Below are 243,793 nucleotides of genomic sequence, written 5' to 3'. Positions count from 1 at the left end.
CGAGAGAAGAAGATTGATTAACTAATCATGCACAAAATTTTGTTGGTGCATACCAACAACGAATTAACTTTAATCACTGTTTAGTTAATCAATGATTAACTTTAATCATTGTTTAAGTTAATCACTGTTGGTGCATTCGACCCTTTGAGAACCGCTCTTAGACACTCTGTCATTGATAGCCTACTTCTTGCAGATCATTTGTGACATAATGCAAGAGATCTTATCACTGATATTTTTAGCTGTCAAAAGTAAGTGCATTTGTCAGAAAAGGTTTAGGTTAATGTTCCTTTCAAATGCCCACCACCCATGTTGACTATTGCTAGTAGGCTAACTACCAACCATAAATGAAAAAATTTCCCCTTTAAAGTGGAGTTTTTCAGCACTGCTCAGTGTTCATAGTGAATAAATGCTTTATAATACTTTTCCTGACAAGTATAAAGTTTTACCCATATTACCGCAATGCAGGATAAAGATACAAAACAAACATCAAAGATGAAAACTTATTTTATTAGGGAACAAGAACAAATTTAATGAAACTAACAAAAATCTGATGTAGCCTAGTAAGATTCAATATTATTTGAGACATTTGAATGCCCACATATTTTTCAGTAAAACGATTTCGTAATTTCTTTACCTGAATGCGATTTAGAGCGGTTTTTAACTCATGCCCCCCGTATGGTATTAACTCGGTTTTAATTTAAAAAAAGTTGGAAGCTAATGGAAGCAAAGATTCGTATTGCATCCATTGCTCTCATTTTTGCAATAAGAAGAAACAAGTTTGAAAGAAAGGAAAAAAGCAGCGCAAAGTTTGCGCAATTTACGTTTCTTTTAACTAATCGTGGAAGCGATTTAAAAGTTGCTTCCAGTCGCGGGGTTGCCAGATTGGCCAAATTCCGCGAATTAGGCTTTTTTTAAATTAACTCTTCAAAATGCATAATAATCAATATTTCTCTAATATCGTAACCTTACCAGATGAAACCATATTCACCATTGTTTAATACATGTTCTATACTTGTTTAATACTCGTAATGTGGCCTGATCGGGACCTCAGCCTGATCGGGACCAAACGTGTGAAGTACGGTTGGACTTTATTTAACATCAATCATGCAGGCTGACGTAAAACCAATCACCATTTAATTTTTTTCGCAGTCGACCCCGTCGTCTTTATTTTTCTGAAACCTCTTAATCTTGCCAAAGTAGTTTCAAAGCATCACGAAAACGATAAACTGGCCTCAGTTAATGCACTATCTTGAAGTGGGAGCTTTCACGATCAACAATGAACGTCAACTCCCCCACACAACGACACTGACGAATTACATTAGTTTAATGCAATGTGTACATGGAACAAAACACGCAATTCGAGGTGATGAAGCGTTGAATCAACATAAGAGCATGTCTCGGCCATGAAAAGGTAAAATATTCAGAATTGCACAAAATGACGGAAACTCGTCTAGCACCAAGAACGCACAGTAACTGAAACATCGCGTAGAAAACATGACCTAACGGTAAGTAAGATACATCACTAACAACTTGCAATAAAATGGGGCAGTAAGATTATCGCTTTCAATACAGTTATAGCTTTGCAGTCCAGCCGTTATACTGTGCAGTGTGCAATGTGCATGCTACAAATTTATGAATTGAACAAGCTTTCGAAACCATAACTTATTTGCAGATATTTCATCCAGCATTACTTTTCATCACGTTGCTTCTTAAATTTGCAGAAATTTTCTACGAGAAAAAGCGATAACCATATTTGTCTAGAAAAAAAAATACGGTACTTAAAAGTTAATACTGGAGCAAACTCTTAGGTGAAAATATCTTGTAAACAGAATAAAAAATGATCGAAATCATAAATGTCCACTGAATTACAGATATGTGGGGATTTTATAAAGTTATTAAGGTTACGATCGAACGAAACCATGTTTAACGGGAATACTGTACACCGTGGTACAATCTCGATGGTTCGATAAATGAATTGAAGTTCAATGAAAATTAGCCGAACCTTGCTCTTCTTTTGAAATCATATGATTGAAATCGCGGTGAGATCATTCAATAATAATTGAAACGTTTACAAATAGGCTACATGTCCCCTTTTCCGCCATATTAGGCCTATCATGAATTCAATTTTTCTAAACTTTTTGCTAATATTGGTTGAAAGTAAAATCTGTGTAACGACTTGGGATCGACGCAGAAAAACCAATAGGCTCGCGATAAAAAATACTGTAAACGCATTGACACAAAAAAAACTATCGCTTTCAAATACAGGTATCGTAGTGGATGAAAAGAATAAATATTTATTAGAAACCGATCACCCGTCTAGGTGAGATGCAGCAGACTTGTGTGTGATATGATTGGAAACTATGAACTTGCATATTACGCCTTTCGGTTCGTGAACCGGTAAGTTTATGGCAAGATGATCTCAAGCGATAGTGTTTTTATGATGTCATTGAACGTCTTCCATGGGTTAGATAGGGCATGCAAAATCATGCATTGCATAAAATACCTAAGCAATGCAAAAATAGTATAAAATTCATAAAATAGGTTAAATCAGAGGTAAAAGTATTTTTAGACTTTAAGAGCATGTAGAAATTGTTTAGAACATACATAAATTTTACTTTACCGCACACATGTTACGACGGCTAGCATCACATTGAGTCATTTTAGGCAGTCAGCTCTCATCCATAGGGGTGCCTCTCAATGGCCATTGTCAGGTTTACAGGATGTTTAGGGGCCCACTCATTGTAGTCTATACAATGTTTTTTACCATCTAAAATATAAAATATCTGCTACAGAAGCTCCATAATCAATAGCTTAAATCACGCAAGGACTTGTGTGTAACCCCCCGGATGGGGGTTTCAAGATTTTCTAGAAATAAATTATTGAAATCCTTCTGTGGTCGTGAATGAATTTGTTTTGAAATGTTAAGCTAACTTAAATCTTAAACCAAACCTCTACCCAAATCAAATTTTAACTTGATGAATTTGGTTACATACAAAGCAACTTATCGTTACATACAGAATGTGCATCTTGATAAACAACAAGCATTATTGCGCCAAAAATGCATAAAAAGTAACCAAAACAATATCACCCTATCCACCTTTACTTTTTTAGACATTAAGTTTTTCATTGTGCAGTTACCTTATAAATTTTGCTTTGTTAAAACTCAGGTCCTTTTCTAGATCAACTACTGCATTGTCGACATGTCTACTATTTATTTGTAAAAAATCTTAAAATTGTTTAGCCTACTCTTTGTTGAAATGATTAATGTGAAATTTTAACTCAATTGAAAGAGTTTGAAGCCATAACCTAACGCTTTCTATTCTATTTTTAAGAGCCATCACAAAACATAGGGACCTACTAGTGGATTTCGGGGAGGGGGGGGGGGAGGCACCAAATATGATGCTCACACGGCCCTGATCTTGAGGGTACATATCGATATCTAGCAACAATTATTTTATAGGTTAGGCAATTAACCTAACCTATAATTGTTGATGTCACAGTGGTGTATCATGCTAGTAACATTGAGGGGAGGAGCGATTACACAGACCTGAAAAAGAAAAATGGTTGGCCTACAGGTTAATTTATTACATTTTAGGAAAACGATTGCTTCATGCATAACAAGTATGGATGGGAAATTTGGAACTAGAATAATTGCATGAACTTTTCCACCCTTTGGTGGGCCCATACTTGATTCAAGTGTCAGGTATGAGAAAATAAAGTTCTCATTGTACTAAGCCTTCGGCACTAAGGTGGCCACTGGCTAGTTCATTTCCCTCTGCTGCCTTTCCTGCAACAATTATGCCCACCCAATTTATTACACCCTAGGGCCTAGGTAGAGGTGAGCGGTGTTTTCAACAAACAGCTGAAGCCGGGAGTTGAACCAGGTTGGCATCACTGGAAAGCCAACACCTCATTCGTTGCGTCATCCCACCGCCTCTATTATAATTCTGTTGAATAAACAGATGGAAAAAAATCTCCGGAAAAAGGCTGTCTCCGAATTGGCATACCTCCGAATCGGGAACTCCGAATAGTCCTAGACTGGGAATATGGCTTATTCAATCGTTACGGGTTTGCGAAACGTTGAATTACAATGTTTTGTTGCTAAATTAATGCAACAAGATTAATATTTCAGAAAAGTACCAAAACTTCTGAACCGAAATTACTTCTGCGAATGTGACCAATGTCCAACATAAGAGTGTAAAAACAGACGAAGTTCATTTAAACATCAGTCAACGATGTATGCACGAAAAAAGAAGGTTGTCGGATGAAATGTGTAAGAAACAAAAAAATTAAAGCAAAATACAGACATAACTTCGCTGGTTCTTCATGCAGTGTGCCCTCCGGCGAGCAGCCTCCACATAGACCTCTCTATTGAATCTGCCAGGACTCAGAGATAACCTGGAGATTTGAGATTATTTAGGAAGAGGTCGATTGGTGAAAAAAAACACGATAGCTACATACCCTGAAAAAAAGGCAGTAGAAAATATCGTGCATCCAATAAAATACACTTTACTGGTTCGAAATAATGCCTAAATCGCCCAAAACCAAATTGATTGCACCTGAATGTCGTGTTCAGCTAATTTTTGACACTTATTCGCCATTGAAAATTTTTGTGACATTTTGTTGCAATCTTTAGAACAAGTGAATCGCTAAAGAAATAGTTATACATTCACCTTGTGATCTGGTAGTTCACCATCTCCGGTGTACAGCAAGCGTTTGGATAGTTTGCTTTTTTTACAAATAAAAAAAAATGAATACTAACCTTTTGTTACCTGACCGTAGATCAACTTCATACAAGGCATACACCGGGCGATGGTCGGAGTGCTTGAGGGTGGGGATGCTGTCGTACTTGGTGCAAGTGATCGTGCCACCGCACCTCGCTTTATGTAAAATGCGATCCTGTTCAAATAGTGGACAGTTACATAAAAAATGTGACCACAGGAAAAATAAATCAAAACCCCAACACGGATGACTGATGTCATGGTGGTGCCCCTTTCACATCCTGGTCGGTTGGTGTCACAGCATGCAAAGGCAGGCATGTAAAGGCGGATTTCAAGCTATTTTTCTGTCTTTTCATAGTGGGGAGAGGGGGTTTAATCGGCTTTTTTTAAATCCAACTTTAGTTCTGGGTTTAGAATACAACAGGACATTCTAAGAACTCTTAATTTTTTTTTAAATTTCCGTTAAAATTTTTAATTTTCTAGTTTTGGTTTCATCGTAAAACATGGGAAAGTGGTCATTTCAGTTTGTGAGCATGAGTATGCGCAAATTAATGCAAGCAGTTTACATGAAGCTGCGGTTGTATTTGAGCCGCCGTAAATAGACCAAAATCTATAAAAACATAATTTTCAAAAAATAAAATTGCCTTTAGCTTGTTTTGTTACGATAACTGATAAAACGTCTTTGGCTTTTGTCTGCAAGAATTCACTTTGCATTTTCGATATAAGCCCTCTGTTTGAGTGAAATTCTCCGTTCAATCCCTTTTCATCTACCTGTCTATTTTATCTGCTGGCTTCAGTTTAATAACGTAGATTGACTTGCCTTTGGTATAATTTTGCTGCAACAACAAATTGAAAACTGACAACTGCTGCTTAAGATGCTTCTCAACAGCAAGTTGTTGTAATGTGGATGGTTGTCGACACAAGGTGGGGTTGTTGAGAATGCTCTCAAAAGGACACTACACAATGCGCTAACCCTGAGAAGTGAAGTTGAAGGTGGAAGCAAAGGTGGGAAAAGTTACTTTCAAAAGTAACTGAGTTACAGTTACTTGACCAAAATAGTAACTGAGTTACCACTACCGATTTTTAAAAAGTAACTAGTTACAGTTACTAGTTACTTTCAGTTACTCACAAATCTGAAAATAAAATTCTACACCTGGCCAGCTCTGCATGCAATTCCAGTTTAACCGCAATGTTTGACAGATAGTGTTAGAGCCATCCATGCTAACAGCACAAGTACAAAACCAACAATGTTTTATTTAAAAAAAATTCCTCATTTAAATATGTGTATTTCCTTTGAGAAATACGAGCATTTCAAAGGGCTCGTCACTTAGGCCTGCCCTTTTGGCTTAAAATATCCTTGCCAAATGAAAACAACCTTTCCACTGCAGCACTTGACGGAATGGGAGTGTTGTGTTTCAAAAACAGTTTTTGCCCGATCCGCTTGTGAATCTGGCCTTCTATTCAGTAGTGTCGTTTGGCAGCTCCAAAACTACGACTCCTGTACGCCTCTGGCAGCTATAGCATACTTCCACCGTAGAAGCCCAAACAGCTTGATTCTATAGTTCAGCCAGTAATGGATATTGACTGTCTTGACCTTTTATCCATAGATGCACATTTGACTTGTATCATAATGACAAGTAGGCGATTGCCATCACGAACTGTTCTAGCAGTAGTAGCATCCATCACCAATTTACATAAATTAGGCCTACTCCTGGACATGATCTAAGGCACCTGCAGCTAATAAGGCCCGCTAATTTTCAAACCTCAATATTTTTCTAAATACTGCATAATTTTAAACGAAACTTGGAATGAGGATACTTTGGGTCTATCTAAACAACATATCTATGAAACAAGTTTTTAAGTAAAAGGGGTTGTAAAATATTAAAAAAAATCTCAAGCGGGCCTTATTAGATGCACGTGTTGTGAATAAGGCCCGGTTTGAATTAGCACCAAAAGTGATGGAAAAGTTGTATTTTCACTATAACAACACCACAAAACAAATTCTAATCGACAACACAGGCACATAACTAATAAGTAAATACACAGAGACAACTATTCCCTCCCCCGCCCCATGCTCCATTTTTTAAAAAGCGACATGGTGTTTTTAGATATGGTAGGGATGATAAAGTATTTTGATTTTGAAATTATGATATTTCCATTGCAATAACAAATTGGATTAATGGTGTAACAAGAATTGTTTAGGTCACTCAAGTCTTTAACCCTCACTTTTTTAACCAGGAGTGCACAACGTTACCCCAGGGGCCCATGGGCCTCATTACCAAAATTAGCCTAGTCTGATCATCATTATCAGTCTTGCTTTAATTAGAAAAAAAGTTCAAATTTATTTTGCATCAGCATGCACATATCTTTCACATAAAATGCAAGAAAACGGAAGTCAAAGCGGTTTGTTAACTGCAGAACAGTCTAAAATATGTGAAAATTAATGAAACCACTCAATTTCAGTCCCCCCAAACTTCAACTTTCTGTAACTCAAAAAGTTCTCAACTTTAGGCTGTGAAACTTTATCAGTTAGTTTCTATTCACCATAGCAGCAATCAGAGCTTCCAATTTTGTTTAAAAGGTTTATAACAACATAGATCCGGGGGGTGGGCCTTATTACTGGCCGGGCCTTATTAGCTGCAGATGCCTTATGACGAATCTTGTCATTAAACTTTTCAAAGTGTTAAAACAGTAATTATATAATGCAACATCTAACATGATGAAACGCCTGTATAAAAAAATCCATGTAAATATTTCTATGATAAATCCAACAGTGTTGTACAAAAAATTATTTACAGCCAGAAAGTAGGATATTTCTATCGTGGGAGAAAAGGCTGCATAGTGCGCATGCCGCATAGGCTAAACCTACTATATACATGTTACCGTTAGGAACTTCAATCTGGAATAGAAATTTAATATGTAGCCTATTAGCGCAAAAATAATATAAGCCTACAAACAGAAATATTCCTGCAGTGTACGAAAGAGCGAAATGCCTGCATAAGTTTTTGGACGAAAATAAAAAAAAAATTCCAGGATAGTTGAGTGCTTGTATTTAGTTTTGTCGTTTTTGAGTGTCCCATGTGGTGGTTTAGATGCTTTGACTATGTTGAGAAAATGTTTGTGTTGTTGGAGTGTAAAAATAAAAGACGAGTATGTAATAGATGTTATAACGGAAGAGTTGAAATGTTTGTTTAAAATACTTCGGGAGGGGGGTAATTGCCCCTTCTGCTCTCTCCCTGACTACCACTCTGGTTTCAAGCATCAAAGTTGTCAGGCTTCTTCTTTCACTGACCAAATGAACATGTTGGATTCCTAGCGAACATGTGTTGTGTACTCAGGGCCGTGGAAAGAGCAAGTTGGGCCCAGTACGGATGAGGCCCCTTTGAAAAAAAGCTCTATAAAAAATAAAACAATAGAACTCCAAAGTATGCGCTATGTTTCCTTTGTTCTCAAGCCCCCTAAAATAATCTCTGGTCCAAAAGTACCAGAGGAACCACCTGTCAACGTTATTGTGTGTACCATGCATAGCCGCCCCCCCCCCTGTTGTTTCAAAACGTCGCAAATTCGGGCAAAATCTTGCAATTATTAGGGCAAAAATTGATATATGAAAAGCTACAAAATTGCATGATTTAAGAAAAACTATGAATTAATATATTTTACCTATCAAACTAAGTACAGAATCTTATTTGCACAAGAAATGTACCGCAAAATTTTCATTTGGCACACCCGTATTGATGTATTGTATTGCATGGTAATCAAACTGTAGTACGAAATGCATTTAACTAACTGCATTATAATGCTAATTTGGGCAGCCACCAAAATATGTCTCTAATACTTTTGTGAAACTGCCCAAATCAAAACGCAAAATTTGCTATATAGCTAATTTTATTAATATTCACAAACGCATCGTGTTGATTTGGGCAGCTGAAAACATGAAATTATTTGATGAAAGTGATTAGTCTGTTTATGCAACTGCCTAAATTAGCGTGAGGCAGTTTCCCCAAAATGAACAAATTCATTAATTTTTCCCATTTACAAAACTGTATTGTTTCGATTTGGGCAACAAAATATATGAAATTATCTGATCATAGTCTACAGCAGAACTCAGTTAATCCAGATTCGATTTGACCGGCGATTCCATCCGGATTAGGCGAAGATCCGGATTAACCGATGACGGTTCTATCAAGCCTGACGTTACCTAGAATCTAGATAGAAGGGTATCGGTAAAAATCATCGAAATTGAACGCATTAGTGTGGTCACGTGCCAATTCCGAGACGCGCGATCACCACATTAGCCACCCAGTGATAGAGCTCTTTTGAAATGCAGTATGCATGTAAAATGAATGTATTTGTAGACTCTACATCTAAAGCAAGAACACACTGGCAAAAGTTACATCTTCAGACATGCGTGTCGGAATAATCTGTAGTCACTCAAAACTTTTGAAAACAGTTACCGAAGACGAGTTTCTATGGAAAACTTACAAAAAATCACGGTCAAACAAAGTAATCATGGGCAAATCCGGATAAAGCGATAAAGTGCAACTTTTGTCCAGAATAGGCGAAGATCCGGATTAAATAATCCGGATAATCCAAAGCTGTTTCTCAAGAAAAAGATTACAAATCATTTGTACTTCCAGTTTTATTCGGATTAGGCAAAGATCCAGATTATCCGAATCCGGATTAACTGAGTTCTACTGTATTTATAAAACTGCCCAAATGGGCATGATGCAGTTGCCTCGGCATCAAAATTTACAAAGTCTTTAATTATTTTCATAATATCCATAAATGCATCATCTTGATTTGGGCAACTACAAAATATGAATTTATATAAATCTGGTGAATACTTTTATAAAACAATTCAGGTGGAGAGGTTACAGTACTTTTTCAACCATAAACGGACATACCTAAGCAACACCACAACATTTAACAAAAAAATGTTATACCTGTTAAAGGCAATGTTAAGGTGTTGCTTAGCTTTGTTTGGTTACTTTTATAAAAGGGTCTGCTACAATTTGACGATTTTTTGAAAATCCAATGACGCCTTCTGCAAGTCCGACAATTGAATATTATTCAATATTCAGACATTGAATAAATTTAAATACGTACTGTTAGGCTAATTGGGTTCTTTGAATCCTACGTCACCATCTGTATGCAAACTTAGAATATATTAGTTATTTTTGTGATCAAATTACCCAGCCTAACTATATTTTTAGAAGTAGTGCAGCCAGACCTTTTGATTTTTTGTACTAAAATTAGTATCATCAAAACTACTTTAATTGATTAAACAAAGTTTATTCGAACAGAAGTAGTATGTCTGTATTTGTTTGTTTGCTGAACATGAGTTTTTGATTGTCTGCATTTATTTGTTTGCTGAACATGAGTTTGGTATCTACATTTTGGGCTCTTTATTTTTTAATTAGTATGTCTGTGTTTTATTACATTTAATTATAATTTCTCTATTGTTACGTACTTTTTTCTGAATCCGCATGGTTACCATGAGCCGGTTTCCTGCAATGTTTATTTTTCTGAGTCTTTTATGACATCACAACTGAATATTTAAATGGGGTTATTTTTATTTATGGTATGTAAAACAATATTTGTTACTCCTACCTACCATGCCAAAGTGCAGAAGCATCGAGCAATGCACAAGCAAGGTATCTTCAAAGATGAATTCAGTTGTTCTATCTTGATTACTTTGGTAAGAAATTCTAGCTAGCTGGTGATCAGTGGCGTAGCCGGGCATGCGTGTGGCGTTTGGCACGCGTGTGACGTCACGATATTGAAAATGATGCTTTCAGTCTATGCCTCTAAAACAAATGCACCAAATTTTTGTTGAAAATGCGCCAAATTCAAAGCAATTTTTCAAAATTTTCTGGGGGAGGCTCCCCAGACCCTTCGCCGCCGGTACACGACAAGTGGGCGAGACAAACTGGGCGATACCCACTTGGGCAAGACCAGGTGGGCGACGAGTCAAGCGGCCGACGGACCAAGTGGGTGACGGACCAAGTGGGCGACGAGCCAAGTGGGCGACGGTAGCGAAAGTTTAACCGTTCGGAACAGTGGTGACATATATTATATAACTTATCTAGTTGCTTTGCGACGTCTCGGTATATCGTGAGACTTTAGAGAAACCCCTCAGAAAAGAGACAAACGAATGGCCAAGGAGTGGTTGAAGTTATCGAAGCTTGTCAGTCGTTATAAAGTCATATTTTCTGTTTTAGATCGTAAAATATTACTTTTAATTTTTACTTTGTTGACTTAATCAGTTGACTTTAAGTGCCCAAGTTAAAATTATGACTTATGCCTTTTGAGAAGTCCTACACAGTCTGTGGTGGATCCTGTCCATTGAAGTTTTATTGGTACGTTCACATACAACATTGCAAATGTAAATTAATAGCAAGTCTTTATGAGACATTGGATTTTCCGCGCACATACGATTTATAGCGTCTAGAACACTAATTGTGCAGCAAAATGTCCGAAAAAAATATAGTCAATTTGGTCAAAATGTCCAAAAAAATATATAGTCAATTCGACCGAGTGTTGCAAGGTTGAGTTTCGCTGATGAACGTTGAAGAAACTTTGTCTGTTCTAACTTTTCTCAGATAAAACACGACAACGTTTCGCAGCGAAACTTAAGTTGTGGCTAGTCAGGAAGTGCAAATTTTGGTTTGTATCAGCTACTTGAAAGGAAATATTTTCATCGGAAAAAATGACCGAAATAAATAAAACATAACCAAATTTTTACAAGTCAAGAAAAGTCTCAGCAAAAAACAAACAGATGGCATGTGCTATGTTGGTGGCTGTAGCGTTTTCTTCAGCGTTAATAAAACACAACTTCTACTTGCTTAAGGTGAGTTTTGTCAATGTTGTTACGATGGTTGTTCAAGAGCTTTTCCCGTGCTTTCCATATCCGTGAAATTTGCGCCTGTGCCACATCAAATTTTGCTGCAACAACTTTCTGCAGCGTTTTCCTCTCTAACTCTTTGATTACAATTACTCTTTCAGCTAAAGCCAGATCTTTTCGTTTTTACAGATTTGCTTGACATGTTGACTTAACAAAGCAGATCACCAAATGATTTTTCAAAATTTTATTAGATTTATCATTGCAATATTTTACATAGATTCAACGTCTTTGTTTGCAGTACCGTACAACATTTAGCACATAAGATTATGGTCTGGGATTACAGACACTTGTCTTTGTATTGGTCACATGCATCTGTCCCACCTTTACTTCATTTTGCCCATTGCGGACAATCATTCGATTGGTGACCTATATATATGTAGGTCACGACATTCTGGAGAAGCGTGCTCACAAATTGCAATGACCTGAAGAATACTTGGTATAAAACATGCAAGGCAAGTCGTAGTTGTCATCACAATCGAAAGCGTCTTTCGAGTTTCAAACGATACTCAGCTACCGGTACTCTAACAAACAAGTCAGAAAAATACTTCGGTACGAAATATGGTGACCTACCGCAAGTGTTTATAATATTCAGACTGGATTGTGTGTTGCAAAATAATGTGTCAAGATGATGTTACAATGCAAATTAACTCCCTTCCACAAATTATACGGTCCAATCTTTGTAATATTTTAAAGTAAAAATGAAAAGTCTATTTTATGATCTAAAACAAAAAATATGACTTTATAACTTCTTAACTTGACCCCGTAGCAATGTCGTTGTTTCACTGTTATCGGTTTGACAACTTTCTGCACCACCAAAAAAAATATGACTTTAAAGACTTTTACTTACATCATCAGCATCGTTATTGCGACTGACAAGTTTCTATTACGGTTAGAGAGTATTTTCAACAATAACACACTCGAACAAGTAACAAAAAACTTCTGTTTTGCTTGAAAATCACTACAAAAATACAAATGTCTAATGCATGTATCTACCAAACCAGCTACAGTACTTAGTAGTTAAGATCTCAGCACTGGCCGATCTAGTGACCCACCGCAAGTGTTTATAATAACATTCTATTTGTAATCAAGGTTATTAAGGTTAAGTCTGTAAATAAGTTGCTATAAGTGATAATTAAACATTTATTGAATCTGTATGTGAAAATTTCTGATTTTGCCTCACGGAGTAATGGCACAAGAAGTTGTTGTCAACTCAATCCTGTGGTTTATGTTTAACCGCATGAACTTTGTGAAGACTGACCTACTTGTTAAGTTAGTTGTTGATCACTATAATGCTGAGGATATAGTGAAAGCTAAAGATACCCTTTTTGGATATTTGTCTACAGTGCGCAAGGTGAGAAGACAAGGTGACAACAAGGATGAAATGAACATCAAGGACATTATGGAAGTGCTTCACAAGGTTGGCCACCAAGATGACATTCCTGATTTAGTATTTGTCACCTCTACATGTGACTTTCCAAGTCTCGAAGTAAAAAATATTGACGCATCAGCGTGGATGCAAAGTCTATGCAACCTCCGCAATGAAGTGCATGAACTGAAAAAGGAACTTTCTGAACAAAATTCCCTCTCAGCCCAGATGCAGGAGCTAAGGTCTATGGTGTCTGAGACTTCTGCACTAATTAGGAAGGGTAACAATGTCTCCCTAGAACAGGGGTCGGCAAACTGCGGCCCGCGGGCCAAATGCGGCCCGCGGACAAACTTTTTGCGGCCCTTGAACGATCTTACTTTTAGTGCATAAACCAAAGTTTCATCATTATCTACGCATGAATTTATTTTATATCATAACAAAAAGCTTTTTAATATGTGTCCCAACATTACTCGGTAACTCCCATGTATGCTGCAAAATCTCTCAAAATTATGGTTTTCAATGGATGTCAATACTGTGGCACATGAGATGCAAATGGAAATAATTGAACTTCAATCATCCAACATATTGAAGGCCCAATACAATTCAGTTCCAATTGCCAACTTTTATAAAGAAAATACCGTATGTCCAGAAATCCACCTATCCTCATCTGTATGACAATGCAAAACGTGTAATGTGCATGTTTGGAAGCACATATTGCTGTGAGCAGCTTTTTTCAAAAATGAATTACGCAAAGAATAAACTTCACACTCGCCTGTCAGATAGTCATTTGAATGACGTATTGCAAATATCATCAACAAAGTTGCCAGTTGATTTAAACACCTTGGCCATGACACAGAAACAACATCATCCTTCACATTGATAAATGATAAGTAAATAAAAACAATGCATTGCGTTTTAATACGTGTTTGATAATATATATGAAACGGCAACATACACGTCTCATTGTGCAATAGACACAGGAATAGGAGTTGCAGGTGCGCCATGATTTTAAGGATAATGTGGCGATTGTTTATAGGTTGAAATTTATGCGGCCCGTACGTTACCGGAAGTTTGTAGATTTGGCCCAGTAGTACAGAAAGTTTGCCGACCCCTGCCCTAGAACAACAAGTACCCAATATTCTACCTGGAAACCACCCTGTACCTGGGTCTAATCATGCACCAGAAATTAATGGTAGCATTGTTAAAAATGTCATGTCCCGAAAATACTCAACAGTGTTGATGGCTCAGCCAGTGTCTAAAAATGGCATCACTGGCACCTCATTCACCAGCAGAAATGGTCACCAAGGTGATTTGGAGGACAGCCCACAAGACAATATGAGTAACAATAGCTGGACAGTTGTCCGAAAAAGAAAGAAACCTAAACCTCGAGTTGGTACATTGGCCAGCACGCTCCTTAAAGTTGTTGAGAAGAAGAAACGTCCTGCTGAGGTATTTGTGTCTAGGCTTGATCCAGATACCACTGCTGAAGAAATGAAAAACTTCGTCAAAGACCAATTTGCAAATGCCTCAAAGATCACCTGTCAGTCAGTCAGTCAGTCAGTCAGTCAGTTCATTTATTTGTCACAAACACAAACATGAAAAGAATACAAAGTATACAATAATCGGTTGTGTGTCATATGACGAGGAGACTGCGAAAAGACCAAACGGTCATCTGTGATAAACTCCTGTGGTAAACACCTGTGATAAACTCCAGTCAAGGTATGATACATACTCATCTTTTCACATAAGTATCCATGATGTAACAATTAAAGAATCACTGAATCCAGGATGCTGGCCTTCCGGCATTCTGTTAAAGAGATTTTTTTCGAAGCTGCCAGTGTCAACGGGCACTCCTGGTAATTAATACATTCAACAACAACACAAACTTGTCTGTTGTCTCATATAACTGCAGAGGTTTATCCTCCTCTGCTGGTGATATACGCGTACTCTGTGAAAAGTTTGACATCATCTTGCTTCAAGAGACTTGGATATCTAAGCAAAGATTACCTGAGTTATCCCAATTGAGCAACAACCATCATGTCATTGGTTACTCTCCCATGGATGACAGCCATGGCATTAGGCTGGGAAGACCATTCGGAGGAACAGCTATACTATGGCATAAAAGCCTAAAGGCTACAAGTTTAACCAGTCATGATGACTCTATTATTGGCCTTGAGCTCCATATGGATTGTGCTAGTTTTGTTTTTTTAAATGTATATATGCCTTATTGCTCAGATGCCAACATGGATGAGTATGTGAATTATCTTAGTAATTTGAATGTTATGTGCCACACAGTAAACAATCCTAATTTGACCTCCACTAACGTTGATATTTTATTACATCTTGTAACTTGTACAGTATATATATATACCGTATGTAGCCCACTTTGTATGATGTATTGTATACCTATCTCTACTGACAGTTATACTCTATCTTATATGGTGTCTCCAGCCCCAGGTGTTTTTGTTTGAGTTTTTAGTGTTATGCTGTGCTTTTATAGGATGTATGCTCTAGGTAGTATTGACTCGTTTTTTTTTCTTAGTGTTATTTCTCTTGTTATGACTTCCTTGTTGGTATTCTATTTTGTTTTTTTATTCATTTAATATTGCTATGTAAGTTATCATGAAGGTGAAAAAGCACTACTGTGCTTGCACCACCATTATTATTATTATTATATCATGGGGGACTTCAATGCAAGTAATACTAATAGTTTTGGTGAGGTACTGGAGTGTTTTTGTAATGATCATAGCTGCATAATGTCAGATATTCTTAATTTACCTGCTGATACTTTCACTTATGTCAGTGATGCTCATGGAACAACCAGTTGGCTAGATCACTGCCTATCAACTGCTGCTGCACATGCCATTACCAAAATTGAAGTGTTGCATAGCTACCTGATCTCAGATCACCGACCACTTCTGGTTGAAATAGCATGCAATTCATTAGCTAGATCCGAACCTGAATCACATGAGAAAGCTGACCGAATTAACTGGGACAGGATTTCCCCTTCTGAAAAATCTGCCTATTATCGTGCAACTGAGCACATGGTTTCACACATACCTGTACCTACCTCTATTACTTGTAGAAATCCTATGTGTAACAATCCTTCACATTTGGAGGATATAACTATGCTTTATGACGGCATTGTCAACGCCATGCTGGATGCATCTAGCTGCTTTGTTACCTTTCAAAGACACAGTCAAAATGTGGTTCCCGGATGGAACGATACTGTCAGGCAAGCACATGATCTTGCACGTGATAGCTACTCATTGTGGGTGGACCACGGGAGGCCACGCAATGGCCCATTTTATTCTAGTATGACCTGCAGTAGAAAGGACTTCAAGTATGCACTACGGCGGTGTAAAAGGAAAAAAAGACTGTATAAAAGCTGATAATTTAGCTAATAAGTTAATTGCAGGCTGTCCAACAAACAAATTCTGGAAGCACATAAATCGTGACAAAGGAAAACCTCCTTTACCACTTTCAGTAGGTGGGGCTACAGGTAGCTCTGATATAGCTCATATGTGGGAAAATCATTATAGAACACTGCTCAACTCTGTTGAGTCCAGTAGTCAACCCAAAGATTTTGTTCATTCCTATGTTATCAATTCGTCCAATTATGCTGATAGCAGCAGGTATTTGTGTACCGTTGATACTGTATTTATGTTGTGTCGAAAGTTGTCTTTGAACCGCTCTGCTGGCCCAGATAATATTTTTGCTGAGCATATTATTCACTCTCACCCAGTTACTGCTTTGTACATAAGTTTATTTTTTAATATATGTCTCTTTCATGGGTTTGTACCAAACAGTTGTCTGAAGACTGTGTTGGTACCTATTGTTAAAAATAGCAGATCTGACATCAGTGACACTGGAAACTTTAGACCAATAGCCATTGCTAGTGTCATTTCTAAGTTGTTTGAACATTTCACTTTGTATCACATTGAGCATTTTCTATACACTACTGACAACCAATTTGGCTTTAAATCGAAACACAGTACTGACATGTGTGTACACATGCTTAAGCAGGCCATTTCCCACTATGTCAGTCATGGTAGCCCTATGTTTGCGGTATTTCTTGATGCTTCCAAAGCATTCGACCATGTAAATCATTCTGTATTGTTCTGTAAATAGACGAGTCAATATACGGAAAAAAGGCACCTAACCGCAAAAAAATTGATACAAAAGGTTTTTCAACGGATTCTGTTACCAATGGGCATACTAAATAACATACTAAAAGTCTACCAAAATCGGACCCCCAGAAAGGGGTCATTTTCAAGGAAATGTACGGCATATTTCTAAATAATTTTGCGTATTGGGTAGATGGTGGTATTCAAGTTTTTATTGTTCTTGTGTTTGTGACATCATAATCACATGAATGCGTGAATGGTCGCATCACAATGCAAGCTAAGTTTTCTTTGTTAAAGTCGAAAAGATTTGTTCCACCAGCACTTATAAAAGAAGTACCGGTACTAGGGACTTTGAGGGTCTGTTCAATAGCAAGACTGATTGCCTTTTCTGCGGAAATAATGTTCATGATGGAAGTGAAGACTATAGTTATGTGAAAACTGATATCTTCGCAAAGGCAATATTGGATTGCAGTGAAAACCGCCATGATGAGTGGTCTTTGAAAGTCAAAGGTATAATTGAATACTATTATGGTGATCTACATGCTGCAGACTGCGTATATCACAAAGTATGTAGCAGCCATTTCAGGTGTAGCCGTGATGTCCCCTTGCAGTTTCAGACTGATCGCGATTCAAAGCGTAGGAAAGCTGGAAGGCCAAAGAATGAGGATCAAGAGCAAGCCTTCACAAAGATGTGTGCGTACCTAGCCATGAATGATGAAGAACAGCTGACTGTTTCTGATCTAAGGTGTGAAATGAAAGAGTATTTATCTGAGGACGGTTCCCTCCCTTATGGCAATCAATACCTAAAAAGTCACCTGAAGAAACGGTATGGAAACTCCATAATTATTGCAGAAGAAAAAGGTTTAGAGGACATAGTGACGCTGAGAGAGAAAACGGGAAGCATCCTCAGGTCATACTTCGCAAGCACAAACCAAGAAGGTGATGAAGAATCACAGAAGAGAGCATTACTTGAAGCAGCTGCCAGGCTCATAAAGAGTGACATCAAGACAAATGTGCCATCCGTTAACGACCAGTACCCGACTACAGAGACACTTAAAATCCAGGCGGCTCTTGATTATATTCCAAAATCACTCTACGTTGTGTTCAATGCCTTGTTTGTAGGTAAAGGCACACAGCGAAAAGTTGCTATTATTGGTCATGCAATCATACAGGCAGTCCGACCACGAGCTGTTATTGCCCCTTTGCAAATTGGCCTTTCAGTGCAACTGCACCATCTAAATCGATTGCAGTTTCTTTTGGATAGCTTGTGTCAGATGGGGTTCTGCTCTTCGTATGGCGAAATGCAGAGGTTTGAAATGAATGCCGCCAATTGTTCTGCACCAAACATGTTTGGTAAGGATATTGATGTGTTGGACAACAACTTGCTATTCGCAGCAGACAATGTAGATCATAACATTCTCACAATTGATGGGAAAGGAACGTTTCATGGGATGGGCATGATAGCCGCCTTGACACCAGGACAGGAAACAGGCCAGATTATCCTAAGGCACGAAACGTTAAAACTGAACACTGTAGAGACGTCCATGGTTGCGATAATTGAGCATCGTTTTGCAAAACATATTCGACAAGACATCACATTCAGAGAACTTCCGATTCTCACTGCATGTGCCAACATGGTTGATCTGCTTTGGGAGTTGTCATTCAAGTTCAAGCAGGCCACGCCAGGCTGGCAGGGGATGATGCACACTATTTATCAGGGAAAGGAACACCCAGGCCAGTCTTTAGTAAGGTATCTGCCAATGATAGACATGTACTCCGGGGACAAGACAGTAAGGGCCTTTATTTCAGGTCAGACAAGTCCAAAGCTGATGGCAGTACCAAAGTATACAACATCAACCGTTTGAAAAAAATCTTTGGACATGACATGTGTTCTGAGTTGATATTTATCCATGCCATGACTGGTTGTGACACTACGTCTCGGATATTCGGTGTTTGCAAGAAGACTGCTTTTCGGAAACTTGTGCATGGAGATCCTGTTCTTCGGTCTTGTGCTAAAGCATTCACTGCCCCAAACCAGACCACAGAGATAATCGATGACCTTGGGTGCCAAGTTTCAATAAGTAATGGCTGTCTTCTTTGATGGCCAGAGCACAGATTCCCTTGCGACAATGCGATACAACACCTTCAGCAAGAAAGTTGTCTCTGCTTCATCATTTGTAACGCCCGAGCGTCTGCAACCAACTGAATCTGCTACCCAATTTCACTGTCGTCGAGTTTACTACCAGATAATGGTCTGGATGGGAAAATCAGAGAGTATGGACCGATGTCATGAATTGGGGGTGGAACCTGCAAAAGAATCGGCTCATCCCACTTATGTCAAAAATGAAGGCTGCTCCAGACAGTCTCTTGAAGGTCATTCATTGCAACTGCTCCACTGCCTGTAAGACACTCCGCTGCTCCTGTAGAGGATACAGACTATCATGTACCGCTGCATGTGGACCATTCCAACTGCAAGAATGTGACAATCCACATAACAAGTTTCTTCTAGACGAGTCGGAAGATGATGAATAGAGACAGCCGTAGGCAATAAGACAACAAACCGGTAGATCACCCTGGTTTACGATTTACCTTTGTAGCCTACTGTTGTAATTCCGATGATTTTCTGAATGTGTCTGTGTCCAGACTTTAATGGTACGCCATTCTTTAGAACAGATTAATCCCCTGTACTCATCTGCTGTAGGAGGCCAAGTATGAGCCTCCTGTTGGTTGCAGTTTTTCTTAGATGCCTGTATTGATAGTACCTGTTATGCCGCATGTAATATGCTGTTATGATAATTCCATCTTATTAGGGGGGATTGGGGATACTACGGACGGATTTCGAGTGTTTTGTTTTCGAAAAAACGTTTTATTTTAAAGTGTACTGGAAACCGTTTTGCACCAATACATATGGAATTTATTCAGATGAAAAGTGAGGAGTTGTCTCTGAAAATTTTACCACTATTTGGCTTATCAAGCTGCCAAAAGTATAGAAACTGGAATGTTGGAAAACCACTTTTCTCAAGCTTGTGTTACGTAATGGAAGTCAAGATGATTTTGTTTGCGGTTTATCCCAAGCCTCAAGTGAATTTGCTTATATCGTGCTCTGCTCTGTCTGATGTTGGCCTATCGCTGCGTCCGAAATTTCCCCGAGCTCCTCCAGGTCGTATATTATATACAAATCATACGTATCTCAATGGATAATCAGCCTATCGTAATTTAACCTATTTAGTTCGATTCATTGACCCCGAAAACCTAGGGATAGACACCTAAACCGCCTTTCTAGCTTGAATAGCAATTGAGATATAGGCAATATAACATCTCGGCGGCCATCTTGGACGCCATCTTAAAAATGACCCCTTTCTGGAGGTCCGATTTTGGTAGACTTTTAGTATGTTATTTAGTAGGCCCATAGGTAACAGAATCCGTTGAAAAACCTTTTGTATCAATTTTTTTGGGGTTCAACCTTATATTGACTCGTCTAAAACTAATTGCTAGGAATGTGCCTGCAATGTTTGTTCGTCTAATAGCGTTTTAGTATAGCCAGCAATCAATGATTGTGAGGTGGGGTTGTGCTTTTTCAGACTCATTTACTGTATCTAACGGAGTGAGACAAGGAGGTGTACTCAGTCTATACCTCTTCACTGTGTATATGGATGAACTGAGCAGTAACCTAAACAAATTCGAAATAGGTTGCTATGTTGGCAGTTCATGTTTAAATCATTTAATATTTGCTGATGACCTGTGCTGCTTTGCACCTAGTTTGAATGGGTTGCAAATATTGGTTAATGAGTGTTATTCATATGCAGGTTCACATGATATTTTATTTAATTCTGATAAAACTGTTGGCATGATGTTTGATACTACTTACCTAAAGCTAAACCTGCAGCCCAAAGTCAAATTGGGAACCTCTTATATCAAATTTGTTGACACCGTCAAGTATCTAGGCATTGTTATAAACAAGTTTTTGTCTGATGACGATGACATTAAGCGCCAAGTTAGAGCTTTATATTGTACAGCGAACATGCTACGTTCACGCTTTTCTAACTGCTCTTCCGCTGTAATGAATGTACTATTTCGCACGTATTGGTTACCTATGTACTCCAGTCAACTGTGGGCCAGATACTTATCCTTAAGTATGAATAAATTGCGTGTGGCTTACAATAATGCATTTCGAACATTGCATAAATTACCGAGGCGTGTTAGCATTAGTAGTATTCAGACGTACCATCATATTCCTACGTTTCATGCCCTATTCCGAAATCGTATATTTAATTTTGTCAACCGCTGTCAGGTCTCATCTAACAAGTGGTTAGTTGCAGTTTTTACCTCAGAGTGTTATGCTTCTTCTGACTATGCGTCTCACTATAACGTGACTATGTACGCATAAGTTTTTGCTTGTATATGTAACCTTGTGTGTTTTGTGACTTGTGTTGTGTTTATGAATATGGGCCTGTCTCTTTAGTGCCTGATGCAAATAAATAAATAAAAATAAATAAAATAAATAAAAAAAATATTCAGAGACTGGATTGTGTGTTGCAAAATAATGTGTCAAGATGATGTCACAATGCAAATTAACATCAAACAGCAAGCGCTAATACTAGACTACAAAAAATAATGAAAATGTTGCTTCCAATGCTTCGTGAAACTCAGTGTGAGAACTCTCATTGCCTCCATTCCACAAATCAATTATTGTATTTTAAAGTAAAAATAATAGTAAATAACTAACTAACATAATAAATAACAGTAAAAGTAGTATTTACAATCTAAAACAGAAAATATGACTTTATAACGACTGACAAGCTTCGATAATTTCAACCACTCCTTGGCCATTCGTTTGTCTCTTTTCTGAGGGGTTTCTCTTAAGCTCCAAGATAAACCGTGACGCCGCAAATTGCAAAATAATGTGTCAAGATGACGTCACAATGCAAATTAACATCAAACAGCAAGCGCTAATACTAGACAAAAAATAATGAAAATGTTATTTTCAATGCTTCGTGAAACTCGACCTGAGAACTCTCATTGCCTCCCTTCCACAAATCAATCATTGTATTTTAAAGTAAAAATTAAAAGTAATATTTTATGATCTAAAACAGAAAATATGACTTTATAACGACTGACAAGCTTCGATGACTTCAACCACTCCTTGGCCATTCGTTTGTCTCTTTTCTGAGGGGTTTCTCTGAAGCTTCAGGATAAACCGAGACGTCGCAAAGCAACTAGATAAGTTATATAATATATGTCACTACCGTTCCGAACGGCTAAACTTTCGCTACCATCACCCACTTTGGCCGTCGCCCACTTGGTCCGTCACCTAATTGGCTCGTCGCCCACTTGGCTCGTCGCCCACTTGGCGCGTCGCCCACTTGACTCGTCGCCCACTTGGTCCGTCGCCTACTTGACTCGTCGCCCACCTGGTCTCGCCCAAGTGGGTATCGCCCAGTTTGTCTCGCCCACTTGTCGTGTACCACTGCCGCTGGGTGTCGCCACAAGCAAAACACGCCGTCATAACCCCCCCTTTCAAAATTCCTGGCTACGCCACTGCTGGTGATCTTGTTATGTTAGTTTGTCACTGTTATCATGCACCACATACATTATATTTGGGCAATTTCTATAAAAAAGCGTGCACAATTGGGCAAATTTACGTTCTGCCCCCCCAAAATGGTTTGGTCTCGTACGGCTATGGTAAACTTTGTGGAACCTGCAGTGCAAGCAAATTCCAATTATATCTAGAATTCTTTTGAAGAATCAAATGCTGCATCAGCTAATTGCTGAGATACACAAACAAGTATTTTAGCCATGGTGATGAAACGGCAAATTCAGGTGTTCCCAACCGGGGGTACTCATACCCCTTGGGGGTACGTGAATGAACATCAAGGGGTACGAAGATCCTTGGGCCACAGAGCAGCTTTTCAAACAGATTTCACAGTGACACGAGTCACAGAATTTTTCAATCTTTTTGTGCCGAAATCGGAAATCACCACGACAAGTTGTACTTACAACATCGAAATTCTAATATGGCTGCCTTACTAGAAGGTGATGAATTCGTTCAAACGGCAGCTTACATTTCTGATGTCATGCATCTCCTAAACAAGCTAAACCTGTCGCATCAAGGTCAACAGATAAATGTGGTTACAGCTTGTTAAAAAATTCAACTTTTCAAGCTAAAACTACTCTGTGGTCTCGAAGAATTGAAAATGTGAACCTTGCTAATTTTCCTTCTCTTGATAAAATTGCAAATAACTCTTTGGTGCAAAATGTCAAAAATAAAGTTATTTCCCATTTAAAGATGCTGGTTGATTCTGTCGATGGTTACTTTTCTGCTGTTGAATTGAATTATTTCCAGCATTGGATTATAAATCCAAAATTGAAACTGCTATTTCAAAAAGCAAAGTTAGAAGATTTTTGGTGTGTTGCTATGAAAGCCTTCCCAAGTCTTACTATGTAAGCCATGACAGTGTTAATTCTCTTCTCAACAAGTTATTACTACGAAAGTGGCTTTTCGAAGTACAGAAATCGTTTGCAACCGGAAGATGATTTATGTGTTGCCTGGAATAAAATCGAACCATCATTTGAGCGAATTCTATCAATGAAGCAGCAACAAATATATCACTGAGAAGTGACAAACAAAATAACTGACATTTCGTTTATTTTTGTAAATTTTGTGTGAAATAGCCTACAGATTTAACGTTTAATTGAGCTTTAAAAGCAATTTAATTTAGTAATGTATATCTGAAAAATTCAATCAGAACTTTTTGGGGGTACGAAGAATGCTTTGACCTGGCAAAGGGGTATGAGCAGCAAAAAAGGTTGGGAACCCCTGGGCCAATTGTATCTGTTTAAACACAACTCGCTTATTATGACATCATAAAGCGCATAAGTGAGTCACATAGTGTTTATCCTTTTGATCAATTTGGTGGGAGACTTTCTCGAACCCGATATTAGGGAAATTAAAACCTTGCGGGGGACGATCAAAAAATTGTCAAAAACAAAAAAAATTTGCATGTATGTACTGATGGGTATTTTGCACCTTTTTGACATACTAGCTTAAAAAAATAAAAAATTTGGATTTCTCGATCCACCCTACTAACCATGTCAAATATCAGTAAATTGATTTCAAAATAAACGTGCAATTGAAAGATTTGTTGTATCCACGAATTTCCCCAACTGCGTATTTACGCATTAGGGATTTTTCCGAATCCGCGAAAATCCTTGCTCTCAATCACAATTTTCGTCGGTATGTGCAAAGTTGATGGAGTTTTCGGCTGAAATTAATTTTTTGTAAGGTAGACGCAAGTAGCTAGAAGTGGATTACCATCAAAAAAAATATATCTAGAATTAAAGAGTGGGTGATGAAAAGTATTTCGTGTTTCGGAAAAAAAAATTTGTGGATAGGGGAATCACTATAATTGATTCACACTCAAAATACCGTATAAACGACTGCTGGCTGATAGACCACGTCACAATACGTCATAATGATGTTTTTCCGAACCAAAGACCCAGAAAACCAATTTTGTTGTATATTAGTTTAGACGTCTGCAGACGTTAAATCAATGAAAAAAAGTGATTTGCTAATTTGAAAAAAGGTGATTGCTATTCTCAATGTGCAAACATTTTGATAAAAAGTAGTCAAGTTTTGGCCACAGCTTTCTGGTCCACTTAGGCTACTCTGGTCCATCGACTCAAGTGCAAATAGCTTATCGACATTACTGAGTAGGCTCACACACTGAAGTAGTTTTGTGTAAAGTCTTGTTTGTGAAAAAGTCGAAGTAAAAACAGATAGAAACTATAATTGATATCATCGCAAAGGATCAAATAGCTGTGAAAATTACTTCGAGCAATTCTTGGTTATGATTTTCATTTTTCATTATGCAAACCAAGGTGAACCACTGAACCTCAATATAGGCTACATATTTTATGCCAAACCATAAAACTCGTTTTTCTTTTTTTTTAATTAGTTGCATAAGCCAAGGAAAACGATCCGTATAACAAATAGGCTAATTCAATTCAACATATTTCCCTTATTTTGTCAGAATGTATTTTGTGCAACAATGCTTTAGAAAAATTGCTGAGTATGGTATAGCGTTTGAGATGCCGTCATAGAATGCAACTTTACAGTTGATGGCGTCATTACAAAAGCCAATCTTTTGTCATGAAAATGTATTCGAAAACAAAAAGGCACAGAAGCGGCTGACTGAAAGATTACGTTACAAAAACGAGGCATTGCTTTCAGATTCTTTCAACACAACAAACAACTTTACTCTAAATGACATAAACGTCTATAGGCTTATACTGTTTCGAAGTAAGCTTTTGTGAAAATAAGCTTTTAAAGACCAACGAAAAGTTTGAAATTATTGAGTTGGCCTAATAGTGTTTCTGATGAGATATATGAAAACTTTTGAATCCTTGTAGACAAAAAATAATTTTGTAATCTCTCAAGCACCTGCAAAATTACCATTTAGCTAAAGATTCAGTGTTCATGCAATATGTGCAATGTTTTTCAAAGCACAATAACGTAGCTACGCGTGTTTTTTCCCTAAAGCGAAGCAGTTTAGATAACCTATATCAAGCTCTTTTCAGTCTTCTTCAATTTTTTGTTTTTATAAAAAATTTAACAACATCTGTAAATATTTATGTGAATATACGTGTACCGGTACATATGTAAGTTTATTTGCGGATGTTGCTTTCGAACAAGAAATCAACAAAAAACTTGCCACATCAGTCAAATTGTTATTATGAGATAAACTGAGTTTTGTTATAAGTTAGAAACAAAATGTATTAGCCATAGAAAACAACGTAAAATGACATCTTTTTCAGCATGGCCAATCGTATGCTCTCTGATAATTTCAAAGAAACTCAGATGTAATTAAAAGATTAATCAAAGCAACTCAAAACTCGAGTTTGCAAACAAAAAGCAGAAATAAACAAACCATTACGGTTGAATGCTTTACAACAAAGCCAACTAATGAGGTATCTGTGTAGCAGTTCCATGCAAGATGGCGCTCAGTAATCCTATTAATCTGTATAATTTGAAAACAAAAGGACTAACTAGTAGTAGGGGGGTATGTTAAAATACGAATTTTGAGTACAAACTCTGAGTACCCCCAAAAATTATGTCACTGGGAGTAAAATAACATATTATGAAAAAAATTTTGGATTGCCCCCCCGGGAACTCCCCGCTACCGGGGGGTTTTATGAGCGATTGTCAAAATACATGGGATTTGATACCTACAATTTGAACCGGTTGTCATAGAAGGCTGGGACCAGTCTCAAAAGTTTCGTTTTGAAAAGTTAAGATAGGAATGTAACAGTTTCAGAAGTGTCAGGTGTATGGACAGGCCCATTTTGGTCCAAAACGGCCTATTTGGCCTATCGTGATTGTATGAAATTCAAAATTTTACCTTAATAAGTTTGAAATCGGGATATTTTTTTGTTTAAAACGTTATGATTCGAATTAGTACTTTCAAATGAATCATATGCATGTCTAGTGGTAGAAACTTGATTGATTATATGACGTCATTACGTTTAAAATCAGAGACATTTTAGGTAATGTCATAAAAATTGAAATATAGGTATTACAGCCAGTCATTATAAAGCATTTTCAATTTTCTTGCCCATGTTTGCTCTTTTGAAATATAAATATATGTACGTGTCAGTTACCAATACGACGTATTATATATATAATATTCAGCATACTGTATACCTATATATATATATATACTGATAAAATAATAAGAACAGGAGGCTATTGCTACGTAATATTAAATGATAGTTTGTTTGTGCATTTGCAGTTTGTGCATTATTTTGTTGTTTTGTTTTGGATATGGACAGCTTTGTCTGACGCATATAAAGAATAACCATAGTTATGTTTCAAAGGTCCAATGTTATGGAAGTATTGTGTAGTTCCAGATATCAAATTAGTTAGTGTTTTTTATCTTTTCATTAAGAGCTTCATTCAATAGTTGAACTGTTTTATTTGAAACACAGCATTTGACCAGGGCAGATCTGACATACGACACATCCAAGCTATTATGAATGATCTGATAAGTATCAGTAACAAGAAGTTCAGGATTTTCAGGGGAAATCCATATTTCTCCATGTCTACTGTTGCCAACCTTCTTGAAGTATGTAAGTAGTAAGGCACCATCATTCACAATTTCAACAATGTTAGCAAGGTACCAGTGTTATTCACTTCCTTCAATCCAGATGGCAGCTACAAACTCACCAACTTGATAGGCTGGTGCTGCAGAATCAGCTTCCTGGTCATTTGATGTGGAGCTTGAATTTGCCTCTGTAAGCAAATGCTGAGCAGAAAGCACACTTTGGAAGTCTAACATTGTTATAGTTGCACATGAACGTGGATTATCTAACTAGCTGATAAGGTTGTTGCCATAGTCTTCAAATCTGGAATTTTTATAGTCTCATTTCAGTCGGAATATTGAAGCACTTGATTTTAGGGAGTGGCATGTCTTCTTTGCATAGCGAAATTCAGTGCAAAGTCTTTTGTTCTTTATGTGTGATCTGTTACAACATCACTTAGAAGGTAAGCACTCACTTCCTCAGAAGTGGTGAAAGGCCCTGGTGGATTTTGCGCTTTCAGGAAATCTAAATCAGCAAGTTTACTTTGCTCTGCTCTGATATTAAGAGCTTCTTTTTCAGAGTAACCTTTTTCTTCATAAGCTTTCATCTTTTCCTTCCATTGTAGTCTAATTTCTTTGCTGTCTTGTACTGATTTTTCCCATTTCTTTTTGTCAATCTTTAGAATATTTTCAAGTAAATCCGTGCTTTTATTGAGAATTACACTTCTGGAGACTGTATCAAGATTTCTTTTACCATAAATATTTATCTTGTAGTTCACTAATCCGACACTACCTTCTTCACCCAGGTTGTGAACTGGTAGATTATCCAGTTTCTGTAGGACATCATCACTTGCCGATCCAATTTTCAGCAGCGATCCTGTGTCCTCATTTGCAGCAGGACCAAAACCAAACAGAGACCCTTTTTGAGTTGCCAAGCCTTTTGCAAAAGATTGAAGGAATAGAGCAAGCAAGCTCCTTCGTTACAGTGTTCTTGCAAGCAAACATCAATCGAGCTGAGAATTGTTGGTTTAGGTAATGTCGATTTGAACATATCAATTGATGAAAAAGAAGTAACACACTCTAATGTTTGCAGGAAATGATGTGCCTGAAGCATAGTCAAGTTGGGCATATATGACTCATGCAAAAATATTGCAACCCTATCATAGCTTATTAATCAAAAATTTAGGCCCATTTCCAACTCATTAAGGCCAATTATTGCCAAATTTTTGATTTGGTACCATCGCGGTAGGCTAAATGGGTCATTTTGGGCCAAAATGGGCTTGTACGGGCCAAACTATACACCTGAAACTTCTGAAACTGTTACATTCCTATCTTAACTTTTCAAGACGAAACTTTTACGACTAGTCTCAGCTTTCTATGGCCACCGATTCAAAAGTTAGGTGTCAAATCCCATGCATTTTGGAAATCACTCGTTAGACCCCCCGGTAGCGGAGAGTTCCCGGAGGGGCAACCCAAAATTTTTTTCATAACATGTTTTTTTACACCCAGTGGCACAATTTTGGGGGGTACTCAGATTTTTTTAATTTTAACATACCCCCCTACTAGTAGCAAGCTAAAATATCAGAGTATGTTATGAAAATCATGTTATATCTCTAAAACTATAGACCAGCATGGTCCAACTGCAGGCCAGCGGCCCGCAGATAGAACTTTTGCGGCCCGCGAGCTTTCACAGTATTGATTTAATTTGTGTTTATGTTACAGAAAGTAATTTCAATTAGAACAAGTATAGCATTTGGATAAAAAGTTTCAAAAATTTAATTCAAAGTTGTAGACAGCAGGGCTTACACTGTTTCAACCTATCAGGTCTCGTCAGTACAACTGGGCTTCATAAAGGCTGATATGCACCTAGTGTTACGGACGTTTTTGTTTCCTTTAAGTATTCCACAGTTTTCATGTTATGTATCTTTTAAATTGGAACCCTAATACTGGCTATTGCGCAACGGTCAGAAATTTGGTATAATCCAATAATTGCGACAGCATCATTACATCGCATCATCTATTTCTTTCCAAAGGAAACTGCGCCTTTTTGCTATAGCCTATGCTTGAAAAATAACGATCTTTCACACTTTGATTCATGCATGCACTTGTGGTAGATGATTATGAAGTGGAATGACCCCGTTTTGTAAAAGATATTAAGGATTTATCTTGTGAATTTGAGAACAGATTTAAAGATTTTGACAGATTAAGACCTAATATCCATTTGTATAACAATCCTATGGATGTTAATGTGGAAACACAGCTACCAGAACTTCAGCTCAAACTCTGCGAGCTTCAGTGCAACCAATTCTTGCCGTCAAGGAAAAATGAAACCTCAGAGTGCTTCCGGAAATTAGTCAGCAAGGATAGATTTCCCAAACTGAAAAATTTTGCATTAAAAATGGACTCAATGTTTGGAAGCACATACAATGTATGTGGGTGGTTCAAAATGATCGACTTTTGAAATGTTTACGGGCCACCCTCCCAAAAGCTTCCATTTTATAGAAATACACCTTGTGTAAAATATTTTTGAAAAATATTAATGTTTAGGGGTGGCCCAAGGCCCCCAAAACTTTGACGTTTTTGACGAAACACTGCAGATTTAAAATGGTCATATTTTGAAAACCCTTGATGCAAACATATAAGTGTTGGGATTCATTTTCATCAGTATGGTGAGCACTGTTATTTGGTGCACAGCAACAGTTCAAAACATGCTATTTTAAAATATCCGATTTTTTTAATTTGATCAAAATTCTTGATAATGCTGTTATTTTAGAACTCAACTCTACCAGTACGAGTACATGCTATTGCTTCAATTGTGCCTGTTCAAGAATTGTAATTGAATGACTGGAATGCTCAGAATAAAGAAAACCACAAAGAGAAATTGTAACACCTACTTTATCAGCAAATCTTGACCACACCAATGTTTCAGATAGAGCTGCTATGTACATAGTCAGTGAAACTGTGAAAAGAGTTTACCTTGAGTACATCAAGCATAAGGCGCAGCAGGTACAAAGATTTCTGTTGCAGTTGCAACAGAAATCTTGAACAACTTTTCTCCTAATGTAAATTTGACTGTCCACTGGGATGGAAAACTTTTTCCAGATTTAACAGGAAACAAGAATGTTGCCTTCCTTCCCACACTAGTTACTTTTCAAGAAAAACGCAACTCCTGTCATTAGGTACAGGTGAGGCTCAAGCTCGAACAGTTTTTCAAGCGTTTAAAGAATGAAACATCGAAGAAAAGGCACTGTGTTTTGATGCCACAAGCTCAAACACTGGTCGCATAAATGGAGCCTGTGTCATTATTGAACAGTTATTGGGTCAAGATCTGTTATATTTGGCATGTCGCCCCCACAAAGCCCACATACTTGAATTGAATGCAGTTGCTGCTTTTAAAAAAGTAATGACATCATCATCAGCACCAGATATCCAGCTTTTCAAACGTTTTAAGAAGTTCTGAGAGTTTATTGATCAAGACAAGTTTGAAGATGCCTCCACAGATGAGGTAGCAGCAAGTGGTATCAAGGACGTTAAGGACTAATCGAGTTCATTAACACAGTGTTTACCAGGGAAACACAACCCTGTGATGATTATCGGGAAATTATGGAAATGTTGTTGCTCTTTCTCGGAGCTCCACCATCTAATAAAATCCGATTTTGACCCCCCGGGCCTAACTATCATGCACGATTGCACGTTGGTCGTTGGATGGCTAAGTTCATCTACACATTCAAAGTGTGGCTCTTCCGCAGTCAGTTTCGTCTGAGTCTCCGTGAGCAGAAAGGACTTCGAAATCTATGTATTTTCCATTTGTGTGTTCATGTTAAAGCATGGATTAACACTCCACTTGCTGTGAAAGCTCCTAACAGTGATTTGTGTTTGCTGAAACATTTAAAGGAGTATGCAGCCATCAACGATGCAATATCTGGGGTGAAAACTGAGAAGATGGCACGCCATTTATGGACGGTACCTCTCCGAAGAGTTGGTAGTCTTTCACTCTTTGATGATGATGTTATGTCAAACATTAAAGACCAGATGGCAAAAGCAATATTGCAGACTGAGGAAAAATAGGATCCACCAAAGAAAGTTAATGTGTCGTTGGAAAACATTTTGGGTATGGCATTGCCAACATTTACTAATTCCAACACGAGGTTGCTGTTTCAAAAACTGAAAATTCAGATTCCTTTCTTCACCTTCCAGCAACTCAGTGGGAAGAAAATGAAGATTTCTGTATTGCCAGAGCATTCTGCAGGTCTAGCTGTAACCAATGACCATGCAAAAAGAAGCGTTGAAGAGGAGGACCAACTATAGTATCTTATGCAAGTTGTTTCTTAGCACCGCAGGAAATTTCCTCGGCCACTCAAGAACACCTTAATAGGGCAACATTGAGTGGTTGGTTGCCATGACACTCCTGTTATAAACAACTAATACCCGTCTGGCCATGGTGGGGAGAACCCAAAATAACCTTGTGTGGATTGTGGAATTAGCTGATTCATTTCAGACATAACTACAGTATTCATCATCATCATCATAGTCCATCGTCGGTTTGTTCCCCCCACTAGTGGGGGTGGCCGATTGTTTCCGCGCAGCAATTGTTTTAACCCCTTTTCTCCATTTCACCCTGTCCCTTGCATCTTCCTCCTTCAGTCCGACTTCTTTAAATTCATCCTTCACTTGTTGTTTCCACGTTCTTCTTGGACGACCGCGTTTCCTCTTCCCATTCACCTTTAGATCTAGTGCCTTTCTAAGAAAACTTCCTTCCTCCCTCCTTATCACATGTCCATACCATCTTACTCCATTTGCCCTTGCCAGTTGGTCTATAGTCTCTCTCATCTCTAGCATATCCAACAATTCTTCAGTCCTTTTTTCCCTTCTCGTTTTCACCCCACACATTGCTCTCACCATTGACCTTTCCGTTCTTCTCAGGATTGCCAGTTCACTCTCTCTCAATACCCATGTCTCGCTACCATATAGCATTGCAGGCCGCACACAGCTCCGATATACTTTTCCTTTCATCCTTAGTGGAAATTTTCTACTATGCAACATTTCCTCACATTCCCTGAACTTTGCCCAGCCCAATCTTGCCCTTGTTGTCACCGCTGCTTCACATCCACCACTTCCATTTATCCGATCACCCAGATAACAGAAGTCTGTCACTGCTTCGATGCCATGGCAGAACTCATCATCATGGCCTTCCACTTCATTCCTTCCTTTACTGCATTTCCCACAAACAAAACACTTCGCCAATCTTGTTGCGGCTCTCTTGACATTAGCACATCTTGCATGTACCCATTTTCCACATTCCTTGCATTGCATTGAATTTCTCATCACTCTCTTGCCACATATTCCACAGGGATCTACTTTGTTCTCAACAACTGTTCCTTCTGCTCCACTCACCATCACTTTTGTTTTTTCAAGATTCACCTTCATACCCTTGGTTTCAAATGCTTTTTTCCATTTCTCAAACTTTCTCTCCAGTCCCTCCATACTATTACTTGTCAAGACCAGGTCGTCTGCATACAAAATTTCACTCAATAAGCCCTCCCTCACTCCTTCAGCTACAACGTCAACCACAATAGCAAATATCAGAGGTGACAAAACTGATCCTTGGTGTACACCAACCTTCACAAAAAACTCGTTTGAATAATTTGATCCAACTCTCACTTTTGTTCTTGCATCCTCATACATAGACATCACAGCTCTCACTAATACCTCCGGTATACCTCTTTTCCTCATTGCCCACTCCACCACTTTCCTTGGTACTCTGTCAAATGATTTTTCTAAGTCGACGAAACACATATATAGTTTTCTCTGCTTCTCTCGGTATTCCTCCTGCATTCTTCTCAATATAAACAGAGCATCCACTGTACCTTTTCCTGGCATAAATCCAAACTGCATATCATTTAATTTCACCAATGTTCTCAACCTCTTTTCTAGTATTCGCTCCACAATTTTCATTCCATGCTCTAGTAGTTTTACACCTCTATATGCACTGCAACTTCTCACATCCCCTTTTCTCTTGAACAGTGGAACAACAGTACTATGCTTCCACTCCTCCGGCATTCCCTCTACTGTGAAAGATTATATTACTATAAAATTCATAACGAAAATACATGAAATACAAATTTTGAATTGTTTGACTTTATCAAACAACAGTGCTCACCATGCTAATGAAAATGAACCCCAACACTGATATGTTTGCTTCAAGGGTTTTCAAAATACGGCCATTTTAAATCTGCAATATTTCGTCAAAAACGTCAAAATTTCGGGGGCCTTGGGCCACCCCTAAATATTAATATTTTTCAAAAATATTTCACACAAGGTGTTTTTGTAGTAAATGGAAGCTTTTGGGAGGGTGGCCCGTAAAGATTTCCAAAAAAAATTTTTTTACCCCTGTTTTGAATCACCCTACATACATGTGTGAGAGTACATTTTTTAGAACAGCAGTTCTCAAACTTTTTCAAAAAATTTGTTGAACGGTCCCCTTGCGATTTTTTCAACGACTCACGGTCCACCAAAAACTTAAGGCAAGTTAGCGCAAAAACGGTAAATAATAATTTATTTGTTACATCGAATTAAAAATGCACACGTCAATAAAATAGGTGCACCTGCTGGGGTGTTATCAGTTCTATGTTAGGTTCCGTTTGGTTCAATATGATCTTGATATTATGCATTATATCCAACATGTTTTGAGCTAGGTATCAATGTGACATTGACTTCTGGATCTTTGACACCACCTGCGACAAAATGTTTTCCGATAGCTCAGATATTCTCCTACTCACAGTGTCGTTTGACAGAGACACTTGCTTCAGTTTTTGAGCTTCAGATTCTCCCAAAACGCTTGATACAATAACTTGGCAACAAGGCAAGATCAGTTGTTCTCCAATGGTGTGAGGCTTCTTAGCGATAGCTATTTTTCTTGCATCTTCGTAGGACTAAGAGGCCCTTAACCCTGCAGTATTTTCCTTCCATTGATCACTAGTGCTATCAAATCTTGACCTAACTAAACTATTAGCTTGCCGTTTAAAAAAATCTGCATCTTTGTTTTGAAAATCTGGATGATGTGTTACCAAATGTCTTTTCAGCTTGCTAGGTTTTAGAGCAAAACTTGCTAAAACTTTACAGCATAGCACGCACTGTGGCTTTTCTTCTCCTACAGAATGTATCATAGTGAAACCAAATTGAACATAGGAATCAATGAATCTTAAGTTTTTTGGTACTCAAATCTAAGGTAAAAATTCAGGTAGTAAAGTTAAAAAGTTATTAATTTTTGGCTAATTTGACTAAGGCTAAAAAAGCTAAAAGTTCGGAAAAGCATTCAATTCAAAACTTAAATCAGTAAAAATAACCATCCTTAATTCACTTCGCCTAACTCCTTTTTAGTCAAGTATATTTTGTAATTCTGTTCTTGATCTGGTAAACACGAGCGTTGTAGGATGTAGGAGTACGTCACCACTATGCACTCCTTGATGTCACAAAGGCGATAGAAACGAAACAAAGGCTATCACAATGAAACGAAAAGTCAGGCTTAAAAACCTGTGTGAAGGGATGCCAAGCCATCTTACTAAAATATATCTTTTAAGTTTGGTTTGGAAAATAAGTTGCCTGAAAATTTTTACTTTCCACAAATTTTTTTTCTTCGAGATCGTGTTAATTTTTTTGGAAGGTGCTTCACGGTCCCAGAAAATTGTCTCGGACCCCAGTTTGAGAGCCACTGTTCTAGAATGAAGCAAGTCAAGTCTAAAAACAGAAATCGAATGACAGACGAAACACTGGCAGATAGTCTCCGACTTGCTACCACTAACATTGAAATTGATGTAGAAACGATAGTATCAGAGAAACCTCGACCACAGGCATCTCACTGATAGAGATTTGTAATAAATTTCTATTTGCTATTGTTTAACAATTTCGATTACGCACTCACTATCATTTTATTGGAAATGGCCCGCAAGTTGTCACGTTTTTGTAAAGTGGCCCGTAAGTCAAAAGTCGTTAGACCACGCTGCTATAGATAATAGCAACGTCATTTAAAGCGGAATAAATACTTGAATAATTTTTAGGAAAAGTAAAAACATTTCAAAGGTGTGGATCACGTAGTTCTTTAGTGATACTGCTTTGAAAAGCACCAAGTCCCACCCGACCCCCCCCTCCCACAGGAAAACCGATTAAAACCAACTACACTCCTCTTATACAACACATATATGTAGTACATTATATCGTAAATCAAAAAACGTAACACTTCTGGTGTTGCGGATAAGCCAAAAGCCAATGTAGTTTCACATCTCCATGATCTATAATCCCTAACGTTCTATGCAGATTTTTCTGACTTCGTATTTTAATCTTTTAGTATGGCCAAACAGTTTTAAAACTTTCGATTTTATTGCTGCTGCTATTGGGTGTAGCTTCGTTACAGTCAATGTGTTTTTTAGTTTCGTGTGGTCAAGTTGCGTTTTGTTGATCATGCTAAAGAAAGTGGTAAGTGTTTTCATTGTTGTGGACGTTAATTATTGTACTGATGTTTATCCATGGTTGGTCGAGGATAGTTTGTGGCCAAGGTATACGAATTCTGATACTTGTTCTATTTGCTTCATGCATACAGTGAGATTAACTGAGTTGTTAAATGTTAATTCCATCAGTTGTCATACATTTAGTCTTGGACACATTTATTTCAAAGCGGATATGCACAATTTACACGATTAGCTCAATAAAAGTACTTAGTGAGCAATGAGCATGTTCAGACACAAAACAGAATGCAACTGCGCAATAAATAACAGGTGGAAAGTACAGAACAGTGCTGTTAATCTTGCAGTTTTCCGAAAATCAGGGTATGTTCTTTGAGTTATCGGTATTTTTTATATTTGCAGGTTGCTTGTTTTTGAGAGTAAAATTAATAGTCAACATTCTGTTGTAGTCAATATTTCTCTTTCTTATTATTTTAGTCGTTTTTAATCAAAACAACTCCCATGGGTGGTCAATTAAGCGAAGTTCCACTAACATCACATTAGTACACTTGTGAAATCGCTCTTTAATAAACTAACATAACTTTTCTGAGACTGAATTTCAGGATCATACAATCACTTACTGTGTATGAAGGTACTCGTAGCTTTTGAGAGGTGTCGTACTCGTCCGAGTCAGGATTGAACTTATAAGTTGGGAGAAAGTGAATTGGAGGTTCTACAAAGCCTTGGAAAATTCTCCCTAAAGAATGAGCTTATGGAATTAAAATCGAACATAAAAAAGTTGTTGTTACAATCCAACAACTGGTCCGGTGGTTTTTGGATAGCACTAACCTTCTAGTCAACCTTCTTTCATCCAACAAAAACCAAATATCCATTTACTAAAATTATGTCATCCCTTTTACAACCTATCAACCAGGAAATATGATCAAAATCACATATGGAAAGAATAAAAAAAAAAAGGTACAGGTGAGTCCCATACTTGAAGCATCGCGGGATGAGAACATAATCCTCATATACTAAGCCTTTGGCACAAACGAGAGTAGGGTGGCCAGTTCCTTTCTCTCGACCGCCTTTCCTTCAGCAACTACGCCCACCCAGGTTATTACACCCTGTAAAGAGGTGAGCCATGATTGCATGATTGGAAAGCGACCGCCTTTTCGGCTGCGCCATCCCACTGCATGAATACTAATAATAGTATGGAAATAAAACAACACTAGACAAAAAATCAACCATACGGTGAACACATTATTGATGATTCAACGCTACCCCTCCCAGGTTTTTCGACATGCATCTGAAAGGAAGAGATCAGTTACAACAGAACTTTATCCCGACATGGCCAAACAGCTATCCCTCCTCATCAATGGGGCCATTAAAACACACCGATTTGACCGAATTGTGAAAATAGCAGGCAAACTGTTAAACATTTGATTTTAAACTGTCTATGCTCTATGGACTACACTACCCGGCGGTTTCAACACAGTTTACAAATGCAGAAATTTATTAAAAACTGACAAAACGGCAAAGAGCTTGAAGTGTGAAAATCCCAAACGAAACATTATCTGCAAAAATATGCAAACAAGGATAGAAATATTATCTGCGAAATCAAGTGGTAAGAACGCTGGAACGATGCTCGGAAGAGTTCCAACTTGACATTGTGCAAGAGCATGTGACTGTGCCTTGAATGACAACTTTCAAGTTGGACACGAGTCGCTTCTTTGCATCCCCGTTAATTTAATCAAAACCTCTAACCGCCGGATGTAAGCCTAGATACATTAACAACAACAAAAGTGGGGTCTGCTACTATTCGGCGAGTCCGATTCGGCGAGTCCGATTCGACTAGTCCGATTCGGCGAGTTCCCTATTCGGCGAGAGCCCTTTTCGGCGAGTGCCCTATTCGGCGAGTTTTTGAAATTTTTGAAAGGAAACTATCGGGTACGTAGCCTAATTATAATTGCCGTTTTTACATCGTTTTAACGTCGCTAAACGTTGAAATCGTGCAGAAAGGAATAAAAATAAAATGTTTGAACTATTAAATTAAAATTCGTCATGTCAGTTCAGTTGTTTTTATTTCTGACCATCATATGAAAAACAATACACGTCAACATAGCAAAGGTAGAAGCGACAAAACGCGAACGTTAAAACGTGCTTGAATTCGTCATGTCAGTTCAGTTGTTTATCTTTCTGATCATGATATCAAAAACAATTCACGTCAGCATAGCAAAGGTGTAGAAAAAGGTAAAAGCGACAAAACACGAACGTTAAAACGTGCTTGTGACCGAAGTAAGTTATTCAGTTGAAAGAAATTTGGCACGGTCGCAACACTTTCAGAAAAAATTAAGATATGAAGGAAAAATAAAACAAAGAAAATGTTACAAAAAAAAAAAAAAAGATTATGTTTATGTCTATAACTAAGTTAGTACTTTTGAATAGTTAAAATGATTAGTTTGGACCAACAAATGTGTGGCCTACAGCTTGGATTGAAAGGAAATTATCGGGTACCGTAGCCTAGTTATCCCAACCAGCAAAAAATTGTTCCAAGAACACAGTTCATTTTTACATTGTAGTAACAGAATGAAAAGGCTAAACAAATGTGTGGCCTATCGTGTTAACGTCGCTAAACGTTGAAATCGTGTAGAAAAGGGAGCTTTTGCTGACTGGGATACTTTGAAACTGAGAAACATTCACAGAAGGCCTACGATTTGTTCCAAGAACCCATTTAGCATAATATTTCATTTGTATATTGAATCAACGTCTGAATACATTATCTTAAAAATGCAACGTATCGTAGGGCTTCTGTGAATGTTTCTCAGTTTCAAAGTATCCTAGTCAGCAAAAGCACCCTTTTCTACACAATTTCAACGTTTAGCGACGTTAAAACGATAGGCCACACATTTGGTTAGCCTTTTCATTCTGTTACTACAATGTAAAAATGAACTGTTAGGCTAACTGGGTTCTTGGAACAAATTTTTGCTGGTCGGGATAACTAGGCTACGGTAGCCTACCCGATAATTTCCTTTCAATCTAAGCTGTAGGAGTGTAGGTCACACATTTGTTGATCCAAACTAATCATTTTACCCATAGGCGCCTAAGCCGTGGGGGCCAGGCCCCCACGCACATTTCCGCGTGGGGGCAACTTTTTATGCTGCATTGATACATAAAACAATAGATGAACTAGCGATCGGCAGCAGGAAAACATTTTTAAATGCAAACCGCAACAGCTTCGCAGTAAATAATCACTAGAACGAGTAGCGATGCTACAATCCCACTCCAGACAAAAAAATCTGTCATTTTTACGTTGATTTAACGTCTGCAGACGTTGAATCAATGTAAAAATGACTAATTTTGCTGCCTGTGACATAGCAAAAATCTACTATTTTGCGTCGATTCAATGTCATCAGATGTTGAATGCACCCAAAAACAACATAATTTGCTACGTTGACGCAGCGTGCGTTTAACTTAATGCGCTTGCAAACAGCCTCGCTGTCGCTTTGAAAAGTTGAAACCTCTGCAGAGAATTGTCGCGGCAGTGAATCGGTTGCTGTGAAAATGAACTTGAAGTCTCGGCCCGAGGTTACCACTAACCAACGTAACAAGGGCTGGTACAAACCGCACTGCCCACAGTCGCACAAGCGGCATAATCAACACAACAACGGACTCGCGCAAACTGCATGGCGCACACACGTCCGTTGCCATAGAAACCCGATCAAAGGCGGGGAATATGCGCATCTTTTGTTTCATCTGCAACACGAAAACGGGCGTATTACAGCGAATTGAAACTTGAAAGCTGGTCAGCCATAAGTTGCGATATTGTAGTGAAAAGGGAGCAATGTCAAGTCAAAACCTTAATCAAACGTCTCTCTGTAACTATTTTTCAAGGGCTGTTTACGGATGTCAGCAACTTTTAAATTTATTAAAGGTGACGTGCTGTTGAATTGCTGTAAACATGAATGATTTTGCTTTCAACAGGTATATTTTCAAGCATATGATCAAGTTAGTATTTTCATTCCATTTACAGTATACCTTTTAGTAAACCTTTTCGTCTCTTGTTTCATGCTAATAAATCTAGTTTGTTGCTAAACTTTATGTTGCGCTTAGCTTAAAGAGTCGCAGTCCATCAATCGCTAGCCAACGCAGACGCATAGCATGTGTTTTAGTCGAGCTTTGTTTATAATAATTAACGGTAGGTCGAACGTAGCGATAACTCCGAGTGTGGCAATAAAAGCAATCCTAGTGTGGCGACATCATTACGTCATCCATCTGCGTGACATTTCGCTGAATTTACGTTGCTGCTGATAAAAACACGGTTTCGCCTCCACGGCCAAAAAAATAGTTAGGCGCCTATGATTTTAACTATTCAAAAGTACTAACTTATAGACATATATAAACATTATTTTTTTTTGTAACATTTTCTATGTTTTATTTTTCCTTCATATCTTAATTTTTTCTGAACGTGATGCAACCTTGCCAAATTTCTTTCAACTCAATAACTTACTTCAGTCACAAGCACGTTTTAACGTTCGCGTTTTGTCGCTTTTACCTTTTTCTACACCTTTGCTATGTTGACGTGAATTGTTTTTGATATCATGATCAGAAATAAAAACAACTGAACTGACATGACGAATTCAAGCACGTTTTACCGTTCGCGTTTTGTCGCTTCTACCTTTGCTATGTTGACGTGTATTGTTTTTGATATGATGGTGAAAAATAAAAATAACTGAATTGACATGACGAATTTTAATTTAATAGTTCAAACATTTTATTTTTATTCTTTTCTGCACGATTTCAACGTTTAGCGACGTTAAAACGATGTAAAAACGGCAATTGCAATTAGGCTACGGTACCCGATAATTTCCTTTTAAAAATTTCAAAAACTCGCCGAATAGGGCACTCGCCGAAAAAGGCTCTCGCCGAATAGGGAACTCGCCGAATCGGACTAGTCGAATCGGACTCGCCGAATCAGACTCGCCGAAACGGGCCATTCCGACAAAAGTGACGGGGAAGTTCCAGCTAGGAATATCAAACAATTCAGTAATCATCTCTAACAATCATAGCGCTCCATTTCAACTGAGAACCCATTACTTATTGGTAGTGCTCTAGTTCAAAATATACGAGAATTCAGCCTCACATCGGATGTGGCTGGATACGATGTAGCCGTAAATATATAACAGCTTTGAAAAGCGCCCTTTGCAGACGCTTGAAGTGAGCGCTTTTCAAGCAACAGATTCAAACTAACCATAAGCCAACGACAGTTTCTAAAACGACAAGCAACTTTTGTGTATGAGCTACTTTCTCTGGTCAGCACATCTTTTAGCTAAATTGGCCGTTTTTCGGATATAATGCTGAGTGTTTGCCAATGCACAATGGCTGCCAGATACCTTTTTCGTTTTTAAAATCCAATGATATAAATACTTAGGTAGACGGTAGGATGTTGCACAAACCCTAGGGCAGTGGTTCCCAACCTGGGGTTTGCGGACCCCTTGGGGGTCCGTGAGAAAGCATTTGGGGGTCCGTGATTACCTTGATGAATTTGGAAAAAAATCTTTGTTCTATATGCATGGATGAAGCACCAGCTATGCTTGGGAACAAATCCAGGTTTGCTGCTTTAGTAAAAAACGAAGCTCCTCGCGTGGTTGTTACCCATTGCTTCTTGCACAGGTACGTCTTAGCAGCCAGTAAAAACTTTCCAGCAACTCTCAAAGAAATTCTAACAAATTGCGTGAAAGTCGTTAATTTCATCAAAAACAGAGCTGTAAACCACCGTACTGTTAAAGCGCTCTGTCAAGAATTAGGGTCAGATTACGAAGTAGGCTACTTTTTTATCATTCTGAGGTACGTTGGTTATCTAGAGAAGTTTTAAAACGACTGCAGCAGCTAAAAAATGAGGTATCAACTCTTTTGAAACCAAAAGGAAGTCCCCTCTCAAAATTGTTTGAGAGTAAAAGTTTTCTATACGGCATGGCTTACTTAGCCGATATTTTCGGTCATATTAACAATGTTAATCGTGACATTGCCGAGCTGCATAGCCGAGTGGTGAGAGCCTTGGAACGGCAATCGAAAGGGCGCCGGTTCGACACCGCTCAAGAGCATGCGGCTGTGTCTCTGGCAGGACACTTAAAGGCATGCCTGAAGGTGCACACGAAGATTGGCTTCCTTGCCTTCCCGTCCACTTAATCTAAATCTTCAACCACCGGGTGTAAGCCTGGATACGACAAACAAACAATCGTGACATTCAAGGACCAAGTGTGGCAATAATTGATGCAGCTGAAAAACTGAAAGCGATTTTAGCCAAGTTGCTGGTTTGGAAACGCAGATTGGAAGCAGGTAATTACGCTAACTTTCCAATATTGTTAGAAGATCTTATCTTGATGGATGAAACTCAAAGAATGTAGCCTACTCTTTTGATCTCCATCAGAAAAAAATTTTGCGCACACTTTGAAACCCAGCAAATCTCATTTTAACGTTATTTTAATTTAGAACACCTGCCGAACGGAGTTGAAACATGGATTCGAAATCCTTTCTTTTTGACTTGAACAATATTAGCGATGACGATCTCCGTTTGTTTGTCGTATCCAGGCTTACACCCGGTGGTCAGGGTTGCCAAATGGCCTTTTTAAATTGCAGTTGGCCTAAAAAAATTGATGCAAATAAGGCCAGAAAATCTGGCTTTATTTGGCCCTTTTTATGGCTGCAAGTTTTGACCGGTTTAGAAAGTATTATTTTAAGAAAATTCAATTTCAATTGTAATATAAAAGTATCACTTATCATCACTTAGAGCCTGACCTATATTCGTTTTAATTTAAATAGTGAGTAGATACCGTAGGTAGAGAGTAAAGAATGTGTTAGCGGTGAACAGGGCGGTTCTATTAAGTCGCACCTGGCCGAGTGGTTAGCACGTTGGGCTCGCAGTCGAGAGCCTGCATGTTCGACTCCAGCCACCCGCACTTGCTGTTGTTTCTCTGGGCAAGAAACGTTATGATAATTGCCTCTACCCAGTGATCGATTTCGAGTAATGGGTAGTACCAAATTTAAGTCATAAGTAGACAACCGAAAACAGACATTGCCGTCGGCTGCAGCGTGGGTCAGGTGTATGTCGGAAGGCGTACACCGATGCATAGCGCTCAAGTCCGTTTTCCCGCAATGCAGGATAAAGATAATAAAAATAAAAAAAACACCTGCCGTAAACCGTAAAGTATACACTTGCCTTGTTTGTTAATGTGATATGTTTGCATTCCATTTGTGCTATCTTGTCGTATTTTGTTTGCTGCTAAATAATTTCAAAACCGAGTTATTAGTTTTAGTTCTTATGACATCTTAAACGTATTGATTTCGTACTGGGTTGGTCTGTGAATAAGTTTATTATAAAAGCCTACGACAACACATTTCACTGATTGTTGAACACTCCACGTTTACTTCTGATCCGGTTTGCAATACGCAAAATGCTACAGAACGACAGGGAATCTTTGCATTTGTTTATTTTTGATTTTTTAGATTCGTGGTTTTAAACTTCTATACATCAAATAAGTTTTGATGTGAGTGAAGGCTATATTTTATATTTTTATTGCGAAATTGAATTTTATACATTCTTTAGTTGATACAAACAGTGTTTTATTTTAATAATTCTTCTGTAGTCATGTATAGCACTGAAAATAGTTTCCAATCCTGTAGTTGTAGACGTCCCTGGTACATATACTCAATAAGACAAATTCATGCTTATTGCTTAGTTAGATGTTCCGAATAGCACTGTTCATGAATTGAAGTAATAATGGTTTCTAGTTTATCTGCTACTACACTAATTTTTCATTAATTAAATTATGCAAGCGAACCGGTCATTATGCTTTGACAGTGCTAAATTATTATCTGTCATATTTGATCGTAAAATGGCTTTTTCAAAAATTATTTCAATTAAGTTGTTAGCGTTTATATAGCCTTAAAAGTAAATAAAAAATTTGGTCTTTTTTGGCCTTATTTTATAATGGATTTGGCCTTACTATAGCTTGAGTATCTGGCAACCCTGCCGGTGGTTGAAGTTTTAGATAAAGTGGACAGGAAGCCAATTTTCGTGTCCACCTTCAGGCATGCCTTTAAGTGTTCTCTGCCAAAGACACAGCCGCATGCTCTTGAGCGGTGTCGAACCGGCGCCCTTTCGATTGCCGTTCCAGGGCTCTCACCACTCGGCTATGCAGCTGACGATCTCAGTAAAGATGACCTAATTGATTTGAGATCAAAAAAGTTATTACGCATTGAATTTCATTCAAAAACTGTGGAAGAATTTTGGTGCTCACAATTGCAAACCTACCCATTCTTGGCAAAGCAAGCGATTATTGCTTTGTTACCATTCATAACCACTTACCTATGCGAGGCAGGATTCTCAGATCTTGTTACAATAAAAACTAATCATCGAAATCGCCTGGACGTTGAAGATGATATGCGTAGCCTATTGCATTGTCAAAAACGCAACTACAGTTCAGTCGTTTAGTTCAGGAAAGGCAACAACAGCCCTCTCATGAAATTTGCTTACTTAAATTTGGATTGGCGAAAAAGGTATAAACGAAGAATAAAACAAAAACAAAAAGTCAAGCAAGTTTAAATTAGAATTCAAAGTTCAAATTTTACCCCATTGCGGTCTGATCAGCATTCCGCACGTGCCTTTGTCAGAGCTTTCAAAACGGGAATGGGCGTGAGCAGCGAAGCGTGCGACTGTACAGTCTACGTCACTATAGACTAGAAATCAGCTGATCGAGCAATAGTTGTTACTGCGGATGATGTAACTGCAGACTATGTATGTATGTACATCAAAACATCAAATTTCAACATCACACAGTTTGCTCAAAACATCAGATCTGATGTTAAAACATGTTATGATATCAGATGTTAAAACATCAGATGTGGTAACGTGGCTTTTGTGATTGCTGTCGATAGTAACGTATTCTCGAGCAGTGTTTCCACTTTCTGGTCATTTTGAAAAAGTTAAAAATAAATAAAACATTGGAGTTTGGGCCTTGCCAGTGCCATTGAAAACATTTTTTTTTTCGGTAATTTTTTTTTAAATGTCTTCTTGAATGTTCAGTTTACGCATTTTGATGCTTAATTCCATTGGAAAATTTCATTTAGTAGGCCTTTAAGTAATTTGTTTTAAAAGTTCAAATTAATAAAAAACTAATAAAAGAAACCTCGTTTGATAGATCCTTTCAATTGGTCGCACTTCATTGCTTCATGGATGCTGTAGGTGGATGGATCTTCCACCTCCATCTTCATCAGTTGGTGGGGCTGGCTGATCCTGAAGTTGAGATCCCCGCACCAGAATACGCAATCAAACCTATTCACAAGAACATTTTAAAACTCACAATATATCGTATTTCAGAACCCCTGAAGTAACTAAGCTGGATGAACGATGAGATAATAGCCCATGGACTGTCACATACAATAAGGTCATGACTTCATAAAAAATTCCATACAATCCGAGACAAAAAAAACAATTAAGCAGTTGACATCTCATGGGTGGTTGGTTGTTTCAGGGCCTCAAAAGTTGCTGTCAACTTACATGCCCATTGTGTGCATGGACATGATCAAGTGTGGGAGGTTCGAATATTGGTACACACTGTACAGGGGAGAAATAGACTGTTTTTATTTGAAGGGGCACAAGGGTGGAATAAAAACTTTCAACAAAAATAAAATTAAATAATAACATGCTTTTATGACGAGTTACTAGCGTGGCAATGTGATCAGCGTGGTAATACATATGGTTTAAACCAGGTTTCCATTAGTGTAATGAGTCGGCTTATAAAGTACAGGCAATTCAGATGATAGGCCTACCTTTCTGTTACGTCTTTATTCCGTTCTTGAAAAATATCATCAGCCGATACAAACGGGAGGTGCAATTTCTCACAAATCCTCTGATAATCTTCTATCCGATCTCGGGTATTTGTTTCTCCAGCTAGTGAAGCAAACAACTAAACTTTAACTCAATTGTGATATATATACTAATCTAACTGTAATCATGCTGAGAACATTCGGATGGTTTTACCACAAGAAAAAAGTTTATTTGGTTAATTCTAATTAATACTTTTAAAAATATAATAAAATAATTGTGATTTCAATAATTCCTGAAGGAATAAAGTCCTAATCGAATGATAAAGAGTCCAAAATATAGATCCTAAACTCATGTTCCATCAAATCTGCAAAGAACTTCAAAATTAAACTTCTCATCTAACCAAAGGAAAATTATCTATTTGTTTCGTCCAAACTACCATGGAACTTTCAAAACATTTTCCTTTTAAAGATCAACAATCCAAATTATCAAGCTCCTTGTGGAGCAAGTTACATAAAAAAAAATAACGCATTTATGCAAGTGAATATCAAAGCACACAACTGACAATCAAAAATCGAAAAACCCTTGTTGGAAATCATTTGCGCACCATGCCACCAATACAGATGGCAGAATTAATTTTGAATAAGTTGAAATATTAAGGAGAGTAGGCTAGAGCAGGGGTCACCAACCTTTTTTGCATGCGGGCCACTTTGGCACTAAGGAGAGCTGTGGCGGCCGCAGTAATAAAATTTTAGGTAGGTTGGCTCTTATGCCAGAAAGGAACGCATTTCGTTATTGGAAGGGACCGATTAGAAACCCCCCAAATTTTTTTTTGCATTTTTGTTTACATAACAGGCCTCGACACTCACGGCGGACATGTCCGTCGTCACAGCATGTGATGTCCATGGGTAGTACCATCTAGATCGGTCATATTTGTCCGTCGAGAAATAACACAGGAACTAGCGATACAAATAGTCATTGCATAGGACGAACAGTCGAACAATTGTTGCGAGAATATAATTTCCGTGTCAGGGGCCATGTCAGCTTCCTGTAAGGGGTGTTGGTCTTCGCTGTCTCTACTACGAGATGAAGATCAATAAGGTTACACTGCCACTTGCTTGCAGTACAGTTGCAGATGAAGTGATGTTCTTGTGGGTGAAAGCTAATATCGCTACCACTGCAAAGACTCACGTTCAGGGCTGCAATTTTTGCCTTTTTTGGCGGCAATGCCGCTCGACACGTGCCAAAATTGCATCGCATTTGTATTGCTATAGGTCGAATTTAAACAACAAAAATCTATATATCTCAAAAACCTGGTGAGCTGAAAAAAATAAGGACACTTTCGGACATCACCTTATCGGATTTCCGATTAAAATTTGCTGTTGACCAGTGTCATTAATAATTAATTATTATGATTATAAATTTTAGACTTGTTTTTTATCATACTGCAGTGCGTATCATTTCATAAAGAACTTGAAATCTATTACGTTTTTTCCCTCATAATAGTCTGTTGATCAAACCTTGTGTAGTCAGCCACAATTTCTTTTAAAATTTAACAACACCAAGGAGAGCTTGCATTTATAGCACTGATGCGGTAGGATGGCGCAGCGGATAAGGCGCTCGTTTTCCAATCATGCAATCCTGGTTCGACTCCCGGCTTAAGCTGATTGTTGACAAACACCGCTCACCTCTACCCAGGGTGTAATCAACTGGGTGGGCGTAGTTGCTGAAAGAAAGGCGGCCAAGAGAAAGGAACTGGTCACCCTACTCTCGTTAGTGCCAAAGGCTTAGTATAATGAGAACCTTATGTTCTCATCCCCGGATGCATGGATCAAGTATGGGACTCACCTTTACCTTTATAGCACTGATGATGAAAACAGAGTGGTTTTCAAAACGTTTGCTGAACATGAGTTTAGTATATACATTTTGGTAGAGAAGCATGTTGTTGAGCAATGAGCAGCAGTTGTCAGCCTGAGATTTTCAATTGGCTGTTGCAGCAACATACCAAAGGAAAGTCAATTTACGTGATTAATATGATACTGAAATCAGCAGATAAAGTAGACAGCAAGATGAAAAGAGGTTGGGGCGAGAATCTCAAAATGATGGCTTGAATTGAGAATGCAAAGCAAATTTTTGCAGACAGAAGCAAAAGACGTTTTATCAGTTATCATAACAAAATAAGCTAAACGCAACTTTATTTTCTGAAAAGTAGTTTTTGGAAATAAGTTTTGGTCAACTTACGACAACTTACATATAACCAGGTTCATATAAACTGTTTGCATTAATGTAACGCTTTTGCGCATGCGCTTAGTCATTTGCACAAAACGAAATGACCACTTCCCTGTATTTTATGATGAAACCAAGACCAAAAACATGTTTGCAACATTCTTGACAACATTATTTAATGTGTTTTATTACTGTTCCAAATAATTATTAAACTTTAAATGCCATAAATAAAAAGTGACGTCCGTCCATACAATATTAGACAATATTACGCAAAAAGTAATTTTCAGGGTGAGGGGAGGAGTTTAGACGGAAATTTCAAAAAAATTACCAGAGGAACGTTCCATATCAAAACAGCCAATATGAAGATATCTTGTATATCATATTATGTAGAGATGTACCGATATATCGGCATCGGTGATATCGGCCAGTTTTTGAGTATCGGTATCGGCAAAATTTGGCCGATACTGTGGCCGATACTAAACATGTAAAAAAAGGCGTTTGCTGCGGATTTTCTGCAGAAGCAAAGACATAGATTTGTTAAAGTAGTAGCTAACGTCACATTGATGTAGAAAAATAACAACCTGTTCAAATTTTTGATACCTCACACTCCCATGACTTCATGCGCGCACCTTTTGGCATTGGTTGCTTACAGTGATTCTTTCACTCAAACAAAACGTTTTGTTTCAGAAGTTTTGCATTGTTTGATTGAGTCTCCTTCACCCTTAAGTTGTGAAGGAGACTCAATTTCTCCAATATTTATCATTGTGTTTCTTCTTTACTCTCAGCAGAGGATAAAACCAGGCCAAGACTACCCAGGTAGCAAAAGTGTATAATTTTGCATCGTTTTTACGTTGCTAAATGTTTGAAAAACCCCATGTACCTTGGTTGTTTTTAGTTAGCTGGTTCTATCAGTTTGTGATTTAATTTCCACCTTTCGTTGTAATAAACTCACCAAGCTTAAACAATGTCATGGCAGAGTAAGTAGGCTCAAAATGAAAGCAATGAGCTTTTAGCACTCACTAGTACAGCAAGCTGTTGCGATTCGCTAACCATAACGGTGTAGCTTCCACGCTAGACATTTAGACCATCCAATCAACTATATGTTTCTCAGCAGCCGTTTTGTAGCAAGATATAACATCGACAAGAATTGAAATGGCTAGTGTGGAAGCTACACCGTTGTGGTTAGCTAATCGCAACTGCTCGCTCTACTTGTGAGTGCTCAACCTTGTGCTGATAGCCGAGAAAAACGCTTCTTTCTTCACAATGAGGTTGTCATCTTAGGTGCAACAAGACCATTTTGATTAGTTTAATGAGGATTCGTAGTCCCATTGCTTTCATTTTGAGCCTACTTATTCTGCCATGACATTGTTTAAGCTTGGTAAGTTTATTGCAATGAAAGATGGTAATTAAATCACAAACCGATAGAACCAGCTTAATAAAAACAACCAAGTAACACGGGTTTTTTAAATGTTAAACAACGTGAAAACAATGCAAAATTATACATTTTTGCTACCTGGGTCGTCTTGGTCTGGCAAAAGCTTTTCAACCAAACGACAAGCGCCACCGGCGCCGAGTCCCGGGCGGGCCGCGCCTGTCGGACATTTCAGGAATTTAAAAAAAAAATTAATACAATTTTAAGTCCCAAAATTTCTGTAACCATCTGCCACCTTCTGATACTAGCCTACTTACCTTAATCGCAGGGTTTTGTTTTTGTCGCCATATGATAGGCCCTACTAGACCTACTAATTAAGCGATTAGTTTTCGTTAATTATTGCCATTGTTACATTCATGCAACGTTGGACAATGTTGATTCGCCGTTAAACAAGTAAAAGTGTCCAGCCGCGCTGTTTGTCTCCACTCTGCCACTCGTAGCCCAGTGCTTTAAATCAAGTAAATTGCGCAAACCTGCGAGGAACTTCATTCGTGGTAAAAGTCTGACCGCAATTTCCACTGCTTTTACATCATTTTAACATCGCTAGATGTTAAATCGGTGTAAAAATTGTAGCATTGTTCTTCAAAGGAGTAATTTTCTCTCCAACGACGTTATCAATTAACTCTGCTGCCAAAATGCTCTATTTTGTCGTCTCAATCATCACAGTTGGGTCTGTTACGTCACTGATATTAAACTGTGCACACCTGTTGGTTTGGCCGGATGAAACCGTTGGTTCAATTGGTTGTCATTAGTTGCAATTCAGCTCCTTCGTTATACAGCATAACTGTTCTAATTGTAGATTCAATGTAAGCTCGGTTCAATAGCGCAGTTTATCACTAGATGGCTTCTCGGGAGCTGAATTGCTGTAAAATCGCTTCTGCGTTGCATTACAGCATCTTGTATCTTATCTGAGCGCCCACTATGAGCGACTTATCGTATGAACCCACCGATGTATTGTGTGTGTGTTATCGTGTTGTATCAACAATAGTAATGTAATTATGGAACTAGTACAGTATTGCAGTTTTCGTCCCACAACCCGCACATACCAATCACAAAAAATATGCGAAACTGAATAACCAGGACCAGACGTTGTTGCATACCAATTATATTTATTACTTGTTTCCAAATCGTGTTAGAGAAGACATAGACTTAAATGTAAAACTAGGCTAGCCCAACAACCTAGCAAAATCGCCATTTTGAAAAACGCACAAAATAACCTTTGACGTGCCAGTATCTGGGTTTTTTTTTTCGGTCATTTATCGGTCATTGACCGATTTTTTTTGCAAAATGTCCGAAAAAAATATAGTCAATTTAGTCAAAATGTCTGAAAAAAGTGTTGCAAGGTTGAGTTTTGCTAATGAACGTTAAAGAAACGTTTGTCTGTTCTAACTTTTCTCAGATAAAACACGACAACGAAATATTTTCATCAGAAAAAATGACCGAAAAGTCTCAAAGAAAAAAAAACACCCAGGCCAGTAGGCTATGTGTTCGCCCGCCCAGCTATTTTGAAAACTCGGCGCCTATGACAAGCGCCCTTAGGTTGCACATTACTTAGTTGAATAGTTTTTGTACGACTACACAAATCACTTGGTTTACATTTTACATCCTTTTATCAATTATGATAGCCTATTTGGAGAGTTTGCGCAAACACTTTATTAATTTTTCAGAAACCCCAATCTTTTTATAATAGTTTGATGCAAATACGGTAAAACGTAGCATTTGATATAATTCCTTGCAAATACCAAAATTGTTTCTTTTTGTAACACCAAAGTATCGGCCTAAAAAAGTGATATCGGTATTGGCCAAAATATTGGTATTGGTACATCTCTAATATTATGATACCTCTCAGATTTTGCTGAAAGGTTATCATACTACAGTATCCCGAAATTACTGAGAGGGTTCTGCAGTATTAATACTTCAACATAAGGAAATGTTTCACATTACTGCCTTTGAAGTTCCTGTCTTCTGCCATTCACCTTTAGGTATTGAGTTAAACTCAGAAGCATAATCAAGCAGTGTAGGCTACTAGCTACGAACTTTAGAAGAATTTAGTTGTTCAACCTTAGGCATAATTATAGGCTAGCCATAGGCGTCGAAATAGGGTGGGCGACGCCTACCCTGCCGTGAAACGAGAGTGGGCAAAATATGTTTCGCCCACCCTGTTTTCATGACACTTATGAAGTGTTCGTTACAATTATTTCCGGTTTTCTTAAACGCTGGACTATCCAACCAACTGCAGCGCAACTTCTTGTTTTACACTATGTCTCTCGCTAGGTATCCGACAGAACAAAGCAATTCCGCAACAACGCTGCGTGGAAAAAAATGCGGTACTCACTGCATTGTTGTTGCTACGGCAACTGCCACAGCTGGCAATTCCTGGTGAGAGAAAGCCACGTTTGATCTTTTCTCCAAATTTGCGTCGGCAATTTGATCTTTTCTCCGAATGGTCTCACTTTCGTTACGTCACAATCAAACTTCAGTTCCCGGTCAGCGTAAGGGAATGTGAATATGACATCATAATGAACATGACAATAAAATAACCGATACAAACTAGAAGCGTACTAAAACAATCGCTTTTACAAATGCGGCAAATCCGAAGGCGCCACTTTAAAGATAACAGGTCACGAGTCACGCGCTTTTTAAGTCGCAAAGGAAAACATGAAAGAAGTTTGTTTAGTTTAGCAGCGCTCATAAGATCGCAAGATGCAAGAAAGAAAACATCCAACCTATTAAAGCTTAATTGCTGCAGCGACGCTAAACGCAGTCTTTGTGAGAAAGATTAAGCACACTTTTCGAAATTAGCGTCGGCAATTGCCGAGGTGATTGTAAGGACAACAAGATTACAAGAAAAAACTAATTTTCTTAGACTACACCAGACTAGAATGTTGATTCAATCTTACTATTGCTGGATGTTTTATTTGGGTTACTTCCTACTTCGCCGGCACTTAGACACGTGCCCAGCTGGGAGAATCTTTTATAAAAATATCACCCTATTAGAATTTGCATTGATTTAACTCCAGTAGACGTCAAATTATTGTAAGCATCCACTCCTTGTTGCGCCTCGCTTTCCGTTATGTCGTCCAGCTGATACAGCATCTGATGATACCGATTCTGACTAGTTCATCAAACAGACTTTGTGTTGCTCGCAGTGTCCCAATTGTGCCGAAATTATGTTGGCTTATAAGCTTACGTAAATCGAGGCGATCTTCTCGCAGAGAGCTATTAATATGTTACCTGTACCTGGTTGAGCAATTAACGTTATTTTATAATTCAACGTCGCTAAATGTCGAATTAATGTAAAACAAACGTAAATTTCTTATTGGGCATTGTTGTTACGCAGTATAACCCGCCGGGAAAATTAAATAGATTTGTGCTGACTCGAACGTTGAATCAACCCAAAATTAACTTACTTTTCCCCCGTGAGTTATATAACGTGAATTACTGTAAGTTCAGCGTGCGTATCGCGTTGCTCGCTTTATCACTACTTTTGGTATTATTACATCACAACAAATCAAACAATGCGGTCGTAATAGACTACTCTAGTATATTTTTCGCTTCTCGTTTTACATGTTTTAGTACAATCTTTTTCTAATAAATATTCACAATCACAGTAATTGCCGAGGCAATTTCAAATTTTGCCGTTTGGCCTCGGCAACGTTTTTGCCGAAATAAAAATATGCTCATTTCGAAGACTGAACCATTGCGTATTTGCAAACATACACATTCAATGAAATCTGTTTGAAAACTCTCGCCCACCCAGAATTCTTCTCTTCTAAGAAAAAATCGACGCCTATGAGGCTAGCTAAAGACAAATTTGAGAACATCAGGAAGCTAAAACTCAATACTATATGTATGATGGTTTTTGAGCATTCATCTAACCAAGAACAAACACCACGTTACCTGCCTTCCACGCCTAGCCTACTTAATATTCAAGTTAGTAGTGGGCAAAACAAAATTATTATCTCAGAAATTGCAACAAATGGATTATTACGTCAGAATAGCAGCAGAAATTGCAAAAAAATTAGTATCTGTGTAGCTTTAATAAAATATCAAGAGAGATATTGTACTATTGTAATTCTAAAACCAGGGCTAAAGTTGGATTTGAAAAACCTCTCCCCTCCAATTTTGGGCTCTTTATTTTTTGATAAACCCAACTGCAACAACTACAATGAAAACACAGTAATTTGTTCAAATTGCAAAATAAGCAGGCAAACCGTTGATCATTTGGTTTTGGACTGTCCATAGACTGCATGAACTGATGGTTTCAACACAGTATACCAATGCGGAAATACATTTAAATAACTGGCCAAATGACAATAAGCTTCATGTGTGAAAAGCCAAACAAAACTACAACAACAATTTTTTTTGAGTGTATAGGTCTCTGAATTACGGTAGTAGTTGCGACATGAAGTACTTACAATGAAAGTGTGCTGTGATGAACAAGAATGAGGTCCCAAAGCAACGGAAAGATATAGCAATGGCTCCTTTAGTCTTAAGCAGAGAAATAATCCGAGTAGTCACTTTCCCATCTTCAAAACCTGTTTAAAAAAAGTTTGATAATAATCACACCAACATCAGAGATATCTACTTAGCATAGTCTTGTCACTTTATAAGTAATCAAAACCATTTAATACAGCTGGCTTTCTTTTTACAACTAGGATGGTAAATCAGAGGCCAACATATCTGCAACAATGAAAACGTGATACCGGTAAAAACTTAAAGTAGTAGTAGTCCAGTTTTAATCCGGTGATGTCCCCGTTGCCGAGGGTGGCCGGATTCACCTCCAAGTGCCGCAATCGCCCTCACACCCTGCTTCCACATCGATCTGACGCGTCCTCTCTTGTCAAGCCCACCTTGCTGCTTTCCTCTTCAACCTGCCTTTTCCACATTTTCTTGGGTCTTCCTTGTTTTCTGCTACCCTCCACTTAAAACTCCAGCGCTCTTCTCAAAACATCATCTTCATCCCTTCTCAAAACATGCCCATACCATCTTACTCCATTCGCTTTCACCAACTTATCAACATTCTCATTCAACCCAATCTAAATGTGAAGTGACAAATGTTACAAGTGTAGTTTCAATGAATGAAAGCCTCCTTGAACAGCAAATTGCTTCAAAAGCAAGTGAAGTGCTATGACTTTAACAACTTGTGTGCTTGGTCAACCATTCATAATGAAAACTTTTATTTTTTAACAGTTGCCATGTTGTTATGTCAATGTTACAACAACAGAGCACTGCACTCGAACAACAATATTGTGCGCACTAAACTATTAATGCATGTTACTCATAACTCGCAAACACAAAAGTGTAAACAAGTACCGGTAGCTGATATATTTGATCATTTCATGACAATTGCAGTATTGACACTGACTTAAAACAAAAAAAATGCTAAGAAAATAAAATACAACACAGGCGTCGATTACGCACGAGCAGGCGCACACTCATTGTCAGAAAATTTCCATTTTGAACTATTTACATGAATGCACATTGCACAAACCACTTTTATTCAAATTCCAAAAAGTTGGTTTCCGCCAAATGTCTTGCAGCAACCATGGATACTGGAGAGCCATATCGTGCTTAGGCAATTTTAGCTTGTCTGATTAACTTTGAGGCACAAGTCTGTCTGAAAGGTATCTGTTATGGGTTTTGGAAATATGTAGTCTAACAGAGAACTTGAGTTGCGATTGCGGTCACACAATATTTTGTGCTTCACAAGTGAATGCAACGAATTTGTGATTTTAAGAAGAACTGAGAGAGCAATGGTGAGAACACTGTGTGGTGTGAAGCTGATGGACAAAAGGAATACCAAAGAACCTATGAACTTACTTGGGTTGAATGAGAAAGTTGATAAGTTGGCGAAAGCGAATAGAGTGAGGTATGGGCATGTTTTGAGAAGGGATAAAGATGATGTTTTGAGAAGAGCGCTGGAGTTGCAAGTGGAGGGTAGTAGAAAACAAGGAAGACCCAAGAAAACGTGGAATAGGCAAGTTGAGGAGGAAAGTAGCTAGGTGGGCTTGACAAGAGAGGATGTGTTAGACAGATCGATGTGGAGGCAGGGTGTGAAGGTGATTGTGGCATTTGAAGGTGAATCCGGCCACCCTCAGTAACGGAGACATCAGCTGCGCTCCGCCCAGCATTGCCAGATGGAGAAATAGGATACCAAATTAAAAAATTCTGCTGAAATTTAGAGGTCTTTGCTGCCAAGCTTTTTGACTTTGGAACCAGACAACTTCTTGGTGAAATCTGGTGAAATTTTCCCCACTTAATTTTTTACAATTTTTTTTTTAACTTTTTGGCAAAAAATCCCTGCTTGTATAGAAAACGTTTTGCAAGAGGTTTGCACATGCATGATGGCAGTGTCTTATGTCTTAAAAACTATTTGAATTTTTAGGCGAAATTGCTTTATTTAGGGTGTTTTACATATCTGGTGATATTGTATGCAATCTGGTAAAATTTCAGTTACTTTTTGGTGCCAAGCAGCTTCCAGCATATCACAACACTGCTCCCGCTTGACTGGTAGTCATTTGAAATGCCTTGATGTGTTCCACTACAACAAACATCTACTTTGATTGTGTTGCTTTTGTGTCTAAAATTGCACATAAACATTGCATGAAATGTTTTACTTTTTCGTTTGCTGGAGCCTGAAAGTTAATAGGATTCGGTATTCTGGATGCGATTTAGTATTCCGGAATAATTCTGGAATTGTCAATTATTCTGAATTGCCCATCCCCAGGCAAAAGCAAATCCCTGTGAAACTCTATTTCTCTCGACTTTTTGTTCCATTACTGGTTTTAAGAATAAAGCTACGGTTGGAGATGAGTTTGACTATAAACTTAACAAAATGTCGGCTTGAGATTATCTATAACAGTTTGCAAATAAGATTCCTGTGACGGACAATATCGTACAATATCAAATAAGATTCCTGTGACGGACAATAGCTGAATTAGTAAAATTGAGGAAAACTGCTTCAGCCTTCAAGTTCGCTTAATATTCATCTTCAATGTTTTGTTTGTCGTCAGTGCAAGCGATGATCTAGAACAGTGGTTCTCAATGGGGGCAGTACCGTCCCCCGGTTTTTTGCAGGGGGGCAGTATGATTACCTCGGCTTAAGGGGGGAGTTTTGATTATTAGGGGGCATTCTGGCTTAACCTATCTACCAACCAGCGTAACAATTTCGTTACATCATTGTCTGGATAATCTACTTTACATGCTCGCACGATACCCAAACAATTGCTCTTACACCGTCGTCGTATTTGATTGACCAACCGTTTTGTTTATAAATGCTATCTATTTAAAATTTAAATTCAGTAATTTTTCAGTATATCACAAAATCTGGTGAGTTCCATTATGACGTTACCACTACCACCAGTACAATGTTTTTATGCTCGCAACTATATATTTGCTTTTCGTAATTAATCGTTTTTGCTGGGGGGCGGTAAAATTTCGCCAGTTTATAAAGGGGGCATTGGGCCAAAAAAGGTTGAAAAACACTGCTCTAGAAGCTTAAATGGCACACACAATTAGGGAGATAGGACATAGCTTTATGGGTCGATGACTGGTTGTTTGGTTTAGGGATTGCAACAACCAATGTTTTTCCATCAGAATTTAGGGATATTTAGGGTCTGCATGCAGTAACAGTAAAAATTGTAGAAATGTACTGTCACATCGGTATCGGCGATATTGATCATTTTTTTAGTATCGGTATCGGCAAAATTTGGCCGACACTATACATGTAAAAAAAAGTATTTGCTGCGGCTTTTCTACAGAAGCAAAGATATAGATTTTTTACAGTTGTAACTAACGTCACATTGATGCAGAAAAATAACAACATGTTCAAATTTTTGATACGTCACACTCCCATGACTTCTTGACCGCACCTTTTAACATTGGTTGCTTACAGTGGTTCTTTCACTTAAACAAAACGTTTTGTTTCAGCAGTTTTGCGTTGTTCGATTCTTAAGTTGTGCAGGAGACTCAATTTCTCCAACATTTATCACTTGTGTTTCTTTTTTACTCTCAGCAGAGTATAAAACTTGCAAAAGTTTTTCATCCATACGACGTCATAAATGAAATTATATCTCAAATCGGCATAATGAGGTGACATCATCTAAACATTTTATCGAATAATGAATTAACAAATTCGATCGTGGGGCACTCCAGAAGCAGAAGTGACGCAAATCGGCAACATCAAAAGACATAGATTGTTCTTTGACTTGTCAGCAGCAAGGGGTGATAACTGTGGCAGTGTGTAGCTGTGGGAGTTCTTTGAGCAGCCTACTTACTCTGGCATTGTTTAAGCTTTATGAGTTTATTATAACGAAAGGTGGAAACTGATAGAACCAGCTTACTAAAAACAACCAAGTTACATGGTTTTTTTAAACGTTTAGCAACGTAAAAACGATGCAAAATTATACATTTTTATTACTTGGGTAGTAAGGCGATGTGAAAATCAAAAAATTTTAAAAAACCAAAAATCGAATTATCTCACAAGGTGACTATTGCTATGTAGAGTATTTCTGTAAAATTTCACGCAAAAATATTCAGTAACCGTAAACATGTAGTCAATTTTGTCCTTGGCATTTGTTGCCAGCACAGAGTTGCCAAGTACAAATTTTTTTGAAGAAAAAAACTTTGTTTATTTTTTAAATTGTAAAAATTTCCAACTTTAACAACAACAACAATTACATATGACGCGACTGCTAGTTGCCCTTTTAGGTAAAGGCTGGCGGTGTACGGTAAGATATTAAACAATCACCTGGCAACCCCATTTTTGATTGGTCAGCAAAACCTGATATTAAAGCTTTTTTTTCACTTCTATGGCAAGAGTAGGAATGCACCGTGCATAAGATGACACTTTGGTTTTGTTGTAGTAATATCATCATAATCCATCGTCGGTTTGTTCCCCCCACTAGTGGGGGTGGCCGATTGTTTCCGCGCAGCAATTGTTTTAATCCCTTTTCTCCATTTCACCCCGTCCCTTGCATCTTCCTCCTTCAGTCCGACTTTTTTAAATTCATCCTTCACTTGTTGTTTCCACGTTCTTCTTGGACGACCGCGTTTCCTCTTCCCATCCACCTTTAGATCTAGTGCCTTTCTAAGAAAACTTCCTTCCTCCCTCCTTATCACATGTCCATACCATCTTACTCCATTTGCCCTTGCCAGTTGGTCTATGGTCTCTCTCATCTCTAGCATATCCAACAATTCTTCAGTCCTTTTTTCCCTTCTCGTTTTCACCCCACACATTGCTCTCACCATTGACCTTTCCGTTCTTCTCAGGATTGCCAGTTCACTCTCTCTCAATACCCATGTCTCGCTACCATATAGCATTGCAGGCCGCACACAGCTCCGATATACTTTTCCTTTCATCCTTAGTGAAAATTTTCTGCCATGCAACATTTCCCCACATTCCCTAAACTTTGCCCAGCCCAATCTTGCCCTTGTTGTCACCGCTGCTTCACATCCACCACTTCCATTTATCCGATCACCCAGATAACAGAAGTCTGTCACTGTTTCGATGCCATGGCAGAACTCATCATCATGGCCTTCCACTTCATTCCTTCCTTTACTGCATTTCCCACAAACAAAACACTTCGCCAATCTTGTTGCGGCTCTCTAGACATTAGCACATCTTGCATGTACCCACTTTCCACATTCCTTGCATTGCATTGAATTTCTCATCACTCTCTTGCCACATATTCATCAGGGATCTACTTTGTTCTCAACAACTGTTCCTTCTGCTCCACTCACCATCACTTTTGTTTTTTCAAGATTCACCTTCATACCCTTGGTTTCAAATGCTTCTTTCCATTTCTCAAACTTTCTCTCCAGTCCCTCCATACTATTACTTGTCAAGACCAGGTCGTCTGCATACAAAATTTCACTCAATAAGCCCTCCCTCACTCCTTCAGTTACAACGTCAACCACAATAGCAAATATCAGAGATGACAAAACTGATCCTTGGTGTACACCAACTTTCACAAAAAACTCGTTTGAATAATTTGATCCAACTCTCACTTTTGTTTTTGCATCCTCATACATAGACATCACAGCTCTCACTAATACCTCCGGTATACCTCTTTTCCTCATGCCCACTCCATCACTTTCCTTGGTACTCTGTCAAATGCCTTTTCTAAGTCGACGAAACACATATATAATTTTCTCTGCTTCTCTTGGTATTCCTCCTGCATTCTTCTCAATATAAACAGAGCATCCACTGTACCTTTTCCTGGCATAAATCCAAACTGCATATCATTTAATTTCACCAATGTTCTCAACCTCTTTTCTAGTATTTGCTCCACAATTTTCATTCCATGCTCTAGTAGTTTTACACCTCTATATGCACTGCAACTTCTCACATCCCCTTTTCTCTTGAACAGTGGAACAACAGTACTATGCTTCCACTCCTCCGCATTCCCTCTCCATCTAATGCCCTTTGGCTAAGTTGTAGCATTACTTCAATTCCCAACTTCAATTCCCAACGTTGTGTGATTATGTAATACATATCCACTCTTTGTGAAGAGTGGATATGTATTACATAATCACACAACGCACTGCATTAATATTCGATTGTTTTCGCCGATTTTCATTTGTTTTTTGACAGACATACTAACTGCAACTCAACCAATAGTAGCTTACACATCAACCAACCAACTTTATATGTGCTGATAAAACGTGCACAAACGAATGAAGAATAAAGACAATGAACAAGAAACAGTGGTGAATATCAAAACATTATACTGCAGCCAATGAAAGAAAGTCATATTTCGTGTCTGCTTTCGGCAAGACCCTTCGCCAAGCAATTTCCTCCCGAATGAAACCATCCCGTCGTCGACGGCCAGCAACACTTCCACAGTCGTTAGTGACTTCCCGAATGAGGCGCTCCATAGCCTGAGTATGAGTAGGAAAATGAGGGCATTCGAACTTTGTGTTTATCAAACCTTTTAGTTCATCCATGGTCAAGTGTGAAGTAAGAATAGACTCAGTAAGCGTGGCATTGTCTTAATCAATTAAAGAGCACAGTGAGTTGGCATCAAAATTTAATTTTGGTGGGGTAAAAGTGCGGACACGAAACATCACTAGAGTTACAGCCTTTGCGAATATTTTCTAACATGTTTACAGCAAAAGATCGCAGAGCAGGATAATCACTGGATACCGGGGTATTGTCACATTCAGATGTAGTCTACCAGGTGCAGCTGGTTCGAAAGAAGAGTCATTTTCTTCATCAATTGATGCAGAAAACTGCTGTTTTTTCCAGTTCTCCTCCTGTTTCACTTGTGACTTATTTGCTGCAGCGAAGTCATCTACTCGCTGTTGCTTGAGGCTCTTGAAAAACAAGTTTTTTGTGTGAATGATAATTGTAAAGAACACAAAATAATCCATGTAAATCAGTTCAGTTTGTTTTTATTTCTGACTGTCACAACGAAAAACAATGTAATATGCCAAACATAACAAATAATACTCTTTCAGGCAAATGGCAGCAAAAATTAGTGATAGTCAAGAAAAATCTTTTCGACATAGCACGACTAGCTTTAATGAAAGCACAAGCCTGCCTTTACAGACATAGAAATCAGAACATCTGAATCACTTTCTTGCGAGGAAATGCTTTAAATAGAAAAAGGAAAAATCCTTAAACCACCTACTATCTAGAGTTGTTTGCACTACATCTGCAATGGTGAAGTGGGGTTGTAGAATTGGCAGTAGCCCCATTCTCTTTCTCATATGGCTCCAATCAACAAATGTTGTTAGAAGAGTCACGTCAATGACAAGAACTGACCAACCCTAGTACACAACATGGGACCTGGCTCTGCATGACCAATTGACCATGTTATCTAAGAATATACTCATACAAGCCTGTGATCGAACAAAAGTTTAGTACATTTCATAGAAAATTACTAGACAAAAAAATTTGAAAAGATATGTAAGAACTCACCTTTTTGTAAACTCTCTTTTGAAGCATTTTCGTTGTTCTTTTGTGAAGAGTGGAGAGGCCCAATTTGGTATAACGGTGCTTCTACTCCACGATAACGTTGGAAGAGGAAAAACTTCAATTCTGTTTTAGGAATGCGATTTTCATTTGAAAAGAGAATAGTTAGCTTTTTTCCAGCTTCCTGAAAAAATAATTTCTCATGAGTGCTCTATCTCTGTGAACGTGCAATTAATTATTACAACACATTAGGGTTTTGAAAATTGTCTGCTAGTTGGTTATTGTACGTGTACTGTTCACTCATGCAAGCTATATGTTAGTATATTTAACAACTACCCTTCATTCATATGAAAATATACGAGTTGGTCTATGTTTTATGCCACTACTAGACCTCCCCAATCCCCGGACTTTTTTTTGTTTTCATCTATATTGTGACTTTTCTGCATGGGTTTTCAATGCTGATTTCAAAAATATGCATAAAAATTTTTTTCGATCAACGTCTGGGAAGTTATTCGCTGTTGCTTAGCAACAACTTTTCATAAAAATTACAAAAATCTCCTTTAAAACCCCTTTACTTTTAACCTAGTATCCTGATATCTAGATTATCTGAAAGCATTTCTTCTGCTGAAGAATTTAAATTTTTTTTTATTAAAATTGGACAATCGGTACCAGAGTTATGACCGTTTAAGTACCCAAATTATGCAGTCACGCATGACTGATTTTTGTTAATTTATTGCCAAATGATACTAGAAAAATGGTGAAAGTTGCTGTCAAGGGGTTTTTGGGGGTAAGGAGTTCAAAAAATATATTAAAAAGTGTCTCAAAGCAACAGAAAAAAAGTTATTAAAAATTGATACAAACAGTCATGCATGAATGATTTTGTCGCAGTCGCTTCATTCCTACAACGAGATGTATTCCTTAGGCACCACAAACGTTAAATGCCTGGAGTCATATACAGTATAACGTGGAACCGATCATCTCAATGTAGCTAATATCTGGGTACCCATTGCACTTGATGTTAGAATACACACTTCATTGCTCGGAAAGAGCTCTGATCAAGTGCAAGATGGTCACAGTCCGCCACAATTTCAATAGCATCTCTCACCCAGCATAATGTAGTCTATGTATCTAAATCATGTGGCAAAAAATGGATTAAGTCAGCTGAACTTAACGATAACCTTCTGTAATGCATTTCAGGTTTCACTATTGATCAGTTAGCATTTTCTACTTGTATCTTGCATGATTAATATAGCGTATTGTATACACTTCTACTGTCTAATATTCCGTGTGTATTCATGTATCCATCATGGAGCTGAGGAAGAGTAAAATAAACAATGGTGGTTTGCTTGGTAATTTGCAGCCTTTAAAACATTTTAAGGACAATTTAGACCAACTACTGGAGATGTTCTTCAGAAATACATATATCATCTTCAATTAAATCCTCGTAACCACCAGAGTGGGAAGCTCGCAGCTTGGGATACAGCAGTATGTCCAGCAAAAGTATGGCAGCCTGCTTGCATTCCACTGATGACAAAACAAAATATGCAAAACAAATTTATTTGTTTGGTTGATGAATACAAGAAATACATACATGACAAAAAGGAATCTGCTGCCTTAATTAAATTTCGAGAAACACTGACAACACGATTTATGATATCTGCTAAGAATGCCGAAAATCTTATTAACAAAAACAAAACATTGCTACCAGAAGATAAGGCAGAAATTATACAGTTTCTTAAATTACTTGAAACAAACCAACCAGCATCTCTTGGACCCCTTGATAGAAAGAGATTGAAACGCTTCACGAATTATGCATTGAAGAATCGAATAAAGGTAATGAAGTATGATGTATGTTTATTCCCAGTATGCTTAACAGCCCAATGATTTTTAAAGTAACATACCTATTAATTTTTGATACGGATGCATAAACAAGACATTTTTTACAGATAAATGCAGATTCTCAGTGCAGATTCGACTTAATTTATTGGGAAGATGACGAGGAGAGGAAATTAAGTACTGAGGTAGATGGCTGAGAATCTGCATTTATCTGTAAAAAACGTCTTGTTTATGCATCAGTATCAAAAATTAATAGGTATGTTACTTTAAAAATCATTGGGCTGTTAAGCATACTGGGAATAAACATACATCATACTTTATTACCTTTATTCGATTCTTCAATGTATAATTCGTGAAGCGTTTCAACCTCTTTCTATCAAGGGGTCCAAGAGATGCTGGTTGGTTTGTTTCAAGTAATTTAAGAAACTGTATAATTTCTGCCTTATCTTCTGGTAGCAATGTTTTGTTTTTGTTAATAAGATTTTCGGCATTCTTAGCAGATATCATAAATCGTGTTGTCAGTGTTTCTCGAAATTTAATTAAGGCAGCAGATTCCTTTTTGTCATGTATGTATTTCTTGTATTCATCAACCAAACAAACAATTTTGTTTTGGATATTTTGTTTTGTCATCAGTGGAATGCAAGCAGGCTGCCATACTTTTGCTGGACATACTGCTGTATCCCAAGCTGCGAGCTTCCCACTCTGGTGGTTACGAGGATTTAATTGAAGATGATATATGTATTTCTGAAGAACATCTCCAGTAGGAGGTCTAAATTGTCCTTAAAATGTTTTAAAGGCTGCAAATTACCAAGCAAACCACCATTGTTCATTTTACTCTTCCTCAGCTCCATGATGGATACATGAATACACACGGAATATCAGACAGCAGAAGTGTATACAATACGTTATATAATCATACAAGATACAAGTAGAAAATGCTAACTGATCAATAGTGAAACCTGAAATGCATTACAGAAGGTTATCGTTAAGTTCAGCTGACTTAACCCATTTTTTGCCACATGATTTAGATACATAGACTACATTATGCTGGGTGAGAGATGCTATTGAAATTGTGGCGGACTGTGACCATCTTGCACTTGATCAGAGCTCTTTCCGAGCAATGAAGCGTGTATTCTAACATCAAGTGCAATGGGTACCCAGATATTAGCTACATTGAGATGATCGGTTCCACGTTATACTGTATATGACTCCAGGCATTTAACGTTTGTGGTGCCTAAGGAATACATCTCGTTGTAGGAATGAAGCGACTGCGACAAAATCATTCATGCATGACTGTTTGTATCAATTTTTTAATAACTTTTTTTTTGTTGCTCTGAGACACTTTTTGATATATTTTTTGAACTCCTTACCCCCAAAAACCCCTTGACAGCAACTTTCACCATTTTTCTAGTATCATTTGGCAATAAATTAACAAAAATCAGTCATGCGTGACTGCATAATTTGGGTACTTAAACGGTCATAACTCTGGTACCGATTGTCCAATTTTAATAAAAAAAAATTTAAATTCTTCAGCAGAAGAAATGCTTTCAGATAATCTAGATATCAGGATACTAGGTTAAAAGTAAAGGGGTTTTAAAGGAGATTTTTGTAATTTTTATGAAAAGTTGTTGCTAAGCAATAGCGAATAACTTCCCAGACGTTGATCGAAAAAAATTGTTATGCATATTTTTGAAATCAGCATTGAAAACCCATGCAGAAAAATCACAATATAGATGAAAACAAAAAAAAGTCCGGGGATTGGGGAGGTCTAGCCACTACCTTAATCAAAACATGTCAGAGAAAAAGTTACAGTAGTAAAGTACTTGAGTATCACCTTCAACAGAGCACAGAATGCAAGAACATATTGTAGTGTCTGGTAAATCAGCAGTGAGAAGCTCCTTGGAGGGTCCAATGACAAGAGCTTTCCATGCTTTTTGCTCTCTTTTTAGAACTTTTAGGCATGATTTAACAGTTAACAATGCTACCTACAAAAAGGTCAGCTTTATGAATTAAAGATAATAGGCTATGTGAAGAGATTAATGTAATTTTTTGAAAAAAGGATAATCTACATAGCCCATCTACAGTAGACAGAATTAAAGTTCTGAAAACTTAGTTGTCTGAGCCTTCCGTAATACCATGAACTTGATTAGTGTCATTCTCAAAGCTACATATCAAAAATGCAGCAATGTCAGAACCACAAATAGCAACTTGACCTGAATAAGCAGTTCTTATTCCAGAAGACCTGATAATTACAGACATTGCCTCCTACTTTACACAATTTGGAAAACCTAGCCTAACCTAACTTTGAACCGAAGCCTGAATAATTTAACAACCAAGCATAAAATTACAGAAAACAGTTCAGCCGAACACAACTTCTTATCTGAATTTTGCAGCCTTATCTTCAGTAATCACTATAAATCTCTATTCTCTAGTCTCTCAGCAGCAGACAGCAATCGCTCGCGCGCACGTGTGTGCGGCACACAACGCGTTTTCCCTAACTAGCCATTCAGAGCGCGCTATCCGGATCACGTGGATTGATGCGTTGTGATAGTATTTTTTGTGGAATCACCTTGCAAGAATTAGAAAATACTAACCTTAAAATGCTTACATGTTTACGGATACTGGATTTTATTGCATAAAACTTCACAAAAATACTCTACACAACAGTAGTCACCCTGTGTGATAATTCGATTTTGTCCATTCAAATTTCACATCGCCTTACTGGGTAGTCTTGGCCTGGCAAAAGTTTCTCAACCAAACGACAAGCACCCTTAGGAGTAGGAACTTTAACATACTGATATTCAATTAAACGAACCCGAACCATCAGATGTTAGATTGTCCGTCCAATTGTGACCGTTTCAGCATACAGCCAGAGAGTTGATTATTACTTTAAACTTTTTTTGGTAATTACACAACAAACAAGAGCAACAGCAGTGGTGGGAAGTTGCATTTTTCCTTTGTTCAGAGAAACGCAACCTTGATGACATCATGAACAGCGTAGCTTCTGATTGGTTGATGGTTTGTGGTTCAATGGGATATCCGTATGTTAAAGTGCCTACCGCCCTTGCCCTTAGGTTTCACATTACTTGTCAAATAGGTTTTGTACGACTACACCAGTGGTTCTCAAACTTTTTTTTGTTGTGACGCCTCTGGAAAAGTTTTCTGGACTTGCGACGCACCAGCAAAAAAATGTTAATGAGGAAACTTATTACTAAAGTTGTGTTTATTCATACAACAACAAAAAGCGATGCATATCATTTAATGTGACGTGTGATGGGCTTGTTTGTTTTTACAAAGTTCATTGAATCTTGGGAGAATTTTTGAAATTGACACTCGCATTTCTCTTTCAGTGTTTATTCGTGATCGATATTTGGTTTTTATCACCGCCAAGGCAGAAAATCCTGCTTCACATAAATACGACGTGGCGAATGGGATAATAATTCGTAGTGCTTTCTTCGCCAAAGCTGGATAATTGTCGATCATTGAAATCCAAAAATTTGCCGACTTTCCTGAATTAAACATCTTTTTCAGGGAATTGTCACAGGAAAGGTCAATGTAGGCTTCTTTTTCTTGTGCAGTAAAAGACGATGGAGTAGGTTGGAGGAAAGGATCACGAATCCATTCGTAGCTTGATAAATTTTCCGGGAAGTATTTTGTAAATTTCGACTCAAGCTTAGACAAATGTTGCCCAAATATGCCTCGCAAATTTGAAGGCAGAGTCATACTTTTCTTTTCAAGCAAATTGGATAAGAAAGTAAAGTATTGAGAGCTTCCAGACAGGTTTGCTATATCTTCCTTCCACAATAGCAGCTTTTTAACGAATGCTGCAATTTTATCTGAAACGTCAAGCATGTTTTTATCTGGCCCTTGCATAGAAATGTTCAGTTTGGCGAAGATATCACACAAGTAAGCCAATTTCAATAAAAAATCGTTCTAAGCTAAGCAATCTGCAAGTGGATTATTTTCTTGCTGCAAAAAAGCCTGAAGTTCATCAACCAATTCGTAGAAGCGTTCAAAGGATTTTCCAAGCGAAAGCCACCTGGATGAACAATAAAAGAGCTAACTCCGATGCTCTGCATTCAATTCTCCACAAAGTTTTTCGAAAACTCTTGACTTCAGTGGGCGTGTTTTAATGAAGTTAATAACTTTGGTGACAACTGCAATTGTATCGCCAAGTTCAGGACTCAGTTCTCGAGCAACTAACGCCTCGCGATGAATCATGCAATGGGTCCACTTTGCCATGGGTGCACGTTCTTGTATCAAACTTCGCAGACCACAACAGCTGCCAGACATAGCTTTGGCACCATCTGTGCATATACTGATACACTTTTCCCAATCTAAGTTGTTTGTAGAAATATAATTATCAATTATATTGAAGAGATCAATTCCTCGACATCCAAGTTCAATTGGTTTGCAAAATAGCAGCTCTTCTACTAAGCTTCCTTTAGAGAAGTCGACAAATCGAACATAACAAACTAAGTGTGCATCTCGACTGCTATTAGTTGCCTCATCTAATGGCAGACCAAATTCTTTCGGCTTCATTTGTTCGATCAGTTGATCGTGAATGTCCTCCGCCATGTCATCAATCCGGCGACACATGGTATCATTAGATAGGGGTACCAACTTTAACTTTTCTGCAGCTCCTTCTCCTATCATCGTATTTGCAAGATCGATTGCAGCAGGCAGTATTAGTTCCTCAGCAATGGTATGAGGCTTTTTACACTTAGCAATTCTGTGCGCAACTTGATAGGATGCTAATAAAGCCTTTGATGAAAGCTGCGTAAATTTTGAAATAGCGGACACTTGCCTCTTTACATCATTTAATTTTCGATCAAAAAACTGTCTAGGCTTGTTTACGAATTGCGGATGTCATGTTGTTAAATGACGTTTAAGCTTATTAGGTAACATGCTCTCACTGGCCAATACTTTGCTGCATACAACACATTGAGGTCTTTCCTCATCATCCTGCAAGACAAAGGTGAATCCAAAATCTAAATAGCTGTCCTTGTACTTGCGAGATTTCTTCTTAGGACAGTCATCTTTGTTTGTAGATTTACGCTTAGCTTGCAACATTAACTTTTTGTTTACATCCATTTATTTGTCTCCTGCTAAGTAGGCTAAACTAAAATTACACAGTGTTACTGCTGTATAGAAGACTGTTGTTGCGTAATAATGTATTCCCCAGTTTGCTATGGCAAGCGTTGATAGTCGCTGCGTGTTTGCGTGCCACATGGCAAGTGTGAATAGACACAACTTTTTGTTGCGTGGCGTCGGAACAGCGTTTATGGTCCCGTACAGCTGATATTGCTTCGGTGAACTCCCTAAAGCTTCTGTTATCTATCAGAAATAGTTTGGCTTCAATAAATCATCGTTATGGTGCTGCTTTCTCAGCGAAAATTAGGTCTATTTACAAGCAGATGTGAGAAAAGTCTAACAAAAGTTTTTTTTACATTGATTGAAGGCCCCAATATGTTGAATCTATGTAAAACAGGCTGATTTACTGTTTGAAGTACAAGATCTGCTATTTGAGGTTAAAAAGCCGGCAAAGTTTTTTTCCAAAAATAGCTGTGCGTACGCCACGATGACGTAAGCGCAAACGCCGATCGGTTAATAAACGTGCCAGGAATTAAAACTTTAAACAGTTAAACTTAAATCTATTAAACAGCTCTTAGAAAACAATTTTAGCCTAACTGTTTTTCGACAAAGTTATAAAACTGCACTTAACCTCATTTTTATAAAATAAACTGAGTTCAGCTACTAAACAGAACTATTCTGCGACGCCCTTGGAAGATTGAAACGACGCACCAGGGCGTCGCGACGCACAGTTTGAGAACTACTGGACTACACAAATGACTTGGTTTACATTTTACATCTTATTATCAATTATGATAGCCTATTTGGAGAGTTGGTGCAAACCCTTTATATATTAATTTTTCAGAAACCCCAATTATGATGTAATGTTTCTTCCCTTATACCCCAATCCTCAATCACGGTGGCGTTTCATTACTAAAACCTATTATTATGACAAAACAATGCGGTTGTGATTGGATTATGGAATCTTTAATAAATCATGCCAATTTAAAGCTTTTTTTAATAGTTTTATGCAAATGAGGTAAAACTAAGCATTTGATATAATTCCTTGCAAATACAAAAATTGCTTCTTTTTGTAACACTAAAGTATCGGCCAAAATATCGGTGTTGGCCTAAAAAAGTGGTATCGGTATCGGCCAAAATATTGGTATCGGTACATATCTAAAAAATTGCATAACCAACTAACAGTAGCAGTGGGCTATACTGGGGTGATTTTGACTTTTTTCAAGCAACACAACAGAACTAGAGTTTAAAAGGTGCCTATGGACATACCTAGGAATGTGCAAAAATTTTTTTTTGATTTTGTTCAAATTCCGGATGGAGCCCGGACTTTATGTGGAAAATACAAGATGGCCGCCATACAAATTGACAAATCTGCAATAAATTTGCTTCCAGTCAAGCTTTTGAGCTCATTTTGGTGTCAAAAGAAGCAGCAAATTGAGCCTGTTACTTTAAATGAGCAACAAAACGACCAACATGCTTGAAAGTTCCCTAAAACATTGAAACTATTATATTTGGTCATTATTTTTCATAATTTCTTTGTTTTTCTTGGTGCAACTTGAGATTACTGGTTGCATCCAAGAATAATAATGACAATTTCAACACTATATACACATAACTTGTTACCGGTATATATATGAAATTTACATAAAAATGTCATGAAATACACTAGATAGGCTATTTAAGAACCATTTATACACTTTAGCAATGACACAATGGTTGTCACACCTTGGAACACCCGTTAAGTGTCTACTTTGACAGGGACGATTTGAACAGGATTGTTCACGATTGTTCTTACTGTCAACCCGCTAGTAGTGGTCACATTCTACAGTGCCATCATTGTTTAAATGGCAGACCCTTCCCAAAAACCACTGACGTTGATTGTTTTCTCCATCCTACACCACAGCCACATTCGTTCCTATAGGGTATTCTTTAAGGAGTTCAGGAATTGCTGCTGCAATACACATTTTCACTGGTTGATCCGTGTCATCAGAGGAAGCTGCAGCAGTAGAGGTTAAGATGGCATATACCTCATCTTCTGTTGAGAAGATGTTCCCAACATCTTCATCCTCAGTTCCAAGAATCAAAGCTAGGTTCAGCAGCATGGTATCTGCATTTAAGCTGTTTACTTTGTAGAGGCTGGGATTTGCCTGGTTGTCGCGTGGATGAATCATCCGTTGGTACTGGATCTCCATGCGGAGAATTTATTTCTGTGTGGATGGTGATGCTGTTGGCAGAGCTTGGAGCTCTTCCACTTTTGTAATTGGGCCCCCATGTCTCTTACATTGATCCACCAGGTGGTTGAGAAAATCTCCCTCCCTCCTGCTCTTTTTAATGCGTTCCTTCAGTTTAGTTTTCATCAATTCTTTTTGTGTTTCTGTCCATGCAATCTCCATTTCATCTACATTCTTCATCACTTTGCGGGATGCTAGTTCACTGTCAACTAGTGCTTCTTTAGCAAACATTAGATCATCTCTTATTCGTTTCGCTTTGAAGTATCTATTTGAATGTGCTGCAAACAGTCCTGCAAGGTTTCCGAATTGGGCTTTAGAATCTTTCTGAGAGCAAGTTCTCTGTGGGGAGGTTTATCCTCATTTCTTCATTTAGTGTATGAATCCTTTTACTCTCACTATTCTCTGTTTCGTCTTCCCAGTACTCTCTTCCACATTGCATCTTGAGGCCAAGTGCACCCTGCTTGGCCTTAGCAGTAACTAAGTAGTGGTCGAGGTCTGTTGTGGGGCTGTGTGATTCAGCATTTACATGTTTCCAGGGAACGTGGAACTCAGACAGGGTTTCAAGATTAGTTCTCTCAAGATCTTTGTGTAGTTTAGGAAGGATCTTGACGAGCACGGAGTGTTGGCAACGCTCTATCATGTTACGGTAAGGCATTGTCACCTTGAGACAGAAGTGATACAATGCTTTTAGTGATGCCACGATGAACTGATTCTCCAGGTAAAGGGAACACGCTCTGACAAGGAGGTTATTCTTGCTGGTTCTGGATAGCATCTTCTTGAAATGGAGAACACAATCAACCAACGCACCAGCAGTGTGACCCAATCTTGTAAATCTGCAGTCTTTATAGAGCGAGAAGGATTTTTGAGTACCACTCCCCTCCAACACCAGGCTAGACTCGTCTGCCATGGAAGTAGTCTTGCCATCACCACCCCTGGCCACAAGCTTCACTGCAGCCAGGACTACAACTGAGGTGACAATTGACTTGCCTACTCGAAGGTATGACTTCAGTCTCAGCTCTCGTTTCTCTAACATCTGGCATAAACCGATCTAAAAATATCTGAAATGAAGTAAAATGTGAAAAATCTGACAGAAAACAAGCTGAAAAAAGCTTGAAAAGGCGCTTTTTTTCATTTGTTTTGTAGTTCCCATACACACTAAGTGTTTATTGCTCTTTTAAACAAACAGGCTCAACTTTCTGCTTCTTTTGACACCAAAACCAGCCCAAAAGCTTGACAGGAAGCAAATTTATTGCAGATTCGTCAATTTGTACGGCGGCCGTCTTGTATTTTTCACATAAAGTCCGGGCTCCATCCGGAATTTGCACAAAATCAAAAAATTTTTTTTTAACATTCCTAGGTATGTCCATAGGCACCTTTTAAACTCTAGTTTTGTTGTTTTTGAAAAATCACCCCAGTATAGCCCACTGCTACTAACAGCTTCCTTTCCTAAGTTTATGAATTCGATATGGATTAGTGGAAATTTCTCCCACCTACTTAACTTGCGTCAGTAAAAAATTGAGGCCTATGCTCATCAGCATTTAATTAACTAGGTAAACAGCAGGTCACAAGAATAACCAAGTCGCTCATACATAACAAATTTAATCAATCAGCAAACGCTTTTGGCATGTAGAGCATGAGATTCAAACTTGACATTTAACTAGTACAATCAAAGCTCGATAACTCGAAGCTCAACTCTTCTTACCTCAAAGGAGGTAGACTGGTCCATGCAAATCGATTTATTATCAAATACAGTGTCATCAATAATTAATGTTACAACTTCAAACAACTGTATTTAACAATATGTTTCTCGGCAGCCGATTTGTAGCAAGAATTGACAACGATAGACACCGTGTTTCGCCCATGAGGCTGGGCTCGTCAGTATCGCACCACTAATTCTGCCACAAAGGTATTCCACCACCGCTTTACCAGTCAGTTTAACTCTTATCTTTGTGGAAAGAAAAGAGCCAACAAAACCAGCAGGCGCCAGGGCAGAGGACATTGTGAAGAAAGGGGGCGTTCTTCCCGGCTATCAGCACAAGGCTGAGCAGTGAGCACTCACTAGTACAGCGAGCAGTTGCGATTCGCTAACCATAACGGTGTAGCTTCCACGCTAGCCATTCAGACCATCCAATCAACAATATGTTTCTCGGCAGCCGATTTGTAGCAAGAATTGACAGCGATAGACACCGTGTTTCGCCCATGAGGCTGGGCTCGTCAGTATCGCACCACTAATTCTGCCTTGTGCTGATAGCCGGGAAGAACGCCCCCTTTCTTCACAATGTCCTCTGCCCTGGCGCCTGCTGGTTTTGTTGGCTCTTTTCTTTCCACAAAGATAAGAGTTAAACTGACTGGTAAAGCGGTGGTGGAATACCTTTGTGGCAGAATTAGTGGTGCGATACTGACGAGCCCAGCCTCATGGGCGAAACACAGTGTCTATCGCTGTCAATTCTTGCTACAAATCGGCTGCCGAGAACTAGTAAATTCATTCTTATGCATTTCGTTTTTTAATTCATTGTGTAAATCAGTTATTTATTTTCAATGTAGATGTAAAATCAGTTATTTTTCGTGTTCCACGTCACCATCTCTTGACCAAACACGATCATTCTGACTGTTAAAATGATGCTTGACATCAAACTTCTTCTCATCGCTGAACACAAGGTTTGGCAGCGTGCCTCCTTCAATGCGTGAGTGCAGAATTCTGACTCTGGAGAGACGTTTCTCAATGATATTGGCATTTAACAACTGTTTCTACATGTGTTTGAATGGGCTCATCTTCAATTCCTTTTTGAGAACTGTGAACACTGAACATGGTTCATAGGCCACATACGCCTATTTGCCAGTTTTGGTATGGATCTCTTGGGATTTGCATGCCTCCTCCGAATCTAAACCGCACAAATGATGACTCATGACAGGCCGCGAAATTCGTTTTTGTTGACGGCAGACCAACTTGTCCGGTCTGAGCAGATATCTCAGCGGACAAATTAAGTCTCATGGCGGACACTCCAGTTTTAGCGTCCATCGTCATACTTAACCACTTTATCTTGATAATTCTTCGCCATTTGAGAACTATAGATACGGTTTAGAAGGCTTTTTAAAGTTGCAGCAAAGGCTTTCATCAGACCAGCGACGTGTGCTTGAAGATTCAAAGCGCCGTGTAGCTGCTTAAACCGCCGCATAACTGATTAACTTCCACCGAACGAGGCCGTGTGGCTTCCTGCGTCACAATGCTCTGGGCAGGAGTAGAGAAACTTCTACACTAACGCTACTATTTTCTGCTGTGTAAAGTCTCACTAGGTTTTTTTTCTTTAGATTTATTTTTGAGTGTCATGTGAGCGAAAGTGAATTTTTCCTGGGCCGTTTCTTACTGTAACTTAATACCAAAACTTCACAAACTTTGCTGTAATAGCCTAATCGTATAATCTAATTTTGTAACCAACTTTGCATTATCAATTACTCGGAGATCAAAGCCAGACATTGTGACGTAACGTAATACTTGAAAACTGAAATGCACGTGGTCAGTGTAGATGTACCGGTACTCCCATCGATTCTTAGAAGAATTCACCTTTTGTTATGCTGATTCAATGTCATCAATCGTTGAAAAAACGTAAAATCGAAAGTTTCCCTGCTTGAATGGAAGCTAAGGGATACAGTACCAGTATTCACCTTTTCTAGATGCGCGCTAGAATGTGCGGGAAATTGCAGTATACTCGCAACAATTGTTCATGCTATGTAATGACAATTTGTATCGCTGGTTCTGTGTTATTTCTCGGCGGACATTTATGACCGATCTAGATGGTACTTCCCGTGGACATTACATGCTGTGACGGCGGACATGTCCGCCGTGAATTTCGAGGCCTGCCTTGAGGAATAAAAATTATAAGGGACTGTTTTCAACCAAGTAAATATGGTATGTTATCAACACTAATATTAACTAATATTAGTGTTAGTTGCTCACCACTGCTCAGGCTAGATTTATTTGTCGAAATTTTCCTTATAACTCTTCTGTAGCCTACACAAAATTGCGTGATTGAAGTTTCCATCAACGGTTATATTTGACTTTTGATTGGCACAATGCAATGCAACCTAACATTTTTTGGCATATCTCTGCTTAGGCTTTCATAATAAGCTATTTTTGATAAAAAAAAATTGTGGTAAAAGAAACATAAGTTGCAACTACAAATCTATACCAGGCATGTAAAAACTGTTTTACATCAACTTGATGTTACGGTCTCATACATTATTATGTATTTTCTCGCTTGAGAGTAAAATGAACACTATGAAACTATTTGATACTGTATTTTCTATTCTATTAGTAAAGTTACCAAAATTATCAAAATGATTAGTTTGTACTGTTTTTGCAGTTTTTTTTCAGGGCTGACACATTGCGTTAGAGCTAGGTGATATTACGATATTTCGATACGATATTTTTTCGGCAGCGATATTTATTCACAAAGCTCCGATTTTATCGTTTATAAATGTACTGAAATTATAGCAACATTTTCGCATGCGCAGTGACACAGACATCCATAGGCGCCTAACTATTTTTTTGGCCCTGGGGGCGAAAGCGTGTTTCATCAGCAGCAACGTAAATTCAGCAAAATGTCACGCAGATGGATGACGTAATTATGTCCCCACACTAGGATTGCTTTTATTGCCACACTCGGAGTTATCGCTGCGTTCGACCTACCGTTAATTATAATGAACAAAACTTGACCAAAACACATGCTATGTGTCTGCGTTGGCCAGCGGTTGATGGACTGCGACTCTTTAAGCTAAGCACAACATAAAGTTTAGCAACGAACTAGATTTATTAGCATGAAACAAGAGACGAAAAGGTTTACTAAAAGGTATACTGTAAATGGAATGAAAATACTAACTTGATCATACGCTTGAAAATATACCTGTTGAAAGCAAAACCATTCATGTTTACATCAATTCAACAGTACGTCAACTTGAATAAATTTAAAAGTTGCTGACACCGTAAACAGCCCTTGAAAAATAGTTACGGAGAGACGTTTGATTAAGTTTTCGACTTGACATTGCTCCCTTTTCACTACAATATCGCAACTTATGACTGACCAGCTTTCAAGTTTCAATTCGCTGTAATACGCCCGTGTTGCAGATGAAACAAAAGACGCGCATATTCCCCGCCTTTGATCGGGTTTCTATGGCAACGGTCGTGTGTGCGCCATGCAGTTTGCGCGAGTCCGTTGTTGTGTTGATTATGCCGCGTGTGCGCAATGCGGTTTGTACCACCCCTTGTTACGTTGGTTAGTGTTTACCTCGGGCCGAGACTTCAAGTTCATTTTCACAGCGAGCGATTCACTGCCGCGACAATTCTCTGCAGAGGTTTCGTCTTTCGAAAGCAACATCGAGTCTGTTTGCAAGCGCATTAAGCTAAACGCACGCTGCGTCAACGTAGCAAATTATGTTGTTTTTGGGTGCATTCAACATCTGATGACATTGAATCGACGCAAAATAGTAGATTTTTGCTATGTCTCAAGCAGCAAAATCAGTCATTTTTACATTGATTCAACGTCTGCAGACGTTAAATCAATGTAAAAATGACAGATTTTTTTGTCTGGGGTGGGATTGTAGCAACGCTACTCGTTCTAGTGATTATTTATCGCGAAGCTGTTGCGGTTTGCATTTAAAAATGTTTTCCTGCTGCCGATCGCTAGTTCATCTATTGTTTTATGTATCAATGCAGCATAAAAAGTTGCTCTCACGCAGAAATATGCGTGGGGGCCTGGCCCCCACGTCCCCACGGGTTAGGCGCCTATGCAGACATCGCATGCGCAGACAACCCAGTGTATGTGCATTATTTACACATTGCGATCAGTCTGACATCGCATGCGCAGACAACCCTCAAGCATGTGTGCATTGTTTACGCATTACAAGTAGTTTTTGTGATTACACAATCCTGCTTATTGATTCCCACGTGTTGCGTTGTTGCGAAGGATGAAGTCCGGTAAATACGATAGGAAACTTGCAAGCTGACTGAATTTACGTAGCATAGCGTAGCGGCCGTAGCCTACGGTACTACGGTAGCTACAGCTAGGTAGATACTTTATTTTGTTTTGCTACTCACAGCTGCATCTCTATTTTGCATCAAAAACTATCAACAAGGATAGCTGCATCTGTACATGGTGGCGAGCTAATGCACTGACTTTTCCTACACTCGCAAAAGTTGCAAGAAAACTTCTGTGCATTCAAGCCACCAGTGTTAGTAGTGAAAGGGTGTTTTCACTTAGTGGCTCAATTGTTTCCAAGAAGAGACCGTGCCTAAAACCCTGCAATGTCAACATGCTGACATTTTTGTCCAAAAATCTTTAGTTTGCGACAGTTAAATCGCAGCATTGTTTGCAATAAATGTTGTTCATTTCAGTACCAGTCCTCAGTATGTTTTTCATGCAGTTATAGAAAGCCGTGCTTTGCGATTCGCCGTAAAATATCGAAACTTAGATAATATCGTTTTATTTTTGGTAATATCGTATCGAAATTATTTTACCAATATCGCCCAGCTCTACATTGCATATGGCAGCCCTAGTCCCTGTCTATTCCTCAGCGGAATACTGCACAGTTCACACCTGTTTGGTGCCACATTTGACACTGCCATCAACAGCGCTCTGCGCATAGTGGCCGGGTGCCTGCATCCCACACCATTGGTCAATCTTCCCATTCTTGCTGGCATCCAACCCACTGCGCTTCTGTGTAGAAACCACTCTGTCTCTTGGTCAACAAGCATTGGAGCATAAACAATAAACATCTACTCTAAGATCTCTGCTCCCACAAGAGAGCCCCCAAAGGCTGAAAACAAGACACCCAATAGCTTCTTTCTCTTTTGTGAATGTGGTGTTGAGGAACAAACCGCAGACCACATCATCAACAAAAATTGCAACATCTTCAAGTCGGCTAATGGAGTGGAAGGGGTGTGTGTCTTGTATGATGAAACCAAAGACTGGTTGCTCTCTAGTAGCCTTGCAGCTTAGTCCGGCAACATCGTGAATCTGGGGTGGTAAAAAGATAAACTTTCAGCCCCAGAGGCTTACACGACGACAATTTTACTATCAGCAAAAATTAAAAGCATTACCTATACCTAAGGATGCAAAGATTTACTCTTTTTGCAGTTGGTTTGCCAGTAAAATTTTTTATGCAGGCCTGCATTGCCTGGTATAGATTTGCGGTTGCAACTTGCATTTGGTTTTCCACAATTTTTTTTCCAGAATAACTTACTATAAAAGCCTAAGCAGAGGTATACCAAAAAAGTTAGTGTACATTGAATGACACATCATACTTACTCAGTTGTAAACAGTGTCTTAAAAACTTTTTATTTCTCATCATTTGTGCAGTTTAAATTAGGAAGCAGCTTATAACTTTGATCAATATTAAATACTTTTCATCAATAATAAATATTAAAAACATCCGCAATCAACCGGTATTGGAGTTAGAAATTTTTAAGATTACTCCATTGCTGTTTGCTAAAATAGATCAACATTCAACAGATGTCCAAGGTCAAACAAGCCAAGGGCATGTTATGATAGGAAGAGTTGATAGAATACTTAACGAATTCGCGTCAAGTCGTGAGATGTCCTTGCGACATGTTGGCAGTGATCAGTTGTCCAGCGACAGGTCGGCTGCGACGATGTCTTGCACCAGTATACCACTGTACCTGTCATGCTGTATGACACTTGTTGCGTCACTAACATGTTTTTTCCAAACTATGGATAACTCAAAGCAATTTGGTCAGTCCCTTAACTAAACGAACTTTGACTGTAGATGCTAAAATGCTTACTGGAGGCTTTTCCTTTTCTAGCAATTCTCAATTAATGAAATGGAAGTGAAGCACGCAAAATGCTTTTGTTCAATGCTTCACAATTGATGCTTGATACGCAACAAGAATGTTGTTCATTAAATTAAACAGTCTATAAAAAAAAAAATCAAATTTGATTTAATTCGCTCTGCTTTGCCTTCTTGCTTGGCATTGAGCACTTTTTGTAGTATTAATAGTTTTCATTGTTTTAAAATACAATATACATTTTAGATTTTACCCATTGTTCAACTGAGACAATAAGAGGTACATGACATTCTGATGCAGCCGACCTGATGCGAGACAATTGACAGCAGGTGACCTGTCGCAGAAACATCTCAAATTAGAGTACATTTCACGACAGGTTATTAGATTCAAATTCTACTTCATCTATTGAGCTGCATGTTGAAATATTCTATCTGCACAATGCAAGATAGAATAAACTTCATGCAAAATAGTCTCGCCGTGAGGTCTCTGAGATAGGTCGCCCACGGCAGAATGTCCTGGTCCTAAGACAAAGGTTGCTTTTTAACGGCTAAGCATGAATTCACAAAATCTACCTGAACAATACCAAATCAAGTCTCTCCTGACAAACACAGAGAGATGAAGAACCCCATGCGAGATGGAGTGTACTAAGACATGGTTTGTTCCAAGGGTTTCCTGGAGCTTGACTTCCCAACTCCGTCTAAAAATCACAACACAACCATCAAAGCAAAAAGAATGATGTATATTTGTCATCTGAGTCATTCCATATTATAACAGTCAAAATGAAAATATTTCGTATATGGTACCTCACAGATTTTGCTAACAAGTTTAAGTTGTCATACTAATTACTATGCCTTAGGCCAGTGTTTCCCAACTCGAGTCCACGTACTCAAATGAGTCCGCAGAAGGCTCTAGGTGAGTCCGCAAGCACATCAACTAAGATCATATACCGTATGTAAGCAATAAATGTGTTTCAATGCAACTCTGATGTAACTCAACGGAATTATTCGTTTAATTACGCATCTGTTGTTATTCATATCAAATCCCGCCCTATATGTACTTGTATATATCGAGCGTTGTGTGACGAGATGGGTGCGGACTGCGGAGCACAATGGGCTTTTATTTCATTCGAACATCCGTTGGCTGTCACGAGGAAAAGTGTTAGAGAGAGTGGCTAGCCTACGCAATGAAATCGGTGTTTTTTTAAAAGAGCAGAATCATAAACTTGCCAAGCGATTCAGTGACAAGTGGATTGCCAAATTGCTGTTCTTATCTGATTTTTTTCAGCCATTTAAACCACCTGAACACTGCTATGCAGGGAAGAAATAAAATCTTTTTAGATGTATCAGAAGACATTTAAAGGTAAAATGAAACTGTGGATGCATCGAATAAAAAGTGGGAAGATAGCTGCTTTTCTTGCTTTAAACGCATTTTTTGAACAAGAAGAATTTGATTTGAAGAGCATCGGTGGAATCTTTCTTGAGCACCTTACTTCAGTTATGTTCGAGCTAGACAAATACATTCCTTCCCACAATTTCAACAAAGAGTTTAAGTGGGTGCAAAATCCCTTCGGGGTTTCATCACTACTGGTTCATCCAGAAATAGATTGCATTGGTGAACAACTGGTTGTGCTGCAAAGTCGACAGCTGTGGAAAGAGAAATACAAAAATGTTTCTCTGACTCGATTTTGGGCCAAGGTCCAAGTAATGGAACCCAATCTACCTGAACTCTGTTTGCAGGCAACAAGAGCTATTTTGCCCGTTCCGACAACATATCTTTGTGAAGCTGGTTTTTCAGCACTAGCTATGACCACAACCAAGTGTCGCAACCAACTAAAAAAAAAAATTACTTTAAAGAAATTTCATAGTCAAAGTTTTTATTTCATGAAAAAAAAAGAATATATAAATCATAAATGCATGTTTATGTCTGGTTTAAATTCTATTAGTATTACGACCATAAAATAGCCACTTGGTCATTCGAGGCTCCAAACATAGGGGAAAAAAGGTCATTTCTTCCTGATAAGGTTTTCAGACCTTCATAAATCTTTGTTAATGGCACTACAACTAGGGGTGGGCAAATTCAGGTCGATTTTTCAGGACCCATTTTTTCTAATGCCATTTGGGCTGGTAAATATGAATCCGTTGATTTTTTTGCTCTATGACGTCATAATAGGTTGGTTCAGTGGCCATTTTCAAAATGGCGGCCAAAAATGGCTATTTTGCTCTCAGGACATACGAGTGAGACGAATATACCTGTGCAATATGTCTAAACAAATGTTTTGAGGGTTAAAGATTACAATAAAAGCACTTTTAGCTACCTGGCATGACACCTTCTTGTATTTTTCTACAGAAAAGATCATTTTTAGGTTATTATTTGTGTATTAATTACGCCAATGATCGTTTGAGCTTCTTGTTATATGCAACCATGTTGCCAGGAAGATTGAGAAGGCACTTTCAAACTGCATGGAAGTTCACGGATATTCGTTTTTGTACTTTTAGTTCATGGCTGTTGTCAACTTCCGCAAACTTCGTTCACTGAACTTCACACATGAAGCAAAAACGGCGCGCGAACTTTCGTCAGCTCAAGAAAACTTACATCCCGATTTTTTGTTTCGCTGGGTCCAGGTTCTTAGGCTAGGCTATTGAGAGTTTTGAGGTTAGCGGCTTATCCCATGGGTGTTGGCTTTTAGTGCTGCAAATCCTGCCGTTTAGATTTTTTTGACACTGTGGTGGTTTAGTCAGAACGATAATGTTTTCCATTTTTGTTTGCAAGCTATTTTGCTTTCTGTGTGAAACAAAATGAGCAACAGAGTCGAAGAGGTAGATCTCCACTTTTATTGGAAGTTACCGGTATCTTGAGCTGAAAAAACTTCTGAATGTGATGTAACAAAACCTTATACAATCGCCATATTCTGCCATATCATAGTGGTCTACCACAAGAACGGTTTGAATTAGGGGAATAACCGTTCCGTGAGCTTCCGTCAACTTATGTGTAGTGTGAAAGGTTTTTGATTTCAATTTCTGTGAACTTACGTGTAGGTGTAGTCTGAAAGTGCCTTAGACTTCTTCTGTGTGTAATTTCATCATATTTACTGACCTTAGGCTCCTTTGTCTACATCCAGGTTGACTAGTTGTTGCACTAAGTAATGCAATATAGTTAATCAATTTTGAAAACTGAACGACGAGTGAGAAGTGAAAGCAGGAAAGAACTTTTTGGATTCAACTACACTGAAATACAGGAATATAAACCCACAGGAAAACTAGCTAATGGGACTGTTGTAATTGGACGAATGCTACAGCTATGCAAACGACAGAAGGGGAAGCAAGCCTTAAGCAGGACTGAAGCGAGTAAAGTTGTAGCTAGAGAACTGAGATGTGATTGGATACATACAAAAAATGTGTATCCTATGAAGAAAAAGTTTGTTGCTGCCAAAATTAAGAAAGATTATGAAAAATCCAACGAGTTGCGAAAGGCCGAGAAATGTACAAGCAAACCTAAAAGTGATTCAATGACAGGATTACTAATTATGGATATGACATCCGCTGCAGAAACACAGACTACCAGAAAAAGTTAGAACATAAATATCAAGTAAAAATGACAGCAGAAGATCAAAGTTCTATGAAGATAACTGTTTTGGCCCATACAGAGCTGTGTGTAGTAATACTGTGCCAAAAGATTGGCTTAGATCAAAAAAGAGGAAGGAAAATAGAGAAATTTCGCTGAAAAGGAAGCATCTTGCGATTGAGGAAAGGAAGAGAGAACAGCGAGAACTGGATAATCTAGAGAGCATAGAAGCAATGAATTGTGCAGTCAACACACACAAGGATGTCAGCTACGAGGCTTCTGACCATCGACATCCCAAATAACATTTCCCAACAGAAAGCTTCGTTCGTCAAAAGAGTCAGCTGAGAAACAAACCATAACATCAGAAGAAATAAAGTTCCCGTCAGTGAAGGTGAGGAATGGACGAAAATCTTTCAATGAGACAGTCATACGTTGCTTGGTCCAGTGTTTCTCAGAAACGGCCGCATCGCCCAATGAAATATGCAAACTAATCGTCAACGTAGCTAATATGATATTTGGTCAACAATGGCGAACCGAGAACGAGGAAAACTACAACAATTTTAATTTTTCATGTAAAAAGCATTTTTTTTCGTACTTTCAGATGATATCGCCACAGCAATGCAGTGAATTGCAAAACTGAGTTAATTTTTAGAATTTACGCCCCAAACAACCTATATTTAGACATATTACATGACCCATATGATCAAATCTTCATCTGATTGATGAAAAATATCAATTTTTCAGCAGCCATTTTGAAAATGGCCGCTGAACCAACCTAAAATGACGTCATAGACAAAAGAACTCATCGGATTCTTATTCAGAGAGAAAAATGGCCATGAAAAAATTGGGTCCTGGAAATACTATTATCAAAATGCCTTTATTTGCCCACCCCTACTACAACTCTTAAACGCAATTTGACAGAAACAAAGTTACAAATAAATAAAATATTACAAATAATCATATTTCAGACAGATATTCTGATTGGTTCGTGTGATGAGTATAAGAAGAATTTCAAAAATTGAAAAATAAAATGAACATTATAAAAAGTTGAAAATTATAATGACCTACCTAACACCCATGCATACTGCATAGACCTCTATGTTTCAGCTTCAAGCATTGTTTCCCATGGTTTTGACCATGAGAAACTAGAAAATGACAACCATTTTGCTGTCAGATGATGGGATACCCTGCCTTAAGAGACCTAAACATTCCTATTTTTGCCAAATTCAATGATTTTTGACCTGTTAAGCCATGATCCTGACAAGTGAACTCTTTATTTCCACTGAAAACACTTTCATCCAATGCCTTACTGACAGAGGTGGGCACCCGCTACTTTTAAAGTAGCGCGCTACCCGCTACTTGGGCCAAAGTAGCGCGCGCTACTGCTACCCGCTACCAATTTACAAAAGTAGCGCGCTACCGGCTACCGCTACTCGGGCCAAAGTAGCACGCGCTACCGCTACTTCTTCCGCTACTTTTGTCTAAAATGACACTAGGAAACACTCAAGTCCCTAGTGACGCAAAAATGACCTTGAAAACGAATGTTATCATTCGTTGACGCTGTCATTTTAACGTCGTTATAGAAAACACATTCTAAGGGAAATTTATTGTTACGCATCTTTTAAAAACACGAGCATTTCAAAATGAGAGTCATTAAGTCCTGCCCGCTTTCGCTTAAGCACATCTTTTCCAACAGAGAAAAGTCTCTCCACCGCAGCACTGGAAGGAATGGGGGTGTTGTATTTAATGAACAGATGTTTTAAGTCGGTATTCGAAAAGCTCATGGACTTGCTCTTGTCCGAAAAAAAGGCGTCCACAATTGCTGTTTCCTTCTGCACCAACGTTTCACGGGATGACGCAAACACTCAAAAAAAATACATCCTCGGAGTCATGACTGGTGTTGGTGTCACTCTTCTCGGTATCAACCTGGCTTGATGTCTCCCACAACAGTCGAATTACATCTGTCTTGACTTTTCTCGCAGTGCATCAGCATCATCCGTGGAAGCGTAGTGCAGAAATTGTAGCCACGACGTCTTGAAGGAGGGATGAAGACATGATGCCATAACACATTTCATGTTGTTGAATCGTTTCTTCACCCCTTCAAGGACTTTCAACTCCTCACAGGTCACAAGATCACTGATCTCGGTCAACTTCTTCCCGCAAATTGTGATGGTTAGAAGCAAGACTCCGTAATATGCCTTGGACTCGCCCTGGAGAATGTCTAAAGCCTGGCAGATAGGCTTTATCACACGGAGATATTCGCCGAAGAAGTTGACGTCAGCTAGAAAAGACCGAAACTTTGCAACCAAGCCGATTATATAGCTGCTTGACCACGCCAGTATTGCAAAAAAACAAGCATTTTTTTCAATTTAAATTAAAAAGTAGCGGGTAGCGGAGTGCGACTGAAAAAAAGTAGCGCCTCTCCCGCTACAGCTACTTTGGAAAAACAATAGCGCCGCTACTGCAGCCGCTACTCCAACTAAAAAGTAGCGCCGCTACCGCTACTTTTACCAAAAAAGTAGCGCCGCTACAAAAGTAGCGCGCTACTGCCCACCTCTGCTTACTGACAGCTCACAAGTGAAAATTAGCTCTTGGATATTTGGCATCATTTTGAGAAGTGTTTTAGGGGGGTTCAAGAAGCAGCATAGAGTACAACTAGTCACAAGTGGTGAAAATGCATTTTGCTTATATCAGGCAACCTATACACATCTTTTAAACTTTCTCAATGGATCTAGTCCAGTGGTTCTCAACCTTTTTGTCATGGACAGTGGACACCTTTTGGTGTCCTTAAAGCGCTCAGACTCCTACAAAAATATATCGGACATTTTAGTACAGTGCATCTTGTTTCATAAGTTTCAGAATAAATGTTTCATAAGTTTCGAAGCAACACACTTAGAAGAATTTGTTGAACTCACGATGCACTGATAATGAGCTATAATTTATGTTGGCACACATGATCAAAAATCAGTAATCTATAATGCTGATTTAATGAAAATGGTGCAAACTCTCAATATTTTTCTATAATGTTTGCGACTTTCACAAATATTTCTTTAATCCCAGCCATAGTAAAACTGTGAGTGCTGATACGCTGCAGACCAGCGTTTGTAATTGCTTTTGGAATGCCAATACAATTGTTTTTGAAGTAGTTGATGGCCTACATTCTGTAACATACCATTGTTTTTGTATGCATTACATATCATTGTGTAGCATTGCATACTATAGACGTAGAGTAAGAGGGTGTGGCACACCCCCTACTCCAATCGGTATTGACATACGGTGAGGAAATTTCAAAGTAGAGCGTAGAGTAACTTACGTTGCTGGAATAGTCACGTAACAATATTCATAGCAATAATAAGTAATCCAGATGTGATATTTTCAATGAGGTCTTCCCGCTGTGAGATCAAGTATGATTTAGCAGAACGCATTGTTTTGTTATCAGACGCACGATATTGCCTGCATTAAGGACGTCTCTTACCGCCATTATCACCTAGCAAACCAATGTCTTCACCATGTCACATGACAACCGTGCCCGCTCTAGCGCCTAGCCAGCCCTTTTCAGGGCTTACTCTAACGGTGATCTCGGCTAATATCGGAGGATCCTCTTCAGTAAAATCAGCCATCTAGTCAGGTCAAATGTTTGACCTCAAAAAAACTACTACAAAAGGTTTTCCAACGATTTCTTGTAGTATTTATCATCAAGAATAATATATTAAAAATCTAGGAGAATCAGAGCACCGGAAAGTTGTCATTTTCAAGATGGCCGCCAAAACATTATAATGACAATAATTCACTTAATATTAGGATTATTAGCAGTGGGCTATAAATGGGCAATTTTTTAACTCGGCAATGTTTTTGCAGCAGAAAAAATGCGTTTTGAAAACTGCCGAGCTGGAGACAACAGCTGGTCCCGTGTATAAGTCGAACTCAATTTTTAAGGTGAAAATCACGACCTATATATACTTGAGTATAAACGGTAGTTGATGTTTATGCGTGTGATATTCTAATATAGCTGCACCCCCAGTAATTTCTAAAACTCTACAGTCTACACCTATGTTGCATACCATCGTTCTTATATGTGTGTTTTAGCAATGTTCAGCTGTAGCCTAATTTATTTTCTGAGCTTTATTTTTATGCAGAAAATTTAGTCTGTTTTGCAAATTAGTAGTGTCGATATTACAGAAGCAGTTTTTCTTTCAGAGTAAGTGTTAGTATTTGCACAGTTCAATTGTTTTCACACTTGCAATTTCACAGGGATAAAAAGTAGCAATAACGCAATGTAGCCTACTAATTTTACTGTCACGTCTAACAGAGTAATGAGCTATTCTCTTACCTTTAAATGTGCTAGTATATAATCGTGGTTGAGTAAGTATAAATTTTAGGATGACATCACCAGCCCTCGAAATAAGCTTCCATCTACGACGGCAAAAACATTGCCGTCGCCAAATCAACAAACCTTGGGTTGATGCGGCAATTGCCGTATGCTTTAATCAAAAAAAAATTTATGCGCCTCTTTTTCATCGTGTGTCACATGGCGGTTGCCCAGAGCATCACGCACGCTATTTTATACGCTGACAATGCTCTTGTGAACTGTAAAAAGTTTGCAACCTTATAAATACTGGCTTAATTGTTACGCAAAAGTTATTCTTTCAACGAATGCTTATTTTTGACCGGTGTCGTTGCAAATATAAAAAGTGGTACAAAATTGGATAAATGGTTCTTCGGCAGCAAAGAAAAGTAATGCTTCCGATCATATGGCATCGCGCGTTCATGAACGGGCAGTTTTGCGTCTTCAAGTGACGACGCGACAACCTCATCCTCCGATGATTCCGATTCTGACTAGTTCTTTATCCAACAGACTTTGTGTTGCTCGCAGTATCCCAATTGTGCCGAAATTACATTAGTGTACTGCATACGTAAATCGAGGCAATCTTCTCGCAGGGAGCTATTGATTTGTTATCGGTACCTGACTGAGCAATTAACGTTATTTCATGATAATTTAACGTCGTTAGATGTCGAATTAATGTAAAACAAACGTAAATATCTTATTGGGCATTGTTGTTACGCGATATAACTCGCCGGGAAAATTAAATCGATTTGTGCTGACTCGAACGTTGAATCAACCCAAAATTAACTTACTTTTCCCCTCCAATGAGTTATAACGTGAATCACCGTAACAGCGTGCGTATCGCGTTGATCGCTTTATTGCTACTTTTGGTATTATTACTTCACAACAAATCAAACAGTGCGGTTGTGATAGACTATTCGATAATTTTTTTTCTCTTCTCGTTTTGCATGTTTTAGTACAATTTTTTCGTAATAAACGTTCACAGCAATTGCCAAGGCAATTTCAACTTTTGCCGTTTGGCCTCGTCAACGTTTTTGCAAAGTAAAAATATGCTAATTTTGAAGACTGTGTGAGTGTTTACAGCAAGTAAAATAGTCCGAGGTGAGGTCTTGGTGCGATGTTTCTGCTGATTAAACTCACGCTGCGAGTAAATCAAACTGGAAGAAATTTTGAACAATTTTTGTCCGAATTAAATGCTCATTTTGCGACGGCATTTTTATTGCCATAGCAAAATGGCCATTATGACGTTTGCGGCGGCATTTACCACGGCAATTGCCGTGTGCCGCCTCTAATTTCGAGGACTGCATCACCAAGCAGTCATAGTCACAAATAAATCTAAGGTCTTTTTCTGTTACACTAGATGAAGCATTTTAAGGGTGTCCGCAAAAGCTTGGAATTTGCAGCATTGATAAATTACAACATTTACAAATTAGTTGTGCTTTACTTGTGTATTACAGTGACTCTCACAGTTACTGTCATTTGAAAATTCAAATAGCGTCTCTCAAAAGATCGTCTGATAAATAAAATTTAAATATAAAAGAATTAAATTTTTATAAGGTTATGTACGTTCAACTTAAATTGTTTTGAGATAGCAGATTGTTGATCATTGCTTAATTTAGAAACTGTAGCTTTTGGCCAATGGAAACATTTGCACCACAGGTGATTGTCTTTCAATGTCAAACAATCAAACCACACCCATAGCCGCTACTGTATTGAATGCAATAGCCGTTTCGATGAGTCCGATTCGGTGAGTTCCCTATTTGGTGAAAGCCTTTTTCGGTGAGTTCCCTATTCGGTGATTTTTTGAATCTTTTTTTTTAAATTATCGGGTACCGTAGCCTAATTATCATTACCGTTTTAGGGTTAGGGTTTGGGGTTAGATTTAGGGAGCAAGTCTTTTAGGCGCTGACAGTTAGGCGCTGGTCTAATAGGCGCGCACACTGTGGCGTCTGGATATTTAGGTGCGGAGCACTGTGGCGCCCGGTCATTTAGGTGCTATTCCTAGTAAAGTCTGTAGATTGTATCAGCTTGGCAGCTTGCCAGAAAATTATATCATGGCTTCAGTGAGTGAAGCTGCGAAAACCGGCAATGCTTTTCACACAAAATGTTACTTTGAACAGAAAAATATATTGTTGTTTTATTGATTTATTATTGTTTTATTTGTTGTTAGTCCAGGATTGCTTTGGTGAAAGCTTTATCAATAAATTATTCAAGCTTCCGAACATTATTGAGTTCATTTTTAGTTAACTCTTTCGCGACCACGGACGTATACACACGTCTTGGGATTTTTGCCATGATGACCAAGGAAGTATCCCTACGTCCAAGGTTAAAAGGTAGCCTATTTCAAGCAAAAAAATAATGTAAATGATGGCAGATCCATAGTCTTTGCATGTCCTTTTTTGGCTAATTAAAAAAAAATATTTTGGCTGTGCAGTTATCAGATGAGGACTTCTTAAAGATGGGGACACAGTGGATTTTTTTTCTTTTACTCATTGGAATTGGCAGTCAAAACTGGCTAGGCAACCCCTTACTTTGGAATTTCTCGATCAAAAAGACTGTAGGCTAAATTACGTAAACGTTTTGCTTAAAATTTTTCAAATTTTCCAAACTTCAGTTCTGATCAGAACTGAAAATGCACCGAATAAGTGCGAAATATATTTTCTGTATCATCTACTGACAACTGATCCCTGTTACCTTAGCAATTGAGGTTTTAGCTTAATACGTTTCACTTGTAGTAAAATTCTTTTCTCATTCTTTTATTTCTGAGGATATTGCGTTGCTTATTGCCGTTAAATTGGAAGACTTGCGTCCCCGCGAGCAAGATTGCGGATATTTTACATCGATTCAACGCCCTACAAAGTTGAATCCATGTAAAATCAGCAGATTTAGCTGGCTGGGGTTAGCGTTTCAATTGATTATATTTACATTCAGTGAAGCTTGTTTACGTCTAATAAACGTAGAAACATGTTGACTATAACTGTTTTAAACTTATCATTTGATATTGTTGTGCATTTTCCTGATGAAATCTTCGTGGATAAGAAGAAAAAAGATTAAGAGTAAAAATCATTTAACACCGGCTGAGTATTTATTGCAGTTGAACTACGCCCGGTGGCCGTCACAGTATATTTATTTCATTAACTTTTATTAGCCTCAATTCTCACAATGCCATAGGCTACGCAATACACATGTGACCGCCTTTGCATTTGATATATCTACTATGTTTTGACATCTGTATTTTCCAAGCATGGAAAAACGTTTTCACAATGTTTCAGTACAGTATTTGATAATTTCTCTGTCAACTAACAGACTAGTCAAAATCATGAGGCATATTTAACTAACAGACTGTTGGATAATCAGAAAGTGCATTTGTAAAAAAATGTTTTTTCAATCTGGAAAAAAGCTACGCAGAATTTCGCTAGCCATGGCTAGCGAAAAATGTGGGACTTTTGCTAGGCTAGCCTATATTGCAGTAGACAATTGCAGTAGAAAACAAGAGAAATTAAATAATATATCACTGTCTTGCATGTCTTGCACCAATGGCGTAGCCAAGGGAGGGGGGTTGGAGGTTTCAACCTTTGAAATTGAATTTACGGATGTTAATACATTGTTTGCAAGAAAAGCTGTAGCCTATGAAGTAATTACACGTCAAACTGTGCAAGGATGCACGCCATCTGTAACTGCTGAGATCACTTGTTCGATCTAGATTAACGTCTGAACAGTGAACAGCTATTCGTTATACAAAACTTGAATAAATCAGAAATAAAGTACAGTAACTTCATTGTCTCAAAGCTTTTTGTTTGACACTCATCAAGATGTATGACGTCTATGACGTTACACTTTCTAAAGTTTGGGTTAACCTTAAAGCATAAAAGTCAGTGACTTACCGGAATAAGATCGCTTTTTGGATCAACCAAGGAGAAAATTGATAAATAATAAAACTGTAATAATCTTGCAAAAAAAGCAATCAACCTATGTCTCTAAAACAAATTTGCCTAATTTTAAACGAAACTGCATTAAAAGAGCGAGTTTTGCCAATACCAAATATTCAAATATCTCAGCCAGGAATTAGCAACAAGAAAACATAGAGACTTAGCTTTATTTCCGAAAAATGCCGAAGAAAACATGATCTTAACCTTTTGCTATACCACCCGACAGCACCATTTTACATGAATATTCATACCCACAATTTTGTTGAAAATGCTCTCAGAATGCACCAAACTGAATGTAAATTTTCAAAATTTTCTGGGGGAGGCCCCCCGCCGATAAGTGTCGCCTTCGGGCTTCGCTCGTCGGCCGTCAACACCCAGTCTTTCAAAATTTCTGACTATGCTACTGTCTTGCACTGTCAATATTTTTTCCCCCCCATTGTTGAAGGTCTGGCGGCGCCACTGCCTATGTTCAATTTGGTTTCACTGCGAAACATGCTGGAGGAGAAAAAAAAGCCGCAGTGCGTGCTGTGCTGTAAAGTTTTAGCAAGTTTTGCTCTAGAACCTAGCAAGCTGAAAGACATTTGGTAACACATCAAGATCATATTGAACCAAACGGAACCTAACATAGAACTGATAACACCCAAGCAGGTGCACCCATTTTATTGACGTGTGCATTTTTAATTGCATATAACAAATAAACTATTAATCGTTTGCAGTTTTTGCGCTAATTTGCCTTAAGTCTTGAAGGCGCGTGAGTCGTTGAAAAAATCGCAAAGGGACCGTTCAACAATTTTTTTGAAAAAGTTTGAGAACCGCTGTCCTAAAGTATTGCGCGTAGAAACGAAGTAAATTTTTTCTCATGTGCAGAATTGTTTTGGCATTCGATTAAACTACATATATTTTCATATTATTGTATCATGCTTGGGTAGTAAAAATTATAATGAAGTACACTTTTCTGCCAATTTTTAATTTTTTTAGAAATTAGAAAAAATACCTTTTGGAAAGTTGCTAGTTGTACATAGAATGTTTTAAATTTTATTGCAAAGCTTTGCATCTTCGGATAGCTGAAGATGTATGCTTTCATTTGATGTCAAGATTGTGCGTCTACGTCGATCACATGACATGTTTTTACCGCGTAAATACAACAGATTTGTGTGAAAAATGTCTGGTAATTTAGATTAAATATAAATTACTTCTGTTCGGGATGGATTGGCCATGTGACGAGAACGCGTAAGACGCTCTACTACTGTTCACATGAATACATTTCTACAAAGCAGTTTATTATTAACTTTTATTTTAACTTTTATTTTTTATGTGGCGTCTGCGGAAGAAGAGTGATGGCAAATTCTGTTACATGTACGAAATGCAAGAAATGGGTGCATGGAAGATGTGCAAAGATGAAGAGAGTGACATGCAGATCTGGAGATGGTTTTGAATGTGAAAGATGCAAGAAGATTGAGGAAGGAATGATTGGTCCTGTTGAAAAGCTGAATGACGAAGTTGAATCAGTAAATGCCTTTTGCTATCTAGGAGATAGATTGAATGCCAGTGGTGGTTGTGAAGCGGCAGTGACTGCAAGAGGAAGGTTTGGTTGGGTGAAATTCAGAGAGTGTCGAGAGTTGTTATGTGGTAGAAGATTTCCGTTGAAAATGAGAGGAAGAATTTATATTAGTTGTGTGAGATCTGCAATGCTGTACGGAAGTGAGACATGGTGCTTACGGGAAAACGAATTGGCGATTTTAAGAAGAACTGAGAGAGCGATGGTGAGAGCAATGTGTGGTGTAAAGCTGATGGACAAAAGGAATACCGAAGAACTTATGAGCTTGCTTGGGTTGAATGAGAGTGTTGATAAGTTGGCAAAAGCGAATGGAGTGAGGTGGTATGGGCATGTTTTGAGAAGGGATGAAGATGATGTTTTGAGAAGAGCGCTGGAGTTGCGAGTGGAGGGTCGTAGAAAACAAGGAAGACCAAAGAAAACATGGAAAAAGCAAGTTGAGGAAGAAAGCAGCAAGGTGGGCTTGACAAGAGAGGACGCGCTAGACAGATCGATGTGGAGGCAGGGTGTGAAGACGATTGCGGCACTTGGAGGTGAATCCGGCCACCCTCGGTAACGGGGACATCACCGGATTAAAACTGGACTACTACTACTACTAGAGCATATAGGCTACACCTTGGCTACAAGTTGCAAGCATAATGGTGAGACTTCGCTCGTTATTAAACCTAGTCCGGGTTTTGACGGAAAACTAAGTTACTCTTCACTCAAGCCTACCGCCCGCTTGGGTACAGCCTACGGTACATTTTTTACTGATGTTTAGTTATTCTTTGACCTAACTAAAAGTGAACTCAATCTCATACATTTTTGGAAACTTGAATAATTTATTGATAAAGCTTTCGCCGGCGCAAACCTGGACTAACAACAAATAAATGCTGAACACGCGCATTAAAAAAAAAACATATTTTTCTGTTCAATGTAACATTTTATGTGAAAATCATTGCCGGTTCAAGCAGCTTCACTCACGGAAGCCATAACATATTTTTCTGTTCAATATAACATTTTGTGTGAAAATCATTGCCGGTTTAAGCAGCTTCACTCACGGAAGCCATAACATATTTTTCTGTTCAATATAACATTTTGTGTGAAAATCATTGCCGGTTTAAGCAGCTTCACTCACGGAAGCCGTAACATATTTTTCTGTTCAATATAACATTTTGAGTGAAAAGCATTTCCGGTTCAAGCAGCTTCACCCATATATTTTTTCTGTGTAATATAACATTTTGTGTGAAAAAGCACTGCCAGTTTAAGCAACTTCACGCACTGAAGCCATGACCAACAACGCACACGCATTAACAAAACAATATACTTTCCTGTTCAATATAATATTTTGTGTGAAAAGCATTGCCCTACGCCCCTACCTGCCAAGCTGATACAATCTACAGACTTTACTAGGAATAACACCTAAATGAACGGGCGCCACAGTGCTCCGCACCTAAATATCCAGACGCCACGGTGTGCGCGCCTATTAGACCAGCGCCTAAAAGACGTGGACCCTAGATTTAGGGTCTTATTTCAACGTTTAGAGACGTTAAAACGATGTAAAAGCGGCAATGATAATTAAGCTACGGTACCCGATAATTTTCAAATTTTTTTTAAAAAAATCACCGAATAGGGAACTCACCGAAAAAGGCTCTCACCGAATCGGACTCACCAAATAGTAGCAGACCCGTATTGAAGGCTGGTGGTGCAAGCCTTAACGAGTTTTAAATTTCAATACTAATTATCATCTGATCAAACTTTAATGCTTAGTTTCAATCAAACAGCTATTGCATCTTTCTGGTCGAGTGTTGTGGAGGAATACCCATTGCCCGATAGTTCAGTTGGTTAGCGCATCACTTCTGAAACGAAGAAGCTTCAAGTTCAAGTCGCGCTGGTTCGATTCTAGGGATGTGCGCTTGAGCAACGCACGTTAAGGACTGCTCTCCTTTCAGTGGCACCTAATGGATGGAATAATTCCACAGCAACAACACTTCAACAATCAGGTCATTCCATGTCAACTCAACAGGTTTTTGGAAAAGTGCAAGCTCGACCCTCTTAGATTTTCATGAAATTCACACTAAAGCTTCATATTGAACACAAAAAAAATTTCAGCTCATTATTTCAAGACGTTTACTTCATAGTCACCAAGGTCCCTCAAACTGCGTTCGCATGTAAATTTTTCTTAATGTTTAGGTCTTCACAACTTTTCATGTAAAGCATTTACAAATCTGAAATTTGGTATTCTGATTAAGAAGCAGCCCTAGTTTTCCTATCTACCATCAAAATTGCTAATTTCAAATTAGTTTTAGATATAAAACCTTTCAAAAATTGAAATTTTTTATATTTGAAAAAATTACATCAATTTTTGATGTCTGCTATCTCCCAAACCAATAGTCCCAGAACTACCATTTTGCATATCATTATTCTATACTAGTTGGTAATTAACCCCTATGAGACTGACACCAAACAAATGTAAAATTATTGAAGTTTGGAGGGTGCAAAGATGAAGTCCGACAAAAAAGCTCAAAATGCGCCATCTTGTGGTTAATATTTGACCCTGTGGACAGTCATTCAGGAAGTTGAAACTTTCAGAAAAAAATCTTCTTTGCCTAAGCTATAAACAGTTCAAGTTTCAAATATGTAACCCAACTCCTTCAATAGCAAATGCAGCTGTGAAATCATGAGCTTGAGCTTGACCATCACATGCAAAAGTCTCGGGGGTGTGGCTTACTTGGTAAAAACGAAAATGTATTGAATTTTGCTGAGGACACCCTTTTAAATGGTGTGTTTGTCAGAAAAAATAACTCCTGCAAAACATTTTTGAATTTGAAATTGATTTAGGGGTGGCCCTCTCTCCCTGAAGTTCTGCGCCCTCCCCCAAAATACCAAATCTTCATATCTCAAAAACTGCTGGAGCTAGAGATACAGTTTTTGTGTCAAAAGATGCAGAAAACATGATTTCCTATCTGCTTTCTGAACAGTGATTGTGCCTATCTTGAGTAGAAAAGCAGTTATTAAAAAAAACTATTTTGGGCATTTTAGCACAAAACAGCTCTAAACAAGTATTGTGGTTCAAGCTATTCAATACACAAAATGTTCATAAACTAACTTGTATAACTGGTTAGTTTCAAGATAAAAATGGAACTAAACAAAAAAGCAAACAAAGAAAAAAAACAAATGAATCAGTAATAGGTAGTAGCACAAAGATGCATCTGCAGTGTGGATTTGTGAGTATACCAGAGTATGAAAAATTTATCAATTTTGTATAAATAAAAAGAATTCGGTTTTATTCATTTTTACTTTTGTATTGGGGGTCCGCAAATAAACAGATTCACAAATAGTGATCCATGGCCCAAAAAAGTTTGGGAAACCAACCTATAAAACAATTATTGCTAGATATCGTCATACCCTATACCAGGGGTTTTCAACCTTTTTTTGCTCATGGCCCACTGAATTATTAAAAAAATGGCGTTGGCCCATTAACGTTTAATGAAAAACACCTAATGAAAAACTTCATCAACGAAAAACACCAAGTTTCAACAACGCAATAAATTAATCAGCTGAACATTCACACAAATTTAATGAGAAGGTTGTTGCTGTAGTTTGTCCACAAGACTTTGTATTCTGGGTGCAGTCGATGAGAGTGCGCAGCGTATGTCAGCTGCAACTTCAAGTCTGTTGCGCGGCTTGGATTTTATGTTCAATAGAAATGAAAATGCTGACTCACACAACCACGTGCTGGTGAAAGGCAGTAGTTTCATAAGACAATTTTTGCTGATTTGTGGATATGATGAGGCACGACCTACTAGAACACGGCCAAATATGTCGCTATTTGAGGAAATTTCTAAGAGTCTGAATTGTTACAATCATAGGTATTACAAACCTGTCATCTTCCCATTTCCAGAAGTAAGTAAAATAAGCAATATTTGCACTCACACATAAATTATGTTTGGCTTGTTTAACCGGAGATTAGGTATGTACCTTGAGCACAATTTATACAATAATATAATATGTAATATTTGATAATGTAATATGTAAGACTTTCCAACTGTACCCTGGAGGTAGTATGGTTTGGTGTATCGCTTTTGGTGCAATTCTCTGTTCCATATAAAATGTCAAGGATTTTTTGTGGATTCTATGTTGTAAACTGTTCATTTGACGTGCCAATTTAAACTTTACCGGTAGTTCGTTTTGTTTTTCGCCAAGGTTAATTTAGCAAGTAAAACATGGCTATTGGCGAAAGATTCTGCTATACAAAAAAACCTAAGGACTGTATGATGAGACTAACCCCAGGATGCAGTTGGAAAGTCTTACATGTTTTACATTATTATTGCATAAATTGTGCTCAACATACACATCTAATCTCCGTCAAAACAAGCCAAACATATGTCTGGGTGCAAATATTCCTTATTTTACTTACTTCTGGAAATGGGAAAATGACAGGTTTGTCATAGCTATGATTGTAACAATTCAGACTCTTAGAAATTTTCTCAAATAGCAACATAATTGGCCGTGTTCTAGTAGGTTGTGGATGAGGACACTTGGATCCAGAATTCAGTGGCAGGCACATCTTCAAATAGGTCACGACAGCCTGAGTCATTTCTAAGGTCAATTAGTTCATCTTGCAACTCGTCATCCACTTGCTCAATGTTAACACGAAATGGATTCTTTACAAGTGTAAAAGCATCTCTGCTAAGCTCTAGAAAGTAGGATTTGAATTCAGTTTGTAGAGCAGGGGTCCGCAAATAGTGGATCGCGACCCAAATTTGGGTCGCGAGACCATTCACAGTGGGTCGCGAGACCATTCACAGTGGGTCGCAAAGCGGTTTAAAATTGCCATAAATATAACTTGTATGGCAAAAATAAATACAATCATATAGTTTTTGATGTGCTAAGTTTCGTACAATTTGGTAGGCTACAAGAAAATTTATACTTTCGATTGTAGTACAGTAGTTAAGCCCACGGTTATATATATAGTAGGGTGACCCAAAAAAAACTAAATTTTGATTTTTAAGCTTTTTCTTGTTTAGACCTCTGCATTATAGTCTAAAATGACACCTTGCCAAGTTTTGTTGAGATTGGTTCACATTTGACGCCCTAGCAGTGGGCCGGTACCCCCCGCCGGGTCAAAATCGGCCAATCTGGCTGTATCTCAGCAACCGGTAGGCCTAGAATGCTCAAACTTGGCTTTGAAGAAGCAGAATGCATGGTTTCCTATCTAACTTCCAGAGGGTTTTGGGGTCTAAACCAATTAGTTTATGAAAAAAATGCAAAAAACACATTTTTGACCAAATGTGCACCCCATAAACGTGTATTGTTCAACTTTTAGTTTAGTATACAACACTAATTGACTAATCACACAAAATTTAAAATACAAGCAACTTTTGTTTAATCATAGACAAGCTTTATTGCTTTTGCACTTTGGTTTACCACTTAACTTTCAACCACTGACCACAGTAATTAGTTACCCATTAAATAATTCAAGACAGTTTTTTTTTTCATTTTTCGTATTAGTTTACCACTTAACATTTCTTAAAAATGATTTTGTGGTTGTGTCCAGCTTTTTGCTAGACAATGACTTCTTGGCCATATCTCGAACTTTGGATTGGTAAGCATGAGTGACTTTGATTGCTTTGTCCAACTCTTTCTCACTACTTGGGGCAGAAGCCCTTTCCTCAACATCAGTGACCATGCCCAAAACTCTCTCAACAACATGATTTGCAGCAGGCATGTTCTGTAGCACAGCTTTGAACGATGAAAACTCCTCCATATGGTGCCAAGATCTGGGATTTTAAGAGTCAGACATTCAAACTTGGGAAAAACTCTAATGAGTTCAAAAGAGTCTGGTCCGATCAAGTCCAGCAAGCGAGTGGAGTTTTGAATAGTATGCATTTGAACCAAGCCCTTTCCAGTAACGGCTCTCTCAGAACTTGATCAAAATGTTTGCATCTTTTGCCACATTTAGACCTTGGTGGATAATTATGCTCACACAATCACTTGCAAAAGCAAACACAACGTGGCGCTCAATGAGGTACCACAGGTGCAGGTTGAGTTTCAGGCGAGCACCAACAGCCATTTCAAGGAGAAGGTCCAGGTAGCCTATGTTGCTTCATTTAGGAATGGCATTTGTGAGAGCGTTCCACATTTCTTAGTCATTCACTTCAGCATTTGTCAAACTTGGGGATGTAAACTAATATTTAACATAAAAAAGCGTTAACATACTGGAAGAAGCCAGTTCTTGCAGTGGTACTGAAATGTTTAAATAATGAGGCAGAAGTGTTGGTTGATGTGATAAACACGATGGCCAAATGGATCAAAGAATGAAACAAGATACGTGATTGAAGCACTGAATGCTGTCAATTTCAACATAAAAATAGTCTTGGGTCTGGTTTTTGACACAACTGCAGTAAACAGTGGTTAGAAAAGTGGCGTCACCGTTTCAAAGCCATATAGGACACAGTATCCTTCAACTAGCCTGCAGGCATCATATCATGGAGCTTGTTTGTGGTGGAGCAGCTTCAGTGGTCTACGGTGACACAGAATCACCACATGAAGCTGTATTTAAAAGCTTTGCAGAAGTTTGGGTGAACAATATATTATGTTTAAGTTTATGAAACTTTCCAAACGAACAACAGAAAATTGAATAGAATTAAAGAATCAGTTCTAGATTTCTTGTTCAGTTGGCTTCAAAATGAAATAAACATACGAGAAGATTACAAAAAGTTGGCTAAATTGTCCATTCTTTTTCTTGGTGGTACATTCCGGCGTGGATACAATATTATACGTTCAAGGCTCCAAGTGTGTTTAGCACGTATGATGGCGAAGATCATTTATACCATTCAAATTGCCTTGTTCAAGCAGTCAGTTATCAGAAAATCCAACTTTTACAAAAGATTGTGGCCTTGGGAATATATATTCACTGGCTGCTTTTTTAACACTTTTTTATGTTAAATATTGGTTTACATCCCCAAGTTTGACAAATGCTGCAGCGTATGACTTGAAAATGCGGAACACTCTCAAAAATGCCATTCAGCTCACCTCTAAAAGAAGCAACATAGGCTACCTGGACCTTTTCCTTGAAATGGCTGTTACTGCACGCATGAAACTCAACCTGCACCTGTGGTACCTCAATGAGCGCCACGTTGTGTTTGCTTTTACAAGTGATCGTGCGAGCATATCCAGTATCCACCAAGGTCTAAATGTGGCAAAAGATGCAAACATTTCGATCAAGTTCTGAGAGAGCCGTTATTGGTAAGGACTTAGTTCAAATGCATTTCTAAACTCCACTCGCTTGCTGGACTTGATCGGACCAGACTCTTTTAAACTCATCAGAATTTTTCCCAAGTTTGAATGTCTGACTCATGAAAGTTCCAGATCTTGGCACCATATGGAGGAGTTTTCATCGTTCAAAGCTGTGCTACAGAACATGCCTGCTGCAAATCATGTTGTTGAGAGAGTTTTGGGCATGGTCACTGATGTTGAGGAAAGGGCTTCTGCTCCAAGTAGTGAGAAAGAGTTGGACAAAGCAATCAAAGTCACTCATGCTTACCGTTCCAAAGTTCGAGATATGGCCAAGAAATCATTGTCTACCAAAAAGCTGGACACAACCACAAAATCATTTTTAAGAAATGTTAAGTGGTAAACTAATACGAAAAATGAAAAAAAAACTGTCTTGAATTATTTAATGGGTAATTAATTACTGTGGTCAGTGGTTAAAAGTTAAGTGGTAAAGCAATAAAGCTTGTCTATGATTAAACAAAAGTTGCTTGTATTTTAAATTTTGTGTCATTAGTCAATTAGTGTTGTATATTGAACTAAAAGTTTAACATTACACGTTTATGGGGTGCACATTTGGTCAAAAATGTGTTTTTTGCATTTTTTTCATAAACTAATTGGTTTAGACCCCAAAACCCTCTGGAAGTTAGATAGGAAACCATGCATTCTGCTTCTTCAAAGCCAAGTTTGAGCATTCTAGACCTACCGGTTGCTGAGATACAGCCAGATTGGCCGATTTTGACCCGGCGGGGGGTACCGGCCCTCTGCTAGGGCGTCAAATGTGAACCAATCTCAACAAAATTTGGCAAGGTGTCATTTAGGACTATAATGCAGAGGTTTAAACAAGAAAAAGTTTAAAAATCAAAATTTATTTTTTTTTGGGTCACCCTATAGCCTGGAAGACAGCTTGAGCCAGGGCATGAAAACTCTCTCAGCTTATCTCCAGAACTGGCGACTGAAACTTAGCGAAAAAAAAAACTTTGGCGGCAGCTTTCCACCTATACAATGGGGAAGCTGATCGTGAGCTACACGTTTAGAACAATGGAAAACCTCTGACTTTCTGCCCCGAACCAGAATATCTTGGGGTGACACTAGACAGATCGTACACATATCGCCACCATTTGGTGTCACTGCGCAAGAAAATGACATCCCACGCTGCACTACTCAAACGCCTGGCAGGCCACAGCTGAGGAGCGAGGGCTGACACTTTGCGTATAGCAGCCTTAGCCCTTGTCTACTCTTCAGCAGAGTATTGTGCACCTGTTTGGTGCTGCAGTGCACACTGCCATAACATCGGCACTGCCATAAACAGCGCCCTGCGCACAGTTACCGGATGCCTGCGTCCCACACCATTGGACAATTTTGCCATTCTCGCTGGCATCCAACCTTCTGAGCTTCGTCGCGAAGAAGCCACTCTGTTTCTTGGCAGACAGGCACTAAAGCCTAACCATCTTCTCCACCACAAGATCTCTGCTTCCCCAAACCAGCACCCCAGTCGACTGAAGTCAAGACAACCATTCGTGCCAGCCGCTCAACTTCTGATCAACGCAGCTGATGAACTTCATCTCTGCGGCTACTTGGGCGGACTATAAATGGAATTCTGAAAGGAAGTCAAGTACCACCGGACTTCATTCGTTCATCCCCAACGCCGACACATGCCCCATCGGCCTGACACTACAAAGACAAGCATGGGTGCGCCTCAACCGTCTTCGTACGGGCGTCAGGCTTTTCCGGTCAACCATGCGCCATTGGGGAATTGGGCTCTTCCTCCTCCTGTGAATGTGGTGTCGAGGAGCAGACTGCAGACCACATCATCAATAACTGTACCATCTTCAAGCCACCTAACGGAGTGGAAGGTCTGCGTGTCATGGATGATGAAACTAAATACTGGCTGCTCTCTAGTAGCCTTCCAGTGTAGTCCGGGAACATCTTGAGTCTGGGCTGGTAAAAGGATAGAGTAGACCCTCGGCCCAGGAGGCTTGCACGACGACGAAGCGCACGGTTAATAGGTCCACCCGCTTACTAAGCCCAATTTGGTCCATTCCGAAATTACTAAAAATTATATGCTTCCGAAACGTTTGGGTCGCGAAAACTTCGAACGATTGCTTTTTGGGTCGCACCAAAAAGTATTTGCGGACCCCTGTTGTAGAGTACCAAGGTGGTCTGCCACTTCATCCCTAATCTCATCATCCACATCAGATATACATGCGAAACTGTGAAACATGTCAAAGTTGCCATTTGCCACTTTACGTCTCCAATTGCCCAGCTTTTCAACAAACGCCCTTGTAAAGTCCACAAACTCAATGATATCTTTTCCTTTTCCTTGCATTTTTGAATTCAGCTGGTTCAAAGCTTCAAAAATATCCACCAAATATGCCAAGTAAGAAAGGAACTTTACATTTTCAAAATTTACTGCAAGTTCAGGTTTTGCTGTTCCCAGAAAGATCTTTATCTCATCATGGAGCTCAAACACTCTGGCTACAAGGTTACCTCTTGACAGCCATCGTACTTTGGTGTAGTAGAGAAGTTGCTTATGTTCAGAATTTAGGTCTTCACACAACTTCCGGAACAATCGAGTATTTAATGCGCTGTTTTTGATATAATTGACGCTTTTAACGACCACATCAAAAGCGCATTTAAGACCGTCAGGTAAGGTTTTTGAAGCTAATGCTGCGCGATGAATAAAGCAGTGAGTGGTCACAAGATTACGTGCTTTGTTCTTTACGAGCGTCTGGAATCCACTCTTGGCACCTAACATGGCTTGTGCGCCATCAGTGCACACACCACACAAACTTGCCCAACTTATGTTCTCTTTATCCCTTTATCCTCGACCTTAGCCATTACATCTTTTGCCTTTGTGGTGGTTTCCAATTCACTGCAAAAGAGCAGCTCTTCTATTATTTATTTATTATTAATTTATATTATTTATTATTATTCTTCTATTTTTTCTTCTATTATTTATGCCAAGCTCTGTGGCCCACTGAAAACAGCGTTATGACCCACTACTGGGCCATGGCCCATAGGTTGAAAACCTCTGCCCTATACCATAGGCGCCTAATTATTTTTTTGGCTGTGGGGGCGAAAGCGTGTTTCATCAGCAACAACGTAAATTCAACAAAATGTCACGCAGATAGATGACGTAATTATGTCGTCACACTAAGATTGCTTTTATTGCTACACTCGGAGTTATCGCTGCGTTCGACCTACCAGTAATTATTATAAACAAAACTCGACCACTTCGGTTAACAAACACATGCCATGCGTCTGCGTTGGCTAGCGGTTGATGGACTGCGACTCTTTGAGGCTTTAAGCTAAGCACAGCATAAAGTTTAGCAACGAACTAGATTTATTAGCATGAAACGAAAGACTAAAAGGTTTACTAAAAAGGTTTACTAAATGGTATATATACTGTAAATGGAATGAAAATACTAACTTGATCAATGATCATACGCTTGAAAATATATCTGTTGAAAGCAAAATCATTCATGTTTACATCAATTCAACAGCACGTCACCTTGGCCCTTGAAAAATAGTTACGGAGAGACGTTTGATTAAGTTTTCAACTTGACATTGCTCCACTTTCACTACAATATTGCAACTTATGACTGACCCGCTCGCTTTCAATTCGCTGTAAAACGCCCGTTTTCGTGTTGCAGATGAAACAAAAGATGCGCATATTCCCGCCTGTGCGCCATGCAGTTTGCACGAGTCCGTTACTGCGTTGAATACGCAGTGTGTGCACAATGCGGTTTGTACCAACCCTTGTTGCGTTGGTTAGTGTTAGTGGTTACCTCGGGCCGAGACTTCAAGTTCATTTTCACAGCGAGCAATTCACTGCCGCGCAATTCACTGCAGAGGTTTCGACTTCCAAAAACGACATTGAGTTTATTTGCAAGCGCATAAAGCTTAGCGCACGCTCCGTCTACTTAGCAAATTATGTTGCTTTTGGGTGCATTCAACATCTGATGACATTGAATCAACACAAAATGGTAGATTTTTGCTATCCCAGGCAGCAAAATCAGTCAGTTTTACATTGATTCAACGTCTGCAGACGTTAAATGAAGGTAAAAATGACAGATTTTGTTGTCTGGTGTGGGATAACAACGCTGTTGCGGTTTGCATTCAAAAAATGTTTTCTTGCTGCCAATCGCTAGTTCATCTATTGTTTTATGTATCAATACAGCATAAAAAGTTGCCCCCACGGAGAAATATGCGTGGGGGGCGGGGGCCTGGCTCCCACTCATATTTCCTGGCTCCCACGCATATTTTCTGGCTCCCACGGCTTAGGCGCCTATGCCCTATACCTACAAGATATCGGGTCTGCTACTATTGGGAGAATCCGATTCGGAGAAATCCCTTTTCGGAGACAGCCTTTTTCGGAAGCCATCACTACTGAATTTAAGAGTCACGAAACAACAGTGTTCTGTTTTGGGACAAACAACTTGCTGTGCTTTTGTGTTAGTTTATATTTTGACTTTATTACGTATGCCTAATTGGTTAATTAAATTCAAGTTGTCCTTAGATGTAACACACTTGTAGCATGCTTTGAGTGGGTCTGCTACTATTCAGTGAGTCCGATTAGGTGAGTTCCCTATTCGGTGAGAGCCTTTTTCGGAGAGTTCCCTATTCGGTAATTTTTTGAAATTTTTTTTGAAAATTATTTGGTACCGTAGGCCAATTATCATTGCCGCTTTTACATCGTTTCAACGTCGCTAAACGTTGAAATAAGACCCTAACTCCTAACCCTAAAACGGCAATGATAATTAGGCTATGATAAGTGATAATTTAAAATAGGGGTAGGCTGTACATATAGTTAAAAAAGTTATCATTCTGGATCACTTTAGTGACACCCTTATTTTGAAGTATATTGTCTACTGAGCATTTTAATTTAACCATAACTCAATAAATTTGGAGAAAAACTGAGACGGTGCCGGCAAAAACGGTGTTAGGAATGTGTAAAAAACGAAAATGACACTTTTAGCATTAATAATGCATTTAATACAGAAACGTCGCCATTAGCCAGCAATTGGCCTTACTGAGTGTTTACAGTGGTGACATTCAAGAAGGTCATTGTTTACAGCAGGGGTGGGGAACCTGCGGCCCGCGGGCCGAATGCGGCCCGCGTAACTGTTCCATGTGGCCCGCGTCAAAATTTCTTTACCCAAAATATATTGAAACAACAACTCAACCTCAAAAAAGAGTAGGCTCTGCAGTCTGCATTCTCGGTATATTGCGAATGGCCTTCTATGACTAGTTAATCCATCATAGAAGGCCATTTGTAACAACAATGTGTATGTCACAATGTGACCAGTTATTGTTAATCGGTCAGTTATGCCATTCGTGAAAAGTGTTTTGCAGAGTAGCCTTCTGCTCAAATTTCAAAATTTTACGTTGTATAATGGCTTCTGGAAAGAAAAGAAAGATTGGTGATGAAGGCAGAATGTTCCAGAAAGATCGGACAAAATTTCGAAATTTTTAGTGGCCCGCGTGTGTTATTTCTCATTTTATGTGGCCCGCAATACTAAAAAGGTTCTCCACCCCTGGTTTACAGTCTTGCAAACTCGAGGAGAAAATTAGAGTCACACTTTTGCCGGCACTCACGTAATTACTCCCCCAGAGTCCAATTAGACCCCCCCAAAGTGATATTTTTTACCTAATTAAAAAAATATAGACTCTCGCCATTATTTAAAACACGGTTGACTCTTGCTCCACTGAAGGGGAATTTGCAAGCCTGGTTTACAATTACATAGTTCGATGACGACACCAGGCAGTGGTTAACCAACGGATGCCCTGACATAAATTATAGCGACAACACGAGTGAAGAAGAATTACATAGTAAAAATATCGGATTCACTACGAGTAATGCCCACTGTGCTACTGCAAGCAATCAATGTCTGTGGTAGTATTTAATAAACATACTTTTCTGTATACTAATTATACTGATTCATGATAAGAGTACTACATACCAAACTACTTGTAGTAAAATGCTTTGAATAAATGAATAATCCCTCAATGATGTGGCAGTTATCCAAGAGAAATGTCATATTCCTTCCTGACATATCCCATGAACCAAGTATGTTACATCGCATTATCTGTATAGACGCAGCACGTTGGACATCAAGGTCTGCTTGGATATCTCCACCTTTCACACTTTCATTGGGATGACTTTCCCTTTATAAATGCTCAATTGTGTAGGTTGTATCACCATTGTTCTTCATGCAAATTCCAAGATGCCAATTTCTTTTGTTTCCATCATCCCAAATTACAATGCACGGCTCATTTATCACAACATCAACATCTTCATTCCTGGATCGTTGTGGATCAGCATCTCCCAGTTCTTGATTGTCATTGTCATATGTAAGATGCAGTGCAGTCAATATGTCTTCTTCTGATGGAATTTCTGGAAGGTCACTCACCGGGTCACATTGTTTAGTTAGAATTAAGGTCAGGTTCAGCTTCAGTTCTTCTGTATTAATCTGATTTACTTTGAACAAATTTGGTCGAGTCACTACGTCCTGTCTGGACGTGTGCTTTCGAAATGAAACTTCGGTTCGAAAAATATTTTTCAGAGAATTGTCTTCTGTAGAGTTTTGAACACATTGTTCCAATTCGACAGCAGTTGTAAAGGGACCATTTCACGATTTGCATTTGTGAAGCAAAATGTTCACATAGTCCTCAGCCCTCTGTGCAGCCCGGCATGCAGCCTCTATACAATTTTTTTTAATTGTATTTTGTTGGAGTCTCCAATTTCCTTCTCGATTGTTCATGATCTTTACCAGGGTTGAGGTTGCTTTATCAATGACTATTGCATCAGTCTGATAAAGTGCCATTTCATCTCGGATTCCTTTGGCAGTGAATATTTTGTTGGAGCAGCTTGCTGATCTTTTGGCCAATTGATCAAATTTGGCTAAGTCGCGCTCACAATCAAGATTATTGCTGGGCAAACCTTGTAGCTGTGAAGAGGCCAGTTTGTGTACTTCAGTTGCACGTGAAGAGGCACTGGTCTGCGAACCGAAACCATATTCTCTGCCGCGTTGTTTGGCAAGGTCTTTAGCTGCTCAGGAACAACAATTTTTAAATAAATGCTTTTCAACCACCAAAACGGGTTCTACAACAGAGAATGAATATGGTACGTGGTAGTCCTGGAGAATATTAGCATTGCATTCAGCCAAGGCAGTGTGCAAGTCCGGTAGTATTTGTACAAGCTCTGTTTGAGTGGTGTTTTCTACCATATTTAAAATTGGAAGTGTGAAACGGTAAGAAAACCATGCAAGCACTTTCAATCCCAACACAACAAAGTCACTCTGCAAATATATGCGCAAGCTTGCACCAATTGATTATTCGACTTTGTGCTTTCGAGCAATGACTTATATTCTGGAATGTGGTATAAGATTGTTGCTGCTGTGTATCCAAGCTTCCCGAATCTCCTCTCCTTGAATTGGCTATGCTTGTTCGATTTTCCAGATTCAGCAACGACCTTGTCAAACAATTCGAATTGTGATGACTTATGGCCATCGTTCACTGCCAGTTTAGATAGAGCTTCCAAAGCAGCAAATACAACACTCTTGCTGGACGGGAGAAATGATTTTAATGCGGGCATGTGAGCAATCAAAATCTCCCACATGTGGAGTTTTTGTTCGTATTCTAACATTACATTTAAATTACCACAATCGAAGACTTCGCGAGTATGACTGACGCAAAGCAAATGTATATGGTTTGACCCTAGCGTAGCTTAGGGTGCGGCTGATGCCCCGACCTGAAGCAAAACACCCTAACTTTTTTTTATAGGTGACACTTGGTACAAAAACAATTTTTATGAAGTTTAAGACCAATCTATTAATGTTTAGGGGGTTCAGATTTGAACTGAAAATTAAGAAATTTGGTACTTAATCGGGTTGTTTTACAGTGCTACACATACTTCATTTATCATGCTAAATTCTGTATTTAAGGTCATCTAGGCTCCACAGTTACAATGTTTGACACAGTATTATTATGTTCCATACTATTTTTTTAACAAGTAGGGTTTTGCAAGCCGACAGCCAAACACTATTATGAGAAGTAATGTGGCAACCTATTGCAAAATATGCTTGATGTAACTGCTGGATAATGCAAACTGTACCGGTACCGTATTAAGCAGTAGAACAACATAATCTGTGTATTAACCAGTATAACACACAACTTTTATTAAATGTGAGTGACTGAAATCTTTCTGGTCACTACTTGTCAACTTTACCTTGAGAATCGCTAAAAGTGGAAACATGTCTCTGTGATGTCATAACACCTTCAAAATGACTTACCACTATTCAGCTCAGTCAAATACCTCCAGTTTCAGTCTAGTACTCTAGTATGTGCTGATCATTTCTAAGGCATTGTTCCCAGGTTCAGAATAAGGTTAAATGTAAGGAGTCGTTACAGAGTCAGACTTAAGTTATTGGTTCTTCTTGCTTATGAGGCAGCAATTCAGGCAACATCTCCCAATTGTTGCATTGCAACCAGTGCAATGTTTTCATATCAGGGTTCTGATGGTCGAAACACTGGACAGTGATTTATGATGTGCTGTGCTGTTTGACATTCACCGCAAACACAGACTGGTGAGTCACACAATCCTCAGGAAAACATATCGTATTTGAAGCGACCAACACCAGTACGGATGCGATTCAAAGTCACCCATTCTTTTCTTGGCAAGTCTGAGCCAGGTGGTGCTTTAGTGTCTGGTGTGACTTGGAACTGGTTGGGCCATGATATGGTTTCCCTGCAGTTTCTCCATGACTTCATCATAAGGTCGAAGTGATCATCATAAAGTATCAAGTGTCGAGAAAAAGGGTGCCTGGAAGGCAGGCATTGACGTGTGAGCTGTTGGGTGAACTAGAGTTATTGGTTGAACTAGAGTCAGTATTGTTGGTCCTTTAATAATTTTGTTTTGTTTCTTTCCACTTCTCCTTTATCAAGACATGGATCCTAATTCCTAACCATTCTAATTGTGATAACTTAGGAATGGTGAATTACCTTAGACATTTAGTAGGCTATGCTATGTGGTGAAACATTCATAGAATCATATTTATCAATTGCAGATCACAATAAATATGTGTAGTTTGTATTCAGTTGGTAGGCTATTTAATCGAAAAAACGTTTGCTAGGCTATGTCTTCTCAAGCGCAACATGACCCTCGGTATTTTCTAATCGCTACAGTTCCCACAAAAAGATCAAAATATCAAAGGTAGCAAGTTACCAACTGACAAGCAAGTGATTTGCAGTTTCGTGGCTTATACGGAAGAACTGACAAACTCAGGTCAAAGTAATTCAAACAAGGTTGTCAGGGAGGCAGCTAATTGTATTGATTAAGGTTTTACTTGCGAGCTAACATTCCTACAGTGGTTCAAAGCAAAAAATGGCAGAAAAAATCATTTCTTTTTACAAGCAAGAATTTCAAATGCTGATGAAGATTAACAGAGACCAGAGAGACATTAGGCAAACCACTAAAAAGTATATATATTAGGGTGATTCAAACGCCTCGACCCTTTTAAATATAGCCACAAATTTTTTTACAATGGAGGTTAACTCTAAAATGAATATTGGTATCAAAATTATTGAGTAGTATTAAATTTTCACATTTGCTCTTTTCGATTGAAGTAAGAGCTCCATAATGCAAAAAAACAATTATCTCGCCTAGTTTACAAGTTCATAAATACAATTTTGTTGAAGACAAAAGTCTGGATTTGGTTTTATGTTGTCTCGAAAAATTATTTTAAATATAAACAATAAATTGCACTTGTTTGACTTATTCATATTTTTGTAAAATGCGTTTGAAATTGCCCTTATTTTTACTTTTTTCATATTTTTAAGCAAAAAACGTTCAACGCCCCTTGTTTCTAGCCTCAGAAATAAAATCTTGGTGAAGATAAAAGCCTGGATTTTGCTTTATGTTATCCAGAAAAATGTTATCAAATACACACACTCAATTGAAAATGTTCAACCTGTGTAAATTTTTGGTAAAATATATACATTTGAAAATGACCTGATGCTCACTTTTGCTCAAATTCTATTATGTGACAAACAGGTTTTAATATCATTTTACTCAGCTGTATAATATTTTAATCCCATAATATCATTTACTATATGGGTTAGTGTGGAATGTAATTGCAGTAAAGGTAGATTGCTTCAAAAAGTCAGAATGTTTAAGCAGGTAAAATACAATACAGTTGAGTTTTATCTGTCTCACAGTCACTTATTGTTACTGAATAGTTTACTTTGTGTCCAATATTTGAATAATTTGACCTATTTAACCAGAAGTTAACTTATTTACGAAATTTCGAGATTCGTGGCATTTCATTGAATCTAAATCCGTGCCAATATTCACCATGAATAATGATGACTATATCTGCATTCATGATGCTGCTAACACATTAAAAGAAACAACAGTCATCGATCTTGAAACATTGGATAAGAAGTATTTACTTTCGTGACGATTACAATAAATTAATCCAACTGACCAAATTGTATCTGAGTGAAAGAGAAAACAGTGTTAACTTTACCTTTCGACGACCAGGTGCCATTCACAAAGCTAGGTGGATGGCAAAACTGATATATGCAATTAAGATGGTTCTATTAAAAGACCAGGTGCTCAAATTGAACAAAAAAATAATTACCAGTAAAAGAATGATCAAGTTACAACGATATGTAAATTTTGGAGTGCTTGTCTATGCAAAGTATTGGTTTAAGTGTCCAAGTGCTTAAGTGTTCATGGATGCTCCAATAGACGATTTGAAATTATTCAAAGACATTCAGATGTACGATTCAGTTGATTCGAAGGCAGCAACGCCCGCGATGAATGCATTGAAACGCCACTTATGGAGCTTAACAACAGAATTTGCACCAATCATTCTATTTAGTCAAGAAATAACAGTGGAAGAAAAGGTCACTGTAGCCAAGAAGTTGTCTCTGGTCAAGAATGACCAGCAAAATGTAAGACCTCATGGTCTGGGATATGGGAAGCTCCTGTTCCCCTCGATAGATACCCTCACAAGCTCAGTATCGGATGTATCCTGTCTTATTGGTGAAGGTTCATGGATTTTCTTCCAAGCTCTGGGTGTACAAGACACTTCCTTTCTATCCGAGGATCCTGACAAATGGCCGGAACATAGATCATTCCAAGATTGTCAGAAACGAGCTAACAATATCATGGTTGTTAATGACGCCGCTGAACGAGGGGTGAAGTTGGCAACAGATTTTATTTCATCCTGTCAGGAAGAAGAAAATTTCCAAAATACTCTTCAAGTAGTTGAAGAAAATCGACAATTGGTAACAAATATCAGGAACATGGACATTAAATGCATGAATAGAATGGAAACTTCATAAACCACCATTTATTGTGTCGTGCACTGTGCATTTAAAACCACTGTATGATTTGGCTGAACTACTGTATGTCTGTATATACTGTGTGTAGGTACTAGGTACCTAATCCTCTCCTCACCTCATGTTCAAAAATGCATAGTGTTGATAGTTGAAAATATTATGATCCATTAAACATGATATCTATGGTGCAATTATATTTTTTTAAATCACAAAAAATGAAAAATTTATGGTTTTCATTCAAATTTTTGAAAAATTTAGAGCACGTATATTCATGGACATAATAATGTTTCTAGTAAAGCAAATTTTTCCCGAGAAAGTGCAAAACAAGTCTTTGGTTGAAATAAAATTCATTTTATATTGCTTTAAATATTTTATATTTACTTTAAACATTGACAGTATTTTCACTGTTTTTCACAATTTTTGGAAAACGATAAAAAGAAAAGGGCAAGTGTGAAAAGTTAATCAATCTTAAAAATTTTGATGGCAAAATACATTTCAGGTCTAGCCTCCACCATAAAAAAATTTGTGGCAGTCCCAGGCAGTTTTTGAAATTTTAAGGGGCGTTTGAATCACCCTAATATATATATACAGGAATTTCAGAAAAAACTTAGTAAAACCTTTCCTTTCTGGCCACGCAATGTAATAGAAACAATTAGCAATAAAGAAGACAGGCTATTCCTTATCAGTATGCAAGGCAACAGAGAAGCAAGTATGGCTGGAAAAGATAAAGTGTTAGAAGCAAAAGTTAAAAAGATCAGCACCAGGCGACAACAGCAAGATAGACTAGTAGCAAAGGAGGAGGCCCGAGTTAATGACATAAATAATGCTTTTGATTTAGAAGCTGAGGATGACGTGGACAACGAGCCATGCACATCTTTAATGATTTGTGGGACAGAAGAAAAACTTTTGCTTTAATTCTGCACAAATTTCAGAAATTTCATGTACAAAGTATGCAAAATTACCCCTAAATCAACACACTGGTTCTAAGTGAAACCTAAGTTGCCGTTCGCAGCATAAAAACTATAATTTGCAATGATTTACAAAAGTTAGCTGCTATCACATGAACGTATAAAAATCACTCAAATTTTTTTAAACATAAATCACTCAATTTAATGACAAAATTGAAATTTGGGAAAATCGATAATCCTCTAAAAGTTTGATTGCAATCTGGACCCCCTAGACCTTATTCAACTTTGCTGAAACTTCATATTTAAGCTTTGTACACCAAGCCTCACTCCCAAAAAAAAGTTAGGGTTGCTACGATCAAGTTTTAAATTTTACAGGGCATCAGCCGCACCCTAGGCCGTAGCTGCAATGGATTCCTCAATGTCAAGATTTTTGCTGACAGAATCTGTCATTATTGAAGTAACTTTTTCCCATAGATCAACTGGTGAAACATTTCTATTGCTTGCCAAAGACAATCGATGCATCTGCTCCACAATTAATCTTGTGATATTTTCTCTGCTTTCCACTGCAAGAGATAGAGGTCTCAATCGAAACGTTTTACCTCCACTGAACTTCATTATTATGGATGTCCAATTGTCCATTCTCCTGTAATTCTTCTTCTTCAAATATATCCTGGTTGATTGGACGACTGAGTTAATAAGCTCGTATTAACCTTGTCATTCTCGGTACAAGGTGCTTCATCATCTGAGTCACGAAACTGAAAATCGTAATCAGCGGCTGCATCACTGATTTGCTGTCTTGAATCTTCAAACAGAATGTCCACTTGTTCGCTCAAGGCCATTCAATTTTCACCATGCTTCTGGTCGAAATAAAAACTTTGTTCATCCTCCTCAAATGTTTTTGGATCAGATGTAGACTTGAGAAGGTCCAATAAATTGCAATTTTCTTTTCGCCATAATTGAAAATTTTGCCGTCTGTTTCCTTTTTTCTTTTGAACTTGAGTGCTTGAGTTCTGAAATGAGTGTTTAGTCGTTTTAATACAGTTTTCTTAGTTACAATATGGTCGCTTGTGAAGGCCTTGCACCATAAATCGTATACTGATATCGCAAACTTCCATGTAGTAGTTTTTTGCCGGTCGCCACCAAAGAATGGCGCATAGCTTGTAATTGTCAGGACGCTCTCCCACACTGTAGGCAGCTTGTCCATGAACACAAATAGAAGTTTTTCTGAATCAGGCATTTTTGAAACAGTATAATAATACCTATTCTCTGTACTTAATCCTGAAAAACAATTTGGGCACTGATTAATAACTGCGCTACTTTTCTCAGGACTGCACTTGGCTTTTTGGACTGAAATCTGGGACTTTTCATGGTGTACAATCCGAAACACTGTTTTTGCCGGCACTGCCTGGAAAATAACTCAAATGACCCAGTTGAGGTCTTAAAACAATCAGCTGAACATACTGAATAACTTGAAGGTGTCACCAATTGACTTTGAGATACCCCATATGTATACTAGCCTACCCCAATTTAAAAATGGGCTCTCACCGAATGGGGAACTCACCAAATCGAACTCACCGAATCGGACTCACCGAATCGGACTTACCGAATCGGACTCACAGAAACGGACTCTCCGAAACAGGCCATTCCGTCTGATGCAAGAATAGGTTTCATCCTCAACAATAGAACACTAGTTCAAATACTTGAAGTTAAGTTTGCCTGAATATTGTTGTTGAATGGGCATCTTTGCAACCACCTCTACACTATCGACGCTGTATTTCATTTGGCTCGCGCATGTAAAGCGGTTTTCAACCCTGCTCTAAAGGATGATTTAAAAAAAATCAAGCGAAAACACATCACAATATCCATTAAGAGGTTGAGAATAATGAATACTGTTGAGAATACACTTCCCTACTTCAATTAAAACTGCAAAACAGACTGTGCCAAAACAGTATTTTTAGTCAATAGTTGTTTGCTCACGAACCTTGTGAAATCAATAACTTTGATATCAACACCTGAAGTAAAATTGCTTGAACCTTAAACTTTGAAAACACCTATATTTATCACAGTGTGACTTGCATAGTTGCACTAGAGCACTACATACTGGTCAGGAGTTGCTTCCTGGATGCCAACAACATATATATCTTGGAGGAGGTCCTCTTCGGCTGGAAGCAAAAAATCATCAATGTTTTCGGGAAGCTTGCACTTTTGCATATTCCATGTTCCTACAAATGAAACAACAACGGCTGGGACAATAAAATTTATAATCGCACAATGCACATTTTAGAAAAGCAACAATATTTACTCAATTACCTAAAAATTAATTAGTGGTAAAAAACAATCAGAGATCAATGATACATCAGTAACTATATTGCAAATTGCAACACAGGAATAGAAAAACTATACTCTTGGGTGCCAAACTACACTTTGCTTAGAATTATTACAAGTATGTGATACATTGAAAAAACAAAAACTGGAACATATCTCTTTGACTTGTGAATTGATGGCAAATGTGCACCTCACAAACAGAGACAAAGAAATAAAAATATGGTAAAGGCCTACAAGTACAGTGTGGAATTCAATAGCACTGAAGAAGAAAACAAATTAGCAGGCCTCGAAATTCATGGCAGACATGTGACATGTGACGTCCATGGGAAGTACCATCTAGATCGGTCATATTTGTCCGCCGAGAAATAACACAGAACCAGCGATACAAATTGTCATTACATAGCATGAACAATTGTTGCGAGTATACTGACAAATAAATCTAGCCTGAGCAGTGGTGAGCAACTAACACTAATGTTAGTTAATATTAGTGTTGATAACATACCATATTTACTTGGTTGAAAACAGTCCCTTATAATTTTTATTCCTCAAGGCAGGCCTCGAAATTCACGGCGGACATGTCCGCCGTCACAGCATGTAATGTCCATGGGAAGTACCATCTAGATCGGTCATAAATGTCCGCCGAGAAATAACACAGAACCAGCGATACAAATTGTCATTACATAGCATGAACAATTGTTGCGAGTATACTGCAATTTCCCGCACATTCTAGCGCGCATCTAGAAAAGGTGAATACTGGTACTGTATCCCTTAGCTTCCATTCAAGCAGGAAAACTTTCGATTTTTATGTTGCTTCAACGATTGATGACATTGAATCAGCGTAACAAAGGTGAATTCTTCGCTAAGAATCGATGGTAGTACGAGAACGGTCTAATCAGCGCAACTTAGTTCAAGGTTTACGTCACAATGTCTGGCTTTGATCTCCGACTAATATTGATAAGGAAAGGTTGGTTACAAAATTAGATTACCGGTATACGAGTAGGCTATTACAGCAAGATGTAACAAAATTTGTTAAGCTTTGGTATTACAGTAAGAAAGCAAAGGTCCAGGGAAAATTCACTTTCGCTCACATGACACGCAAAAATACACTTAAAGAAAAGAGCCTAGTGATACTTTGCACAGCAGAAAATCGTAATATTAGTGTAGAAGTTTTCCGACTCGTGCCCAAATCATTGTGACGCAAGAAGCCACACGACCTCGTTCGGTGGAAGTTAATCAGTTAAGCGGCGTATTGAGCAGCTACACGGCGCTTTGACTCTTCAAGCACAAGTCGTTAATCTGATGAAATCCTTTCAAAGTAATTTGCTGAAATTTTAAAAATCCTTCTAAACCGTACTATAGGCGTCTAGGGTGCGACTGATGCCCCGACCTGAATCAAAACACCCTAACTTTTTTTTATAGGTGACACTTGGTACAAAAACAATATTTATGAAGTTTAAGACCAATCTATAAATGTTTAGGGGGTCCAGATTTGAATTGAAAATTGAGAAATTGGGTACTTAATTGCCATAATCAGGTAGTTTTACACTGCTACATAGTCCTTCATTTATCATGGTAAATTCTGTATTTAAGGGGATCCATTATTATGTTCCATACTATTTTTTAACAAGTAAGGTTTTGCAAGCAGACAGCCAAACACTATTTTGAGAAGTAATGTGACAACCTATTGCAAAATATGCTTGATGTATTTGCTGGAGAATGCAAGTATTAAGCAGTAGAACAACATAGTCTGTGTATTAACCAGTACAACACACAACTTTTATTAAATGTGAGTGACTGAAATCTTTCTGGTCACTACTTGTCAGCTTTACCTTGAGAATCGCTAAAAGTGGAAACATGCCTATGTGATGTCATAATACCTTCAAAATGACTTCCACTGTTTAGCTCAGTCAAATACCTCCAGTTTCAGTCTAGTAAGTGCAAATCATTTCTAAGGCATTGTTCCCAAGTTCAGAAAAAGTTAAATGTAAGGAGTCGTTGCAGAGTCAGACTTAAATTATTGGTTGAACTAGAGCACTTCTCCTATATCAAGACAAGGCTCCTAACCATTTTAATTGTGATAACTTAGGAATGTGAAATATTCATAGAATTGTATTTATCAATTGCAGAATACAGTCCAGAATCAATACGTGTAGTTTGTATTCAGTTGGTAGGCTATTTAATCGAAAAAAGTTTGCTAGGCTACCGGTATGTCTTCTCATGCACAACATGACCCTCGGTATGTTCTACTCGCTACGGTTACCACAAAAGCAGATCAAGGTATCAAACGTAGCAAGTTACCAACCTACAAGCAAGTGATATTCAAATTAATTCAAACAATTTTATCAGGAAGGCAGGTAATTACAGTAAAGTTGAACAAGTTTTTACTTGTGAGCTAACGTTTCTACAGTTGCAAAGAAAAAAATGTCAGAAAAAATAATTTCTTTTTACAAGCAAGAATTTCAAATGAAGATTAAGAGAGACAAAGGCAAACCACTAAAATATATACAGGAATTTCAGAAAAAGCTTAGCAAAACCTTTCCTTTCTGGCCACGCAATGTAATGAAAAAAATAGCAATGAAGAAGACATGCTATTCCTTATCAGTATGCATTATACAAGACAACCGGGAAGCAAGTATGGCTGGAAAAGATAGAGTGTTTGAAGCAAAAGTTAAAAAGATCAGTACCAGGCGACAACAGCAAGATAGATGAGTAGCAAAGGAGGAGACCCGAGTTAATGGCATAAATAATGCCATTGATTTAGAAGCTGAGGATGACGTGGACAACGAGCCATGCACAATGTGCATTGCACATCTTCAATGATTTGTGAGATAGAGGAAAAACGCTCTCATGAAAGAGATCAAAAACAGGAACAGCCATGTTCTTTCCTCATGACATAATGAAATCTCCAGGATTAGTTTCTGCAGAAACAGCATTACACCAACTGCCTTATCTCTTACTCTCCATTTTATGGTTCAAGGCTGTTCTGGAGATGCTTTGAAGCTAAATCTCCATCCACCTCAGTCACCCAGATACAGAGTTGAAACAGCGCAACATATTTCAGAAAAAATTCTCTCCGCGTGGTCACCACCTGCTGTTGGTGCTGTACATTGGGATGGAAAGCTTCTGGAGACTTTAACCAGCAAGTAGAAGCAAGATGAAAATCTCCGAGTTTTGATATCTGGCATCGGCATTAAATTGTTGGGTATTCCAGTAATTATTTCAACCCATTCAAGAGAAACAGCTGGAGCACTTGTGTCCAAAGTTACTATGCAGTTGCTTGAAGATTAGCATTGCAAAGATTTTGTTACATCTCTTGTTTTTGACACAACAAGCTGTAATACAGGGCATTAAAACTGGTGGTTGTATACAACTTCAAGAAGATATAGGTCGCCCCTTACTTTAGGCTGCATGTAGGCACCATGTGGGTGAAATAATTCTTTTTAAGGTGAAAACCGGTGGTGAAATGATATGCAATTATGTATCATAGAGTACTGAAACACAAATGTTAGAATGTCACTTCGTAATATCTAAATTTTAACTCAAAAGCAACAAAGGAGTGCTTATATTAAATTAAATTATGGTTAAAGCCTACACAGCGCTGTGGTAAATGGCATTAAAAGTATAAAACACTGATTTTCTAGTGTCAGTTATGGTTTGTTCTGAACAGAGTATTCATTCAAAGAATTTGCAATCCAAAGACACCATTTTTGAAAGTTTTTGCAAAGTATGCTTCACAAATTTTGCCTAAACTTAGAAAGTTTGCCAAAATTCTGCAAAAATTTCAGAAATTCCATTGCACGAAGTATGTAAAATTACTCCTAAATTGACACACTGGTTCTAAGTGAAATCTAAGCTGCTGTTCACAGCATAAAAACTATAATTTGCAATAATTTACAAAAATTAGCTGGTATCACATGAACAATGAACATATAAAAATCACTCAAATTTTTTTTTAAACATAAATCACTCAATTTAATGTCAAAATTGAAATTTGGGAAAATTGATAATCCTATAAAAGTTTGATTGCAATCTGGACCCCCTAGACGTTATTTATTTTTGCTGAAACTTCATATTTAAGCTTTGTACACCAAGCCTCACTTCCAAAAAAAAGTTAGGGTTGCTACAATCAAGTTTTAAATTTTACGGGGCATCAGCCGCACCCTAGTATATACCTACAGTCCTACAGTTCTGAAATGGCGAAGAATTATTAAGATAAAGTGGTAAAGCATGATGATCGACGCTAAAACTGGTGTGTCCACCATGAAACTTAATTTGTCCGCCAAGATAGCTGCTCAGACCGGATACGTTTGTCCACCTTCAACAAAACCGAATTTCGAGGCCTGATTTAGTTTTAGAAAAGCTTACTGAAAATGAGTTACTATTTTGTCTTCAAGACATAAATTATGTATCAAAAACAATTTAATGACAACGTAGAAACGGTAATCCATAAGTTGTGAAAAAAGGGCACTTGAACTAATATCTATATGAAGAGCCCAGTTCCAAAACCGCTTAGGCGCCATTTTTACCAAAATTGAGTTTAGAGTGTCATTAGGTAGAGTATTACCATAGGTACCTACTATCCATTCCTTTTTATCCAAAACCTTCTCTTTCTGCTTCAAATTCGACACTAAAAATTGCGTTTTCTTCCAAAACCGCTTACGCGCCATCACACTTTGTTTCCAAAACCACTTGTATCCACAATTAACCAATCATATTAAGCCATTGTATCACGTGACATATCGCTGATTGTTAAACCGTTTTCGTCATTGTTTCGTGATAAGCAGCAGCATAGGCGCCGACTTTTCAAAAAACCTTGGGCGGCGAGAAAGGTGATGACGTCATAACCATAACGCTATTTTGCTCAATTAAAATAGTCTTTGATTAAGCTTACTGTCTTGTTTATATTGACACCTAGGTCTCAAGCCGAATTTATTAGAACTGCTGCTTGAAACGATTAGTTTTACGCATGCAGTAGCCTACGTCTAGTAAAAATTTTGAGATTGTTAGCTCATAATTGGAACAGTTGGAAAACAAGCCGATTTATTTCCTTTTCGTGGGAGTGAATAACAACAATCAAGACAGTGAAGTTATATATTACGAAATAAAACGCAAAAAAATCATGATCTCAAGCAGAGTGGAAACCCGCTATGAGTTTTATTAGCTTCGTTTTGCTAATTACTTACCTTCAAAGCGTTAACAATGGAGAAGTGTTTTCTCTTATGTTTTTTATCTAAAGTTTTTATAGTCTTTTATCGAATCCCGTATATACTCGAGTATAGGTCGAGATGTTCACAAGTGATTTTCATCTCAAAAAGACAGGTTCAACTTATACACGGGACAAGCTCGGCAGTTTTCAAAATGAACACATTTTTGCTGTGGCAAAATCATTGCCAACGTAGATTACGGAGTGTGCAATGGCATCGGTGGAATTAAAAGTTTTGAATACGATTATTTGCAGTGACTCAAACTTAATTTTCAAATGTAATGATTTCTATCAATTTTAAACTTTATGCACTTGTTGAGCAATATGCAAAGCTCAAAAGACAAAACAGAAAGAGCTGCTTTAAGAAATCAAATTTTTATTTTTGCGTGTAGGATATAATCGTTCTAATTACGTAACATTCCATGATCGTGGAAGTCGATGTTAAACCTTAGCAGCTGCATAAAACAATGATGTCAGGTTAGTTAGGTGATAATAGCGGTAAGAGACGTTGTTAATGCAAGCAATATCTGCGACCAAGTTAAACACCTTTTCTTATATCGGTTTTCGATTTAATTCTCACACATCGTGAAAAAAACAATGCGTTCTGTTGAATCATAATTGATCTCACAGCGGGAAGACCTCATTGAAAATTGCGCGTCTAATTTAGCTGGTTTACTTAATATTGCAGTGAATAGTTACGTGACTATTCCAGCAGCGTAAGTTACTCTACCTTCTACTTTGAAATTTCCATACCGTATGAGAAAGCCATGCGATCAGCTGCTGTTTTGCGGGCAAGAGCAACGTAGGCTATATTTCGGTTTCGGCATTCTTTAAGTCTGTTTAAATGATCTAAATCTCTTTCGCAAAGTGCTTTATCTTTGAAACACCACTTGTAATAACCATTTTTGTTGCCCCTCAACCATAAATTTACGGGGGGCGCCGCCCCCCGGCCCCGCTGGAAGTCGGCGCGTATGAGCAGCAGTGTTACCATTTGGCAAATTTCACTACCAAATTCGAGATTTGGCAGAATTTTACGTTGTTTAGCAGTAAAATTTTGAGTTGGCAGAATTTTGGCAAACATTTTTGGTGAGTTGACAGTCAGTCTCTGGCAGAGATGGGCAAGATCACCAGTATTGGTGATCTTGAAGATCAAGATCACCAAGAATAGGTGATCTTGAAGATCAAGATCACTAACCTATGTGATCTTGAAGATCAAGATCAAGATCGTGATCTTGAAGATCAAGATCACTTTTTGTGTACTTGAAAAAAAATGAAGTTTTTGATCTATGATGTTGCAAAAAATAATTGCTATAAGCAACCTGGGTAAAGGTATATAGTTGGTATTGCTAACCTTTACTTTTAACTACTCGATTGCTGGCCTAAGAATTGTAATAAGTTAGTGACTATTGCTATTAGGCCTATCAATTGTTGACGTAGTTTGCGTAGAATCGCAACGTCACACCCAAGGCCGAGGTTAATTACAGTAGTTCTGAAAAAATCGCAAAATTTGCAATCAGTTTTATACTTTTTATTTATAATAAATAAATAAAAATGAACTTTGAACTGCATCATTTTTTACCAAATTTTTGTCTGGTTCATGTGGGAGTTTTTATTCGTGGTAGGCTGCTAAGTAGTTTTAACTTTCACTGTATTATGTCAATGTTTATTGCACCATTTAACCATCTGGCAACCTTGATACTGTTGTCCGCTATCAGAAAAGTTCAGAGGTTTGCGGTCAGACAAACCGCTCCATACTCAGACCCTAAACAAGTCTTGGTCTGGTTGCTTTGCTGCAATATACCACTTTACATGACCAAAGTCGGCTAGAGTCCAGATTTTTTACAACACCATTCTAGACTTTTGAAACATCTAAAATTGGGTCAAAGAAAGCAAACATTTCTTTAAAATTCACACATGGAAATTGTGAACAAAGTTAAATCGTTTTTTATTATACGTCAACATAAAGTACACGGAAGTTGACTTCTTTATTATGACCAACACAGAAAACTTTTTCAATTTTGAAATGGCAACACTGACCAGATTTGATGCAGACTTTAAAGTTTAAATCGTCTTTTGTAGGACACATATCATATTAACAGTGGCTTAATGTTAGTAGTTGCCACTAACTACTTTGTACAGTACGAGTTCTAAAAAAATGCCTCTATCTAGGAAGTAAAAATCAATTTTAAAGTGATCTTGATCTTATTGTTCTTCAAGATCAAGATCACACAAAAAAAAGTGATCTTAGATCAAGATCAAGATCACCAAAAAACAAGTGATCTTCTAGATCACTTGTGATCTTCAAGATCAAGATCACGCCCATCTCTGGTCTCTGGTCAGTTTGGCAAAATTTGAAATTTGTTTGGTAGTTTGAAGCATCTACTATCTGGCAACACTGATAAGCACTGTTGTAGGCTTGCAGCCTATTGTTGCAGTTACCAACGGTGCTTAGGCTGCTTAGTAGCCTACTTGAGCTTTATAACTGTGTTTTTTTGCTTTGTTTAAAGTGGATTTGGATTGTGGTGATGAATTAGTGGTGGTCAGCTTGGAAAAATGGTTTCAAAACTTGGTTTCTTTCATTCTGGCAATTTTTATTCTCCAGTTTATTTCCAAAACCGCTTATATCCACATTTCTAATTTTATAAAAAGGCGATTCTAAGCCTTCTAATATTCCTTAGATCTGGACAAACGTCATGGCTCAATTCAGTAGGTAGTTATACATCGTTAGAAATCAAAAGCGCATTACATTTACCAAGCGAAACTGTCATAAACGTTTTTCGTGGTTTTCTCAAAATCACCGAAAGTGGATGTAAGCGGTTTTGGAAACAAGCTCTTCATATGTCAATTAAATGAGTGATTTTTGAAATGTTTACGGCCTACCAGGGCTGCGATTTTTGCCTTTTTTGGTGACGAGGTCACTCGACACGCGCCATCACTATTCGACAAACGCCGTGCCTTACGGAAAAAAAGGAAAATAAAAAGGAAAAAAAAACTGGGAGAGGACTAAACGTCGTCAGGTCGAGGAACAATCGGGGGGGGGGGGCATCACGTGATGCAATCATAAGAGTACTGACTTACGTAAACTTTCTTGCGCCAGGTACTTCAAAGCAAGGTCTAAAAGTGACGCTTCACATGAGAAACTTCCAAGGCGTCAGCGCCGCCATTTTGAACACTGCGGGATAATGCTTTGATCGAAGTTCTAACGCCTGGCATCAAACATTTCGCCACACACGTTTTGTGCTATTCGACACAACGGGTTTCTTTTATAGATAAAATAACCGAAGTAGGCTACTTTAATTGTCAACGTGTTTGCAAGTTTGTATTTATGTCTGACTTATGCACTTGTTGTTCCAAGCTTGCAGAAATGTTTTGCAATGTGAATAAAGAATAGTAGACAGATAAACACGGTTGCAACTTGACTTCCATCCACTAAAAGGGTTTATGTGAATACGTAATGGGCGATATTGCATTTGCATATACAAAAGCACACTTTAACCCAGCTGGCAAAACCCGTCGTTTTCACATTGATTCAACGTCTGCAGACGTTGAATCGAAAAAAACGAGAAGCGAAAAATATACTAGAGTAGTCTATCACGAGTCACGACCGCACTGTTTCATTTGTAGTGATGTAATAATACGAAAAGTAGCGATACGCATGCTGTTACGTTAAATAACTCAGGGGAAAAGTTAATTTTGGGTTGATTCAACGTTCGAGTCAGCACAAATCTATTTAATTTTCCTGGCGGGTTACATTGCGTACCCAGGCAGCAAAAATCATCATTTTTACATTGATTCAACGTCTACTCTCTACAGACGTGAAGTCAATGCAAAAATAACGAACTTTGCTGCCTGTAACAATGCATGAAGAAATTTACGTTTGTTTTACATTAATTCGACATCTAGCGACTTTGAATTATCATAAAATAACGTTAATTGTTCAACCAGGTACCGGTAACAAATTAATATCTCACTGCGAGATGATTGCCTCGATTTACGTGTACACTAACATAATTTCGGCACAATTGAGATACTGCGAGCAAACACGAGTCTGTTTGATAAAAAACTAGCTGTCAGAATCGGAATCATAAGATGCTGTATGGGAGGATGAAGCTGTCGCATCGTCACTGGAATACTTGAAGACGCAAAACTGCCGGTTCATGAACGCGCAATGCCACATGATCAGAAGCATTATTTTTCTTTTCTGCCGAAGAACCGTTTATCTAATTTCGTATTACTTTTTTGACTTGACCCCTTTAGCTTTTCTAATTCTGATTTGTTTCCGTCATAAAATTCTTTATAAATTTTGCAAAATACCACACTAACTTTTCCTTCTGTTTGATAATCTATAGCAGGTAAATTCCACTTTTTAACTGTATCTTCTTTCACGATGATTTATATTTGCAACGACACCGGTAAACAATAAGCATATGATGAAAAAATAACATTTGCGTAACAATTAAGCCAGTATTCATAAGGTAGCAAACTTTTTACAGTTCACAAGAGCAATGTCAGCGCATAAAATAGCTTGCGTGATGTTCTGGGCTACCGCCGTGTAACACGCCGGAATGGCCGTTTCAGTGAGTCCGATGCGGTGAGTCCGATCCCTTAACGGGGAATTTTTTCAATTTTTTTTTTAAATTATTGGGTACCGTAGCCTAATTATCATTGACGTTTTAGGGTTAGGGGTTAGAGGTTAGGAACTCACCGAATTGGACTCACCGAATAGTAGCAAACCCGTGACACGCGATGAAGAAGCGCATAAAATTTCGTTTGATTAAACATTAAAGCATACGGCAATTGTCGCAGCAATCCAAGGTATGTTGATTTGGTGACGGCAATGCTTTTGCCGTCGTAGATGGAATCACTCAACCAGCGTGTGATTAAAAACTTAAAGTAAGTGACTCTGATACCACACAACTTGTGCGGTAACTCGCGGCCAAACGCTTATAATCTGACTCTTGTGACGTCATATTACTAATACTATTCGACAAACAAGCGTAGAATTTTTGGTCGTTCGACAAGAAAGAAAAAATCGCAGCCCTGCGGCCTACTCTCTAAAATGTCGTCGATAATTTGAACCATACAAGAATATCAGATCACACCATGCAACTCATCACTTTCCTCCTATTTAAGTTTTCTTGCTTGTACAGTACACCGTATACTTTTCACATTAGTTTAACTCTCAAAAAACACATTTTTATAATTCAAATCTCGTACCAACAAAGAGATGCAAATGTCCATCAGGAAAACATCGCTTGAATTCATCAACACCAGACGTTGATAAAGGGTTTGTCACAATTCCCACGAGATAGTTTCTAAAAGTGTATAATTTCAAAAACTGTCTTTTTTAGTGGATGGTATGCAGTGCACTTTCCCTATAACAAAAGTTGAAAAAACTATAACAATATTTAAAAAACAACAGTTTTGTTAATGCACTGCAGTAGAAACCGCCTAAGTCAACAGCTGCTGACTCGACATTCCACCTAAGCCGATGCTTTTTTCCTGGTCCCGACAAAACGCCATTAGTTTCGTATGATACTGCTTCTGTTCAAATAAACTTTAATCAATATAAACTCCTGTTTCAATTTCCAAAGGTTTACAAAAGTTGCGAGTAAAATAATTTTTTGACGATGTAGACGAAATCGGTTAGTAGTAGGCTATACTGCTTAAACGTATCAATCGGTTATTTGAATCAAAACCTGAAATCCCAAACCAAATCCAATCTAATGTTAAGTAAAAACATTGGTTAAGCGCATACCGCTTAAAAGAATAAGTCGGATAAAAGCATCAGGATTTGCTTCTAGTTTGCATACTTCATTCATTTAATCGTATAATTGTACCCGTTAGCGAAAAGAGAATGTCTCTTTTTCGCTTCGCATAATTGCTTGCAATGTTCAAAGGCGAAATGAAGGAAAGGTGAGACAGACGCATGCACTCAAAACAAAGACAAGTGTCTGTAATCCCAGGCCATAATCTTATGTGCTAGACATCGCACTACAAAGAACCAATTTTCGCACAGCTGGGCTTCATTAAAACAAAAGAGCACACAAAAGGAATTATCACACTAAAGTAGTTTAAATGCTTTTGATGTCATCCGTCCGGCGACTGGCCTTCCAAGGAATGGATATGGACGAATTATTTCGGCTTAAGAGGGAAGTGTTGGAAAGCATGTCTAAAAGTTTTTACCAGAAAACTTTGGAGAATTTTTTTTAAATTGCTGAAAAAAGTAGCCTACTGTTGTTAAATGCAGTGCATAATTTCATTTGTGCAGTTTCGTTCAGTTGAAGAACATTGCAAATTAATTATTTTACCAGACAGCGCAAAAGACTTGAAAAAAAAAACTCTGCGATTTCAAAACAATGTGTGTGAGCCGTGTTTTTCTACCATACCACTATTTTTGTAGGCCACGTTCCATACTCAAAACTACACAGCTGGTACGAGCTAAAAATAGCACAATTGAATCAAAAACGTCAACGTCAAAGTTCGCGTTGTGACATCACAGAGATCGGTGAGATTAAAAGAAGTCCAATTGCCACAGTTTGCAGAAAAATGCTTTGATCATACCTGCTCAGTCAAGTCAGCAAAGCTGGTCTTTTTTACATTGTTTCAACGTCAGTAGACAATAAATCAATGTAAAAAGAACCAGTTTTGCTGGCTGGAACATACAGCGTAGTGTTATGTAACACAGAACTAGTAAACCCTTTAAAGTTTAACTAGAATTGTAAACAGTTGTATCCAGCAGGAAGGATCAGTTGTAATGTCCGTTGCAGCCTAGTCAGCACAGACATCTTCTCAACAATTACGCCCATTCACAATAAACCTTTTTTTTAGTAAATTGGTTAAACGAATCAATCGTATAATGGTATCAAAACGTCTGGCAATAGGTGATTTGATTAACCGATTTCGTCTGTATAATATAAAAATGCAATTAATTACAATTATTACCAATTATAACTAGAAAGGACACCAAAGTGATAAAATGTGCAAACATTTGTACTAAAAAGCAAATTAACCCTATCTGTAGCGACACAGGGCTGTATGAGGACGCCCCAGTCGCCCCACTCTAGTAGTGAAATATTTCACAGAAGGAAATATGCTAGAAATGTGAAGTTTCTTGACTTTTAGTTTTTATTGTTTTCGAATTTTCTAAACCTAACCTACAGTCCTACACTGGTCATTATTCTACCTTCATGCCCTTCACAATAAGCATTTTGTCTCAGGTGGCATTATAGCTAGTGCTAGCCTATAAATATATATAATGTAGTACATTATAGCTATTTAATGTTAATGCAATTACTTTGAAATGTAAAAACGCCCAAAAATGCCTTATATTTATGAGCAAAAATTATTTTCTGTTTGGTTTAGCATTACTCTATGACTATGTTACAATTCAAAAATATGTGTTCAAACGGTCAATTTTGAAGCTGTTTTTTGGAAATTAGAATAAATAACAACTTTCTGACGTTTCTTCATTTGTTCTCATTGTTAGCGATTAGTTAGCACGAGACTAAGATAGCTCGTGACGTACCGTACTTTTTAAAACAGCTCGTACTAAGATAGGTTAAGGAGGAAGATTATCACTTTGTACAAAAATTAACAATTAACAATTTGTTTAATTAATTAATTTAACAATTAATTTAACAATTAACAAAGATTAACAATTTGTACAAAAATTTAATACAGAAGTAAAGTACGGTAGTTTAGTTTAGTTACTTTAGTTTAGATAAGTTACTTTAGTTTAGATAAGAATTTTAGCACAAATAATTCAAAAAAGGTGTCTGGCAGCACTGTTTCTAAATTTATACTTTTAAGGCAGTGGCTATTTGACCGGCTCCGGTCTTTTAATCTAAAACACTATTTGACCGGCATGACGTAAGAAAAAAAATGAAAAAACTGCATATATATTAGGGTCGGCTACTATTCAGCTAGTCCAATTAGGCTAGTCCGATTGGGCTATTTCCGATTCGGCTACAGTCCGATTCGGCTAGTTCTCTATTCGGCTACAGTTTTGAAATTGAATTGTATTTTATTCCACAATGTCGTTTCTTTTGCATTCCGACAAAGAAAAATAAATTGAAATGAAATTTAGCACAAAATGTTTGAATTATTAAATTGAAATGTTTGCTCACATAAAATCGACATGTATCCTACGTCACCGTCTGTATGCAAACTTGGAATATATTAGAATCTTCAACTATTACAAAATTCCAAATCCAACGACGCCTTCTGCTTATTTACAGTAGAGAATTTTGTATTTGATTCCACAATATCGTTTCTTTTATAGTTGAAATTATTGAAGCTTTAGATGAGTGGGGTTTAGACCTAACCACTAACCAGGGTCAACAAAAATGGTTATTACAAGTGGTGTTTCAAAGATAAAACACTTTGCGAAAGAGATTTATATCATTTAAACGGACTTAAAGAGTGCCAAAAGCGAAAAATAGCCTACGTTGCTCTTGCCCGCAAAACAGCAGCTGATCGCATGGCTTTCTCATACAGTATGAAAATTTCAAAGTAGATGATAGAGTAACTTACGCTGCTGGAATAGTCACCCAACTATTCACTGCAATATTATGTAAATCAGCTAAATTAGACGCGCTAATTTCAACGAGGTCTTCCCGCTGTGAGATCAATTATGATTCAACAGAACACATTGTTTTGTTCGCAATGTGTGAAAATGCAATTGAAAACCGATAAAAGAAAAGGTGTTTAATGGTCTTGGCCGCAGATATTGCCTGCAATAACAACGTCTCTTACCGCTATTATCACCTAGCTAACCTGACATCATTGTTTTATGCGACCACTTAGGTTTGACATCCACTTTAACGATCATGGAATGTTATGTAATAAGAACGATTATATCCTACACGCAAAAATAAAAAAAATTGATTTCTTAAAACAGCTCTTTTTGTTTTGTCTCGTGAGCTTTGCATATTGCTCAACAAGTGCATAAAGTTTAGAATTGACAAGAAATCCTTAAATTTAAAATTTAAGTTCGAATCACTTGACACCTAGGTCGCAAACCGAATTTATCTGAACCGCTGCTGGAAGCAATTAATTTTACGCAAGCAGTACGCCTAGTCGTAAAAATTTTGAGATTGTTAGCTCATAATTGGAACAGTTGGAAAACAAGCCGATTCATCTCCTTTTCGTGCGAGTGAATAACAATGATCAAGACAGTGAAGTTATCGAATAAAAACGCAAAAAATCATGATTTCAAGCAGAGTGGAAACCCGCTATCGGTTTTATTAACCTCGTATCGCACGTTTTGCTAATTACTTACCTTCAACGCGTTAACAACGGCGAAGAGTTTTCTCTTTTGTCTTTTATTGAAAGTCTTTAGTCTTTTATTGAATACCGTATATACTCGAGTATATGTCGAGATGTTCGCAAGTGAATTTCACCCCAAAAAAACAGGTTCAACCTAAACGCGGGACAAGCTATTGTCTCCAGCTTGGCAGTTTTCAAAATGAACGCATTTTACTGCCGCAAAATCATTGTTGACGTAAATTACAGAGTTTGAAACGGCGTCGAAAATAAGTTTTGAATACGTTTATTTCCAGTGATTCGAACTTAGACGGACGACAAGAGATGGATGGGATGGACGACAAGTGGATTGGGATGGACGACAAGTGGCTCCTCGTGCCCCATCCTGTGAGTAACATCTGCACCCAAGCAGATGCCAAACAAAACTTGTCAACCAAGAGCCTCCACCCGGACGACACAGCTGCAATTTTTCTTTGTCGGAATGCAAAAGAAACGACATTGTGGAATAAAATACAAAATACAATTCAAAACTGTAGCCGAATAGAGAACTAGCCGAATCGGACTGTAGCCAAATCAGAATTAGCCCAATCGGACTAGCCGAATTGGACTAGCCGAAACGGGCCATTACGATATATTATAACTTCTAAATTCAACATTTTTTTCAACTGGATCAGTGGTGCGTACGATACTTCTCGACGAGAAGTATCGTACGCGCCACTGATCCAGTTGAAAAAAATGTTGAATTTAAAATGAGCAAATGAAACACCCTACTTCTCGTGCTGGTGTTCCCGAGGGAATGAGTTCGATGCTACTCGGGAGCGTTTTTTTAAACTAAATTTTGACCCGAAGTGACAATCGTTAGGCTGCTGCATTTTTGTGGTCGATTTTTAATTTGAGTACCCTGCCCTTACAGCCCAATTTTTTATGTCTTTTCAAATATGAATAATATACTAATAAAGTTAGAGTATTTTTAATTTGAGAATTTCTCTGGGTAAGTTTTCGTTCATCATAAGAGGATGTGACCGACTGACCGTGTTTGCCGAACGACGCATTATATTTTTGCTATCAACAAGTTAGTTTGGTGGCTATACAATACTTCTTTAAAAGTTCATCAATGTCAAGTTTACTTTTAGGCAGTGTTTTTTAGCAGACAATTTAGTTTGAAATAAAATGCTTCTGGGTAGTATCGAACTCATACCAATAGGGATACCAGCCCGAGAAACGTCGTAGGCTACGCGCCGCTGGTTCAGTTGAATAAAACTATTAAATTTAGAAGTTATAGAGGCACTTTTTTCTTCTCCTCTCATCTTTTGCTTTGAAAGAGAAAAATAACAAATACGTCATGACCGGTCAAATAGTGTTATATATAAAATATGTAGAATGGATAGCTAAGTTCTATACAGCTTGCTTTCAGCAATTGAAACTCCCTAAAATATGGCGTAAAGCTTCAGTGATGGCTATTCTCAAACCAAAAAAGCCTGCCGATGACACCAAGAGCTATAGACCAATATCTCTCCTTTGTGTCCCATTTAAACTCCTAGAACGACTGCTTCTTTTACGTCTTGAACCTATCATTGAACCTCAACTACCGAAGGAACAAGCTGGTTTCCGTCATGGACGATCTACAGTTGATCAAGTTGTGAAACTCACGGACGACATTGAAGATGCATTCGAACATCGAGAGAAAGCTGGCCTGGCACTGGTTGACCTAACTGCGGCCTATGACACGGTATGGCATCGTGGACTGACTCTCAAGCTTCTTCGTTTTATCTCTAGCCGCCACACAGTTCGATTCATTCTGGAGATGATCTCTAATAGACGCTTTACAGTTCACACCAGTGATGGACAGAGTAGTCGACCTCGCTCTTTGAAAAACGGCGTGCCTCAAGGATCAACCTTGGCACCACTGCTATTCAATATTTACATCAGTGACCTCCCCTGCACCAAGTCAAAGCAATATGGTTATGCCGACGATTTAGCCCTACTAATCACTAATAGAAGCTGGTCCAATGTAGAGCACTCACTGGAGTCAGATATGAAAATAATTTCGGAATACTTGAATACGTGGAGACTGCAACTCAGTGCTACAAAGACTACCGTCAGTACTTTTCATCTCAATAATCACCAAGTCGGCAGGAAATTGAAGGTCGAAGTCAATGGTTGTCAGTTACCGTTCAAGAGTCAACCAACTTATCTCGGGGTGAAACTGGATAGGCAACTGACGTACAAGCAGCACATCCAAGGCCTGCGTGCAAAAGTAATTGCACGCAATGGACTTTTGAGGTGCTTGGCCGGCACAACATGGGGAGCTAAACCATCTACCCTCCGCATAGGTGGCCTGGCGCTTGCCTACAGTGCCGCGGAATACGCAGCTCCGGCATGGTGTCGCAGCAAGCACACCAAAAAATTAGACGCCTGCCTGAACGAGACAATGCGCATTATTACTGGATGCTTAAAACCAACACCACAGCAATACCTTCCAGTGCTGTCAGGTATCCTACCCGCTAATGTACGCAGAGAAGCGATGGTGTCTTCGTTGGTAAATAAAGCCTGTGCTGATCCGAACCACATACTACACGATTGCGTATCCACTCTCAATGTCCCAATCATACAACGCCTACCATCACGGCGCCCTTTTGTAAGGCATGCTGCAAAACTCCAGCTCGCTGATTTCAGCACGTCAGATGCCTGGTCCGAGGAATTGAGCACTGTGCCAAAAATAAAGTCTCGCCTCGTTCTATTTGATGTCTCTCCTGCCTCTTCACTCTCACTTGGTTCTGAGCTTCAGAGAAGGGAGTGGGTGACACTGAACCGAATAAGAACGGGAGTTGGCCGCTTCAATGCTTGCTTGACACGCTGGGGCATACGGGACTCTGCTGCTTGTCAGTGCGGTGCGACGGAGCAAACAGCTAACCACATCATCTTTGGGTGTCCCATCTATTCCCCTCCCAATGGAATAACAGGCCTCCGTACACTAGATGACTTGACGAAAAGTTGGCTCCAAGTCCTTCCATTCGGCTGACCACAAACTTTCTGCTTCATACGAACGACGACGACGACGAAATAGTGTTTCAGATTAAAAGACCGGAGCCGGTCAAATAGCCACAGCCTACTTTTAAGCGTGTCATAATTTGGTGTTATTGTTGTGTGTAATAAAACTGCAATACCAGTAAATATATTTTATGATTGCTGTTTAGATACCAAGTTGCGTACAAACACCACTGACATTCTGCGCGATCCGCCTTATAATATAGTCAAGTGGGGTAAAAAAAAATTATTTTCAGAAAGTTTGTGCTAGGTTTTTTTAGCTTATCAAATATGACCACCAAAGTTGGTCACAATATAGAGAGCATGCATGTCTATTATCCCACAATGAATTTTTTTAAATCCATTAACTGGTTTGAAAATTATGCACAAAATACCAGAAATTTTTTTTACCCCAGCTTTGGGGTAAAAAAAAATTTTTATGGGGTAAAAAAAACACATGTTAGTATAGCAGCTTCTTCGTTTTTATTATCATAATATTGATTTCATATGTTTTGCTGTTGATTTCATACGTAATGTAAATAATTCTCCACCAGAGGAAAGAAGCTTTGTGTAACTCATATATCAAGGACTGTGAGATATGCTGAACCTATAGTCGAAATCGACGGGATGGGCCATGATGATAATGTAAACGTTTTTGCACCCAATTTTTGTATGCACTTTTGATTAAAATACACATTGTGAAATTGCAAGTCTCGTTTCTATAATAAATTCAGCAGCAAGACAAAAAATTGTGTCTAGTATACTTGTGCATGCCATCCTGAATTTTAACTGCAGCTCTAGTTTAAACATGCGTGCGTGCGGGCGATTAAATTTCGCGGATCATGAATCCCCTAAAATCAATCAGCAGTTTGTGAATGAACATACAACTAAAAAACAACAAACAGGAAATCAAACAAGTACAGTTTGTATATATATATGTATGATTGTATGTGTTATGCACAATCAATCGATGGATCACTCTGTGCTCTTAATCTGTGCTATTGACCAACTAACCTGCAACACTAATCTTAACCTCGGACCCCCAATTCCAACAATTGATTGTGCATAACACATGCATACATTAGCACTGATGCATCCAGAAGTTTGTTATTGTATCTTTTGGTGATATACTGCTTGGCAGTTGATCTAACACCAATATGAAGCCAAAACATTGCATAAAATGCACTGTTTTTTTTACCCCAAATCAACGAAATTTATTGGGGTAAAAAAAACACCTCAATAATAATCTACACAAACATTTGGAGGCCCCAGTCTTTGTTGCATCAAGTAGCCTCACAACATAGTACTCACAATATAACATTTAAACATTCATACTACCTATCACTAAAACTGAGCAAAAAACTTTAATAAATTCCTCCGAAACTTTTTTTGCACCCTTTGCTGGCCATATTTACTCTATCTAACATATCTTTTCTTTGTCAAATCTAATTTTTTTTTCTCTACCCCTCAAAGTATTCACTAGAGACCACTTAAACAGAAACTAAAAAAGTTGAGTGAATATCTACGCATTTTAGATGTAAAATGGTAAGTGTTTTTTTTTACCCCAATTCCCCCACTGTTTTTTTTTACCCCACTTGACTATACTATGTGTAATAATAAACAGAATAAACCAAGCAACCACACGGCATTTAACATAATCTACAAAATGAACATAAACTACAAACGTTTTCGAAGAGATGGGCAAAATAGAATAATTAGCTATTCTAGAATATTGAAACCGAATATAGAATACAGATATCTATTCTAGAATAATTGAGTTTTAACCATCGACACATTTTAATGATTTTTATGAGTTTACAAAAACAATGAACAATTGATCATCACAAAAATTTCTTATTGCAGTGTAAGCAATTTAGGCTTTCTAAATGTTCACCAGTCGAACGGGATCTCAACTTGGTGGCAGTTAAACCTGCACTTGAAAAACATCTCTCTGAAGAAGTAGAGGTGGCAGGCAGGCCTACACTAAAATATTTTGAAACTAACTGATATAAACAAGAAAATTGGTTTTTGTTTGCTTTCCACCAAACAAGGGCGTTTTCAACAGATGTAGTGGATGCTAACAACGTGAGATAGGTATCTATTTCTGAAGGAGGGGAAGCCAAATTTGCTGATTCATCTTCACTACTGCATGTAGCATCTTCAATCCCACAGCTCAACAAATCGTCTATGTCACTGTACTGGCATAGTAAAAGCTAAGACAAAGCCAACTACCAGTATGTACTTCCGAATACTGAAAAGTTTGGGTGTTCATCAGGACAATTATCGTTTCTAGCACTAGTTGCTACGTTCATCTGATGAAATTGAAAGTAAAATTAACAACAAACAAGATGGTTTATTGCTTCACTGACGTTTTGCGCACCATGACAATGCGCAATGCGCATCCTCAGAGCAAATAACATACAAAATAAAATTTCACCAGGTTATATATACTACTGTAGTGCGATTGAAGGCAAGAAAAAGTAAAACATGCAATAATTAAAAAAAAAAAAAAATTGGCCCATGATGTGTGAGCGGTTACTTTCCACGTTAGAATTACGTAAAAACTTCCAACAAAAACATAAAAATTTGAAGCAGTGACAACCAACAGAAAAAAGTGCGATTGAAGGCAAGAGAAATAGAACACAATGTTTTAAAGATTGGCTAATGATGTGCGGTCACTTTCGACGTTAAATTACGTAAAAAACTTCCAACAATAAACATAAATTCGAAGCACTGAAGACCACTAGAAATTCGAGACAAAATTAGATTGCAATAACGTTTCCAATTGTGTTTAAGTAGGCTTGAAGCCTGCACGTCGAGACAATAATGATTTATACATAAGGTTTTGGTAAAAATTTTCCGTCGTTCCGGTTGAGTACATTGCAATGTTTGGATGTAATGTTGATGAAGCAACTTTCTGCGGTGGTGCGTTGATAATAATTACTTTCATTTTTCAAAATTTTTGTTTCTGACCAGTTAATTTTGTTATTTTCTTCTAACATGTGTGAACAAAGGGCTGACTTTTCATGTTCCATATTTTTGACAGCTCTGCGATGTTCTTTGACCCGGGAATTTATACTACGTTCAGTTTGGCCAATATAAACTGCAACACAATCATTACACGGAATTTCATAAACAACACCACATTTATTGTGAAAAGGGGTAGGGTCTTTTGGTAGTGATAAAATGTTGCCGATGGTTCGAAATGGTTTCATAGCGACTTTAACTCCGGCGCGATTCAATGCTCGTCTTATCAACTCAGAAACTCCCTGTATGTATGGAATGGTGGTGAAACTGTTATAAGTTTTGCTGTTGCTTTGTTTGACTGGACGTTTGGTCGAGAAATGATTGTGCCGTTCTGCCATTTTCTTGGGAAATCCATTAAGTTTTAAAGTGTTATAAATTTGTCTCGACGTGCAGGCTTCAAGCCTACTTTAACACAATTGGAAACGTTATTGCAATCTAATTTTGTCTCGAATTTCTAGTGGTCATCAGTGCTTCCAATTTAGGTTTATTGTTGGAAGTTTTTTATGTAATTTAACGTCGAAAGTAACCGCGCATCATTAGCCAATCTTTAAAACATTGTGTTCTATTTCTCTTGCCTTCAATCGCACTTTTTTCTGTTGGTCGTCACTGCTTCGAATTTTTATGTTTTTGTTGGAAGTTTTTACGTAATTTTAACGTGGAAAGTAACCGCTCACACATCATGAGCCAATTTTTTTTTGTTGAAATATTGCATGTTTTATTGTTTCTTGCCTTCAATCGCACTACAGTAGTATATAACCTGGTGAAATTTTATTTTGTATGTTATTTGCTCTGAGGATGCGCATTGTCATGGTGCGCGAAACGTCAGTGAAGCAATAAACCATCTTGTTTGTTGTTAATTTTACTTTCAATTTCATCAGATGAACGTAGCAATTTTATCAGCTAGAAACGGTATGTACTTCCGCAAGACTGTGAGGACTACAAAGCGCTTGACAAGAAAGATCTCTTTAATGCGAACAACGAAACTCGTGCGTTTTTGCTACGCCGCATCGCACTAAATCGATAAACAATTCTAGTTTCGCTACAGCGAATTCGTTACGACCAAACGGAGTAGTACGAAGTCGATCGTTAAAGCGGTTTCAAATATCCGATTTTATATGCATTTTGCAACCGGTTAGGCTTCACAACCGGTTATTCTATATTCGGTATTCTATTTTGCCCATCCCTAGTACACATTACACATGTTAGCCCTGTTTCAAGTAACAAAAAAATAACTGATTTTAGATCTACATTGAAATAAATAACTGATCTATACAATGAATTGAAAACGAAATGCATAAGAATGAAACGGAAAAGCAGAGAACAAAGGCACATCACATGGCGGTTAATTCCGAGAGGTAAACATGCATCATTGCCTTGCAGATCAGGCCCTGTACAGAAACAGAATTGGCAAATGGTGAATGCGGCTTGTTGACACGGGCAGGTTTGACAACATTCTGACCTTAGTAGACCTGGTTCTGAGTATGCCAGCCAGCTCTGCTGAAGCTGAGCGTGGCTTCAGCCAATTGAAAATTGTCAAGACGAAGCTGAAGACAAAGCTCCGGGCTGACCATGTAACAGATCTTCTGACCATCTGCAGGGTTGATCGGTTTAAACCCGGGCGGTTTAAACCGCCCGGTTAAAACCGGTTAAAACCTGGTTTAAACCGGGCAGTTTTGACCACCTATTGCTGGTCAAAACTGGTCAAAACCCCTTTAGTGTATGAATCAAGTTGCTTTTCAATTGAATTAAAAGTATTACCCTCCATGTTATTAGTAATGATGTTCAACTATATTTTGTTTTAATCAACATAACCTAAATGCTGGATTTGGAACAAAAAATATTCAACTTCTCTGTTTGTTTTTGATATTTCAATCAGTTGGTTATTTTAATTACGGAGAAAATTCAAATTCTAAAAATAAGTTTCTGATGAACCAAAAAATGCTTGGTAGAACGATGAACAATTTGCACAGCCAACTGAAGTACAAGAATTTATTCCAACAATTTTTTTTTATGAATAACATTTGCCATCAAATTTTATCCAGTTAAAATAAAACAATGCGAATGCATATTCTAAGATGCTTTAAAAATTAAAGACAGGATAGTTTATGATTCGTTCTTTGAAGCAAAGTACATGTCAAGCCAAGAAAGGATTATCGGAAAAGGAACAAGTTGTGATGCCTTATGCCTATCTACTTTATGTAGAACACCTCAATTGAACAATTGGAATTAACAAGTCTCTCCAGTATATTCAAATGCTTCATTCACCAGTCAATTTCATCTTTTCCTTCTCCCTCCTCCCTCACCTTCTACCTTCTCCCTCACATTTTCAGTGATTTTCTGGCGAACATGATCAAGCAACTCATTACAGGGTTTTGACCAGTCAGGTCAGGGTTTTGACCAGTTTTGACCGGTTTAAACCTAGTTTTGACCGGTTAAAACCGCTTAACCCTGACCATCCAGCTACAGTCAGCAGAAATAAAAGATTTCGACCCCAAACCTGCCATACATCTATGGATGGCAAACGATTCATCGGTGAGGTCAAGAAGGCCCGACACTGGCTATGTGTTTACAAGGCCAGACAAACACACATCGGATTCCGATTGTGATCCCGTGATCGTTCCGTCATCAGATTCCGATTATGACCCATCATCGGATTCAGAAATTGAAGAAGAGCCCCAAGTAGATTGAAGACTCAACGTCAGCGTAGATTGAATGTCTTGCCTAGATAAACTGTCATTGTATATTTCCATGTTATTGCCACCATTCATTATTGTCGTTTTAAGGTGGTTTTCCCTGGGTTGGCCTCGTGCTTCCCACGACAATCTTGTTTTTATCAGTAAACCGGACGGACCAGTGCGATCTCGTGCGGACCAGTGCAAATGGTGAGCCACTGGTCCGGTTGGCCAGTGCAAAAAAAAGTTAAGGTCGACCCCTGCACTTTAAATGTTTTATATACAGGAATAATATGCACGTTGAACTTCATTTTAATAAATCTTGACATGTTACTGACAAAACGTTTCGATGCTTCACAAATAAAGGGAACCGTTAGAAAGTTTTTCAATTCACGTTCGTCTGTTTGAGAGTGCGTAGAACGTAAATCCAAAAAAAACCTGAGCACTCCATTAAAAAACCATGTGGGATAGTTGTTAGCATTAAAATAAGAACGTAAACGATAGACTTCATTATTAAAACTATCAATACGTATTAGAACAAATATCTTGTGCTCGCTTGAGCAGGCACTTAATTAATCCAGATTTGTAGGTTTGTAGATTTGAAGGACATGAAGCATTAAAATTAAGAAGGAGGTTGGTATTATTTGGTTTTCGCCAAACCCAAGTGTCAGATTTGTTGCTTTTAATTTTAATTTTGACATCGAGAAAGGGGATTGTCTGGTTGGCTTTTTCTACCATAAAAGTTATATTAGGATGTTGCGAGTTAAGAATGTTGAGAAACTGCATACAACTACAAGAATTATCATCATTAAATATAGCAAAAATGTCGTCAACATAACGTAAGTACAATTTAGGATGGCAGTTCACATCAGTTTCAGAAAAAATTTAAATGTAATAAAACGTGCGCAGTAAATAGTGCAATGATAGTAATAATCGGACACTAAAAAAAGCACTTTTTGTTGACATATATACATCATTACATTTTTATGCCACTTGGGAGTCAGGATGCCATTTTTATTTTCGAAGTGGCTATTTTTACCTACATGTTGCCATGGTCATAATCAGGTGTTGCCAGAGTTAGGAAGGGTAAAGGTATCAGTTAGAGCGGTACCCGGTCAATTGGTCGAAAGACAATTGGTCGACAGTCATTTGGTCAACAGACATTTGGTCGACAGGACGTTTGGTCGACAGACATTTGGTCGACAAGACATTTGGTCGACAGGACATTTGGTCGACAGGACGTTTGGTCGACAGACATTTAGTCGACAGACATTTGGTCGACAGGACGTTTGGTCGACAGACAATTGGTCGACAGACATTTGGTCGACAAGATATTTCGTCGACAGGACATTTGGTCGACAGAACGATTCATTTTAGGGTTAGGGTTAACTAACCCTAACCTAACCCTAACCTAACCCTAGCCCTAACTCTAACCTAACCCTAACCCTAACCCTACCCTAACTGTAACCCAAATGTCCTGTCGACCAAATGTCTTGTCGACCAAATGTCTGTCGACCAAATGTCTGTCGACCAAATGTCTTGTCGACCAAATGTCTTGTCGACCAAATGTCTTGTCGACCAAATGTCCTGTCGACCAAATGTCTGTCGACCAATTGTCTGTCGACCAAACGTCCTGTCGACCAAATGTCTGTCGACCAAATGACTGTCGACCAAATGTCTTTCGACCAATCGACCGGCCACCAGTTAGAGCAGTGGTTCCCAACCGGGGGGGGAATTCCCCATTAGGGGGGAATTTTGCAGTTTTCAGGGGGGAATTTGGTTTTAGGATTGTAAAGCTGTTTAAGCCTAAAGTCAGTCTTTTTTCGTAAGAGAGATTGTTTTAAGGTTGTTTAATGTAGTCCAAAAAACAACCTCTCTGACGAAAGAAGAAGCCTAGTAAGTTGGCCGTGACCAGAGCTTTAGAGCGTTAAGAAGGAGCCCTTAACTCCCGATTATTTAAGCAGCTGTGCACTGACATAGTTGTTAACCATCACGTAGGCTGTAGGGTAAACCTACTTCTTTTTCATGCAAATACTCAATGGTTTTCAAGAGGAAACGTAACCAACCAAGTGTTAGAGCTCAGAGACGAGCTTAAATTATTTTTTGACCTTTAAATAAAATTGGAATTTGTTTCATTGCTGAATGATGACAGATGGATTAGATTCCTTGCTTATTTGGTTGATATGTTTGGTCCATTGAATAAACTGAGTTTGAAAATGCAAGGAAAAAACACCAATATAAGGTATGGGTATATTAGGGTGGCTCTTATTTGGCAAAAAATGAAAAAAATTTGAATTTTGTGTGGGACACCCTTTTAAAAGGTGAGGTTGTCAGAAAAAATAACTCCTGCAAAAAATTTTTGAATTTGAAATTGATTTAGAGGTGGCCCTCCCCCCCTAAAGTTTTGCTCCCTCCTCCAAAATACCAAATCTGCATATCTCAAAAACTGCTTGAGCTAGAGATACGGTTTATGTGTCAAAAGATGCAGAAAGCATGATTTCCTATATGCTTTGTGAACAGTGATTGCGTCTATCTTGAGTAGAAAAGCAGTTATTTAGAAAAAACCTGTTTTCGGTATTCTAGCACAAAACAGTGCTAAACAAGTATTGTGGCCCAAGCTATTCAATAAACAAAGTTCATAAACTAACCTGTAAAACTGGTAAAGCAATAAACGAAATAAGTATTCCTAAACTTTTATGCATTCATGCATAGCTAAAATGCCCGTTTTGTATCATATTCCTTGGAGAAACTCCTGAGCGTGGAATCCGCTTTCAAGCTTCAGGTGCTATGCATCGCACTTGTTGGATGGCAAAGGCGATTTATGCAAAAAGCTTGGTGTGCATTTATGGTATCTGTCCAAAGAAATGGTTGGACTAGCCTTGTTTGACTCTCGATTGTCTGTGGAAAGTAAAAAGCTAATGGTGGCAACCATGTTAGATGAAACAGGAGAACGTCCACCAAGAAGACCAAGCATCAAAGTAGATGCGTTTCTTAGCAATAAGGGTCTAGAACAGTATTGCACCTCTAATTCAAAATGGCTTCTTCAGCTGTTGGTAGGGATGGGCAAAATAGAATAATTAGCTATTCTAGAATATTCTAGAATACTGAAACCGAATATAGAATACAGATATGTATTCTAGAATAATTGACAGTTTTTACCATCGACACATTTTAATGATTTTTATGACTTTACAAAAACAATGAACATCACAAAAATTGCTTATCGCAGTGTAACTTTCACTAGTCAAACGAGATCTCAACTTGGTGGCAGTTAAATCTGCATTTGAAAAACATCTCTCTGAAGAAGCAGATGTAGCAGGTACACAAAAATATTTTGAAACTAACTGACAGAAACAAGAAGATTGGTTTTTGTTTTGCTTTCCATCAAACAAGGGCGTTTTGAAGAGATGTAGTGAATGCTTTCAACAACGTGAGATATGTATCTATTTCTGAAGCAGGGGAAGCCAAATTTGCTGATTCATCTTCACTACTGCAAGCAGCATCTTCAATCCCACAGCTCAACAAGTCGTCCATGTCACTGTACTGGCATGTACGGTATTACAGGCCCGTAGCCAGCCGGGGGGCCTCGCCCCCCACCTAAAAATTGTTGCCCCCCTGGCAAAATCCCAACATTCTCGAGCAAGAGCTACAATTATAATGATTTTGCCCATTTAAATTTTTTCGGCCCCCCCTAAAAAAAATTGCCCCCCCCCCCTAAAAAAAATTGCCCCCCCCCCCCTTGCTCTGCGGCAGTACAGTAAAAGATAAGACAAAGCCCCCGTACATACTTCAGCAGGGAGGGTCGCTAATTCGCACACCCTGTGGTCGACGTTGCCCTGCATACGAGAGTGGGAGTTCACGAATTTCAATCATCACTAGATTCTCTATGTATTATACTAATAGGGGGGTATGTTAAAATTAAAAAAATCTCAGTACCCCCCAAAATTGTGCCACTGGGTGTAAAAAAACATATTATGAAAAAATTTTTGGGTTGCCCCTCCGGGAACTCCCCGCTACCGGGGGGTCTAACGAGCGATTTCCAAAATGCATGGGATTTGACACTTAACTTTTGAACCGGTGGTCATAGAAAGCTCGGACTAGTCTCAAAAGTTTCGTCTTGAAAAGTTAAGATAGGAATGTAACAGTTTCAGAAGTGTCAGATGTATAGTTTGGCCCGTACAAGCTTAGTTTGGCCCAAAATGACCCATTTAGCCTACCGCGATGGTATATACAAAATCGAAAATTTGGCAATAATTGGCCTTAATGAGTTGGCAATGGGCCTAAAATTTTTGATTAATAAGCTATGATAGGGTTGCAATATTTTTGCATGAGTCATATATGCCCGACTTGACTATGCTTCAGGCACATTATTTCCTGCAAACATCAGAGTGTACGTGTTACTTCTTTTTTGTCAATTGATATGTTCAAGTCGACATTACCTAAACCAACAATTCTCAGCTCGATCGATGTTTGCTTGCAAGAACACTGTAACGAAGTTAAGTGCTTGCTTGCTCTATTCCTTCAATCTTTTGCAAAAGGCTTGGCAACTCAAAAAGGGTCTTTGTTTGGTTTTGGTCCTGCTGCAAATGAGGACACAGGATCGCTGTTGAAAATTGAATCGGCAAGTGATGATGTCTTACAGAAACTGGATAATCTGCCAGTCCACAACCTGGGTGAAGAACGTAGTGTCGGATTAGCAAACTACAAGATAAATATTTATGGTAAAAGAAATCTTGATACAGTCTCCAGAAGCGTAGTTTTCAATAAAAGCACGGATTTACTTGAAAATATTCAGAAGATTGACCAAAAGAAATGGGAAAAACCAGTACAGAAATAAGACAGCAAAGAAATTAGACTGCAATGGAATGAAAAGATGAAAGCTTATGAAGAAAAAGGTTACTCTAAAAAAGAAGCTCTTAATATCAGAGCAGAGCAAAGTAAACTTGCTGATTTAGATTTCTTGAAAGCGCAAAATCCACCAGGGCCTTATACCACTTCTGAGGAAGTGAGTGCTTACCTTCAAAGTGATGCTGTAACAGATCACATAAAGAACAAAAGGCTTTGCACTGAAGTTCGCTATGCAAAGAAGACATGCCTCTCCCTAAAATCAAGTGCTTCAATATTCCGACTGAAACGAGACTATAAAAATTCCAGATTTGAAGACTATACCAACAACTTTATCAGCTAGTTAGATAATTCTCGTTCATGTGCAACTATAACAATGTCAGACCTCCAAAGTGTGCTTTCTGCTATGCATTTGCTTACAGAGGCAAATTCAAGCCCTACATCAAATGACCAGGAATCTGATTTTGCAGCACCAGCCTATCAAGTTGGTGAGTTCGTACCTGCCATCTGGATTGAAGGAAGCGAATAACACTGGTACTTTGCTAACATTGTTGAAATTGTGAATGATGATGCCTTACTACTTACATACTTCAAGAAGGTTGGCAACAGTAGAGATGGAGAAATGTGGATTTCCCTAAAAATCCTGAACTTCTTGTTACTTATACTTATCAGATCATTCCTAATAGCTGGGATGTGTCGACTTGTGTCGTATGTCAGATCTGCCCGAATCAAATGCTGTGTTTCAAATGAAACAGTTCAACTATTGAATGAAGCTCTTAATGAAATGATAAAAAAACACTAATTTGATATCTGAAACTACACAATACTTCCATAACATTGGACCTTTGAAACACAACTATTATTATTATTTATTTGTGTCAGACAAAGCTGTCCATATCCAAAACAAAACAACGAAATAATACACAAACTCTGCAAATGCACAAACCAACAAACTATCATTTAATATTACATAGCATCCTGTTCTTATCATTTTATCAGTATATATACAGTATATAATACTAAATATATATAATATGTTGCATTGGTAACTGACACGTACATATATTTATATTCCAAAAGAGCAAACATGGGCAAGAAAATTGAAAATGCTTTATAATGACTGGCTGTATGCCTATATTGCAATTTTTACGACATTACGCAAAACGTCTCTGATTTTAAACGTAATGACGTCATATAATTAATCAACTTTCTACAACTAGACAATAGACATGCATATGATTCATTTGAAAGTACTAATTCGAATCGTAACGTTTCAAACAAAAAATTACCCCGGTTTCAAACTTATTAAGGTAAAATTTTGAATTTCATACAATCGCGATAGGCTAAATAGGCCGTTTTAGGCCAAAATGGGCCTGTCCATACACCTGACACTTCTAAAACTGTTACATTCCTATCTTAACTTTTCAAAACGAAACTTTTGAGACTGGTCCCAGCCTTCTATGACAATCGAATCAAATTTTAGGTATCAAATCCCATGTATTTTGACAATCGCTCATAAAAACCCCCGGTAGCGGGGAGTTCCTGGAGGGGCAATCCAAAATTTTTTTCATAATATGTTTTTTTACTCCCAGTGGCATAATTTTGGGGGGTACTCAAAGTTTGTGCTCAAAATTCGTCTTTTAACATACCCCCCTAATACTAATCAATCAATTGTTTCGAACTGTCATACGCTGTTTTCGCCTTGTATCGCTGTTCTTGCCCGCTCGGATCAACATCGCTCCGCTTTCAATGCATTGATCAACACGATCCCCTGATCAACTCGATGCAGCCTCAAAACTTCTACCCCAGTTTTCTATTTTTACCGGAAATGTAGCCTATCAGTGCCTCTGGTTTCGATCGCTAGCCTCCCCGACCCAGCTGGGCGAACCTGCCTCAACGTCTGGCCAGTGCACATCCGTGCTCGCCGAATGAAAGCTTACTCTTCTCCAGTGAGTATTAATTACACTCCCACCTATATATATATATTTTTTTTTTATTACAGTATATTGATTTATCGAGCCTCTGCTCCACATTTTTATTGAATATTTGTCTGCTACGAGAGCCAAATTATCCTTAAATGGTTCGACTCTCTTCCTCGTGGGAGACCCCAATTTTATCCGCTCTGCCTACTGGCAGACCGGGTATAAGAGTCAAAGTACCTGCGCGAGGACGCGTGGGCGCTGCCCGGCGGTCAATTACTGCCGGTTCCAGCGCCCACACGCGACGTGTCGCCCGGTCCGTCGCAGGGCTTCATTCTGGGCTATGCAGAAAGAGCCTGTCTCCCTGGCCCGCTCCGCCATTCTAAATTTGCGGACAGGCCATATAGTGTTTCGATCCACACTCTCCCTCCACAGGTACCTCGACTCCCCAGCCTGGCCCCCGCGACCGAAGCTGGTGCATCGTCACCCCATAAATCACGCCGCTCCCCGCCACTGCGGGGTGTGGCAGGCCGGTTTCTGAAAGTCTTCGACCTGGCTATGTTTGTTTGTACTCTCTCACCATGTCAATCTTTTGTACCGAGAGCTACTGATGCAAATAAAACAGTTCAACACTGTTGGGTAGCTTAACGAAGGCAAGTCGACCCTTGTATTCTACCAGAAACAACTTAGGTTTGTGGTACCGAAATAGAGAAAAATCCTGAAAGCAGATTAAGCTGTTTCGTACCACACTTCCGCAAGACTGTGAGGACTACAAAGCGCTTGACAAGAAAGATCTCTTTAATGCGAACAATGAAACTCGTGCGTTTTTCCGACGCCGCATCGAACTGAATCGATAAACAATTCTACTTTCGCTGCAGCGAATTCGTTGCGATCAAACGGACTATTACGAAGTAGATCGTTAAAGCGGTTTCAATTATCCGATTTCATATGCATTTTGAAACCGGTTAGACTCTACAACCGGTTATTCTATATTCGGTATTCTATTTTGCCCATCCCTAGCTGTTGGGTGAAGATGAAGCAATAATTATACTTTCAAAGGATCCTGCTCATTGGACTGAAGATGGTGCATTTATTCAAGCTTTACACATGGCAAAGGGACTTTCAGTAGTCAATGACAGAGCAGAGAGAGGAGTTGCTCTAAGTCTAATCCAGGATTTTAACAAAATCTTAACTGAAGATGAGTACCAACTTCAGTTTCTTTTGCAAGTTGTTACTGAACACAGAAAACTGTTTCCAAATTCCAACAAGAACAATATTGTCTATTCTTCTTCGTTTAAACCTTCTTTGTTACTCCAGGGGTCAAGGGCTCTGTCTTTTACCACTCTTGGGCAGTGGCGATGCGGTTTAGATGCTTGAGCAGGTGTCGAGCAGCAATCCTTTGATTCGTCCATTGATTCGTCATCCAGTTCAAGCAGACCACGCACACCATTTGGCGCAGTTACAGATGGTGTGGTCTGTGGTTTGTTCCTCTTTGCCACACTCACAGATTGCGGATGGAGCCATCCCCAATTTGTGCATGTTGGTGCGAAATAGTCTGACTCCAGTAGGCTAGCCCAGTACGCAGGCGGTTGAGCCGCACCCAGGCCTTCCTTGGCAAATTATGCATTCCGGTTGGATGGGGGCTGGTGTTGGAGATACAACTTTAGAGTCTTGAGGAGTTCTTCTTCCACTCTGAGCTCCATTTGTTGTTCTCCCAGGTAGCCGCGCTGATGGATTGGTCTTCAGCGGTTTTCATCAGAAGTTGTGCGTCACATACAAATGGGTGTCTCGATTTCAGTTGCCGAGGATGCTCGATTGCTCGCTCACAGACTCGTAGAGATTTGAGTGGAGCAAGTGGTTGGGGTTCGTAGTGCGGCGAGAAAGAGACAGGATGGCTTCTTCGCGACGAAACTCAGCTGGTTGGTTGCCTGCAAGGACAGGGAAATTGTCCAATGGTGTAGGTCGCAGACATCCTGTCACGATGCGCAAGGCAATATGTGAAATATTGTCGATAATATCGCTTCTTCCAGTATGATACTGACCAGAATTACATTTTGATATGAATATCGTTACCAGTGTTCCCTCTAAGGTGCAAAAATTAAGACAAAAAAACGAAATTTTGTAGACGGTTTCGTGGTCACAAAAAAGGTTGTAAAATCAAGATTTGGTCAAAGGCGTTTTTTCTAAATAACTGCTTTTCTACTCAAGATAGATGCATTCAATGTTCAGAAAGCAGATAGAAAACCATGTTTTCTGCATCTTTTAACACAAAAACTGTATCTCTAGCTCAATTGGTTTTCGAGATACGCAGATTTGGTATTTCGAGGGAGGGCACAGAACTTTAGGGGGGGAGGGCCACCTCTAAATCAACTTCAAATTAAAAAAAATTTGCAAGAGTTATTTTTTCTGACAACCTCACCATTTGAAACGGTGTCCCAAGCAAAATTCAAAAACTCAATTTTAAGAGCCACCCTAGGGTATATATTCAATCGCCATCTCCATTTGAAGTAGATTGCGCATCAACATGGCTTGTATCCATGAGCCATTGACATATTCATACCATGTGAATTTACAAACTGTACTGCTCCCATGCTGGCTCAAGGCAGGTTGGAAGAGAGTGATTGATTTATGTCACTGTCATTAGGAGATTGTTTTAAAAGGCACTAAAATGCTCTGCTGTCATGATCGCGGGAGGACTACGTTTTGTCTGGCCTCTACTTATCGACCAGCCTGGCTTGGGTGGCCTTTCCAAGAGCAGAGTCCAGTATCGCTCAGCATTTAAAGACGCGTTGGAAGCTTTCACCAGCAAGCTTGATAGTTGAATAAGAAAAGTTCGAATAAACAATTAAAGATGTCACATATTTAAAGAATTATCTTCGGTGCTGGTGCTGGTCAATGAACAAGTTCTTCTATAGTTGGAAAAAGAATTGATTTTGCAACATCTCACAACATGAGAACTGGAATTCATTCGATATTTTCCTGAAATTTGTGACGATGAGCTTGATTTAACACGAAAGTCATTCACATCGTTGATGGAAAAGCTTGTCGATAAATTGCAGAATGAATTTTTAGAACTCAAAACGTATTTTTGTGCAAGAGACTTAAAAAAATCAATCACTGGACTTAGGCCATTAATGTGTAATTCCTATCCCAAAGTGGCAGAGAAAGCTATTCAAGGTATCCTCCGTTTGCTTTCACTTATCTGTGCAAAATCAGGTTTTTTAACTGTTGCAGATGAGAACAAAACAGAGAAACAGATTAGACGTGTAGAATGATGTTTGTTGTTTTCTTTCCAATACCCTTCCACCCCATTCATGAGTTCTCGAAACAAAAAAATCACAAGCTTCACACAGACTGTTAAATGCATTGACTCTTATATTTTGAATGTCGTTGGCTCCAGCTCGTGTCCGAGCATTGGCTTCGTATTCAAATCAAATTTGGTTTTGGATAGTGATGTCATATGTTGCTTTGGAGGCCCAATCTATGATGGAAAAGACGTGGGCAAAAATCACATTGCATGGAAGGTGGAGGACGTGGTAATTTTAGCTTTTTTTTTCTAGTGTTTCGTTTTTCAAGGACATTTTGTATCCTGTTATTTTCTTTCGCGTTTTTCCTAGTTTTTTTTATCCAGAGTAATCTGTCACTAGCACGTTGTTCCCATGAATCCAGATCAATGTTTGCATGGTTGAGGAAGACTTTCAGCTGGTTTTTGTATCTCATTTTTTGTCTTTTTCTTGGAATAAAATACTTTTCAGCAACGTTCTTCATCATCATCATCATAATCCATCGTCGATTTGTTCCCCACTAGTGGGGGTGGCCGATTGTTTCCGCGCAGCAAATGTTTTAATCCCTTTTCTCCATTTCACCCTGTCCCTTGCATCTTCCTCCTTTAGTCCGACTTTTTTAAACTCATCCTTCACTTGTTGTTTCCACGTTCTTCTTGGACGACCGCGTTTCCTCTTCCCATTCACCTTTAGATCTAGTGCCTTTCTAAGAAAACTTCCTTCCTCCCTCCTTATCACATGTCCATACCATCTTACTCCATTTGCCCTTGCCAGTTGGTCTATGGTCTCTCTCATCTCTAGCATATCCAACAATTCTTCAGTCCTTTTTTCCCTTCTCGTTTTCACCCCACACATTGCTCTCACCATTGACCTTTCCGTTCTTCTCAGGATTGCCAGTTCACTCTCTCTCAATACCCATGTCTCGCTACCATATAGCATTGCAGGCCGCACACAGCTCCGATATACTTTTCCTTTCATCCTTAGTGAAAATTTACTGCCATACAACATTTCCCCACATTCCCTGAACTTTGCCCAGCCCAATCTTGCCCTTGTTGTCACCGCTGCTTCACATCCACCACTTCCATTTATCCGATCACCCAGATAACAGAAGTCTGTCACTGTTTCGATGCCATGGCAGAACTCATCATCATGGCCTTCCACTTCATTCCTTCCTTTACTGCATTTCCCACAAACAAAACACTTCGCCAATCTTGTTGCGGCTCTCTTGACATTAGCACATCTTGCATGTACCCACTTTCCACATTCCTTGCATTGCATTGAATTTCTCATCACTCTCTTGCCACATATTCCACAGGGATCTACTTTGTTCTCAACAACTGTTCCTTCTGCTCCACTCACCATCACTTTTGTTTTTTCAAGATTCACCTTCATACCCTTGGTTTCAAATGCTTCTTTCCATTTCTCAAACTTTCTCTCCAGTCCCTCCATACTATTACTTGTCAAGACCAGGTCGTCTGCATACAAAATTTCACTCAATAAGCCCTCCCTCACTCCTTCAGTTACAACGTCAACCACAATAGCAAATATCAGAGGTGACAAAACTGATCCTTGGTGTACACCAACCTTCACAGAAAACTCGTTTGAATAATTTGATCCAACTCTCACTTTTGTTCTTGCATCCTCATACATAGACATCACAGCTCTCACTAATACCTCCGGTATACCTCTTTTCCTCATTGCCCACTCCATCACTTTCCTTGGTACTCTGTCAAATGATTTTTCTAAGTCGACAAAACAAACATATAGTTTTCTCTGCTTCTCTCAGTGTTCCTCCTGCATTCTTCTCAATATAAACAGAGCATCCACTGTACCTTTTCCTGGCATAAATCCAAACTGCATATCATTTAATTTCACCAATGTTCTCAACCTCTTTTCTAGTATTCGCTCCACAATTTTCATTCCATGCTCTAGTAGTTTTACACCTCTATATGCACTGCAACTTCTCACATCCCCTTTTCTCTTGAACAGTGGAACAACAGTACTATGCTACCACTCCTCCGGCATTCCCTCTCCATCTAATACCCTTTGGCTAAGTTGTAGCATTACTTCAATTCCCAACTCTCCACTTGCTTTTATCATCTCTACGCTCACTTCTGATGGACCGGCTGCTTTATGCAGTTTCATTTGCCCCATTGCCTCCACCACTTCATCACGAGTAACCTTTCCCACTGGACCCTCCACCAGATCAACCTCTGTCATATGATCCCATACATTCTCCTTATTCATAACATTTTCCATATGTTCCTTCCACACTTCTCCTCTGCTTTCCGCGCTAAAATGCAACTTCCCATCTCCGCTCCTTATACATCTTCCCCCTACAATATCTTTCCCATCCTTTTTCATTTGCTTTGTGAGTCTGAATACTTTGTTTTGGCTTTCCCCCATTTTATTAAGTTCCTCCTCAGCACCATTCTTCATAGCTCTTGCAACAACCCTCTTTGCCTTCTTTTTCATACTCTTATACTTCTTTTTATTCTCTTCTGACCCATTTTTGCGCCACTGCTTGTATGCATCTCTTTTCTGTGAAATCGCATGCTTCACCTCTTCATCCCACCACCATGTGTCTCCACGATCCCTCCTTACTTTCGTTACTTTTCTTTACTTTTCTTCATTAATTAAATTATTTTAGTATGAAAAGGAATATTACAGGCTAAAAAGCTTATTACTAGTGAAAGTTTAGTTTCCTTTACAAGACTTTGTGCTATTAAACTGCGATCAGCAACTTCGGCTTTTTTTAATTTTGTTTCTCCATCTTTTCAGGGTACGAACTGACTGTACGAATGGTTCAAGGTACGAACTAGGTTGCACCCGTGATTATGACGCGCTGACCTAATTTTGCGTCACTCTTTGATACTAGGCCTACATATTTTCGACAGTTAATCCACGATCATTCTATTGCGAAATTAAATAATTGGCTAGAAGAGACCGGCGGCCAAACTTGGCTGATTGAGGAGGTAGCACCAGCGGTCATTCAAGCACTACTTAGCGCCATGGCCACAGGCTGCTTTAAGGCTTAACAGTAGGTTACATCATTATAACATAGCATGATGCCCTTTACTCAATACATAGTGAGTTGATAGATTAGCATTGTCGCTATATCTTATCTTTAAACTTGAAAAAAAAAATTGGCCTTTTAGTAAACAAAAGTGCCCTTTTTTCGTAATCTTGCCCTCCCCAGTCAAAAATCATTTTGGCGCCCCTGGGTGAATCCATTGTGACTTTCGCTTTGCAGCAGCGCGTGAGGATTCAAAAATCCAAACTTATCATTCAAGTGGTATATATATACGGGTGCAACCTAGTTCGTACCTTGAACCATTCATACAGTCAGTTCGTACCTTGAAAAGATCGAGAAAAAAATATATAAAAAGCCGAAGTCGCTGATCGCAGTTTAATAGCACAAAGTCAAAGTCGCTGATCGGAGTTTCTCCAAACAATTTGAATTGAACAAAGTAACAAACTCGAGGGTTAGCGGAAACTGCGGTTAGCAAAAACTGCGATCAGCGAGGGTTAGGGCATAGATTACTCTATGGTTAGACTAAGTGGAAACTGCGGTTAGCGGAAAATGCGGAAAAATGTTTGCGGAAACTGCGATCAGCGAGGGTTACAGCATAGATTACTCTATGGTTAGGGTAAAGGTTAGCGGAAACTGCGGAAAAACGTCTGCGGAAACTGCGATCAGCGGACTTTTCGGTTTTGAACTATTTTTTCTCTCGATCTTTTCAGAGGGAAATTTTAAAATGATTGCGAAAACTGCGATCAGCGACTTCGGCTTTTTTTAATTTTTTTTCTCGATCTTTTCAAGGTACGAACTGACGGTCCGAACTGTTCATGTTACGAACTAGGTTGCATCCTATATATACAAGCTACAGCTATCCAACATCACGCAAGAAGCAAATTTGAGCTTTTTAGCTGATTGTTCTTTCCTTAGATTTTTTAAGGTGTGCTAGCTGTCTCTTTGTAAATCATTTTCTAGATTTACCGTACTTTTTATTTATTTTTGCATTACTTCATTTCTCGTGCTGTGTGCAGCCTCATTTTGCTGCCCCCTTGCAGCCTGCCGCCCCTGGCGCAGAGCCAGAACCGCTAGGTGGCTGCTACGCCACTGGCTATGACGTCTGCGTTTTGTCGCTTCTACATTTTTCTATAACTCTGTTATGTTTGTCATTATTAATTATACTGTTTTTTCGTTGTGATGGTCAGAACTAAAAACAAACTAAACTGAACTGCCACAAAAATATGTAGCCTAACGATTGAGTCACTTCGGGTTAGAATTGAGTTTTTAAAAAAAAATTACCTTTCGGTGGAATCGAACTCATATCCTTGCGAGTATGAGCCAGACAAAAACCGCACGCGCCACTGATTCACTTGGCAAAAACAGTTGAATTAGAAGTTATATACGCACTTTTTTTCCAGCAACAGCGCGCATGCGCAGCAAAAGCGACGTAAAGATTAAAAAAAGGCATGGAACGGCTGTATTTACGGCGCCGTAAATGCAGCCACTTCCTTTTAAAAATGACATTTCAAAACCAAAAAATAAGTAGCCTAATGTACCGTAGTTACACAAGTTGTGAATAACATTATGTACAAATAACCTACCTATAAATTTTTTCTGTCAAATTATTTTCATTTGCAAATTTGTGAAATGGACGCAGTTATGTTGATAGTCGCATATGAACTGTCCTGGAAAATTGTTAATTTACCTGAAAGTAGCCTAGTTACCTACCTTTCTTTGATAGAGGCTGCTGGAACAGCTGCTAAACTTGTCATTGCACTTCCTAAAGAAGCATGTGAACTTGTATCAAGATTTGTTGATGCTGACGCATTGAAATCACTAAGTTGCTGTGAATTTTTACATCAGATTCTAAAGTCACTGCCATGGCATTACTTCCATGCACAAGCGTGAATAAAAAAACATAAGGAGCTGGTACACGAACTCACGCCTTAGTTAAAAAGACGATGACGTCACGGAGGAGGTATCCACCAAAAAAATAGTAAAAAAGTGGGGTGAAATCAGTCAACCATGACAATGAAAAGCATATAAGATACAAGTGTCCGCCTTTACTAAATGAGTTGTGATTTGCTTGTTTCTGCTTCGATTTTAACAAGTGAACCAGCCCTGCAAAGCAGAAGATCTCACCTATGCAAAACAATGTAGCACAGGCCCGAAAAACACCACATATCTCCTTAGAAAAGAGTTAAACTTGACCAAGTTTAACTATTCATCCGAAGAATACAGTACTTCTAAAGATACCAGCATTAAATCAAGAACATATCTCTGTAGTTTCTGCTTCGATTTTTACAATAGAACCATTGCTGGAAAGCACAAGCTATCGTCTACCCAAATAAAGCTAAGCCAGATCCTAAAAGTTAGAAATATTTCTTAGGTTAAGAGTTGAACTTGACCGAGTTTAACCATTTATATGAAAAATAACTTTAAAGATACCGTACCAGCATTTAATAAACGCTAATTTAAAGAACACATCTCTGTCTATTTACAAGCAAAAGTTGAGGTTGATAGCTTTTTTACAAAGCGAGCAACCGGGCTTCAAACACAAGCAAATAGCACCCGATGACTCCTTGCATTTTCGAGTTGAAGCAAGTAGGCTATACAAGTCTCCGCCAGTCTGCGATCATTTTATGCCTTTATTAAATTAGTTGTAAGTTGCTTACGTTTCTGCTTCGATTTTAACAATTGAACCATTGCTGGAAAGCACAAGCTATTGTTCACCCAAATAAAGGTAAACCAGACTCTAAAATTTAAAAATATTTCCTAGATAAAGAGTTGAACTTGACCGAGTTTAACCATTCATTCGAAAAATATTTTTAAAGATACCAGCATTTAATAAACGCTAATTGTTACGGACAATTTTCACCAAATCAAATGTCATATAAAAACCGTTCAGGTCTACTGAATCTTAGCATCTTACGTCATGGAAATTGCTAGAAAATGTCCAAATATTGCACCATCGTTCGTAAGACCTGATGAAACATTGCATCACCACCTTTGAACACCTGTTTGAATTGCTTGACATTGTTTCACTATTACGTCACATAAACTGTCTACGTGCATTTGTAATATTGAAATTTATTCTCTCATTCTTAAAATTGTTACTTGGAAGTTGGTCGCATATTTAACTGTTTTGCTTATTGCTTGAATAAGCTGGACAAAATTTCGGTCTTTTATCTAAGTAGTTGTAGTGACAAGTTTTTAGTGGCGTACCGTGTTGCGTCCCAATTTCGACAGCTTTTGAAGCTATTTTTACAGAAATACAATCCTTAAAAAGACGTTTCGGAAGAGTGTTTCTTTTTCGGTCATTACATACAGACGAACGGATCCGAGAATCTTATGTTACAATTTTCCCACGAAGAGATTATGGTTTACCGCTGTGACCATAAATAAAAAAAAGACGTTGTTGTCAGTTAGAACTTAGAAGCACAAAATAATAAAAGACGTTACTTTGTCTAGTGTTTAGTACTGAAGCAAAATAATAAAAGACGGTTCTCTGGCTAGTGTTTGTACGGAAGCACAGGCAAGACATAAATAATAAAATACGTTACTCTGTCTAGTGTTTGGTACTGAAGCAAAATAATAAAAGACGAAGTTGTCAGTTGGTAGGCTACAGAAGCAAAGAAATAACAAAAGAAGATCTTTTTGGTTGGTAGTCTACAGAAACAAATAAAAATTAAAGACATTTCTTCTCAGTTGGTACTGAAGAACTTCAAGCTAAAAATTAAAGTCGTTTCTTTGTTGATTCCAGAAATATCTAGAGAAGGAGATATGAAGGCTTGCAGCGATTGCCTTATTCGCATGACACTACTAGGGCGGTAGTTTGTAGTGTTTTAAACATGTGGTTCTTTTTTAAATTGTGCAAAGTTTTGTAGTGCAGTTGGTACCATGAGCTACAGAAGACAGTTAGAAAATGATACGTAGATCATATTTAAAGAATACTTGTTTACAAACACAGTTGCAAAGTTACCAGTAAGCTGTATTTTTTAACAAAGCCTTTGCAGTAAGCTAGATGTAAAGCAAGTATATGGGTAGTTGAATTAACAAGCAACCATGAGCATGCTGTGAATATCCCGGCCTGATTCTAATAGCGCAATGCAAGTTATCATACCAAGATTTATTAAACTATTATCGGTGCCAATTGTCATTTTACGATAAACACAGATTATTTACGATAAACAAAAGCCCTTCTATTGTCAGACGTAATAAAAGCCTTCGTATCCCCTTCTTTAGATATCCCTGGTTGGTTCTGAAGAAAAAATAACTTCGACATTCATTGGCAAGAAAAAACATTAAAGACAATCGATCTGTGCTTGAAGATTCAAGTGAACGAATCCAAGCAAGTTTTGTGGAACTTTAGGACTTCATATACCCGTACAACTACGGTATTGTGCATTTAAATTCTTTTTGTATTTTTATGGTCTTTGGAGTTAAGTTTTTTATAACTAAATTTTGTGTGTTTGTGTAACTTAATTTTTTAATTGTTAAATTTAGCCCCAACATTTAATATGTCTACACTCGGTGGCGACAGGGACTCGACCGCTGTCGACTCGACTGAGTTTAGGCCTAATGATGTTCTTTGCGGTCGGGCAGGCCATTCTGGGGAGGGACCCAGTAACGATGAGGCTAAGTCAGTTCGAGAGGCCCGGCATCTTAGAAGGGATATTTTGACTCAAATTGGGCCCTAGGTTCTTTGGGTGATAAGCAAGAATTGTTAATTTTTAGATCTAAAATATCTACTTTAGAAGAGGAATTACGGCATTTCCATGCTCTTTTGAGTAAAATTTTCAACTCTGCAATTTTGGCAGAACTTCGTGATAGGGTAGATCCCGAATTTAACTCGTTGAAAAATAACTTCGAACAAAAAGTAAGTGAGTTTTCAGATATGTTGGATGCTGACATACATCCTGAGGATAGCGCCTTAAATGTAAGCACTAGGATGTCTAGGAGTTCGTCTCGGATAGTGGCACAACTTAACCTACAGCTAAGACGAGAGGAGCTCCAGATACAAGCCGAAGCAAGAGCTGATGAGGCCATGGCAAGAGCTGAGGCCATACGAGCAGAGCCTGCCGCGAGAGCTGAGGCCGAAGTGAGAGCTGCTGAGACCGCCGCGAGAGCCGAAGCGAGAGCTGCTGAGTTCGCACTCAAAGACGCTCAGTTGAGGGCTGAACAACGTAAAGAAGTAGTTTTAGCTGAATATCGTTCAGAGTTGGGCTCCCAGCGTAGTTCTAAGAAGGGCTCTTCTAGCCATTCCAGAAGTGAACATCAATCGCAGTTTAATTTACATAACCTTTTCCAGACGCCTGTTCAGTCCGTGAGTGGACCAGTGCAATCCACACGTTTTCCAGCTGTTTCAGGAGGTCTCGGGGCCGCGGCTAAGGGTCTTCCGAAGGCTCTAGAGACAAGGCCTGCAAATTATAACCTAACTCCTCCCCCAGAGCGTACAGGTCACTGGGCTGTTATCAGAAGTAATGTTTTGCCCCATTCACAGTTTTCTGCGCCGCTAGGTTTTGATCGCCCAGCTACACGTAATTTGGGTGGTTGTGAGAGGCGTATCGCGTCTCCTGATTTTAACGTGTGTGAGGATCGTGATCGGGCTGTGCATGTGACTGAGCCCCCTCAGCCCCTTAAGGGATATAGCTTGTCTTCTCCCGCTAAATCGAGTTCTCATCAACAGGATTGCTTTTTTGAATACCAAAATAGTAGGACGTTTTTCGATAAGGCGGCCTTGATTGGTTACGATGGTAATAATATGCCATTTATCTTCTTTAAAAATCGTGTTACGGCCTTAATGGCAGCTTCGCCCTTTAAAGGAACTCGTTTGACTTTGTTACAAGCAGCTTGTGTTAGAACAGCTGCGCAAACAATTGCTAATTTGGTTTCCGACACTCCTGGCTTGTCAGAGGAAGACAGGATAGAAATGTCGTTAGCTCGCTTGTCCCAGCGTTTTGGGGTTCGTGGAGGTCTTTTCGCCGAACCGGAAATTAGAAAGTATCGCTATGGTAGCAAATTGACTTCGATCTCTTCCAGTGATTTGAAAGAGTTTAAAGATGAATTGTCGCAGTGTCTGCTTTACGCGCAAGCTTATGGCTATTATGGTCAGCGTGACAAATTGGAAGGACGTTTTGTTTTGGATTTAGCTAAGCGACTCCCGTTTGACGCTAAGCAGCGTTATCTTGACTTTTTAGGTGATCAGTATGGTGGCACTGATGAGCCTACTTTTCAGAGTTTGTTCGATTTTGTTGTACGGGAGGAAACGCGCAAGTCGACTGATTTTGCTCTTATGCTAATGGGCGATTCTGGTGAGTCGCAGCATTTTAAAAAGTTTGGCAAAGGAAAATTGCTTTCATGTCCGGTTAGGCAGACGTCGGTAAAACCCCATGATAATGTGATTTCAGGGAGTTCGCAGTACTCGACTGCTGTTGACGCACCGCGCGGTGATGTGGCCAGTCGTAGAGACATACCGGCATGTTTTTATTGTTCGTCACGTGGTCAAGTTGAATATCATTTTTTGTCTAATTGTAAAGGATTTTTGCGCTTGACACCTAAAGATCGGAGAGATGTCATTGTGAAAGCTGACAAATGCTTGAATTGTTTGCGCCAGCATATGGTTAGGGATTGCGTTCATGCAAACAACTGTCGTAAGTGTGGCCCTAACAACGATAGGAAACACTATTTTTTTCTGCATGATTTTTATGTGACGTCACGTGATTCTCTGGATTCGATTGGCAAAGATGATGCTTGTGCCAGAGTTCCTGTGCGTAATGTTAAGATTGGAAATGTTAAAGCAGCTTTTAACCGCGTTACTGCTGCTCGTGTTTTGAATCCATTGACTGGCAAATCGAAGTTGGTGTATTATCAGCATGATCCTGGTTCGCAGTTGACTTTTGTTTCGAGTGATTTGGTGTGCGAGCTTGGCGTTAAACCAGAGATATAAATACAAGAGATAGGCAATAGAATCCGCGTGCGCTTTAAACAGGCGGCGATGTTGAAAAGCGGTCACGGTTGACTGGATAGGGATCAAGCAGCAGCTCTCGATGCCCGCAAACTGCAAAACGTGATAATTTCAAGCAGTTTACCCAGAGGATTACAGGTTTAGTGAGGAAGTTCCATGGAATTTGATGGTTCCAATTCAGTTTTGTAGAGCTTGCATTAATATTCGTCTATTGGAAAATTAAATATGGTAGATAACTTAATTGCTATCAAGCTAAGTTACCGTATGTATTATTGACCAGTCGGCAATAAACCTAGCAGATTACGGTAGCCCTTTTGGTTTTATTAATTATTTTGCGAGTAGGCTATATGTAGGAAGCAACATGCAGGTTTAGCAAGAGTTTCAGTTTTTAAACTAACTAGCTAAATACTTAGTCATGGGCATGGTAGTTCTTATCACCATTTGCAAGATTAGGTTATGAATTGTGGTGTATTTTACAGTTATGAATTCTGTTGTTATAAATCATTCATATTTGTTTTATAATTTCAGGAATGTTATCATTATGCTATTTATTTGCAGTTATTTATTAGATTATAAATGCCAGCTTCGAATCTCCCAATCCCTCAGTGTCACACGGATAGAAGTAAAAGGTTTTTCTATATTTAAACTGTCAATGTTTATGCGAAAGGGAAGTACAGTGTGGCATAATGAAGTTTTGAAGAATGTCATACTTAAGTACAGAGATGAACGTGATCCAAGAGATAATATTAAACAAGTTCTTCACAAAGGAAATGCTGGAATTTGTGAGAAACACTTTAATGCAGAGGACGTAATAATAAATTCCAAAAGTAGCAGTAGGCTAAATCTTGACGGTTCAATGGTTCAAGAAAGGTTCAATGGTTACCGACGTCTGCCTAACCGGACATGAAAGCAATTTTTCTTTGCCAAACTTTTTAAAATGCTGCGACTCACCAGAATCGCCCATTAGCATAACAGCAAAATCAGTCGACTTGCGCGTTTCCTCCCGTACAACAAAATCGAACAAACTCTGAAAAGTAGGCTTTCAAGAAAGGTTCAATGACGTAATTTAATGGGTAGGCTATAACCGAAAAGTAGTCAAATAAATGTCGAATAGTTCTACTAGTGAAAAGATATATGAAAACGCTTGAAGGACTCCAACGAATGGTTCACCACTTCCAGCAATTAATCAAAGTAACAGTAACAGTGAACAGCAATAGATTCCAACGCTTGCGGCTATTGACAGAGTTTAACGTGTTCCACTCACAGCTTCTCATACGATTCTAATTTCAATCAGAAATTATATTAGCATCAACTTTGCTTTACTCGTATTCAATACTTCAACTCTCGATCAACAATAATCTTTGCGTTTATTACCAACTTCCACCACTACAACAATGATCTCTCATAATCGACTCATAATAATAAAATCCATCAATTCACACCACTATTTATAGCAGGTTGCTTGGTCCAGTAACTTCGAGAAGGTTACGTAAAATTATATCATAAAGACTCATTGTCCTGTCACATGCACCAAACGTAAACAAGCAAGTTTAAGAAGTTTCTAGATTGCCACGTAGGAGTAGAAGGTTCTAGAAAACACGTTACATAATAAAGATTTCGCAATCACAGATCTACTGATAAACATCCTTATGACGTCATGACAAACGTCATTCGGCAATTGTGAAAAACAACAGAACATTCCAGATTTGTTCTGAATGAATGTCCCGAATGCTCTGGAAACACATTACATAATAGAGATCTCGCAATCAAAGGTTACTTCAGGTCAGTAACCGATAACAACACATCGCTCAAAAATTCCATAATGAAAACAGCACGTTCTTTCAAGATACAAAGAAGCCCGACGCGAGGCCTTGCACATTGATTGTGACATGAGACAACTTAGCCAACTAGGCTAAATAACAACAATTATTTGTAGATAATTGTTTTTTTTTTTCAAAGCAAAGATCGTATAATGGCATAATATCATTTACAATTCCAAAATGAAACTGTACTGTGAAATCTGGTTGAAAAGCTGCTCTGTGGCCCAAAGATCTTCGTACCCCTTGATGTTTAATCTCGTACCCCCAAGAGGTACGAGTCCCAATAGTTCAGTTGGTTAGCGTGCGACTTCTGGAACGAAGAAGCTTCAAGATGCGGCGCTTGATCAACGCACGTTAAGGACTACTCTCCATGCAGAGGCATCTAATGGATGGAATAATTCCCCGGCAACAAGACTTCAACAATCGGAAGCTTCTTTCTGTCAATCTGGGTGACCGGGCCGCAACTTTCCAAAAGGTACCATTAAAAAATCCCCTTAGAGAAACAAAAGAAAAATGCAAATCATAGTTAAATTAAGTCATCGGTTTTCCATCGGCTGACTTGGGGCAGAGGGTTAGGGCGGTAATAGGTTAGTCAGTTCATTGACGTGGGTTTGATTCCCACCACTGCTATTGCTCTTTTTTCTTCTGTAATTACCAAACAAACTTCAAAGAGGATTTTTTAATGGTACCTTTTGGAAAGTTGCAACCGGGCCTGTGTCAGTGATTCAAAGCCTCTACAAGTATGCGAAACTGCCAGGATTAAGCTCTGCAAGAAGCTTTCCTAGTCCGAGGATAAAGATTCAATCAATCAACCCCTGCTCTACATTCTTTCAACGTTATCTCGCGAGCTTTTTTATGCTGCTTTACCTTTTTCTACCTTCCAGACAGTAGCCTACATCTAAATTATCTCTACCAATAATTCGACTATTTGGTGTCGTTTTTTTGGAATGACACGTCCTGTAAGAGGTGCTGCCTTTATGTTGAACTGCTCACGTGTAAATTAATTTGCTTTGTAATGTTATGATTTTATTAATTGCTTTGTTTGCTATCACACATCATTTCTGCACCCTGTTTTTTATTACTTTTCAGGAGAAATCATCAGAGCACATCTACTGGCGGTGACGCATAAAGCCTAGTTCGATTCCGAAAGCTCGAAACGCAACAGAAGACTACTGAACTGAGACACTAGAGACCTAATTATAGGCTATAAACTCTTCATAACGAACTCTACAGTATAAAGACATTATCCGAATCAAACCAGAGACTTAAAGACGAACACACCATGGTTTCTTTTTTTTAAATATATGTGCAAGAAAAAAAACAAACATGGCAGGTGAAGGCTTGCTCGCGCCAGCCTCACATCCGATGTAACTTGCGATCATTTTTAATGCGCTTCTATATTTTGTGTCTATGTTTGTTTGTCTGCGCCATTTCTTCATGCTGTTTGTCATTAAGGCTTCTTCAATCTGCTTTTAACGTCCTGCTGCATAACAACATTATTGCATCGATCGTTGTGTTTATTTTTTTAGTTTCACTTTCTTGTGAATTTTCAGACGTGTTATCTTCAATCCCTGTTTTAAACCTTGTGCAAAATGTTTTTCTTCGATGAGAATTGAAGGGTTGTAGGCTACCATGGCTTATTAATCATCACTCTTGAAAACCATCATCTCATCCGAAACTTCAAGACAACTCTCTACTTTCGTTTCATAGCACTGAAGAGGTCCATAAAATCGAAACATTGGCCTCTGTCTGCAGTTAAAATGTATTTTTAGACATTATTTTTTATGAAAATAAAAAAGAGTTAATAAGTCGTGTAATTTTCGCTTTGTGTGGAGCTACATGTAGCCTACTTGAGAGGTTGCTGATATTTTTTTATTCACTCGCCGAAATAAAGTTTATACTTAAATAAAACAAATTGGCAAATTCAATCCACAACACTTTTCATTATTAGTGCAGTCGTGGGAACTTAAAAAGTGGTGTTTGTGGGAAAATTTTTTTGTCAATTTGATACTTTTCTCAGACCTTCCCCATATTATGCAAATGGCTCAGAAAAAAATCCCCATCAATCAGATGATGGGAAACCCCCTTTTGGACCCTTTTTCCAAATGACGTCACAATCCCTGTATGAAAATTTCAAGTTTTTCAAAATAGGACATATTATACATCATTTTTTAGCTTTTTTCAAGGGGAACAACTTTTTCTATTAACAAGAACCCTGAAAATGTACAGAAAAAGAGTTATTACCGATTAAGCAAAAGGATAAATCTATGAATTTCAGGCAAATTTGAAATTATTCGTCATTGTTGGACTTATTCTTCTATATTCTATTACAAAAATTAAACAAAGTAAGCGAAACAAAAATTGAAGCTATCATCAAAAACGACAAAGATGTTGCTTTCCTCCTCGTCTTGTCCCGTTTCATCTTCATTGTACGAGAATTCCTTTTCTTCGGTACCAACATCGACGTTATGCAGAAGTGAAAAAAAGTCTTCATTCTTAAGTTTTTCGTCTAGTCTCTGGAATATGTCGTTCATACAAATTATTACTTCGATACGAAAAAGATGTGAAACTATCTTTGTATTTCAAGCATACTTAGGCTACTATAGGCTACTAACTTATTACATTCAACACCATGACATTCACCACACGAAGAAACACATGCCATTCCATAGTTGCAACAGGTGCAAGTTTTCGTTCCACATGGACTTTTCGTAGATTTCTTACATCTGCATCTAATTACTTTGGTCAATGCTTCTGGTGCTATAGGCATATCCGTCATTATTGGGACAAGTTCGTTGTTGCTATTGTTTTTCCGTCCCCATTCACAAACATTGAATTTAAATTCTAAAGACGTAACCCATGGAAGTAGGCTGCTCTTTGGCTCGGTAGTAGTAGCTTTTCCGGTGCAATTATCCCTTCGCATGCGATAAAGCCTACATGCAATTGTCATGTCTGAAAGTAAACAAAGATAAATATTACATACAGGGTATCTAGAATTGGACAATATCTTAAAAGCGTAAACATTATTAAATAATCCCTATGTAAAAATACATAGGCTGCCTGAGTTTAGTAAGCGTTGAATCTTCATTGCCACAATAGACTAGGGCCTACCAGATGTTGAATACAGTTATAGAGGCTTCTCCGACCTCGTTTTGGGAACTCCAGACATTGCTGATATATGCAGAATTCTCTTTCAGCGTTTCTGATATTCGCAAACTTCTTTTCCCTTTCCCAAATATCGATGACGTTGTGTCGCATCCTGACCATGCATGGAGGAAACGAAGATCTTCTTTAATATCTTTAATACTTGGGTTGGCTTCTTTGATTCTCCAGGCTTTGTTGAAGCGCTCCTTGGTCGAAGTAAATATCATCATGAGTGTCAGTCTTCCAATGATGCAGTAACATAGTAACTACAGCAGTATCATCAGCAATGACATTTACTGGACCTTTTCGAAGAGAAGCATAATAATCAAGGGATTTCGCTACAATGGAACCGTCAGCATCATCAGGGCATTTTGCCTCGCGTAATTAACCGCCATGCGATGTGCCTTTCTCCTCTGCTTTGCAGTTTCATTCTTGTGCATTTCGTTTTTCAATATTCATTGTGTAGATCAGTTATTTTCAATGTAGATGTTATTGTAAAATCATCAGAGCAGTTGTGAACTTCGGATTGTCTCAGAAGGGTAAAAACAAACTTGATGAATTCAGCCTTGGTTTCGATGCAGCTGAGGTAGCGATCTTGAGTAAAAGGAAGTGAATTGCTCGGATCAATTTTCACAAACGTGGTCTGTGGAGCGGAATTTCGGCACAAGTGCTCCTGACTTTTAGTACTTTCGTCATGATAGACATCAAACACAACAACAGCATGGGTATAATGGTTTTGGATATATTTCACATACGAATTTCAAACTTCCGAAAACTTCATTCCTTTTTTCCAGCGAACTTTATGTAGTAGGCCTAATGCACCACCGTCGATAATAGAAATTGCTTGTTGATTTCCTCTAAGGCATACGACGAAGAACCAGGCAAAAGAATTTTTCGAAGAGAGGGTTTGTCAGACTTTCTCATCATGCCTTCCTTGAACATCGACATTGGCTCTGAAGTCAACTCGAATTCGAAAAATTGCTCAAGGGTTTCCTCGCTTTCAGCAACAGCAAACATCCTATTGAACATGACTTTCGAACCAATACCACTTGCACTACTTTTTGTTTTGTTCACTTTCATTAAGGATTCCAATGGTTTGATCAATTGATTGATGCGATAGTAATTGTTACCCCATCTAAACCTTTTTGGATATTTTGACCAATTTGCTCCGCTTGTTCACAATTGACGTAATCTTTTCCAGTGATGGACACTAGACCGTTTGAAACAGAAGATAGATTTACATCTGGTACCAAGAATGGGTTTTTCGTTGTTAACCAGGCCAGAAACTTTTACAATCTTCGTAATCCCTCTTTTTTCCTGAAGCATCCAACTCTTCATGCTGGTTAGCCTACTTCATAGAAACTGAGCCTTGTTTAGTTGCGTCCCAGTCAGCAAAGGTTCGTGGGGCCCACTTGGGCTGCATATGGGTTACCCACATTGTACTGCGTGGGCCCCAGTACCTATGTGTCCATGGTTTGCAGAAATGTCCCAAGTGGGCAGCCCACCTACGTCTAATGGGTGGGCAGCCACCATGAAACCATTATTAAAATGTAAACCGCCGTCGCATTGTATCGTTGTATATATTCAATTTTTATGATTATTGCACTTTAATATAGCATAATGGACCGGTGCGAACGTAGGCTATTTTATAATTTTTCATCATGGTGGGTAGCCCACTTCATGCCCACAGAAAGCCCAGAAATTTTATTTCAAGAAATGAAAATAAATTCCCAGATACATTTTCATGATATGATAACATTATTAAGATAAATTCAATAAAAGATGTCGGGAATCGGTTGTAAAGAAAAAAATATGAAATAGGCCGCGCACTTGGGGCCTAATCAGAAACATCAGATAAACTCACCTTAAGCCCACAAGCCCACGAATGCCCATGGAAATCCCACGTGGGCCCCACGAACCCTTGCTGACTGGGGTCGTTGCTTCATGAATACTTGCCGAGTGACTCACACTAAAAACCCAAAGATGTCGAACACTTTCTGCATACTTTTCCTTCCGTCAATCCTCCACGCGACTTAATTGAGCGCATAAAAGCTCGCTCGATCGCAAGATCTTTCCAAATTCCGGTGAAGCTTTTTGCTGTCCTCTTTACTGTGTGCTGCTCGGTTAGGAGTTGATCGTAGGCCTACAACCATAGATGAAAAGAGAATTCTGCAGTTATCAGCAATATCTGGAGTCATGGTGCTGAATGTAATAGTATAGTAGCCTAAGTACCGTATGCTTCAAATACAAAGATAGTTTCACATCTTTTTCGTATCTAAGTATAATTAGTATGAACGACATACTCCAGAGACTAGACGAAAAACTTAAGAATGAAGGTTTTTTTTCACTTTTGCATAACGTCGATGTTGGTACCGAAGAGGAGTGCTCATACAATGAAGATGAAACGGGACAAGACGAGGTGAAAAGCAACATCTTTGACGTTTTTGATGATAGCTTCAATTTTTGTTTCGCTTACTTTGTTTAATTCTTGTTAAGGAATGTAGAAGAATAAGTCCAACAATGACGAATAATTTCAAATTTGCCTGAAATTCATAGATTTATCCTTTTGCTTAATCGGTAATAACTCTTTTTCTGTGCATTTTCAGGGTTCTTGTTAATAGAAAAAGTTATTCTCCTTGAAAAAAGCTAAAAAATGATGTATAATATGTCCTATTTTGAAATTTTCATAAAAGGGATTGTGACGTCATTTGGAAAAAGGGCCCAAAAGGGGGTTTCCCATCATCCGATTGATGGGGATTTTTTCTGATCTATTTCCATAGTATGGGGATTGGAGAAGGTCTGAGAAAAGTATCAGCTTGATAAAAATTTTTCCCACAAAAAACCTCCCACGACTGCACTATATAGGCTGTAATTCATTACTACATGTGTGCTTCTCTCTGTTTTTGTTTTATTATTTTGCTATTTGTGGCCGTGCTAACTACAGACATATAGCCTATACTACAGTAGAATTCGCCTATAACGGCACCTCTAGGGGATTTGCAAAAACTGACGTTATAGCCGAATTAACGTTAGGCTATAGACGAACTACCGCAAACTATTCCACAACTGTCTTTTGATTAAAGAAAGAGGTGTAGCCTATAATAATCCAATCAGGGTTACTGTGTAGGCTACCACCAAACTGACAAAAGGCACGCAGAAAATACAGTAAACAAAGAAATTGTTTAAAAAAAATAACCTACAGCGAAAGGTACAGGAAATTTGCGCAATACAGCTCGTTACATACAGTAGTAGAGAAGTTCATTGTTTATTAGCAAAAAAGGCATTGATCTTGAGCTGTTTCGGATTTGACACAGTTGTAGAGCTGCTTTTTACACGTGATAGTTTTTCAGTTAAAGTCCCTGCTGAGAACGACGTAGCAAAATAAAGGGAAGACATTTTGCAAGCAGCAGCGCTAACTGGATTAAAAGACTGACCGTTTGTGGTGAAGGTGATGGCTTAAAGTGACGTTATAAACGAACAAAAGACATCTGGGGACCAATAAAGGGTGCTGTTACATGCGAATTGACGTTATAGGCGATGCTGATGTAGCCGAACTACAATGTACGTAAAAGATAGGAATCCTGCCGGGACCGAGCGAAATGTGACGTAATAGGCGAATTGACGTTATAAACGAAGCCGTTATAGGCGAATTCTACTGTACATAATTTTCTATTCGGGCACGTTTTCCCGTTCATTAACGTGCTGGTAGGTCTAGGCTATATCGATTTTTGTAGTTAGTAGGCTATCTTTTTCGTCTCGGACGAGTTAATGACGAAAAATAAATGATTGATTGAAACTACAGGACTTCAATAGAGTAGCCTATCACAGCAGCACATGACTTCTTTTTAATTTATTTTTACTGATCAACCTATTTTGTTGCAATGTAATTTGCCGATGCTTGACATTTGTCACATTAAAATTAGGAAAACAGTGGAGTCGATGACTGATAAAGTCTTTCGCTGCTTCCTGTCTGTTGTGGTGCTATTTTATTCGTATTGTTTATAATTGTCCGGTATTACTTTCGTAACAGACGAAATGAAAGTTTTCACTCTCTCACTTCACACCATCCTCCTAAGTAGCCTATATGCTCGATTACATTTTATTAAAAAATATTGTTTCCAATCAAATTGCTGCGCGCCAACGAGTGAAAAGAATCACAATTACATTGCTTTATCAAAAAACGCAACATTGTAACTAACAAACCGCTAATAACAAATATACTACACCACTCCAACAATGCTGCAGAGTACGGAACAGCAAACTCAAACTTACATCCTATCAGCATTTTTTACATTGACTTGACGTCTTATGACTTTGAATCAATATAAAAAGAACTGATTTGCTGGTAGAAAATAACCAAACTCATGATGTCGCTATATATTATACCATTTCAGCATCGTCAGACGTTGAAGCGATGTGGAAATTACTTTTGTGAGCAGAAGGAGTAAGTTTAACTGAACGTCGCGCAACAAAGCATTAACGCAAAGGTACCACTTTTTCGCTCGTGAAACGCATTCAGCAAAAGTTTACATTTTAAGCTAAACGTATTTGTAATCTGCAGGTCGCTGTAGCAGATGAGATTTATTAACCAATCAGAAGGTAAGATTTAAATCAACTGATTGCAGCCATTAAGTGAATGTTTCGGCAGCGTGGCCCAGCGGTTTGAGGGTGAGGGAAGTAGTCATTTCGATTCCAACCCCTGCCATTAGGCTACTCTTTTTTCTTCTGTAATTACTACACAAAGTTCAAAGCAAGAATCAACTCTCTGGCTGAGTGCTAAAAGAGTCACAAACCGGTCAAAACACCCCATCCGCAGCAGCGACCTACATATTACAAGTACGCCTACGTAATATTTGTGAAACACTGTTGTTGAAACAATTAAAAATCGATTTATGACAATTGACTAGTTCCCGAAAAAACTGTTTAAATCGTTTCCACGTATCGCATCTACTTGCAAGCCGACCTCGCTTAATCGGCCCACATTTAATTGGACCAATTTGGCTTGGTCCCCATGTGGTCCGATTAAGTGGGGTTGACCGTACTTCTTCAGGAATTACATACATTGCTTATGTCACCACTAACGCGGCTTTGTGAAACAAAAAGGGTATGAAAGCATTTAACAAACAAATTAAGCAACTGGTTTTCAGGCGGAATAAGTCGAACATTTACTAGAGATTTTTCCGGATGAAGTTTTTTCGGGAAATTTTTTTGAACTCTAAATAAGTCCCCAACTAGTTTAGTGTGTTTTTGGCCCAAACGTTGCAAATAGTAATTACATTGATATCTTTCTTAAACTAACTTTTCCTTTACATGCTTTAGAAATGTTATTTTTAAAAAATTGCTAACTTACTCATGTATCTAAATTCACTAATCTTGGAATTCACAATTGATTTTTTGAATAACTATTTTTCTAAAGCATATGGCAAAAACGTCGTGAGAGATATAGCCTACCCAATGCTATATTACACGATTGAGCCAAAATTAACTTTCTAGCTCAAAAATACAGCTGATTTTACGTATTGAAGGGTTTTCACAAAAATATCAAGGTAGCATTATGCTAATTTGCAGCTACATCTATGAAGTTGTTGAATTGATGTTTTGGAGTTGTTTGTAAGGTTTTCAGATCATCTGTTGAGTTAATTTCAACTGTTTTTTTTTTGGCTTACTTTAATAAAAAATAACCGATGTTCATTTTCTCTGCCAAAAGAGGGATACTTGCGAAACACTGCAAAAGCTGATTTTTTTATTATTTAGTTTTGTAAAGTAAGCCCAAGCTTATAAAGGTTGCTGCTTTCGCATCATTTCGAAGTCTATCAGAAACAACATGAAATAATAACTTCTGCTGGTATTGCTACCACAATTACTGCAGGAACGGACTTCGATAAAACAGCCATTTCTATAAGTGCAAGTTATAAAAAGTTACCACCGGTCAATAACTGGGGTTAGGTGAGATCAAGTTCGATCACGTGACTCTACTGCAAGCCAGAAAACTGGTCTTTTTGTTTTAATGTTGAAAAGATGAAACGTTTCTAAAAAAAAATCATTGAAATCAAATTCATCAAGCTTTCATACAAATTATGTTTCAAGCAATTTTGCATTATTTCTAACGTCAATGGCTGCTTGGGTTTGTTGACAAGCTTGAACGAAGCTGCCAAGCCAGAAAAAAATGGATTCTTGTGAAAAAACATATTTTGTTGAAAGTATTAATTTCCTTCACACCACAACCGTGGCATAGAATGCTATACCTTGCACAGAAATGCCCTGATGTTGTTTTAATGTCAAACGCGTCTTTTAAAATTACATTGATTTTCAGTTGCTTGGATTTCGTCAGCACCAAATAGGCCTAAGCTTATGATTATTCACCACCAGACACAAAAATAACGTACGGCAACGTCATTTAAACACTAACATCAATTTGTGACAAACACTAAAATGGGCTTTTTGTTGGATACTGTATTTTCAACATTAGTACATGACACAAGGACCTAGTTTTTAATTTTTGCTGAAATGGGAAATCAATGACGTCACATATTATTCGGTCATCGTTCGCTAACAGTGGTTACAGGTTTCACATGAAACTAGCACCGGCGGCAACCATGCACAATTCACTTTGAGTTTACAGATGACTCATTGTTATTTTTAACTTTTAAATACCTTTAGAATTTTTGCAGGTTCATTACACAACTGGTATAAAAATCTTGTTTTTAAAGAAATACTGATTTTATCAATCATAGCCTGAAGGTTTCGTAAAGAAAGATTCAAAGAGCAAAATTTGCATGAAAACTGATGAGTGAAAAAAATTAGAAAGGTCTAACGCCTGGTATCTACCTGATGTGACAATTAAAATTGCCAATTGAAAATTCAAGAGAAAAAACCAAACAAGAAAGTCGGAGACTAGCAAGGTCGATTTTTGCATTACCTTGACTTCCCGATCACACTAGCCCGAATAAGGAATCTGCCGGCTGCAAACTAATGACCACAACTGAGTCGAAAACATTTATAACTACAGTAGAACTCGGTTAATCCGGATCTTCGCCTAATCCGGATGAAACTGGAAGTACAAATGATTTGTAATCTTTTTCTTGAGAAACGGCTTCGGATTATCCGGATTGTTTAATCCGGATTTTCGCCTATTCCGGACAAAAGTTGCGCTTTATCCGGATTTTCCCGACAGTTTTGCCATTTTATGCTAAATCGTAACGTGGCTTATTGCGAGAAATTTCTTATCTATTGTTCCGTTAATGTGACGCAATAAATTATTGCGGATTTCTTCTTTTCATGAACAGTAATCCCTCCTAACGCAAAATTTGTGTGCAAATGCTCAAACTCGTACTGTAACTTGAAAAGATGTCGGTAGAATTTTCGGCGGTATGTCGGTGATGTTTTTCCAATAGAAGACTTTGTTTGATTTTTTGTAAGTTTTCCAAAGAAACTCGTCTTTTGCAACTGTTTTCAAAAGTTTTGAGTGACTACAGATTATTCCGACACGCATGTCTGAAGATATAACTTTTGCCAGTGTGTTCTTGCGTTAGACGCAGAGTCTACAAATACTTTCGTTTTACATGCATACTGCATTTCAAAAGAATTATTTCTATCGCTAATATGGTGATCGCGCGTCTCGGAATTGACAGATGACCACACTAATGCGTTCAATTTCAGTGATTTTTACCGATACCCTTCTATCTAGGTAACGTCAGGCTTGATAGAACCGTCATCGGTTAATCCGGATCTTCGCCTAATCCGGATGGAATCGCCGGTCAAATCGAATCCGGATTAACCGAGTTCTACTTGTATGTAGATAAAACAATATAATCTGTTTTTGGGTCACATAAACGTAATTAAATGTTTGATCAACGCAAGATTGACACCTGGATTTTACATCTTCAATAGAACGTCTACTCTATAGTGCGTAAAATGATAATATTAAAATAAAAACAAACTGATATACATGGACAATTGGACATTCTTCGTTTTGCTGAACAATACCGCTCACTTCACGACAATATGAAGTTAAACTACGTTGAACCGACGTAAGCACAATTTCTGAAGTAACGACTGAAAATTCCATTCAATCTTGAAAATGTTGTCAATAAAAACTAACAGTAAAGTTAACAAAGGGCAGATAGTGCAAGCCAAACCTTGCTACGTACCATGAAAGCTTGCAACCAACCATTAACAACGAAATTTCTTTTGACGTAGTTTGGGGATATGTTGTGGAGACAGATAACGAAAGGCTGTTATGTCAAAATAAGCTCAACTCTTGTCGGATTATCAGCTTGATAAACGAATCCTAGGATGCATAGATCGTTACTTTAAATCAGTGATTATCAACATGGTCCACCTGGAATTTTTAGTGATTCAACACTAGACTTGGACACCAATAGTAGATGACTTATCAGATTAAGACCTGTAAAATCTGAAAAAAAATAAAATTACACTTTCGATGTTTTTGAAAAAATGTTTCCGCTCGCTCAATCCTGTCTTATTAACCTAACGGGTAGCATTGAGAACGCACGGTCTTAGCAGTGGAAAACGTTCAAACGGGTAGCATTGAGAACGCACGGTCTCAGCAGTGGAAAACGTTCAACAAATAATTTTTGAAACCCGTCTGTGGTCGTGAAAAAAAATATTCCAAATATAACTTCAATTATAAAGCAAAACTTGTCACTCAATCTTCTAGAGAAATCCAGTTTTAATTTGATGAATTTGGTCAACTACAAAGCGTGGGTTTTGATAAAAAATAAACAACATTATTATTGGGCAGGATAATGCACAAAAAGCGATCAAAATAAAGTTAAATTAGTCAAAATTTTTACTCCAATTATTCCTTTTTCGGACCTAAACTTTTTATTGTTTATTTGATCTTGCAAAATTTTAAAAATGCTCGTACAATGAAGATAAAACGGGACAAGACGAGGAGGAAAACAACATCTTTGTCGTTTTTGATGATGATGATAGCTTCAATTTATGTTTTACTTACTTTGTTTAATTCTTGTTAAAGAATATAGAAGAATAAGTCCAACAGGGACGAATAATTTCAAATTTTCCTGAAATTTTTTTTGCTTTTAACTCTTTTTAATAAGTAATAACTCTTTTTCTGTACATTTTTATGGTTTTGGTTAATAGAAAAAGTTGTTCCCCTCGAAAAAAGCTAAAAAATGATGTATAATATGTCCTATTTCAAAAAACTTGAAATTTTTATAATACAATTTTTTACGAATCTCAAATTTTGTCTTGAGCGTTTTCTCACTCATTGGCACCATTTTCCCACTACCCCGAAAGAATTTTTAAAAAAAGTTCAAAAACGAGCCACCCTACTCTACAGTATAAAGACATTATCCGAATCAAACCAGAGACTTAAAGACGAACACACGCATGGTTTCTTTTTTAAAAATATATGTGCAAGAAAAAAAAAGAACATGGCAGGTGAAGGCTTGCTCGCGCCAGCTTCACATCCGATGTAGGCTAACTTGTGATCATTTTTAATGCGCTTCTATATTTTGTTTCTATGCTTGTTTGTCTGCGCCATTTCTTCATGCTGTTTGTCATTAAGGCTTCTTCAATCTGCTTTTAACGTCCTGCTACATAACAACATTATTGCATCGATCGCTGTGTTTATTTTTTTAGTTTCACTTTCTTGTGAATTTTCAGACGTTTTATCTTCAATCCCTGTTTTAAACCTTGTGCACAATGTTTTTCTCCAATGAGAATTGAAGGGTTGTAGGCTACCATGGCTTATTCATCATCACTCTTGAAAACCATCATCTCATCCGAAACTTCAAGACAACTCTCTACTTTCGTTTCACAGCACTGAAGAGGTCCATAAAATCGAAACATTGGCCTCTGTCTGCAGTTAAAATGTATTTTTAGACATCATTTTTTATGAAAATAAAAAAGAGTCAATATAAGTCATGTAATTTTCGCTTTGTGTGGAGCTACATGTACTTGAGAGGTTGCTGATATTTTTTTATTCACTCGCGGAAATAAAGTTTATACTTAAATAAAACAAATTGGCAAATTCAATCCACAACACTTTTCATTAGGCTGTAATTCATTACTACATGTGTGCTTCTCTCTGTTTTATGCTATTTGTTTTTTGTGGCCGTGCTAACTACAGACATATAGCCAGGGCCGGATTTACCAATAGGCTAGACAGGCTGAAGCCTAGGGCCTCAACGTCCAGGGGCCTCGAAATTCGGTTTCGAAGTTGTAATTCTTTTAAAAACTTGACCAGTTTAAACCCTACCTAAAGTATTTATATATCAAGCTTTTAAGAGTAAAAATTCTATACACAATTGGTTTGACAGACTTTCTAAGCGAAACTAGAGATAAGTTTGGTTAGCAAGCAAAAGCAACCTTGCCGAATATTAACTACCGGTACAGAGCTGTCACTAGGAGACAAAGAAATGCACCTGACGCTTTAAGTGAACTCTCTTCAAAGGAAAGGTTTGAAATAGATTCCTTTATCCCTATGCTCGACGCACTTGAAGCTAATTCAAGAAGAAGAGCTAATGTGTACAGTGACATTGCAGAAATGTTCCTCTTTCTTGCTAATCTGAAAGCAACTAAGGTAGAAATTGTACGAGGCGTAGAACTTTTAAAGGAAGCGTATCCGGAAGATGTTGACCCGTAACTTGCTGATGAACTTCTACATTTTCATTTGTACGTGAGACAAACACAAAACCAAGGGCTTGCCGGTACAGAAGAGCAATTTATTTCCTTGTCTCATGGAGATCTTTATGAAATTACATGCAAGGAAAAAATTAACACTGCCTTTCCTAACATGGAAGCAATATTAAGACTGTTTCTAAGCTAAATGGTCATGTCACCAACCGGTAGCTCAATTGGTTAGCGCGTCACTTCTGAAACGAAGTCGCTTTAAGATCAAGCGGCGCTGGTTCGACTCTCGGAGTGTGCGCTTGAGCAACGCACGTTAAGGACTGCTCTGCAGTCTCCATTCAGCGGCACCTAGTGAATGGATAAAATAATTCCCCGGCAACAAGACTTCAACAATCGGAAACTTCACTCTGTCAATCTCGGTGACCGGGCCGCGAAATTTTTTTCCCACGAGATTTCTGTCTCATTGATTCTAGTCACTCTAAAAGTAAGATTTTCCGAAAGTGTTTTGAGAGATTGGTTGATTCAGATTGCGAAATAACTATTTACCAATGAAATTCTGCAATGATAATAAAATATAAGCTTTCCCTGACCCTACTTTTTTTGAAAAGCTCTTGTGCACCGCAAAAATTAATTTAAGGAAAAAAAAGTTTGACTTCGACGGGCGTCGAACCCTCGTTCTCACGATCACTAGGCAAAGGATGATACCACTGAACCAACCGTGCCAAAGAGAAAATGTTGCATTCACACGGTTTTAATACAAACTTTTACCAAAATATGTAAATGAGACAGAAACCTCGTGGGAAAAAAAATTTCGCGACCGGGCCTGCGTCAGTGATTCAAAGCCTCTACAAGTATGCGAAACTGCCAGGATTAAGCTCTGCAAGAAGCTTTCCCAGTCCGAGGATAAAGATTCAATCAATCAAACTGCTCAGGAGAGAGATCTTTCTCAAGGCTCAAAAATAAATTGAGATCGACAATGTCTCAAGAAAGTTTGTCCACACTGTGAGTGACAAACTTAAACAGATAAATTTTGATGAACTTTTGCATGATTTTGGTTTGACTAAAGCTAGAAAAAAAAATTGGTAGCCTAGTCTTACTCTATTTGATGGCTGTAACTATTTCTTATGTCCGCGTAAATAAACTTTACAATTATTGTAACGGTTGTTTGATCAAAGAAATTAAAATTAAAAGCAAAACTGCCTAAACTAGATTTTTATTCTATTAATTAAAAATTTGCACCCATGAATGTGGAAAATGAAAAGAACGAAGAGTTTAATGCACTCATATTTTTAACATGCAAAGAAATTTATTCTCACACGAGTCAGTTCAATCATATATAGCTAAATATCGATTTCGATCAGCTAGATCATCTTCAGTTAAGCTTATTCAAATAAGCAAATAGAATTTGAATAAGCTTAACTGAAGATGATCTATCTTCTAGCTGATCGAAATCGATATTTAGCTATATATGATTGAACTGACTCGTGTGAGAATAAATTTTTTTGCATTACAAGACATGTAACCGAGTCGTTCATATCAAGCATTGTTGTGGGTTTGACACCTGTCAGAAGATACTTCATTTTCTTGATCATATTTTTAACATTAAGCAATGACATGTGATGTTGTTTAGAGAGAAATTCTGAGCTCAAAAATAGGAAGGGGCCTCACAGATGGAATAGCCTAGGGCCTCTCATGGTCTAAATCCGGCCCTGCATATAGCCTAGTAGGCTACATGATTTTCTATTCAGGCACGTTTTCCCGTTCATTAACGTGCTGGTAGGTCTATATCGATTTTTGTAGTTTGTATCTTTTTCGTCCCGGACGCGTTAATGACAAAAAATAAATGATTGAAACTACAGGACTTCAATTGAGTATCACAGCAGCACATGACTTCTTTTTAATAAACATCAACTTATTTTGTTTCAATGTAATCAGCCATGAAGGTGTTTAAGACGATGAACCAAAAGACACGCCTGAAGAAGTAGATTTTAGTTATTTCATTAATATACCCTACCTAGGAAAAGATTCAACAATTTTTGCGAAAAACCTAGCTAAACTTATAAAAAAGAAATTTTCATGTGACATTCATCCTGTGTATAAAACATTTAAAGTGCACCAATATTTTCAACTGAAGTCGCCTACCCCCTTTGCTCTTTCTTCAAATGTTGTGTATAAATTTAGTTGTTTGCGTGACGCAAACCAGACATACATTGGTATGTCAACCAGACATTTGTTGACAAGGGCCGGGGAGCACTTAAACCCAAACCTAACAACTAAAAGTGCAATTAAAGAGCACATCGCCTCTTGTGAAACGTGCACTGACAATGTCTCGATCGACCAATTTAAAATCATCTCTCGAGGCAGATCTGATTTTCAGACTAAGATCATGGAAGCCTTAAGAATCAAACGTAACAATCCATCTCTCAACCGGCAGTTATTCGCCTGTGGCTCATCGTTCCTTTTGTGTGTGTTCTAATTGTTTTGTCCAATGCCTGTAGTCTACACCTCACGTGATCTGTTTCCCACCGCATAATTTACTCGCAATCATTCTCGTATCATTTGTTCAGTTTGTGCTTTCAGTCCAGACTCCAGAGTGTCGTTACAGTTACAGTGCATAGTCAAATTTATCTTACGATTTTTCATTTTATGTATTGCAGATTTAATTCCTGATGAGGACACACGTACGTGTCGAAAACGTTTGAGTTTAGTTTATTTAATTATGTTATATTTTGTGTGAAATAAAGTATGCTAAACCCGCTAAAGTTACTATGTTTTATTTCTCTATGGTTCAACAAAGCAAACTCTCTACCAAAGCTTTGTTTATAATTGTCCGGTATTACTTTCGTAACAGAGGAAACGAAAGTTTTCACTCTCTCACTTCACACCATCCTCCTATAGGCCTATGCTTCACACCATCCTCCAATGTAGCATATATGCTCGATTACATTTTATTAAAAAATATTGTTTCCAATCAAATTGCTGCGCGTCAACGAGTGGAAAGAATCACAATTAGGCTACATTGCTTTATCAAAAAACGCAACATTGTAACTAACAAACCGCTAATAACAAATATACTACACCACTCCAATAATGCTGCAGAGTACGGAACGGCAAACTCAAACTTACATCATATCAGTATTTTTTACATTGAGTTGACGTCTGATGACTTTGAATCAATATAAAAAGAACTGATTTGCTGGTAGAAAATATCCAAACTCATGATGTCGCGATATATTATACCATTTCAGCATCGTCAGACGTTGAAGCGATGTGGAAATTACTTTTGTGAGCAGAAGGAGTACGGTATGTTTAACTGAACGTCGCGCAACAAAGCATTAACGCAAAAGTACCACTTTTTCGCTCGTGAAACGCATTCAGCAAAAGTTTACATTTTAAGCTAAACGTATTTGTAATCTGCAGGTCGCTGTAGCAGATGAGATTTATTAACCAATCAGAAGGTAAGATTTAAATCAACTGATTGCAGCCATTAAGTGAATGTTTCGGCAGCGTGGCCCAGCGGTTTGAGGGTGAGGGAAGTAGTCATTTCGATTCCAACCCCTGCCATTAGGCTACTCTTTTTTCTTCTGTAATTACTACACAAAGTTCAAAGCAAGAATCAACTCTCTGGCTGAGTGCTAAAAAAGTCACAAACCGGTCAAAACACCCCATCCGCAGCAGCGACCTACATATTACAAGTACGCCTACGTAATATTTGTGAAACACTGTTGTTGAAACAATTAAAAATCGATTTATGACAATTGACTAGTTCCCGAAAAAACTGTTTAAATCGTTTCCACGTATCGCATCTACTTGCAAGCCGACCTCGCTTAATCGGCCCACATTTAATTGGACCAATTTGGCTTGGTCCCCATGTGGTCCGATTAAGTGGAGTTGACCGTACTTCTTCAGGAATTACATACATTGCTTATGTCACCACTAACGCGGCTTTGTGAAACAAAAAGGGTATGAAAGCATTTAACAAACAAATTAAGCAACTGGTTTTCAGGCGGAATAAGTCGAACATTTACTAGAGATTTTTCCGGATGAAGTTTTTTCGGGAAATTTTTTTGAACTCTAAATAAGTCCCCAACTAGTTTAGTGTGTTTTTGGCCCAAACGTTGCAAATAGTAATTACATTGATATCTTTCTTAAACTAACTTTTCCTTTACATGCTTTAGAAATGTTATTTTTAAAAAATTGCTAACTTACTCATTTATCTAAATTCACTAATCTTGGAATTCACAATTGATTTTTTGAATAACTATTTTTCTAAAGCATATGGCAAAAACGTCGTGAGAGATATAGCCTACCCAATGCTATATTACACGATTGAGCCAAAATTAACTTTCTAGCTCAAAAATACAGCTGATTTTACGTATTGAAGGGTTTTCACAAAAATATCAAGGTAGCATTATGCTAATTTGCAGCTACATCTATGAAGTTGTTGAATTGATGTTTTGGAGTTGTTTGTAAGGTTTTCAGATCATCTGTTGAGTTAATTTCAACTGTTTTTTTTTTTGGCTTACTTTAATAAAAAATAACCGATGTTCATTTTCTCTGCCAAAAGAGGGATACTTGCGAAACACTGCAAAAGCTGATTTTTTTATTATTTAGTTTTGTAAAGTAAGCCCAAGCTTATAAAGGTTGCTGCTTTCGCATCATTTCGAAGTCTATCAGAAACAACATGAAATAATAACTTCTGCTGGTATTGCTACCACAATTACTGCAGGAACGGACTTCGATAAAACAGCCATTTCTATAAGTGCAAGTTATAAAAAGTTACCACCGGTCAATAACTGGGGTTAGGTGAGATCAAGTTCGATCACGTGACTCTACTGCAAGCCAGAAAACTGGTCTTTTTGTTTTAATGTTGAAAAGATGAAACGTTTCTAAAAAAAAATCATTGAAATCAAATTCATCAAGCTTTCATACAAATTATGTTTCAAGCAATTTTGCATTATTTCTAACGTCAATGGCTGCTTGGGTTTGTTGACAAGCTTGAACGAAGCTGCCAAGCCAGAAAAAAATGGATTCTTGTGAAAAAACATATTTTGTTGAAAGTATTAATTTCCTTCACACCACAACCGTGGCATAGAATGCTATACCTTGCACAGAAATGCCCTGATGTTGTTTTAATGTCAAACGCGTCTTTTAAAATTACATTGATTTTCAGTTGCTTGGATTTCGTCAGCACCAAATAGGCCTAAGCTTATGATTATTCACCACCAGACACAAAAATAACGTACGGCAACGTCATTTAAACACTAACATCAATTTGTGACAAACACTAAAATGGGCTTTTTGTTGGATACTGTATTTTCAACATTAGTACATGACACAAGGACCTAGTTTTTAATTTTTGCTGAAATGGGAAATCAATGACGTCACATATTATTCGGTCATCGTTCGCTAACAGTGGTTACAGGTTTCACATGAAACTAGCACCGGCGGCAACCATGCACAATTCACTTTGAGTTTACAGATGACTCATTGTTATTTTTAACTTTTAAATACCTTTAGAATTTTTGCAGGTTCATTACACAACTGGTATAAAAATCTTGTTTTTAAAGAAATACTGATTTTATCAATCATAGCCTGAAGGTTTTGTAAAGAAAGATTCAAACAGCAAAATTTGCATGAAAACTGATGAGTGGACAAAATGACTGAAAAAAATTAGAAAGGTCTAACGCCTGGTATCTACCTGATGTGACAATTAAAATTGCCAATTGAAAATTCACGCGAAAAAAACAAAACAAGAAAGTCGGAGACTAGCGAGGTTGATTTTTGCATTACCTTGACTTCCCGATCACACTAGCCCGAATAAAGAATCTGCCGGCTGCAAACTAATGACCACAACTGAGTCGAAAACATTTATAACTATGTAGATAAAACAATATAATCTGTTTTTGGGTCACATAAACGTAATTAAAGGTTTGATCAACGCAAGATTGACACCTGGATTTTACATCTTCAATAGAACGTCTACTCTATAGTGCGTAAAATGATGATATTAAAATAAAAACAAACTGATATGCATGGACAATTGGACATTCTTCGTTTTACTGAACAATACCGCTCACTTCACGACAATATGAAGTTAAACTACGTTGAACCGACGTAAGCACAATTTCTGAAGTAACGACTGAAAATTCCATTCAATCTTGAAAATGTTGTCAATAAAAACTAACAGTAAAGTTAACAAAGGGCAGATAGTGCAAGCCAAACCTTGCTACGTACCATGAAAGCTTGCAACCAACCATTAACAACGAAATTTCTTTTGACGTAGTTTGGGGATATGTTGTGGAGACAGATAACGAAAGGCTGTTATGTCAAAATAAGCTCAACTCTTGTCGGATTATCAGCTTGATAAACGAATCCTAGGATGCATAGATCGTTACTTTAAATCAGTGATTATGAACATGGTCCACCTGGAATTTTTAGTGATTCAACACTAGACTTGGACACCAATAGTAGATGACTTATCAGATTAAGACCTGTAAAATCTGAAAAAAAAATAAAATTACACTTTCGATGTTTTTGAAAAAATGTTTCCGCTCGCTCAATCCTGTCTTATTAACCTAGCGGGTAGCATTGAGAACGCACGGTCTCAGCAGTGGAAAACGTTCAACAAATATTTTTTGAAACCCGTCTGTGGTCGTCAAAAAAAATATTCCAAATATAACTTCAATTATAAAGCAAAACTTGTCACTCAATCTTCTAGAGAAATCCAGTTTTAATTTAATGAATTTGGTCAACTACAAAGCGTGGGTTTTGATAAAAAATAAACAACATTATTATTGGGCAGGATAATGCACAAAAAGCGATCAAAATAAAGTTAAATTAGTCAAAATTTTTACTCCAATTATTCCTTTTTCGGACCTAAACTTTTTATTGTTTATTTGATCTTGTAAAATTTTAATTCTTTCAAATATGTGGTGCCCCCTCCCATAATTTTTTTTTAGACCCGCTTTTGGTTCCCACTTAACATATAATTAGTTGTTCAAATCGAACAAGCAGTTTGGCTGAGTGTGCAAATTAAGACGTATTGCTTTAGTGGAGAAGGATTGACACTCTCGTGACGCGACAATTTATCGAAAGACAATTTATCGAACGACAGTTAATCGAACGACAGTTTATCGAAAGACAGTTTATCTAACGACGATTCATCGAAACGACAGTTCATCGAACCGACTGTTTATCGAAACGACAGTTTATCGAACGACGAAGCACATATGCAATGGAATACTCAGGAGTTAGGGGTTAGGTGTAGGGGTTAGGATTAGGGGTTAGGGGTTGGGTTTTCGATTAACTGTCGTTCGATAAGTTGTTGTTTGGTGAACAGTCGTTTCGATAAACAGTCGTTCGATTAATTGTCGTTCGATAAATTGTCGTTCGATAAACTGTCGTTCGCTAAACTGTCGTAGTACCTGACACTAGACAGCAAAATCCGTCATTTATACATTGATTTCACGTCTGTAGACGTTAAATCAATGTAAAAATGACGGATTTGTTGTTTGGGACTGGAGTTTCGTTCTCGACAAACGGCCTTGTTGGAGTGTCAGCAAAACGAAGTGGCCCATGGGATTTTTGTCTTAAAAAAAGGTCTATGGAACAAAAACAGTTGAGAACCGCTGCTTTAGATTGAAACAAAGTAATGTCATAAATAGACAAATTTAGGCGAATAAAAACACAGTTCAAAATGCCCAAGCAACATAATTCTAACCATTAATGAATTGAATTTTTAGATTAAATTTTAACACTGGAGAAAAGTAGTGTAGCTTTTTAAACGTTTGCAAAACCCTGAGGGCTCTTCATAATGAAATTCACAATTCGTTTCAACCATACAAAACAGACTTGACAGATAAGGGAAAGATGAAGTTAGATTTTGATATTTACTGTCACTAACTGCTTTTAGCATGAAGACTATCGCTTACAGAACTTGTCAGTCGCGAGATTTGACCTCAACCAGATCCAGGTCTCTGTAAAAAACCATAGCGGAGTTTGTGGCCGGTTCAAGTTTGCATGGAAGACAATGCATTGAACATTTGAGGGAAGCGACAAAAGGGCAATTTTTATGAGGCAAAAATGAAACGAATAAAGCAAGCGGTAAATAAACAAAATCCGCATTTTTACATTGATTCAACGTATACAGACGTTGAACCATTGTAAAAAAGGTGATTTAAGCTAGTTGGTTATTGACCAACAATGAACAAATGTGATTATCACGTAAGTACACTGTCGCCTGATGTTTCGAATAGTATCCTGTTTAATAATAATAGAGTCAATACTTGTTGAAGGTACATTCGGCAATGCAAGACATTTAGCAAACAATAAAGTATTTATCTTCTTAATTTCATATCAGTGACGCTGGCGGAGACTTTTCAAGCCTACTGGTGAAACCTTTCCAGAACTCAGTTTTGCCAATTAGGCATGAAACAAGTGATGCACTTTATCTAAGTTTTAATGGACTGCTGAAACAAGTGATGCACTTTATCTAAGTTTTAATGGACTGCTGGTTAGTTCCTAAACAATCAAAAACAAACGAAATGGTGTCATTTTCAAGGCACTTAGGAGAATATAAGTTGATCGAAAATTTGTCTTCAAAACAATTCTTCGCTATGGTAACAGGAGTCATTGATAACAATTCTGGGACTTTGTGTACGCACTGCGTTAGTTAACATATAACTAGATGAAGATGAACAATCATATCTCTTTTTACATACATTGATGTAAAAAACATGCAATTCAATGAAGATACAAGTCGAAACATATGACCCACTAAACAACGTCTTGCATAGACCGGGCGAGATTTGAAGATAGGAATGACTCTGTTTGTCCAACTGTCAAGTTAAAACAAATTTCACGTTTTATTACCGTCTTTAGACGGTAAAATAAGTTTAAAACGTAAATTTGTCATCAAAATAAAACACGAAGATAAAAACGACCAACGCCAAGAAAAGCAAGTAGAGTGACTTCTATGACGACATCAAAAAATGAAGTTATGTGAATTTACGGCATACGTTTGTACCAGTGACGTTCGGTAGCCTGGGAGGCCTCCCTCAGAAAATTTTGAAAAACTCTTCCAATTTGGTGCGCTCTGAGAGCATTTCCAAAACAAAATCTTCGGACTTTCCCAGTCCGAGGATAAAGATTTAATCAATCAATCAAACTGGGACTAGTCTAGAATGTTGGCTGCGTTTTTAGACTGAGCACAAAAACTTATTGTCAATGTCATCTGTAAGCATTTAAGACATGCATTGGACTGGTGCACTAGTAAAGAGCAAATAATTAGCCTATAAATTAAGCTAGTCCATTCTTGAAGAACACAAGTAAATTTGCTCTGAACTTGTGATGTCAGTCTATTGACCCAAAAGAATTTATAAAACACTTGTGCTGTTTCAGTAGCCTACTGGTTGGTTAATGTACCCTTTGGAATTGCATGTTTTATTGTAGAATCTATGTTTTTTTTGGTAAGAGAACCAGCTTTATTTTCAGCGTACTCAGTAGCCTATAGTTACAAGCGCGCAAATCACTCATGCGTAGAGGTTGTATTCCTTTCGTCTGAAACCAAAAGCAGCCGCTATGAGATACGCATGACGTCACTGGGAAAGCACAACTAACCATACCATAACCATAACATATCTGATTGGCTAAGCAGCTGGTGACGTTTTGCAAAACGATTGAGGATTGGATAAAACGAAGGCGTTTTTTGACATTTTTGAACCTGGGAAAGCAACTTTGAAAGTTGATTTCCCTGGAGCTTCAGTGATGGTTTCTGACAAAAGCGTTTGCGTTAATTGGCATTTATAGGCAAGACATGCGGTTTGGTGAGGACTTAGACTACTCACAAGCGTTACGAGTTATTCTAGTCACGAACACAGTAATTTTCAAGTTAAAATAGACTTGATAAAAAATAATAAGAAGTTAAACCTAGAATTCAGTCATTATATTTTGCATAGTTTTCGCTCAGGTAAGCACTGCTTTCCTTGCTTTCCCTCACCGATCGTCACTGGTTTGTACGTACCCCATTAATTACACTGGTCTACAAAAAAAAGATTTTTTTTTTGCTGTTTGGACTTTCACAACTGGTGTCAGGTAATTTTGAGGTGCTGAATCCGAACTCAGAATTTACCATCACATCAAATTTTTGAGATATGATAACTAAAATACTTTATTTTTGCCAAAAGTGAAAGATTTGGCGTTGCGTTTACTACCAACATATGCAGTGCTATAACGAAAGGTTAGTGTTAGACAGGCCAAAACAGCTTTAAATAAGGTTACTGGACAAGCATTGCCATAGGCCTGCTTAAATTTTTGTGGTTTCATGCAAACCATTGATGGGGGAGGGGGTCAGTTATACTTTTAGCTTGTTATTACTGCCTTGTTAATAATGTTGCTTAGAAAACAAATTGGTATCAAAATTGTAGTTAGTGAGAGTATTTCAGCTAGTTATGCACTACATGGCCTAGACTTCTAGATGTAGCACAATGTGTATGTGTGATAAACGCAATATCAAATTTTCCACTTTTGACAAAATTAACAATTTGTTGTTATCATATCTCACAAACCTGACGTGATAAGCAAAATCTGAGGTCAGATTCGGATTCAGCACCCCAAAGTTACTTTAAATCCGTCTTCAAAGTTCATAGACCATACAGTTAAGCCAACACATTCGATAATGGAATATAAAGCAGACTAAAACTCTTTACTAGTTATTCAAAAAATAAAATCTAACATCTACAATAATTATATCTACAACTTTAAAATGGAAGGGTACTACAACGTGAGAACGTTGTCACGTCTGTCGTGAATATTGGCGTTGATGACTAATCTGCAGTGAAATGATGACAAAATGCTCCCGGACGTTGAAATAAAAATGTTGTAGTGCAAGCTAACTTTGCAACGCGTAACATAAATTGTAACTTGAGTATAAAAACCCTGTCTCAATGTAAGTGTAAGTGTAAACAAAAGAGTAGATAACCTTGCAATGGCCCTCGCCAGCAAACCTGTCTTTTTTAAGAAAAATATTAAATGAAACTGATGTGCACGATAAAAAAGACAAGAAATGTCAGGAAGCATTAATGTTGTAAGTTTCGTTGAAACACCGAGAACTAGCACAGGTCGTGGCCCCAAGACTTGCTGGACAGTTTAATTTCGAAAAGAAATCTATTTATTTTTCTTGGTTTGCTATATCAAGCCTTGATGCATTTATATGACGTCAATCGACGTAAACATGGCTGAACATGTTAAATCAGCTTAATGGCCCAAGCCAAAATCGTTAAACATCGTCAGATGATGAAACATGTGAAAAGGCAACTAACAACCGAAAGATGCAGTTGCTGTTTTTCAAGATGTCACTGAGCAAATTATTTTTATTTGGTATTGATTTCAAGTCTGTAAATGCCAAAAAAACGACTGGTTTGCCAGCCAGGATGTACCAGATTCAGACTGATGCCATAAAAGTTGAATCGGCAAAGTTTTTGATATCACTGATTGTGAGTAGAAATGAAACTAAATGACAGAATCTCAGTGAAATCTTGAACGGGACTTTGCTTAAATGCAATATAATTATAAACTGACCTCCTTTTTATATGCTAGAATTGTAAAGAGGCGAATTGGGACCTACATCATAGACAAAATAGCAAATATAAACACGAACCAACGAAGACATTTAGCTGTTAACCAAAACATGCACTAATTTTTCAACAAGCCTTAGTGGCCGGTCGATCACTGCCTGTGGTGATTACAGAACACAAATTTTGCGATAGAAAGCACTAAAGCGCCTTAAGGATTTGCTTAAAACTAGCTATTAGATTCCGAAGACCGAAGATGTAATTGTCGTCCGCTTTTGGCTCCTCGAACACGTGAGCGAAGTCAATCATCCTGTGAATGAATTAAAGTTAAATGAAAAAATCAGAAAGTAATGTCATGTTCTGACTGAAACAGGATCAAATTAGCTCTAGATTCTAAAGGCCACATGCAACTCTGATTGTCAACTGAATGCGTCCGCAACTAAATCGGACACATAACTACACACGATAAGTGGTGTATTTCACAATGTAATGGGTTAGCAGTAGTGATGTGACGAGCAGGAAAAACCTGTCCGCTGCCCACACTGCACAGTGCACTGTCTATGTCTGTTCGCACACTGCACCACATAAAATTTGTATGTCACACTACGTCCGCACTGCACTGTCAATGTCTGTTCAGTGTTCACACGTTGCACCGTACCGCATTAAATCTGAATGCCACACTACGCCCGCACCGCACAAAATTGAAACCGCCACAGTGTAAGTATAGGCTACTTGCACAAGTGCACAGCTAATACAAGAGAATCCGTAAAATAAAAGCAAATTTTGGACATTTATGCGTCATCTACACTGCAAAATATTTTGAGCTGAGCGTGGCTTTTTCCTTGTCTAACACAAAGCATATCTCGCCAACTGTGCCGCCGTCGGCCTGGAAGTGAGGAAGTCTTGTCAGTGCGGGCTTTTGTTACGTTCTCGAGCGATTCGCGTGACCGTAAGTTTAGGCTTAGGTTTTGACATTTTGTGAAGTGAAGGCACTCTGTTTCAGTTAATGGGTTAGTTGGTAGGCTATGTGTAGAAAAGGTTTAAAGAAGCCATACATAGGCTACACGCTATCTTTAGCTGTTGGTCTAAATCAGTTAGCACTGCACAAGGTTTTTGCTCTAATTTAAGTTGGCCTACCAACATGGTAGCCTACCACATGTACTAATTGCAGGGTTTAATGATTTTAATTATGGCTACAGACATACAATATTAGTATAGATTACTATCAGTTGATCCACTACACTGTCTCGGTGCAGTGATGGGCACTTTTTGCTGATAAGTTAGCAGATTAAGCCGTATTTGGCTTACCCATGTACGACTAGTACCCTTATCATTATACAATTATGTCTATCGTTATGTCAAGAATGTCATTGAACGTATCTTTAATCCTACGTTTTACTGATATAGCTCTAATCTAAATCTTCTAATTCTAATCTAAATCTTCAACCACCAGGTGTAAGCCTGGATACGACAAAAAAAAAAAAAAAACTGATGTAGCTGATAGTGAAATTGAATCCAATTTTCTGCTCTCTTTTTCTCCAATCATGATTTTCACAACTTCCTTTGTAATGATGTAATCAGATTGCAAATTGCCTTGCAATCTGATAATTTTTTGATTACTTTTTTTCAAAGCAAATCTGATAAGAGACGACGTACGAAAAATAAACAGCAGCTTTATTTAAGGCAGTAGGCCTAAATGCTTTCATCACACTTGCTTGTGATTGCAATTTATGCAAAAAAAAATCAGATGGTTTATCCACGCAGCCTGGATGATTTTTTTCTAAATGACGTTTAAGTTTACTTTTCTTCATCAATTCTCCTGCTAGAACTAGACAGATAACACACTTTCGTTTGCCATTAAATTTAGTGAAACTAAGTTTGAAAAAAGCCTCGTCATATGATCTTTTTCGGGTATTTTTTGCTGCCACTTTTGTATAATATTTAGCTATACTTACAAGTTACAAATTACCATTAAGTTGAAGACCACTGGGATAGAACCCTTCGCGTGTAAGTTTGTGCTGTTCTTCTCACATGAAAGCCACAAGCTACAAATTGCCATTAGGCTATTAACTGCAAAGCAAACCGTAACCAGCCGGTGAGATGTCTGCACACTATACACCTGCATAAATAACTATTCGCTCGTTCTCGAGTCACCTTGAATAATAAAAAAGTTAGTCTAAACTAGCATTGTGGAAGCTTTTGCTCTGTCCTACTTGTCGCAACTATTCGGTTTTTGATTATTATTCCACCACAATAGTTTAATTGTGACACGAGGTAGCAAGCTGTAGCCTACTCTAAAACACAGGCGAAGGTTGCCAACTAGAACAAAAAAGTATGTCTTTTTCGGTAATAAATTGAATATGGTGAGTTATGGCGACCTCAGGAAAAGTTAAGGCAAACCTTTACACTTGGGGTCGCGACCCACAGGTTGAAGACCACTGATAGAACCCTTCGCATGTAAGTGTGTGCTGGTCTTCTTTGGTTTTGTTTGCTTTAGATCAGTTTTGATATTAGGAGAGTTCCATTATAAACTGACTTCATTTATTGAAACCAGAGAAGTTGACGTTTGTTGAAGAAGGGGCGTTTCTCCTACAGCATCATATAACAAGTCATTGTGAGTATGTTCAGTGACATGAGTCCATAAAATTTTGAAAATTCTTAATGATTGGTATTTGGTTAATGGTATTTTGAAGTTAGTTACACTAATGATACAAAAAATGCATTGTATGCAGAGTATGCGACTAACACAGTTCAGTTTATTTCTTTTCATGGCGAAAAACAAAAGTATACAAACACAATAAACACAAATAATTGCACAACAAGGATGACAGCGACATACCCAAACATTTAAACAAACAATACCAAGAATTAGGTACGGTACAGTAATTAAACACATGTAATACATGCTGATATTTGCTATTGTGGTTGACGTTGTAACTGAAGGAGTGAGGGAGGGCTTATTGAGTGAAATTTTGTATGCAGACGACCTGGTCTTGACAAGTAATAGTATGGAGGGACTGGAGAGAAAGTTTGAGAAATGGAAAGAAGCATTTGAAACCAAGGGTATGAAGGTGAATCTTGAAAAAACAAAAGTGATGGTGAGTGGAGCAGAAGGAACAGTTGTTGAGGACAAAGTAGATCCCTGTGGAATATGTGGCAAGAGAGTGATGAGAAATTCAATGCAATGCAAGAAATGTGGAAAGTGGGTACATGCAAGATGTGCTAATGTCAAGAGAGCCGCAACAAGATTGGCGAAGTGTTTTGTTTGTGGGAAATGCAGAAAAGGAGAGAATGAAGTGGAAGGCCATGATGATGAGTTCTGCCATGGCATCGAAACAGTGACAGACTTCTGTTATCTGGGTGATCGGATAAATGGAAGTGGGGGATGTGAAGCAGCGGTGACAACAAGGGCAAGATTGGGATGGGCAAAGTTCAGGGAATGTGGGGAAATGTTGTATGGCAGAAAATTTTCACTAAGGATGAAAGGAAAAATATATCGGAGCTGTGTGCGGCCTGCAATGCTATATGGTAGCGAGACATGGGTATTGAGAGAGAGTGAACTGGCAATACTGAGAAGAACGGAAAGGTCAATGGTGAGAGTAATGTGTGGGGTGAAAACGAGAAGGGAAAAAAGGACTGAAGAATTGTTGGATATGCTAGAGATGAGAGAGACCATAGACCAACTGGCAAGGGCAAATGGAGTAAGATGGTATGGACATGTGATAAGGAGGGAGGAAGGAAGTTTTCTTAGAAAGGCACTAGATCTAAAGGTGGATGGGAAGAGGAAACGCGGTCGTCCAAGAAGAACGTGGAAACAACAAGTGAAGGATGAATTTAAAAAAGTCGGACTGAAGGAGGAAGATGCAAGGGACAGGGTGAAATGGAGAGAAGGGATTAGAACAATTGCTGCGCGGAAACAATCGGCCACCCCCACTAGTAGTAGTCCAGTTTTTATCCGGTGATGTCCCCGTTACCGAGGGTGGCCGGATTCACCTCCAAGTGCCGCAATCGTCTTCACACCCTGCCTCCACATCGATCTGTCTAACGCGTCCTCTTTTGTCAAGCCCACCTCGCTGCTTTCTTCCTCAACTTGCTTTTTCCATGTTTTCTTTGGTCTTCCTTGTTTTCTCCGACCCTCCACTCGCAACTCCAGCGCTCTTCTCAAAACATCATCTTCATCCCTTCTCAAAACATGCCCATACCACCTCACTCCATTCGCTTTTGCCAACTTATCAACACTCTCATTCAACCCAAGCAAGCTCATAAGTTCTTCGGTATTCCTTTTGTCCATCAGCTTTACACCACACATTGCTCTCACCATCGCTCTCTCAGTTCTTCTTAAAATCGCCAATTCGTTTTCCCGTAAGCACCATGTCTCACTTCCGTACAGCATTGCAGATCTCACACAACTAGTATAAATTCTTCCTCTCATTTTCAACGGAAATCTTCTACCACATAACAACTCTCGACACTCTCTGAATTTCACCCAACCAAACCTTCCTCTTGCAGTCACTGCCGCTTCACAACCACCACTGGCATTCAATCTATCTCCTAGATAGCAAAAGGCATTTACTGATTCAACTTCATCATTCAGCTTTTCAACAGGACCAATCATTCCTTCCTCAATCTTCTTGCATCTTTCACATTCAAAACCATCTCCAGATCTGCATGTCACTCTCTTCATCTTTGCACATCTTCCATGCACCCATTTCTTGCATTTCGTACATGTAACAGAATTTGCCATCACTCTTCTTCCGCAGACGCCACATGGGTCAATTTTGCTCATTGTGATTTCCCCTTCCGTTCCGCTTATTACGACCTTTGTCTTTTTGATGTTCACACGCATACCTTTACATTCAAACGACTCCTTCCACTTCTCAAATTTCCCTCTCAGATCTTCCATTGTGTCACTCAACAAAACCAAATCATCGGCGTACAGTATCTCCATTAATGAACCTTCTCTTACACATTCGGTAATCACATCAATCACAATGGCAAAGATTAGAGGAGAGAGGACAGAACCCTGGTGTACACCGACCTTCACCGAAAACTCATCTGAGAGGGCAGATCCAACGCAAACTCTCGTCCTTGCACCGTCGTAAAGACCCATTACGGCTTGAACGAGAGCTTCTGGCATTACTTTTTTTCTCATTGCCCATTCCATCACTCTTCTTGGAACTCTATCAAACGCCTTTTCCATGTCCACGAAACACATGTACAAGTTCTTACCCTTGTCCCGATATTCCTCTTGTAACCTTCTCAAAATAAAAATAGCATCTGTCGTTCCCTTCCCAGGCATAAATCCACACTGCATCTCGTCCAGCTTCACCACAGATCGTATTCTATTCTCCAACACCCTTTCCACTACCTTCATTGCATGCTCCAATAGTTTTATTCCCCTATATGACCCACAATCCATTACATCACCCTTTCCCTTGAAGATGGGTATCACCACACTCATCTTCCATTCATTTGGCATTCCTTTTCCATCTAACACACGTTGACTGATTTCCTGCATTACTTTCAATCCTGTCTCTCCACTTGCGCGTATCATTTCCACAGTGACTTCAGATAGTCCAGGAGCCTTCCCCGATTTCATTTTCTTCATTGCTTGCATCACCTCCTCTCGAGTAACTCTCTTTAATGGACCTGCTACCACGTCGGCTTCCACATTTTGATCCCAATCGTTTTCCTCGTTCATTATCATCTCCATATGTTCTTTCCAAATTCTTCCACGATCTTTCTCACTGAAACCAAGTTTTCCATCCCTTCCTTTAATACATCGTCCACCATCTACATCTTTCCCATCCCGCTTCATAACCTTCATAAACTTATATACTTCGTTAGGATTGTTTTTTAATTTGGTCAATTCCTGCTCAGCTTCTTTCTTCATAGCTTTTGCAACTATTCTCTTTGCCCGATTTTTCAATTGCTTGTACTTGAGCTTAGTTTCTTCTGATCTATTTCTGCACCAAGCCTTGTATGCGACTTTTTTCTCCCTAATTACTTCCCTCACATCTTCATTCCACCACCACGTATCTCCTCGATCCATCCTGCCTTTTGTTTTCCCACAAACTTCATCGCAAGCTTGCAGAACTCCATTCTTGAAGGATCCCCATACATCATTCACATCGTTGTGAACAAGACTTTCAACTCTCTTTTTAAACCTTTCTCTTGTGTCGGCATCTTCTAACTTCCAAACTTTTCTTTTGATCACCCTTTTTTTATTTACAGTTTTCTTCAGACCTTTCTTGTCCAAATCAATAACCACCAACCTATGCTGAAGTTCGCATGGTATCGCTTTCACATCTTTGGGGAACTAGTGGGGAACAAACCGACGATGGATTATGATGATGATGAATACATGCAACAGTGAAATACCAAACACGGTAACATAAAGACTACCGGTATGTGCGAAGAGATAAACAAAGGATATGTTTTAGAAGGTTCCTCCAAATGGTAGCCACTTTAACATAACAACTTTTGTAAGAGCTTGTAAGGCATGAACCATTCAGAAGCTACGTTTATGTGCAGGGTTGCAATCGACATGGACCCAAAAATAAGGACAAGCAAAAAATGAAATTTTATACCGAAACAAACGATTTTGAAAAAATATTTGAATTTATAAGATCATGACATATCATATGCCATATTTTTTTGCCAGAAACAATCTTTTCCACCAACTCTTTGTTTGTAGAAATTATTTCGTACATCTCAAGGTAGCTCAGGTCTAGGTTTACCTTTACTTGTAGCAGGGACTTGACTGTCATTTCACTAAGCTTGCCCCTTTCCTTTGTCCACTGAGCTCAAACAAAAGAAAACACTCCCTTCACAAACGCATTACTGACCGGAAGAGAGAAGATGATACTAACCAGCTTGTGGAACAACAGAAAAGAGTCGTGTCCAGTACAGATCTTCATCCACTTTTCCTCAATGTGTTTTTCAAGGATGAACCAAGGATGATTATCTAGAATCTTCATGAGCAGAGCATTAACAACCGAGACTTCATCTAACAACTCGTCCTTCATTGCAATTGGCGGATTAATTTGCTTCGCCAACCCTTTAACTTCCTCATACTCAATTGTTAATTTCTTAGCAGAGTCAAGTTGATGTGCGTTGGATGCTTCTCAAATCGATACCACTTATTGATATGTTCCAAAAAAAGATAGAAGTTTTGTAATTGTTGGAAATAAGACAAACTAAGGACTCAAGCCAAAAACAAGGATTTCTTCGAAATAGGGGACAATAAATTTTCTTAAGACATTGCCCTTCAAAATAAGTACAAATCTTAGAAATAAGGACGGTATGGCAACCCTGTAATTTATGTGGCAAGATCCAGAGTGGCTTTCTAAGCACTGTTTAAAAATATTTCTGATGTCTGTTGCATGCCACCTTGGACGTCTACTGGAACAAGGCAAGCTTTGATGGCTACATCTGCAATGTGGGGTTGTACCAATATTGCTCGATGGTAATTGTGAAAATGCGATGCCATTTTACCAAACGCATTCTCCACTCTGCGGCATGCTCGGGACAATCTTCAATTTTGTAAAGATGGGTGTTGTGTTTTTAACTCATTCAACAAGAGTCATATAAAAGTTTTCTACTTGTATTCAAAATCGCAAGAATGAAACTATACTATCAAAAAGGTGTGCAACCAAAATATATTGTGAAACAAAAAAAGAAACGCTGATTAACAAAAACGCAAAAGACAAGACCTAAGTGGAACGAAAAGCAAGGTACATTGTTTTAACGAAAACACACCAAACTACACAACACCTCCCCAATAAAACTTATGACCACCTATAACGAAGGGGCGTCGAAAGATCAGGAACCTCGACGGCTGTCGATGACGACGTGAAGGTAGTCTCCCCTGGATCCCCGTCTTCCGGCAAGATGTAACGCGGACGTAGCTGGTTGATATGGCATCTCCATATTTGACCTCGAGGGTCCACTCGAACCTGTAAACTACGACTCCTATGTCGCTTTACCACGACAGCAGGAACCCAACGAGGGCTTCGGCTTTGCCTGGAACCAAAGTACAAAGCATACCAGCTGCCGATGAATTATTCCAACTAATCGGTGATCATACCACCAGTGCAGCACATTATATGGAAGACACTTAAAATGCAGCATGGGGTGTTGTTGACACCAAACTCCATGGTTTTATACATCCAATGGCACACCCTTCTGGTATGGACCAGCCCTGGCTGACTTGGGTTAAGCTAAACAGAATCTGAACAGAAGTTAGCCGCTTCCATTCCAACATGTACAAGTGGGGTTGTAGCGATTGTGGCGTGGAGGAACAAACTGTTGACCATGTCATTCTTGAATGTCCTATTTACAAATCATTAAATGGAATGCATGGTATAGCAGCACTGGAAGAAGTTACACTCACCTGGCTTTCAATTACCAGCCCTGAAATTTGAACAATCCTGTCTCATACGAATGAAGTATCTCATTATCCTGTGGGTAGGTCTACTTACATATTTGTGGGGAAAGGAAATTGTCATGGGAAAATGTGGCAAAATTAATCTACCAAGTCTACACTCATAGGACATACCAGCAAGTCGCAGGAGGCCAGGGGCTGAATATCAAACCAACGGGCTATGATCAAACCACCAACAGCAAAGATGATGACGGCGGTGCCATCAAAGTAGGACTTTTGATCAAAATGCAGTTTAGCAAGCTAGCCGTACCGGCGTTCTTGCCTTGATCCCACAATCTTTCCAGCTGTGATGTGTGGGTTACGCTCAGAAGATACCAGTTTCTGTTTGCCCAATTTGGACTAACAGGGTTAGCAAAGGAATTAGCTGAGATTAAAACTTCTGTTATGATCACGTGACTAATCAAGACAGTGACGTTATTTGCGCTTAAACGCACACAGTCGCAAGATCAAATTTGCAAGTGTACGGTAGACGATTTTTGTCCGTCGAGGTTGGACAATTCAGGCAAATGGGCTATTCAGGCTTGTAGTGTAGATGAGGATGAGTACAGAACGTTTTTCTGTTTATACGCACGCGAAATCCTTCCTATTTTTAAACACCTTATAACCTATCACATGTCACACTGAAATTGCTTTGATCCAAAATATCACAAACAAAAATTATTCTTATCACAAGTGGTCCGTTTAATCTTGCCACTAACCTATCACACTGTAAAACTATACCGGCATAGAATAATGAAAGCTTTGCCTTAAACCGAAATTATGTTGAATGGGTAATTGAACATCTTATACTCAGAACACTTTGCAATGTTAGGTGTTTTCACCTTGCTTTGCAGATGCTTTGAAAATAATAGTGTGGTCACTTGCCAAATAAAACACAAAAGGTTTTGCCAGATTACCAAATGTAAATGAAAAATACAATTTTTTACAGTTTGGGTTTGATCCTCAGGTTTTGTCTGCGTGGTGCCCACGAGACCAAGTTCATAGGCTACAGTTAGAATTCTGTGAGGCGAGGTGGCACAGCTGAGTGTGCGGCCGCATACATAGCGCGATTGATAACACTAGTTCATCAACAATTTAAATAACAACCAGAAACTTCACATTGACGATCGGGGTCAGTGGCTTAACAACTTAAAGCAGTGATTGCCGCCCTTTTTAGGCTTAAGGCATCCTAAAATAAGAAACATATTTTGTGGAACCCCATGGCAGACCAATGATCTTTCACCCCAAGTTGTTGGAACAAGCCTTAACCGTTTCATACCAAAGACTTTAAAAATGGTATTCAGCTTTTCTGCTTGACTTTTAGCTCTAATGCAGTGCGGAGAAAAGCAAGTAAGTTCGTTCGTTGTACGTGCCCTTGGGAAAGGCAATTATTAATACTAATTCAAAAATAAACATATAGTTCAATTTTACTTGGAGAATAAATGCCACTTTGAAACGGCATTTTGATAAATAAAAAACTGAAGTTATTTTGAAGTGTGAAACTTAGTGCAGCCAATATGACCACATCTCTCTCCGGAGCATTTCCCGAGTTCAAGGATGAATACTTTTTAAACTATGAATACTTGAATAGTAATATTTTAATAGTGCCGCAGATCAGTAAAAAAATAAATTTGCAGTATATCAAGAATACTACTCTCTAAAGCTTCTCTATAGCCTGTTTCACCTTAAATAGTGTAGTCATCTAAGCTCAAAAAAGGACCAACCCGGAAAAAATTCGTAACTTAACAAATTTGGTACCAAAAGAAGCGCAATTTTATGTAGATTAACATATCCAAAATGCTCTTTAATTGGCTTGGAGCAAAAAAATTTGATAGAAATACCTACCTTTACTAAATTTGCTATCTAATTTTGTCAAAACTCACTTTTTCGATTTTCAAATAAAGTGAATACTGAGGAGTTTGGATATTTACCAGGAATATTACGTATCTTTTCTAGCAATAATTGCAGCGTTCATCTGATGAATGAGAAAGGAAAAGCAGAAACAGATACGTTGTTTATTGCTTCACTGACGTTTCGCGCATCATGGCAATGCGCATCTTCAGAGCGAATGATGTACAAAAACAAAATTTCCGATTTATATAGCCTACTGTAGTGACGACAGAAAAAAATAAAATTAATAAACAACAATTTGTATGTGTAATGCAATGCAAAGTGTTCTTATATAATTGTAACGACCAGAAATCTCTTTTCTATGTAAAACTGGGTTACTTTAGCATTGTCGGCTTGTCATATTTGATCTGGGTGATAAAAGCATGCAATTTCGACGTAATTCGTAGACTGACTTGAACTTCAAACCGGATGAAACCATGATCACTAGGGTGTTTTTAGCATAATACGCAAAATTCTAACCATTGTTAATATTAATGTACAGGGTGGTGTTCATTTCCATTCAGTAAAAAAATCCTTTTGGCAAATTTTTGTTGATATCCGTCGACATTTACTACTTGCGCAAGGAAGCTAAAGTTTAGGTTGTTTAGCCTATAATTAGGGCCATTTTTATATGACCTTAAAAAATCAATAATATGACTTTATTTTTTGGAAAATATGACTTTATATGACTTTATGTGAAAATCGTTGATTTTTACATGCGAACAACGTCACTCACGGAACTAAAGAGTAAAACATACGCAACATAACAGTAACACACATCCATTTTTATTTTAAACCACTGTTGTAGTACAGTTTCATGTAGTGTGGAATGTTAGAGTCTTTGAAGTTACGATTTTGACGTAAAAATGACTTTAGTAAGGAAAATGAGCGTTCCACAGACGCTGATGTGGGTTGACACTTCTGCAGTTTTGCATAAACCGCTGGTGAAATGTCTTGTCTTTGTAGCTTTATAATTTACTTCACATCGTTTTTGTCGAATCGCTTCTTAATGTAATTTTTGAGCTCAAGCGGATCTTTTCCGAAATCAAGGGCATTTAGATCAGCATGGGCCTCTTTGATGGTGTACGTACAACTTTCCATTTTGAGTATTAAGTTTGAAATATTGTTGAAGTGGAGGCATATTTCTGTTAACTGACTAGTCAACTTTGGATCGTTGACTGAATTTTTGACGCTCTTTACAATAACTCCTTCACCTTCCCATGCATTGATTATTTTTTTCACTTGTGGAAGTCTCTCGGCATAATATTGAGCAGCATTCAACCAGCTACCCCAACGAGTAACTATGGGCTGTGGTGGTATGCCATATGAATCGAAATCGGCAGCTCTGCTTCTGTTCTTGGCTTAATTGCTTCACCGCTTAAATTGGTACTTTTTATTTAAAGTATACAACGATATGACTTTATAACTCAAAAATAGGACTTTATAACTTAAAAAGCTGATTTATGACCTAACCAGGAAAATATGACTTTATATGACTTCATAACTTTCTTAATATACCTCATAGGGATGCGGTTTTTGCGTTAAAATTGATTTCACGACTTACTGATGCATAGAAAAAAATATGACTTTAATGACTTTAAATGGCCCTACCTATAATCTAGCAGCGGAATATAAGCAATTACCGGTACTTGTAGGCTACGATACTTCACAGAACAAATAAAGCATTGTTACGTCACAATTGCAACACCTCGTAAAACTACAAAAATTACACTGTCATGTCTGTTGCATTTATTTCAGTTTACTAACAATTTGCGGTTGTACAATGGCTGTGACAAGGTCTAAAGATAAAATTTGGCTGGTAGGTAGCAGTTCAGGTCATTTCCTTGGAGATTGTCCTTGAAAAAATTTTCTCTCTGGTAGATGCTGTTTCTAAGTCCCCAGTCATCGACTTATTCGCTCGGTTCCGCGACTTCTGGCCAAATATAGATCAAGCAAACTTCAGCACATCTCTGGACAATCCTGCTGTTTCTGATCAGTTACAACCTGTCCGCGCAGAAGTCCTGAAGTTAGCGGCGACAAGCTAGATCTCAATCATCCTCGGGACGATTACGCTGAATTATTAGAACTCAGTATCATATTTCTCGGAGGAGTGCCGAAGAGAGGTGTTAAATTCCGTCACCCTGGTGCACTTCATCGAGCCAGATGGATGGCACGAGCGATATATTCCCTTAAAATATGGCTGTTCAGGAAGCAATTCCAACTGGACCTTCGTACCACTGGCCGAAGACAGACGCAGCCCAAAACGTCCAATCAATTGCTACGCATGTGCTTATTTATTGTGAGTGTTTACATAGGCCACTGGTACAGCCTGTGATTCAGCCATACAGGCACCTCTCAACGACCTGAATTTTATGAAGAACTTAACAACGTATGCTGATGGAGAAGGAGCTCAATTAGCCTTCAAGGCTTACTCCAGACACCTGTGGTACTTGTCGGAAGGTCTCATTGCCTTTGCACTGTTTGGCAGCAGAGTCACTGACATTGATAAGAGGGAAATGGTTCGCAGTATGGCAAACAGTCATGGATCCGAAGATCCGCCAAACCGGGCCGTGGTACCTACCCGATATTGCTGAGAGAAAACTGTCTGATTTCTGCACTACTGCAACTGAACGATTATTCACAATACTTGGTCTAGACAAAAGCTTCTTAACCCTTGATCCTAAATACTGGGCTGAAAATGAGGCGTACCAAAGTGCCAAGGAAACAGTTTCTGCCCTGAGGGTGACAAACGATTTGGCAGAACGAGGAGTGGCGCTTATGACAGAGTTCAATTCGACATTGACTAGAGATGAGGAGCAGAAACAGTACGTTCTGCAGGTAGTGGAGCATCATCGAAGAAAATTTCCAGTAGCCAAAAAAAATTAAAAGCCATGTTTGGATGGTCTAGCTCAGATGTATTTAAACAAGGATATTGTGCTCGAGTATGATGCAGTCATTGACATATTTGCCAAGCGCAAACTCTAAGTTTAATGCGATGGCTGTCATTGCGAATCGTCGAGAATATTCAAAAGTATTCGAGGTCGGAAGGACTAACTTATTGTTTATGTTCCATTATTGTTTATGTTCTGAAGAGTTTGATATCTTTTGTTGGTTCATTGATTGGAACAGTAACTTACTTCTGCGAAATCGCTCTTGATTCAAAGTATGGGGCCGTTCAAATATCATATGAGGGTATTTTTGGCGATTCTGGACCGCTACACGGCTGACTGACACAATGTATTGCCTCCCCCTCCCCCTAATAAGCTTTCTAAATACGCCACTGCTTCTGATCATCTCGGTTATGGGTGAAACACGGTGTAAAGGTTGTTAGAGAAATAATTGCTTTGTTGCTATATTTGCTTTGTTATCCTATAAACGTGCCTGAAATGCGTGCATATTAAAAGTACTGAATAAAGCTGGTTATTTGGTTGCGTGTTGTAAAGTTGCTTGTTTTATTGATTTTGCGAATTTTTCAACCTCCTTGCGCAAGTTGTAAATGTTGAAATAATTTCTTGAAATTTGAAAGACATTGTTTTCTTACCAATTGTAACAACCTGGTGCCCTGTACAAATCAAACTTACGATATGAGAAAATTAAAAACACCCTAATGATCACCTAGTTCACAATCACAGTTGTACCGTTTCAGTACGAGGAGCAGTTGATATCTGAGGGCGAACTGCTTTAGAGTGTCAGATACGTGCATTCCTGTTGGTATGGTCGGTAGGCTACTACATTGATTCTATTTCGAATCGATGTAAACCGGATTGTTTATAGTTAGGCTATACAGCATATGGGATTTCTAATGATTAATATCTTTGTTTGTATTTGAATAAGGGTAAATAAAGGTGCTGGGCGCAACTTCACAAAATGTATCCCTATTCAGCTCCTATCATGAAACGTATCCTAAAATATCTCTATGTACATGTTTTGGCTACTTCGGTTTGTCACAAATATTGGCTCACTCGGCTAGCATGTCACACTGGTAAACAGAGGGTTTTAGGTACGAAACTCAATAAATAATAGTACTTTTTTATTATTAGGTTCTATAGATTATTATATCAGGGTATTATACATTATAGTCTTCAGGCAATGGATGAGGAGAGCAGATCAGAGAAGTGCATCATTTGCTTGGATCACCAATCAAAATCCAAAGATTTGTGTCGGAGAGAAGGGCTTTCAATCATTATTAAACTTTTGCAAACTTCAGCAAAACGAAAGCATCGAAGAGAGGCTGGAAAGAGATGTTGAAGCAGCAGCACAAATCTTGGTTCATAAATTGTGTCGAAGAGATTTTACAGATAAAAGAAGAACTTTCAAAATCAATGAAGCGACCGCCAGCGATGAGCCTCGAACAAAACGGCTGCATTCAAGCATTGGATCTTGTGATTTTAAACGTCAATGTTTCTTATGCGGAAGAATCTCCACAGAAAATAAAAAAAAAACCGAAAGAAATACAATCCATGTAGTAACACTTTTGGATTTTCACAGGAATTTGCTGGAAAAGTGTCGAAGGAGAAATGACACTTGGAGTGAGGAGGTATACAATCGATTGAATTGCTGTAACGATCTGGTTGCACATGAAGGCAGATACCACAAAACATGTCTTCATAGATTTATGGCGGACAAGAAATCATCAGATCCAGACTGTGGAGAAAGAGGCCGCCCAAGAGACGAAGACAAGTTTCACTGGTTTGAAATGCTTTGTATATGGCTAGAAGTTGATTCAGACGCAGAACTTCACACTTTGAAAGAGTTGTATGACAAAATGTCCAGCTTTGCAGGCGAAGAGAGTGTTTATTCCACAAAGAGATTAAAACAGAAACTTCAGGAGAGATATAGAAATAAATTGCATTTTGCTGAAGTTGATGGAAAACGAAATGTTGCATGTTTTCAAGGCATGGCAGATTATTACCTTAATGAAATGTGGAAACATAAAGAAACGGATGCTGAAGGGATAGTAACAACTGCTGCTAACCTTATTATGGCCGAAATTTGAGAAACAAAGTATGATACCTCAAACTATCCAAAATCTTTGAATATATCGGATGCATCAAGTGACTGGATTCCAAAACTGCTGAAGACATTCCTACAAGTGCTGGTCAGGTCAGATCTAAAGCAAAATAGTACTATTGGTCAAATAATAATTGTTCAAGCAGCAAAACCTAAATCATCTGTAATGCCAATACCATTTGGTTTAGCTGTTGAGTTGGACCACATCTTTGGATCAAAGTGGCTGCTTGATGAGCTTTACCAACTAGGCTTCTGTAGCACCTACACTGAAGTCAATCGATTCAAGCAATCTGCTATGGCCTCAGAAGATGCAACCCAAGCAAGCGTTAGTTTACCACCAGGCACATTTTCACAATACGTCGCTGACAACGTCGATCATAACCTTTGTACACTAGACGAAAAGAATACTTTTCATGGAATGGGAGTCATCCAAGTTTCAACTAATCAAAGTGGTCTTATCCGCGAAGAAAAGCCAATCAAACGTCTTGGCTTACACCGAGTAGCTTCCGTAACTGCAAGGAAAGGCTTATCAATCGAGCAATATATCAAAGGAAACTATAACGTTTTATCAAAAAAGGTATTCTGTGCTATTGGAGAACTTAAGTTTCATTTATGTATAACTCTAGAAAAGAACATTGACCTTCTTTGGGAAATGTCGTTTACTTTTTCTGATGTTACCAGACCAAACTGGTCGGGATTTATGCAGACGTATCGCAAAGATACCTACCCAGGAAAGTGTGACGTATTATATCAATTTAAATCCAAATGATCACAGCTGTATTTACTCAACATTATCATTTGTGATTGACCAGTCGAGGAAAGCCAACACGGGAACACCATGCATCATCTTCGACCAGCCGTTGTGGTTGAAAGCAGTAGAAATAATAACAGATTAGTTCCTGAAGATTCTTTGCCGTCTTGGAGGGTTCCACACTTTGATAAGTTACTTAGGAAGCATTGGTAATACAATGAAAGGATCCGGTATTGTAGAATGCTTGCAAGTGGTTTATGGTGAAAATGCGGTTCAACACATGATTTCTGGCATGGCGATAGCGAGAGCAGTAAGAGGCCATTTTCTCTTACAAAGTGCTCTTCGATTAACAATCATTGGCAGACTCCTACAAGAAGAGATCATATCGGAAGACGATTTGAAAAAACTGAAGGCCATCTACCATAATCTTATCAATGATGAGATCCCACCTGATGAAATCAATAACTGTGAAGTATTGGAGAAGTTAAACAGTGCTATGGAACAGATGATGAGTAAACTTGGTGCTCTTTCCCGTACAGCCAAGCTTTGGGTACAATACATCGGCTGTATCAACACCGTTAAATTATTCATTGCTGCGGAAAGGACTGGTAACTGGCAAAATCATCTAGCTGCTAATGTACAAATGTTGAATTTATTTGCTGCAACAGGTTATATCAACTACGCAAAGAGTGCCAGACTTTATCTGCAAATGATGAATGACCTCCCATCAACATTCCCAGATTTGCATAAACAGTCCACGCTCAACGGATACCATGTTGTCCGACGAAGCGCTCGATGTTGGAACGAAATTTAGACTGATCTGTCGATCGAATAGGTGTTGATGCGCTCACTGAAGACACGTGGTGGTTTAACCCGTGGAAGAGGGATGACAGAAAATGTAATGCTGACCTGGGTATACACGATGCATGTTTGCGCTTCAATACATGACGCTATGACAACATTAACTGGGAACACACATAAAACAAGCAATCAACATGCAGAATTAGGAACAAGCCGTATGAAGCGAGACAATGATGATTTGGTGAAGATTCGATCTTGGATTGAAAGCCATAACCCCTTCTATGAAAGTGAGCCTGTACTAAGAAATATTGCAACAGGAGTTACAGCAACAGAAGGAGATGGAATCAATTGTGATGATGCAGAAAGTGTTGGTGAAGCAATACAGCATCAACTAGACGGTGTTTCGTATTCAGAAGCAAAAATTAAGAAAAGAGATCAGATCAAGACGCTGGAAGCACTAGAGATTGGTGTAAGAATCGATAAGGAGAAAGTGCATGTCGACCCATTGCTCCTATTTTCCAGGTTGCTTGTGTTGATTGAGAGAGAAGAGGATATACAAAGCTATTTCCAGTATGAGCTGACAGCCGTTTCTACCTCGCTGTTTCAGAATTCGATGATGCGAAAATCAAGCAAAGCAAAACTGGGACAGGCTTTAAAGAAAGATGTCACATCCTCCACCTACATATGGGATCAATCATTTCATGTAATGGATGGAGGTACTCTGCTGCATAAAGTAAAGTGGCTCAAAAATCGTCCATATCGGTCAATTTTGGATCAATACACAAAGTATGTAAACAAGAAATATGGACGATCGTGTATAGTTTTTGATGGATATGATAATGGTCCCTACGTAAAAGATCATGAACACAAACGAAGAACAGGGAAAATGAGTGCCTTTGTAAGTTTGGATAACTTAGAAATGATCCCAACATTCAACCAGGAAGTATTTTTGAAGAACGAGCAGAATAAATCACAGTTCATATCTTTCCTATCAGACGAGCTGCGAAGAGAAGGTCATGATGTTCGAAACAGTTTGGGAGATGCGGACACTCAAATCGTTTCAGCAGCATTGACACTGATAATCCAGTGTTGTTGATGTTTCACTGGAAAAATGGTATGCATCTCTACATGCTTTCTGATGCTAGCAACAAAGGTGACAAAGAAATCTGGAAAATTGAAGATTTGGTCAAATCAACTGGAGATGTCATTACAAGTCATATTTTGTTCATCCATGCTTGGTCGGGTTGCGATACTACGTGTGCATTGTTTGGACAAGGTAACCTACAATTTGTTTTTGGCAACTAGGAACTTTCATGATAAACTTGGTTTTACTTGCTTGAATGATGTAAATGTTACTTTACGAAATATTGTATTTAGATAAGCCTTATCGTATTCTTTTTAATATAATTGTACACGAAGAACATATTCGGAATTGCCTTCGTTCTTTACTAATTTTTCGGTTAAGCTATGCACAGGCTACTTAGATCTATAATCTTTTATGTCAGGAAAAACTAATACCCTGAAAAAGTTTGGGACAAGGGAGGTGTTCCAAGAAACTGCTAAAGTATTCGAAGACAAAACAGCCACTGCAGAGGAAGTAGAACAAAAAGGACTTAAATTGTTAATGTTTAGGTAACTTAAAAAGTTACATTAGTATTATAACGATAATGTCAAGTTCCTACCACCAAATCATCAATAAAATTTTAATATGCAATTTTTATCTTTTTAGCTATGGTGGGAAAGAAAACTGGGCGATGGAAGATTTGCGCTACCATCAGTTTATGAAGGCAGCAGCAACATCTAAAACGACAATCAAGCCACAGTCTCTCGCTCCAACCAAAAATGCTGCAAAGTATCATTTTCTTCGAATCCATCTGCAGGTGATTGAATGGAAAACACTGATGAGCGTTGAACTAAATCCGCTCGATTGGGGCTGGAAATTATCCAATGGGAGTTACGATCCAATTCTGACAGATTTGAGTGCGGCTCCTGATAACATTCTTCGCTTTGTACGATGTAACTGTAACGTCACTAAGAAAAGTCCTTGCAGTACCAACGTTTGCAGCTGCAGGCGGCACGGGTTACCATGTGTTTCTGCGTGTGGTAATTGCAATGGAGTGGATTATGACAAAGACGAAGTTTTATCAGACGAAGACAGCGTTGGAAGTGACGAGAAAGCGGATAGAAACATATTTGATGTTGAAAAATAAATATCAGATTCAAATTTGGTCAAAATTATTCAAAATCTAGCTTTTTTGAAGTGTTGGTTGCAAAAAAAAAGCGATTTACAAGTCAGGAAAAAAAATCATGAAAACAAAACTTTTGAAACAATTTTAATTAATTTCAAACGCCTTCTACTGATATGATATGTTTGGTTTGACATGTAGATTATTGTTCATAAGTATTTGCAAAGATTGATATTGAATTTTACTATTTACCTTATAACAGTGATATTCGTGATCGTCTATAAAACATTCCTTTTAACCAGTGCATTATGACGCCATTGCTACTGCAAGTATGACAATTTTTCATTGATTTTCTAAATGCTCTGAAAGGTTTACTCAAGTAAGTGAACACAAAACAATATGCACAAACCAACGATAGCATTCACTGGAAATTCTCAATTGTCAACATTTACATTTTCTGCACTAGATGACGCAACATGTGTTTTAAGTAGCCCATCACTCCCCATTAAACTTATTGTATTCAACAAAGTAAAAAACGAAAAGAAAAAGTGGCTTTACTGGGAGTATTCTTGCATTCCATTCATCCCCTAGTATTGAAGAGTAAATACGATATTCCAATTATTCTTGTGACGTCATCATGACATCTGTTGTATTTCCAGACGTTTAATATAAAATAAGCAATAATAATAGTAGTAGCCAACCAAGTGAGAAAACCATTTACCTCTTGTTACTTACTGATTCAGTGTATCAAAGCAACACAATATATAGTAAGAAAGAAACGCAAAACAATCAACCAAGGAACGTGGTACAGAACGCTTAATTGATTACACGCGTTGTGCGGTGGTAATCAATTCCAGCGTCTGTACCAGAAAACGCTGAATGTTATAATGTAGTGAGGCAGGTCACAAGTTACATAAAATCAACGTAAATAAAATGACGACTATAACACCTCTCCCGATAATTTTTATACACAAAGAAAAATATGAACAAGACACCGAATTAAACAATAAAACTCAAAGTCGGAAACGAGCCGGAGATCTGCGGCGACGACTCGACCTTCGTGGGTTGTGTGGCCCGAATTCCGGTACAGTCGGTGTGTCGTCCGAATTCGTTCGGGCTGAGGTGGAGACAGCGGAGGAGTCGACTGTTGGTGCAGGGTTTCTCCCGGCTCCTGGTCCTCCGATGATGCATAGCGAGGTTGCAGTTGGTTATATGGCGCCTCCACGTCGGACCATGTGGCAGCAGACGTACCAGGAAGATTCGGCTACCCTGTCGCTTAATCACCTCAGCTGGAACCCAACGAGGATCCTGGCTCCGTCGTGGAGTGAATGATAGCGCGTAACAGAGATCTCCCGGTTTGAAATGTTGTTTTGTACCTTCGGAGGCGTCCGTGTTGTGAGGGTTTTGTCGGGGTACCACTTGAAACGGTGTGGGGAGAAGCGTGTCGATCTTGGTTCGAATCTGACGATTGTTGAGTAAGTGGCTTGGAGAGTAGCCACTCGGAGTGGGCGTGCGTCGATATTGCTGTAGGAATTCCAAGACGGCTTGTTTCGGGGGCAGGGAAGATTTGCGAAGTGCTTGCTTGAACGTACGTACGAGGCGCTCCGCCGCTCTATTGGTTTCCGGATGGTAAGGGGCACCAGTGATGTGCACCATACCCCTCTCCTTACAGAAAGTTTGAAATTCTGTGGATTTAAAAGTAGTAGCATTATCGGTAACCATGGGGATAGCCGAAATGAGCAAAATCTTCTTCTAGCAGGTTGATAGTAGCTGTTGAAGATAAGGAAGTAGTAGCATGGATACATGGGTATTTAGAAAAAACATCAATGCTGATTGGACCTGGGTTTTAGATTGCGGTTGGTATTCGCCACAGGTACTACACTTGTGACAAAGTTCCGCTATGTCTCGATCGATGTTTGGCCAGTAGACGGACGTTCTTGCCAACTGCTTCATTCTCTCAATGCCCAAATGTCCTTCATGAGGCAACTGAAGGACGGAAGGACGAAGTTTGGACGGGATGACCACTCTGAAACCGTAAAGTAGACATCCGTAACAAGTAGAAAGAGAGTCTGCGTACTTAAGAAACGGTTTGACTGGGTCTTGTGGGGAAGACTTGGCCGGCCATCCTTCATGAATGAAACGCATTACCGTGGAAATGGTAGGATCTTTAGAAGATTCTTTACGTAGTGAGGCAGCATTTGGGGTCTGGACCTGCAAATCCAAAGCATCGATAGCGCAGACGATATCAATGTCATCCGCACTTTCCTCTTCATCGAAGACTTTATTCCCTCCTGCTGGTAAGCGACTCAAAGCATCAGCGTTTTGATGATCCTTCGTCTTCCTGTACTCAATAGTGTATGTAAATTGCGACAAAAAGAGTGCCCAACGAGCCAAACGATTTGCTGCCAAGGAAGGTGTCGATTTGGTCGGGCCAAAAGTACTAAGGGTTTATGATCTGTGACCAAAATGAATGATCTACCAAAAAGATATTGATAGAATTTCTTTAGCGCAAAAATTATCGACAAAGCCTCTTTCTGAATTTGACTATAGTTTCTCTGCGAAGCTGTTAATATCTTTGAAACGTTTGCTATAGGCCGTTCTGTGCCATCTGGGTAACGGTGAAACAAAGTAGACCGATGCCCACACTAGAAGCATCACATGCGATACCTACCGGAAGTGACGCATTGAAATGTGTAAGAACCTCATCAGTAGAAAGATAATGCTTCAGCTGAACAAAAGAGTTTTCCTCTTGTTTTCCCCATCTCCAAGGAATGTCCTTTTTCGTGAGATGGTATAGTGGTTCTGCTACAGTAGAAGCGTTCAACGGAAGAAACTTCGAGTAAAATTGTAAGGAACCTAAAAATGAACGAAGAGAAGATACGTCAGCGGGGGCAGACATCTCCAGTATGGCATTTACCTTAGGACCTTTGGAGATGCCCTGCCTGGACAAAATGTGTCCGAGATACTCCACCTGAGGTTGTGCAAACTTACACTTGTCCTTTCTACACCTCAGGCCTTTTGAGTGAAGTCGATCGAGGAGCCGTCTAAGATTCTGGAGATGCTCCTCAGCAGTAGTGCCACTGACAAGAATGTCGTCTAGGTAGACTGCGACCCCTGGAAGGTCGGCTGTAAGGTCGTCCATGATCTTCTGAAAATAACCTGGAGCAGAAGATATGCCAAAAGGTAAAACATTTTGTAAAAGTACGCCACGGTGAGTGCTTAATGCGAGTCGTTTTCAACTGTCAGGACCAAGTCGAATCTGATTGTAGGCATCAGCCAAGTCTATCTTGCTGAAACCATACCCACCACCCAACTTTTGCATTAAGTCTTCTGGTAAGGGTAACGGGTGACGATGGGTCTCCAGGGAAGGGTTCACCGTGACTGAATAATCGCCACATATGCGTAACTTTGCCTTCGCTTCTGAAGAGTTTGAAGGCTTACGGACTGGAACAACCGGTGTGCCCCAATCGCAAAACTGAACTGGTGTCCATACACCATGTGCGATGCCCGAATCGTAGGCTTGTGCTAAGTCCTCCTTTAGGGCGAAAGGTACAGGCCTAGGTTTTAGAAAAACAGGTTTAGCATCAGACTTAAAATCTATGTCTAGTTCATAATCTCGCAAGCACCCGAGTTCAGGCTTAAAAACAACTTTGAACTCGTCACATAAGAGGGAGCATGCTTTCTCCAGACTCTTATCAGGCTTGTCGCATGACTGGATACTCTGTAAAGTAGAATAGTTAGACAGAAGGAATTTATCGATAGAAATTCCTAAAGACGAGATTGCATACCGACCTAGCAAGTTTAGTCCTTTGACTGTCGTGACTACAAAAGAAATACTATCTGACCTTCCCGTGGAAGGACAAGTTACCTGGGCCATGAAAAAACCCGTGATTGGTACTAGATGCTTGGTAGCAGATTGGAACTGCGACACTGGTGCTTGCAATTGAGGTGCGCCTACCCGAGTCCAGACGTCGCTGGAAAGGAAATTTCCATTTGTAGCAGTGTCCAGTTCTAAGTGTATGGTTACCGAATTAATGGAGATCGGTACTTCCAACTTTGAATTTCGAGGTTTTCTGCAAGAACTAGAGAGCATGTTAATTTCCTCGATACAATTTACCTTAAAAGGTTTGAACTGTCTAGCTTTCTTTCGACAAACACTCTGTAAGTGTCCCGTAATATTGCAGAAATGGCAAGTGGCTTTCTTAAACCTACAGTCATTGGCATTGTGGTTGGAATTACCACAGCGATAGCATTCTTTATTTTTAGAAAAGAAAGTACCTGTAAGTTGCCTAGTTTTTGGAGGTTTGCTGATGGTCCTTACTTTCGCAACTGGTGCTGGTGGAGTGCCGTAAACAGTTTCTTTGGCCACCTTGGCTGCCTCTTCGGTTTCTGATGCAACCTCCACCGCACGTTTGAAAGTAAGTTCATCAGCTCCGATTTTGAATAACGCCTTGAGCACCGCCTCGTTACCTATTGAACAAATAAAACGAGTACGTAAAGCTTCTTCCAATGGATTTGAAATGGACGACAAGTCACAGGTGGCAGCTGCTTGGCGTATGCAGACGGCTAGTTCTTGAGCTGTTTCACCGGGCTTGCGCTTCATTTCGCTCCAGAAACGGAATCGCTCCCTCACGATGAAGCGTTTTGGGTCGAATTGTCGAGCCATGTAATTTGTAATTTCCGTCATGGTGAGATCGTTGACTTCCTTTGGGTTTGTCTCCTGCGCAGCCAAATTTGTTAACATTTTGTAGATTGTAGGTGATTGATTGGTGAAAAAAACCTGCGGCATTTTGTCTTGTGCGACTAAATGTGCTGCTACAAAGGTGTTAAACCTCTTCCAATAGTCTGCCCACAGTTCAGTGGTGGCATCGAACGTTACGAACTTAGGTAAAGATACCTGCTGTTGTATTGTTGTTGGTTGTGGTCTTGAAGTTTGGGCTCGCATTTCTCGTAGTTGCTCCATGAGTAGTTTCGTCTGATCTTGGTGACGTTGTTCTTGTTCTCGGTGACGCTCTTCTTGTCTGGTAATTTGCTCCTTCGTCTGGCGTTCTTGGTTGGCAATTTGTTGTTGCAGGACTTCGATCAGTTTCTCCATGTTTCTAAAATCCTGTAGAAATCCTGCCGGCGACGCCAGTTAAATGTCTGTTGTATTTAGAGACGTTTAATATAAAATAAGCAATAATAATAGTAGTAGCCAACCAAGTGAGAAAACCATTTACCTCTTGTTACTTACTGATTCAGTGTATCAAAGCAACACAGTATATAGTAAGAAAGAAACGCAAAACAATCAACTAAGGAACGTGGTACAGAACGCTTAATTGATTACACACGTTGCGCGGCGGTAATCAATTCCAACGTCTGTATCAGAAGACGCTGAATGTTATTATGTAGTGAGGCAGGTCACAAGTTACATAAAATCAACGTAAATAAAATGATAATCTACATAAAATTTCGCTTCTTTTGGTACCAAATTTGTTAAGTTACGAATTTTTTCTGGGTCAAACCCTAATATGACTACACTAAAAAGGGAAATCACCAGAAGGTCCTGAAAAATATGCAAAAACAATAAATTGGTAATACCTGAAAAGATACTAAATATTATAACCTTAATTTAATTTGCAAAAAACATCAGAGTTACAAAGGGAAACCTCTATCGGTTAACACAAAGGCCTCAATTAAGACATCCAAAGGGAAACCAAGCAGATTGATACCAACACCTGTGATGCCACAAAGAAGCAAATTGCAATTTGCAAGTAACCTGTAACCTTATCTTTGTAAGTTATAATATTTAATATCTTTCAAGTACAGTAGAACTCGTCTAATTCGTCATCGCTTAATTCGCCAGTTGCCTTATTCGTCACACTTTCGTCAGGCCTGGTAGAATTATCATCTTTTGTGTACATTTCAGTTCGTTTAATTCGTCATCGTCTAATTCGCTCAATTCGTCACATTTTTATATCCCGGAGAAACATTTTGTTTGGCTAATTGGTCATTCGTAGATTTGATTAATGCGTTCAAGCGTTATTCACAGCTGTGTTAGTTACTGCAAAATGGATTAATTCATGCAGTACCAATGGATTGACAGGTGTGCGATCTCAAGCAAAGAGTCATTATCGGATTAATACAATAGAAAGACAAAGTGCGAGCCATGAGACCATAAAAAAGCTTTCCTAGTTGGTAGTTCGAGTTGCATGTTCTGCATTTTATTTCAAGAAGATACCACCATCAACAATGCACTGCGTACTGTGACAGGATGCCTGCGTCCAACTCCGACGGACTACCTACCCATCCTAGCAGGCATCCAACCTGCTGAACTATGCCGTAAAGGAGCCACGATTTTTCTTGCTCGCAGCCCTTACCATCCTCTCCATGCAACATTCCAGCGACCACCAACTATAAAGCAGCGGCTGAAATCAAGACGGCCCTTTGGGCCTGCCGCACAACAACTACTTAAGAATGCAGAAGAACTTAGTTTAAGTGCGGAACACTGCACGAACCACATGTGGAACACGGAGTGGCAAAACCACACCTCCACGCTCCATACCCGATGCCGATCCCCGTCCACCAGGGATGTCCCTTGCAAGGCCTGCGTGGGTCAAGCTTAACCGCCTGCAAACTAGCATCGGCCGCTTTCGTTCAGACATGCACAAGTGGGGCCTGGGTCCTTCATCAGAATGCGAGTGTGGTGTCCCTGAACAAAACGCAGACCATGTCATCCACCACTGCCTAACTCACCGGCCTCCACACGGTGCGCATGGTCTGAGGGTCCTGGACGAAGAGACTGTTGAGTGGCTGATGATTTCCTGCCCTCCAATCTAGCCTGGAAAGATCTGCTCATACGCCGACTTAAAGATTACTGTTAGAGCGAAGTTACAGAAAGAGCAATGTCAAACAAACGATCTGTGCACGCAAGCTTATCGCTTAAAGCAAAATATGAAATTGCATGCAAGTTGAGCACAAAAGGTGTTAATGTGTCAAGAGTAGCAAAGGACCTCAACGTTCCAAGAACTACTCTGAGTAGGTTACACAAACATACAGAAAAAAATAATCTCTGAATTCGAAGCAGGGCATAATGCCGAAAGAAAAAGAAAGCGGCGGCATGAATTTGATAATGTGGATGAGCTTCTACTTAAGTGGTTTCGTAGTGCAAGAGATGAAAAGATACTGGTTAGAAATGCTTCTCTTAAAGGCTCAACAATTTGTTTGTATCTCTGGCCATGACAGTGTTGATAACCTGGACATAAACTGGATAAACCAGTGAAAATCGCGAGAAGCAATTGCTTGCAAGAAATTACATGGAGAGGCAGCCTCTGTTGACGAAGCAGGGGTGGACCATTGGCACAAAAACCGTTTACCATTGCTTTAAAAAAGTATTTTTTTGTTCTTTCGGCATCAGAAGAAAACCCAGAAATCACCAGCGAGTCCGACAATAGCACAGAAGGAATATGGGAAACATTGCAAGCCGCCGCTTAGTTCCAGAGGGCTTCAGTTTCAGCGAGTATGTGGAAGGTATACAGTATACACTGATACAGGCTTGATTACACGGGAGGCTTTTACAGAACAAAGCATAACAGGTGATCTTAGAGATAGCAAATATCCTGCAGATGATCAAGAAAAGGACGATGATGAAGAAAACACTCTTTCCGAATTGGAAGCATTAAATACGCTACATCGCTACTTCACAATGCAAAATAACAGCGATCTGATGTTACGTAAAGTATCCAAAATGCAGAAGCACATATTAGCACGAGAAGCCTTTATATCAAAACAATAAAAAATCACAGATTTTTTGGAGTGGTAGCTATTTTGGTTACACTGACTTTGTGTCTAAAGGAATTGATATCAAGTATGGAGTACGCCAAGGATGTGTACTCTCTCCATGTCTTTTTAATTTGTATACAGAAATGATTTTTCGACACATTGATGATATGAAAGGGGTAAATGTTGGTGGTTTGAACATAACAAATTTACGCTATGCTGATGATACTGTTCTGTTGGCTAAATCACAAGAAGATCTTCAAGAAATATTGGACAATGTCAACTCAATTGGTAAAGAATTTAATATGAAAATTATAATTGACAATGAAAATATAAAAAAAGTAAAATCTTTTTCTTATCTTGGACATTTAATAACTGAAGATGGGAGGTGTGAACATGAAATTCTAAGACAGATAGAAATTGCAAGGACTATATAATATTTGGAAAAATGAAAAATGTTTTAATCAATCAAAGTTTAAATTTATCAATTCGTCAAAGGATATTAAAAGGCTATGTCTGGTCAACCCTTTTATACAACTCTAAAACTTGGACAGTGTCACAAAAAATGGAAAAACGGAACGATGTCTTCGAGCTCTGGTCATACAGGCAAATGTTAAAAATTTCATGGAAACAAAAGATCACTAACCATGAAGTATTATCCAAATTCAATACAAGCAAAGTTCTCTTACAAATAGTCAAAACAAGAAAATTGAAGTATTTCGGACACACAATAAGGCAAAACTCGTTACAAAGATCATTAATAGAAGGGAGGATAAATGGTAAAAGAAACAAAGGCAGACCAAGAATGATTTGGACATCAAACATCACTAAATGGACAAAATTAAGCTTTGAAAATGCAGTACAAACAGCTCATGGTCGAGAACAATGGCGTATTGTATCCAACCCTTAATATGAGGAAGGAACATAATGATGATGACTTTGTGTACTGTATCGTTTTCTGCATATTGCATTATTTGTGTTTTACGTAAGAGAGTTGAATTCAGCAACAAAGCTCAGACGTTGCTTTAGAACAAATAAATGCTCCAAGTATACGAGTTGTTATGACTGACAGTAGTTTTGACCTGTCTATATAATTCGTCAGTTCGCTTAATTCGTCACCTTTTTTTAATCCACTTGAGGTGACGAATTAAGCTATTCCCGATTTATTGCTTTTGCATATTTTTCAGGACCTTTTGAGAACTCCTCTTTTAGGGCGAAACACTCTGTAGAGCAGGGGTTCCCAATCTTTTTACAATCTCGTACCACTTGTACGCTCTGTACTGCCAAGCGTACCACTTCTTGCAGAACAAAGAATTTGATCAAATCATATTCTATTCAGAAGAATAATATTGGCGTACTAAAGTAACACTAAAGCACCACAGCAAACAGCGCATCGAAAGTCATTTCCGGGCGCACCTAGTCGGTTTCGATTTTTTTACTTGATGTTCATCATGACTGAAAATCCCTGCTCGCATTCTCATGTGGAAGGGAAAGGCAATAGCTGTGGAACAGCATTCGTAGCTACCGTTGAATATGAAGAGGCCATACTGAGCCAGAAGTTCATTGGAGAACATTCCTTGTTACTGTTATTGAACATCTTATTCCGATCTATTTTTAGCTTACAACTAGCATTATTCAAAGCTATTTGTAGCTTAAGCTATAAAACAGTAGATGATATCTATCTAGAGCAATCATTTGGCATAATTAACGCCCACCGTCCCACAATGTTGTACGGCTTTTCAAAGCAACTGTGCTACTTGGAGTCCTTGTTGACAATTGACATGAAATGTATTTTGAAGATCGTAATGATACGAAACAAGAATAGTTACGTAACAATAAAAATAGGCTTGGGGAAAAATTTTTTTGTAAACAAAACCAGATAAAGAAAATGTAAAATTGTGAATCCAGGTTTTTATGAAAAAAACGGAAGCTACTGCGTACCACCTGAAAAACCTTCGCGTACCACTAGTGGTACGCATACCACAGGTTGGGAACCCCTGCTGTAGAGGTTTTAGAGAGTAGTAATTATATTTGATGTAATTTGCTCTACTTGGGATTATCAAAATGTAACAAAATTTTTTTTGTTTTGTTATGGTCTTACGCCTCCTAAATCTCGTTTCCATGACGACGTGGCTAAAATCAGAAAAAAAATGTCATAACTCCTCAACCACTATAGCTAGATCAAAATTTTTTTTCCAAAAGATGCAGAATACCCAAGTTCCTATATCTTATCAATACATTATATATGTTAGAGCTTCGATAAATACAATGGTTAAGTAAATCTATAAACTGTTTATAGATTTAGTTAACCATTCTATTTTATTCAGATGTAGTTAAGTTGTATGTATCGTATACTATTCCTGAAGAGGACATCTTGTGATGTCGAAAATGTTCGATACTTAATTTGTTGCGTAGTTTTGTGTTTCTATATGTATTAAACTTGAAGATGTCAAATTTGATCACGTTATTCGGCTTCATATGCCTATGGTTCAACATATATATGTCTAACTGCTCAAGTTTTTGTGTAAAAAGCCAAAAATTGATTTTTTATATACTTCAGCTAACATTACAACAATAACACATGTATTGGCATGGAATTTTACTGGTATATTTTGTAATTTTCCATTTAGGCGTGTCATAATAGCTTATTGTTGTATATTTGAATTTCAGGTGAGCTAAGTCATTGACCATTGCATTAAATTAAAAGATTGTTAATAACAATATTTTCATTCAATTTGTTTAATAATAATAATTGTTATATTTAACATAATTTACAAAATGTCCTGGTTTCAGATATGGTAATTACTGTATACATATCTGATATTATAAAATGGGTAGTTCTAATCTTAGTACCGGTATTAGGTTTAGAAACAAACTATGGTTACTGGATGAATATGTACCCTTGAAGAATGATTCAGATAAAATAGTATTTTGTGGTGCAAGCCCTCCTTCAGTTCAAGATGTCTTCATGAATTTTAAAGGATAGCATGAAAAACTTCAAAGTGAAACCAGGAGATAGTCTAAAGTTAGGGATGCTGCGGAGAAAACTGTTTTTGAAGTTTAAGATTGGTGGAAAAGAACAGGTATAGAGTTAAAATCTGAAAAAGGATTACTCAAAATGATTTTGACTTTACATAAAAGATATCAGGATTTGCAAACGAACAAAAAAAAAATTCTTCCAAGCAGCAAGTGGAAGCTAAAAATGAATTTTTGCAAGATTGTAACCAAATCTTTTGGGCTGTATCTGCAGAATCTGCTGTATCTTTTGGCAAAGTTCCTAAGAAATCTGATAAAGTCACCAAAATTTAGTACAGCCTAGGCTACATGCATTATTGCTACTAACTGTAACGTGACCAATTGAAAGCAAATGTGAATGTACACTTTGTGCAAACAGTTCGTGACTAGATGCTAAGAACTCACCTAACATCGACAATATCTGGAGGAAATCGGTATTTTCTAATGTCAAGAGAGGATTCTTGGATTCTGCGATTAAGGGAGGTTACGAATTCCCGCTGAAGGTTCTCTGAGCGTTGGCCACTCGTCTGCTTCTTTGAGTCTGCTTCGCTCGAATATCTGGGGAAAGAGACACTTTCAAAAAAATTGAAAATTAAATTCCTCGCCTATTCTCTGAAAGGATTCTGGTTTGGTCTCTGGGCGCTTCATTATCAATGACACATACCAAACTGACTTGATTTTGATTTGCCGTTATCTTGATTGACTTGGCGTCATCTTGCTAAAATAGTTGAACTGTTTTCACATCGAGTCGGTAGTTAGCACCATAAGGTGACACTAAACGAATGAAACTTATAAACGATGTTATAGAAATAGCATAACCAAAGCATTAAACAGCCACAAAGTACTTGGCTTGTTTCTGCACTGCTCATCGCGCAACTGATAGTAATCTTTTCTTTGGCCACCACAAAAACCATTGAATTACTCTGGGCGTGATGACCCAAACGTTTCAGCAGACAGGATAGCATATAGATGAAGGAATTATCATCATCAGTCGCCATCTCCGCTTGCAGCAGATTGCGCATCAACATGGGTTAATTGTTTCCAAGAGTGGTGATTTTGAGCTAACTCGCCCAGTGTCACCAAATTGAGACCGGTCAATGCCTGAATGTTGTCTTGTCATCGTTTTGGTTATCTGCTGCGTTTTCTCTTTCCTTGGACTTTACCTTCTATGCAGACTCTTAGTTGATTCCAAATTTTGATATGCCCAACAGTTTTAGAATTTTTGGTTTTATTGTTGCTGCAAATGAATGTAGCTTTGTCATTGTCAATACATCTTCTATTTTGGTGTGGCCAAGTAGCCTTTTGTTGGTCATACTTCTCATGATGTGAATTTGGAAAGTAATGAGTTTTTGCAATGTTGATGATGCCCAATTTGCGCATTCTAAACTGTAGAGCACAACCGGTAAAACAAAAGTGTTAAAAAATTTTGATTTTCGTTTGATTAGAATTCTGTGAAATCAACTTAACACTCTTTTCATTACCAGGCTTTATTAAAATAATAAACACAACTACATCTATAGCAAAAGTAGAATACACCATTAGCTTCCTTGCACCATGCAATAACAACAGAACTGAACTAACGAACTGAACCAGTGCAGAAGGAAGATAGTAATCTTTTCATTTTCTTAACACTCTTAACACTCTTTTTTCATTTTCTTAACAACTTAACACTCTTTTCATTACCAGGCTTTATTAAAATAATAAACACAACTACATCTATAGCAAAAGTAGAATACACCATTAGCTTCCTTGCACCATGCAATAACAACAGAACTGAACTAACGAACTGAACCAGTGCAGAAGGAAGGCGCGTAACCAGTGCTTCCACTTTGAAGGATTTTATCCCGAAAAAGGGATTTTTCAACGCTTCGAAGGATAAAAAAGGGAAATGAAGATCGGAAGGATTTTTTAGGGATTTTTAGCAATTTTACAAGGAAATTTTGTCTTAAAAAGGGAATTGTTGTTTTAGTAATATTAAAGAAAATTTTATTAAAATTTCCATTCAAAAGTTCTAAAAACGACTGGAATAACGATGATCAGCTGGTTTCCCTTGCCACTCGCCGTCCGAAACCCCCTCTCACTCTCTTTCCCATTCTCACCTTTCCGTCACTTGATTTCTATTCTCGCCATTTTGGGAATTGGACGTGAGTGAGTTAGTTTTCAGGGTACGAAATGAGGGTACGGTACCAAGTGTTCAGGGTACGAATTCGGTTGCACCCATAATAGAGCTAGCTAGGCTGTGTAGCCTATACGATATGTATAATTGTACCGTATGGTGTACACAGTCAGACTGAGTCAGTATCATGAATAGGCCTAGTATCCTAAAGTTTTTCATCAGTCTCAGATGATTGTGAAGACGTTACTGACAAGGAGAAAAAAGTGATAGCCTCGCCTTATAGAGTTGAACAAGTTAGCGCACCAAGGAAAACCGAACTAAACACAAAAATAAATTTGTTAATCGATGGATAGCGTAATTTGTTACCAGTTGCACATTTACCACCTGTAGCCTATATTTTCGATGTTAGGGATAGGTTAAAGAGTCCGTGTGGGAAAGAGGAGAGTGGTAATTGGTAAATGATGTCCAGGACTCCAGGTGGTAAATATCCCAGAACCGACTAACTGACAAGCGTTTTTTTGGCTGGACAGTGAACAAAGGAAGTAAACCATGTTATTGTAAAATATGTGCTGCTTTTGTGTAGACTACTGTTCTAATAAAGCAACGTTACTTCGACATACCGTTGCTACTGAAAAAAATCAAGCTAACCTTTGTAATTTATTCAGCAACTTTATGGTATTAGATTGGGTTTGTCAACTAAATCAGCCATGCTAGGCATGCTACTGCCAGCAAGGTTTTGTTTTTTGTAGCGATTTGAATACTGTAGGCCAGGGTTTCCCAAACTTTTTTGGGCCACGGACCACTATTTGTGAATCTGTTTATTCGCGGACCCCCAATACAAAGGTAAAAATGAATAAAACTGAATTTTGTTTATTTAAAAAACTGACAACATCAATGGAACGGATGGGATTGCATAAGTCATCAATTCTCGTAGTTATTTGTGAAAGGCAAACTCGTGAGTCAGGGTCCACGGAAAGTCTGGACCTATATTTTGTCTTCATGTTGGTAAGAGCTGAAAATGCTGTCTCACACATGTAGGTCGTGGCAAATGGCAATAAAATTTTAATTGCCTTTTGCGATAGCAATGGGTATTCCTCCACAACACTCAACCAGAAAGATGCAATAGCTGTTTAATTGAAACTAAGCAATAAAGTTCGATCAGATGATAATTCGGCTAATTCTTCTTCTTCGCGTCCTGACAGATCAGTCTTTGTAACAACAAAAGATTTTAAAATCCAGTCAAAATTCTCATATGTCTCTTTTTAAAAGTAGGCTACTTCTTAAAAGTGTGCAGAAAGCAATTCCAAATGTTGTGTAACGTCAGAGAAAATCAACTCTGTATTAATTAAGAGTTTGTTGGTAATGTAGTCACACAGAACATGAAACATATCCACATTTATCCTTGTTAATGTTTTCCATATGTTGAGTTTCTTTATGAATGCTGTTATTTTGTTTTGAGGCATATGAGAATTTTTCGTAAACAACTTTTTAACTGCAACCAAGGTGCAACAAGTAAGATTTACGATACTGGATAGCAAAAGCTTTCGAAATCATTTGTTGTAAAGAACTGGGGCAATTATCTTTGACAGGGTACGTAGGCTACTGCGTACTACGTATATGTGTGACTTTTTAATTTCTTGTCATATTGCCACGGACCACCTGTGCAGTCGTCGCGGACCACCAATGGTCCGCGGACCACAGTTTGGGAAACCCTGCTGTAGGCTACCACTTCTTCAATTCATTGATTTTCTGTTCTTTCAGGTTAAAACGTAACTTAGGTGAGATTAAAGTAACTTTAAAGTTGTATTGGCACTTTTTTTTTAACTTAAATAACGTCAAAAATAACCTCGCCTATGAAGGAAATTTTGAAGGATTCCCGACTGAGAAAAAAGGGATTTTTCAGGATAAAAAAGGAAACTGAAGAGGATTTATCAATTGTCAAAAGTGGAAGCACTGTGCGTAACAAAACATATGGTGGTAGAAGGGTAGACCCTCGGCCTCGGTTATATGAAAAACAAAGTCCCAAGATCACATCTTAATCGTGACGCAACATAAGCTCAACAGATCACATAATATGCAATAGACGTCACCAAGTGCAAGTATACATACAGGGTGCGGACAAAATCTTTGGACTGCTTTAAAGTGTAATATTTCTGTAAATAGTGAATAAAATCGCAAAATATTTTAACGGTGTATTGCCAAGACAGTAACTAACAATCGTACAAAGTTTTATTTAATATGTCCCCCTCTGACCTGAATAACACGCTCAAGTCTACTTCTGAAACTCCTTACCCCTTTACGTATGGTTTCTTGGGGTATTTTTCTTCATACTTGTTTGAGAGAGCACTTCAACGCCTCACCTGAGTCATGGGATGAAGCACAGGCATCTGCCTCCAAAATGGACCAAACACAAAAGTCCATTGGATTCAGGTCTGGTGATGAGAGCAGACAAACTTCCTCGCTCCAGAAATGAGGAAAGTGGTTCTGGCACCATTCCTGGGTTTTCTTGGACGTTTGGGATGGTGCACCGTCTTGTTGGAATTTGAATGGCATCCTTTTGAAGTGTTTCTTAGCCTCTGCAAGGGCAGGAGACAAAGTTGTCTCAATGTACGAATTGGTTTTAACTTTAGCGCCTTGTGGAACAAAAATGAGGGGAGACTTCCAGGTTTTGGAGACAGCGGCCCACACCATGACAGAAGACGGTTTCGGGCGCCTGAAAACTTTTTTCATGGAGTCAGGAATGTCAGAAGACTTAGCAAGGATACGATCGTTTTGACGGTGACACATTGCTTCGACATTGAACAATTTTTCATCCGAGAAAATGATTTCTCCCGTGTCCGTACCTGACTTCATTTTGTCTCAAGAATTTTAGCTCGAGTGAGTCTCTTTTCTTTTAACAATCTTCCTGATCATCTTTTCATTCACATCCCTTTCGCGAGCCATTTTCCTCATGGATCTCTTGAGATTGCGGCGGATTCTGGCTCAAACCGCATTAATAACCTTTGGGGTACGAGAAGTTCGAGGTCTCCCACTTTGAGGGCGATCTTCAGCACTGTTCAGTTCTTTAAAGTGATAAACCGTTGATTTCAGTGCTTCAAATCAAGAAGCTTTATTATCGGGTCCACGTCTTTTAGGCGCAGACAGTTAGGCGCCTGTCAAATAGGCGTGCAAACTGTGGCGTCTTGATATTTAGGTGCAGAGCACTGTGGCGCCCGTTCATTTAGGTGCTATTCTTAGTAAAGTCGACAGATTGTATCAGCTTGGCAGGTAGGGCAACGCTTTTCAAACAAAATGTTATATTGAACAGAAAAATATGTTGTTTTGTCAATGCGTGTGTGGAGATGAGGTGCGAGACAACGCTCTACTACTCTTGATATTAGCCCATTTCCACAGGACATTTGCTATTCATCCTGAACACAGGTTGCAGCCAGATGGAACTTTACTTAATCTGTTATCTTTCGCAATTACTTCTACTCGGGATGGATTGGTCGTGTGGCGAGTACGTATGAGACAATGCTCTACTACATGAATACATTTCTTTTGGGCATGTGAACCCTGGCTACAAGTTGCAAGCATAATGGTGCTACTTTGCTCGTTATGAAACCTAGTCACAGTTTTGACGGAAAACTAAGTTACTCTTCACACAAGCCTACCACCCGCTTGAATATAGGCTACGATATATTTTTTACTGATGTTTAGCGTAGTTATTATTTGACTTAACTAAAAGTGAACTCAGTCATGTTCGGAAACTTGAATAATTTATTGATAAAGCTTTCGCCGACGCAAACCTGGACTAACAACAAATAAATGCCGAACATGCACATTAAAATACAATTGACAATACAAATACATTTGACGCTCTTGGCTTACGCCGATTGAGCACTTTACTGGAGGCACCTTGCTATGCATTGCGCAAAGCTCACTGCTTGCAGTTTGAGCACTTTGGCAAGGTTGGCAGTAGTACCATTTTTGGTTACTGTTTAGGTACCACAAATGGGAAAATGTCACACGGAGGTATATATGTCCATTAGGGTACCACAGGCGCCCTCATGTGGCCGAAATCACCTGAACTTTTTTTCTAGTGTGACATTTCACATATTAAGGCACTTTGCAAAGTTTGATTGAGATTGGACAAAAATTGGATGTGCAGATTGAAAACGAAAGTCTAAACTGAAATACAGTAAAATTAGGGGATTTCCCTAGTTTGAACATCAGTTTTATTGCTATTTCTCATCTTTTTCTCCACATTGAAACAAGGTAAATTCAAGAATTAGGTTAGGAGACCAGTGCCAGTATGTCAAGATCTTAATTGAGATCAAGCATGACAGCTCCGCGCCTGTTACATTGATTCACCATCTTACAACATTGAATCAACATAGCTGGCTTGACCTCACTCAGGGTCTTGGAATAATGGTTTAGTATTTCTTCTTCTGTTGAATCAGTGTTGCAGCGCCCAGGAAAGCTTAGTATTAAACCCATGCAAGTTGTGAGTAAATCTGGGAGAATATAGCAGACAGCAAAGATAAGGCAGGTAGCCTACTGTAAGAAAGGGTTATGTTACCTTCGCTTCTTGCAGGAAAGGCTAATAATGTTGCAAAACCTATGCTTGTATTGTTTTTTAGGTTATTCTACTAATGCTAATTGATACGGTAGTGCTTTTACAAATCGGTCTGGTTAGTATTACAATAATGAACAGCCAGTCTCAGAATGCTGAGAAACAGTATCTTCTTCTTTCTACTATTCCAACGAAAGATGATCAGAAAATCAAGGGAAGTAAACTGCCAAATTATCATCAAGTGATTTTAAGCTTTCTTGCCTTTAAGCAGGAGCTTGAATCTTAAAATCCCACGAAAAGGAAAATCCAAATATCAGTAGATGCAGCAAACGAGACATTGAAGGACATCTTAACTTTTTACTACAAAGCTAATATTCCAACAATTCATCCAAAACAAATGGCTCAAAAAATTCAATCTTTTTGAGATGAAATGAGTCTTATCTTCAAAATTCAGATCGAATACTTCCATAAGAGTGATGGAAAGCAATCGGAAAGGATCCAGGAATTTAAAAAGAAACTTCAATTGACCTTTCCTTTCTGGCCTCGCGATGTAATGAAGAAGATGTCAATTGAGGAAGATAAAGAATTTTTGTGGAGCATGCAAACTACCAGAGAGGCGTCAATGGCAGGGAGAGACAATGCTTTGCATAAGACGTTGAAACGAAAACATTCTAGAAAAGAAGCAGAAGTGCAAAGGAAAGAAAAAGAAATAAAACGTCAAGAGGCTGAATCCAACAGCAAAAGTAACATTTCACTTTCTTCTAGCTATGATACCAGTGATGAAGTGACTGCAGTTAACACTGCCGAGCCTTCTACATCCACAGGAAGTAAAAGGAGTCACCGTCGAGTAGTAAAAACCGGCACCACAATATTTGTACCACACAACATTTTACGATCACCTGGTTTAGTGGCCACAAGTTTACGAAACAGAATAACACCAACTGCATTATCTGCAACACTACACTCGTTAATCAAGAGTTGTTCTGGTGAAACTATTCGCGTAGACTTAAACCACATGACGGCTCAAAGGTATAGAGTTGAAACGATTTTCAATATTTCTGAAGCGGTTAAAAAAGGTTGGGTACCTCCTGAAGTTGGAACCATTCATTGGAATGGTAAAATGATGGAGTCACTAACAAACCCTAATATCCAAGTTGATAGGCTTCCGATATTACTATCAGGTATTGGAGGCTCAAAACTGCTTGGTGTTCCTTATTTGCCTGCACAAAGATCCGATCCAGAAGGAAAGCAAATAGCCAATGCAAGCATGGAATTGTTAAACAATTGAAACTGTACTGCATGTCTTGCTGCAATGGTGTTTGACACCACAAGTAGCAATACGGGCCACAAAACTGCGGCCTGTATCCAAATACAAGATCATCTTGGAAAAGGCCTACTTTGGGCAGCATGCAGGCATCATATTGGGGAGATAATACTGATGCATGTTTGGGAAGAACTCAAAATAGAAAGCAGCAGTGGACCCAACATTTCCATATTTCAACGCTTTAAAAGCAATTTTCAAACTCTTTCTGATAGCTCATCAGGTTGTTTTCATACATCAAAATCGCACGAGGAAATTGATCTGCTTGCCAGCAAGCGGGAAGAATTGTCTGAGCTGATAAATCAGATGAAGCTCCATCCAGAATCATCCAAATTTTTAAGAAGCGACTACTTAGAACTTTTGAATTTGCGTCAATTGTACTTGAACATTGAGCCATCTACCAGTAAGGATATGTCTCTCCAAAGACCTGGTGCATTACACAGAGCCAGGTGGATGAGCAACCTTATATATTCACTGAAAACTGTGCTCTTACAAGACGAAATTCATAAATTGCCCCAAAAAAATGCCATCATGAAAGCATCTCAACTCGAAAAGTTAAAGAGGTTTCTACAATTTACAGTTTATTTCTATGTATCATGGCGATTCGTGGAACTTTTTTCATCTCATGCAGATAAATTCCTCATTTCTTTCTAAGTCATCTAATGAGTGGCATGAAGAACAATCATAATGTTGAGGCGAAAAAGAAAGTTGATGCTTTCAGAGTCGTTATTGATGCCGCTGAGCGAGGCGTCAAGTTGGCCCATGACTTCTTGTCAACTTCAAACCTTGAAGAACGCTACCAAAACATTCTCCAAGTAGTCGAAAATGCGAGGAAGGTATTACCTAATCAACGTATTCGACAACTACAGTCTGAGGGCACATGGTTTTTAACCATGTAATTGTCAAAGTACTGACTGTATAACTCCATAAGGTGTTGTCAGCTTACACAACGTTACAATCAGCATTATTTGCAGCCTGTCATAGCATACCAGTAGCCTATTATGCTGCATTTTACTTTGTAATTAGATACTAGATAGTTGTGTGTTATTAATTGCCATTTTACCTTTCCATTTCACTATTGTTGCAAGTGTTAAAATAAATGTAAGCCTCCATAAATTTTACGCTATTGTGATTTTGGTATTAAGTAGTGGATGTCTGGACTCTAAGCATTGTGCTTTGTGTTTATCTTTCTGTGTTACGTTTTTACTGACTATGTTTAGTGCGTAAAGATCCAAATTTTTGTCTTTGAGTCCAAGTTCCGTCAAACATAGCTGAGATTTTGATCTTCAACGACCAAACTGTTTTCAATAAACAAAAACGATTAGTTAATGATTTTACTTTTGATTCTTCAAATGCTGTAGTAATTTCATCTCAATAGGCATTTTCTTTACAGGGATCCTTTTTTATAATGCATGAAACCTCATATTTTTAGGCATTTTTCATAAATTGTTGAACATATACAATTGACACAAGGTCTGTACGATTGTAAATTAGTAAGTAAGTTCACCAGAAAGTGTTCGAAGATCAAATACTCCGTAACTGAGAAGAAATGTCTGAGTTTTGATGATTTAGAGAGGATTTTACTATTGAAATTGTGCAAATTTACCTTTAAAAACTTTAAACTTAATCTGCACGTCCAAATTTTATCAAAACTTATTGAAATTTCTCACATATGCTTTTTTTACCAAGTGTCACATATAAAAAAAAGTTCAGGTGTATCGGACGCAATTTTAATTTTTGGGGGGCGCCTGTGGCACCCTAATGTCCATGGCCATCCCAGGGTGGACTTCCCTTCCGGGTGCATCGCCACCCCATAATCACAATCACGCCGCTCCCCGCCTCCACGGGGCGTGGCAGAAACATACAATATATTCCCACTTACCATCTTTTTTTTTACACCAATTAATTGAGCCTTTGCTCCAGATTTTATATAATTTTCGTCTCCCACGAGTATTCAAATCGTCCTTGTAGCTAAGCTTCTCTTCCTCGTGGGAAACCCCAAAGTTTATCCGCTGTGCCTACGGCAGACCGGGTATAGGAGTTAAACGTACCTGTGTTACGGTCACGTGATGGAGACGTGGGCGCTGCCTGGCTTTATAAAATTTCTGTCGCCCGGCCCGTCGTGAGCCTTTTTGCGTTTGCAGAAAGCAAAGCCTGTCTCCCTGGCCCGTTCCGCCATTCTAACTTTTGCGGACGAGTCGCACAAAATTCTCGATCCACACTTTCCTTCCACAGGTACCTAGACTCCCCAGCCTGGCCCCCGCGACCTAAGCTGGTGGACTTCCCTTCCGGGTGCATCGCCACCCCATAATCACGCCGCTCCCCGCCTCCACGGGGCGTGGCAGGCCGGTTCTTTAAAGTCTCTGACCTGGCTATGTTTATTGTGTTCTTCTCGCCATGTCAATTATTTTGTACTCGTGCGTCGTTGATCAAAATAAAACAGTTCATCATCTCTGACCTGGCTATGTTTATTGTGTTCTTCTCGCCGTGTCAATTATTTTGTACTCGTGTGTCGTTGATCAAAATAAAACAGTTCATCATCATACTGCACTGATGAGACCGGGAGGTCGAAAAGCCTCAAAGTTTCCACCCCAATTTTCTACTTTTTCCTGGTAATGTAGCCTATCAGTACTTCTGGTTTTGATCGCTAGCCTCCGAGACCCAGCTGGGCGAACCTGCCTCAACGTCTGGCCAGTGCACATCCGTGCTAGCCGAATCAAAGCTTACTCTTCTCCAGTGCGTATGTATTACATTCCCACCTATATTTTTTGTTTCTATTGATTAATCGAGCCTCTGCTCCACAATTTTATTTGAATTTCGTCTGCCACGAGAGCCAAATTACTCTTAAATAGTTGACTCTCTTCCTCGTGGTAGACCCCAATTTTATCCGCTCTGCCTACTGGCAGACCGGGTATAAGAGTCAAGTACCTGCGCCGAGGTCGCCTGAAGGAGACGTGGACACCGCCCGGCGGTCAATTACTGCCGGTTCCAGAGTCCACACGTGACGGGTGGCCTGGCCCGTCGCAGGCCATCTTTCTGGGCTATGCAGAAAGAGCCTGTTTCCCTGGCCCGCTCCGCCATTCTAAATTTGCGGACGGGTCATGTAACGTTTTCGATCCACACTCTCCCTCCACAGGTACCTCCACTCCCCAGCCTGGCCCCCGTGACCTAAGCTGGTGGACTTACCCCTTCGGGTGCATCGTCACCCCTAAATCACGCCGCTCCCCGCCGCCGCGGGGTGTGGCAGGCCGGTTTTCGGAAGTCTTTGACCTGGCTATGTTTGTTTGTGCTCTCTCGCCGTGTCAATCCTTTGTACCCGTGCGCTGTTGATGCGAATAAAACAGTTTAACTCGGTGTGCACTGTCTGCAGTTATTGACGCTCTTGGCTTACACCGATTGAGCACTTTACTGGAGGCACCTTGCTATGCATTGCGCAAAGCTTACTGCTTGCAGTTTGAGCACTTTGGCAAGGTTGGCAGTGGTACCATTTTTGGTTACTGTTTAGGTACCGCAAATGGGAAAATGTCACATGGAGGCATATATCTCCATGGCCATCCCAGTGTAACTACTGCACTGATGAGACCGGGAGGTTGAAACGGTGTGCACTGTCAGCAGTTAAAATACAATATATATTTTTTTGTTTAATATAGCATTTTGTGTGAAAAGCATTGCCGGTGCAGCTTCACTCACGGAAGCCACAACATATTTTTCTGTTCAATACAACATTTTGTGTGAAAAGCATTGCCCTACTTGTCAAGCTGATACAACCTGCCGACTTTACTAGGAATAGCACCTAAATAAACGGGCGCCACAGTACTCCGCACCTAAATATCCAGACGCCACAGTGTGCGCGCCTATTTGACCGGCGCCTAACTGTCTGCGCTTAAAAGACTTGCTCCCTTATTATCTCTGAATTGGTCTTGCCTGCTCAATGATAGCTGCACGTTTATCACTCATACTTGAAAATAAAGCTAAATTATGATAAACTGATGACACATTATGAAAGATAAGGTTTGATACAATAAATATGCTCTATCAAACACTTACTAAATCTATTTAAGGACATACTAAATTAAAATTTAATTTTAGTCCAAAGACTTTGTCCGCAGCCTGTAAACGACAAAAGTTACAAATACACCATTACAACTGAGATGATAAAATGCAATTACTTTGTTGATTCAACATAATGGTTATTTGAGTCAACTAAAAACGCATGAATGAATAGAAATTTATCAAAACACCTTGCAGGGTCTTAAAAAGTATGCATCATGGTCACTTATGCAGAACAAGTAGGAGATGGTCTGTGAGAGAAGTACATTGTTCCTGGTACGGCGACTCAACCCAAGCCAAGTTACAGCGAGTTGTTAAGAATGAGCGACCTGGATAGTAGACGCTTTATTCGGGGCTCTATCCATATACAGAGACACCAAGCCTTGAAAATCATACATTTATTATGAGGCCCAGCAATCACAACCAGAAAACCTTGTAATACATAGGAATTACCCTGATTCCTGACCGGTGGAAGGTTGTTGGTTCATCAGATTTCTATTTACTTCCACAGGGTTGGTAGTTGATGAAGTGGACTGGTCAGCTGAAATAAAAACAGACTATTTGTTAGATTTCTATATCTTCAGGGTTCGATCTTAGTGGTAGTCCGCTAGCCAATGGCTAGTGAAAATTTGCCCGGACTAGTAAAAATGTTGCAGTACTAGTCCGATTGGCTAGTGAAAATATTCGCTGGTGAAAAGTTTTGGTTTACAAAATGGCGATTGGCGACGTCACTCTCACTCTGAAATACTGCAGAAATTTGCTTGCCAGAGGCGAAATTGCACAAGGAAAGCTGCAAAGTCAGTCAACTGAGCACGTGACTACTTTTTTTTCGCATTTTCGCTAGACACGACACGTGGTAGAAGTGAGCACGCCAAATCGCTAGAGTTGCCAACTTGGCTTTTTTGAAGCCAGATTTTGAGAATCTGGCTGTTTTTCAACTCGCTTGGCCTTTTTTTTTTTAAATAAAAAAAGCCAGAAAAATTAGGCTTTTTCTTCATGTTTCATAGATTTTTTGTCAAATTAATAAAAAGCCAACATAATTTTGGCTTTATTTGGCTTGATTTTATCTTTCGCGATTTTTTTTAGGAAAAAAAATCGGTCTGCGTCAATTCGAGCAGTAATTTCTACCTTATATTTGGCTGTAGTGTCCGACCGAATTTCGTTTTGAAGCCGAGGGATTGGATAGCAGTAAACACGGCCTTTCATGATTTTAAAAGCTATTCACTGGTCTACACGATTTTTGCTTTATGAACTTTAAAGACGGATTTAAAGTAATTTTGGGGTGCTGAATCCGAATCTGACATCAGATTCATTCTATCACGTCAGGTTTGTGAGATATATGACAGCAAATTGTTACTTTGCCAAAGTGGAAGGATTGACGTTGCGTTTATTACACATACACATTACACAACATGCTATATCCACTAAATTATGCTATCCAAACCCTCGACTGGGGACCTACCTATCCCTAGGGTCCCTGCACTCATACTTAGTTCATGCAATTTTGCTTGTAATTTTACATGTACAAGTAACATTTTCTCGCTGGCTCAAACAAATTTCATTCACAAGTAAAAAAAAAACTTCTCTCTCTCTCAGCAATATTGGGCAATGGGCATGCATAATTGCAGATTAAGGGAGTAAAAAGTTTTTTGTGTCCCAAAAACCAGTAAAATGATGCAATATTCCACAGTAAACACTGTGCACTAAAGTAGCCTAGTTGATTAAATATCAAATTAATAAATTTCAGCATCAATCGGGACAAATTATGAAGTGAAAATGCTATTGGTGAAGGCAGTGAGTAGCCTACACCTCAGATAAATTTTCGAAGTTCAAGCCTGCTGAAAGGCTACACCATACTAGGCCATAAGAACTTTTAGGAAATGAATTATTGAAATCTTTCTGTGGTCATGAATGAATTTTTTTTTGAAATGGTAGGCTAATTTCAATTTTAAACTAAAACTTCTACTTTATCCAATTTTAATTTGGTGAATTTTGTTATATGCAAAGTGTGCATTTTGACTAAAAAACAAACAAGATTGGTCCTAAAAATGGTTAAAACAGGGTTTGGTTTGTAAAGTTTGATTTCGGACTGACAAAGCCTTGATAGGTTATACCTAGTAGTTTCACATACTTGTAGAGGCTTTTGATGGAGGGCCAGTTACCAAGATTGACAGCATGAAGTGTTCCGATTGTTGTTGCTGGGGAATTATTCCATACATTAGGTGCCACTGTATGGAGAGCTGTCCTTAGAATGAGTTGCTCAAGCGCACACCCCGAGAGTCAAACCAGCGCCGCTTCATGTTGAAGCTTCTTAGTTCACGAAGCCACACGCTAACCAACTGAGCTATCGGGGTGGACAGATTATTTTTGTCAAAATTTTCTGGGGAGGGGGCAAGCCTCACACCATGTATCAATTTTACTTTTTCGGACATAAGTTTTGCATTGTTCATTATAAGTTTTGTTGAAACTCTGGTTCTTCCTTTTTTCTAAAATCCACTACTGCATTGTCATCATCATAGCCCATTTAACTATTTTTTCTAGAAAGTCTTAAGAGTTGTTTACTCTTTGCTTCATTCATACATAGCTTGTCACGCCAGTGTAGGACTAGGAGCGAGATAAGAACATGATGAGTGATGATTGTAAATTCTTTTCCCTACATTGCAAGAGTTTGCGGCACTAAACGCTTTTTGTCCAATTGTTAAAAGTGATCACTAAACATAGGAGCCCCGCTAGTGGATTTCAAAGGGGGAACTCAAAATGGTGCCTACACGGTCCTGCATCTGTACTTACTGTATGAAAGCAAACTTCATTGAAACGTAATTCCAACGAAGATAATTTGACAAGGCGTTGAATCTTGTTTGATTGCTTTTCTTTAGCGACTTCATCGTCAGCTAATCCATGCTATTCTAACTCGTGGTGTGGTAGGTAAAGCAAAGGTCAAAAAGCATTATTTTTATTGATTGGCATGAAGATTTGCATAAAATCACACTTGTCTTAAAAATGTTAAACAACATGGATAGCTGGTGGATAGTTTTAGACGCCTTCAAACAATGTTTTTTTTTAGGTAGCTACACAAAATCACAAATAATATAAACGATAGACAACAGGTAGACAACAGAAACGATAGACAACAGGAAAGAAAAGCGACTTTGCATGTTCATTGTTCAAAGTTTGTAAACCATGTTGCAATATTATCAACATGACACACTCAAATATAGCATCGAATTTGTTGGGTTTTACAATCTCCTACAGCAGGGGTCACCAACTGGCGGGCCGCATGTGTATGTGCAGCCAGCGGAAGGTATCACCAAAAATACTTTCCGGGAAGCATATTTGCGCTTTGCATACGATTCCACCGACCGACCAATCAGATTGTAGTTCTAGGTGGGGGTCGCTTATTAAAGTTATTCCAATGCGATGTCCAGCCACACTGTCCCAGTGATTGATTAAAACGTCTTTGAACTTTGGGGGGGGGAAGAACAAGCACCTTCTCGTGGTCCCTCCCGTCAGTACCATATCTTTGAGGAAAGATATGCGAAACGAAGCTTGTCACACTCGAGCAAACCAGGCCCAGGTTCAGCCCAGGGTGGATAGGGAAACGCCCTTGTCAGGGCGCGGCAGCTCCTCTGTCGAAAAGTACCGACGACCCACCGTACTGCAGCTGAACACCGAGGGCATCACGGCCAGCAAGCTCAGCATCATCGAGTATCTGGCCACAAAACATCAGGCCCTCGTTATTCTCCTCCAGGAGACCCACTGCACATCTGTGGATAAGTTGGTATTACCCAACTTCACACTCGCAGGCGCAACCATCAGCAGGAAACACGGCCTCGCCACGTTTGTCCATGAGCAACTGAGCTGGACGCCAATAGACCAGTCCAGTGCCCAGTCGGAGATAGAGTGGTTATGCATAGACATATCAGGCTATCACATCATCAATGTCTATAAGCCACCACCCTCACGCTTAACACCAACAGCCATCCCAGTGTTCCCCCAACCCAGCCTCTATGCTGGCGATTTTAATTGCCACCACGTTGATTGGGGCTACAACACCACCAACACCGACGGAGAAAGCCTGGCCTCATGGTCAGCCAATAACAACCTCACCCTACTGCACGATCCCAAGGGTGCAGCGAGCTTCTTCTCCGGACGCTGGAACACTGGTACAAACCCCGATCTGGCTTTCGCAAGTGATGACCCCAATAATTGCCAACCGGACAGACGTGTGCTAGAGAAGTTCCCCAGGTCCCAACATTGACCCTCGATTATCACGGCTCCAACGCTCATAATGCCTGTCCCGAGCAAGCCTGTTAATCGATGGAACTTCAGAATGGCTAACTGGGAGTACTATAGCCTCCTCACCAATGAAGCCACACAGTATCTCCCATCCCCTCACACCAACAACGTGGAAGAAGCCTACCAGGACTTTTGTGATGCAATAACATCAGCGGCAAAACAATCCATCCCCCGCGGCCGACGAAAGACCTACATACCGTGCTGGGATAAGGAGTGCGAAAGCCTCTACTCCGACTTCCTCCACGCCCCTCAGGGCAATGACACCAACAGCTCAGCCACAGCTCTGCTGGCAAGGCTGGACTTAAAGAGGAAGGAGCGCTGGACAGAAGCCGTTGAATCAATCGACTTCACGCACTCCAGCCGCATAGCATGGAGTACACTGAACAACCTAACTGGCAGATCACGTGCCTCTCGTCAACAATGTCCCGTTTCAGCAAACTCCATCGCCTCACAACTTGTGGAGAACGGGAAATACAAATCGAGAGACCGTGAATCTGATAGATCCGTCTTGCAAGAAATGACGGACCTCTGGAGGGTAACAACCCCAGACGGGGACAACATCTCGGGTGAGTTCACCCCGGAAGAATTTTCCGCCGCCCTCCAGCACATAAAGCCAGGTAAAGCCCCGGGCCCTGACCACCTATGCCCGGAGTTGATACTCCATGCTGCTGCCTCCTTAAAGTCCTGGTTAAAAGACTTCCTTTCCTGCTGTTTGCGCCACCTGAGAATTCCCAGAATCTGGAGAAGAGCCCTTGTGGTTGCAGTCCCTAAGCCGAAGAAGCCCCCAGGGGACCCGAAGAGTTACCGTCCAATCTCACTGCTCTGCATCCCCTTCAAGATCCTCGAGAGACTCATCTACGCCCGTGTCGAACCAATAATAGATCCGCAGCTCCCCCGTGAACAAGCTGGTTTCCGACACGGACGATCAACCGTAGATCAGGTCACACTTATGACCCAAGACATTGAGGACAGCTTCTCGGCTAAGAAGAAGGCTGGCGCCGTGTTTGTTGATCTCACGGCTGCCTATGACACCGTATGGCATAGCGGCCTTACCTGCAAGTTACTCCGGCTGCTCCCTGACAGACACATGGTCCATATGATGATGGAACTTGTGCAAAACCGCAGTTTTACCCTCACAACCGGTAGCGGTCGCCGAAGCAGACTACGCCGACTTAAAAACGGCGTCCCACAGGGCTCAGTCTTGGCTCCTCTCCTGTTCAACATATACACCTACGACTTGCCCCCCACCACCTCCAGGAAGTATGCTTACGCAGACGACCTGGCACTCCTGCACTCAGCAGGAAACTGGCAGTCAGTGGAGAGGAACCTCAGCCAAGACATGCAAACACTATCAGCATACCTCCAGAAATGGAAGCTACAGCTCAGCAAGCCAAAGACAGTGTCGGCGGCCTTCCACCTTAACAACCGGGAGGCACAGCGTGAGATAAACATCAAGATTGATGGGGAACGCCTGCCCTACTGTGCCGAACCTACATACCTCGGCATAACCCTGGACAGGTCACTCACGTACCGCCGGCACTTGAAGTCACTGCGCAAAAAACTATCTACACGCGTCGCACTTTTGAGGCGATTGGCGGGTTCCGGCTGGGGAGCTGGTGCTAAAACTCTTCGTACAGCTACCCTAGCCCTTGTTCATTCCACCGCTGAGTACTGCGCGCCGGTCTGGTGTCGTAGTTCTCACACCCACCAGATTGATACCGCCATTAACGACGCACTGCGTACTGTGACTGGATGCCTGCGTCCCACTCCAACGGACTGCCTACCCATCCTAGCAGGCATCCAACCCGCTGAGCTACGCCGTAAAGGAGCCACGATTTCTCTCGCTCGCCGCGCTTTGGACCCCGATCATCTCCTCCATGCAACACTCAAGAGACCACCACCTATAAAGCAGCGCTTGAAATCAAGACGCCCCTTTGTGCCTGCCGCACAACAACTCCTTAAGCACGCAGAAGAACTTAGTTTAAGTGCGGCACACTGGACGAACCACATGTGGAACACGGAGTGGCAAAATCACACCTCCACGCTCCGTGACTTCATACCCAACGCCGATCCCCGTCCACCAGGGATGTCCCTCGCAAGGCTTGCGTGGGTCAGGCTTAACCGCCTGCGAACTGGCGTCGGCCGCTTTCGTTCGGACATGCACAAATGGGGCCTGGCTCCTTCATCAGAATGCGAGTGTGGTGCCACGGAACAGACCGCAGACCATGTCATCCACCACTGCCTAACCCACCGGCCTCCACACGGTGCGCATGGTCTGAGAATCCTGGACGACGAGACTGACGAGTGGCTGAAGATTTCCTGCCCTCCAATCTAGCCTGGAAAGATCGCTCATACGCCATCATCATCATTAAAACGTCTGTTTTCGAATTTCGAAATTGTCTGTGAGCATAGGGTTGCTTATTTTAACTTTGCAAATGTCATTTAAACACTAGTGTGCATTTCACCGTTATTGTGTTTCACGAGTAGTGTTCCCTTTATGCAAGTTTTTGTGGGCAAAATAGGTCAGTGTACCAACTCAATTTATAATAAGTTGGCAAAATATTATATATAAATTTAAAGACTTTTTCTGGTTGTTTTATGAAAATATTTAGCTTAGTACTGCAAAATGTTGTTAATCAACAATTCTTGCCATGCTGATAAGCACCGCAAGTGACAGTTGTCTATATAATCAAAGAAAGACGGTTTTATAGACTCTCACAAAAAGAATAAAAATTCAACTCATTGCTTTTTTGGAGGGAAGACTGTTCATGAATTACGATAAAAACATTTTTCCGGTGATTTCCACGACCATTTGTTTCATAGTGCCTGGTTTCTTTTTCCCTGTTATTGGAGCCTATTTTTCACTGATATGTTTGCAGGTCACTATTGTTGCCTGTATTGCGATGTGTCAAATATTTCCTTGTTTACTGAAACTGTTAATTGCAAGATACCTTTTGTGAAGTAAAGTGACAACACCACTCTTGTTTGGTGATGAATATTCTGATGAAATCGTTCGCCTCGCTATAAGTGCGCAAAACAAGCGGCCTCATTTATTAGGCATTGTTAAAAAAGTCAAAAGTGTTGTTCAAAGAGTTTGGCCTGGCAGTAGCATTGTACGACAAATTTTGTTGCTGCGGTAGTCTAACATAAATATGAACAACATGTAACGCTGGATACTGGGTACGAAATGCGTTCTATTCCAGCAAAGGAGTCAACCTACCTAACATTTTATTAGTGCGGCCCGCCACAGCTCTCCTTAGTGCCAAACTGACCCGCATGCAAAAAAGGTTGGTGACCCTTGCCCTACAGGGTCATCAATAATTAACGTTACAACTTCAATCAACTGTATTTAGCAAATGGTGGACAATTTTTGAGTAACAAACATATAATGTTATTGTCAAATAAATAAATATTTACGAAAAACAAGTTTTACTCCATGTGTCCACCATTTGTGTCGATAACAAGTCGGAGACGCTTCGAAAAGGACCTGCAAGAGTCATGAATAACTCTTTGAGGTATTTAAGTCCATTTTTTTTTCAGATTAGCTTTTGACAATTCCAGACTTTTGTGGTGTTTAGTTGAAACCTTGTTCTCCAGATAAAACCAGATGCCAAAGTCTGGGGCGTTGAGGTCTGGGGATGAAGGGGGGCAATCTTCCTTGGAAATGAAGACCGGCACATTGGCTGAAAGCCAGTTTTGCATTCTCATAGCTCCATGTAAAGGGGGAGAGTCTTGTTGGAATGACCAATAACAGTTTTTGAAGTGTTTCTTTCCTCAAGGCAATAATGAACCCTCAAGAACATCATTTCGGTAGTTTTCTTGGTTCAATTTCACTCCCTGGTCCACAAAAATCAATGGACTCCTTCCTGATTCGTTGACTGCGGCCCACACCATCACTGATGCCGCCCCTTGTCTCCGAATGACTACCCGGGGTTCCACATCACCATCTCTTGACCAAACACGATCATTGTGACTGTTAAAATGATGTTGGACATCAAATTTCTTCTCATCGCTGAATACAAGGTTTGGCAGCATGCCTCCTTCAATGCGTGAGAGCAGAATTCTGGCTCTGGAGAGACGTTTCTCAATGGTATTGGCACTTAGCGAACTGTGAACATGGTCCATAGGCCACGTTTGCCCCCTTTGCCAGTTTTTGAATGGATCTCTTCGCACCTTTTCTCTGATTGCTTTTATCAATTTTGAAGTTCTTTCGCTTCGAGGGTGACCTTGGGCGGTCGATTTTTGACATTTCCAGTTTCTTTTCACCTTTTGAGAGTTCTCTAGACCAACATTCTGTTAATTTTTAAGTCCTTGCAAATATCACTCCTTGACTTGCCTGATTTGAAGAGCTCTACAATAGCTAATTCTTTTATTCAAATTTTCATTCATGGCCTATAAAATTTAGGCCTAAAAAATATAAAATCGAGAAATATTCAATTTATTAACATTGTAACGCTAAATATTGATGTTAAATACAGTTGTTTAAAGTTGTAAGGTTAATTAATTATTGATGAACCTGTAGTTGCTAGGTTTATTGGCATGTGATATATGCAAGTTGTAGAGCACAGCCTAGTCATTTGTAGAGCAAAAATTTTTTAAAGAAAATGAAGGGGTGTACCAGCAAACATCTATAGGATTGGCCCATGATACAAGAGAAGGATCCCCAGAGGATACAAACTGATATGAATGAATCAACAAGTGAATAAAAAAATAACAGTTAACCTCTCAAGTACATGTAGCTCACTTTTACTTTTCGTAATGTCTTTTTAGACATTCTTTTTGAGTCAATAATACTTTTAAAGAAATAAAAAAGAGTCAAAAGGCATGTAAATTTCACTCTGTGTGGAGCTACATGTACTTGAGAGGTTAACTGTTATTTTTTTATTCACTTAAAAATTTTTTAGTTTGAAAATAAATATTTTCACATTTTACCAATGATACCCACTCACTTGGTTCACTGTTTCGCTCTTCCTCCAAATTCTTATTCAGAAATCTTCTCACAGTAGCCAGATAACTGTCGTTATGCATAGAAGGGATCTGCATCTGCCGATATTTGTGGATGAACTCTTCATCGGAGTCAGACGATCCATCAACAAACTCTCCCTCGTAGATAAGAAGCAAAGAAGAAGAGTAGAACTGATACCTGAAAAAGAATGGCATCTCAAAAGGCTTGTTGGGAACACATCATTGACACGTGAGCTGAAGTAAAAAGTCTTGTGTTCGGTTATTTGTCCAACTCATTGTACTTGATTAATTTGACAACGTGCTGGTCTGCTGAAACCAGTTTAAGAGTTGAATTGCAACCTACTTGGCTTTGGTGGCCACAATCCGAATTGTCACCTTTGTATGAGCCTCTGGGCCAAGGGTTTTATTCTTTCATCACCCAGATTGGTCATGTTTTCCAGACGTTTATTTCCTTACATCACAACAACGAGATTGTAAAAATAAATAAAGAATTGCTGTAAAAGAAGTGTATTTTTTAATGAATGGTGAACTATTTGGACCAATTGTCTTCATACACTAAACAATTTATTGTTATGAGAGATATAAATTTGCATCTTGATAATCTCAGTACTGTGGATTGGATTTTGTGCAATTATCAGTATATCACCAACATTTTGATTGAAATAATCAGAAATGGGCAGGATCATCGATTTAGGTGATCTTGAAGATCAAGATCAAATCACCAAAACAATGTGATCTTGAAGACCAAGATCTTTAGATCAAGATCACATTTTATATGCAATATGCATACTTAAAAGATGCAGTTCTTGATAAATGAGGTTGCAAAAACAAGCAAATTTTACTTGTAAGCACCTAGTTAAAGGTAGTTGATAATTGCTAACTGTTGATTAACTACTCAAGCATTGGCATAAGGATTGCAGTAACTTAGTGATTGTTGCTTTTATCAATCGTTGTCATTATAATAGAGTAAGATAGTAACATTACGCTCAAGACCAAGGGTTATTCTTGACCACCTCGATCATGTACGCTATCGCCTTCCTATGTCTAAATTCTATGAAATCTGAGACAAGACTTCTAACACCAAATCCGCTTTTAATTCCATGCTATACACAACATGAATTGCTGTATATCTAGATTTCGAGTATTAAACTCTCTTCAGTACAGCTTGAATAGCGAATGAATAAACACTACGATGAATTAATATATATATAATGCGAAAACAACACGTAGGCAATAGAGTGTTCCATTTCAAAAAGTTTTTTGTAATAGTGATTATGAGATGGGATTTTTGGTCAAACGAAGTATTCTTTTTAAATTTTTGACCAACTCCAATTTTTTGAGGTCCCACACCCCCCTTGAAATATAGAGAAATACCCCCTCGGTAGACATAAAAGTCAAATGTTTGAATGGTCATAATTTCTGGTTAGAATGTAATAAAACCATCATCTTTTCATTAATTCTGCATGATTTTTCATGCTAAGCAAGATTGCATGGTTTTTAAAGTCCTAAAATAAAAATTAAAAAAATTGCAAAAAGTCGATTTTGATATTTTTTTGAAACAAAACTTCATAATGGCATTTACCACTTAGAAAGTAATACAAAGAATTTCAATACACTCCACAAGCAACTTAGAAAATACAAGATAAGAAAACACAAAAGACTAGCCTAACTAAAGTTAATGTAAAACATTCATGGTAACGTAACGTACTAAATGTTCATATTAAACTTGTAACATGCTAAACCAAGGCTTCCCAAGGGAGCCTTGGTTTAGCATGTTACAAGGGGTCGTGTAACAAACTTCAGGGGTCGCAAAAGGTATACCAATTTGCACAAGGTACTGCATATTAGCACTTCTGTGCAAGATGCTGTGACAGTTATTAACTTTATTAAGAGTCGCGCACTCAATAGGTTGCCGGTATTTTAGAAAATTTAAGAGGTGAAATAGAATCGTAGTAAAAAAACTGTTTTACTGCATCGTGAAGTGAGGTGGCTTTCAAAAGTCCAAGCTTTAAAATGGCTAGCCAATTAACGTTGAAAACTGAAATTGTGTTTTTTCCAACAATAAAATTCAGCCTTGGCCCACCATTTTCGCATCCAGCTTTGGGAATTATGCCAAATGTCAGATTTGCTTGAAAAACTGAACGAATTTAATTTGTCCCTCCTAAGAGAAAACATCAATATTTTGCATTGAAGTCTAAAATTGATGCGTTCATCAAAAATTAGAACATCTGGAAACAAATATTTTGAAATGATTTATATGAAATATTGTCACTTCGCCTAGCTACCGTTTCAGCCTAAACAACATTGAAACCACTTTGAAACCTGCATTAACAAACACTGAGTCACAGGTGGACTTGCTTTGTTGCAGAAAGCAGTCACACTCATCACACTGAATAAATATGTTTGCTTTTTTGTTTTGTTTCCAGTAGGCTGTTGTCATAGTCAAAAATAAATACTGTAAAGACAAACTGAACTGAGAACGGTAAATTATTTTTGGTTTTCGTTAGATTTAAGCTTTTCAATAAACATCACAAATGTATATTTCGCACTTTTTGTCATTTTAATCGTAAGGGGCCGCGAAACATTTTAGGAGATTAAAAGGGGTCGTGAGCAAAAAAGTTTGGGAAGCCCTGTGCTAAACCATAACTAAACATGCATTCTTATTGCATCATTGCAACCACATATTGGCGAATATCATTGTCAGTCTTTTCTAATTTATCATCATCATTAGCATCTGTGCTATCCTTGACTTGTTTTTCGATTACACGTCGTTTCAGCAGTCCAATGACTCTTTCATTGTTCATCTGATTGTTTTTTAACTATCTCCATGCATCCAGTGTGCCCAATGAAAGACATGGAGAACACCGACTGGTGATATCATAAAGTGCAATGAGTGTCTTTTTACTTGATAGCACAAGCATTGACTCAGTTTTTTGGCCTCTATTGGCTTTCTTGCAATGTTGCTGACGTTTTCTGGCAAAATTGGTGCTTCATCTGGAATGAGATGCCAGGGTGACATTTTTTGGGGAAACCCACAAGCTTCCATGCCTGATAAAACTTGGTATCGCATACTTTACAATAGTATGATCAGACTCTAATTCACAACAAGGGCAGACCATCTAGCTCAAATGGAGCATGGATGGTTTGATAATAAATTAATCGAAACAGCCATTCTTAAATCTTGGTTAAGCGAAGCCTGTTTGTTGTAACCAACCTATGAGACTTCAACTAAAGATAAAGCAAATCATTGATTCAGTGTTGCAAATTTAATATTAAAACAAAACAGGTAGCAGAACTTTGTACACAAGTTTTTTTTACGTAAGCTCACTGTAGAGATGTACCAATACCACTATTTTTTCCGATACCGATATCACTTTTTTAGGCGGATACTGATATTTTGCTGATACTTTAATGTTGCAAAAAGAAGCAGTTTTGGTATTTGCATGGAGTTATATCAAATGCTAACTTTGACTTTATTTGCATAAAACTATTTAAAAAGCTTTAAATGACATAATGCAGATGATTGATTGAATCTTTATCCTCGGACTGGGAAAACTTCTTTAAGAGCTTAATCCTGGCAGTTTTGCATACTTGTTCAAGCTTTGAACCACAGCTTGACAAAGTGAAGTCTCCGATTGTTGAAGTGTTGTCGCTGGGGAATTATTCCATCCATTAGGTGCGACTAAATGGAGAACAGTTCTTTACGTGCATTGCTCAAGCGTACACCCTAAGAATCGAACCAGCGCAGCTTAATCTTGAAGCTTTATCGTTCACGAAGTTACATGCTAACCAACTGAGCTATTGGGGGGGTGGAGATTGCTAGCGAATTGTAAGATTCAATTAATCCAATCGCTCTGCATTGTTATGTCATAATAGTAGTGTTTAGTAATAAAAGGCAACCATGATTGTGACTGGAACATAAGGAAACAAACATCATAATTGCGTTTTTGAAAAGTTAATCTTCTTCTTTCGTTTGACAAGTTAATAATGGATTTGCACAAACTCTCCAAACAGGCTATCATAATTTAGAATAACTTATTGAATTTTTAAAAGCAAGTCCTTTGTGTAGTCATACAAAAACTATTTGACAAGTAATGTTCAACCTTAGGGCGCTTGTTGTTTAGTTGTAGCTTTGCCAGGCTTCATCAAGAATACCCAGGCCACAAAAATGTATAATTTTGCATCGTTTTTAAGTCGCTAGACGTTTAAAAATCTCATGTAAGTTGGTTGTTTTTAATGGACTGGTTCTATCCGTTTGTCATTTACTTTTAATCTTTTGTTGTAATAACTTATCAACCTTAAAGAATGTCATGGCAGCTTAAGTAGGCTTCGAGCAAAGCAACAAACTCTCACAGTAATTACCACTTGCTCCGGACAAGTCAAAGAACATCGTTGTCCTGTGATGCTGCCAAGTTGCATCCAGGGAAGGGCAGTTTAGAATAAAGAATCCGAATCGATTCAAATTCTAAACTGCAGTATAGAATTTGAATCGATTCGGATTCTTTATTGGAGCATGGATGGTAGGTGTGAGGTACAAGTAGCACCTTTGAACCCTGGGCAGTCGCCATGGATTGTTACACCATGGGTCTCGGGGAACACTGGTCTTGATCACACACCAAACTAACAAGTGGGTCCACGTCCCACCTCATGGGCAACAACCTCGACTGGTTGGCTAAAACTTGTTAGAAATCCTGCTGCCTTGCAGGAAATACTTTTTTAAGTAAAGGCTAGGCCCACCGCCAATAACTGTGGTTAGCGTCAGGAAGGGCATCCGGCTGGAAAATCATTGCTCCAAAATATTATCTAAATGCAGCAAAAGCTAAAAATGGCCCCTAGTCCCCAGCAGCCCTTAGATGGGCAAGGGGTGCGAAGAATCTCTGGGTTCCAAGAAAACAAAAAAACATTGAAAAAAGATTATGGTGTTAGAATCGGATGCTGGAATGTGGGAAGTTTGTGTGGTAAAGGAACTGAAATATGTGAAGAACTAAGAAAAAGAAGGGTGGATATATGTTGCCTAGAGGAAGTAAGATGGAGGGGACAGTCAGCGCGATTTTTAGGTGTCAATGGGAGGAGATATAAGTTATGGTGGTCAGGAAATAACACAGGAATCGGTGGTGTTGGTTTCTTGGTAAAAGAGGAATTATGTGAGAAAGTAATAGAAGTTAGGAGAAGGAGTGACAGAGTGATGACAATGGTACTTGCTTTTGAAGAGGAGGTAGTGAGGCTAATCTGTGCATATGCACCTCAAAGTGGTAGGGATTACTTAGAAAAGGAAAGTTTTTATGATGTTTTGGCAGAGGAATGGGATTTACGAAGTTCAAAAGAGTTGGTGTTTGGATTAGGAGATTTTAATGGACATGTTGGAAAACAAGCAAATGGGTTCGAGGGCATTCATGGAGGGTATGGTTTTGGGGAGAGAAACATGGAAGGAAGAATGCTACTTGAATTTTGTGATGAAAGGAAACTTTGTATTGCCAACACATGGTTTAAAAAGAAAGAGAAAAGGAAGGTGACTTACAGCTCAGGAGGACATGAGTCGGAAATTGATTTTATTGTGGTTGGGCAGGAACAGAGAAAGTACTTGAAGAATGTGAAAGTAATTCCGTGGGAGTTGCAGCATAGACTAGTAGTAGGAGACTTAAATATGAAAAAAGTAAAGAAAATTGTGAAGAAAGAACGAGTTTTTGTGAGAAATGTGTGGAAACTGGAGGAAAAAGAAACGAGAATTAAGTTTGTGAAAAGAGCAAAAGAGCTGGTAAACATGAGTGCGCAGGACTTGTGGGCTTCATTTCAGAAAGGTGTCCTAGCAGCATGTGATGAAGTATGTGGGAAAAAGAAAGTGAGGAGGGATCGTGGAGACACATGGTGGTGGGATGAAGAGGTGAAGCATGCGATTTCACAGAAAAGAGATGCATACAAGCAGTGGCGCAAAAATGGGTCAGAAGAGAATAAAAAGAAGTATAAGAGTATGAAAAAGAAGGCAAAGAGGGTTGTTGCAAGAGCTATGAAGAATGGTGCTGAGGAGGAACTTAATAAAATGGGGGAAAGCCAAAACAAAGTATTCAGACTCATAAAGCAAATGAAAAAGGATGGGAATGATATTGTAGGGGGAAGATGTATAAGGAGTGGAGATGGGAAGTTGCATTTCAGCCCGGAAAGCAGAGGAGAAGTGTGGAAGGAACATATGGAAAATGTTATGAATAAAGAGAATGTATGGGATCATATGACAGAGGTTGATCTTGTGGAGGGTCCAGTGGGAAAGGTTACTCGTGATGAAGTGGTGGAGGCAATGAGGCAAATGAAACTGCATAAAGCAGCCGGTCCATCAGAAGTGAGCGTAGAGATGATAAAAGCAAGTGGAGAGTTGGGAATTGAAGTAATGCTACAACTTAGCCAAAGGGTATTAGATGGAGAGGGAATGCCGGAGGAGTGGAAGCATAGTACTCTTGTTCCATTGTTCAAGAGAAAAGGGGATGTGAGAAGTTGCAGTGCATATAGAGGTGTAAAACTACTAGAGCATGGAATGAAAATTGTGGAGCGAATACTAGAAAAGAGGTTGAGAACATTGGTGAAATTAAATGATATGCAGTTTGGATTTATGCCAGGAAAAGGTACAGTGGATGCTCTGTTTATATTGAGAAGAATGCAGGAGGAATACCGAGAGAAGCAGAGAAAACTATATATGTGTTTCGTAGACTTAGAAAAGGCATTTGACAGAGTACCAAGGAAAGTGATGGAGTGGGCAATGAGGAAAAGAGGTATACCGGAGGTATTAGTGAGAGCTGTGATGTCTATGTATGAGGATGCAAGAACAAAAGTGAGAGTTGGATCAAATTATTCAAACGAGTTTTTTGTGAAGGTTGGTGTACACCAAGGATCAGTTTTGTCACCTCTGATATTTGCTATTGTGGTTGACGTTGTAACTGAAGGAGTGAGGGAGGGCTTATTGAGTGAAATTCTGTATGCAGACGACCTGGTCTTGACAAGTAATAGTATGGAGGGACTGGAGAGAAAGTTTGAGAAATGGAAAGAAGCATTTGAAACCAAGGGTATGAAGGTGAATCTTGAAAAAACAAAAGTGATGGTGAGTGGAGCAGAAGGAACAGTTGTTGAGAGCAAAGTAGATCCCTGTGGAATATGTGGCAAGAGAGTGATGAGAAATTCAATGCAATGCAAGGAATGTGGAAAGTGGGTACATGCAAGATGTGCTAATGTCAAGAGAGCCGCAACAAGATTGGCGAAGTGTTTTGTTTGTGGGAAATGCAGTAAAGGAAGGAATGAAGTGGAAGGCAATCATGATGAGTTCTGCTATGGTATCGAAACAGTGACAGACTTCTGTTATCTGGGTGATCGGATAAATGGAAGTGGTGGATGTGAAGCAGCGGTGACAACAAGGGCAAGATTGGGCTGGGCAAAGTTCAGGGAATGTGGGGAAATGTTGTATGGCAGAAAATTTTCACTAAGGATGAAAGGGAAAGTATATCGGAGCTGTGTGCGGCCTGCAATGCTATATGGTAGCGAGACATGGATATTGAGAGAGAGTGAACTGGCAATCCTGAGAAGAACGGAAAGGTCAATGGCGAGAGCAATGTGTGGGGTGAAAACGAGAAGGGAAAAAAGGACTGAAGAATTGTTGGATATGCTAGAGATGAGAGAGACCATAGACCAACTGGCAAGGGCAAATGGAGTAAGATGGTATGGACATGTGATAAGGAGGGAGGAAGGAAGTTTTCTTAGAAAGGCACTAGATCTAAAGGTGGATGGAAAGAGGAAACGCGGTCGTCCAAGAAGAACGTGGAAACAACAAGTGAAGGATGAATTTAAAAAAGTCGGACTGAAGGAAGAAGATGCAAGGGACAGGGTGAAATGGAGAAAAGGGATAAAAACAATTGCTGCGCGGAAACAATCGGCCACCCCCACTAGTGGGGAACAAACCGACGATGGATTATGATGATGATGAGTATTTAAATAATTCAAATCTAATTGGATTCGATATATATCTTTTTTTACGTCACATTTACGTTATTCGTCACGGAAGACACGAATGGACTGCACGCAAGCAGAGCTACAAATGCGTTGTGTAAACGTACACACGCTGATTGGCATTGCAGTTACCAGATTCGAGGTTTCTCCTTAGAACTGAGATAACCTTGGATAATCTCGCCTAGAAGTTGCGAGTATTTGGCCAGGACTTCGATGCTATATGATCTGGAATTACTGTGACAAGCAATTTTATTTATTTTATTATTTGTTTTATATTTAGTAAATAAATACTTGATGTAGTATCTTAGTAAAAAATACTTGATGTAATGTTGCATTGTTTGCTTAACTTGTGAGACCAAAATTTTGAGAGTAGCTGAGCGTTTCCGTTCTTCTCAACTGGATTAAAGAACTAGCAAAAAGAAAAGGCGAATAGAAATTTAAATGGCTGTAGTTTTGTAGGCGACAGAACCTGCGTACGTAGTTACGATCTGACAAACAAAATGTAGTGCAAATCGACGATTTCGGTGCTTGACTGAATGTAATTCAGTACTTCCAAGATGCTAACAGATTTGTGGTAATTTTTCACAATTTGTCACTTCAAAACCTCAAAAAATTTTGTAATGCTAAACTGTTTGACTTTGCAAGAAAAGTGCAGAATTTTATTATTATTTTTGCTTTTGACATGATCATACTGAGGATGCTGTGATATTGAAATCGGTTTATGCATCAGCAATGAATGCATAAACTGATTTGTTTTTTACGTTGAGTAACAAGGTTTATACTATGTGTTTCAACTACAACTTGCACGGGCAGCTTACTCTTGCAACTTAGCCTGCCTTTAATCAAATTGAAAGCTTGCACGATGTATGAGGCCTGCTAATGAGGCCTGCATGAAAAAACGCTATTTAAAGAAAAACTTGATCAAACACAACAATTTTTGCCATCTTATTTTCAATAAACACTGAAACCATCAAATCTGGCAACCCTCGTTTAGTAAATTCAGGTCTGGCAGTAACGTGTAGACCACATATACGCGGTCTGGAAGTAACGTTAATTCCAGACC

The 243,793-nt window shown here is 38.7% G+C and overlaps 1 protein-coding gene across 1 annotated transcript; it reads right to left on the bottom strand.

Annotated features, from left to right (window-relative positions):
- Nucleotides 1-598: 598 nt before the first annotated feature.
- Nucleotides 599-123,723, bottom strand: LOC145769407 (phosphatidylinositol polyphosphate 5-phosphatase type IV-like). The gene is made up of 9 exons (XM_082581042.1): nt 123,645-123,723; nt 113,001-113,121; nt 78,568-78,692; nt 53,535-53,654; nt 45,464-45,584; nt 44,821-44,966; nt 36,274-36,389; nt 4,763-4,899; nt 599-4,398 (listed from the first exon to the last, which is right to left on the bottom strand). The coding sequence occupies exons 2-9, from the start codon at nt 113,108-113,110 to the stop codon at nt 4,290-4,292; spliced, it is 984 nt and encodes a 327-aa protein (XP_082437168.1). The 5' UTR covers nt 113,111-113,121; nt 123,645-123,723; the 3' UTR covers nt 599-4,289.
- Nucleotides 123,724-243,793: the final 120,070 nt, after the last annotated feature.

This window comes from Aplidium turbinatum, chromosome 4 (genome assembly GCF_918807975.1).
Source record: "Aplidium turbinatum chromosome 4, kaAplTurb1.1, whole genome shotgun sequence".
Lineage (NCBI taxonomy): Eukaryota > Metazoa > Chordata > Ascidiacea > Aplousobranchia > Polyclinidae > Aplidium > Aplidium turbinatum.
The sequence above is the reverse complement of the archived record's forward strand: the minus strand, read 5'-3'. Positions and strand labels throughout refer to the sequence as shown.

Excerpts from the sequence above, each read along its gene's own strand:
- LOC145769407 (XM_082581042.1), bottom strand. The coding sequence starts at position 113,110 with ATGCAAAAGTGCAAGCTTCCCGAAAACATTGATGATTTTTTGCTTCCA. Across the intron at positions 53,655-78,567 it reads CTTGATTTGGTATTGTTCAG|GTTTTGAAGATGGGAAAGTG; the intron begins GTAGATTTTGTG and ends TTTTTTAAACAG. Across the intron at positions 4,399-4,762 it reads CTACGGTCAGGTAACAAAAG|GTTATCTCTGAGTCCTGGCA; the intron begins GTTAGTATTCAT and ends TCAAATCTCCAG.